The following is a 288,358-nucleotide window of genomic DNA, read 5'->3' on the forward strand; positions in this document are numbered from 1 at the left end:
GCACACGGTTGTATACAGAGTAAAGATTCCTCTTCACTGTCCACATTAAACACGCCCAGGACAGGTACACATCAGATCATATACAAAGTAAAGTACAGTACAGGGTTAGATATACAGTAAAGCTTCCTGTACACTGTCCCCCATCAAACACTCCCAGGACAGGAACAGCACCAGGTTAGGTACAGAGTAAAGCTTCCTTTACACCGTTAACATTGAACAATACCAGGACAGGGACAGGATAGGATTAGATACTGAATGAGACTTCCTGTACTCTAACCTCACCAGATGCTCCCAGGTCAGGTACAGCACAGGTAAAAATCTGGGATATAGTGAAATAAGCTGGGGAATTTAATTTTCAGAGAGACTGAACAAAGTAAAATGATGAAAGGACTGTTGGTAGTAAAGTAAGCTGAGGACGTGTGTTTGGATTAGTGTGTCAGGAGCAATTGGGGTTCAGACACGTTAAGCCTACTATCCTTATAAGCACTGTCTATAGTGCTTGGTGCACCTGAAGACATGGCCAGCAATGGTAGGGCTTTAAACATCAGGCTGTTTCAAGAGCAGAGCTGCAATGCTGGGTCATCATCTTCTTCAGAGGACTGAACTGAAGGAAATGACAGAAGTCAGGAGAGGCAAGGCCATGGAGTGATTTAAAATCAAGATTTTACTTGAGCTGGAGTCAAGGTCAATCATTGCGCACGGTGATGACAGAGTAATGGTGTCAAAAGAGTAATGGTGTCAGAGTTTTACTGAAATGTGGAAACCAGTCAGGAAAGGGTATGTTCAGGCAATGGATCACCAACGTACCATGTTCAAGACTTTGGAACATCCTGAGGGCATGAAAGTTTTTCCTTGCGTCCCAGAAACAGTAACATTAAAACCATGAGTAGGCCACTCAGCACCTCAGAGAAACAGAAGGAGGCCCTTTAAGCTCCTTGGATTTGTTACATAAGGACCATGCTGAGACTAGTTTTGCATTAAATGTATGGGCTAAACGTTTGATACAGTAGGAAAATTACATCTGTTATAACCAATTCTGCATGGATGATTAGTGAGTTCTTGTAATGTTAGTTGTCAGGAGAAGATGTGTTACCTTTACTAATATTGGTCCAATTTCAGTTAGCTACTTGTGAAACATATTTCCCCCCATTATCCCCCTTATTCCCTCACCAGTTTCCATCATCCTCCCTCTGCATCTGCTCCCTTCCCTCTCCCCCACTTTCTGCATCATTTCCTCCTTTGTCTCCTTTATCCTGTTCCCTCCCACTATCCCCCTACACTCCTCCCATCATTCCTGACCCCATCGTCCCCTGTCACTTCCTTCTCCTTCACATCTCCTGCCCTTGATTCCCCTTTTCCCTGTATTATCCCTCCCCCATCACTAATTCCCATCTTTTCCCCTGCTATCTCTCCCTCTTCTCCCTACCCCACCTCCACCACCCCCTCCACACACTTATTATTTTAGAAACTTGATCAGGTGGTTCCCCAAGTTCTCCAAATTCAAGGAGATACAGGTCACAATTATGAAACCTTTCTGAATAATTTGAATCTTCTCAGCCTGGTGTTATACTGCCAAACCTATGTGACTACAAGTTGTCAGTGGATTTAACAATGTATGTTAAGCAGAAAGTGTTTGGACATTTCCTGCGGGAAGAATACAGGCAACATTTTGCTTGAAGACTGAAATGAAATGTCCACCTCTCAATCAGTGCCCAGGACTCATTCATTGGTAAATAGAAGTCCAATGGACAAGTATGTGTGCATAGTTGAGTCGGTCATTGGGTAAGTTGATTCAGGTTGGTTCATATCTGGTCGGACAATGCAAAAGGAGCAACAACCAGCTACTGCTGACTGGGAGTGAAGGATCAGATGGAAGTGGGTTAGTACATGGCAATAGACTGGACCTCAAAGGTCTCCTGTACGAGCAACAAACACGGATGTTTGACCAGTGGAGGATAGATCATAACCATGAGGCTATCCCACAGCTCGAATTCACTGAGGCGCTCCTTGCAAATGGGTTAACAGCTACAAGCCTCCCTGCAGAGCTCTCTGCTCATCCTCCATGCAGCAGAGAAGCAGAGAACAAGCCACAGAAGAATGAGTCAATCTTCATGGAGCTTTCCTGTCTGGGGTCATGGTTCAGAACAGCTAACTGCAAATTGCTTTCAGTTCTAACCTTCTCTCTTGCATCAATGACACCTCCTCCTTGCACACTCCACCCCAATATTTTCTCTCAACCATGCTTTATGAATGAAGAGGGTTCAGTCATTCAAAATGATGGTTTGTCAGGGGATGCAGCAGTCCATGAAAGCCATCTACAATAGAGTTTGTAATTTGTACAGGTTTAAAATGATCGTCATGCACCATTAACAGCAGAAATTTGGGAAGCCATGTTTGAATTTCAGGGGAAACAAAACAGCTGGCAATCGAAAGGAGACATAACATTCTCAATGGATGTTAAGACCTTTCCAAATTGTCCTTGTTTTTACATGTGTACAAAGTCCTGGTCACATGAAGATTGGCAGTTGATTTAAGATGACCATGTGACCTGTCCATCTCTCTTTCTCTCTCTTCGCCCTCTCAGTGCACATAGTGCAGCCAGTAAATCACATTGAACAAGCCAAACGTTATGGGAAACACCACCCGGGACCATTTGTCGATGGCGCTAACATCTGTCAACTTTGGGATCTTCAGCTTGAGTTTGGAGGACCGGCGACGGAGGCGGCTGTTGGTGGGGTCACGGTCTATGTTTCGCTCCCTGGTGCTTAGCCCTAGACCATCTCTGGATCCAACTCGACGGAACTGGATCCCAGAGCTGTCAAAGGACATGACGGAATTGCGTGAATCGCTCACACTGCTAGCAACCTCTGATGGGAGGATGTCATCATTCAGTTCCAACGTGCTCAGGAGGATATTTCCATGTGCATCAACCTATATGCAGAAAGAACACAGCTTCAGGGTTATTCATATCACACATCCCTTCACACCACTCGAGTCAAAAGCAAACATTCTCAGCTCTGCAGGTGGAGTTGCAATCAAGGTTAGGTTCACTGCTGACTGGTACAGTATCATATTCACGACTCCTATTCATGATCTGAAGGCACAGTCCTGCTACAATTAAAGCAGGATTCAAAAGTTACTTCCAGAAATGATGATCAGCACTGAGAAAGCCCATTAGAATCATGCGAGTCAGGACAGCATAGAGTCAGAGATTCATTACACCACACACTGAGGCCATTTAGTTCATTGAGTCCATGCTGGCTCTCTGTATGCTAAACTCTGAGTCTCTTTCTTCCAGTCCAACCTCATACATTTGTTAGTGTATTCCCCATTCAGTAACTGAATTTAAATAATTGACTGTCTTCACTTCCTCAAAGGCAGTGAGTAACAGGTTATTATCACTTGCATTTTTTGTATATAATATTCCTCCTCACATTCTACACCTCCCCCACATCTCTGACTCAAAACCTATTACCCCTTATCCTTATACCATCAGACAATGGGAACAATCTTTCCTTGGCTATCATCTCCAAACCTTTCCTCTTCTTGTCAACTTCAATCAAATCTCCCCTAAATCCCTTTCACTCCATGGAGAACAACCAAGCCTTGTCACTAAAATCCTTCATCCCTGGAGCAATCTGGTAAATCTCCTCTGCATCAAAGTTCCCTCACATCCTTCCTGAAGTTTTGGGACCGGAACTGGACCCAATGTTTTAGTTGTGGCTGACCTGATCTTTATAAAGGTTCAGCAAAATTTCTTTGCTTTAGAATCAAAAATCTCTATTAAGGAAACATCAATACATAGAAACACAGAAAATAGTTGTTGTAGATCATTTGGCCGCCCAATTATTCAATACAATCATGGCTGATCATGCAATCTCAATATCCCAATCCTGCTCTCTCCCCATACCCTTTGATCCCTATTAACTGCAAGGGCTACATCCAGCTCCTTCTTGAAAACACCTGATGAACTGGTCCCAACAGTTTCCTGTGGGTGAGAATTTCACAGGTTCACAACTCTCTGAGGGAAGAAATTCTTCTTCATCTCAGTCCTGAATGGCTTATAGCTTATTCTTAGACTGTGACCCTAGTTCTGGACTTCTTCAACATTGGGAACATTCTTCCCGCATCTAGCCTGTCTTGTCACATCAGGATTTTATATGTTTCTATGCAATCCCCACATATTTTTGTAAATTCCAGTGAGTACAAGCCCAGTCGATCCAATGTTTCTTCATATGTTAGTCCTGTCATCTGGGAATCAGTTTGCAAGACTCCCTTAATAGCAAGAATATCCTTCCTCAGACTAGAAGACCAAAACTGCACTCAATATTCAAGGTGTCACCAAAGCCCTGTATAACTGCAGCAAGACTAGAATCATAGAGTCATAGAGATGTACAGCACGGAAACAGACCCATCGATCCAACTCGTCCATGCCGATCAGATATCCCAACTTAACCTAGTCCCATTTGCCAGCACTTGGCCCATATCCCTCTAAACCCTTCTTATTCATATACCCATCCAGATGCCTTTTAAATGTTGCAATTGGCTCTTTCCTGATGAAGGGCTTTTGCCCAAAACATCGATTTTCCTGCTCCTCGGATGTTGCCTGACCTGCTGAACTTTTCCAGCACCACTCTAATCTAGACTCTCCTAGACTCAAATCCTCTTGCTCTGAAGGCCAGCCAGCATGCTACTAGCTTTCCACATTGCCTGCTGCATCTGCATGTTAACCTATAGAGACTGTTCCACCATGACACCCAGGTGTCATTGCACCTCACCTCTTCCTAAACTGCCATCATTCAGATAATAAACTGCCTTCCTGATTTTGCAACAAAAGTGGACAACCTCACATTTATCCACATTATTTTGCATTTTCCAAGTGTTTGCCCACTCAGCTAGCTTGTCCAAGTCACCCTGCAGCCTCTTAGCATCGTCCGCACAGCATACACTGCTACTGCTGTATATTGTGAAATGGTGGGGTCCCATGACTGAACCCTGCAGTACCCTACTTGCCACTGCCTGCCACCCTGAAAAGGAGCCATTTATTCCAACTGTCTGCCAATGAATTCTCTATTTGTATCAATACATTGCCGCAGATATTAGGAGCTTTAATTTTTCTTACTAATCTCTTGCACAGAACCTTGTCAAAATTCTATTGAAACTCCAGATACACAACATCTACTGATTCACCCTTGTCCACTCTATTGGTCACACCCACCAAAAACGTTGAAGCACAGATACCATAGGATTAACTAATCACTTTTTCAATGCGTCCTATCAACTTCAATGATTGATGCCCATGATCCCTCAGGTCACTCTGTCACTGAAAACTCTTTCAAATTAGGATATTCATTCTATGTTTTCAAAATAAAAATTACTGGCTGGCCACCACTTATTGCCCGTCCCTAGTTGCCCCTGAGAAGGTGGTGGTGAGCTGTCTTCTTGAACTGCTGCAGTCCACCAGTAGGTTGATCCATAATGCCCTTAGGGAGGGAATTTTGACCCGATGACAGTGATGGAATACTGATATATTTCCAAGTCAGAATGGTGAGTGGTGTGGAGGGGAACTTGAAGGTGGTTGTTTTCTCATATATATGCTGCCCTTATGCTTGGATGGAAGTGGTTGTGGGTTTGTAAGATGCTGTCTGAGGTTCTTTGGTGAATTTCTGCAGTGCATCTTGTAGATCGTACACACTGCTACTACTGAGCATCGGTTGTGGAGGGAGTGGATGCTTGTGGATTATAATGCCAATCAAGCAAGCTGTTTTGTCCTGGATAGTGTCAAATCTTTGAGTGTTGTTGGGACTGCACTCATCCTGGCAAGTGGGGTTTATTCAATCACACACCTGACTTATGTCTTGTAGATGGTGGACAGACTTTCGGAAGTAAGGAGGTGAGTTACTAACCACAGTATTCCTAGCCTCTGACCTGCTCTTGCAGCTACTGTGTTCATTGGGTGAGTCCAGTTGAGCTTCAGGTCAATGATAACCCCAGTTGATAGTGTTGATCGAGGGGGAGTCAGTGATGGTAACACCATTGAATGTCAAGGAGGTGTGGTTACATTGTCTCTTATTGGTGATGGGCATAGACTGACATTCGTGTGGCAGAAATGTTATTTAACAGTTGTCAGCCCAAACCTGGACATTGGCCAGATTTTGTTGCATTTGAACATTCAGTATCTGAGGAGTCATGAATGGTGCTGAAGATTGTGTGATCATTGGTGAATACTTCCACTTCTGACCTTATGATGGAGGGAAGGTCATTGATGAAGTTGCTGAAGATGGTTGGGCCTCAGACACTGCCCTGATGAACTCTTGCAGAGATATTCTGGAGCTGAGATGACTGACCTCCAACAATCATGACCATCTTCTTATGTGTCAGGTCGGATTCCAACCACCATTGACATTAATCAAATATTGACATTTCCTATTCCTTCTTTTAAAATGTATCTCTGTACTTCCCTGTATTAAATTCCATCTGCCTCTTGTTTGCCCATTCTGCTCATCTTTCTATGTCTTATTGAAGTATGCCTCACTGTTTGCCGCATCTCCACATTTGGTGTCACCAGCAACTCTTGAAATTTTGTTCTATGTTCCAATGTCCTACTAATTCAATTGTAGCAAAAAAGAGTAGTTCAGCACTGTCCCTTGGTGAACACCACAACCTACTATCCTGCAGTCTGACAACCAACCAGCTACTGTGACCTACTGTCTTCTTCCCTTCAGCCAATAATTTCATCCCAGCTACTGACACTGGTTCCTACTCCACACGACTCAAATTTGTTAGCCACCCTTTTCTGTGATACTTTGCTGAAGGCTTTAAAGTTCATATAAATAGCTTCCACTATATTCCCTTGATCAACCTTCTCTAGCTTTTAGTTCATCAACAAATATATGGTCTATCTTTTACAAATGTCTTCAGCAACATGGTCTGTCTTTCACAAATGTCTTCATCAACATGGTGTGTATTTCACAAATCTGCTGTTAGATCTCCTAAATGAACTCAAATCTCTCCTAGCCTCTGCTTACTTCAACAGAATAGATTTTGGAATTTTATAAGGATGCTGTTTTGCATCACATCACTCATTTATTTGGCACTGTGCTGTGTGTAAGAATGAGGCCAGATAAGATTCCTTGAATTACACATGATGACGGTTGGTTTTATTGCTAATCAGGGGAGGCGATAGCCTAGTGATCTTAACGCTAGAGACCCAGATAATATTTGAGGATTTGGGTTCAAATCCCGATTTTGAATTTGAGTTCAATCAACAAACCTGGAATTAAGAGTCTAATAATGACCATGAATTCATTCCTGAATATCAGAAAAGCACATCTAGTTCACTAATGTCCTTTCGGGAGGAAAATTGCCATCCTTATCATGTCTGGTCTACATATAACTCCCAACGACAGCAATGTGGCCGACTCTTAAGTGCCCTTTAGGCAATTAGGAATGGGGTAATAATGCTGGCTTAGCCAGTGATGGCCTCATATCATGAATGAATTTTTTAAAAAAGCCCATGCCAGCAAGAAAAATGCAACTTGCTGATGAAAAAATATAAAAAAGTCCCTAAAGATTCACTGATAACATCTGCAGTTGAGAGTTGCTTTGAGGTTTTGAAAAGTATTTCCCTTTTCTCCAGGGCAATGCTGCTGTTTGAGTGTCCCTTTTCCCCTGGGCAACACTGCTGTTTGAGACTGCAAGGCCTCTTAGTTGAGGTTCTATCCATTATAAGATTGTAGACCTACTTTTTTCCTCAGCAACTTTCAAAGCTTAGCTAGTTAATTAGAGAGAGATGGTCACTCCAGCAGCTTGAGTTTTCTCTGACTAACTTCACCCCTGACATCTTCCATCAGGTTGCACCTGGCATGTTCTCCTTTTGCCTCACTTGATGATTTCCCACCTTATAGTAGATGGAACCCTAAGCCATGTCCGACCTATCTCCTGCACTTCAGTTTTTGCTCCTTCCCCTACCTCCCAGAACAATAATTGGGCTTCCCCTGCCCTCACCTGTCTCTGCATTCACAGCCACCTTCAGCATGATCATAGAATCACTACAGTGTGGCAACAGACTCACGTCCTACCCTACTACTCTACATTGCAGCTGACTCATGCACCTAACCAACACATCCCTGAACACTATGGGTAGATTTAGCATGGTCAATTCACCAAACCAGCACATCTTTGGACTGTGGGAGGAAACCTGAACACCCAGAGGGAACCCACACCAACATGGGGAGAATGTGAAAACTCCACACGGTTGCCCGGGGGTGGATTCAAACCTGGGTCTCTTGCACTGTGAGGCAGCAGTGCTAACCATTGAGCCACTGTACCTCCCTCAAACACATCTTCCCTTCCCCTCAGCATTCTACAGGGACCATTCCCTCCATGATTCTCTGGTCATCTCCTCCATCACTCCTTATGCTCTCTATCTCCCCCATAGTATTTTCCCATGCAATTGAGAAGGTGTAAAATTTGCTAATTTAAGAAGGCCTTGAACACACCTTCCAAGTAAAGCAGCATTTCACTTTTATTTATTTCAATCAAGTCTACTGTATTTGCTGTTCACAGTGTGGTCTCTTTTACATGACCAGATTCAGTAACCGCTTTGTGGAACGCCTCCTCTGCATTGGTAGGAATGACCCCAACCTCCCAGATACTTAGTATTTCAATAAGCCAACTTGGTCTCATCCAACATTTCTGTCCTGGGTCTGCTGCATTGTTCCAACAAAGCACAACACAAACTCAAGGAACAGCACTTAATTTTCTGCCTAGGAAGTTTATAGCTCTCTAGAATCGATACTGAGTTCTAGAACGGCAGAGGGTATGAACTTTGTCCTTCATTTTGATCCCACCATCCGCCTACTCTCTCAGTTGCATTTTGTTTGTGTGTTGAAGGCTTTGCTCACAGCAGAGTGGACCCTGTTCTTCCTTTTCATACTTACTGTTTAAACCTATTTTACATTTCTACCTCTCCTTCACCACCATCAGTACTTTTGTTTGTCTTTTGCACTGGGCCCCCTCACCATTTGTTCCACTCACTCCTGCTCTGCCTCCGTCAAAAGTACCAAAACAAAAATTCCAACCCCTTTTACTTCTGAAGAAGTCTTATCAGACTCAAAACGTTAACTCTGTTTCTCTCTCCAGAGATGCTGCCATATTTCCTGAGTTTCTCCAGCACTTTGACTTTTTTCAATTTCAGATTTCCAGCATCTGCAATATTTTGTTTTTAATAAAATGACAATATATAACAACATGACAATATTTGGATACTTTTTCTGGATGGTTGTTTCTAAAACCTTACACCGCATCTGAAGTTAAACTGACCAGCCTAAAAAGCCTTTTAGGTCCTTGGTATGCCATATCAACAGCATAACCTTCATTAGTCCTCTCTGTTGCCACTTTAATAAACTCTTCCAAATTAATTAAACATAATTTGTCCTTAAGAAGACCAGGCTGGTTGTCTTTAGTTTTTAACTCATATTTGCCTAGCTGACTGTTAATTCTGTCCAATGCTAGTGTTTGTCAAAGCTTAAAATGTAGGACAAATCCAACCTGGTCAATTACTGCCCCATCAATCTGTCCCATTAATCTTCTCTTGATCAGAAGAAAGCTGATAGAAGGTGTCTTCAACAGTGCTATCTAGCAACAACCTGCTCAGTCACACTCAGTTTGGATTCTTCCAGGGCCACTCAACAGGAAGCGGCAGATACAAACCACTATAAATGCTGGAGGAAACATCACAGAAGCGCTTCACAGGAGGCTCCCAAGCACTGAGGATGTCACCTAAACAGGGGACGAAACATCTGCAACACAAATTCCCAGCTCAGTGAACAGAACCACAACAGGGCCACTCAGCTCCTGACCTCATTACAGCCTTGGTTTCAAAGCCTGATCACCATCTTCAAGGCACAAGTCATGAGTGTGATATAGTACACTCCACTTGTCTGGGTGGGTGCAGCTCAAACAATATTCAAAAAGCTTGACATAATCCAGGACAAAGCAGCCTGCTTGACTGGCACAACATTCACAAATATTCACTTCCTCCACCACTAAAGCTCAGTAGCAGTAGTGCACCACAGTCTGCAGTGCAGATCTTTACCAGAGTTCCCTAGACAACACCTACCAAACCCATAGTCACTTCTATCTAGAAGGACAAAGGCAGCAGATACATGAAAATACCACCATCCAAAAGTTCTCCTCCAAGCCACGCACCATCCTGACTTGGAAATACATCACAGTTTCTTCAGTGTCGCCGGGTCAAAATCCTGGAACTCCCTCCCTAACGATGTTGCGGGTTTACCAACAGCACATGGACTGCAGCAATTCAAAAAGATAGCTCATCCCCACCTTCTCAAGGGCAACTAGGAATAGGCAATAAATGCTGGCTCAAATAGTGATGTCCACATTCCCTGAAAAGACAAATATGAAACTGACCTGGACTGTAATTGGTGTACTTAGTCTGTGTAATTTGGTGCACTCTCAGATGCAGTCCAGAAGCTGCAATCTGATGCTGTACACAGCAAATGTAATGCACCCAGTATATAATCTGGCACTGTCTTGATCTGCCATATGCAGAGGCAGTCTGGAGGCACGGTGGCACAGTGGTTAGCACTGCTGCCTCACAGCGCCAGAGACCCGGGTTCAATTCCCGCCACAGGTGACTGACTATGTGGAGTTTGCACATTCTCCCCGTGTCTGCGTGGATTTCCTCTGGGTGCTCCGGTCCCCTACCATAGTCCAAAAATGTGCAGGTCAGGTGAATTGGCCATGCTAAATTGTCTGTAGTGTTAGGTGAAGGGGTAAATGTAGGGGAATGGGTCTGGGTGGGTTGTGCTTCGGCGGGTCGGTGTGGATTTGTTGGGCCGAAGGGCCTGTTTCCACACTAAGTAATCTAATCTAAATATGTTAATCCACAATTCAATGTCTCAGCTAGTTCACAAATAAATCAGGCAGCCTGCCATGAAATACAATCTGCACCCATGGTCTATCTGATTTCAGGAAATATATTTAAACATATACCTATCTGTATCAAGAGTGTCATGCTGGAAAAGCACAGCCAGTCAGGCAGCATAAGCTATTCATCAGGGAGGAGGCTTGTTAGCCAAGGGGGCTGAGATGAATGGGAGGAGGATGGGGCTGGCCAGGGGAGAGGTAGCTGGGAAAGCGATAGATAGATGAAGGTGGGGGAAAAGGTGATAGGTCGGAGAGGAGGATGGAGAGGATAGGTGGGAAGGAAGACGGACAGGTAGGACAGATCAAGAGTGGTGCCGAGTTTGAGGGTTGGATCTGGGATAAGGTGGGGGAGGGAAAATGAAGAAAATGGTGAAATCCACATGAATCCCGAGGTGGAAGATGTGGCATTCTTCCTCTAGGTGTCGAGTGGTGAGGTAGTGGCAAAGGAGGAGGCCCAGGATCTGCATGTCCTTGGGAGAGTGGGAGGGGGAGTTAAAGTGTTTGGCCATGGAGGAGGCCCCCAGATCCAGACCACATGGGACTGAATGCTCCTCCTATCTCATAAGGCTTTTTGTTGTCATCTGTCGCTTGTATGCTGTTGAACAGGGAAGGACATGACAAGTGGTTGGTTTGAATTCCGTAAAACCCAAGCACTAAATGGTCTCAGGACTGGTCTGCGATTAACTCTGCCTTATGTGGGTCAATATCTCCATCAGGTAATACCCAAAACGGTACAACCATTTGATTTGCTCTGTATTTCATTACAATCTCAAAGGATATAGGCCGTGGAATTATCTGTGTATATCATTACAATCTAGAATAATACAGACTTCGGATTAACTGTGTATGCGATTACAATCCATAAAGTGCCTCATGTGAAGACTGCCCTCTCTTTGGAAGATATGGATGTGACAGAGGTTCGGTCAGCCAGAGGTGAATAGCAGCATTGCCTCCCCCTTGCCCCGTATCCCCACTCACTCTGGTGTTGCCAAGCCGTCCCCTCTCCGTGTTGCTTTTGCTGGTTTTCCCCATTGGCCTCTTTGGTTGGGCTGGGACTTTGCCGAAGAAGATGTAATTGACAAAGGCATACTCCAGCAAGGCAAGGAACACAAAGACAAAGCAGCCCATCAGGTAGATGTCAATGGCTTTCACGTAGGGGATCTTCGGGAGGGTTTCCCGTAGGTGGGTGTTGATGGTGGTCATGGTCAACACAGTGGTAACACCTGGATCAGAGGCAAGGTGAAGCGTGGTTAAAGATTTCAGACAAACTTTGGGTTAATACAGCAGTTGGAAGGAGCTGGGTAAACATATTGCCCATCTGGTACAGACTTGTACAGATCAGCTTTCTCTGGGTTCAATCCCAGTGCCAGCACAGCAATCATTTGGCGCACTACAACTGATCATTGTTCCTTGGCCAAGGACAGGAAAGGAGCATTTCAATAGCAACCTTTGAGACTGCTCAGTGGTTAGCATGTTGCCTCATAGTGCCAGGGACCTGGGTTCAAGTCCCATCATGGGTGACTGTGTGAGTGGAGTTTGCGCATTCTCCCCGTGTCTGTGTGGGTTTCCTCCGGGTGCTCCAGTTTCCTCCCACAGTCCAAAGGTGTGCAGGTCAGGAGAATTGGCCATGCTAAATTGCCCATAGTTGTTAGGTGCGTTAGTCAGGGGTAAATGCAGGGGAATGGTCAGGGTGGGTTGCTCTTCAGAGGGTCGGTGTGGAATTGTTGGGCTGAAGGGCCTGTTTCCATATTGTAGGGAATCTAATCTAATCAAAAAAACTTCAGATATGTCAGGGTGCTTTAGAGACAAAGGACCACTGTCCAAGTAGTGACCGACAGTTGGATGTTGGAGATTGACGTTACTAGGATACCCTTTAGCAAGCATTATTCAAGCCCTCAACCGTGTATGGTGGTGCAGAAACCAATGGTCTCCTTTTGTGCTTTAAATATTCTGGGATTATGGGGTGGACAGAGACCAAGCAGCATGGGTATTATGGGATTTCATTCCATTCACTCCCTCTCACCCCCACCCCTGCCTCCGATGATCCTGGTCATATGGGATGTGGGGATGATGCAGGTTTAATTGGTTGTAACTCACCAAGGGCCACTCGCGCAGCTGAAGCATCATAATTGATCCAGAAAGAGACCCAGGACAGGATGGTGATAAGGATCGATGGCATATAGGTCTGCAGAATAAAGTAGCCAATGTTCCTCTTGATTCGAAAACTGAGTGACAAGCGAGGATATGAGCCTGGCAGCAACAGAACATGAAATAATCAGGGGGCTGGTAAAGGTTAGATACAGAGTAAGCTCCCTCTACCCTGTCCCCATCAAAAACAACCAGGATAGGTACAGCACAGGGTTAGATACAAAGTAAAGCTCTCTTTGCATTGCCCCATGCAACACTCCCAGGACAGGGACAGTACAGGGTTAGATACAAAATAAAGCTCTCTCTCCACTGTCTCCATCAAACGTTCCCAGAACAGGGACAGCACGGGGTAAGATAAATAATAAAGCTCCCTTACTTTAAAACTGTAAGTCAAGAGCTGTCTACACTGATACCAGCAATACTTAGAGACACAGGAGCTCAGATGGTATAAATAATAACATAAATCTTCCAACATATTACCTGTCGCAAAAACGACCTCCTTTGATAGCAAGCTCAATTTGACAATTGTGAACTGAGGGAGTTCAAGGTTGTCTACCCCAGTCACTGCTGCATCATCACCTTCCCAGTGAAACACAATATCATCTGTCGTGTATCCATCTGCAAAGACAGTGTAGAAAGAGTCAGCCGACGATGTTCCTTGCTGGTAACAGGTCCAGTATGTGCAACGCAGCAGATATTAACCAGAGCCTGAACCTCAGCCTATGACAGTTTTTTATGTTAAATACCAAAAATGCTAATGACCTCGCCACAATTTTTCAAGCAGTAGATTCACATTGACATGAGAAAGATAGATGAAGGAGCTGTTTGAATAAGTATATCTGATCAGAATCCACAAGTCTTCGTTCACAAGGTTAAGCCAGACTGCTGTCTATTAATGGGGTGAGCTAATAGGCGCCAGGTAAAGTTCAGTTCAAAGACATTTGACATCAGACTCATTGGTATAAAGATCATCGGTGACGATGTAAAATAATGGCATCTATTCGAAAGGGTGTGCAGAGGACAGAAGTGGAAAAGTATAGAAGCTGTTAAAAATATCAGGACAGTTTGTGAGCACAGTTAATAAAACATCGTTTTCTAGTCTACATGAATAGGGGAGAAAGTGAGGACTGCAGATGCTGGAGGTCAGAGCTTAAAATGTGTTGCTGGAAAAGCGCAGCAGGTCAGGCAGCATCAAAGGAGCAGAAGAATCGATGTTTTGGGCATGAGCCCTTCTTCAGGAAGAAGGGCTCAAGCCCGAAACGTCGATTTTCCTGCTCCTTGGATACTGCCTGACCTATATGAATAGGGGCACAGGGGAAAATAAAGAGGGAGTGTGGTAGGGAATATGGGAGGGAGTGTGATAGGGAATATGGCAGCAAGTGTGGGAAGATGTGCAGAAGGCAGGGTGGGGGAGCATGCTGAAGGGAATGTAGGAGGTGTGCAAGAAGGAGTGTAGGAGGGCGTGAGGAGGGAGTGCCGGAGAGAGTGCAGGAGGGAGTGTGGGAGGGAGTGTGGGAGGGAGTGCGGGAGGGAGTATAGGAGGGAGAGCGGGAGGGAGTGCGAGAGGGAGTGTAGAAGGGATGTGGGAGGGAATGCCGGAAGGGATGTAGGAGGGAGTGCGGGAGGGAGTGCAGAAGGGAATGCGGGAGGGAATGTAGATTAGATTCCCTACAGTATGGAAACAGGGCCTTTGGCCTGACAAGTTCACAACGACCCTCCGAAGAGTAACCCACCCAGCCCCATTCCCCTACCCTATATTTACCCTTGACTTACACTATGGGCAATTTAGCATGGCCAATTCACCTGACCTGCACATCTTTGGATTGTGGGAGGAGATCGGAGCACCCGGAGGACATGGGGAGAATGTGCAAACTCCACACAGTCACCCGAGGTGGGAATTGAACTTGGGTCCCTGGTGCTGTGAGGCAGCAGTGCTAATCACAGCCGCCAAAACTAGATAGACCCTCTGGCAACAATGTAGCCACCCGTAGTGACAGTGGGAAAACACCTCCTCAGTAAAATCTGGAGGCTAGTGCCAAAACTGGGAGAGCTGTCTCACAGACTAGGCAGAAACAGCCTGACAGAGTCATACTCACAGAATTGTCCCTTCCAATGTCCCAGACATTACCATTATCATTCCTGGATATATCCTGTGTCACCGACAGGACAGTCCCAGCAGGGATGGTGGAACAGTGTACAGAACAACCTGATTATCCGAACATGACAAGCGGGGAGTATTTTGTTCGGATAACTGTGCGTTTGGATAACTGATTGTTCAGATAACAGATAACATTTTTACGGGACCTTGAGATCTCTGAAATTTGAACAATTGATGCTCAGCTAACCAAGGTTGTTCTGTATACAGTTGAGAGGGAGTTGCCCTTCAAGACCTCAGCATTGACATGTAACCCCATGGTCAAATAAGTCTAAGGAAACCTCATGCCAATTACTACGCACTGTCCTCCCTTGGCCAATGAATCAGTAATCCTCCACATTGAACAACACTTGGAGCAAGCACTAAGGGTGGCAAGCACATAAAATGTCCTCTTGGATGAGGAATTTCAATGTCCACCACCAAATGTGGCTCAGCAGCAGTACTGATCGAGCTGGTTGGGTCCTCAAGGACATAGCTGCGAGACAGGGTCAACGGCAGGTGGTGAGATGACCAACTAGAGGGATAAATATGCAGTCAAGTCTTCTATAATATGATGGCTGTGTTTTTGCACAACTACATGTTGTAGAAAAATCATGCTTTAAAATAGCGCTTAAAGTGTTGGCGCTGTAATTGCGTTACTGCCAACATACGTTTGAAAAGTTTGCGCTGCAGAAACAGCATCTGCAATTAGTCAATCACGTTACAGCGAATGCGAATTGACAAAATGCGCGTTATAACATAACGACCTGTACTTGACCTCATCCTTGACGATTTGCCAGCTGCAGCTGCACTTACCACGACAGTATTGGTACAACCTTCACATTGAGATTACCCTCCATCCTATTACGTGAGATTATTGCTGTGATCAATGGGACGGACATCAACAGATCTAACAATTCAAGACTAGGCATCTATGAGGTGTTATGGGCCAACAGCAGCAGAATTGGACTTCAGCACAATCTTCAACCTCATTGCCCAGCATATCCCCTACTCAACCATTACCAACAAGCCAAGGGGATCACCCCTGGTTCAATGGTGAGGGTATGCCAGGAGCAGCACCAGGCATACCTGAAAATGAGCTGTCAACCTTGTGATGCTACAAAACAGAACCACTTATACGTCAAATAGCACAAGCAGCAAGTTCTAGACAAAGCTAAGTAATCCCACAACCAACACCAGAGCTAAGTTCTGCTGTCCTGCGACATCCAATCATGAATGGTGGTGGACAATTAAACAATTCACAGAGAAGGAGGGTCACAAGTATCTTCATCCTCAACAATGGAAGAGTCCAATGCAAATGAGAAGGCTGAAGCATTCACAGGAATATGCGGCCAAAAATGTCGAGTGGATGATCCATTTTGGCCTCCTCTAGTGGTCATCAGATCACTTGCCAATTTGATTCATTCCACATGTTATCAAGAAACAGTTGCAGGCACTGGATATTGCAAAGGCTATGGTCCTTGACAACATTTCAGCAATAGAACTGATGACTTGTACTCCAGAACTATTCACACCTCTGGCCAAGCTCTTTCAGTACAATTACAACTCTGGAATCTACCCGACAATGTGGAAATTTGGCCAGAGATGTCCAGTGCACAGAAAGCAGGACAAATACCACCCAGCCAATTACTGCTCCAATAGCTTATTCTCGATCATCAGTAAAGTGTTGGAAGGTGCCACCAAGCTGCACCTGCTCAGCAATAACCTGCTCAGTGACGCCCTGTTTGGGTTCCACTAGGGTCACTCAGCTCCTGACCTCATTACAGCCTTGGTTCAAACATGGGCAAAAAGGAGCTGAATTCCAGAGGGGAGGGGAGACTGACAGCCCTAGATATCAAGGCTACATTTGAGAGAGTGTGGTATCAAAAGGCCCTCGGAAAATTGAGGTTAATTAGAATCAGAGGGAAAACTCTCCCCTGCTAGACTTATATCTGGCACAAAAGAAGACATTTCTGCAGGGGTTCCTCAGGGTAGTGTCCTAGGCCCATTTCCAGCTGCTTCATCAATGACCTTCACTCCATTGTAAGGTTAGGAGTGAGAATGTTCGCTGATGATTGCACTATGTTCAGCTTCATTCACAACTCCTTAGAAACTGAAGCAGTTTCCCTCGGTGGAGTGATTAATGATGAAGATTACGGTGATGGCAATTTAAGGGGAGAAGGTTTAGAGGAGATGTGAAGAAAAATCTTTTCATGCAGAGAATAATGGGAATTTGGAACTCACTGTCTGTAAGGGTGGTTGAGGCAAAAACCCTCATAACATTTAACAATTATTTAGATGTATACTTACGATGCCAAGGCTTGGGGCTGGAAAATGGGATTAAAAGCTATTTTTTAAGCAGTACTGATACAAAGGGCCAAAAAGTTTTTCTCTGTGCTGTAGACTTCTGACTGTCTGATTCTATATCTTTGCATGCAGAACAGCCTGAACAATATCCAGGTTTGGGCTGACAAGTGACAAGTAACATTTGCAACACACAAGCATGAGGCAATGATCGTCTCTAACAATGAAGATTCTAACAATTGCCCCATGATCTTCAAAGGTATTGCCACCATTAAATCCCCCACACTTAACATCTTTGAGGTTACCATTTACCTAAACTTGAACTGGACTCACCATATAAATACAATGGCAATAGGACCTAGTTAATGGCTAGGAATCCTGCAGTGAGTAAATCTCTGCCTGACTTTCCAAAGCCTGTCCACCATCTACAAGGCACAAGTTAGAAGTGTGGTGGAATACTCCCGACTTGCCTGGATGAGTGCAGCTCCAACGACACTCAAGAAGCTTGAAACTGTCCAAGACAGAGAAGCCCATTGATTGGCAAAACATCCACCAACATTCATTCTCTCCATCACCAATGCTCAGTAGCAGCTCTGTGTGCTAGTTACAAGAATCACTGCAGAAATTCACCAAGGCTCCTTAGACAGCACCTTCAAAACCCATGACCACTTCCATCTAGAAGAACAGGGATGGCAGATCCATGGCAACACCACTATCTGAAAGTTTCTCTTCAAGTCACTCACCATCCGAGCTTGGAAATACATCTCCATTCCTTCACTGTTGCTTGGTAAAAAGTTTGGGATTCCATTCCTAACATCACTCTATGTGTCCCTCCACCAAATGAACTGTAACAGTTCAAGAGGCAGCTCAGCACCAGTTTTTCGGGGCAATTCAGGAGAAGAAATAAATGTTGTCACAGCCAGCATCCCCCAAGCACTTTAATGAATGAAAAAAAATACAGATTTATAACAGTGATTCCAAGGATAAGAAATTCCAATTAAGGTGATAGATTGGAGAATTTAGTGCTGTTTTCAATGTCAAGGAGGATACTGAGAGAATATATGATTGAAGCTATCAAAATCATCTGACATCCAGTCAGACGAAACAGGGAGCAACTGTTCCCATTTGCAAAAGTATCAAGAATGAGAGGGCACGTAGATAATTTGTAAAAAAAAAGTACACGTGATTTGAGAAAAAATTTTTTCTCACACAGGAAAGTAGTTAGGGTCTGGAATGTACTGCCTGCCTGTGTATTGGAGGCAGTATCAGCTGAGGGTATTGGATGATTATTTCAATAAAAACAATGTGCAGGGTTATGGGGAAAAGGTGGGAGAATGGTACCACGTCCTAATGCTCATTCAGAAAGCCAGCGCAGACACAATGGATCAAATGGCATCTTTTTGCATAGTGATAATTCTGTGATTGTGAAATCAACAGTGGGAATGACTGTAACAGAACTTGGGCAGACTGTCAGGACATGGAGATTGGTGAGATATTAGTGTCTGATGAAAGCCTTTCATAATTTTAAAGGTCTCTATCAGGGCATCTCCAAGCTTTCTCATTTCTTGAAAAAACAACCTTGGATTCTTCAGTCTTCCAGCTGTAAGCTTCCAGATTTTGCATAATCATTTTAAATGGGCAAGTCTGTCTGTGGAAAGGTGGGTGAATGTGTTACTGTTTGGGTCCATATATATTTATCTGTGAGCAGATCTGCGTATGTGTGCTGCGATAACATTGTGAGATTTATTCATAAGTATTTTAATATCATTTCCTGTAAGTTTGGATTTTTCAAAATTGATGTTAAACTTATGGGTTGTCTTTGTGTCTCAGTTTAACAAATAGCATTTAAAAACTACAATACCCATGATTTGGAGATGCCGGTGTTAACTTTACAAAGTTATAAGTCACACACAATGCCAGGTTATAGTCCAACTGATTTATTTGGAAGCACAAGCTTTCAGAGCGCTGCTCCTTCATCAATATCCATAATACCAAGTGAGAATCCCAAGGTAACTACCCAGAAGGCTTCTTGGGAATACTTCTCAGACACTGACTTTCATTTTGAACCTGTGCTGGAAACTCATTTGAGAGAGAAATGTGTATTAAGTAACAAATAACATGTACTAAGCAATATGTCTAAGCATGAGTTTAAAATAATAAACCAATTTTAGATAAAGAATTTACCATTATTCCCAGACTGAGTGCTGGAATACAGTCATTGGAAAAAAAATGGAGTTAAGTGCTTTTGAAGATTTTTAAAATAAGAAAATGTATTAAAGCTATTTCAGGAATAGTTTTGAACTGGAAGAAAACTAACGTCAACAGTATAATAATTAAGCAAGAACTAACTATAGTTCTGGAAGGGAAGTTGAAATTTTAATTAGTTCAAGCCTATCAAAGTCTCTCTCTCACCACCCACCTCCCCACCCCCACCCCCCCTCCTGGAAATGAACTAGACTGGATATTGCTGGAGATACAGTGCGAGATGCTCTTAGAATTGCATCAATGTTTATAAACTGTACCAGGATGTACTGGTTCTGATATAAAGCTATTTTTTCTGTTTAATCTATAAAGGTGGCTTGGCTCATTCCTACTGTGTGTTTAAAAATATGTCTTACAAGGGAATAGAGTTTTCTTTGTTGTTTATCTTCACTTCTGTCATTTATACACAATACTAAAGCAAAAGCTGCAACATTGTGTGTTTGTGCTTCAGTAAAGTAATCACTAATAATAAAAACCTAAATCAAAGTTATCCAGTCCTATCTATTCTCCTGTTAAAACTCTGTCTTGTCAGATATTAAGATCACTGGGCACTAACCCAGTGACAAATATGGTCTTGATTCCAATACTGTTTATAATGTATGTGTTTGTGTATATCTCTGTATATCAGAGTGTGTTGGTGGATCTGTGTCAGTGTGAGGATGTGGATTCATATGTGTGTTTGTAGTTTGAGTATTGATATGTCCGTGTACACATATTACCATCTGTGTGGGTGTGTGTTGCTTTGTGGGCCTGTTTGTTTGGACATGTGGCTATGCTTGTGTGTGGTTTGGACAAAGGGTCTCTGTGGACCAAGCCAGAGGGGTGAGAGCAACTGTGAGAGAGAGAGTGAATATGTATGTGAGTCTGTGTGTTTGTGGATGGGTGTGGGCATCTGTATGGGCATTGTATGTGGTTCTACCTCCGAGCCTGTGTGTTTGCAAGGATATCTGTAATGAGACTGTACATATATGTGTACGTCTGTCTATGTGGGTCTATTTGTGGGTTTTTTTTGTCAGTATGTGGGTCTGTGTGTCACATTATTCCCCTTGATATTTACTGTGCTATTGTCGACTGAGTTCTTGAGCACTGGGTGAGGTCCCCAGTGATAGACTACCTTTGTGATGGAGGGAGGGGGAGGAAAAGGAATTGAATCCTTGTGATCCTGAATGACTGCATGCTGAAACCTTTGGCTCAGTTTGTGAGTGGTTGATAAAATCCTGAATGAGATAGTAATTCCTTGAGTCGAACTTACAGCTCTCTATTTCCAAAGTACAGTTCTGCTCATCCAGGGGGTATCTGCGCAAGTCCATCATACAAGCTGCTGTGGTAGTGATCCTAAAAATAAGAAAACCAGAAACAACAGTTAGTGTGAGCTCTCATCAGGCCAGTCAGAATCCCAGCTAGTCACACCTCAGCTGTTCATACTGAGCCTTAAATCCCATCACTGCGTTCTAAAGACACCAACACGGAACTTCCTATGGTCCTGACTCTACCTCACAGCTGTTGTTCCACTAACTGGCAAATTTGAGGGAGCTCTGATGGCGCATCAGAGTAAAGGTATTGCCAGTTGGTCACATATGCTGCAGAATAGCTATTGTTGAGAATGTGTTGCTGGAAAAGCACAGCAGGTCAGGCAGCATCCGAGGAGCAGGAGAATCAACGTTTCGGGCACAAGCCCTACTTCAGGAAGGAAAGGTTTGTGCCTGAAACGTTGATTCTCCTGCTCCTTGGATGCTGCCCTATCTACTGTGATTTCCCAGCACCACACTCTCAACTCTGATCTCCAGCATGTGCAGTCCTCACATTCTCCTAGCAGAATAACCAATGCCCAATATATAACCAGAATCTTCTTTGCTCCTTTCTGATTTCCATCTCTACCAAGGGGCGAGGCTGAGTCTGTGTTTAACATCTCACCTGAAAGACAGGTAGGCACTCTCATTGATTTTGATTGTCCCCCTTATCAGTTAGTCTAGACAATGTCAGGGAGGGTCTGCAAGGGGACCGACCACTGTCAGGTTGATAATGGAAAATACTCAGATTTGGGGAAGGAGTTTGCTTTGGGTTTTTCAATTTTGTTTTAACAAAGTTCCATTTATCAAAATAATCAAGATTTGTCTAGCTCACCAGATCTCTCAAGCACATCCCACCAGATTATTCAACAAACCTCTTGAGATATTTAGTCTAATCTCACCAGATCCCTCAAACATATCTCACCAAATGGATCAACACAACCTCACTTGATGCTTCAAACATATCTCAATAGATCTCTCAAACATTTCTCACGAGACCATATACAATCACTTTCTCAAGACCAATGAGGAATAGGCAACAAATGTTCTCTTGCCTGTGACAACAATATCCAAGAAAGAATAAAGAACAATGTATTGGAACGCTGGGACTGCTTAAGTGTGGATAATTTGCATTGTCAAAATGGCTTGGTAGCTCAACTTTCTAAAAGATATGTACTGGAGACAGCAGAGGAGCTAAGCATAATTGTCCAATTTTCCTGGGGTACAGAGGGATAGGAATGCCAGAGGATTGAGGTTGACAAATGATTGCCAAATATTCAAGAAAGCATACAAGGACATTCTTAGTAACTACAGGCGAGTCAGTTTAACATCAGAGGTGTTTAAGCTTTTAGACAATAATGAAGGAAGACACCCCAGCACTCAGTGAGGTTTGAGTGAATGGAGGAGAGCCAGCATGGGTTAGGAAAAGACAGATGGTTTTTCAACAAATCTTGTTGAACATTTTGAAGAAGTAAAAATCTAGATTCTGCTGGAGTCAGGCCCCCAAAGCCACCCAGCAAAGGGGGAAATTTTTTTTGTGGGCGGCATGGTTAGCACTGCTGCCTCATAGTGGCAGACACCTGGGTTCAATTCCCGCCTCAGGCAACTGTCTGTGTGGAGTTTCCTCCAGGTTTCTGCCTGGGTTTCCTCCGGGTGCTCCGGTTTCCTCCCACTGTCCAAAAATGTGCAGGTCAGGTGAATTTGCCACGCTAAATTGCCCGCAGTGTTAGGCAAAGGGGTAAATGTAGGGCAATGGGTCTGAATGTGTTGCTTTTTGGAGGGTTGGTGTGAACTTGTTGGTCCGAAGGGCCTGTTTCCACACTGTAGGCAATCTAATCAACGTTGATGAAGGGAATGTGGTGGGTGTTGTCTATATTGATTTTAAGAAATTGTATGACTAAGTACCACACAAGAGATGATTGATAACATTGAGAACTATGGAATAGGATCATTAATGCTCAACTGGATAACTAACTGGCTTAAGAACAGAAAACAGAGAGTTATAGTGAATGTTGTTCAAACTGCAGGATAATAGGTAGGGGTGTTCACCGAGGGGCAGTGCTGAGATCTAGGCTTCTTTTCCTACAACTAATTGATTTGGAAATTGGAATACAGAACAGAATCTTATAATCTACTGATGATAACAAACATGTGGCAAACAGCAAAGCTGATACCAATCAACTCCAACAAGATATAGATCGGCACAACAGGAAGACAAGAGGTAGATAGATAGAGTGAATTATGAAGTGAAGAGTGAATTATGAAGTGATGTAGTTTTGGTGGAACACATGGGGAGAGGAAATACAGAATGAATGGCCAATCTCTAAATAATTTGCAGGGACAGAGGGTGTACGTTGATAATTAAAGATTTTGAGACAGTGTTTAGCAAATCCTATTGGACTTTGGGTTTCATAAATCGAGATATTGATACAAAACCTGAACCTTTATAAAAATCTGGTTCATCCACAACTACAGCATTGCATTCAGTTTTGGTCTTGATACTTTAGGAAGGACATTAGGGACCTTGAGAGGTTGCAGGGAGATTTACCGGAATGTTTGAGAGATCAGAAATGTTACCGACAAGGAGAAGGTTGGAGAAGGTGAGGTTGTTCTCTGTGGAGTGAAGGAGATTGTGGGGGAGATTTGAACAAGGTGGACAAAATAAAGACAGGTTGGGCCTCCAGGAAACATGCAAAACTTTCCATTTGGCCCCATAGAGCCTTAAAGTGCTAAATGGACACCTCGTTATTCTGAGACTGTCTCCTGTTAAACCCCTTACCTCAAACACCAAAAATCAAAGACAAGATATTCCCATTGGCTGACAGTAAACTCCACAATAAATTTAAGGTTTTGGACAAAAGATTTGGGGGGAATGTAAGGAAAAACACTTTGCAGACATACAAATCAGAAGGATGAATTTACCATTCAGTCCCTCAAGCTTGCTTAACCATTCAATAATATCATGGCTGATCTGATTGTACCTGTAATCTTAATCACATTACTGATAACCCAAGATAATCTTTCACTCCCTTCTATTCCTCTGCCTTAAAAATATCAAGAACTTTGTTTCCACAGCCTTTTGAGGGAGAGATCAAAGTCTCATGAGTTTGAGAAAAGCTGTGCCTCATCTCTGTTCTAAATGGGAATAAAAATTGAGCCCCATTCTACATTCTTTCAAAAGAGGGGACATTCTCCACACATCCACCCTGTCACTACCTCTCAAGATGTTGTAATTTTCAGGCAAGTCATCTCTTATTCTTCTGAACCCTGATGGATACAAGCCAATCCTGTCAAACCTTTCATCACAAGACAAATTGCCCATTCCCGGTATGAGCCTGATCAACCTTCTTTGAGTTGCTATACTGCCTCTAACACATTTACATCCTTCCTTGAATATGGAGTCTAGTGCTGTACACAACACTCCACATGCAGTGTCACCTGTGCCCTGCATCACTGAAGCATAACCTGTTACTTTTATATTTAATTTTTCCTTGAGTTACATTTGCCCAAAATGTCAATTTTCCTGCTCCTTGGATGCTGCCTGGCCTGCTGTGCTTTTCCAGCACCATGCCACTGTGGGAAGCACGGTGACACAGTGGTTAGCACTGCTGCCTCACAGCGCCAGAGACCCAGGTTCAGTTCCCACCTCAGGCGACTGACTGTGTGGAGTTTGCACGTTCTCTGCGTGGGTTTCTTCCGGGTGCTCTGGTTCCTCCCACCGTCCAAAGATGTGCGGGCCAGGTGAATTGGCTATTCTAAATTGCCCGTAGTGTTAGGTAAGGAGAAAAAAAAAATTAAGGGGTGGTAGGTATAGGACAGATGTTAGGGGTAGATTCTTTACACAGCGGGTTGTGAGTTCATGGAATGCCCTGCCAGTAGCAGTGGTGAACTCTCCTTCTTTATGGTCATTTAAGCGGGCATTGGATAGGCATTTGGAAGTTATTGGGCCAGTGTAGGTTAGGTAGGATTCGGTCGGCGCAACATCGAGGGCCGAAGGGCTTGTACTGCGCTGTATCTTTCTATGTTCTATGTTCTAAAATGTAGGGGTATTGGTGGGTTGCGCTTTGGCGGGTCGGTGTGGACTTGTTGGCCGAAGGGCCTGTTTCCACACTGTAAGTAATCTAATCTAGACAGCTGATAGCTTTCATAATTATGTGTCTTACCTGCATAATGACCATTTGCATTTCAGCAAGTTTAGTTACCTTATCTGTGTTTGTTACATCTTGCTAACCAAAGAAACAACTCATTAATTCATACTCTCTGCTTCGTATCAGCCAGTCAATCTTCTATCCAAGCCAATATGTTACCCTTAACACCACAAACTTTTATTTTCAACAGCAGCAAATTCCTTCTGGAAGTCAAAATACAATATATCAACTGGTTCTTCTTTATCGGCTGTCGAGATTAAAGTGGTGCTGGAAAAGAATAGCAGGCCAGGCAGCATCCGAGGTGCAGGAAAATCGACGTTTTGGGCAAATGCCCTTCATCGGGAATGAAGGCTCCAGCATGGAGAGATAAATGGGGTGTGGGGTGTGTGGGGGGAGGGTGTGTGGGGCTGGGGAGAAGGTAGCAAAGAGTACAATAGGTGAATGGGGGTGGACATGGAGGTGATAGGTCAGAAAGGAGCGTGGGGGGAGTAGCAAAGAGTACAATGGGTTGATGGAGGTGCGGATGAAGGTGATAGGACAGAGGGGAGGGTGGAGTGGATAGATGGGAAGGGAGATTGGCAGCTGGGTCAGATCATGAGGACAGTGCTAAGCTGGAAGGTTGGAATTGGGGTAAGGTTGGTATCAACAACATAGGAAGAGAAAGAGATGAGGATCTGAGCAGAGAATGTAGGAAATTAGGTATGAGGTTAACAAGTAGGTCCTCAAGGATAGTAATATCTGGAACACTCCTGGTACCACGTGCTAGAGTAAGAAAAGGAGGATAGAGCAGATGAAGGTGTGGCTGAGAAGCTGATGCAGGGGGGTAGGGATTCACATTTCTGGATCATTGGAATGTCTTTGGAATAGAGAAGGATGGTTGGCACCTGACTTCAAAGGAGACTAATATCTTGGAGGGGAAATTTGGAAGAGCTACTTGGGAGGATTTAAACTAGTAAGGGGGGGAGGGGAAGAGATCCTAAAGAAATAGTGAGAAAATAGATAAGTCTGAGGCTGGTACAGTTGAGAAGAGGCGTAAGTCAGTCAAAGCAGGCAAGAGCAAGGCAGAGAACATGGTAGGACTGATAAATTGAATTGCATTTATTTCGATGCAAGAGGCCTAACAAGTAATGCAGATCAACTCAGGGCAACATTGGGAACATGGGACTGGGATATCATAGCTATTACAGAAATGTGGCTCAGGGATGAGTATAGATGTGACAGGAAGGATAGAAAGGGGAGGCGGGCAAAAGAAGCGGTGGAGTGCCGCTCTTAGTTAGGAAAACATATATGGCTGTACTTTGGGAGGATATTCCTGGGAGTATGTCCAAGTTATTTGGGTGGAAGTGAGCAACAAGAGAGGGATGATCATCTTCTTGGAATTGTACTATAGGCCCCTCCAATGGTCAGTGGGAAATTGAGAAGCAAATTTGTAAGGAAATCTCAGATGTCTATAAGAATGATATGGCTGTAATGGTAGGGCATTTTAACTTTTCAAACATAAACTGAGGCTGACATAGTGTTAAGGGCTTGGATTAAGATGAATTTAAGTGTGTACAAGAAAATTTTCTTATTCAATATAGAACATTACAATGCAATGCAGGCCCTTTGGCCCTCAATGTTGCGTCAACTTGTGGAATAAATCTGAAGCCCATCTAACCTACACCACTCCGCTTTCATCCATATGTTTATCCAATTACCATTTAAATGCCTTTAAAGTTGGTGAATCTACTACTGTTGCAAGCAGGGCATTCCATGCCCCTACTGCTCTCTGAGTAAAGAAACTACCTCTGACATCTGTCCTATGTCTATCTCTCCTCAATTTAAAGTGATGTCCCCTCATGCTAGCCATCACCATCTGAGAAAAAAGGCTCTCACTGTCCACCCTATCTAACCTGACAGAAGCTGACAGGTGACCTCGTAAATCATGAGAGGCATGGATATGTTGACTAAGGTCTTTTTCCCAGGGCAGGGAAATCCAAAACTAAAGGATTCGGAGTGGCAGGGGAAAGATATAAAATGGATCTAAGGATCAAATTTTTCATGCAGAGGGTGGTGCATAGAGTGTGCTGCCAGAAAATGGCACGGTGGCACAGTGGTTAGCACTGCTGCCTCATAGCGCCAGAGACCTGGGTTCAATTTCCACATCAGGCGACTGACTGTGTGGAGTTTGCACATTCTCCCTGTGTCTGTGTGGGATTTCTCCAGGTGCTCCAGTTTCCTCCCACAGTCCAAAAATGTGCAGGTTAGGTGAATTGCCCAGCTAAATTGCCCGTAGCTTTAGGTGTGTGGGTGGCTCGCGCTTTGGCGGGTCGGTGTGGAGTTGTTGGGCCGAAGGGCTTGTAAGTAATCTAATCTAAAACATGATGATGGCTAGTGCCATTACTACATTGAAAAGACATCTGGATGAGTATCTGAATAGGAAGGGTTTAGAGGGATATGGGGCAAATCGAGACAAATGGGGCTAGAGTAATTTAGGATATCTGGTCTGATGAGATGGAGTAAAAGGGTCTGTTTGTATAGTGTGTGACTCCCAACTACCTTCTATTCGCTTTCTCACACCCCGCTTGCTGTAAGGACTCCATTCTCCATCACAGAATCATCATAGAATCCCTCCAGTATGGAAACAGGCCATTTGGCCCATCAAGCCCACACCGGCCCTCCGAAGAGTATCCCACCCAGGTCCATTTCTCTTCCCTATTACTTTGTATTTTCCCCTTACTAATGCACCTAACCTACACATCCCAGAACACTATGAGCAATTGAGCATGGCCAATTCACCTAACCTACACATCTTTGGACTGTGGGAGGAAACCGGAGCACCTGGAGGAAACCCACACAGACACAGGGAGAATGTGCCTGATGGTCCCTGGTGCTGTGAGGCCACCGTGCTACCATATCTGTTCTGATGAATCAAAAAGTTCTGAAGAAGAGTTACAGGACTTGAAACATCAGGTGACAAACCTGTTGGACCAAAACCTGGCGTTGTGTTTTTTAACTCTGTACACCCCAGTCCAACACCGGCGTCTCCAAATCATTTGCTTCTAAAGAGACTGTAGATATCAGTCATTGAGAAAATGCTGCAGTTTAGTATTCTGGAGCTTTAACAATGTCTTGAACATATCACAGTGTAATCAAATAGAGGCAGCATGGTTTTAAAACGAGGGAAATGCATTTATTTAATTAGGCTGCGAGACCACTCTCTTTCATCTTCGGAGGGCCGGTGTGGGCTTGATGGGCCAAATGGCCTGTTTCCATACTGGAGGGATTCTATGATGATTCTGTGATGGAGAATGGAGTCCTTACAGCAAGCGGGGTGTGAGAAAGCGAATAGAAGGTAGTTGGAAGTCACACACTATACAAACAGACCCTTTCATCCAAGTCCAGGTAGCATTCAGACTGATTAAGCACCAATTGGAATTGTACATCGTTCAGCTTTATGTTTATCTCTGCCACTGCCCATCACACAGAAATGAAACTTGCCTTACAGAAAGGTTCTCAAATTAAGAAGAGAATTCAATCTTGTCAGAGGATTTTATAGTGCGGGATGTGACCATTTGGTCTAGTGAGCCTGTACTGTCCTCAGACTGCACTCTCAGACTAGTCCCTTGCAACCCACCCACCCCCAATAGCCCCAACAGATTTTCCTGGTGATCGTATGAATGATATAACTAATATTTGACAGTTATTATTGAATCTGCTACCGTTATCCTTTCAGGTAGCCTGTTCCACATTGCACTAACTCACTATCATAAAAGATCTTTTCAGTTCAATTCTGGCGTTTATGCCGTGTTACCTTTTAGTTACGGAGCCTACTTTTGATGTTAGCCACCCAGTTAATTAATGGATAGAGGTACGTTAAGCTGGAGGATGCATGAACTGCCATAGCACCTACCTGAGTCCGTACAAGACAGTGCCATCAGGGTGCAGGCGGATCATACGGTTTTTCACGGTCACCCCGTGGAGAAAGGATTTCTTGTCGTTCAGGAAGTATGTGTCTGGGAGCCACAGCTGATCAGCCACCCGATTGTCCAGGGTGAGATTGAGCGGGAGAGCCGTATATGACAAACGCTTGTCTCTCCAACCTTGTTGGAAATACATGGTAATAGTATAATCCTGCAAAGGAAAAACATTGATCAATTATACCTGCCTTGCTGATCAAACAAATATTAAAGGAGCATTTTGTAATCACTTTCTCGGTTAAACGGGTAGTTTGTTTTTCCCGATATTGCTGACCCAATGTTTTCGAGAGTGAACACATGGTGTCTGCTGACACACCTAGTGCAGTGCCGAGGGTGTGCTGCACAGCCGAACCTACTGAAGAATTAAACCAAAGACCTGACTGCCCCCTCAGTCAAATGTAATAGACCCTTGTATATTTATCTATTTCTCCACAGTATCTGTCCCCCAAACAATAACACAAAACAGATGACCTGCCCACTATCATGCTGCCGTACATAAGTGCATATTACAAAACACAATGCAAGGTAGTCTTTTGGCTGGAGAGCATTATGTGACATCTGGAGCAAGTGCTGTATCAATGCAAATTTTCTTTTCTCATTTTAATGGCTGTGAAAGATTGGGGCATGATGTAGTGGTAGACTGTAAAAAGTTATGAATAACAGCACTGACTATTTTCAGAGAAAGAAAACACAAAACATCCATCAGCAACTGCAGATAAACCCATGTTAGTATGACAGTAAAGACCTCCACATATTATACTATTGAGCAGTTTTAAACAAAAGCTTTAATAAGCACAGACTGGTGACAGTATGTTCTTACATAACAGACAAAGAGTATTGCAACATCAAAAGACAAGCAATTTGTACGAGAATCATCTTCTCAGTTTTGACTCTTTAAAAGCTGTAGACGACAATAACAAGAACATTTTTCAAAATGGATTTACCGAGATATCTGCATAATTTTGCAGCAAGGAATTTTGGTACCTGTTGCAATCTCTTTTCGGCTGTTGATACCTGTAATGTGCCTTCTACCAGGAACAGAAAGTTTGAAGTGAAGCTGGTTCATCATTCGCAAGTAACTGAGCAGGTTAGAATTGGAGACAAATTACAAACACGTAGACACAGAAAGAGAGTAAGACACTGGAGGGTATGTTAGTGCTCTCCACAGCAGAAGCTGTTTGTTCTCTTCAGTAAAAAGAGTCAGTTAAACATCGCGATAACCACTTCCATTTCCTGCAGCAGTTGCTATGAGCTGTGAATTTTTGAACTGGTAAGTAAGAAACACTTTCCAAGTGAATCAGTTGCTCTGTACTAGCTGCAGGAAGCTTTCCATCTCTAAAGCTTTCCCAAGGTATATCAGGAAAAAAAATGGCTACAGTAGGATTAGGGCCAATCAAGGGCAGTAGTGGTAAGTTGTGCGTAGAGTCTGTAGACATAGGAGAAGCACTAAATAAATAGTTTTCGTCAGTATTCACACTGGAAAAAACAGAATACTGAGATGCAGGCGACTAGACAAGACGGGATTGAGGTTCATAACAAGGAGGCGTTAGCAATTCTGGAGAGTGTGAAAATAGGTAATTCCTCTGGGCTGGATTAGTTCTCTGGGAAGCCAAGGAGGAGATTACAGAGCCTTTGCCTTTGATCTTTATGTCTTCATTGTCTATAGGAATAGTGCCAGAAGGCTGGAGGATAGCAAATGTTCACTTGTTCAAGAAGGGGAGTAGAGACAACCTTGTTAATTCTAGACCAGTGAGCTTCAGTTGTGGGTAAAGTGTTGGAAAAGTTTAAAAGAGATAGGATTTATATTCATTGACAAAGGAATAAGTTGATTAGGGATAGTCAACACGGTTTTGTGAATGATAGGTCGTGCCTCACGAGCAAGAGAGGAAATTGCAGTACCGTTGGCAATGATCTTTTCTCTTCATTGTCAACGGAGGTGGTACCAGGGGACTGGAGAGTAGCGAATGTTGTGCCCCTGTTCAAAAAGGGAATAGGGATAACCCCGGGAATTACAGGCCAGTTAGTCTTACTTCTGTGGTAGGCAAAGTAATGGAAAGGGTACTGAGGGATAGGATTTATGAGTATCTGGCAAGACACTGCTTGATTAGGGACAGCCAGCACGGATTTGTGAAGGGTAGGTCTTGCCTTACAAGTCTTATTGAATTCTTTGAGGAGGTGACCAAGCATGTGGATGAGGGTAGAGCAGTGGATGTAGTGTACATGGATTTTAGTAAGGCATTTGATAAAGTTCCCCATGGTAGGCTTATGCGGAAAGTCAGGGGGCATGGGATAGAGGGAAATTTGGCCAATTGGATAGAAAACTGGCTAACCGGTCGAAGTCAGAGAGTGGTGGTAGATGGTAAATATTCAGCTTGGAGCCCAGTTACAAGTGGAGTTCCGTAGGGATCAGTTCTGGGTCCTCTGCTGTTTGTAATTTTTATTAATGACTTGGATGAGGGAGTCGAAGGGTGGGTCAGTAAATTTGCAGATGATACGAAGATTGGTGGAGTTGTGGACAGTGAGGAGGGCTGTTGTCAGCTGCAAAGGGACTTAGATATGATGCAGAGCTGGGCTGAGGAGTGGCAGATGGAGTTCAACCCTGCCAAGTGTGAGGTTGTCCATTTTGGAAGAACAAATAAGAATGCGGAATACAGGGTTAACGGTAGGGTTCTTAGTCAGGTGAAGGAACAGAGGGATCTTGGGGTCTATGTACATAGATCTTTGAAAGTTGCCACTCAGGTGGATAGAGCTTGTAAGACAGCCTATGGTGTATTAGCGTTCATTAGCAGAGGGATTGAATTCAAGGGTCGTGAAGTGATGTTGCAGCTGTACAGGACTTTGGTTAGGCCACATTTGGAGTACTGTGTGCAGTTCTGGTCGCCTCACTTTAGGAAAGATGTGGAAACTTTGGAGAGGGTGTAGAGAAGATTTACTAGGATGTTGCCTGGAATGGAGAATAGGTCGTACGAGGATAGGTTGAGAGTTCTCGGCCTTTTCTCATTGGAACGGCGAAGGATGAGGGGTGACTTGATAGAGGTTTATAAGATGATCAGAGTAATAGATAGAGTAGACAGCCAGAAACTTTTTCCCCGGGTACAACAGAGTGTTACAAGGGGACATAAATTTAAGATGAAGGGTGGAAGGTATAGGGGAGATGTCAGGGGTGGGTTCTTTACCCAGAGAGTGGTGGGGGCATGGAATGCCCTGCCCATGGGAGTGGTAGAGTCAGAATCATTGGCGACCTTTAAGCGGCAATTGGATAAGTACATGGATGGGTGCTTAATCTAGGATAGATGTTCGACACAACATCGTGGGCCGAAGGGCCTGTTCTGTGCTGTATTGTTCTATGTTCTAAACCTTACTGAGTTCTTTGAGAAGGTGACCAAACAGGTGGATAGGGTAAAGCAGTTGATGTGATGTATATGGATTTCAGTAAGGCGTTTGATAAGGTTCCCCACAGTAGGCTATTGCACAAAATACGGAGAAATGGAATTGAGGGTGATTTGGCAATTTCTGATCCAAAGTGGCTAACTGAAAGACGACAGAGAGTGGTGGTTGATGGGAAATGTTCATTCTGGAGTTCAGTTACTAGTGGTGTACTGCAAGAACCTGTTTTGGGGCCACTGCTGTCTGTCATTTTTATAAATGACCTGGATGAGGGTGGAAAAGGATGGGTTTGTAATAACTAAGGTCAGTGGAATTGTGGACAGTGGCAAAGGATGTTGTAGGTTACAGAGTGACATAGATGAGCTGCACAGCTGGGCTGAGAGGCGGCAAATGGAGTTTAATGCAGAAAAGTGTGAGGTGATTCACTTTGGAAGGAGCAACAAGAATAAAGAGTACTGAGCTAATGGTAAGATTCTTGGTAGTGTAGCTGAACAGAGAAATCTCTGTATTCATATACATAGATCCCTGAAAGTTGCAACCCTGGATGATAGGGTTGCTAAGAAGGCATACGGTGTATTAGCTTTTATTGGTAGAGGGATTGAGGTTTGGAGCCATGAGGTCATGCTGCAGCTGTTCAAACCTCTGGTGGTCAGTAATGAGGTGGAGTGGAAGGAACATGTTGGTGATGAGGTGGCATGGAGGAGGTGTTGGTGAGCATGGGCACACCAAGTAGTCATTTCTTGCAATCTCCAAATTAAAAGTAATCTTTTACACTCTCTCTCTCTTTTCTGGTTTCATTTGTTTATAAAGTCTAAATGGGTTGTCTATGTTTGAATTCCTCTTTGTCTATCACAGGGCAAAATATGGCATGTAAGGCTGTCGTAATGCTTGCTCAGAGGCATGCAGCCACTGAATACAGATTGTTTAAACACCAAGAGGACAATGTAATGCGTGTGCTGTGATGCTGAGTGGAAATGTGAGATGCCTGCCCCCTGTAACTGGTGTTAGTGGACAGCTTGACATGATGGGTTTCATTGCCTGTGGTTCCTGGCCATCATTGCTCTGTGGGTCATCCCTTATGTTTCAGTATTGGTAGATTGATTCATTGAATGCACCCTTTCCAAGAGAGGTCAGGTCTCAGTATCTCAGCTATTGTCTCAGTGATGAACTATTACTTCGTCAAACCGCATATTTCCCAGGATGCTTTTCTCCTTCATCATGGGTTGCATTCAGCTGCAGGAATACTTGTTCCCACAATGGCAGGTGTGATTATCTGTCCCTCTTTTTGAGTCTTTTTGAGTGTGAAAGCCACTGTTACTGATGACTTAATTCATCTAATAGAGTACGGTGGTGTCACAACTCACGTCACATGGGAAATGCACTCACTCCAAGAGCTACCAATTCTGAAAGGAGTTAAGCACGCATTACATTATCCTCTTGGTGTTAGACAATCTGTATTCAGTGGCTGCATGCCTCTGAGCAAGCATTACAACAGCATTACATGCCATAGCATTCTGTATTTTGCCCTGTGATAGACATTTTGTACTGAATTCCTTTAAAATCAGCCTCAACAGTATTTGAACCAATAATCAATTTGTCCCTATAGTTTGAGTGTACAACATCATCACAATGATCTTCCTCATCTTCACCAGCTTCATCGCTGTCATCAGTTGTACCAGTCAGTTCAGGATCCTAATTCCACAATGTATCATCATCAGCGCCATCAAGCACATTAGCTATTCCACATTTTAGAAGTTTCTTTTGTTATTATTTGAGTCAAGTTCATTCCAAGATTCTTTGAGCTATTGGCATAATGTTTGTCATGAGGGTGCTCAAGTATTTCTACCTTTGCTGATACTTTTTTCACCTTCACCATCAAGATCATGGACGCAAAATGTTGACTCTGTTTCTCTGTCCACAGACACTGACAGACCTGCTGTGTTTCTCCAGCAATTTCTGTTTTCATTTTAGATTTCCAACACCTGCAGTTCATTGATTTTTATGGTTTAGTTCATCATGTCTACTTTTCTCATCATCTATCGGACAGCGTTCTTGAGAAGGTTATTGATAAGGTTAAATAATACTCATAAGAGTACCAGAATAACAACTGTGTCATTATTGGCTGATCTTCATCATGGTCTACATCACTGGGGTATGAAATGCCCAGGATGAGCAAACTTGATTCTCTGCATAGTCCTCTTGGTCTCAAACCCCTCATGCTTATGAATATGCAAACATCTTTCTCCTTTCCAGTAAACAATGCCTTTCTGCAATTTCTTTTTTGGGAAAGCTTTGTGCATGAATATCACCCAATGACTTTAATTTTGTGTCATCTGCCTTAAAAGGTAAACCCACTGTGAGTCAAGTCATCTTGGAGCCAGACATCATTACAAGAGTGGTTTCCTCACCAGTCTTGGTCACAGTCTTTTTTGCTGGCATATGGAAGTTCATCCATGTTTCCATTGCAAACTAATTGATTTCCAACTTGGAGATGCCGGTGTTGGACTGAGGTGTACAAAGTTAAAAATCACACAATACTAGGTTATAGTCCAACAGGTTTAATTGGAAGCACACTAGCTTTCAGAGCATCACTCCTTCATCAGTTGGTAGTGGAAGGCTCAATCCTAACACACAGAATTTTTAGCAAAAATTTACAGTGTGATGTAACTGAAATTATACATTGAAAAATTGATTGTCTGTTAAGTCTTTCATCTGGTTGAATACCATGATAGTTTCACTTCTTTCATGTGTAAATCACGAAACCTTTTTTTAAAAAGTTGCATTCTCAGGTTAGCTGTTAACAATGGGTGATAGCTAGACAATATGTTGAAGGTGTTGGCTCCCTGTGTTCTCTGTCTGTGCCATGATGTTTAGATTAATTCTAATCTAAAAAGTGAGATGACGGAGTTTTACATGAATTCATGCAGTTTTTGAGCTCAGAGTTCTACGTGAATGCATACAGTTTTTGAGCAAAGTACAATGTAACCCTGCAAGTACAAATTCACCCCACAAAATATATGTGTGCATGTGGGTCTTTGTCTGTCTGTGTGTGTGTCTGTCTGGGCTGGGGGTTGTGAGTGTGAGAAAGTGTATGTATGTGTGTAGTGAGTGTAGAGTGTCTTAAGTCCGTGAGGGGGTGCATGCGTGAATGTGGGAGTGTGTGTGTGTCTGTAAGGGAGTGTGTGGGTGTCTGTGTGCGCGTCTGTGTACATGTGTGTCAGTGTGTATGTGTGTATAGGAGTGCCTGTGTGTGTGTGTGTGTGTGTGTGTGTGTGTAGGAGTGTCTATGTGTGTGTATAGTGCAATGGTGGTCACCTGTAATGTGACCTGAACTCAAGGTCCCGGTTGAGGCCCTCCCTATGGGTATTGGACTTAGCTATCAGCCTCTGCTCAGCCACGTTTTGCTGCTGCCTGTCCCGAAGTCCACCTTGGAGGCTGGTCACCCGAAGGTCCGAGGCTGAATGTCCTGGACCACTGAAGTGTTCCCCAACTGGGAGGGAACACTCCTGTTTGTTGATTGTTGTGCGGTGCCCATTCATCCGTTGTTGTAGCCTTTGCTCGGTTTCCCCAATGTGCTATGCCTCAAGGCATCCTTGCCTGTAACGTATAAGATAGACAATGTTGGCTGAGTCACATGTATACTGTCATGTACAAGGTGGGAGGTGTCTCCATGCGAAATGGTGGTATCTACGTCCACACTCTGACACATCTTCAGTGCCTACCATGACAGGGGTGTATGGAGTTGTCCTGAGAGCCGGGCAGCTTGCTACAAACAATGTTCAGTTTGAGGTTTGGCAGTTGTTTAAAGGCAAGTAGTGGAGGTGTGGGGAAGGTCTTGATGAGGTGGTCATCCTCATTGACAATGTGTTGGAGGTCACGAAGAACATGGTGTAGTTTTTCAGCTCCTAGGAAGTACTGAACAACGAAGGGTAACCTGTCGGTTGCAGCACATGTCTGTCTTTTGAGGAGATCATAGTGGCATGTCGGAACTGGCAATCGATGAGTTGGGCATTGTACCCCGTTCTTGTGAGGGCATCCCTGAGTACTTCCAGGTGTCCCAGTCTTCTTCTAAGATTGGGTGATGAAGCAATGAAATTAAATGGTTTTATTATCAAGTTCAGAAGGCAGATTCTGTCAAATATCTGTTTCCTGGTGGAGTACTGAATTGTGTCTTTCTCTAAATCTTGCGCACTACCTGGCATTAGCCTTGAACCCCAAACTGCCATCATTCTTCACTTCCCTTAGGGCATGGAGCCAATGCTTTGTCGCTGATATTGTGACATGTTTTTGATGTTTGTTTACCTGTTCAGTCACTTTTTCCTGCAGTTTTAAATTGAGCTTAATCCTTGTTACCCTTTCTTAAGGACACTGTGACAGGTCATGTGGTGCACATTAATCTTGTCAATTGGTTGGAGGCTGTCACTTCACCTGGTGGAGAGAATATCTAAATGTTCTGTGTGCCTTTAAATGAATGAAGTCATCAAATCCATTAACTTCCCCAAAGTATTAACTATTGAAAAGACTACATGTCAATTATACTACAAGACTGACTTATACACAGGGGTGATAAATTTTTGATAAAAAAATGGCTATTTATTTACTGGCTAAAAATTACTGAGTTTTAAAAGACTGAGACCATATTACACTGACTTGAATCAGCAGTTTCTAAGATGGTGGATGTGGGTACTGCAGATGGTAGAGATTAGAGTCAAGATTAGAGTGGTGCTAGGAAAATCGAGGTTTCGGGCAAAAGCCCTTTATTAGGGCTTTTCTGATTTTTTTCTGATGAAGGGCTTTTGTCCGAAATGTCTATTTTCCTGCTCCTTGGATGCTGCCTGACCTGCTGTGCTTTTCCAGCACAACTTTAATATAGTTTCCAAGAACATTTACATCACTCAATTTTACTAATACCAAAGCCAATAAAATGGAATCAACCTGTTTCCAGGAGCCCATTAAAGATAATCGGCCAAGGGGAATATAAATGTGAGATACTTTCTGACCCAATTACAGAACATCCAGACAGAATCAGGATGTTGAAGAAGCCATTAAATGTGAAAAAAAGATGAGTTCTGCAACACGGTAATTTACCCACCCATAATCTAATCCAGTCAAAACGAAGCAATTGCAATCATTGGTAAGATGGATCATATGACAAAGGCATGAACTCTCTCGTCTTTCAGAAACTTTTCTCCAGGGAACAAGGACAAAAGCTGAAGAGAACACTGGAGAAGCAGCACCTGTAACTGGATGTTATTCTCTCTCCACATCCTGGTTGCGACTGTAATGACTATCTGCTTAATTAACACAGCAATGGCTGGCTGCACAAGAATAGGTATAAATCATCGGTGGCACATTGATTAGCCAGAGACCCAGGTTCAATTCCCGCCTCAGGCGACTGACTGTGTGGAGTTTGCACATTCTCCCCGTGTTTGCGTGGGTTTGCTCCGGGTGCTCTGGTTTCCTCCCACAGTCCAAAAAAAAATGTGCAGGTTAGGTGAATTGGTCATGCTAAATTGCCCGTAGTGTTCAGTGAAGGGGTAAACGTAGGGGAATGGGTCTGGGTGGGTTGCTCTTCAGCGGGTTGATGTGGACTTGTTGGGCCAAAGGGCCTGTTTCCACACTGTAAGTAATCTAATCATATAGTTAAGTCATCTCGATGCCCATTTGAGAGGTGTATTGAGTTCACCTTGACACCATCCCAGTCATCAGTTTACCTTGAACATTTATGAGGCTACATAGGAGAGCTCCCACTCTGTAACTGGTCTTTGCGTGTGTGGATCTTGAGTGTGAGTTTACAGTTACAGCATTTTAGCTATTTTTTACTAAACTTAATTAAGCAAAAATAAAATGCATCTCTTCAGCAAAGTGTATGTGTGTGTGTGTGTGTGTGAGACAGATCTCTGCATCAGATGAAGGTACATGTCAATACAAAGTTTATAAAATCAGCTTTAGTCTTCAGCTGCTCCCAGGACTGTCTCAATGTTGGTGGGAATGCAAGGAGCTGGTTCCAGCAGCTTCTCCTCCTCTCTCTGAAATCTATTTGAACTCTTCAGATATGGATGGAGGATTTGGGTTGGGTATGGCAGCTTCCAAAATCTTTTTTGTCCATTTAGACTGAGCTGTTCAATCAACTTACAGCCAGTGTGGTGATGGATTAGTATCTTCCAGATTGTGGCCCCATTCTCTTGGCTTTAGGATGGTAGTGATTCAAGAATGATGCCTCAAAGGACTGCCTTGAACATAGAACATAGAAAAGTACAGCACAGAACAGGCCCTTTGGCCCATGATGTTGTGCCAAGATTTAATCCTATTGTAAAATATAGTAACTTAACCTACACACCCCTCAACTCACTGCTATCCATATGCATGTCCAGCAGTCACTTAAATGTCCCCAATGAGTCTGTTTCCACCACCACAGCTGGCAAAGCATTCCATGCATTCACAACTTTTAGATTTTGTTGCTTGATACTAAACTCTCCAACGAGGGAACAGTTTCTCTCTCTCTCCCCCTACTTTTTTCAATGAAATTACCTTGAAACTTTTCAAATTCCAAGAAACACGAGCGTTGTCTGCAGAATCCTGTTTCTCAATTTGAGTTCTGGTAAATATACACTGGACACATTCCAAACAAATATAATCTACATAAATATGTATATTTACCACTTTCCTGGATTGGTGCAGCTCTAACAGCACTCAAGTAGCTTTACACCATCAAGGAAAAAGGAGCATGCTTGCATCACATCCATCACACCAACACTCAGTAGCAACAGTTTACACCACCTAGAAGATTCACTGCAGAAATTCACCAAGGCTTCTCAATCAGCACTTGCCAAACCCATGACCACTTTCATCTAGAAGGACATAGGCAGCAGGTACATGGGTACACCACCATGTGCAAGTTCCTCTCAAAACCACTCACTATCCTAGCTTGGAAATATATCACTGTTCCTTCAGTGACATTGGATCAAAATCCTGGAACTCCCTTCCTAATGGGACTATGGGTCTACGTACAGCATTTGGGTTGCTGCTGTTCGAAGAGGCAGCTCACCACCAACGTTTTCAGGGCAACCAGGAACAGGCAGTAAATGCTGGTCCAGCCAGTAACACCCATGACCCATGAATAAATTTATTAAAAAATCATATTGCATATAGGACTTGCTATCCCATTGTCAATTATTCATCGATATAATAAATGCTTGCTGTCTCCTACCACTCAGCCAATTTCCTAACTCTTCAGAGACACTGAGATATCTAGCAGAAAAAATAAAAGTTAAGTTTAGGAAAATATCTGTGCATTGCAAACTGTATATAAATACGTAAAGCAATTACAAGTGACAGACAAATTAATGGTAGGGAGAGTGACAAATGGGTTTGACTGAATCACTACAGCAGAGATCCAGCTGCATGGCAACTGATGATGAGAGCCAAATATTCAGGGTGCTTGATCTTAAAAAATCAGCCATTGCGATCCGATTGGGGTGGGTAATAATATAAAGAGTGACAAAAGACCAGCACAGAGGAAGGACCTAGAATCATAAGACCAAGAAATAAAACTATTTTGAATGAAGATAAGAAATACAATGAACATAAAATGCTGGTGAAAACAGTCTATTCACACATTCAAACTATTAATGCATTAATCATGAAATCTGAATAGCTTTTAGCAAATGTATATTATGATTATAGGGCACTTGCACCTTTATATTGGTTCAACAATTAGCTCCCTCCTACCTCACCTCCAGGTTGTCCTCCACCCTCAAGGAAGTATCCTAAATCCTCGCACCCAGGGACAGCCTTTGCGACTTCCACTCATAGCTGCACAGAACAGTATCTATTGCCCTAATTTTACTGTCTCTTACCACTACTATATTTCCTGTTTCCTCACTGACTTGAACACTGCTTTATACAAGGTACAGTGGTCAGTTTGCTTATGCTCCCTGCAGTCCTCAGTCTCGTCCAAACTGCTTGTAAGAACCTTGGAAGTGTTGGACAATTGCAAGGGCTGAGGCTCCTTGATTGTAACCCCTCCGTCCTCAAATCTGCCTGACCAGCATTCACTCACTTCCGTCCCTGATTACATATCAATTTTGAATCAGCGTGCAGGGTGTGACTGTGCCTGGAGCACAATTTCTAGGTAATTTTTGAGAGGATGTTACCAACTTATGGGAAGTGATTAACATTTTCCAGACCTCCCCGCTGATTTTAATTGATGTGGCTGGGACAGTGGGTAGGAACATTTTAAGAGGAGGGACGTTTATTCTCTGGGTGTTTAATGAAATGCCCAGTTTCTCATCCTGACAAGTCACCAACGAATTGGGGGAACCTCAGTTTCTGAGTGAGTGAGCACGCACACACACTGGTATCAGCTGCTTGCTGACCCGGTGTGACAAAAAATGATAAAATTATCTTCGTGAAGATTGAATTGAGAGAAAACAATAGGTGGTGGTTTGAGGTGTAATATAGATGCCCTGTGCCCTGATACACAAAAAGCATCAATGAACTGATCTTTTAGTTCAGAGGTTGATGTACAGTGAGCTAAAACCTGTTTGGAAGGTAGCGTTTAGGTTACACTCATTAACCTGAAAATAAAACCAATGGTACAGCTCTTGTAAACCATGATACACTCTGATATTCAACACCAGACTTTAAAAAACCACGGCAGGTAATTCAAGTCAGGAAATTGAACAACTCTCAGAACTAGTAATAAATGTCCAAATCCTTTGACTCTCACAATGGGAGTGATCATAGTCTGGAGGACTATGCATCAAGGCAGGTTGGCCAGACTGCTCACCTTTATTTTCTGCAACTTGACCGTAGCTATTACACATGTTGGGGTCCTCTCATATCTCTTTACTCCCACCTATATTTCTCCCCCGGATCCATCATTTTCTTATTACTAACTCAATGCTAGCTAATGCCTCTAAATCCCAACAAATTCCATGCTAACTTATCCCATATACCATTCATGTCATGGACATACTCAGAAACCATGTGCAAGAAAAACAATTCTAACCATCTATTACTGTTCTTACTGCACAGACCTGGTAGTGAAAAGAGGAATGGAGGAATCAAAACTTTTCAATATCACTTGGTTTATTTTGTACTGAAGCACACTTTGATTCATGCTCTTAGCACTTCACTATCCTCTTTAATATGCTAGTCAAACTGTGAACATAGAACTACCTGTTCATAAATTGGAGTTATTAGAGCTTTTGAACATCAGCCCGGCATTCATAACCCTGAGGGAAATGCCAACAAAAAAGGTTCTATTCAAACTTCTTGAACAAATGCTCCACCAGCCAACCTGTCCAGCAAAGCAATTCAGAAAAGTTTTTTTTATAAACAATTATTGACAACTGTAGCAAGCTATTTATTCATAAATTCATAACATCAACTCTATGCATAATTCTAAGGTTTGTTTTTGAGTTCTCGGTTTATATTTCTATTGACAATATCCCTAAAGGCTTTGCAGCTTCTGAGGTAATGGTTAAAAATGTGGAACTGAGAATTAAAAGAGCAACTGTGAATGTGCCAAAGAAGCATAGCGCAAATGGACTCCAGTAGCGTCAGGGCATCAGACAACTAAAATTTGTTTTTTTATAGTTCTGGGTCAATAGAGTTTGTGTATTAAACAGTGTGATAAAGCATGCTTAAAGAGGAATAAGCAGTATATTATTAAATGAAGCATCTCTACTTTGCTTTGTTCTTAAAAAAACTGTATAGAGACCTTTGTTTCAGAAAGAAATTTATTCATCACTTGATTTTGTAACTTGTGCTGAAATTTAGAGTAGATAAGGGAGAGAACTTACTTCCAATGATGAATTTAAATACAACTCTGTTAATATTGTCAGAGTCTGCACACCCACTGAGTCTTTCGACATAATTAGACAATAGATTGTTGCTGATTGGAGATCTGTGCATGTGCCACATTTCAAGTCTGGGTAAGCCATCTGAAGACTGAAGAAATAAATCCAGCCCTGGGTCAAATCCAGCAGCACATTGCTCAGAGCTTAACTTTTATTCCATGGGAGAGAACGTCCCTTCTGCACACTGCTGAAATGGAGTTTCACTGTTTCCTACTTTATAGGGCCACACCACCCCATCCAGTCCAACATGCCTTGAACAGAGAAATGAAAATTCTAATTAGTTTTAAAAATCAGTGCTTCATGGAGTTATATTTTCTCTCCCAGCCTAACAATCACCTGCGCATATCTGAAGCAACACATTTTCTTGCTGTGGCAGTGACACTGGACATAGAGGGTGCAAACTGACAACTGTTCCATCAGATCTTATCACACTAATCTTAACTGTCAACACAACACTCTCACTTTCTTAAAGATTTTTACTTAATAGGCTCCAAACCATTCTGGGGCACCATGAAGTGGTAAAAGTTGCTGCATTGCTCCTATGCAGGTCATTAATGCAGGTATTATTGACCTTTGTACAAATACTTTGCCTGAATACTTTGCAGAACTGGAATCACATTTCAGAAGGAATCTTTCAGTGGCTGCACCTTCTTCTGTCATAGTTATAGGTGTTCTATACGTAAAATATGTATAGAGTCACATTGTCATGGTCTATCTTGATGACTGCTATGATGTCCTGGACTCTAAAACTGCACACCCTCGCATGTTCAAAAGCATAACTCCAGCTCTTCACCTTCACTAAGTTAAAACTAACCTTGCCCCCACACCCCCCTATCCTGAGTTCCAATCTTGCTCAATTGTTGGAAGCAACTGCTATTTTTGAGTTTTTCAACCTCACTATATTGGCTACACCGATGTATTAATTGATGCAGACTTTTTCTGAACATTTCACAGCTTCCCCAGACACAGAAGCAGTAACCTCCCTATTTTCTCATCTCCTGAGTACCTTTTGGGAGTCCTGACTCAAATTGTTAGCTGTCTATTAATTTCTCAAACTTCTTCCTGAGTCCTAACAGCATAAAACCATTTAGTGGCTCTTGATTGCTCCTGGAGTCTCCTGCACAGTCTGTGTAGTAGCTGTCTCCTCAGCAGCACAGCTGACTTCAACACTGCTTCTGTGTCTCTCATTTCACTCACAGCCTGTAACCTTTGAACTCCTCTTCATTGCTCCCCGATTTGTCCTCAGTGCCCTATCATGAATTTTGCAAAACTGCTGCCCCAGTTGCTAGGTCAAATGGAATATTACTCACATTTTGAAATTGAAATAGCCTCCTTAGAACTGAGTGTATCTGGAATTTTACTTTCCCACAGGATGCAGGAAATGGATATCATTACACCACGAAATAGTGTGATGGAATTCATTACATGCACCTGAAGTCAGGAAGGGCCTTGGTGTAATATCCCATCCTCTCCACTGGAGAGCACTCCATCCACACTGCCTTAGAGTCAGTGTCTGGAGTATACTGTCAAATGTCTGGAGTTGTAAGGAGCCCTCACATTGCACCAATCAAGTTAAAGGCTCCCTCTACTGCTGAAAACTCCAATGACTTCTCAGCTTTCAATTTTTACAGTTTAGTTGTTGCCATGGTTGCTCAAGAATGAATAAAATAGCATTTTAAATACGAATATAGTGTGATGATGCTGTGGCAACCTTTATTCTGGACAATATGAAAGCTCTCAGTAAACAATTCAGGGATACAATAACGATGACTATTAATGCCTTTCAATTGGGTTATTTGCTTAACTAAAATCACAGGGTGAGGAGTATTACACAAACACACCTTTGAATGAACATCAGTTATAATGGGGTCTGAAATCTCTCCTGTGGCTCTTTACAATGTTCTTACAGTCTAATTAACTTAAATCATAAACCTCTCAAACTAATAATGCTGACATTTTTATTTGATGCACAGATGGTGGTGTCCTATCAGCAAGTTGTGTTCTGGAATCAAGGCAGCTAACCGAAAGTGATGACGAACAGAGTGAACTCCAGCTGTTAGAATGAAGCCTCCCCCATAGCACAGTTTTTAGCTATGATGAAAGGCCATTCAGATAAATGTCTCAATACATGTAACAATCAAAAAATATTTGAAACGTATTCACTTGTAATGTAGGAAATGTGGCTGCCAGTTAGGCAACACAATCCCACAAACAGAAATTTGATAAGAGTGGATAATCTGTTTGAAAGCTTCTTGACCTGCAATGTTTTATTCTATTGGTACCTGAGATTTCCTCACTATTCTCCTCTACGCTACATGTCTCCCTACAGGTATTGCAAGTCGTGTTGACATTTCTTAGCATTTTCCATTTCTTTCTCAAATTTGTTTTGTTGGCATTGGCGGAGGGATAAATATTGATTGACACCAGAGAATTTGCCTGCTTTTCTTTGAAATTGAATGGATTTTCATGTGATATTGTCCCTCTCTTATCTAGATGTAAATCTCTCCTCAATAACATTGTATGAGTTTGCCTGGTAATTTACTGTTTTAAATTGATGAGGTGAAAGAAAATGAGTTACCGTATGTACTCAAGTAAAAGTCAATCTCTTGTAAAGGTCGACCCCCCTATTTTTGGCCAAAATGTCTGGAATTTTCCATACATCCCATGTAAAATTTGACTCCAGTTTTTGGAGATAACAGATTAACATTTATGAGCCAAGGTCTAATCCTGTACATAAATGTTATGGCTATAATGATCAATGAGACTGTATGAGAGTCAAATGTCTGATAACTTTTTTTTAATCAGAAACAAAAGTTTACAAATATTAGTTTGAAAAACTAAAACAACTGCAGATGAGAGAAAATGGAGGGAAATGGAAGAAATTTTAAGATGGATCAGGTCAGAGTCAGAGGCATGTGGCTCAGCTGAGCTCAGTTCCCTGTAATGCTCATGGAATACAGTCATATACCTAGTTGAGGTTTTGAAATTTCTTCATTGTTTTGTGTAAAAATGCCCACCAGGAAAAGCAAAAAATATACAGCAGCATTTAAACTGTAAGTTACTGAAACTGCAAAGAAAACAAGTAACTGTGTAGCGGCAATTACTGTAATTTGTTGTGTGTTTTTTATTCATTTAGAGATCAATTGGGCTTCTGCTAATGATACGGTATTTTGAATTATAGCATGAATTTCAGACCCCTCATGTAATAGTCAACCTCAAATTTAACCTTAAAGAAAAGTCTTAAAAATGTGACTTTTACACGGGTATATATGGTAAATGAATATCTAATTTTTAACACCGATAATGTTTGCATTGCTTCTCCATCATGGCACTGCACCCAGTTCCACTCACCTATAAACTCTAATCGCTCTATAGGGTTCATCATGATACCCTCATAGATGACATTGTGTTCCAAGAACTGAACTTATTAATAAAGTGTGTGGATAAGCTTGGTTAAGTGCATGTGTGAGTGTGAAAGGGTGTGTGTGTGTTGGTGTGAATGCAGGGGTATATGTATGTGCATATGAAAGAGAGCTTGTGTGTGAGGGAGGGTCTGCGTGAGTGTGTCAGTATGTAGAAGTGTGTATGTGTGTGTCAGAGAGACAGAGACAGAGAGAGAGAGAGACTGCATCATGCAGTGGAGTCACCTGTAATGTGACATGAACCCAAGGTCCCGGTTGAGGCCATCCCTATGGGTACGGAACTTAGCTATCAGCCTCTACTCAGCCACTTTGCGCTGCTGCCTGTCCCAAAATCCGCCTTGGAGGATGGTCACCTGAAGGTCCGAGGCAAACACACACACACAAGCTCTCTCTCTCATAGGCACACACATATCCCACTTTGTGCTCACACTAACACATACCCCATCACACTCACACACTTAACCAAACTTACATGCCTACATATATACACACCCACACACACACTCAATCTGTCGCTCCTGCATGTGTCCACATATAAGTTTATGGGTGAATTTGTTTTTGCAGAGTTACATTTTATTTTGCTCAAAAACTGCATGAATCCATGTAAAACTCTGTAGAACTATACAGAGAGTTTGTCAGTCTGACATAGCATTGGAACACAGACAGACTTCATACCTATTGTCCAAAAAGCCGTGCTGTCTTGAAAATGAAATTGAAGAGAAGTTCTGGGATTTACATATCAAAGAACAGAAACCAGCATATCCCATTATAAAAGATGAAAGTTTTAATCCAACATTGTTTACTGCATCACATCTTCATGACACTGCACTCCTTTGGCTATAAATTCTGTGAGCATGATCTTAACCTTTATAATCATCTGATGACGGAGTGGCGCTTTGAAAGCTAGTGCTTCCAAATAAATCTGTTGGACTATAACCGGGTGTTGTGTGATTTTTAACTCTTTCAGAATTGTATTAGTTCTGAGATGAAAGTGATTTGTAAAAGACTTTCAGCACATGTTCAAAGTATCTGCTGGTTGTTTTATCTCTTGACAAAGTACAATGTCATTAGTTACACTCCCACTTATGTACAGATGTGTATTTACTTATTCATCTTCTGATTTAGTAGCTGTTTTAGAAACTGTTTTGTAGTGCAGAAATTATTTTCTGCAAGATCTCGAATTCTGTGTTCAATTTTGACCCTGTATCGAATTAAGCCTTCCAGGCAATGTTTTTTCTAATGCCATGTTTACCAAATGTGATCTCATATATATTTCTCACTTAGAAGACTCCCAGTTTGCAGTGAAAACTGTTATGCTGTCCTGCTATTGTAGTGGTTGGTTATTCTGTATTTTTGACTAAAACGCAGGATGCCTGCCCTTCATGGGAAAAGAAGAGAATTCCTGCATTTTAGTATGAACCCCACTCTTCGCAGCTTTAATTAATGATTCCTGCTTTAATTAGTTTTATTGAATGCGTCCTGCCTCTCATGATATTAGTAAATTATTCTTACATTTATTGCAGCTGTTATAAAGGATCTTCCTGCCTGAATAAAGTTTCCCAAACTTCCTGTCCCTTTTACACAAGGTCTAATTAGGCCTTCAATTTTCCTGACATTATCCTGATAATTACTGGTTTTTTCATTTAGACCTTCGACAAATATTTCTCTGTGGTCTTCCATTTGTGTAGCTGTGCCTCATGGTGTCTGCTTGTTATGGCAGTGATGCTTGACCTGAGCTGTAAATAATTTTTAAAATACCTGATTCCTGAATCATTCCCACAAGCTAGCATGGTGCATCTGCATTTGCTTTGGAATTTCTGGTTTTCCTTCTCGAGGGAGTTCCAAATTCTTTTCATTGTAGCACATCTCTATTCAGGTCACTGTTCAGGATTGCCATTAGGATAATTCTGCAGTGTTCTCAAAATCTTCAGCTCCTCCCTGACTGTACAATATGGACAGGCAGCTGCAAGCTGAGTCTGACAATCTCAAACCACCACCCATGAACAGTCAAATCAAATCCATACCTCTGCCACCATGTTGTATAGACAAGTTAGCTAATGATATTATATGAGCTGCTGCTCAGGTTGAATATTGCTGTCCCCTTAATCCTTAAGTATAGGAAAATATAAGCTTATTTCATCTAGGGAGACAGAGGAAAACCAGTGCCTGGTCAAACAACAAAAAAGTATTGCATTTTAATAACTAGATTTAGGTTATATTGCTTTGCCAGACTTTGCTACAGGAATTTTGAGGTGATTGAGATGTTGAGACTCACTCTTACCATTCAGCTCACCTGTACATATGAAATTATCACACTGCGTACTGCATTCTTACCCCTTTTAAATGTATATGCAATAGGCTGGACACTTCAATCCAGGCTGAACTGCTGTCTTATGTAGATTTTACTAAACCTACTTGCTTTTGTACTCGACACAATGATAATGGAACTTAGGATTCTTCATGCCTCATTAACCACATCCTTAACCTGATCTGCCACCTCCAACAGATTTTGCACATGTACATACAGGTGCACTCGCTACTTAAGCACTCGTTTTAAAATTATGCCCTTTCTTTTCCACTGGCATTCTGCATTTTTCATAGCAAAACAAATTGCTTTACATTGCCGTGTTTACGTTCATCAGTTATTTGTCACCCATTCCAATTGTATGTCTGCTCCCTTTACAAGCACGACATGCTCCTCCTTCTTAAGGTTCACAGTCATTATTTGAAAGTACACAAAGGTCTAAGTCATTAATAAATGACAGGAAGATCAAGAGTCCCGATAATCACCTCTAGTGGACTCTGCTGAAAAACCGTCCTCAAGCCCAAAGAACAACTAAAAACCACAACTATAATAAAAGCAAAAAAACTGAGATGCTGGAAATGTGAAATGAAAGCAAAAAATGCTGGATAAACTCAGCAGGCATAATGGACTTGACATGTTAGCAGTGTTTCTCTCTGCTATGATGCTGCTGGATCTGCTGAGTCTCTCCTGCATTTTCTGTTTCCTTTGATGAATTATTTCTCTCTGTTTCCAATTACTCAACTATTTCTTTATCCATATTGTTAGTATCCCTTTCATTTTATACCAAAATTTGTTCACAAGTGTGTTGTGTTTCATTGAATCGAACACATTTTGGAAGTCCATGTACACTACATCAACAGTGTTATCGTCATCATCTCTCTTTGTCTCTTCAGAAAACTCCATTTAAATAACATCACTGTATTTTATTGTACTGTTCATTGTAGAGGAGAACTGATGAGAAATCATTCATCCAAATACAGACAAATTGTCCGCAACAAATCCAGGTTAGATTTCCTTTATTATGCTGAATCTGCCTAGTTGTGACTAGAAATGTTCCTGTGAACTGCTCTTTCTAAAAGATTGCCAACCAGTTGATGGGAAATGGATTAGCCTGTGGTTGCTGGGTTTATCTTTAATCCATATTCTGACAAAGGATGTAATGTCCTGGAATCACATTGAGTTAAAGGAAAACTGAAAGATTGTGACCAGTAATGGCACAATTTCCACTCTCACTTTCCTCAAGTTCCTTGGATGCATCTGGGGTCTTGCCCTAGTGCCTTGTCAACTTTAAGTGTTGGCTGTTCATCCAACTCATTTACTTGAACAATTTTAAATCCTCCAAGTACCTGATGTATCTCTTCTTTCATCATGACTTGAGTAGCATCTTTCTTGTTGTGGACAGATGCAAAGTGTTCACCTCATATCTCAATTGTGTCCCCTGCTTCTATGTCTAAATCTTTTATTAGTCTCTATTGACCCCATTCCCCCTTTTACTACCCTTTACGATGTATATATATCTGCATAAGTCTTTGGGATTTGTGTTAACTACCAATCTCTTTTGTGAAGAACAATGCGTATCATTAATTTTAATTTATATTTTTATATTTACCAGTTCAGAAGGGTTGGTTATGTTTAAAGTTTCATTCTTGAGCCTGGGGCCTTGGCACTGAGGAGTCTGGATTGGACAGGCAGAGGGCTGGAAGAACACAGCAAGCCAAGCAGCATAAAGAGGTGGAAAAGTCAACGTTTCGGTTATAACCCTTCTTCAGGGCTGGGTGTGGGTGTGGGGGGAGCTGCAGATAAAGGGGGTGGCAGGGGCACGATGGTGAAGTGGGGATAGGTGAAGACAGGTAGAGGGTACAACCTGGTTGGTCAATGGGAGGAATGGAGCTGAGGGACATCATGTGGCTGTGGTAGCGAGTTTGTTGCATCGTGCGGTCAAAGAGCTGGAGGGCTGAGGAAGTCACGGCGTGAGGCAGTGAGAAACGAACTCACTGAGTGGACATCTGAGGGAGACAGAGAACTTTGGAAGGATATATCTGGGTAAAAGAAATAGTATGGCTTTTTAGAACATAAGAACTAGGAGCAGAAGCAGAAGCAGGCCGTTCGGCCCTTCGAGCCTGCCCCACCACTCAATAGGATCATGGCTTCTCTTTTCTTGGACTTAGCTTCACTTACCCGAGTTCTCACCATATCTCTTAATTAATTTATTTTAAAAAAAGCTTTAAAAAAGCTATTACTGAGCTTGCATCAACTATACCCTGGGCAAGCAATTCCAGAGATTAACAACCCTCTGGGTGAAGAGGTTCCTTCTCAGTTCAGTTTTAAACCTGCTTCCTCTAATCTTGAGGCCATGCCTTTTGTCCTAGTCTCACCTACCAGTGGAAACATCTTCTCTACTTCTATTTTATCAATTCCCTTCATAATTTTCTGTGTGTCTATAAGATACCCCTCATTCTTCTAAATTCCAATTAATATAATCTCAGTCTACTCAGCCTTCCCTCATAAGCCAATTCCCTCAACTTTGGAATCAACCTAGTGAACCTCCTCTGCACCCCTCCAGTGCCAGTACATCCTTTCTTAAGTAAGGAGACCAAATCTACACACAGTACTCCAAGTGTGGCCTCACTAGCACCTTGTAAGCTGTAGCATTACCTCTCTGCTTTTAAACTCAATCCCTTTAGCAATGAAGGACAAAATTCCATTTGCCTTCCTAATTACTTGTTGTACCTGCAGACCAACCTTCTGTGATTTATGCACAAGGACACCCAGGTCCCTCTGCACAGCAGCATGCTGCAACTTTTTACCATTCAAGTAATAATCTATTTTGCTGTTACTCCTACCAAAATGGATGATTCACATTTACTAACATTGGTCGTATTCCATCCGCTAGACCTTTGCCCACTCAATCAGTGAATCTATGTTCCTCTGCAAAGTTTCACAGTCCTCTGCACACTTTGCTCTGACACTTGTCTTATTGTCATTGGCAAATTTTGACACCGTACATGTGATCTCCAACTCCAAATCATCTACATATATTGTAAATAATTGTGGTCCCAACACCGATCCCTGAGGCACACCACTAGTCACTGATTGCCAGCCAGAATAGCACTCATTTATCCCCACTCTTTGCTTCCTGGCAATCAACCAATCCTCTATCCATGCTAATACTCTATCCCTAACACCATGTAGCAGCCTCATGTGCAGCACCTTGTCAAAGACCTTTTGGAAATCTAGGTACACCATATCTACTGGATCCTCTTTGTCCACTTAGTTTGAAATGTTTTCATAGAATTCAAGAAGATTAATGAAGCATGACATGTCCCTCATGAACCCATGCTGCATCTGTTCAATTTCTTTCAAGATACCTTGCTATTTCTTCCTTGACAATAGACTTAAGCATCTTCTCCACTACAGAGGTGATGCTCACTAGTCTATAATTCCCCATATTTTGTCTTCTTCCCTTTTTAAACAGTGGCATCATATTTGCTATTTTCCAATCTGCTGGGACTGCCCCAGAGACCAGCAAATTTTGGAAGATTACCACCAGTCCACCTGCTATTGCTCCTGCCATCTCTTTAAGTACTCTGGGATGCATTCCATCAGGGCCAGACGTTTCTATCCTTGGCTCCACTAGCTTACCCAACACCAACTCTTCTGTAATAATAATTGTTTCCAGGTCCTCATTTATCTTCGTCTCTTCGTCACTTACTGGCATGTTATTAGCATCTTCCACTGTGAAGACCAATGCAAAGTACCTGTTCAATGCCTCAACCATTTCATCATATCTCATAATTAACTGCCCCTTCTGAACCTCTAAAGGACTAACATTTACATTTGTTACTCCTCTTCGTTTTCTTGTTTCTGCAATTAAATCTTTCAAACCTTTTTAGCTAGTATAATAAAGATCGTTCTTTTCCTTTTCCTTAAGAAAAAAACCTTCATTTTATGTTAAATGTACACTGGCAGCCTCCTGTGAATATGTGCAGTGACTGACCTTCATGCTTCAAAAATAAGTTAGAATCTAACAAGTCAAGTTTCACCTTGTCATCTCAATTGGTCAAGAATCACTGGGGTCAGAACAAAATGGATAGCCTTGAAGAATGAAAAGAGGGATTGTTGCAACTTTAAAGAAACATGTATACAGAGATATTGGACACAAGAACTGGAGGAACAGTTATTATTACACAGGTTGGAATTTTAAAATAGTTTTGACTGTTACTAAGACCTTTCTGTGAGAGGAAGATATAACAGTGGATTGTTTGAAATCTTTGAATAAGACTAAACTAAGAATGAGCGGACAATTTGAGGGTAGAGATGAAAGCAAGATCTTGCAGGGATGATATGATTAAAGTGATTTCCTGGCATCTTGTGTTAAATAGAGTACTTGAATGATAACAGATGAAAAGAATAGTGAAAAAAGGAGAGGAAAAATGGAAATAATAAAGCTTGAACTAGCAAAATGGGAGACGGGCGGTGGGACGAGCAACAACATTTTAAAAATATACAACAACCTGACTCCACGAGTAAAAGAACAGAGAAGTGTCATTGCTCAGAGGATGAATCTGGGGCTTGCACTAAGGCATTTGAGTCAAATAAAGGCTTTCATTAAAGGCACACATTTATAGAGGACAAAGTTGAAAAATATTTCATTTGGAACAAAAAAGCTGTGAGATTGAAGGAGCCGAAGGATACCTGCACTTTATGCAGCATCTTGATAAATACAGCTATGAATATGTGACTAGATCTTGGGTCCACAGAATTAGACAGGAAAAGAAAGAATCAACCCCAGAAGGAGACAGATGATATGGAAATTCAACACAGTGCTTGAGATGTCAGTAAAAAGGATGAAAGTAAAAATAATAAAGCTAATACCTTCTCATTAATGGAATGCAACAAATGCATCTTGATTTAAGACAGCATTATTAAATCAGGGCAAAATGTGTGTCTGCATCTGCGAGTGTATGTTTACGTGCGTGAGTGTGTTTGTAAACAGTTGTATGAGTGAATGTGTTTGTCTGTCTAATTGAAGGTAAAGGTATGAGAATGCATGCACGAAGGTGCATCAGTCCTTTCCAGGATTAAATGTGTGAATAAATAATACTTCTCATTAAATCAGAGAGAATTGGCTTTGTGATTTTTAAAATGGCTTTCATATAAGGTTTAAGCTATAGGAAGAGGCTGAATAGGCTGGGACTATTTTCCCTGGAGTGTTGAGGAATGACCTTATAGAGGTTTATAAAGTCATGAGGGACATGGATAGGGTGAATAGCCAAAATCTTTTTCCCAGGATAGGGTGAGGCCAAAACAAGAGGGATAGGTTTAAGATGAGGGAAAAGAATTAAAAGGGACTGGAGAGGTAACTTTTTCTCAGAGGGTGGTGCATGAACAGAGCAAGCTGCCAGATGAGATGGTGGAGGCTGGTACAATTACAACAATTTAAAGGCACCTGAAAGGGTGATGAATAGGAAGGGTTTAGTGGGAAATGGGCCAAGTCAGTTTAGATATCTGGTCGGCAGAGATAAGTGCAGCATAGGGTCTGTTTCCATGCTTTGTAACTCTGATTCTAAGTGCTAGTATTTAAAAGACATAAAGTCTTAATGAGGAAATGGAGACCACCTCAAATACCACTCAATGAGGCCCTTCACGTGGTAGTTCCATCTGTGTGACTCAGCAAGTCTGGTGGCATCGGTGGAGTGAGATACCTTTATACCTGCCAATGGAACTGGACCACATCTGTGTACATGATGATTAGGGGTTTAGATAGGGTAGACACTGAGAACCTTTTACCGCTAATGGAGTCAGCTGTTACAAGGGGACACAGCTTTAAATTAAGGGGTGGAAGGTATAGGACAGATGTTAGGGGTAGATTCTTTACACAGCGGGTTGTGAGTTCATGGAATGCCCTGCCAGTAGCAGTGGTGAACTCTCCCTCTTTATGATCATTTAAGCGGGCATTGGATAGGCATTTGGAAGTTATTGGGCTAGTGTAGGTTAGGTAGGATTCGGTCAGCGCAACATTGAGGGCCGAAGGGCCTGTACTGCGCTGCATTTTTCTATGTTCTATGTTCTATGTTCTATTCCACTCCATTACCTATCTAATTATTAGTTCTGATGAAAACTCATCAACCTTAAATATTTAACTCTCTTTCTCTTACCACAGATAATGCCTGACACATTGACCATTTATAGACTTGTTTGGATTTATTTGTGAAAGTTTAACGATATTTAACTAACCAAAATGAAGTCGTCTTCTGTTATCAATCCTATGGGAGAACCATAAACCAAAAGAATTAGACACATCAAATGATGCCCAAATGAAAATGTATCAATTTTTCACTTTTTATAACTTTTACTTCCCCAGAATAGAGTCAATGTAAATTAACATGAATTACAATTAGTATGAACTATATGTGGAATCAGTATTTACTGTGGTGAAAGACATAGAAGCCAGGTAACTCGGGGAAGTAAATAGTCAGAGTCATAGAGATGGGCAGCACAGAAACAGATCCTTTGGTCCATCTCGTCCATGTCATCCAGATATCCAAAACTAATCTAGGCCCATTTGTCAGAACTTGGTCCATATCCCTCTGAACCTTTCCTAATCATATACCCATCCAGATGTATTTTAAATGTTGTAATGTACCAGCCTCCACTATTTCCTCTGGCAGCTCATTCCATACACACACCACTGTCTGCGTGAAAAAATTGCCCATTAGATCCTTTTTAAATCTTTCCCCTCTCACCCTAAACCTCTAGTTCTGGACTCCCCCACCCCAGGGAAAAGACCTTGTCTATTAAACCTATCCATGCTCCTCACGATTTTATAAACCTCTATAACGTCACCCCTCAACTCCAGCCTATTCGGCCTCTCCCTATAGCTCAAGTCCCACCAATCCTGCCAACATCCCTGTAAATCTTTTCTGAACCCTTTCAAGTTTCACAACTTCTTCCAATAAGAGGGAGACCAGTCTGCACACAATATTCCAAAGGTGGACCAACAATGTTTTGTACAGCCACAACATGACCTCCAAAATTCGATACTCGATGCTCTGACCAATAAAGGAAAGCATACTAAATGCCTTCTTCACTATCCTATCTACCTGCGACTCTACTTTGAAGGAGTTATGAACTGCACTCCAAGGTCTCCTTGTTCAGCAACACTCCTAAGGACCATTAAGATTAGATTAGGTTAGATTCCATACAGTGTGGAAATAGGCCCTTCGGCCCAACAAGTCCACACCGACCCTCCGAAGAGTAACTCACCCTGTCCCATTTTCCCTCTGACTAATTCGCCTAACACTATGGGCAATTTAACATGGCCAATTCACTTGACCTGCACATCTTTGGACTGTGGGAGGAAACCGAAGCATCCAGAGGAAACCCACGCAGACATGGGGAGAATGTGCAAACTCCACACAGACAGTCACCTGAGGCTGGAATAAGTCCTGCTCTGATTTGCTTTTCCAAAATGCAGCACCTCACATTTATTTAAATGAAACTCCATCTGCAACTCCTCAACCCACTGGCCCATCTGATCAAGATCCTGTTGTATTTTTTGCTGACCACTACACCTCCAAATTTAGTGCCATCTGCAAACTTACTAACCATACCCCTTGTGTTCACATCCAAATCATTTATATAAATGACAAAAGTAGTGGACCTAGCACCAATTCTTGTGGCACACCACTGGTCACAAGTCTCCAGTCTGAAAAGCAACCATCGACCGCCACCCTTTGTCCTTTACCTTCAAATGTCTGGAAAACAGTCCACATTACAGAAGAGGTAATGCTGGTGGTGTTAAAAGGCATGAAGGTAGATAAATCTCCAGAGCTTGATTGAGTGTACTGGAGGACATTGTGGGAAGCTAAGGAAGAAATTGCAGGGCCCCTTTAAAATTTTTCTTCTCTCACCGTAAACCTATGCCCTCTAGTTCTGGACTCACCCATGTCAGGGAAAAGACCTTTCTTTGACAGCCACGGGTGAGGTGCCAGAAGACTGGAGGGTGGCAGATGTGCCTTTATGAAAAAAATAAGCTGCAAGGAAAAGTCTGGGAACTATAGACCAGTAATCTGACATCAGTGGCAGGGCCCTGAAGAGTGTTATCACTCTGAGGGTTCAGGTATACAGTTCATTGAAACTTGCATCACAGTCATAAAGAAGGTCATAAAGAAGGCATTTAGCACATCTGCCTTCATTGCTCAGATCATTGACTATAGGAGCTAGGGTATCTTGTTGCGGTTGTAAAAAATGTTGATGAGGTCACTTTTGAAGTACAGTGTTCAGTTCTGGTCATCCTGCTATAGGACATTACTAAACTGGAGAATCATAGAGTTCGACAGCACGGAGACAGGCCCTTTGGCCCAAACTGGTCCACGCTGACCAAAATGTCCACCAACGCCAACTCCAATTCCCTGCATCTGGCCCAGAATCTTCTAAATCTTTCCTATCCCTGTATTTGTTCAAATGCGTTTTAGGTGTTGTTAATGTACCACCTCAACTACCTATGCTGGTAGCTCATTCCATACGCGTACCATCCTCTGTGTAAAAAAGTCATCCCTCAGGGTCCCTTTTATTCTTTCCCCTCTAACTTTAAACTGATGTCCTCGAGTCCATGATTCCCCATCTCTGGGAAAAAGACTGAGTGCATTCATCCTATCCATGCCTCTCATGGTCTAATACACTTCTATAAGATTCCCCCCTCAGTCTCCTACGATCTAAAGAAAAATGTCCTAGCTTGGGGTGGCACTGTGGCTCAGTGGTTAGCACTGCTGCCTCACAGCGTCAGGGACCCAGGTTCGATTCCCACCTTGGGCAACTGTCTGTGTGGAGTTTGCACATTCTCCCCGTGTCTGCATGGGTTTCCTCCGGGTACTCCGGTTTCCTCCCACACTCCAAAAATGTGCAGGTCAGGTGAATTGGCCATGCTAAATTGCCCGTAGTGTTAGAGCTGAAAATGTGTTGCTGTAAAAGCACAGCAGGTCAGGCAGCATCCAAGGAACAGGAGAATCGACGTTTCGGGCATAAGTCCTTCTTCTTTCCTGAAGAAGGGCTTATGTCCGAAACGTCGATTCTCCTGTTCCTTGGATGCTGCCTGACCTGCTGTGCTTTTCCAGCAACACAACTTGTGGGCGGCACGGTGGCACAGTGATTAGCACTGCTGTCTCACAGCGCCTGAGACCCGGGTTCAAATCCCGACTCAGGCGACTGACTGTGTGGAGTTTGCATGTTCTCCCTGTGTCTGCGTGGGTTTCCTCCGGGTGCTCCGGTTTCCTCCCACAGTCAAAAGATGTGCGGGTCAGGTGAATTGGCCATGCTAAATTGCCCGTAGTGTTAGGTAAGGGGTAAATGTAGGGGTGGGGGTATGGGTGGGTTGCGCTTCGGCGGGTCGGTGTGGACTTGTTGGGCCAAAGGGCCTGTTTCCACACTGTAAGTAATCTAATCTAATTTTCAGCTCTGATCTCCAGCATCTGCAGTCCTCTCTTTCTGCCCGTGGTGTTAGTTGCATTAGTCAGGGGTAAATGTAGGAGAATGGGTCTGGGTAGGTTGCTCTTCAGAGGGTTGGTGTGGACTTGTTGGGCTGAAGGGCCTGTTTCCACACTGCAGGTAATCTAATCTAATCTAGTCTTGTATAATTCAGACTATTGAGTCCAGACACCATCCTTGTAAATTTCTCCTGCACTCTTCCCAGTTTAATAATATCCTTTCTATGGCAAGGTGACCAAAACTGCACACAATGCAACAAGTGTGGTCTCACCAACGTCCTGTACAACTGCAATGTACACTTCCGAACGTCTATACTCAATGCCCTGACTAATGAAGGTGTGCCATAAGCCTTCTTCACTGCCCTGTCTACCTGTGACTCCCTTTTCAGAGAACCATGCACCTGAATTCCAAGGTCCCTCTATTCTACTACACTCCTTAAGACCCTACCATGAAACCCCTAGCTTGATTTGACTTTCTAAAATGCAAGACCTCACACTGATCTATAATAAACTCCATTTGTCATTTCTCAGCCCACTTCCCCAGCTGATCAAGGTCCTGCTTCAATTTCTGATAACCTTGTTCACTGTCCACGATGCCACCTATTTTAGTGTCATCTGCAACCTTACTAATCATGCCTTGTACATTCTCATCTAAATCAGTAATATAGATTAAACAACAACAATGGGCCCTGCACTGACCCCTGAGGCACTCCACTAGTCACAGGCCTCCAGTCCAACAAGCATCCTTCCACAATTACCCTCTGCTTCCTACCTTCAAGCCAACTGTGTATCCAATTTGACAGATCCCCCTAGATTCCTTGCAAGTTAACCTTTCAGAGCAGCCTACCACATGGAACCTTATCAAAGGCCTTACTGAAATCCGTTTAGATTATATCTACTGCCCTGCTCTCATCAACTTCCTAGTCACTTCATCAAAGAACTCCAACAAATTTGTGAGGCATAATCCCCCATGCACAAAGCTGACTATTCCAAATCAAATTCTGTCTTTCCAAGTGCATGTAAATTTTATCTTTCAGGACCTTCTTAATTAACTTACCTACCACTGGTCTATAGTTCCCAGGATTTTCTTTGCATTCACTGCCCTTCAGTCTTCCGGGACATCACCCATGGCTAATAATGATGTAAAAATATCAGCCAAGGCTTCTGCAATTTCTCTTGCAGTGTTCTTGGATATGTTGGGTCAGGACAAGGAGATGTATCCACCTTCATATGTTCCTCTACTGTGATATGGACTGTCCCCAAGATATCACCGCTAACTTCCCCAAGTCCCCAAGCCTCCCACTTGCCAGAGGTCCCTTTGCCAGCAAACAACCCACTCCGATCAACCCCTGCAAGCTCCTGTTTAATTCCATCAAATTTAACCTTGCTCCAGTTTAGAACTTGAACCTGTGGACCAGTATTGTCCCTCTCGATAACCATTTTAAAATTAATAGAACTATGGTCACTGGTTCCAAAGTTTACCCCCACTGTCATGTCTGGCACCTACTCTGTCCTATTTCCCAAGGGTAGGTTGAGTTTTGACCCTTCCTGAGTTGGACCCTGTATATACTGCTTAAGGAAACTTTCCTGAACATACTTAATAAATTCCACCCCATCAAAGCTCTGGCAGTCCCAGTCCATGTTAGGAAAATTAAAATGCCCCACAATGACAACCCTATTATTCCTGCAAGTCTCCCCAGTCTCCCTGCATATTTGTTTCTCTAATTCCTGTTGACTAATTGGGGGCCATAGTACAAGAGTTGAAAAATGTCATGCTGGAAAAGCACAGCAGGTCAGGCAGCCTCCGAGGAGCTGGATAATCAACGTTTTGGGTATAAGCCCTTCATCAGGAAATTGTTTGGGGGATGGGGCGGGGGGAATGGTGCTGAAACAAATAGAAGGATGTGGGTGGGGATGGTAGCTGAGAAGGCAATAGGTAGATGGAGGTGGGGGTGTGATAGGTCGGAGGGGAGAGTGGAACAGACAGTTGGGAAGGAAGATGGAGAAGTAGGACAGTTCAAGAGGGCAGTACCAAGTTGGAGGGTTGGATCTGGGAAGAGGTAGAGGGAGGGGAGATGAGGAAACTGATGAAATTGACATTGATGCCTTTTGATTAGAGAGTGCCAAGGCAGAATACAAAGTGTTCTTCCTCCAGGCGTCGGGTGGCTTGGATTTGGTGGTGGAGGAAGCCCAGGACTTGTAGAGTGGGAGGGGGAGTTGAAGTGGTCAGCCACAGGGCGATGATGTTGCAGGGTGCATGTGTCCCAGAGATGTTTCCTGAAATGTTCCATGAGTTGGCGACCTGTCTCCCTAATGTGCCTTTAATACAACTATCACCATCCCCTTCTTAGTTCTTAGCTCCACAAGGCCTCACGGGATGATTCATCTGTGATTAGAATCATAGAATCCCCGCAGTGTGGAAATAGGCCATTTGGCCCAACAAGTCCACACCAACCCTCCAAAGTGTAACCCACCCAGACCCTCTCCCCAACCCTATTACTCTGCATTTAACCCAACTAATGCACCTAATCTACACATCCCTGATCATTATGGGCAATTTAGCACGGCCAATTCACCTAACCTGCACATCTTTGGATTGTGGGAAGAAACTGGCACCCGGAGGAAACACATACACATATGGAGAAGGTGCAAACTCCACACAGACAGTCACTCAAGGCTGGAATCGAACCTGGCTTGCTGGCGCTGTGAGGCAGCAGTGCTAACCATCGAGCCACCGTGCCGCCCCTACTGAGCCACTGATTATTGTTGTGATACTCACCTTCATCAAAAATGCAACTCCCCCTCCTTTCTTTCCACCACATCTGTCCCGCCTAAAGCACCTGTACCCTGGTACATTAAGCTGTCCCTTCCTTAGCCATGTTTCTGTAATGGTTATAATATCCCAGTCCCACATACCTCTCCACACCCTGACTTCATCGGCCTTCCCTGTAAGCCTTCTGCACTGAAATAGATGCAATTTAATCTAGCGGGCATTCCTTGCTCCTTGTCGTGTTCCAGCCTGACCTGTCTCTTCACCTTACTATTTCTGATTACTGTAGCTCCTTTCAGCCTTGGAATTGCCTCCCTGTTGTTGAGAATCCCACCCCCTGCCAATCTAGTTTCAACCCTCCCGAGTAGCACTAGCAAACCTGGCCACCAAGTTAATGGTCCCCATCTCGTATTAGATGTAACCCGTCTCTCTTGAACAGGTCACCTCTGCCTCAGAAAAGATCCCGATAATCTAAAAATCTGAATCTCTGTCCCTTGCACCACTTCTTTAGCCGTGCATTCATCTGCCTTTCCTCCTGTTCTTACTCTCACTAGCACATGGCACTGGAAGTAATCCGGAAATTACTACTGATGGGTTCTTGCTTTTAACTATTTTCCTAGCTCTCTATAATCGCTCTGCAGGAACACATCCCTATTTCTATGTATACCATTTGTGCCCCAACGTGCACAATAACTTCTGGCTGCTCACCTTCCCCCTTCAGAACATTCTGCAGCTGCTTCGAGACAAACTGGATGGATAGGTGCAGAAAAAATTTGCAATGATGTTGCTGGGATTGGAGGGTTGAGTTATAAGGAGAAGCTGTGTAGGCTGGGACGTTTTTCACTGAAGCATAGGAGGTTGAGGGGTGACACTATATATGTTTATAAAATCATGAGAGGCATAGGTAAGGTGAATAGCAAAGGTCTTTTCCCCAGGGAGCAGAGACCAGAAGTAGAGGGCATAACTTTAAGGTGAGAGCAGAAAGATTTAAAAGGGACCTGAGAGGCAATACAGAGGATGGTTTGTATATGGAATGAACTGCCAGAGGAAGTGGTAGATGCAGGTACAGTTATATTTAAAAAAAAACATTTGGACAGGTACATGAATGTGGAAGGTTTAGTGGAATAAGGCCAAACGCAGGCAAATGGGGCTAGTTTAGTATGGAGAGCTTGGTTGGCCTGGACAAGTTGGACCAAAGGGTCTGCTTCCAAGATGTATGACTCCAACACTCTGTAAAATACCCATGGTAAAGTAGAAAGGAACAGAGAATATCTCTAAAGATTACAAGCATTCTCCTCACTGTAATGTTGTACAATGTGCGATTTAACAATTATTCAAATTCAGCCTCCTGAACATAGGATATTTATTTTTCTCCTTCAATAGATTTGGTGTTTGAATCACTTGCATCAATTGCCACACTTCATTTGAGCTCCCTAGAAACAGTCATCATCCAAATGGCACACTCTTGCACAACCACTTTGGTTAAGTTAATGATGGTCTTGATTCTTCAGAAGTCTGCTCATAAACCTTGTTAAGTGGTCTGATCAGCTATGGCAAAACTGAAGGATAGTAGTGGGCTTGTCAAATTCACAATTTCTGTCCTTACTCTGTCTTGAGCTTTCTGTCCCTCTGCCTTTAGATTAGATTAGATTCCATACAGTGTGGGAGCAGGCCCTTAGGGCCAAGCTCCCATGTGTTCTCCCTTCAGCGTAAGTTTCTTTGACATTGGTCACGTGGCACCTGTACCTTAGTTTCCTTTCTATTGGCATTGATACCACATGCAATTTCACAATTTCCAATTGGCAGTGCTTCCAGCTTTTTCCAGGTCACATGGACAGTTTTGATCATGACTATCTGTGCGAGACTTGGATAGAGTGGGGGTAATGTTGGATGTAGCTCTTAAAATTTCTTTAAACACTCTTGCAAAGAATTTACAAATTTTTTTCTGTATTAACACAGAGAATGCTGGCAGCATCAGCGGAGAGAGAGAAAAACAGTTAACGTTTCGGGTCTGGAATGACTCTCCTTCAGACATGAAGTGGGACTCGAAAACATTTCTTCTGTTCCTCTTTCTACACAGACTGCCAGAGCTACTGAGTCTCTCCAATACTCTTTTGCTTGTTTCCAATTTCCAACATCCTCAGTGTTTTGTCTTTATTCTTTTCTGTATTATTGTGATTACACTTCAGAGTGTCAGCTGAGGCTCATTTGGCAGCATAGCACCTTCGAGCCATAAACAATGGGTTCTAAGCAATCTAAAGACTTGAGCACAAAATCCAGTCTCTAGTGCAGGGAGATGGAATCTACACTTTCAGGCGGAACCCAAATAATGTTTGATAGATATTTTGAGTGAAGACAGAAATCCTCCCAGGTGTTCTAGTCACTATTTTATTGAGACCGTATCATAAAAACAGATCATGTAGACATTATCACACTGCTGTTTGTGGGAACTCGCTTTCTGCAAAATTGGCTGCCACATTTCCTGTTACAACTGTGATTCTATTTCAAAAATATGGCTGTGAAGTATTTTGCGATATCCTGAGGCTGTGAAAGGTGCTATAAAAATACAAGTTATTCATTTATTTCTTCTTGCTAACCACAAAATTGTGAATAGCCACATGGTAGTCCTTTGAATCAGTGTAGCAATTCTCAGTTTGTGAACTTAGGCAGTTCTGTTCAGGCAGGAATCAATGGATGAGTAACTGGAGGATTCATTAGGACTTGTAAATTCTTTCAAAGAGAACTAGCACCATTAAGCAACAAATTCTCCAAACATCATTGAATAAACATAATAAATCTCAATTTTGAATCAAAATGGCCATGGAGGAAATGGTACCACAGAATAATGTCAATGGTCAAGCGATGCAGGAAACAACAAATGCTGGAGATCACAATGGGTCAGGTAGCATCCATGGAGAGACAGCAAGCTAATATTTTGAGTCTAGATGGCTGTTCATCACAGCTGAAGTGAAATGTGGAGGGGACAGCATTTATGCTATAGTTTGAAGTGGGGGGAGCATGGATGGAAGTGGAGGTAGTGGGTGTAGGGTGCTGCTGGAGAAAGGATGTTGATAGTTCAGATTAAGTGATCAGGATGTGAGAATGGCACAACAATGGCGTGTCTCCTACCAGATCTGAAAGGACAGTAACTGGGAGGGGTGATGGGAGGACAATGACAAGCTAAAAGAAAGGGAAGAAATGGTTCAAAATTTGAAGGTGTTGAACTCAATATTAATTCCAGAAGTTTGTAAAGGGCCTCATCTGAAGATGAGATGTTGTTCCTCCAATTTACGCTGTGATTCACTGGACCACTGCAGCATGTCAAGGATAGACAAGTGGGCACGCAAGCAGGACACTGTGTTAAAATTACCAACTATGGGAAAGTTGGGGTCATGCTTGTGCACAGACCAGAGGTGTTCCGCAAAGGGTCAGCCAGTCTGCGTTTGGTTTCTCCGAAGTAGAGTAGGCCACATTGGGTGCAGTGAGTACAATACACAAGATTGGAGGAGGTACGGGTGAAATGCTGCTTCACCTGGAAAGACTGTTTGGACCCTTCGATTGTGAGTGGGGAGGATGTGAAAAGACGGGTGTTGCACCTTCTGCGATTACATGGGAAGGTGCCATGGAGCTGGGGGGTGGGTAGTGTTGGTTGTGGAATGAATGAGGGCATCCCAGAGGGAATGATCCCTGTGAAATGCAGATGGGGGAATTGAGGGAAAGATGTGTTTGGCGATGGCGTTTTGCTGGGGTTGTCTGAAATTGCAGAGAATGATCCTTTGAATGGCTAGTGGAATGAAAAGTGAGGACAAGGGGAACCTGATCACGCTGTTGTGAGTGATAGGAAAGAGCAAGGGTGGAAGCACGGGTGATAGGTCGGTTGTGTTGAGGGCCCTTTCAATCACAGTGGACGGGAAAACACGGTCATGGAAGAAGCAAGTTATATCGGCAGCCCTGCTTTGGAAGGTGGCACCAATAGATGCAATGTAGGCAAAGGAACTCGGAAAATGGGATGGAGTCCTTTCAAGATGTGGTGTGTGAAGAGCTGTAGTCACATCCCATTTCCTGAAAGTATCCATCCTGTTCTCCTACTTCCTTTGCCTACATCATATCTGTTTGAATGATGACACCTTCCAAAACAGTTCTGATAACATGGTTTGCTTCTTCTGTGACCATGGTTCCCCATCCATCACAGTTGACAAGGCCCTGCAACTTATCATCTGTACTTTCACTCTTGCCCCCTTCCCATCCCTCACAACAGTGTGATTGGGTTCCCCTTCTCCTCAGTTTTCATCCCACCACTTCTGCATTCAAAGGATCATTTTCTGCCATCTTAGACATCTCCAGTAGAACGCCACCACCAAACGATCTTTCCCTCACTCCCCTTGTCTGCATCTCACAGGGATCATTCCCTCTGGAATACCCTAGTGCATTCTACAAACACTAACACCATCCCCCATCCCGCTCTCCATGGCACCTTCCCACGTAACCTCAAAAGATGCAACACCTGCCCCTTCACCTCGTTCCTGCTCACCATCCAAGGGCCTCAACAATCTTTCTAGTTGAAGCAGCATTTCACCTGTACCTTCTCCAATCTTGGGTGTTGTATTTGCTGCACCGGTGTGGCCTACTCTGCATTGGAGAAACCAAGCGCAGACTGGGTGACCACTTTGTGGAAGATCTCCAGTCTGTGGGCAAGCAGTGCCCCTGACCTTCCCATAGCTGGCAATTTTAACACAGTGTCCTGTTCGTGTGCCCATTTGTCTGTCCTTGACACGCTGCAGTGGTCCAGTGAATCACAGCGCAAACTGGAGGAACAACATCTCACCTTCAGAGTAGCCACTTTACAACTTTCTGGAGTTAATATTGAGTTCAGCACCTTCTAATTGTGAACCATTTCTTCCCTTTCTTTTAGCTTGTCATGTCCTCCCCTCTCCCATCCCAGATATGTCCTTTCAGGTCTGGTTGGAGATACATCATTGTTCTGCCATTCTCACATTCTGATCACTTAATTTGAACTATCAACATCTTTTCTCCAGCAGCACCCTACAGCCACTATCCCCACATCCATATCACCCTCCACCCTCCATCTCTCCCCCCAAAACAATAGCATAAATGCTGTCCCCTCTACACATTACTCCAGCTCTGATGAAGAGTTATCTGGACTCAAAACGTTAGCTTGCTCTCTCTTCATGGATGCTGCCTGATATGCTGTGATCTCCAGCATTTGTTGTTTTCAGTACAGATTCCAACAACTGTAGTCATTTGTTCCTACCTTTGCTATGTGGACAAGGGTTCAAACCTAAACCCAGCAGTTACATAGAATTTAAATTCAATCAATAAAATCTGGAATTGAAAGCTTAATGGTGGTGATGAAACTATTGTCAATTGTTCAAAAAACCCTTCTGCTTCATGAATGTCCTTCAGGGAAGGAAATCTGCCACCCTCCATCTGACCTATATGAGGCTCCAGACCCACAGCAATGTGGTCGACTCTCAAGCACTCTCCGATGTCGCTCAACAAACCAACAGTTCAAGGGCAATTAGGAATGCCACTTCAGATTCAAAAAAGAGAAATATAATCCCTCCAATCAAGAAAGGGGAGGCAGAGAATAGGGAATGAGACACCTGCTAGTTTGACATCAGTCATGGAGACCATTTCACAATTGATCATTAAAGAGTTAATGACTGTGTACTTGGAAAAACTCTGGGTAATCGAGAAATATCAGCTTGGTGAGTCAAAGAAAATTTAGATTTAACTCAATTACAGTAACAAGTGCAACAAATAAAGGGGAATGTGGAGATACACTCTACTTAGTTTTGTAGAAAACATTAGATGGAGTGACACATTAGAGCAAATTGTGGAAAATAAAAGTTCACGCAGGGGACAGTGTCTCAGCATGGATAGACAATTGGCTGGCTGGTAGGAGAGCACATTTAAATGGGTCTAAATGGTGTACTGGTCACAAAAATTAAAGATACAGGTGTATCATGTTGTCAGGAAGACCAATGGGATGGTGTTATTTATTATGAGAGGAATTGAAAAGACAAGAATATTATGCTTCAATTATACATTGCACTAATGCCACCATGTAGAATCATAAAGATCTACAGACAGAAAAAACCTTTTAACCCATCGAGTCAGCGTAGGTCATAAACAACTACCTAACTATTCTGATCCCATTTTCTAGCACTTGACATGCAGCCAAAATGCCTTGGCATTACACATCTAAATACCATTTAAAATATGAAGGTTTCTGTCTCTACCACTCTTACAGACAGTGAGATCCAGATTCCCACCACACTCTGGAAGAAAAAGCTTTTCCTCACATCTCCTCTAAACCTTTTGCCTCTCACCTTAAATCTATGCTCCCTGGTCATTTGATCCTCCAGAGGGAAATGTGTCTTTTTATCTACCCTTTCTATGCCCCCACCATTTTATATATCTCGCGCATGTTCCCTATCAACCTCTAAGGAAAACAATCCCAGTCTGTTCAATCTCTTAGCATAATTGAAACTCTGCAGCCCAGGCAACATTCTGATAAATCTCCTCTGCATCCTCTCCGGTGCTATCACCTCCCCCTAATAATGTGGATTCCAGAGCTACATACAATGCTCTAGCTATGGCCTAACCAACATTTTATCTAATTCCAGCATAACCTCCCTGCTCTTAAACACCATGCCTCTGTTGGAGGGTCAGTACTGATAAATGCCACAATGTCAGAGACATTGAAAAATTTCCCGTGGCCCATCATATCTGTGCCAGTCAAAAATAACCTCCTCATTACTCTAACCCCATTTGTAGCAATTGGTACATAGCCATTTAGGCCCTGGCATTACAAAATGCACATCTAAATATTCTTAAATATTGAGAGAGGTTCTGTCTCTACCATCCTGACAGTTCCTGATTCTCAGACTCTGAGTGAAAAAGTGTTTCCTCATGTCTCTTCTAAACCTTCTGACCCATGATCATTGATTCCAATATCAAGGAGAAAAGTCTCTTCCTGTCTACCCTTCATAATTTTATACATCTCAATCATATCCCTTCTCAATCTCCTCTGCTCTAAGGAAAACAATCCCAGTCTGTCCGATCTCACTTCATAACTGAAATGCTCCAGCCCAGGCACCATTCTGGTAAATCTTCTCTACATCCTCTTCAGTGCTGATCCATCTCTCCTAAAATGTGGATTCCACAACTGCATTACTCCAGCTATGGTCTAACCAACATTATATACAGCTCCAGCATAATCTCCATGTTCTTAAACTCGATGCTTCAACTAATAATGGCAAGTATCCCATATGTCTGCTTGACCACTTCATCCACCTGTTCGATACCTTAAAGGGCCTCGGTGTACATACACACAAGGTCCTTTTGATTCCTGGTCCTTCTCAGAGTCCCACTGTTCATCATGTATTCCATTGCCTGTTTGTCCTGCCCAATTGCATCATCTCTCATTTATCTGGATTGAATTTTATTTGCCATCGATCAGTCCATCTAATCAGACTGACTACACCCTCCTGTAATCTCAGGCTATCCTTGTCCCATGTAGTGTGTTTGCTGAGTAAACTGCTGGCACATGGTGCTGGTGTGAAATTGACATAGCACAGTACTGTTTAACAACACGTTCACTCTGTTGATTGCTGACCACCATGACAATCTGCCTGGCTTTGTGTCTGAAAGGCAAGACAGAAATACTGAGAGCCTGGCTAAGGGGGTGAAGCACTGAAACATAAGGAATGACAAGGATGGGATGCTATGAGCATCCTGACAGGTGTAAAGTGAGTAAGCGTGAAGAGAACGTGTGAGCAGTCTGGTGAAGACTATGCACTTTTGCACACTTGTTGCGGTAGTATTCCATTGATAGTTGCCAGTATACTGCAAAGTGCATTAAAGTGCAGAGATGTATTATAAATGGATTGGAAATGTGCCATGATGATGTGGAGAGGGTGGCATGTGCCAGATAGCCAACATCCCACTGTCCACACAGTGTGCTCTGAAATGATGGTGCGTAGTTTCCAAGATGGCTGTCCAGAGAAACAAATGGTGACCTGCAGTGACCAGGTACACACTCAGACTTTCATGTTGGAAATTCTTAGCATCTAGTTTCTATCTTGCAGATGTAGAGTAGGAGCTTTCATATTTGTGAGGTGAGATGAGGGAGTAATGAGCAATAATTTTTGATAAGAGACCGCTTGCCGTTCATAAGCAATAATCTCATCTTGGTGTTTTGAAACTTGATTGGAAAATGTGACTTGTCAATTTCAGCATCAAGAAAGCCATCACTCGGTACCACACAAGTTCTCCCAAGCCTCTTTGCTCGGCCAATTTGAATTGCCCGGTAGTGATGTCAGTTGGGATCACTGTACTGTCAGAAGGTCAGTGCTGAGGGAGCAGTGCCATATAAGATCCCTATTGGATGAGGTATTACATTGAAGTCCCATCTGCTGTCTCCTTTGGATGACAGAAGATTCCATGTCACCAGCTGCAATGCAGGGCAGTGTCCTGGGAAATCTTTATCCTAAAAACATCAGAAAACTCAATGATCTCATTTGTATCTATGGCAGCTTGCTGTGCATATGTTGGCTGCGATCTTCAGTTGGTGGCACAGTAGCACTGTTGCCTCACAGCACCAGAGACCCGCGTTCAATTCTGGCCTCAGGCAACTGTTTGTGTGGAATTTTCACATTCTCCCCGTGTCTGCGTGGGTTTCCTCTGGGTGCTCCGGTTTCCTCTCACAATCCAAAAATGTGCAGATTAGGTGAATTGGCCATGCTAAATTGGCCATAGTGTTAGGTGAAGGGGTAAATGTAGGGGAATGGGTCTGGGTGGGTTGCTCTTCGGAGGGTCAGTGTGGACTTGTTGGGCCGAAGGGCCTGTTTCCACACTGTAAGTAATCTAATCTACAATTATAGTGAGTACACATCAACAGGTACATCACTGGCCGTGCGTTGCTTTGTGAGATCATTGAGAATGCTGTGGAAATACAAAGACTTCTTTCCTTTCTGGAATAAAACCTTGGAAAAACTGACTATCCAACAGGCATTGGTTTGGATGAATAGCTGCTAAATCATGTTAGATTGGGCGTAGTAAATGAGGCGAGCACTTCTCCCTCCCATTTCATCTTACCTGTGAAGAGTCTATATTATTGAAATGTAACCATGTCTCAGTGACAACCTACATCCTGACTTGTTAAAGGTAGAGACACAGTCCTCAACATTTATTTCACTTTCATTGGCCTAGATACACTTTGAGTCAGTTCCTTGACTGTGGGTGCCATTCCTTTGCAGTGCCTGTCCCTGACCAGTCTGTTAATCTGACCTGACCCATTAAAAGGACTCTAGCTTATCACTTCTACCATTTGCCTCAGAAAGTCTCAAAACAGTGTTTGAACTATGTCAAAATCCTTGGCCAACATCTGTGCACCCTGAGATTTAAGATGGAGGCCAGCCCTCCTAAAGTGCTTACCTTGCTGCTGTACTTTTCCCCAGTTGTCTATGAAAGCAAGTCTCTCCCATTTAAACAGGTCCATGAGCCCCAGGTCGGGTCTGATGATTCTGCTGACCCCGCAGGACAGGAGATGACCACCATTGTCCTTTGTCTTTCAGTGAGTGAACCAACTTCCTGCAAGAAAAAGGACTTCAGATCCATCACAACGTTAGTTCCCACACCTAATGCCACGATGCTTCCAAACCTCGCAAATATTATTAGGCCATCCATTCTGTCACATCGAACTCTTTGGTGCTAGTTCGTGGCAAACGAACCAGTGTGGGACACAACCTTAATTTGACACAGTGTGGGTTCAATATTTCTAGATGCTTGTCTGTAATCATTCCACAGTGCACCTCAGGAGGAGGTCATTTAGCCTGCACCAACTTTTTAGAACAACAATCCAGTTAAGTAACATTCCCACATTTGTTGTATACTGGAGATTTTCTTCGTTGACTCAAGGAATCGATAGCAGAAGAGAGAGTTTGATCCAGTGTATTCATGCTGTCACTTTGTAAGAATACATCACCTAACCCCACACCCTGCTCATTGCTCCTCCCACTGTAAGCTCTGCAAAAACATTCCCCTTCAGATAATAATCTAATTCCCTCAGATACACCCTGCTCCCACCCCAACTCTCAGGCAGACCATTTCAGACCTGAAGCACTCATTACATGGAAAAATGCTTGCTCCTTGTTGATTTGTCTATCACATTAAATCACTGCTCTCTTAGTTTCAAATCTCCCACCAATGGCAACAGATTCTGCCTACTTATATAGTTCAATCCTATAATGATTTTGCATACTTTGCTAGCGTTCACTCTCTTCTTAGCCCACACTGTTCTCCTTGTGCCTCTTACCAACTCTGAGGTGAAGGTTTTCTTCTTGAATGCTGCTTTCACCCATGAGCACTGCTGACTGTTGGTTTATGTATTTTTGCTACTGACTAACTGTCCATGACTTCTTAAAGTAGTAATGTTCTTTCATTGGTAAACTCTTTTTGTTTTTTTTATTCTCCAGAGAAAAAATGTTTTCTCTCTACTGTTATTATTATTTTCTGATACTTCAGCAAAGATGCCCACTGCTGATCACCATGTCATATTGGGACATTGGATAAAAATCACCGAAGAATCCTGGCTGGTATAGTTCATTGCCATTAATCCTCCTTGCTAGCTGAGTGAAAAGGCCTGCTGAATTATCAATAAACCACGAGAGAATCTTAATAAGCAGAGGCTCTTTTCTTACCTCATAGTGTATTGTTTATAGGTAGAATTAATATTGACTAGTTAGGCCTAAGAAATGGGAAACCTCCATCATGGTTGTAGAAGGTGAGAACCCCCAGAAAGCAAGAAAAGAACACGGGAAGCAACAGTACAGAGATGCAACATTGCCATTTAACACAAATTAAAACTTGAAAGAAGGAGCACAATGCAGTTTTGCTAATTAACTGATTTTAAGCTTTATTGGAAAAACATCATACAGTATTGTCATAATTCATATTTAAAATCTGTAGACAAAATACTGCAAAATTGCTCTCAGGAATCTGAAGAAACTTTATGACAGCATTTAAATATCATTGATTTAATACAGGAATACAAACTCAAAGGTTCCATATGACATTGAGCTGTTATAGGTTTAAAACAACTATAATGGAATAAGAAGGAACAAATTAAGAAGAAATGGAATGAGAAGTAATAGAGTCAAAGAGTCATTTTCCCAAGAAGATTCTATGACAGATGGGCTGAATGGACCTCAGGATTGCCATCTCGAAGAAGTAAATTCTTAAGGTACAGAAATTACTCCGTGACTAAACACTAAATTTTAAGCTGAACACGTAAGTGCACTGCTATATTCCACAGAAAATATTGTAAACCTCCAAAATATCAGAGAAGGCACAGCTAGTTTTTATGAAGTTTTAAAATGTGATGGAAAGTGCAGGTGGCCTTTTTAAAGGTCAGGTTTATGGAACTGGGATTTCTTTCACATCTGAAAATGTGTAGCTGGAAAAGCGCAGCAGGTCAGGCAGCATCCAAGGAGCAGGAGAATCAACGTTTTGGGCATGAGCCCTTCTTCAGGAATTCCTGAAGAATAATTCCTGAAGAAGGGCTCATGCCCAAAACGTCGATTCTCTTGCTCCTTGGATACTGCCTGATCTGCTGCGCTTTTCCAGCAACACATTTTCAGCTCTGATCTCCAGCATCTGCAGTCCTCACTTTCTCCTTTCTTTCACATCTGCAGACCTAATTCTTGAGAAAAAACTGAGAGTTTTCAAACCAGCACCTCAGAACAACAAAGCCACACAGGCAGTACACAGCTGAAACAAAGGAATGCTACATCTAGGTCACTCTGCTGATGACTGTCTATACACCCTTAATGGGTTTTTTTTTTAACAATTTCTCAAATCTGTGGAATCAGATGGGGGAGAAAAACAAACTTCCAAACTTGCACTAAAGACACCATTACTCTTCTTGAAATTCTCTCTTGGTTGAAGCATCTGGGAACTGGACAAAAATACAATTTTATGATATCTTAACTACCTTACAAATCCTGTAAATTTGAATTGTGATGGTAATGTCATAAGACATAGTCAAACAGTGTGGCACTGTAAAGCTCTTTGTCAGATGTCCGAAATGTTGACTCTCCTGCTCTTCAGGTGCTGCCTGACCGGCTGAGCTTTTCTAGCGCCACATTTTTTGACTCTGACTCTCCAGCATCTGCAGTCCTCACTTTCCTCCAGATCATAAGACATGGGAGGAGAAGTAAGCCATTCTGCCCATCAAGTCTGCTGGGTCATTCAATGGCATCATAGCTGATCTGATAAACCTCCACTCCACTTTGCTGTCTTTTCTTCATAACCCTTGATTCTTTTGCTGACGACAAATCTATCTCAATCTTGAAGATTATGAATGACCTAGCCTCAACTATTCCGGTAAAGAGTTTCACAGTTTCACTACCCTCTGAGATTCCTCTTCATCTCTGTCTTAGTTGGGCAACTCTTATTCTGAAATTATGCCCCTGGTCCTAGGTTCTCTTGAAAGGGGAAACAACTTTTTTTATGTTACCCCTGTCACAACTCCTAAGAATCCTATAGGTTTGATTCCTCTTAACTCTAATGAGGTAAAGACCAAACCTGTTTGGCTGCTCCTCAAAAGACAGTGCCACCATGCCTGCAATCAGCTAGTGAACTTTCTCTCGATTACCTCCAATGCTGGTATATCTTTCCTTAGCTAAGGGGACCAGGACTGGATGCACTATTCCAACTGTAGTCTGACCAGTGCCTTATTGAGTTTTAATAAGACACCGCTATCTTTATGCTCTACTCCCTTTGATGTAAAATCCAACATTTCATTTGTCTTCCTTATTACTTGCTGAACTTGAATGCTCACTTTTTTGTTTTATGTATGATGACTCTTAAACCCCCCTGTGCTGCAGTTTTCCGCAACCTTCCTCCAAGTAAATAAAGTTCCCCTCCTCTATTTGTCCTGCCAAAGGTCGTGACCTCATATTTTCCCACATTCTATTCCAAATTTTTGCAAATCACTTAACTCATCTCTATCCCTCTGCAGACTCTTTGTGTCATACTCACCACTTGCGTTTCCACCTAATTTTTAAGTTATCTACAAACTTGGCATGTCTCCAATCCTCCAGCACTTTTCAGAATCTAAGGATTCTTGAAAGATTACTATCACTATTTCTGTAGCTACTTCTTCGAATATCCTAGGATGCAGAATACATTCCATCAATTCCAGGGGACTTATTGTTTTCTCCCCCATTAGTTTTTTTTTTGCACCATTTCTAGTAATAATTATTGCATTTATTTGCTCTTCTCCTTTTGTTCTTTGAATATTTAGTATTTTTGGAATACCATTAAGATCTTCTTCTGTTTAGACCATTTATAGAGGGAAACAAATTGGTCATTTTGATTACTCAATCAAACCATTTATCCAATACTGCTATCTGTGGAGTAGTGAGCTTGGTTACCAACATGTTTCTCCCTCTAAATGCCAGCATCCTATTGATTTCACTTTGATACAGTTTTGAGTGCCACTATCACATTGCATCAAATACCACGGTTGCAGAACAGAGTGGCAGGATGTGACCAGTGTTGGCCCACAAGAACCAATGCTAGGGCCTAAATTATTCACATTATTTAGTAACAATGTGGATAATGACATAGCCAGCCATTTATTGAAGTTTGCAAATGGTCCAGTTAGGTAGCATTGTAGACAATGTAGATGGGAGCATAAAATTACAAAGGGATACCGATAGACTTTGTAAATTGGCAAAAATGTGTCAGATAGAGTTCAATGTAAGCAATTGTGAAGTTATCAATAGGGTACTTTATAGTTAGTATGCAGTTAAATCTAGTAGATATCCAAAAAGACTTGGGGATTCAGATGTATAGATCCTTAAAACATCACAAGTAGGTGTAGAAAGTAATCAAGAAGGCTAGTGGAATGGTGGCTTTAACATCTAGAAGACTGGAGTTCAAGGATGCAGAAGTGATGTTGCAGTTATGCAAAATTCTGGTTAGACGTCACTTGGAGTACTGTGAACAGATCTGGGTACAGCACCTTAGAAAGGACGTATTGGTCTAGGAGGGAGCGTATCATAAGTTTACAAGAATGATACCTGGACTTCAGGGAGAGATTATACAAATTATGCCAGTTTTCTCTCACATTTAGAAGGTTATGAGGTTATATGATCAATGTCTCCAATATAATAACAGGAGAAAACAGGGCAGATAAAAATAAACTATTTCCACTGGTTGGGGATTCTAAAATTTGGGGCTTGGAGAATTAATGCCAGACTGTTCAGGAGGGATGTTATGAAGCACTTCTATCCTCAAAGGATGGTAAATATTTTAAACACTCTTCCACAAATGGCAGTAGATGCTGAATCGGTTGCTAATTTTAAAATCTGACATTTAGAAAATTTGCTAAGCAAAGGTATTAAGGGATACGGGCCACAGGTATAATGAGTTAGGCCATAAATTAGACATGATCCCATTGAATGGTAGACTAAGCATGAGGGACTGAATCCTGTGTTCTTAGGAAGTTAAAGCCTGTATAGATGAGACTTCATGCAGCATATGAAAAATTCTCAACAAGATTGGTATGCTAGAAGTAACACTGCAACACAAAGAGGAAAAGGGAGTAAAAACATTTACATGACTCAGTTAGCAAACCTCACATTTGAGTCTAAATGTCTTGGCCTGAATATCATTACAGTAGCAAAGAGAGTTTGACTCATTCCCTGATAACAACTGACCCAGAAATGGACCCTTAGGTGCCTACTGATGATGGAGCAACTGGTCGAAAACTTCATTGGGTTTCTTTGAATCAGGACAGTACCGAGACAGAATGCAGCAAGGTTACCAAAATTGATCTCAACCCAATATTAATGAGAGAATTGTATCAAACTGTTAGCAGGAAGGAAATTGCAGAATTTACTGTGATGGAAATGCTTTTTGTCTCCACCATCACTGAAGAACACTGTAATCATTTGTCTTACAGATCAAAATGATCAGTGCCAGTGTCAAAGATCATGGTGAGTGAACAACAGTCCTCAAGTAACGTGATGGAGAATGGAGAAATGTCTTGTTCACAGAGGATGAATTAATACACCCCACTCTAATCAAATAGAGAGACCTAAAATCTTCAAATCAGATACATGAGACTGAGAGCAAAGATTTGCTTGTACAAAGTGCAACCCCATCTCAGCCTGACCAATGTCCATAGATTTGAGAAATGATCAAAACAAGAAACTGCTTGGTATTAGCATCCAGAATACTGGAAAAAAGAAGCTACCTGTCCAAAACAAAACTACAACCAGGTCCTGAAATGCAAGAATATGTCACAAAGAAAGTAGTTATAACAGTGCAGCACAGGCTTTGTGGCAATTCCTTGAATCAACAACGGAGAGTTCAACACAGGAAATTCCATTGATAAAAGGTCCTCTTGGTAGGTAATGAATCAATTCCACGGTCAAGTACGAATACCATCCTTTATAAAGGTCCTCCCGCAGAAACACAGTGCACAGATCAATCAAGGCCAAGATCAGTGTGCAAGTAATAAGAACTTAGCATACTGTTGCATGATGGGACATTTGACCAAGGTAAAAGGTATCTTGGCTCTTGGGCTCACAGCTTTGGTGGAAAACAATACTTGAGATAAAGAGTGAGGCTGTATAATTATAGTTTGACAAAATATAGGGAGTGTATCTTAAGCTCGTTAGAGGGAAGTGCATCTTTAGCATGTTAGTTTCTCTGTTCTTGAGCGACATCAAAAATCAAAGGTGATAGCTGTACTGTGCTTATCTTTTTCTTCGATAATTGTAAAGTGTGGAATGTAGGCAAAGTTGTTTGCATCATTGTATAAGTGTAGGCTGACTGTTCAGCTTGAAAGAGTGCTGTGAGACAGTGACGATAGTAGCAGCCTCTCCGTGAACTCACGAAAAACAAAGCTTTTTGAAACAAGACTCTGAGCCTCAAGCTAAGTAATTTCATCAAAAATCACAATCAAGATCAACAACCCTCAAGCCTATCAACCTTTCAGACTCAGATAAGAACAACTGCCTTTGTGAAGTAAGAGTTCTGAACAGAGATGGGCTGTTGTCAATGTAAAAGTAGTTACACACCTGAACATACAAACATTAACTATGGGGAGAAAGGGGTTTTTTTGGTGATGGTGGGGGGGGGAAGAGGAGAAGGCGTGGCAGAGTGGAGGGAGAATGTTGTATGTAGTAATGATTCCAAAAGCACCAATGTTGATGTGGCATTAGCTACACTCAATCTGGTGCTGTAACCGAGGGCTGAACCTTGTGTTTTTTTTGGCTGTGTTGTGTTGGGTTCTGTAGAAGGATTGTTGCTGTTAGACCTACTAAGTTTTCTCTCCATCTTACTCAATTTACCTCATTAATGACCTATCATTTAGGATATCTGGTTGGCATGGACGAGTTGGACTGAAGATAAGTGGCTGAACAATATCAATTTTTAGGGGAAAGTGAGGACTGCAGATGCTGGAGATCAGAACTGAAAATGTGTTGCTGGAAAATCCAAGGATCAGGAGAATCGACATTTCGGGCCTGAAGAAGGGCTCATGCCCAAAACGTCGATTCTCCTGCTCCTTGGATGCTGCCTGACCTGCTACGCTTTTCCAGCAACACATTTTCAGCATCAATTTTTAGGGGACACAGTAAAAAGTCAAAAGCAGTTGGATGACTATTGTCAGAACGAAGGGTGAAGTAATAAACAGCTAAGTGCGACCATAACATGATATGGTTCAAATTTGTCCCGAACAAGGAAAAGATAGCTTTGGATTGGGTAAGGCAGATTTTATGAGAATAAAGCAGGATCTGGCCACTGTAGACAGACAGCAGCTCCTTGGGGGTAAGTCTACACCAAAGCTTTGTCTGGGGACAAGCTCAGGAAAGTACAGGTCCAACATGGTACTCTTTAGGGGCAGATGTAGGAGTAATAAGTTCAGAGAATCCCGGATGTTCAGGTCAATCCAGGACTAGATAAAGAAGGTTAGGACTTCTAGCAAGTCCAAATGGAGAAATTCAGCTGTGGCTTGAGAGGAATACAGAAAGTGTGGGGGATCTAAAGAAATCATTTAGAAGATCAAAATGGGCGCATGTAAAAGGACTTGCAAACAGGATTAAGGAGAATCCTAAGATATTTTATAAGTACATTAAAGGGACTGTGAGTGAAGCAGTAGGAAATAGGAATGTTGTTGAATGGATACTTCAGTCTTCACGCTGGAAAAGGAGAACGTATATACAGAATTCAGGAAAAGTGACTGCACAGTTTAACATAGGAAATCGGAAGGTATTGGAGGCTCCGCCAGACTTAAAGAAGACAAATCCCTGGCCAAGGCAAATTGTTTCCCAGGCTGCTGTGGGAGGTGAGGCATGAAATTGCTGGGACTCTGACACAATTTAAAAATTCCTCTCCAGCCACAGCAGAAGTGCCAGAGGACTGGAGAATAGCTAATATGGTTCAACGGGTCGGTGTGGACTTGTGGGCCGAAGGGCCTGATTCCACACTGTAAGTAATCTAATCTAATCTAATCTAATCTAATCTAATATGAACCAGGAACTTACAACCAGTGAGTCTCATGTCAGTGGTTGGGAAACTATTAGGGAAAATTCTGAAGGAGCAAATTAATACTCACTTGGAAAGGCATGGGTTAATTTGGGGTAGTCAGCATGACTTTGTCAGAGGGAAGTCATGCTTAACAAATTTATTAGATTTTTTAACATGTAATCAAGTGTGTGGATGAGCTTCGTTTAGTTGATGTAGTTTTTATGGAGTTTAAATTAGCTTTTGACACATTGGAAACTGACTGAGAGGATCAAAGCATGTGGAATTAAGAGAAACCTAGAGATATGGATCAGAAACTGGGCTTAGCGTTAGGACACAAAGAGTAGTGGTAGAAGCCTGTTCAAGTGACTGGAGGCTGGTGTCCAGTAGTGTACCACAAGGATCAGTACTGGTACACTTATTGTTTGTTATATACATAAATGTTATAGATGAAAATGTTGGGGCAATGTTGAGCAAATTTGCAGATGACAGAAAGATTGGCGGAATGGTCATTAGTGAAGAAAATGGTTGTAGGTAACAGGAAGATACACATAGGTTGGTCAGATGGGCAGAGCAGTGGCAGATAAGTGCGAGCTGATGCACTTTGGAAGAAGAAACAAGACGAGGAAGTACTTAAAGAATGGCAGGACACTGGGTAGCTTAGGGATCTTGGGGTAAATATTCACAGATCCCTGAAATTGGTAGAGCGCAGGAACATGATACATAGTTAAGAAGGCATACGGGACACTTGTTTTTAACAGTTGTGGCACAGAGTATAAGAGCAAAGAGGAAATGTTGGAGTTTTACAGAGTGTTCATCAGACCACAACTGGAGTTCTGTGTGCAGTTCTGGTTGTCTCACTTGAGGAAGGATGTGATGGTGGCACAGTGGCTCAGTGGTTAGCACTGCAACCTCACAGCACCAGGGACCCAGGTCCAATTCCAGCCTCGAGCATCTGTCTGTGTGGCCTTTTACATACTCTCCCCGTGTCGGCGTGGGTTTCCTTCGGGTGCTCCGGTTTCCTCCCACAGTCCAAAGATGTGCAGGCCAGATGAATTAGCCATGATAAATTGCCCATACTGTTAGGTGCACTAGTGAGGGGGAAATGGGTTTGGGTGGATTACTCTTCGGAGCGTCAGTGTGGACTTGTTAGGCCGAGGGGCCTGTTTCCACACTGTAGGGAATCTACAAGCACTAGAGGAGATACAGAAGAGGTTCAACAGGATGTTGCCTGGGGTGGAGAAATTGAGCTGTAAGAGAGAATAGACAGGCTTGGATTGTTTTCTTTAGAGCAGAGAAGACTGAGTGAGAACATGACTGAGGTGCATCACGTTATAAGGGGTATGGACAGGATGAATGGAGAACAGCTACTCCCCATGGTTGAGGGGTTGTGTAAGAGGCTGGAGATTCTGAGGGGATTTCACTAAAGCAGGTGGCATGAATCTGGAATCCACTGCCTAGAAAGGTAGTGGCAGGTGGAAACCTTACAATCTTTTAAAAAATATTTGGATGAGTACTTCAAATATCATAACATTCAAGGGTCTGGGACAAGTGCACGAAACTGGGATTAGTGCACTTTCAGTGGTAGCGATGTCAGTGCGGTCTTGATGGGCCCTAAAACCTTTTCTGTGCTATATGAATCTATGAAAGTGCAATTAAGGCTCAGAAGAAGCTCTCAGCAAATTATTTGGAGATGCCGGTATTGATTAGAGTGTACAAAGTTCAAAATCACCCAACACCAGGTTATAGTCCAACAGGTTTAATTGGAAGCAGAAGCTTTTAGAGCATACCTGATGAAGGAACAGTGGTCCAAAAGCTAGTGCTTCCAATTAAACTTGTTGGACTATATCCTGGTGTTGTGTGATTTTTAACTCTCAGGAAATGGCTGCAATGGGAAAAGTGCTGAGGGACTCAGATGAAGCCACATTAATACTTCAGTGCGGCTGAAGGGGGAGGCAGTGAAAAGCCCACAAGCAGTATCTTTGCTTGACATGACAGAGTAAAATTGGAGTTGGGGTAAAAACCAAGGGTGGGCTTTGCTTGGTGACACTTACTGTCAGTGAAGAGATTAAGTTATGCACGTTAATGATACTGGAGTGCAGTGTTAGTGTCTAGGGAAGCTTCACCTCAGGTAAGGAAGGTGATCAACCAGAGGAGGAATAGTAGTGAGTCCATGATGAAGCCTTTCTTGAGGGAGAGTTACAAAGCAAGATCAGTAAAAGTGAAGAATTGTAACCACTTGCGAAGTTTAATGAGATTTGATGACACACCAAGTCATTAACATTTGACAAGAGGTTTGTTGAGAAAACCAGGGATCTGTCTTGATCACATTTGCCATTTGATATGTTTTGTGGGATATTCAATTATAGTCTGTTACCCATATTTATCTTATATTAACTCTGGGTGTTAGAGTGTTGCACATATATTATCATTTGTATTACTGTTCAAACATTGTAACGGTTATTATTTTTTGTTCATGGAATCTTGTGACCTTTATATAAACAGTTTAGATTACTTACAGTATGGAAACAGGCCCTTCGGCCCAACAAGTCCACACCAATGCGCAACCCACTCAGACCCATTCTCCTACAGTTACTCCTTCACCTAATGCTACAGGCAATTTAGCATGGCCAATTCACCTAACCTGCACATTTTTGGACTGTGGGAGGAAACCACCATGCCGCCCATGGGAGGGGAGTGGATTTTGTTGCATGGAGAATGATAAAACCCAGGTAAAGGAGATTAGATTAGATTACTTACAGTGTGGAAACAGGCCCTTCGGCCCAACAAGTCCACACCGATCCGCCGAAGCGCAACCCACCCATACCCCTACATTTACCCCTTACCTAACACTACGGGCAATTTAGCATGGCCAATTCACCTGACCCGCACATCTTTGGACTGTGGGAGGAAACCGGAGCACCCGGAGGAAACCCACGCAGACACGGGGAGAACGTGCAAACTCCACACAGTCAGTCGCCTGAGTCGGGAATTGAACCCGGGTCTCAGGCGCTGTGAGACAGCAGTGTGCCACTGTGCCGCTCACTTTTTTTTTCTTTTCTTTTCTAACCTCAAATCTCCATTCCTGCATGTCCCCTGCTAACCGTTCATGCCCTTGATTATATCTAACTCTACCTTAAAAGGCAATTTTAAAATATTGTTAAGGACAGTATTGTTGTGAGATTCTGTACATGAAGATTACAGATCACAAATGAATCACAGCACTCAAAAATGTCTAAAAATTTATTAATTAAATGGCTGCCTTTGTGATTAACAGAGAAAGTAATTGTCAACATCATTTTCTCTTTTTAAAAAAGCTTTTAATATTTTAGAAAGTCTTTCAATTTTTGCTCAGCAAAATAGTCCAAAAAAAAACCAAACATCGCTTTGACAGCTAGTTAAACATAAACAACATTTTTAATTAAGATGCTGTCTTCCCCACCAAAAGAAATTAAAACACTTCTTAAAAAACCCACCCCCCCAAAAAAAAAGCACCTTGTATCGGAGCGAGGGAAGAGTGTGTTCATGAGCAACATTGACAGAGACAGCGAGGACAAGATAGCATGAGTAAGCAGGAGACTGCTGTGTGGCTTGGGGAGACCATCTCCCCTCTGCCACCCAGACTTATGACAAAACCTTGGAAGGATCAAACTTTGAGGACAAAGTTTCTTAAAAGGTGGGTGCCACGTTCCCTCAAAAACAAAACCGGATGCGCTTCTGTTCTCGGAATGGTTTTACTTCCTGAAAGTGCTGTTAACCCAGGGCAGGGATTGGACAGAGAGCACTTGGTGCAAGCTCAAATTTGAGAGAGAGAGTGTCTTTAAATGTCCTTGCTTGCCGGGGAGTAGCCAGTGATGAATGAACTAACTGGATGCGGATAGGGTCACCAGAGTGGGAGCAGGGACCTCAGGGGATCCCGATCACTGATCCCACTGGGAAATCTGACCAGAATCACATTGCATCTTCAGCACCACCCACACACCCTCCCAACCCCCCCAACTCAGCAGGGACATTGTCACCTAACCCAAACCTCACACACACACACACATCCCCACCCCAACTCAGCAGGGACACTGTCACCTGACCCAAACCTCCCAGTACTGGCTTCCAATTGAGAGACTTTTTTCCCTTCCCCAAGCATCCCAAAGATTTGTCCAGCAAACCCAGAGTGGATGCAAAAAGCTACATTCCTCTCCATTCCTTCCGCTTCTCCAAGTTCTCAAAAGGGAAGCAAGGAACTTGCATTTCAATAGCACCTTGCACAACCCACAGGCATCTCAAAATGCTTTACAGTCAATCAAGTATCTCCAGGGCAGTCCTGTTTGGAGATGGAACAAGTGCAGAAGGCAATCTGCTCACAGTGATGGTAGGATAGCTGGTCAGTGATGGGATTGATTGTTATCAAAAAGTAAAAATAAGGGACAGAATGTGTGAATATCATATTGTACCAAGGGAATTTACAGAAATTTGATAATAAACTTAGAGTTTTTATCTAATGTACACAGCATTCAGAATAAGGCAGATGAACTGGCAGTGCAAATCAAGATCAAGATTGCAAGGACCTTAAACTAGCTGTGGGAGGGAAGGGTGCTCAGGTGAAGTCTTAATGTTTCCATAACAAGTAATGACAAGGACATAAGAGTATGGAGAGGGTCAGGAATGTAACTTAAGGCACAGCAGATACAGGGACAAGTGAAACTGCCCTCCAATATCATTCATTGACAGCAAGCTTCACCAAGCGAAATGGGGGTGGGGGCAATAAAGAACTGAGGGATTCCTGCTTAAACACACAACGTAAATGAGCTAGTTGCATAGATTGAAAATGGCAGATATGATGTTGTGGACATCACAGAGATGTGGCTGCAAGGGGATCAAGGCTGGTGTAACAATGCTGTGGCGTTGAGAGACTATTTGTTTTTTTTTGTTTAAGAGAGACATTTTAAGACAGAGATGTCAAGTTGCCTACTTGAAAAGCCAGTAAACAGCTTGTGAGGCCTTGGGTTGTTTTTTTTCAAATTCGAACAAGAGGCACAGCCTGGATGGGTGTAGACAGCTCTCACAGACCAGGATTTGTAGTTTTTTTAGTTTTTGGGTTTAGCTTTAAGCAGTAAAATGTTGGAACGTCAACAGAGCAGAAGTTGTTGGAGTTTTTGAAGAAGTTGAGCCTGTCTCTTCTCCCCCTCAGTTACAGCTAAAATAGTTTCTCTCTGCTGCTGGGCTACTTGTAAGGCAATCCATTTTTCTGAATTAGCCTTTTTTGCCAGGGAGTGTATTTATGGGATGTTACTAGAATGGAACAGTTAATTAGTCATAGTTACTGTGTCTGTTATTTGGTCAAGCTTTCATATAGAGTTAAGTTATTCAAAATTCCTCTTTCCTTTACTGTATTTTAACTATAATGTTTAAATAAATTTGGTTAACATTGAGTGGTTTGACCTGTTGCATTATATCTGGAACATGGCACTTTACGTTTGCCTTTAAAATAAGAAAAGTTTGGAGTCCAGGACACCCCTCTTAAAATATCTTGAGGGGTTTGGTCTGATCCATAACATGGTAACTAAATATCCAAGGATACGCATTCTCTCAAAAGTACAGGCAGATAGACAGATAAAACAGGGTTGTCTTGTGTGTAAGAAATAAAATTAAATTGATTGCCCAGAAGTGATATAAAGTCAGAAGGTGTAGATTCTATATGGGTACAGTTCAGAATCACGAAGGAAAAAAATACCCTGATAGAACTTCTGTACAGGCCTTCCAGCAGTAGTCAGGAGGTGGCAGAAAATAAATCAGTGGATAGAAAGGGCATGTATGAAAGACACTAAAATAATCATGAGGGACAACATGCAGGTGGACTGGAAAAAATGGGTTGGCTCAGTGGTTAGCATTACTGCCTCACAGCATGAGGGACCTGGGTTCGAGCGATTGCTTGCGGATATTCTGGATCACACTCTCCTCATGCCTGCATGAGCTTCTTCCAGGTGCTGCGGCTTCCTCTCAAAATCCAAAGATGTACAGGTTAGGTGCATTGCCCATGCTAAATTTCCCAGAGTGCGTAGGGATAAATGTAGGGGAATGGGTCTAGGTGGATTACTCTTCGGAGGGTCACTGTGGAGTTGTTGGGCCCAAAGGCCTGTTTCCATACTGGGGATGCTGCCTGAACTGCATGCCCGAATGTCGATTCTCCTGCTCCTTGGATGCTCTCATGATTTTATACAGTTCTGGAAGAACCCCCCTCAGTCATCTACGCTCAAAAGAAAACTTCCTAGCTTATCCAACCTCTCCCTATAACTCAGACTGTTGAGTCCTGGCAAAATCTTTGTAAATTTCTTCTTCCCAGTTTAATATCTTTCCCATAACAAGGTGATCAAAACCGAACACATTATTCCCAAATGCGGCCTCACCAACGTCCTGTGCAACTGCAACATAACTTCCCAACTTCTATACTCAGTGCCCTGACTGATGAAGGCCAGTGTGCCAAAAGTCTTCTTCACTGCCCTGTCTACCTGTGTCTCCACTTTCAGAGAACTGTGCACCCGAACTCCAAGGTCCCTCTATTCCACTACACTCCTTAATGTTCTAACATTCACCATGAAACTCCTATCTTGATTTGACTTTCCAAGATGCAAGACCTCACACTTTTCTACATTAAATAATCTTAGTTGACTGGGGCTCTTTCTAGGGTAGGTGGGATCTCTACAAACAGGATAGTCTTCACCTGAATCAGAGGGGTACCAAGATCCTGGGTGGGACATTTGCTATTGCTCTTCGGTGGGGGTTTAAACTAGTGCTGCAGGGTGATGGGAACTTGAATTGTAGTTCCACTCTCCAGGAGATTGAGGGTAGTGAGGTCAGGGATAGGTTTACAAGGTCGTGAGAGGGCACTGGCAATCAGGGTGTTAGTTTGAAATGGGTGTATTTCAATGACAGGAGTATCCGGAATAAGGTAGGTGAACTTGCAGCATGGGTTGGTACCTGGGATTTCGATATTGTGGCCATTTCAGAGTCATGGCTAGATCAGGGACAGGCATGGTTGTTGCGTTCCAGGATTTAGATGTTTTAGCAAGAACAGAGAAGATGGTAAAAGGGCTGTGCTGTGGCATTGTTAATCAAGGGTAATATTACAGCAGCTGAGAGAACGTTTGAGGACTCATCCACTGAGATAGTTTGGGCTCAGATTAGAAACTGGAAAGGAGAGATCACCCTGTTGGGAGTTTTCTATAGGCCTCCGAATCGTTCCAGGGATGTAGAGGAAATGATAGCAAAAATGAATCTCAATAGGAGCGAGAGTTACAGGGTAGTTGTTATGGGGGACTTTAACTTCCCCAATATTGACTGGGAATTCCATAGTTCAAGTAGTTTAGATGGGTTAGCTTTTGTCCAATTTGTGCAGGAGGGTTTTCTGACACAGTATGTAGACAGGCCAACAAGGGGTGATGCCATATTGGATTTGGTACTGGGGAATGAACCTGGCCAGGTGTTAGATTTGGTGGTAGGTGAGCACTTTGGTGGTAGTGACCATAATTCGGTTACGTTTACAATAGCAATGGGCAGGGATAGGTATGTACCGCAGGGTAAGAGGCATAACTGGGGGAGAGGCAATTATGATGCGAGTAGGCAAGATTTAGGATGCATAGGATGGGAAGGAAACTACAGGGGATGGACACCCTTGAAATGTGGAGCTTATTCAAAGAACAGCTACTGCGGGTCCTTGATAAGTATGTACCTATCAGGCAGGGAGGTAGTTGTCGAGAGAGGTAGCCATGGTTTACTAAAGAAATTAAAGCTCATGTCAAGGGGAAGAAGGTGGTTTATGTGCAGATGTTGTGTTAAGGCTCAGTTAGGGGGCTTGAGAGTTATAAGTTAGCCATTAAAGATCTAAAGAGAGGGCTAAGAAAAGCCAGGAGGGGACAAGAGAAGTTGTTGGCGGATAGGATCAAGGAAAACCCTAAGGCCTTCTATAGGTAAATCAGGAATAAAAGAATGACTCGAGTAAGATTCGGGCCAATCAAAGAAAGTAGTGAAACGTTATGTGTGGAATCTGATGATATAGGGTAAGCGCTTAGAATACTTTTCGTCAGCATTCACATTGGAAAAGGCAATATTAATGAGAATATGGAGATACAGGCTACTAGATTCGATGGGATTGCGGTTGACAACGAGGAGTTTTTAGCAATTTTGGAAGATTTGAAAATAGGTAAGACCCCTGGGCTGGATGGGATTTATCCTCGGATTCTCTGGAAGCCATGGAGGAGATTGCAGAGTCTTTGGCATCAATCTTTATGTCATCATTGTCGACAGGAGTAGTGCCAGAAAACTGGAGGATAGCAAATGTTGTTCACTTGTTTAAAAAGGGGAGTCGAGACAACCCTGGTAATTACAGACCAGTGAGCCTTACTTCAGTTGTGGGTAAGGTGTTGGAGAAGGTTATAAAAGAAAGGATTTATAATCATCTGGAAAGGAATAATTTGATTAGGGATGGTCAACATGGGTTTGTGAAGGGTAGGTCATGCCTCACTAACCTTATTGAGTTCTTTGAGCAGGTGACAAAACAGGTGAATGCAGGTAAAGTGGTTGATGCAAAAAATGTGGCTATTGCAAAAAATATGGAGTTTCAGGATTGAAGGTGATTTAGTGAATTGGATCAGAGATTGGCTAACTGAAAGAAGATGGTGATTGATGGGAGATGTTCATCCCTGTGAAATGTTACCAGGGGTGTGCCGCAAGGATCTGTTTTGGGGCCACTCCTGTTTGTCATTTTTATAAATGATCCGGGCATAGAAGGATGGGTTAGTAAGTTTGCGGAGGACGCTAAGACAGACAGAGTTGTGGATACTGCCGAAGGATGTTGTGAGTTACAGAGGGGCATAACTAAGATGCAGAGCTGGGCTGAGAATTGGCAAATGGAGTTTAATGCAGAAAAGTGTCAGGTAGTTCACTTCGGAAGAAATAATTTAATAATACTTTAATATCATCTGCAAACTTATTAATCACACCTTGGACATTTTCATCCAAATCAGTGATATAGATAACAAACAACAATGGGGCCAGCACCAACCACTAGTCACAGAGTTCCAATCCGACATGCATCTTTCCACTATTACACTCTGCTTCTTACCGTCAAGCCAGTTGTGTATCCAATTTGCAAGCTCCTCCAGATTCCATGCAATCTAACCTTCTAGAGAAGCCTACCATGTGGAAACATATCAAAGGCCTTACTGAAGTCTATGTCTACCATCCACCCCTTGTCAACCTGGTCACTTCACCAAAGAACTCTAACAAATTTGTGAGGCATGCTCTCCCACGCACAAAGCTATGCTGACTATTCCTACGTAATCCTGTTTTCCAAATGCATGAATATTTTATGTCTCAGAATCTTTTTAAGTAACTTACCCACCATAGATTAGATTAGATTAGATTAGATTACTTACAGTGTGGAAACAAGCCCTTTGGCCCAACAAGTCCACACCGAACTGCCGAAGCGCACCCACCCAGACCTATTCCCCTACATTTACCCCTGCACCTAACACTATGGGCAATTTAGCATGGCCAATTCACCTAACCTGCACATTTTTTGGACTGTGGGAGGAAACCGGAGCACCCGGAGGAAACCCACGCAGAACACGAGGAGAATGTGCAAACTCCACACAGTCAGTCACCTGAGGCAGGAATTAAACACGGGTCTCTGGCACTGTGAGACAGCAGTGCTAACCACTGTACCACTGTGCCGTGTTAAACTTACTGGTCTATAGTTCCCAGGTTTTACTTTGCAATCCTTCTTGAATAAGGGCACAACATTCACAACTCTCCAGTGTTTTGGGACCTCAACCCATGCCTAACAATGCAAGAGTATCAGCCAGGACCCCTGCATTTTTTTCTCTCACCTATTGCAGCATTCTTGGATATATCTAGTCAGGAGCAGGAGATTTATCCACCTTCCTGCACTCTAATACACCCAATACCTCATCTACTACAATATGAATTGTCCCCAAGATATTACCACTAATTTCCATGTGTTCCCAAGTCTTCATGTCTTTCTCCACAGTAAACACAGAGGAGAAATATTAATTAAGGAAGTCACCCATCTCCTTCAGTTCTACACATATATGTCCACTTTGGTCTTTGGTGGGCCATATGCCCTCTCTAGTTATTCTTTTTCCTTTAATATTCTTAAAGAACCTCTTTAGATTCACCCTAGTCTTCTCCGCCAAGGCTATCTTGTGCCCTCTTTTGGGCCTCCCAATTTCCTTCTTCAGTAAACTCCTGTATTCCTTGTTTACCTCCAGGGATTCCCTTATCCCAGCTGCTTGTGCCTGAGTCATACCTCCTCATTTTTTCTGGTCAAGTACTCAATATTTCTTGTCATCCAAGGTTCCCTATTCCTGTCAATCTTGCCTTTCACCCTCATAGAACATATAGACCTTGTGACAACCACCTGATGAAAGAGCAGCACTCTGAAAGCTAGTGCTTCCAAATAAACCTGTTGGTCTATAACTTGGTGTTGTGTGATTTTTAATTTTAAACCCTCCCTTGTAGCACTAGCAAACCTGGCTGCCAAAATATTGGATCCCCCTCCAGGTCAGATGCAACCCATGCCTCTTGAACACGTCACCTCTGCCTCAGAAAAGGTCCCAATGATCTAAAAATCTGAATCCCTGACCCCATTCTTTAGTTGATCAGAGGGGAGCCTAGCAGGGAAGATGGTAGAGTAGCAACGGCAGGAGTTTCTGGGGAATTCAGAAGACACAGCAAAACTTCCCACCAAGGGAAAAAGAAACATACCAAGGGGAGGCCAAGACGACCATGGCTGACAAGGCAAGTCAGGAACAATGTAAAAGCAGAAGAAAAAGCATACGATATTGTACAGATTTGTGGGAAGCCAGAGGATTCAGAAGCCTTTAAAAAAACAGCAGAAGATAACTCAAAATAACAACATGGGCAGAGAAGATGAAATATGAGGGTAAGCTAGCAAGTAATATAAAAGAAAATTGCAAAAGTTCTTAAATATATATAAGGTAAAAGTGGACATTGGACTGCTGGAAAATGAAGGTGGAGAAGTAATAATAGGAACAAAGAAATGATAGAGTAAGTTATTGATACTTTGTGTCAGGCTTCATGGTTGAATACTCCAGTTACATACCAGAACTTCAAGAGAGTTCACAGGGTTAGGAGTCCTAGTTCAGGATTCTTTTAAGGTTAACATAGGTTTAACTGGCAGTTCAGAAGGCAAATGTAATTTTAGCATTCATTTCAAGAAGGATAGAATACAAGAGTGGGGATGTCCTGCTGAAGATGTTTATGGCTCTGGTCACACCACATTTAGAATATTAAGAGCAGTTTTCTGCCCCGTATCGAAGGATGAATGTTCTGGAGTTGGAAGGGATCCAGAGGAGGTTTAGAAGAATAATCCCAGTGATGAAGAGCTTGTCATATGAGCAGTTGAGGACTCTGGATCTGTACTTGGTAGAGTTTAGAATGATGAGGGGAATTTCATTGAAACTTGCCGAATATTGAGAGAGCTGGATAGAGTGGGCGTGGAGAAGATATATCCAATAGTAAGAAAGATTAGGACCTGAGGCCACTGCCTCAGAGTGAAAGGGCAACTCTTTTGAATTGAGGATGACGATGCAATTTTTTCAGTAAGATGGTGACGAATCAATGGAACTCATTACCGCAAAAGGCTATGGAGGTCAAGTCATTGAGTGTGTTTAAAATATAGATTGGTTCTTGATTGTAATGTGATCAAGGGTTACAGGACGAAGGCAGGAAAATGGGGTTGTGAAACCCATCAGCTCTGATCGAATGGTGCAGCAGACTCAATGGACCAAATAATCTAATGCTGCTCCAAACATCTAATGGGTTTATGTTAAAAATCACACAACACCAGGTTATAGTCCAACAGGTTTAATTGGAAGCACACTAGCTTTCGGAGCGATGCTCCTTCATTTTATCTATTTAATGGTAAAATTACTGCTGCCTAGTCAGATTGTAACATTAATTTGGTAGTCATCTCTGGGATCCCAACAGGTTACAAGTGCTGCTATCTATATGGGTATAGATACTGGTACAGGAGTGGGCACAGATTCTGATACCTGAATGGGACAGGTGCAGCTCAATGTATTGTCCAGATCCTGCTACCTGTGTAAGTACAGATGCCAGACCCCAGTACTCACACAATTTCTGCAACCGGAATACGTACAGATGTTGTATGGTGACTGTATGTATTTTGATGCTAATAATTGAATGAGTACTGATACTGATGTTCTTATAGGTACAAGTGCTATGATCTGTATCAATAGAGGCTGTTCCTGGAGGGTTTGCAAAGAAACCCTCTATTTCACGTAATCAAGCAAAATCAACAAAAGTTTTGTAAAACAGAAGTCATGTTTAACCAATCCATTGGAGTTACTGGAGAAAGTTACAAATGCTGTGGATAAAGAAGAACTAACAGACGTATTTAGAATTTCAGAAGGCATTTGATAACCTACCACATCAAAAGTATTGCAGAAAGTAAAATCTCATGGTGTTGGAATAGCATGTTGGCATGGATAAAAGAGTAGAAAATGTGTTGCTGGTTAAAGCACAGCAGGTTAGGCAGCATCCAAGGAACAGGAAATTCGACTTTTCGGGCCAGAGCCCTTCTCTGGCCTGAAATGTCGAATTTCCTGTTCCTTGGATGCTGCCTAACCTGCTGTGCTTTAACCAGCAACACATTTTCAGCTCTGATCTCCAGCATCTGCAGACTTCACTTTTTACTCATGGATAAAAGAGTAGCTGGCTATCAGGAAGCAGAGTGGAGTTTTTCAGCTTGGCAACATATAATGATCGATGTTGGGACCTCAACTGTTAATAATTGATCTGAATAACTTGGATGAAGGGCCAGGAAGCACAGTTGCCAAATATGAAATACAACACACCTGGCCTGGCTTGTTGCCAAGCACCAAATCCAAAATGGCCTCCCCTTAGTTGGCCTATCTACATAGTTTGTGCATCTTGCAGACCACAAGTTATTGGAAATCTGCAGGTGATTTGTAGCAGAGGATACCTAACCTCTTAGATTTGTGAGTGTTCACTTGTGAGAGTCCACAGTTCACGTTACAAAGAGTCCACGTTTGAGTGTCTCTTTACATAGTTACAGATTTAGCATCCACATTTGAAAAAGTGGTTACCACTCATTTTGACAAAAAAAGCATCTCTGGTCTGCCTTTGTCAATCCTCCTACATTTCCAGCACCATTATCTCCAATCTCATAGTTGCAGTTAAAACTGCAGTAATATTTTCCTTCTGAGTTCCTTTCTCGGAATTATTCGTATTATCTCCAATATATCCCATAGGCTTCCATTGTGACTACCAGCATTTGGAACAGGTGGGCGGCACGGTGGCACAGTGGTTAGCACTGCTGCCTCACAGCGCCTGTAGACCCGGGTTCAATTCCCGACTCAGGCGACTGACTGTGTGGAGTTTGCATGTTCTCCCCGTGTCTGCGTGGGTTTCCTCCGGGTGCTCCGGTTTCCTCCCACAGTCCAAAGATGTGCAGGTCAGGTGAATTGGCCAAGCTAAATTGCCCGTAGTGTTAGGTAAGGGGTAATATGTAGGGGTATGGGTGGGTTGCGCTTCGGCGGGTCGGTGTGGACTTGTTGGGCCGAAGGGCCTGTTTCCACACTGTAAGTAATCTAATCAAACATAACAGTCCCTCTTGTTTTTTTGATCACTTATGGAATGTGGGTGTCTCAGGCTGGGCCAGCATTTGTTGCCCAATGTAGTTGTCCTTGAGGTGGCACCTTCTTGAACTGATGCAATTTATTTAGTCTCCATTGACCCAGTACTCTGCCTTCTTGTTATTCTTCCCAAAGTGCATCACCTCATATTTAGCTGCATTAAACTCCATTTGTCACCTCTCAGCCCGATTCTGCAGTTTATCCAAGTCCCCCTGCAACCTGTAACATTCTTCCACACTGTCCACTACTCCACCGACTTTAGTGTCATCTGCAAATGCATCTGTCATTTACAAAAATGATAAACAGCAGTGGTCCCAAAGCAGATCCTGTAGGACACCACTAGCAACTGGACTCCAGACTGAACATTTTCCATTAACCACCACTCACTGCCTTCTTTCAGAAAGCCAGTTTCTAATCCAAACTGCTGAATCACCCTCAATTCCATGCCTCTGCATTTTCTCCATCACCCTGCCATGTGGAACCTGAAAAAGGCTTTAGTGAAGTCTAAGTATACCACATCAACTGCCCTACCCTCATCTACATGCTTGGTCACTTACTCAACAAACTCAATGAGGTTTGTGAGACACAATCTGCCCTTGACGAAACCATATTGGCGACCAGAAATCAAATTGTTGCTTGCTAGGTGATTATAAATCTTATCTCTCATAATCCTTTCCAAAACCTTTCCTACAACAGAGGTAAGGCTCACTGGTCTATAATTACTTGGGTCATCTCTGCTGCCCTCCTTGAATAAGGTCGCAACATGTGCAATCCTCTAGTCCTCAGGTACTAAACCTGTAGACAATGACGACTCAAATATCAAAGCCAAAGGCTCTGCTATCTCCTCCCTAGCTTCCCAGAGAATCCTTGGATAAATCCCATCCAGCCCAAGGGACTTGTCTACTTTCACTCCTTCTAGAATTGATAACACCTGTGTGTAACTAACCTCGATCCTTTCTAGTCTAATATCCCGTACCTCATTCTTCACCTCTACAATATTCTCCTTTTCCTGAGTGAACACCGATGAGAAATGTTCATTTAGCAACCCTACAATCTCTACAGGGTCCATACTCAACTTCCCACTCAGTCCCACTCAATACTCAGACTTTGACTGGCCTTATTCCTACCTTAATCATTCTTTTATTCCTCACATACCTATAGAAAGCTTTCGGATTCTCCTTTATTCTGTTTGCTAAAGACTGCTCGTGTCCTCTCTTTGTTCTTCTTAACTCTCTCTTTAAATCCTTCCTGGCTGATCTGTAACTCTCCGTCACCTCATCTGAACCATCTTGCCTCATCAACACATAAGTCTCCTTCTTCTTAACAAGAGATGCAATTTCTGTAGAAAACCATGATTCCATCACCTTATCACTTCCTCCCTGCCTGACAGGGACATACCTATCAAGGACATGCAATATCGGTTCCTTAAACCAGCTCTACATTTCGATTGTCTGCATCCCCTGCATTTTGCTACCCTATTCTATGCATCTTAATTCTTGTCTAATCACATTATAATTGTCCTTGCCCTATCGATAACTCTTGATCTGTGGCATGTACCTATCCCTTTCCATTGCTCAACTAAACGTAACTGAATTATGGTCACTCTCTCCAAAGTGCTCACCTACAACTAAATCAAACACCTGGCCTGGGTCATTACCAAGTACCAGATCCAGTGTGGCCTCCCCTCTTGTTGGCCCTTTGACATACTGTGTCAGGAAACCCTCCTGTACACACTGGACAAAAACTGATCCATCCGATGTACTAGAGTTATAACATTTCCAGTCAAGTTGGGGAAGTTAAAGTCCGCAATAATGACCACTCTGTTCCTTTCACTCCTACCCAGAATAATTTTGCTAATCCTCTCTTCCACCTCCCTGGAACTCTGCGGAGGCCTATAAAAAACTTCAAGACGTGTGACCTCTCCTCTCCTGTTTCTAACTTCAGCCCACACTACCTCAGTAGACGAGTCCTCATCAAAAGTTCTCTCAGGCCACGCCTCCCCCTCTTTTACTGCCTTGCTGGTTTTTAATGAAAGATCTAAACCCTGGAACCTGCAACATCCATTCCTCACCCTGCTCTATCCATGTCTCTGAAATGGCCACAACATCGAAGTCCCAGGTACCTATTCACGCTGCAAGCTCATACTTTATTTCTGATACTTCTGGCATTGAAGTAGACACACTTCAAACCAGTTTGCTGTCTGCCAGCACATTCCTGTGACCCTGAAATCCTGTCCCTGTCCTTCCTACTCTCATCCTCCTGTGCACTGCAACTACACCTCAGGTTCCCATCCCCCTGCTGAGCTAGTTTAAACCCACCCGAATAGCACCAGCAAATTTCCCACCCAGGATACTAATACCCTTCTGGTTCAAGTGAAGACCGTCCTGTTTGTACACCTTCCTCAGAATGAGCCCCGATTATCCAAAAACCTGAAACCCTCCCTCCTGCACTATCCTTGCAGCCACGTGTTTAGCTGATAGCTCTCCCTATTCCTTGCCTTGCTATCACGTGGCATGAGTAACAATCCAGAGATAACAATTCTGTTTGTTCTAGCTCTCAGCTTCTACCCTAGTTCCCTGAAATCCTGCCTTACATCCCTATCCCTCTTTCTACCTATGTTGTTGGTACATACATGGACAATGACTTGAGGCTGGTCGCCCTCTCCCTTCAGGACCCCAAAGATATGATCCGAGACATCACGGACCCTGGCACCTGGGAGACAACACACCAACCGTGAGTCTCGTTCATTCCCTACAAACCTTCTATCTGAGCCTCTAACTATTGAGTCCCCAATGACTAACACTCTCCTCCTTTCCCTCCTTCCCTTCTGTTCAACAGGGACAGGCTTTGTGCCAGAGACCTGGGCTCTGCTGCATACCCCTGGTAAGTCGTCCCTCTCAACAGTATCCAAAACGGTATACATGTTTTTCAGGGGAACGACCACAGGGGATCCCTCCACTGACTTTTTTCCCCTTTCGAACAGTCACCCAGCTTTCTTCTTGCCTTGGAGTAACTACTTCCCTGTAACTCCTATCTATCACAACCTCTGCCTCCCGAATGAGCCGAAGTTCATCCAGATCCCGCTCCAGTTCCCTAACACAGTCTTAGAGGAGCGAGAATTGTGTGCACTTCCTATAGATGTACTTGGATGGGACACTATTGGCGCCCCTGACCTCAAATATCATGCAGGAGGAACATTGCTCTCCCTGTATTGTCATCCCTGCTAGTCCCCTAGTCACAAAGTATTTCTCATTTTCAGTATTCTCCTTTTTCATCTACGAGTACAGGGTGTGGGGTTGTGGTCGTTGAGCCATTTCTAGCTGGTACTTATCAGCTTCTTGCCTCCCTTTTATTCTCCCAGGTTTTATCCGACTTGGGTTCCGTGGCTGACTGAGAAGTTTTAGTTTCATGAATCAGTTTGTAGAAATTATTACCAGCTGGTCTTCAACAGGAGTTCTGACTATGCAAGTTTTTAAATTCTTCTAAATTAATAATTTTTGTAAGAGCTTCATACATGGCATTTCATCCTAATGCTCATATCCACCTGCCAAAATGTTTTTCCTTTACCCTTTCAAATTCAATCAAGATTTTCTTCACACGTTACTTCCTCAAATTTTTGAACTTTTTCCTGCATCCTTCAAGAACTGTCTCAAACTGCCCAAAATAGTTTCCTACAGCATCATAATCATTGAATTCTCCTCTGACAGTAAATCATAAATCTCATGTATTGTACCTGCCAGTGTTCTCTATGGAAAATGTCTGCTTTTCCTTAAGTCACTTGCTTTATCTCAAGTGAAAGAATAAAGAATGTCTTCACATTGTTCTCCTCAAATCATGGTATGCTCTGTACCGATAAACATTTTTTTTGAGAATTATGGCTGGGACTGACCTGGCATCTGATGTCTTTTTTAAGGTGCTGATATTAAGCTTATAGTTTTGTTCTCTCTATCTCATCTTTCCCTTCACAATTTTAATCCTGATTTTCATTTGTATACCCATCCTTTTCAATTACAATGTTCTTTCTTTCTCTGTCTCAAGCAACATTGTTTTTTTTCATCATGTTCAGACTACCTTAACTGTAACTCAATCACAGCTGACTCCAGTGTGCATCTACTCGCACTTCCTGTTCTCACTTACATTTCTCTCAAGCTTAAATGCTGTGCTCGTCCTTTACATTTCTCTGCCTTCTTCATCCTGACAGGCATTTCCATTTCTAGTTTATTTGCCAATTTAATCGGCAACATCTTTTCAGAAAGGTTTCAGCAGCTTTTAATGCCATCTTATTTCTTTATGCAAAATCTGGTATTTGGTACTTTTAACCTTTACCATTTATACTTTTACATTGTCCTTATCTCAAATTATCCAGGGATAAAAACAATGACTGCAGATGCTGTAAACCAGATTCTGGATTAGTGGTGCTGGAAGAGCATAGCAGTTCAGGCAGCATCCAAGGAGCAGCGAAATCGACGTTTCGGGCAAAAACCCTTCATCAGGAATAAAAGCTTTTATTCCTGATGAAGGGCTTTTGCCCGAAACGTCGACTTCGCTGCTCCTTGGATGCTGCCTGAACTGCTGTGCTCTTCCAGCACCACTAATCCAGAATCAAATTATCCAGGCAAGAGTCCCCAAACATTTTCATGCCCCACTGGAGTAATATACTATAAATCTAGACCCTCTATTTCTGCAGTCACAATAAACATGAACATTCAACGAAACTACCATGAATTCCAAATGACTTCTGAATACTGCTGTCCACAATAAACAAAAATACATTAGGTTTCTTCACTTCCAATTAAAAAGTAACATTCTTAATTTTACCAAGAACAGGATTTCTAATTTTATGTTTAACTCCTTTAAAATCGTTTACACCCATCCTCTCACTCTCTCACACACATATCCAAAATCACAAAGTTAGATGGGTTGGTTTTACAATCCTCAATTCTTTGATCATGCTTCAGTGTTATTTGCACAGCATATTCATTCTTTTGTTCACTAAAGATTCTGGGTAATCCAAGATGGAGGATGGGAGAAACTTCCAGCTATAACAGGCTGAGGTATTTTAGGTGGTGGAGGTGATTTCCTTGAATTCCAGGAGCAGCAATTCCTGTTTTATATGCTGTTGCATTGCTTTGGAATTTTGGAGGGATAAAAGTCAGAACAACAGCACTTTTGAAAGGGAGAGGAACAGACAAAGGCAGCACATGGTGAAGCAGGAGAGACTGACACAGCAGTGAACCTGTGCAGTTACTGTCTTTGCTGTTTGAATTCATGTATAGCTGGACATCAGACTGCATCTGGGAAAATTAACAAACAGTGAAACTCACAACTAATCTTGGAGGAGCCTGTTTTGGAGAGGTCACAGCACAGAAACAGATAAGTGAATATTTTTAAGTGTATCTTTACAGTAAGTCTGCAGTAGTGAGTAGAGTGGGGTTTTTCTTGATTATATGTTTTATTGAGCTATGTCTTTTTATTAAACTTAAAAATATAAGCCATAATTATTAATTTAATCTGGAGCAGTGTTTTGTAGGTGAATAAGACAGAGCTATTTTCTGGATCTGTAGATTGAATGAAGCAAAAATGGCCTTTAGTAGAGTGATATGCTCTTCTTGTCGGAAGTAGGAGTTTAGGGAGAGTTTACTGAGGATTATATCTGCAATAAATGCTGTTGGTTGCGAATCCTATCAGATTGAATGGATTGGTTGGAGAGACAGACGCATTGAGGAATTTACAAAATGTGATGGATGGCAGTTGCAGGAAGGGAGAAAAGTTGCAAATACAGTCACATAAGATGGGTTAACTCCAGGAAAGGTAGGAGAGGGAGGCAGGTAGTACTGGAATCTTATGTGGCTATCCCCATTTCAAACAAGAATGCCATTTTAGAAAATGTAGGGGATGATGGATTCTCTGGGGAATGTACACGAACATGTACATTTCCCTGAAGAAGGGCTTATGCAGGGATTCTCCTGCTCCTCGGATGCTGCCTGGCCTGCTGTGATTTTCCAGCATCACATTTTTCAACTGTGGTCTCCAGCATCTGCAGTCCTCACTTTCTCCCAATGTACATGAACAGCCAAGTTTCTGGTATTGAGACTGGCTCTATTGGAATGAGGGGTACGTTGGGTTCCAAGAGATCAATTGTGTTAGGGGACTCTCTAGTCCGATGTACAGACAGAGGTTCTGTGGCCAGCAGCAACAAATCAGAATGCTGTGTTGCTTCCCTAGTGCCAGGATCAAGGATGTCTCAGAGAGGGTGCAGAATGTTCTCAAGGGGGAGAGGGACCAGCAGGAGGATATTGTACGTATTGGAACCAACAATATAGGAAGGGAAAAGGATGAGATTCTTAAGGGAGAATATAGAAAGTTCGGCAGAAATTTAAAAAGGAGGTCCTTGAGAGTAGTAATATCTGGATTACTCCCGGTGCTGCGAGGTACTGAGGGTATGAATAGGAGGATATAGTAGATGAATGCATGGCTGAGGAACTGGTGTATGGGAGAAGAATTCACATTAATGGATCATTGGAATCTCTTCTGGGTTAGAGGTGACCTGTACATGAAGGACCCATTGCACCTGAATTGGAAGGGGACTAATATACTGGCAGGGAGATTTGCTGGAGCTGCTCGGGAGGATTTAAACTAGTAAGGTGGGTGGGGGGAGTCGGACCCAGGGAGATAGTGAGGAAAGACATCAATCTGAGATTAATACAGTTAAGAAAATAAGTGGGTCAAACAGTTAGAGCAGGCAGGGACAAAGCAGAGAACAATATAGGACTGATAAATTAAACTGCATTTATTTCAATGCAAGGGGCCTAACATGGAAGGCAGATGAACTCAGGACATGGTTAGGAACATGGGACTGGGATATCATAGCAATTACAGAAACATGGCTCATGGATGGACAGGACAGGCAGCTTAAAGTTCCAGGATACACTTGTTACAGGAAGGACAGAAAGGGATGCAAGAGAGGAGGGGGAGTGGTGTTTTTGATAAGGGATAGCATTACAGCTGTACTGAGGGGGAAATTCCTGGGAATACATCCAGGGAAGTTATTTGGGTGGAACTGAGAAATAAGAAAGGGATGATCACCTTATTGGGATTATATTGTAGACCCCCAATAGTCAGAGGGAAATTGAGAAACAAACATGTAAGGAGATCTCAGCTATCTGTAAGAATAATAGTGTGGTTGTGGTAGGGGATTTTAACTTTCCGAAGATAGATTGAGTGAATCCTTAGAAGAGTATAAAGGCTATAGGAGTATACTTAAGAGTGAAATCAGGAGGGCAAAAAAGGAGATAGCTTTGGCAAGTAGGGCTAAGGAGATTCCAAAGGGTTTTTTGCAAATACATTAAGGACAAAAGGGTAACCAGGGAGCGAATATGGCCCCTCAAAGATCAGCAAGGTGGCCTTTGTGTGGAGCTGCAGGAGATACTACATGAGTATTGTGCATCAGTGTTTAGTGTGGCAAAGGACATGGAAGATATAGAATGTAGGGAAACGGATGGTGACATCTTGAAAAATGTCCATAGCAACAACAAGAAGAGGAAATGCTGGGTGTCTTGAAACATATAAAAGTGTATAAATCCCCAGGACCTGATCAGGTGTACCTGAGAACTCTGTGGGAAGCTAGAGAAGTGATTGTTGGGCATCTTGCTGAGATATTTGTATCATTGATAGTCACAGGTGAGTGCCAAGAGACTGGAAGTTGGCTAACGTGGTGCCACTGTTTAAGAAGGGTGGTAAGGACAAGCCAGGGAATGATAGACCAGTGAGCCTGATGTCAGCGGTGGGAAAGTTGTTGGAGGGAATCCTGAGGGACAGGATGTACATGTATTTGGGAAGGCAAGAACTGATTAGGGATAGTAAACATGGCTTTGTGCGTGCGAATCATGTCTCACTAACTTAATTGAGTTTTCTGAAGAAGTAGCAAAGAGGATTGATGAGGGCAGAGTGGTGGACATAATCCATATGGACTTCAGTAAGGCATTTGACAAGGATCCCCAAGGTTAGATCTCATGGAATATAGGGAGAACTAGCCATTTGGATACAGAACTGGCTCAAAGGTAGAAGACAGAGGGTGGTGCTGGAGGGTTGTTTTTCAGACTGGAGGCCTGTGACCAGTGGCGTGCCACAAGGATTGGTGCTGGGTCCTCTACTTTTTGTCATTTATATAAATGATTTGGATGTGTGCATAAGAGGTACAGTAAGTAAGTTTGCAGATGACACCAAAATTGGAAGTGTAGTGGACAGCGAAGAGGGATTTTGATCAGATGGGTCAATGGGCTGAGGAGTGGCAGATGGAGTTAAATTTAGATAAAAGCGAGGTGCTGCATTTTGGGAAAGCAAGTCTTAGCAGGACTTATACACTTAATGGCAAAGTCCTAGGGAGTGTTGTTGAACAAAGAGACCTTGGAGTGCAGGTTCATAGATCCTTGAAAGTGAATTCGCAGGTAGATAGGATAGTGAAGAAGGCAATACTCTTCTTTATTGGTCAGAGTATTGAGTACAGGAGTTGGGAGGTCATGCTGTGGCTGTACAGGACATTGGTTAGGCCACTGTTGGAATATTATGTGCAATTCTGGTCTCCTTCCTAATGAAAGGATGTTGTGAAAATTGAAAGTGTTCAGAAAAGATTTACAAGGATGTTGCCAGGGTTGGAGGATTTGAACTATAGGAAGAGGTTGAATAGGCTGAGGCTAGTTTCCCTGGAACGTCGAAGGCTGAGGAGTGACTTTAAAGAGGTTTATAAAATCATGAATGGATCAGGTAAATAGACAAGGTCTTTTTCCCTGTGATGGGGGAGTCCATAATTAGAGGGAGTAGGTTTAGGGTGAGAGGGGAAAGATATAAAAGTGACCTCAGGGGCAACTTTTTCACACAGAGGGTGATACGTGTATGAAATGAGCTGCCAGAGGAATTGGTGGAGACCAGTACAATTGCAAGATCTATAAGGCATCTGGATGGGTATATAATATGAAGGGTTTGGACCAGGTGCTGGCAGGTGGGACTAGATTGGGTTGGGATATCTGATCGGCATGGACTAGTTGGACCGAAGGGTCTGTATCCGTGCTGTACATCTCTCTGACCTTGTTGCCTGGTTAAACCCAGGATCTTACTGTGTAATTTAGTGTTATACTTTTCAGCAGCTCAGAATGTCATTTAACTCTGCACCTTAATCTGGAATTGGAGAATGCAATTTTTCAGTGTAAGAGAACAGAAAGAGCAAGAGGAGATGACATTGCCAACTTCTGGGCTTTTGTCTTTTGTTTTCATTCCACTTCACAAGGTCGGTGTGATACTGTAACTGGACCAATCAGACGTTTGTTGCTATACTGACCTCTAATCTCATAACAACTGATGCCAATTGTAAAGATAATCAAACAGCTAACTTTGGGTGGAATTGTCCTGAGCACACTGAGGTGATGTTTGTCCCTAATCTCTTTAGAAATAGCATTCCTTTGCGTGCTTACCAATGCTGAAAGCAAATCTTTGTGAATCGATCTCCAATTTTTCCCATTTTTCAATCCATAGCTCAGAAGAAAAAACAAAATGATAAAGTCTCTTACAGCACAAAATTATGGATAGGAAAACAAAAGTGTAGGCTAACGTTGGAGAATTATTTTGCACTGTTATTTTGGTTTTAACAATGAGTATGATATTCAATTTTTAATTTACCCGATTAGATACTAAATCAAAGTTGCTTCATGAAAGAGAATTCTTTCTTTTGAGTGCACAGATCTTTTCAGTCTTTTCATTGTTTTGGGGAGTGAGGGGTCCTGTAGACTTGTGTATAGGTTTCTGGATGCATTCACAGGTCTATTGGAAACTGCAGTTTGACCAAACTGAAAGTTGTCACTCCCCTCCTAACTCAAAGGTTGTGTTACTGTGTCTCACAAAGTATCCACGTCACTGCTTCAAAAAGTAGAATAATCCCACACAGCTAAAATGTACTCCATATGACTCACTTGATCTTCAAGCTGCAAGAGAAAGAAAAAATCTCTCATGCTGTTTCTTAGCTCCATAACAATAGCCAACTTCATTTTCCATTTGAATCACACAATCCTTACAGTGCAAATAAAGGCCATCCAGCCCATTGGGTCCACACCAATCCTCTGAAAAGCATCCCATCCATACCTGATAAACCATCATAAATCCACCAAACCTGCAAATGTTTGGACTGAGGAAGGAAATTGAAGCATTTGGAGGAACCCACGCAAACACTGGGAGAATGTGCGAACTCCACACAGTCACCCAAGGCTGGAATCAAACCTGGGTCCCTTGAACTGTGGGGCACTGTCCTTTGACAGTGGAGATATATATTTGCTCTGTTATAGTACAGTACAGATGTGAGTACACATACTATTCCAGGTGTGGGTATGGATTCCATGACAGATCAGTGTGTGGATGTTGATACAAATAGTACAAAGGCAGAAACAGATGTGGATGTGAATACTGATGAAGGTGTAAATACAGAAGCTGGGTCTTGGTATGTTTGTATAAACTGGTAAGGGCGTGGGTTGGAATACTGGGACAGGTATGAGTACAGACATTCGTAGCTGAAGGTATGTATACTGTTGCAAGAAACTGCCACAAGTATTGGTATGTATATTAGCACATACGAGTTTGAGTACTGGTACTAGGATGAATAAGGATGATAGTTCAGGTAAGCCAAAGTTGCTGGAAAAGCTCAGCAGGTCTGACAGCATCTGTGAAGAGAAATCAAAGTTAATGTTTCGGGACTGGTGACCCTTCCTCAGAATCTGTACCTGTCCAAATGTCTTTTAAATCTTGCAACTGTACCTGCATCTACCACTTCTGCTGCCAGTTTATTCCACATACAAACCACTCTCTGTGTAAAAAAGTTGCCCTTTAGGTCTCTCTTAAATCTTGCGCCTCTCAACTTAATTATATGATCTCTCATTTTGAATTCCCCTTTCCGTGTGATAGACTTTTGCTATGTACTTTATCTATGCCCTTTATGAATTTATAAACCTCTGTAAGGTCACCCCTTAACCTCATATGTTCCAATGAAAAAGGTTGCAGCCTCTCCTATTAACTTAAATCCTCCAGTTTTGACAACATCCTGATAAATCTTTTTCTGAACCCTCTTCAATTTAATAATACCCTTCTTGTGGCAGGGTGACCAGAATTGTACACAGTACTCCAAAAGCAGCCTCACCAATGTCCTACCATTAACTGTATAAGTTCTGCCATTGTTCATCTTATCAAAATGCAACACATCATATCTATCCAAATTAAACTCCAACTGCCACTCGTCAACCCATTGGCCCAATTGCCCAAGATGCCTTTGTAACCTTAGATAACATTTTTCACTCTTCGCGATATTACGAATTTTGGTGTCATCTACAGACTTACTAACCATGCCTCCTAAATTCTCATCCAAATCGTTAATATAAATGACAAACAACAGTGGACCCAGCACCTTATGCCACACCACTGGCCATGGATCTCCAATCTGAAAAACAATCCCCACCACATGTATCAATACTGCAACTTGTCCAGGTTGGAGCATAGAAACAGGTACAGTTATGGGTATCAACACTGGTATAGGTATGACCACGGATATTGGTACAAAACTTTGATTACAGACATTGGTACTGTTATTGATAAAACACAAAACTTGGTACACTTGGTACAGGTTTGGATATAGACACTGATACAGGTGTGGAACTGATGACTGGTACAGATGTGGGTATCAATAACGGCACAGGTGTGGCTGTAGAAACTAGTACCAGTTTTGGTTACTGATACTGGTACAGCCTGGTTATTGGTACAGGTGACAGCAGAGGTACAGGTAATGGTATGGTACATGTACTAGTTCAAGTGTGTGTACAGATTCTGATGCAGACCTGGGTACTGGCTCAGATGTGTGTATGCATACTGTTAGAAATGTATTATTAACTATTTATACGGGTGGTTACTGTTACAAGTACAGATACTGTGATGTTGGGGGTACTGTTGAGTACAGATATTGGCACAGTTGTGGATACAGATTCTTGAACATATGCATACGGTTATTTGTACAGATAATAGCACTGAGAATAGGTATGATCACAGATCATGGAGTGTGCATGAATACTAATTCAGGTAAAGGTGTTGGTATGAATAATGCTACAGGTATCTGTACAGATATTGGTGCAAATACGGATTTAGTACGAGGACAGATTTGAGTACAGATACCGGTAAAGTGTGGATCTAGATACAAGTACAGGGATACAGATAGTGATACAGATGTGGTCATAGGTACTGGTACAGATTGGGGAGCTGGTAGTGTAATGATAATGTCACTGGACTATCAACTCAGTGTAATGTTTGCAGAATATGCCTGACAAACTTCATTGAATGTTTTGAAGAGGTGACTCAAGTAGTGGACAAGGATATATCTATGGATGTGGTTCATAGTGGACTTCCAGAAGAGTTTTTACAAAGTCCCACACAAGAGAATATTCACTAAAGTGGAAACCTATGGAATTAAAGGCAAATTACTGACTTGGCTTGGAAATTGGTGGAGTGGCAGGTAAATAAGGGATACTGAGTAGGTAGATTGGTAGGATGTGACCAAGATCTGTGTTAAGGCCTCAGTTATTCATAATACTTATTAGCAACTTGGACACTGGCGTACAAAATCATATATTCAAATTCACTAATGATACAACGTGGTATTGTGGACAGTGTAGATAATAGCATAAAATTACATAGGGATATTGACAGACTAGGTTAACAGGCCAAACTGTGGCAGATGAGTTCAATGTGAGCAAGTGTGAGGCTATCCATTTTGTATCAAACGCACATGGTATGAAGTTAAATGCAGTGGATGTACAAAGAGACTTGGTGAGTCAGGTGCATTATCTTTAAAATGTAATGAATAATTGCAAAAAATAATCAAGAAAGCTAATGGAATGCTGCCCTTTATATTGAAAAGCCCAGATGCAGAATTTATGCTCCAACTATACAAAACCCAGGTGAGATGCTACTTGGAGAATTGTGAGCCAATCTGGGCACCACACCTTGGAAGGATATACTCGCCTTGGAGAGGGTACAACATAGATTTATAAGAATGGAACCTAAGTTTCAGAGAATAAGCTTTGCGGAGGGATTATACAAATTAGAATTTGGAAAGTTAAAGAATAATCTGATTGAAGTATTCAAGATATAAACAAGAAAACAAGAGGGTAGAGATTAACTATTTCCAATGGTTGGACATTCTGGAACGAGGGGGCATAGTCTGAGAATTAGAGTCAGACTGTTCAGGAGAGATGTTATGAAGCACTTCGATACACAAAGGGTGGAAGATGTGTGGAACTCTCTTCCAAAAATGGCAGTGGATCCTGAATGAGTTGTTAATTTTAAATCTGAGATTGATAACTTTTTGCTAAGAAGTGGTGTTAAAGAATACTGGCCAAAGGCAGCTTTGTGGAGTTAGGCCAAAGATCAGCCATGATCGAGGCTCAAGGGGCTGAATGGTCATAATGTTCCTATGTTTCCAGAAGCAAAAGGCTGTTGAGTTGAAACTTCATGGAGCAAGTGAAAAAAAAAACTCTCAAGTGCATGGGTATGTTAAAAATAACACTGAAACACAAAGAGGGGAGGACAGTAAAAATGCTGACCTAATTCACTTAGCACACCAATTAGTTGGCCCAAGACACATTTCTGCAGTCAGGTCACAAATCAGATGTGATCTTATTGAATGGTGGAACAGGCTGAAGGGGCTGGATGGCGGACTCCTGTTCCTTGCTCATGTAATGGGTTTAAATCTCACCATGAAAGATAGTGAAATTTAAGTTCAATTAAAATTTGGAATAAGGAATTAATAACTAAAGCCTATAAGGAACTAGATAATAAAGTCAGTGTGACTAAGGGTAAGAGTAGGCAGAAAACAGATGATGAACGCGAAAGTACTAGTGGTCTGGGGTGCCTTTGTTTTAATGTGAGAGTGTAGTAGGTACAGCAGATGAACTTAGGGTTTGGATTAGTAGCTGGGAGTATGATGTTATTGCTATTACTGAGACTTGGTTGAGTGAACATTGGCAACTAAATATCCCAGGATATCGATTTCGCAGGCAGGAGAGAGAGGTAGGTGAAAGGAGTGGAGGAGTTGCATTACTGGTCAGAGAGGATATCACAGCTGTGCTGAAGAAGGGTACTATGGAGGATTCAGGCAGTGAGGCAATATGGGCAGAGCTCAGAAATAGGAAGGGTGTGGGAACAGTGTTGGGGCTGTATTACAGGCCTCCTAACAGCAAGCATGAGGTAGAGATACAAATATGGAAACAGATTATGGAAAGATGTAGAAGCAACAGGATGTGGTGATAGGAGATTTTAATTTTCCCAACATTGACTGGGATTCACTTAGTATTACAAGTTTAGATGGAGCAGAATTTATAAGGAGCATCCAGGAGAGTTTTCTAGAGCAGTATGTAAATAGTCCAACTCAGGAACGGCCCTGGCGAATGAGCCTGGCCAGGTGGTTAAAGTTTCAGTAGGGGATTACTTTAGGAATAGTGATCACAATTCCATTAGTTTTAGAATACTCATGGACAAAGACGAGAGTGGTCCTAAAGGAAGACTGCTAAATTGGGGGGGAAGGCCAACTATACCAAAGTTCACAGGAACTGGGGAATTTAGAATGGGAGAAGCTGTTTGAAGGTAAATCCACATTTGATATGTGGGAGGCTTTTAAAGAGAGATTGATGAGGGTGCAGTACAAACATGTCCCTGCGAAAATGAGGGATATAAATAGCAGGACTAGGGAATCATGGGTGACAGGTGAAATTGTCAGACTAGCTAACGGGAAAAAGTAAGCGTACATACGGTCAAGGTGACTGAAAACAGACGAAGCTTTGAAAGAATATCAGGAAAGTAGACCAATCTGAAATGAGGAATTAAGAGAGTTAAAAGGTGTCATGAAATATTGTTATAACAGGGTTAAGGAAAATCCCAAAGCCTTTTATTCATATGTAAGGAGCAAGAGAGTAACTAGGGAAAGGGTTGGCCCACTCAAGGACAAAGGAGGAAAGATATGCGTGGAGTCAGAGAAAATGGGTGAGATTCTTAATGAGTACTTTGCGTCAGTATTCACCGAGGAGAGGGACATGACGGATGTTGACGTAAGGGATAGATGTTTGATTACTCTAGGTCAAGTCAGCTTAAGGACGAGGAAGTGTTGGATATTCTAAAAGGCATTAAGATGGACAAGTCCCCAGGTCTGGGTGGGATCTATCCCAGGTTACCGAGAGAAAGTGAGAGAGGAAATAGCTGGGGCCTTAACAGATATCTTTGCAGCATCCTTGAACTTGGGTGAGGTCTCGGAGGACTGGAGAATTGTTTATGTTGTCCCTTGATTAAGAAGAGTAGCAGGGATGATCCAGGTAATTGTAGACCGGTAAGTCTGATGTCAGTGGTAGGGAAGCTGCAGGAGAAGATACTGAGGGGTAAGTTCTGTTTACATTTGAAAGAAAATGAGCTTATCAGTGTTAGGCAGAATTTGTGCAGGCAAGATCATGTCTTACCAACTTAAGTGAATTATTTGAGTAAATGACAAAGTTAATTATGAGGGAAGGGCTGTCAATATCATAAACATGGATTTTAGTAAGGTGTTTGATAAGGTTCCCCATGGTAGTCTGATGGAGAAAGTGAAGTCACATAGGGTCCAGTATGTACTAGCTAGATGGATATAGAACTGGCTGGGCAGCAGGAGACAGAGTAGTAGTGGAAGGTAGTTTCTCAAAATGGAGAACTGTGACCACTGGTGTTCCACAGGGATCCATGCTGGGACCACTGTTGTTTGTGATATGCATAAATGATCTGGAAGAAGGTATTAGCAAGTTAGCAGATGACACAAAGATTGGTGGAGTAGCAGATAGTGAAGGGGACTGTCAGAGAATACAGCAGAATATAGATAGATTGGAGAGTTGAGCATAGCAGATGGATTTCAATCCAGGCAAATGTAAGGTGAAGCATTTTGTAAGGTGCAATTCAAGAGCGAACTAGATGGGATGGAAAAGCCCTGGGGAAACTAATGCACAGAGAGATCTGGGGGTCCATTGTATCCTGAAGGTCGCTGTGCAGGTTGATAGAGTGACCAATAAATCTATAAAATTATGAGATGCATAGATAGGGTTGATGGTCAGAATCTTTTTCATAGAATTGAAATGTCTACTACTAGGGGCTTGCATTTTAGGGGAAATGGGGAAGTTCACAGGAGATGCAAGAGGCATGTTTTTTACACAGTCAAGAAAGCACACTGCCGGGTGCGGTGTTGGAGGCAGATACCATAAGAACATTTAAGGAACTTTTGGATAAGCACATGTTTATGCAAGGAATGGAGGGATGGAGGGATTTGGGTCAAACTATTAGGTCAGTTTGGCATCCTGTTTGGCACAACATCGTGGGTGCAAGGCCTGTTCTTATGCGGTACTGTTCTATGTTCACTTTGTTCTCCATCTGTTCTTGTTTTTTTCTCAACCATTTGATCAAACATGGTCTCTGGTAATTGTAGCTGAAAAATGTGTTGCTGGAAAAGCGCAGCAGGTCAGGCAGCATCCAAGGAGCAGGAGAATCGACGTTTCGCACATAAGCCCTTCTTCAGGAATGAAGAGGTTGAGCCAAGCAGGCTAAGATAAAATGTAGGGAGAAGGGACTTGGGGGAGGGGTGTTGGGAATGCGATAGGTGAAAGGAGGTTAAGGTGAGGGTGATAGGCCGGAAAGGATGTGGGGGCAGAGAGGTCGGGAAGAAGATTGCAGGTCAAGAAGGTGGTGCTGAGTCCGAGGGTTGGGACTGAGATAAGGTGGGGGGAGGGGAAATGAGAAAGCTGGAGAAATCTGCATTCATCTCTTGTGGTTGGAGGGTTCCTAGGTGGAAGATGAGACGCTCTTCCTCCAGCCGTCATGTTGCCATGAACTGGCAATGGAGGAGGCCAAGAATTTGCATGTCCTTAGCAGAGTGGGAGGGGGAGGTAAAGTGTTTAGCCACAGGGCGGTTGGGTTGGTTGGTGCGGGTGTCCCAGAGGTGTTCTCTGAAACGTTTCGCAAGTAGGTGGCCTGTCTTCCCAATGTAGAGGAGGCCACATCGGGTGCAGCGGATGCAGTATATGATGTGTGTGGTGGTGCAGGTGAATTTGTGAATTGGTCAACCTAGATAGCCTCCTTCTGCAAAGACCGCAATTTCCCCTCAGACGTGGTTGATGATGCTGTCCACCGCATCTCCTCCACTTCCCACTCCTCTGCCCTTGAACCCCGCCCCTCCAATCACCACCAGGATAGAACCCCACTGTTCCTCACCTACCACTGCACCAACTTCCAGATACATCGTATCATCTTTCGTCATTTCCGCCACCTCCAAACAGACCCCACCACCAAGGATATATTTCCCTCCCCTCCCCTATCAGTGTTCTGGAAAGACCACTCCCTCCGCGACTCCCTCATCAGTTCCACATCCCCCGGCCAACCCAACCTCCACTCCCGGTAACTTCGCCTGCAACTGCAAGAAATGCAAAACTTGCGCCCACACCTCCTCCCTTCCTTCCCTCCAAGGCTCCAAGGGATCCTTCCATATCCACCACAAATTCACCTGCACCTCCACACACATCATTTACTGCATCCACTGCACCCGATGTGGCCTCCACTACATTGGAAACACAGGCCGCCTACTTGAGGAATGTTTCAGAGAACACCTCTGGGACACCTGCACCAACCAACCCAACTGCCCCGTGGTTGAACACTTTAACTCCCCCTCCCACTCCGCCAAGGACATGCCTCCTCCATTGCCAGACCATGGCAACATGACGCCTGGAGAAAGAGCACCTCATCTTCCGCCTAGGAACCCTCCAACCACAAGGGGTGAATGCAGATTTCTCCAGCTTCCTCATTTCCCCTCCCCCCACCTTATCTCAGTCCCAACCCTCGGACTCAGCACCGCCTTCTTGACCTGCAATCTTCTTCCCGACCTCTCCGCCCCCACCCCCTCTCTGGCCTATCACTCTCACCTTAACCTCCTTCCACCTATCGCATTCTCAATGCCCCTCCCCCAAGTCCCTCCTCCCTAGCTTTTATCTTAGCCTGCTTGGCTTACCCTCCTCATTCCTGAAGAAGGGCTTATGCCCGAAACGTCGATTCTCCTGCTCCTTGGATGCTGCCTGACCTGCTGCACTTTTCCAGCAACACATTTTTCAGCTCTGATCTCCAGCATCTGCAGTCCTCATGTTTTCCCTCTGGTAATTGTACTCAACTTCTTTACCTTTCTCTTTGATTACTCCTCCTGCTCCAACCTGTGACTTTGTGATCTTGCTGTCCAACAGGAAAAATCCCGAGATATGCTTCCTGTAAAAACTCAGTTGCCTGATTTCCCACTGGCCTGTTAACCCCAGTAGGTAGCACTCCCACCTATAATCCAGTTTTACTGTTATCAAGGACAAATTGTATTCCCAGAGGTGAGAGTTCTTCCAGTACTTGAACCATCACTTCTCCACTTTTCACCGGACACTCCAACCTCACTTTACATAATGGTTTAATTCTCATCTCATCATGAATTCCACATATTGCCACAGTTTCTGGCTATAGTCCTTCTTAATTACGTATTACCTCATCTTTCAACATCCAATATTGACCTGCTCCTGTATTTCTTAAAATTATACTTTCTTTACCTGCTCCTTCTGGCATATGCGAGTAAACCTTATCTTCGTGAGTAAATGGGAGAGTATCTGGGACTTTTTTCTCAACCAACTTGACTTGGTTGTACATCCTGGTGCAGCTTTTTAGCTTCCACTGTGCTTTCCTTTCCAACTTCATCACAATTCACTGGCTTATCCTGTTTTCCCACATCTGTCTTCCCATTGCTTTTTCTAAACCACCGATACTGCAACTTAATCTGACCTTTATTGCAGTGAAAACACCTGAGGCATTTCCTTCTCTTTCTCCACCATGGTTTCCTTTCTATCCCATGGTAAACTTTCGTTATTATCTTCAGTGAGATCTCCATTCCCCTTAACACCTGAGGATTTCTCTTTTCCCCAGTTATTATCCCTCACAGATTGAAATTGATGTCGGAAGCCAAACTTTGATTTAAGAAACAACTCATAAACATCTGCCCTTTCAACTGCTAATCGTGCTGTTTAACTCTGCTCTTCCACGTGAGTTTTCACTACTTCAGGAAGCGAATTTTTGAACTTCTCCAAAATGATTGTTTCTCGAAGAGTTCACATGTTTGATCTACTTTCCATGCCCTTATCCACCTCTGAAAATTATTTTGTTTGATCCTTTCAAACTCAACGTGCATTTGACCAGGATCCCTTCAGAGATTCCTGAAAGGTTTTCGTGGGCTCCTGGTATAATGATGCAAATACCTCACTAGTTCTGCCTGCCGATTTTCTTTGGATTCACAAAACCTACATCATCACCAACCACTTCATTTGTTTAGATACTTTCCCGAATTAAATGAAATGGGCTTCCAAATCCTTCTTGTTGAATTTAGGCAATGCTTGGACATATTTAAATAGTTCCCCACCATGCATTTGGCTACAATTATCACCACTATCCTTCTACCTTCACCTTCACCCTTTTAAGTTGATTTTTCTCTCTTATTTCCAACTTCTGAAGTTCAAATTATCTCTCCTTTCTGCTTTTCTTCTCTCCCTTTTTCTTCTGCTAGGGCCTTCACCTCCTGTTCTTTTTCCTCGGCTTTTAATAATAAAAGTATCTATTTAATTTCCTTTTCTCCTTCTTTTCATTCTGCCAGGGGTATTCCTTTTCTTTTGCCTCTAATTCAAACAGTTTTGTTTGCAATTGAATTTTAGCCATTTCCAAAGATTCCAGTGACATTTCTGGCAATAATTGCTGCAACTATCTCCCCTTTCCTTTCTGCTCAGCGAGCAAACCTACATCCAGAACCTCAATCTGAACTACAAATCATCTCAAAACTCGCTAACCCCTTTCCTTGTAGACCCAGTCAACCCCTGCTCCAGTTTGTTTGCCAATTCTGAAAGCTTTGCCTTGATCACTTAGCATAAAACTCCCAAAGTCACTTATTCCATCCCGAGAAAACACTTAGTGACTACGCAGAACCATTACTAAACAAGGCATGACCTGTTTAAACCAACCAAATTTAACACCCGAAACAAATGATACTAACACCTACCACTTGCAACGTTAGGGTCAAGATTAGAGTGGCGCTGGAAAAGCACAGCAGGTCAGGCAGCATCCGAGGAGCAGGAAAATCGACGTTTGGGCAAGAAGGGCTTTTGCCTGAAATGTCAATTTTCCTGCTCTTTGGATGCTGCCTGACTTGCTGTGCTTTTCCAGCACCACCCTAATTTGTTATGGGCCAGACAAGACCCCCTCAAAATATTGTAAGAAGGTGGACCTGACTCTAACTTTTTCTTATTTTAAAGGCAGATGAGAAGTGAGTGCCCAGTTGCAATGTGACTGGTCAAACTACTTGATATTAAGAAAACACAATTTATGTAAACACCATCATTAAAATGCAAACAAAAGAAAGAGGAATTCAGAATAACTTAAGTATTGGAAAACATGATCAAATAATAGATACAGTGGCTATTACTAATTAACTGTTCCAATATATAGTAACATCCCATAAACACACCCCTTGGCAAACAGGCGAGTTCAGAAACAGATTCTCACATGCATTCCAGGAGGAAATATCTTCAAGAGAAAATTCAGACCAACTAACAGCTAAGAGACATTTACTGAACTCTTTAGAGACCCCAAAGGCTTCTTAGACTACTGAAAAAAACAAAACCCAGATATCTGTATCTGTGAGAGCTGACCCCACGTTCAGGCTGTATTTTTAACAAAAAAAATATAAGGCCTCCCAAGCAATTTACTCAAGTTGTCTTCAGTAGTCAGTTTGGTACCTCTGCCTTATAATCTCTGTTCAAAAAAAGGACAAAATCACCTCTTGTCACAGTACAATATAAGTACAAAGCCTATCATAGGGTCGATAAGGATAATGATGCAATAATGAGAAACAGTACATCAAGTACAGAAGTTAGTATGGTGTGGATACTGATCCTGGCATAGGTTTGAATAATGAATACTGGTACAGGGCCATAATTAGATTCGGAATGGTTGGAATACAAATGCTAGTGCAGGTCTGAGTGTAGATGCACACTGATTGATGCTGGCACTGTGTGTGTATGAACCCTACTGCTGGTTTGAAGGTAAGTTAAATTCACCATGATTCTACCATATCATAGGTTACTCTCTCATTGTTTAGAGAGGTGGTAGTTTAACCTGAGGGTCACCACACCTCGGGCGATAGAGAGGCTGAGAAGGACAGCCCTTTTATGGTAACCTCAACCAGTGCTGGAATAGAATTCAGGCATCAGATTGGGTTGATTCCGCTACAGTTATGAGTATGGATACAGATACAGATGTGAATACAGATACTATTACTGTTGTGGTTGCACATACTGGTACGGGTTTGAATGCTGGTATGGTTGAGTCCTCACACTGGCATAGATTTCAGTATGGTTTCTTCCACAACTGGTCTGATTGCATTCACACTGGTGTGGGTAGCAGTACGGGTACAAGTGGGGGCATAATACTGACGTAGGTGTGGGTACAGATGCTTGTTTATGTGCAGGAACAGACACTTTGACAGGGTATTGGTAGGAAGAAGGGCTCATGCCCGAAACGTCGATTCTCCTGCTCTTTGGATGCTGCCTGACCTGCTGCGCTTTTCCAGCAACACATTTTCAGCTCTGATCTCCAGCATCTGCAGTCCTCACATTCTCCTCCAGGGTATTGGTACACACACTTGGACAGAGTATGGGTACAGGCACTTGTACAGAGTATGGGTACAGGCACTTGTACAGAGTATGGGTATACACACACTTGGACAGGGTATGAGTATGCACACATTTGGACAGAGTATGGGTACACACACACTTGGACAGAGTATGAGTACAGGCACTTGGACAGGGTATGGGTTTACACACACTTGGACCGGGTATGGGTATGCACGCACTTGGACAGGGTAAAGGTATACACACTCCTGGACAGGGTATGGGTATACGCACCCCTGGACAGGGTATGGGTATACACACACTTGGACAGTGTATGGGTATATACACGCCTGGACAGCATTTGGGTATACAGGCACTTGGACAGATATAGGTATACACATGCCTGGACAAGATATGGGTATACACACGCCTGGACAGGGTATGGGTATACACACGCTTGGACAGGGTATGGGTATACACACGTCTGGACAGGGTATAGGTATACACACGCTTGGACACGGTAAGGGTATACACACACGTGGACAGGGTATGGGTATACACACACTTGGACAGGATATGAGTATACACACACTTGAACAGGGCATGGGTACAGACACTGATGAGTTATGGGAACAGATTTTTATGAAGGAATGGACACATTATTAGTAAATGTGTGATTATAAACTCTGGTGATGGTGGGAGTGTACACAGTGGTACAGATTTGGGGACAGGCACTGGGCTGGTGTGAGTACAGATACTGGGCTGGCGTGAGTACAGATACTGGGCTGGCGTGAGTACAGATACTGGGCTGGTGTGAGTACAGATACTGGGCTGGTGTGAGTACAGATACTGGGCTGGCGTGAGTACAGATACTGGGCTGGCGTGAGTACAGATACTGGGCTGGCGTGAGTACAGATACTGAGCTGGCGTGAGTACAGATACTGAGCTGGCGTGAGTACAGATACTGGGCTGGCGTGAGTACAGATACTGGGCTGGCGTGAGTACAGATACTGGGCTGGCGTGAGTACAGATACTGAGCTGGCGTGAGTACAGATACTGGGCTGGCGTGAGTACAGATACTGGCACAATTGCTGGCAAAGATACTTGTGCAGGTGTGGGCACTGATTGTGACATAGGTGCAGGCATAGGTACTTGTATCTGTGTGGCTAGAGATTGTTGTAGAAGTGGGTAAAGTTCATGATACAAGTGAGGGTATAGATTCTTGTGCAGGTCTGGTACAGATACGGCAATAGGTGTGAGTACGGATACTGATTCAGCAGTGGGTGCAGATACAGGTAGAGATTTGAGTAGAGATTCTCATGCAAGTGTGGGTGCAGGAATAGTTAGTAGTTCTCGTTTGAAAACCAATACATGCATATGTGTGGGCAACAGTGCTGATACCAGTGTGTGCACAAATTATTTTACAGGTGAATGCTCTGCTATTGGTAAAAGTATGAGTACAGCTTTTGGAACAGATATAGACACAGCTACTAGGATGCATATGAGTGCAGACACTGGATACAGACACTGGTACATGTATGCGTGCCAGTACCTGTGTAGACACGGGTATTGATTTTTACACAGGTGTGGGTACTGATAACAGGGTCATGCAAGGGTACGGATACTGGCATTGGTGCAGGTACAGCTACTGGAATAGACATTGCTGAAGATACCGGTACAGGTGAGGGTACCACTATTTGTGGTACTAGTGTGCCTATATATTTCAGTATTGGTGTGGGTGCTGAGACTGGTACTGACATGGGTACACAGGCTTGTATTTGCATGGGCACACAGGCTTATGTAGGTGTGGGTACAGATCATTATATCAGACTGGACACAGATTATGGTACAGGTGTGGGTACAGACACTTGTAAAGGTGTGATTGCAAACACTGGTAAAGGTGTGAGTCCAAATATTGGTACATATGTGGGTACAAATACAAGTTAGGGGTCAGATACTGGGCTGGTGTGAGTACAGTTACTACCACAGGTGTGGGTGCAGATACTGATAGAGGTGTCGGTGCTGATGCTGATGCAAGAGTGAATACAGACAGGCAAATATACTTGTGCAAGTATGGGCCTAGGTTCTTGTGCAGTTATGGGCACTGACTTTTATGTAGGTGCAGGCACAGGTTCTTGTGTGGAAAGATATTCTTGTACAAATATTGGCGCAGCTAGTGTTACAGGGCTGGGTGCATATGCTGGTACCAGTATGGGTACAGAAATCAGCACCGGTGTGAATACTGATTCTTGTGTGGGTGTGGGCAATGATGCCGATACAGTGTTGGCACAGATTCGTGTATAGGTGTGGGAACAGCTGCTGGAACAGGTGTATAGAGGTGTAGATACTAGCACATGCGTGGGTGCAGATACTGGAATAGGTGCAGATGCACCTAGATACTAGTGTGAGTACAGATTCTCGTACAAGTGTGGGTGCAGGTACTGGTTACCGGCGTGAATACAGATTAATGCATATGTGTGGGCAGCAATGCTGATCCTGGTGTGGACACAGATTCTTGTTTAGGTGTGGGTGCAGGTGATGCACAACTACTGGTAAAGGTATGAGCACAGATAATATCAAAGGTGTGGATACAGTTACTAGAAGAGGTGCAGACACAGCACATTGGAACAAGTATGAGCGCAGACACTGGTAAAGCTACGCAAAGAGACACTGATAGTGGTGTGGATACAGACACTGGTACAGGTATAGGTACAATATTGCAACAGGTGTTAGTGAAGATACTAGTATGGGTGTGGATGCCAATACTGGTACAAGTGAAGGTGTAGATAATGGTACAGGTATCGATACTGATACTTTTTTTTAACGTGATTTGATTATTATTGTCACATTTACTGAAGTACAATGAAATGTTCTATTTTGCATGCAGATCATAACACACAAAGACACAATGATCCACGGGTGATTGAACAGAACAAGGAATATGCAGTTACAGCTACAAAGAAGGTGTACAAAAAGAGAGATCAACATTAGATTTGGAATTTGAGAGGTCCATTCAGAAGTGTCATTACAATAGAGAAGAAGTTGTTCTAGAACCTATTGGTGTGTGTTTAAGCTTTTGTATCTTCCTGATGGAAGAGGTTATATGGGGGTGGCACGATGGTTAGCACTGTTGCCTCACAGCACCAGAGACCCGGATTCAATTCCTGCCTCAGGCAACTGTCTGTTTGGAGTTTGCGCATTCTCCCCGTGTCTGTTTGGGTTTCCTCCAGGTGCTCCGGTTTCCTCCCACAGTCTAAACATGTGCAGGGTAGGTGAATTGGCCATGCTAAATTGCCCGTAGTGTTAGGTGAAGGGGTAAATATAGGGAATGGGTCTGGGTGGGTTGCTCTTCAGAGGGTCAGTGTGGACTTGTTGGGCCGAAGGGCCTGTTTCCACACTGTAAGTAATCTAATTAAAATCTGGGCTGAGAGTGATCTTTAATGATGTTAGAGTCATAGAGTCCTACAGCATGGAGACAGGCCCATTGACCCAAACTGGTCCACGCTAACCAAAATGTCCATCCATGCTAACCCCATTTTCCTGCTCTGGGCCCATATCCTTCTAATCCTTTCCTATCCATATATTTATGCAAATGTCTTTTATAATTTTGTTAATGTACCTGCCATAACCACTTCCACTGGCAGCTCACTCCACATGTGTATCACCTTCTGTGCAAAGAAGTTGCCCCTCAGGTTCCCTTTTATTCTTTTCCTTATAACACAAAACTGATGCCCTCTAGACTTCTATCCCAACCCTAGGAAAAAGACTGAGTGCATTCAACCTATCAATGTCTCTCTTGAGCTTGTACACCTTTAAAGTCCCCCCTCAGTCTCCTATGCTCTAAAGAAAAAAAGTCCTAGCTTATCCAACCTTTCCCTATATCTCAAACCATTAAGTCCAAGCAAAATCCTTGTTGGCTGCCTTCATACGACAACGTGAGGTGTAGATGGAGTCAAGAGATGGAAGATTGGCTTGCTTGATAGTAAGGGCCACGTCTGTCTCCTTGCTTCCTGAAGTTGATGATCAACTCTTTAATTTTGCTGACATTATCGGAGAGATTGTTATCTTTGCACATGTCACCAAACATTCTATCTTGTCATTGTTTGATATGTGGCCTACGATGATGGTGTTGTTAGCGAACTTGTAGATGGAGTTTGGATGAAATTTGGCCAGAGAATTATGAGTGTGATACAGGTACAGGTGTAGGTATGGATGCTGGAACAGGATTAGGTACGGATGCTGAAACAGGTGTGGGTGCGGATGCTGGAACAGGTGAGGGTGCGGATGCTGGAACTGGTGCGGGATCAGATATTGGGACAGGTGTGGGTACGAATGCTGGAACAGGTATGGGTACAAATGCTGGACCAGGTATGGGTACAAATGCTGGAACAGGCGTGGGTACTGATGCTGAAACAAGTGTGGGTATTGACACTGGAACAGGAGTGGGTGCAGATGCTGGAACAGGTGTGGGTACGAATGCTGGAACAGGTGCGGGTACAGATGCTGGAACAGGTGTAGGTTCAGATCCTGGAACAGGAGTGGGTACAAATGCTGGAACAGGTGTGGGTATGAATGCTGGAACAGGTGTGGGTACAATTGCTGGAACAATTGCTGGAACAAGTGTAAGTACTGACACTGGAACATGTGTAGGCACTGATACTGAAACATGTGTGGGTTCAGATGCTGGAAATGGTGAGGGTGTGGATGCTGGAACAGGTGTAGGAACAGATGCGGGAACTGGTGTAGGTAACGATGCTGGAACAGGTGTGGGTACAGATTCTGGAACAAGTGTGGGTATTGACACTGGAAAAGGTGTAGGTACTGATGCTGGAACAGGTTTGGGTACTTATGCTGGAACACGTGCGCATGTGGATGCCGGAACAGGTGTGGATGCGGATCCTGGAATAAGAGTGCGTACTGATATTGGAACAGGTTTGGGTGCGGATGCTGGAACAGGTGTGGGTACTAATGCTGGACAGGTGTGGGTGCAGATGCTGGAACAGGTGTGGCTACAGATGCTGGAACAGGTGTGGCTACAGATGCTGGAACAGGTGTGGGTATGGATGTTGAAACAGGTGTGGGTGTGAATGCTAGAGCAGGTGTAGGAACAGATGCTGGAACTGGTGTAGGTAACGATGCTGGAACTGGTGTGGGTGCAGATTCTGCAACAAGTGTGGGTATTGATGCTGTAAAAGGTGTAGGTACTGATGCTGGAACAGGTGTGGCTACTGATGCTGGAACAGGTGTGGGTACGGATTCTGGAACAAGTGTGGGTATTGACACTGGAAAAGGTGTAGGTACAGATGCTGGAACAGGTTTGGGTACTTATGCTGGAACAGGTGCGCATGCGGATGCCGGAACAGGTGTGGATGCGGATCCTGGAATAAGAGTGCGTACTGATATTGGAACAGGTTTGGGTGCGGATGATGGAACAGGTGTGGGTACTGATGCTGGACAGGTGTGGGTGCAGATGCTGGAACACGTGTGGCTACAGATGCTGGAACACGTGTGGCTACAGATGCTGGAACAGGTGTGGGTATGGATGTTGAAACAGGTGTGGGTGTGGATGCTGGAACAGGTATGGGTACTGTTGCTGGAACAGGTGTGGGTGTGGATGCTGGAACGGGGGGGCTGCGGATGCTGGAAAACTTGTGGCTGCGGATGCTGGAACAGGTGTGGGTGAGGATGCTGGAACAGGTGTGGTTACTGATGCTGGAACAGGTGTGGCTACAGATGCTGGAATAGCTGTGGGTGTGAATGCTGGAACAGGTGTAGGAACAGATGCTGGAACTGGTGTAGGTAACGATGCTGGAACTGGTGTGGGTGCAGATTCTGCAACAAGTGTGGGTATTGATGCTGTAAAAGGTGTAGGTACTGATGCTGGAACAGGTGTGGCGACGGATGCTGGAACAGGTGTGGGTACGGATGGTCGAACAGGTGTGGATACTGATGATGGAACAGGTGTGGTTACAGATGCTGGAACAGGTCGGGGTGCGGATGCTGGAACAGGATTAGGTCCGGATGCTGGAACAGGTGTGGGTGTGGATGCTGGAAAAGGTGTGGGGGCGGATGTTGGAACAGAAGTAGGTACAGATGCTGGAACAGGTGTGGGTGCGGATGCTGGAACATGTGTGGGTGCGGATGCTGGAACAGCTGTAGCTACAGATACTGGTACAGGTATGGGTACTGATGTTGGAACATGTGTAGGCTCAGAAGCTGGAACAGGTGTAGGTGTGGATGCTGCAACCGGTGTAGGTACGGATGCTGGAACAGGTGTGGGTGCAGATGCTGGAACAGGTGTGGGTACTGATGCTGAAACAGTGTAGGTATGGATGCTGGAACAGGTATGGGTGTGGATGCTGGAACAGGTGTAGCTACAGATGCTGGAACAGGTGTAGGTACGGATGCTGGAACAAGTGTGGGTGCAGATGCTGGAATAGGTGTGGGTGCGGATGATGGAACAGGAGTAGGTACGGATGCTGGAACAGGTGTGGGTGCGGATGCTGGAACAGGTGTGGGTGCGCATGTTGGAACAAGAGTAGGTACGGATGCTGTAACAGGTGTGGGTGCAGATGCTGGAACAGGTGTGGGTGCGGATGCTAGAACAGGTGTGGGTGTGGATGCTAGAACAGCTGTAGCTACAGATACTGGTACAGGTGTGGGTACTGATGCTGGAACATGTGTAGGTTCAGGAGCTGGAACAGGTGTGGGTGCGGATGCTGGAACAGGTGTGGGTGCAGGTGCTGCAACAGGTGTGGGTACAGATTCTAGAACAAGTGTGGGTACTGATTCTGGAACAAGTGTGGGTATTGATGCTTGAAAAGGTGTGGGTACTAATGCTGGAACAGATGTGGATGCGAATGCTAGAACAGGAGCGGATGCGGATGCTGGAACAGGTGAGGATGCAGATCCTGGAACAAGTGTTGATACTGATGCTGGAACAGGTTTGGGTGCAGATGCTGTACAGGTGAGGGTGTGGATACTGGAACAGGTGTGGCTGTGGATGCTGGAACAGGTGTTGGTGCAGATGCTGGAACATGAGTGGGGACTGATGCTGTGACAGGTGTGGATAGTGATGCTGTGACAGGTGTGGATATGGATGCTGGAACAGGTGTGGGTGCAGATGCTGGAACAGGTGTGGGTACTGATGCTGGAACAGGGGTGGCTGCGGATGCTGGAAAAGATATGGCAGTGGATGCAGGAACAGGTGTGGGTACTGATGCTGGAACAGGTGTGGCTATTGATGCTGAAAAAGCTGTGGGTGTGGATACTGGAACAGGTGTGGGTGTGGATACTGGAACAGGTGTGGGTGCAGATGCTGGAACAGGTGTGGCTATTGATGCTGAAAAAGCTGTGGGTGTGGATACTGGAACAGGTGTGGGTGTGGATACTGGAACAGGAGCAGGTACGGATGCTGGAACAGGTGTAGGTACGGATGCTGGAACAGGTGTGGGTTTGGATGCTGGAATAGGTGTGGGTGCGGGTGCTGGAACAGGTGTGGGTGTGAATGCTGGGATAGGCGTGGGTGCACATGTTGGAAAAGGTGTAGGTAACAATGTTGGAACAGGTGTGGGTGCAGATGCTGCAACAGGTGTGGGTGCAGATGCTGGAACAGGTGTGGGTGCGGATATTGGTACAGGAGTAGGTACAGATGCTGGAACACGTGTGGGTATGGATGCTGTGACAGGTGTGGGTACGGATGCTGTGACAGGTGTGGGTACGGATGCTGAAACAGGTGTGGGTGCGGATGCTGGAACAGGTGTGGGTACAAATGCTGGAACAGGTGTAGAAACAGATGCTGGAACTGGTGTCGGTAACGATGCTGCAACAGGTGTGGGTACAGCTTCTGGAACAAGTGTGGGTATTGATGCTGGAAAAGGTGTGGGTACTGATGCTGGAACAGGTGTGGGTGCGGATGCTGGAACAGGAGCGCATGCGGATGCTGGAACAGGTAACGATGCGGATCCTGGAACAAGTGTGGATACTGATGCTGGAACAGGTTGGGTTGCGGATGCTGGACAGGTGTGGGTGTGGATACTGGAACAGATGTGGTTGCGGATGCTAGAACTGGTGTGGGTGCAGATGCTGGAACATGTGGGGACTGATGCTGGAACAGGTGTGGATAGTGATGCTGGAACAGGTGTGGGTATGGATACTGGCACAGGTGTGGCTACAGATGCTGGAACAGATGTGGGAACTGATGCTGGAACAGGTGTGGCTACGGATGCTGGAACAGGTATGGGTGCAGATGCTGGACCGGGTTCTGGCACTGATGCTGGAACAGGTGTGGGTACTGATGCTGGAACAGGGGTGGCTGAGGATGCTGGAAAAGATGTAGCAGCGGATGCTGGAACAGGTGTGGGTACTGATGCATGAACAGGTATGGCTACCGATGCTGGAAAAGCTGTGGGTGTGGATGCTGGAATAGGTGTGGCTATGGATGGTGGAACAGGTGTGGCTGCAGATGCTGGAACATGTGTGGGGGCGCATGTTGAAACAGGAGTAGGTACGGATGCTGGAACAGGTGGGGGTGTGGTTGTTGGAACAGGAGTAGGTACGGATGCTGGAACAGGTGTAGCTACAGATGCTGGAACAGGTGTAGGTACGGATGCTGGAACAGGTGTGGGTATGGATGCTGGAACAGGTGTGGGTGCACATGTTGGAAAAGGAGTAGGTAACAATGCTGGAACAGGTGTGGGTGCAGATGCTGGAACAGGTGAGGGTGCGGATGCTGAAACAGGTGTGGGTGTGCATGCTGGAAAAGGAGTAGGTAACAATGCTGGAACAGGCGTGGGTGCAGATGCTGGAACAGGTGAGGGTGCGGATGCTGGAATAGATGTGGGTGCGGATGCTGGAACAGGAGTAGGTACAGATGCTGGAACAGGTGTGGGTGTGGATGCTGGAACAGGTGCGGGTACGAATGCTTGAACAGGTGTGAGTACAAATGCTGGAACATGTGTAGAAACAGATGCCGGAACTGGTGTTGGTAATGATGCTGCGACAGGTGTGGGTACTGATTCTGGAACAAGTGTGGGTATTGATGGTGGAAAAGGTGTGGGTACTAATGCTGGAACAGATGTGGATGCGGATGCTAGAACAGGAGTGGATGCGGATGCTGGAATAGGTGAGGATGCGGATCCTGGAACAAGTGTGGATACCGATGCTGGAACAGGTTTGGGTGCGGATGCTGGAGAGATGAGGGTGTGGATACTGGAACTGGTGTGGCTGTGGATGCTGGAACAGGCATTGGTGCAGATGCTGGAACATGAGTGGGGACTGATGCTGGAACAGGTGGGGATAGTGATGCTGGAACAGGTGTGTGTATGGATACTGGCACAGGTGTGGCTACAGATGCTGGAACAGACGTGGGGACTGATGCTGGAACAGGTGTGGCTATGGATGCTGGAACAGGTGTGGGTGCAGATGCTGGAACAGGTGTTGGCACTGAAGCTGGAACAAGTGTGGGTACTGATGCTGGAACGGGGTGGCTGCGGATGCTGGAACAGGTGTGGGTACTGATGCTGGAACAGGTGTGGCTACCGATGCTGGAAAAGCTGTGGGTGTGGATGCTGGAACAGGTGTGGGTGCAGATGCTGGAACAGGTGTGTGTGCGGATGTTGGTACAGGAGTAGGTACGGATGCTGGAACAGGTGTGGGTGCGGATGCTGGAACAGGTGTGGGTGTGGATGTTGGAGCAGGAGTAGGTACAGATGTTGGAACAGGTGTGGGTGCAGATGCTAGAACAGGTGTGGGTGCGGATGCTGGAACAGCTGTAGCTACAGATACTGGTACAGGTGTGGATACTGATGCTGGAACATGTGTAGGTTCAGGAGCTGGAACAGGTGTAAATACTGATGCTGAAACAGGTCTAGGTTCGGATGCTGGAACAGGTATGTGTGTGGATGCTGGAACAGGTGTGGGTGCAGATGCTGGAACAGGTGTGGGTACAGATTCTAGAACAAGTGTGGGTACCGATGCTGGAACAGGTGTAGGTACTGATGCTGAAACCTATGTGGGTGCAGATGCTGGAACAGGTATGGCTACAGATGCTGTGACAGGTGTGGGTACGAATGCTGAAACAGGTGTGGGTGCAGATGCTGGAACAGGTGTGTGTTCGGATGTTGGTACAGGAGTAGGTACGGATGCTGGAACAGGCGTGGGTGCGGATGCTGGAACAGGTGTGGGTGTGGATGTTGGAGCAGGAGTAGGTACAGATGTTGGAACAGGTGTGGGTGCGGTTGTTGGAACAGGAGTAGGTACGGATGCTGGAACAGGTGTAGCTACAGATGCTGGAACAGGTGTAGGTATGGATGTTGGAACAGGTGTGGGTATGGATGCTGGAACAGGTGTGGGTGTGGATGCTGGAACAGGTGTGGGTGCACATGTTGGAAAAGGAGTAGGTAACAATGCTGGAACAGGTGTGGGTGCAGATGCTGGAACAGGTGTGGGTGCAGATGCTGGAACAGGTCGGGGTTCGGATGCTGGAATAGGTGTGGGTGCGGATGCTGCAACAGGAGTAGGTACGGATGCTGGAACAGGTGTGGGTGCGGATGCTGGAACAGGTGTGTGTGCGTGTGTTGGAACAGGAGTAAGTACGGATGCTGGAACAGGTGTGGGTGTGGATGCTGGAACAGGTGTGGGTGTGAATGCTGGAACAGCTGTAGCTACAGATACTAGTACAGGTGTGGGTGTGGATGCTGGAACATGTGTAGGTCCAGGAGCTGGAACAGGTGTAAATACGGATGCTGAAACAGGTGTAGATACTGATGCTGAAACAGGTGTAGGAACGGATGCTGGAACAGGTGTGGGTGTGGATGCTGGAACAGGTGTGGGTGTGGATGCTGGAACAGCTGTAGCTACAGATTCTGGTACAGGTGTGGGTGTGGATGCTGGAACATCTGTAGGTTCAGGAGCTGGAACAGTGTAAATACTGATGCTGAAACAAGTGTAGGTACGGATACTGGAACAGGTGTGGTTGTGGATGCTGGAACAGGTGTAGGTACGGATGCTGGAACAGGTGTGGGTATGGATGCTGGAACAGGTGTGGGTACGGATGCTGAAACAGGTGTGGGTGTGCATGCTGGAAAAGGAGTAGGTAACAATGCTGGAACAGGCGTGGGTGCAGATGCTGGAACAGGTGAGGGTGCGGATGCTGGAATAGATGTGGGTGCGGATGCTGGAACAGGAGTAGGTACAGATGCTGGAACAGGTGTGGGTGTGGATGCTGGAACAGGTGCGGGTACGAATGCTTGAACAGGTGTGAGTACAAATGCTGGAACATGTGTAGAAACAGATGCCGGAACTGGTGTTGGTAATGATGCTGCGACAGGTTTGGGTACTGATTCTGGAACAAGTGTGGGTATTGATGCTGGAAAAGGTGTGGGTACTAATGCTGGAACAGATGTGCATGCGGATGCTAGAACAGGAGTGGATGCGGATGCTGGAATAGGTGAGGATGCGGATCCTGGAACAAGTGTGGATACCGATGCTGGAACAGGTTTGGGTGCGGATGCTGGAGAGATGAGGGTGTGGATACTGGAACTGGTGTGGCTGTGGATGCTGGAACAGGCATTGGTGCAGATGCTGGAACATGAGTGGGGACTGATGCTGGAACAGGTGGGGATAGTGATGCTGGAACAGGTGTGTGTATGGATACTGGCACAGGTGTGGCTACAGATGCTGGAACAGACGTGGGGACTGATGCTGGAACAGGTGTGGCTATGGATGCTGGAACAGGTGTGGGTGCAGATGCTGGAACAGGTGTTGGCACTGAAGCTGGAACAAGTGTGGGTACTGATGCTGGAACAGGGGTGGCTGCGGATGCTGGAAAAGATATGGCAGCGGATGCTGGAACAGGTGTGGGTACTGATACTGGAACAGGTGTGGCTACCGATGCTGGAAAAGCTGTGGGTGTGGATGCTGGAACAGGTGTGGGTGCAGATGCTGGAACAGGTGTGTGTGCGGATGTTGGTACAGGAGTAGGTACGGATGCTGGAACAGGTGTGGGTGCGGATGTTGGAGCAGGAGTAGGTACAGATGCTGGAACAGGTGTGGGTGCAGATGCTAGAACAGGTGTGGGTGCGGATGCTGGAACAGCTGTAGCTACAGATACTGGTACAGGTGTGGATACTGATGCTGGAACATGTGTAGGTTCAGGAGCTGGAACAGGTGTAAATACTGATGCTGAAACAGGTCTAGGTTCGGATGCTGGAACAGGTATGTGTGTGGATGCTGGAACAGGTGTGGGTGCAGATGCTGGAACAGGTGTGGGTACAGATTCTAGAACAAGTGTGGGTACCGATGCTGGAACAGGTGTAGGTACTGATGCTGGAACCTATATGGGTGCAGATGCTGGAACAGGTATGGCTACAGATGCTGTGACAGGTGTGGGTACGAATGCTGAAACAGGTGTGGGTGCAGATGCTGGAACAGGTGCGGGTACGAATGCTTGAACAGGTGTGGGTACAAATGCTGGAACAGGTGTAGAAACAGATGCTGGAACTGGTGTCGGTAACGATGCTGCAACAGGTGTGGGTACAGCTTCTGGAACAAGTGTGGGTATTGATGCTGGAACAGGTGTCGGTACTGATGCTGGAACAGGTGTGGGTGCGGATGCTGGAACAGGAGCGGATGCGGATGCTGGAACAGGTAACGATGCGGATCCTGGAACAAGTGTGGATACTGATGCTGGAACAGGTTGGGTTGCGGATGCTGCACAGGTGTGGGTGTGGATACTGGAACAGATGTGGTTGCGGATGCTAGAACTGGTGTGGGTGCAGATGCTGGAACATGTGGGGACTGATGCTGGAACAGGTGTGGATAGTGATGCTGGAACAGGTGTGGGTACTGATGCTGGAACAGGGGTGGCTGCGGATGCTGGAAAAGATGTGGCAGCGGATGCTGGAACAGGTGTGGGTACTGATGCATGAACAGGTATGGCTACCGATGCTGGAAAAGCTGTGGATGTGGATGCTGGAATAGGTGTGGCTATGGATGGTGGAACAGGTGTGGCTGCAGATGCTGGAACATGTGTGGGGGTGCATGTTGGAACAGGAGTAGGTACGGATGCTGGAACAGGTGGGGGTGCGGTTGTTGGAACAGGAGTAGGTACGGATGCTGGAACAGGTGTAGGTACGGATGCTGGAACAGGTGTGGGTATGGATGCTGGAACAGGTGTGGGTGCACATGTTGGAAAAGGAGTAGGTAACAATGCTGGAACAGGTGTGGGTGCAGATGCTGGAACAGGTGTGGGTGCGGATGCTGGAACAGGAGTAGGTACAGATGCTGGAACAGGTGTGGGTGTGGATGCTGGAACAGGTGCGGGTACGAATGCTTGAACAGGTGTGAGTACAAATGCTGGAACATGTGTAGAAACAGATGCCGGAACTGGTGTTGGTAATGATGCTGCGACAGGTGTGGGTACTGATTCTGGAACAAGTGTGGGTATTGATGCTGGAAAAGGTGTGGGTACTAATGCTGGAACAGATGTGGATGCGGATGCTAGAACAGGAGTGGATGCGGATGCTGGAATAGGTGAGGATGCGGATCCTGGAACAAGTGTGGATACCGATGCTGGAACAGGTTTGGGTGCGGATGCTGGAGAGGTGAGGGTGTGGATACTGGAACAGGTGTGGCTGTGGATGCTGGAACAGGCGTTGGTGCAGATGCTGGAACATGAGTGGGGACTGATGCTGGAACAGGTGGGGATAGTGATGCTTGAACAGGTGTGTGTATGGATACTGGCACAGGTGTGGCTACAGATGCTGGAACAGACGTGGGGACTGATGCTGGAACAGGTGTGGCTATGGATGCTGGAACAGGTGTGGGTGCAGATGCTGGAACAGGTGTTAGCACTGAAGCTGGAACAAGTGTGTATACTGATGCTGGAACGGGGTGGCTGCGGATGCTGGAAAAGATATGGCAGCGGATGCTGGAACAAGTGTGGGTACTGATACTGGAACAGGTGTGGCTACCGATGCTGGAAAAGCTGTGGGTGTGGATGCTGGAACAGGTGTGGGTGCAGATGCTGGAACAGGTGTGTGTGCGGATGTTGGTACAGGAGTAGGTACAGATGTTGGAACAGGTGTGGGTGCGGTTGTTGGAACAGGAGTAGGTACGGATGCTGGAACAGGTGTAGCTACAGATGCTGGAACAGGTGTAGGTACGGATGTTGGAACAGGTGTGGGTATGGATGCTGGAACAGGTGTGGGTGTGGATGCTGGAACAGGTGTGGGTGCACATGTTGGAAAAGGAGTAGGTAACAATGCTGGAACAGGTGTGGGTGCAGATGCTGGAACAGGTGTGGGTGCAGATGCTGGAACAGGTCGGGGTGCGGACGCTGGAATACGTGTGGGTGCGGATGCTGCAACAGGAGTAGGTACGGATGCTGGAACAGGTGTGGGTGCGGATGCTGGAACAGGTGTGTGTGCGTGTGTTGGAACAGGAGTAAGTACGGATGCTGGAACAGGTGTGGGTGTGGATGCTGGAACAGGTGTGGGTGTGAATGCTGGAACAGCTGTAGCTACAGATACTGGTACAGGTGTGGGTGTGGATGCTGGAACATGTGTAGGTCCAGGAGCTGGAACAGGTGTAAATACGGATGCTGAAACAGGTGTAGATACTGATGCTGAAACAGGTGTAGGAACGGATGCTGGAACAGGTGTGGGTGTGGATGCTGGAACAGGTGTGGGTGTGGATGCTGGAACAGTTGTAGCTACAGATTCTGGTACAGGTGTGGGTGTGGATGCTGGAACATCTGTAGGTTCAGGAGCTGGAACAGGTGTAAATACTGATGCTGAAACAGGTGTAGGTACGGATACTGGAACAGGTGTGGTTGTGGATGCTGGAACAGGTGTAGCTACAGATGCAGACACAGGTGTGGGTGCAGATGCTGGAACCTGTGTGGGTGCAGATGCTGGAACAGGTATGGCTACAGATACTGAAACACGTGTGGGTATGGATGCTGTGACAGGTGTGGGTATGGATGCTGAAACAGGTGTGGGTGCGCATGCTGGAATAGGTGCGGGTACGAATGCTTGAACAGGTATGGGTACAAATGCTGGAACAGGTGTAGAAACAGATGCTGGAACTGGTGTCGGTAACGATGCTGCAACAGGTGTGGGTACAGCTTCTGGAACAAGTGTGGGTATTGATGCTGGAAAAGGTGTGGGAACTGATGCTGGAACAGGTGTGGGTGCGGATGCGGGAACAGGAGCGGATGCGGATCCTGGAACAAGTGTGGATACTGATGCTGGAACAGGTTGGGTTGCGGATGCTGGACAGGTGTGGGTGTGGATACTGGAACAGATGTGGTTGCGGATACTAGAAATGGTGTGGGTGCAGATGCTGGAACATGTGAGGACTGATGCTGGAACAGGTGTGGATAGTGATGCTGGAACAGGTGTGGGTATGGATACTGGCACAGGTGTGGCTACAGATGCTGGAACAGATGTGGGGACTGATGCTGGAACAGGTGTGGCTACGGATGCTGGAAAAGCTTTGGGTGCAGATGCTGGACCGGGTTCTGGCACTGATGCTGGAACAGGTGTGGGTACTGATGCTGGAACAGGGGTGGCTGCGGATGCTGGAAAAGATGTGGCAGCGGATGCTGGAACAGGTGTGGGTACTGATGCATGAACAGGTATGGCTACCGATGCTGGAAAAGCTGTGGGTGTGGATGCTGGAATAGGTGTGGCTATGGATGGTGGAACAGGTGTGGCTGCAGATGCTGGAACATGTGTGGGGGCGCATGTTGGAACGGGAGTAGGTACAGATGCTGGAACAGGTGGGGGTGCGGTTGTTGGAACAGGAGTAGGTACGGATGCTGGAACAGGTGTAGGTACGGATGCTGGAACAGGTGTGGGTATGGATGCTGGAACAGGTGTGGGTGCACATGTTGGAAAAGGAGTAGGTAACAATGCTGGAACAGGTGTGGGTGCAGATGCTGGAACAGGTGTGGGTGCAGATGCTGGAACAGGTGAGGGTGCGGATGCTGGAATAGGTGTGGGTGCGGATGCTGGAACAGGTGCGGGTATGAATGCTTGAACAGCTGTAGCTACAGATACTGGTACAGGTGTGGGTGTGGATGCTGGAACATGTGTAGGTCCAGGAGCTGGAACAGGTGTAAATACGGATGCTGAAACAGGTGTAGATACTGATGCTGAAACAGGTGTAGGAACGGATGCTGGAACAGGTGTGGGTGTGGATGCTGGAACAGGTGTGGGTGTGGATGCTGGAACAGCTGTAGCTACAGATTCTGGTACAGGTGTGGGTGTGGATGCTGGAACATCTGTAGGTTCAGGAGCTGGAACAGGTGTAAATACTGATGCTGAAACAGGTGTATGTACGGATACTGGAACAGGTGTGGTTGTGGATGCTGGAACAGGTGTATCTACAGATGCAGACACGGGTGTGGGTGCAGATGCTGGAACCTGTGTGGGTGCAGATGCTGGAACAGGTATGGCTACAGATACTGAAACACGTGTGGGTATGGATGCTGTGACAGGTGTGGGTATGGATGCTGTGACAGGTGTGGGTACGGATGCTGAAACAGGTGTGGGTGCGCATGCTGGAACAGGTGCGGGTACGAATGCTTGAACAGGTGTGGGTACAAATGCTGGAACAGGTGTAGAAACAGATGCTGGAACTGGTGTCGGTAACGATGCTGCAACAGGTGTGGGTACAGCTTCTGGAACAAGTGTGGGTATTGATGCTGGAAAAGGTGTGGGAACTGATGCTGGAACAGGTGTGGGTGCGGATGCGGGAACAGGAGCGGATGCGGATCCTGGAACAAGTGTGGATACTGATGCTGGAACAGGTTGGGTTGCGGATGCTGGACAGGTGTGGGTGTGGATACTGGTACAGGTGAGGGTGCAGATGCTGGAACAGGTGAGGGTGCGGATGCTGGAACAGGTGCGGGTATGAATGCTTGAACAGCTGTAGCTACAGATACTGGTACAGGTGTGGGTGTGGATGCTGGAACATGTGTAGGTCCAGGAGCTGGAACAGGTGTAAATACGGATGCTGAAACAGGTGTAGATACTGATGCTGAAACAGGTGTAGGAACGGATGCTGGAACAGGTGTGGGTGTGGATGCTGGAACAGGTGTGGGTGTGGATGCTGGAACAGCTGTAGCTACAGATTCTGGTACAGGTGTGGGTGTGGATGCTGGAACATCTGTAGGTTCAGGAGCTGGAACAGGTGTAAATACTGATGCTGAAACAGGTGTAGGTACGGATACTGGAACAGGTGTGGTTGTGGATGCTGGAACAGGTGTAGCTACAGATGCAGACACAGGTGTGGGTGCAGATGCTGGAACCTGTGTGGGTGCAGATGCTGGAACAGGTATGGCTACAGATACTGAAACACGTGTGGGTATGGATGCTGTGACAGGTGTGGGTACGGATGCTGAAACAGGTGTGGGTGCTCATGCTGGAACAGGTGCGGGTACGAATGCTTGAACAGGTGTGGGTACAAATGCTGGAACAGGTGTAGAAACAGATGCGGGAACTGGTGTCGGTAACGATGCTGCAACAGGTGTGGGTACAGCTTCTGGAACAAGTGTGGGTATTGATGCTGGAAAAGGTGTGGGAACTGATGCTGGAACAGGTGTGGGTGCGGATGCGGGAACAGGAGCGGATGCGGATCCTGGAACAAGTGTGGATACTGATGCTGGAACAGGTTGGGTTGCGGATGCTGGACAGGTGTGGGTGTGGATACTGGAACAGGTGTGGGTGCAGATGCTGGAACTGGTGTGGGTGCAGATGCTGGAACATGTGGGGACTGATGCTGGAACAGGTGTGGATAGTGATGCTGGAACAGGTGTGGGTATGGATACTGGCACAGGTGTGGCTACAGATGCTGGAACAGATGTGGGGACTGATGCTGGAACAGGTGTGGCTACGGATGCTGGAGAAGCTATGGGTGCAGATGCTGGACCGGGTTCTGGCACTGATGCTGGAACAGGTGTGGGTACTGATGCTGGAACAGGGGTGGCTGCGGATGCTGGAAAAGATGTGGCAGCGGATGCTGGAACAGGTGTGGGTACTGATGCATGAACAGGTATGGCTACCGATGCTGGAAAAGCTGTGGGTGTGGATGCTGGAATAGGTGTGGCTATGGATGGTGGAACAGGTGTGGCTGCAGATGCTGGAACATGTGTGGGGGCGCATGTTGGAACAGGAGTAGGTACAGATGCTGGAACAGGTGGGGGTGCGGTTGTTGGAACAGGTGTAGGTACGGATGCTGGAACAGGTGTAGGTACGGATGCTGGAACAGGTGTGGGTATGGATGCTGGAACAGGTGTGGGTGCACATGTTGGAAAAGGAGTAGGTAACAATGCTGGAACAGGTGTGGGTGCAGATGCTGGAACAGGTGTGGGTGCAGATGCTGGAACAGGTGAGGGTGCGGATGCTGGAATAGGTGTGGGTGCGGATGCTGGAACAGGTGCGGGTATGAATGCTTGAACAGGTGTGAGTACAAATGCTGGAACATGTGTAGAAACAGATGCCGGAACTGGTGTCGGTAATGATGCTGCGACAGGTGTGGGTACTGATTCTGGAACAAGTGTGGGTATTGATGGTGGAAAAGGTGTGGGTACTAATGCTGGAACAGATGTGGATGCGGATGCTAGAACAGGAGTGGATGCGAATGCTGGAATAGGTGAGGATGCGGATCCTGGAACAAGTGTGGATACCGATGCTCGAACAGGTTTGGGTGCGGATGCTGGAGAGGTGAGGGTGTGGATACTGGAACAGGTGTGGCTGTGGATGCTGGAACAGGCGTTGGTGCAGATGCTGGAACATGAGTGGGGACTGATGCTGGAACAGGTGGGGATAGTGATGCTGGAACAGGTGTGTGTATGGATACTGTCACAGGTGTGGCTACAGATGCTGGAACAGACATGTGTGGGTGTGAATGCTGGGGCAAGTGTGGATGCGGATGCTGGAATAGGAGTAGGGTGCGGATGCTGGAACAGGAGTAGGTACGGATGCTAGAACAGGTGTGGGTGCAGATGCTGGAACAGGTGTTGGTGTGGATGCTGGAACAGCTGTAGCTACAGATACTGGTACAGGTGTGGGTACTGATGCTGGAGCATGTGTAGGTTCAGGAGCTGGAACAGGTGCAAATACTGATGCTGAAACAGGCGTTGGTGCGGATGCAAGAACAGGTGTGGGTGTGGATGCTGGAACAGGTGTGGGTGCGGATGTTGGAACAGAAGTAGTTACAGATGCTGGAACAGGTGTGGTTGCAGATGTTGGGACAGGTGTGGGTGTGGGTGTGGATGCTGGAACAGGTGTAGGTACAAACGCTGGAACAGGTCGGGGTGTGGATGTTGGAACAGGAGTAGGTACGGATGCTGGAACAGGTATAGCTACAGATGCTGGAACAGGTGTGGGTGTGGGTGCTGGAATACGTGTGGGTGCGGATGCTGGAACAGGTGTGGGTGTGGATGCTCGAACAGGTGTGGGTGCGGATGTTGGAACAGGAGTAGGTACAGATGCTGGAACAGGTGTGGGTATGGATGTTGTAACAGGAGTAAGTACGGATGCTGGAACAGGCGTGGGTGCGGATGCTGGAACAGGTGTAGCTACAGATGCTGGAACAGGTGTGGGCGTGGATGCTAGAATAGGTGTGGGTGCGGATGCTGGAACAGGTGTGGGTGTGGATGCTGGAACAGGTATGGGTACGGATGTTGGAATAAGAGTAGGTATGGATGCTGGAACAGGTGTGGGTGCAGATGCTGGAACAGATGTGGGGACTGATGCTGGAACAGGTGTGGCTACGGATGCTGGAACAGGTGTGGGTGGAGATGCTGGAACAGGTGTTGGCACTGATGCTGGAACAGGTGTGGGTACTGATGCTGGAATAGGTGTGTGTGCAGATGCAGGAACAGGAGTAGATACGGATGCTGGAAAAGGTGTGAGTGCGGATGCTGGAACAGGTGTGGCTACAGATGCTGGAACAGGTGTGGGCATGGATGCTAGAATAGGTGTGGGTGTGGATGCTGGAACAGGTATGGGTACGGATGTTGGAACAAGAGTAGGTATGGATGCTGGAACAGGTGTGGGTGCAGATGCTGGAACAGATGTGGGGACCGATGCTGGAACAGGTGTGGCTACGGATGCTGGAACAGGTGTGGGTGGAGATGCTGGAACAGGTGTGGTTACAGATACTGAAACAGGTGTAGGTACAGATGCTGGAACAGGTCGGGGTGTGGATGCCAGAACAGCAGTAGGTACAGTTGGTGGAACAAGTCGGGTATAGATGCTGGAACATGTGTGGGTGTGAATGCTGGAGCAAGTGTGGGTGCGGATGCTGGAACAGGTGTAGGGTGCGGATGCTGGAACAGGTGAGGGTGCGCATGTTGGAACAGGTGTAGGTACGGATGCTGGAACAGGTGTGGGTACTGATGCTGGAATAGGTGTGTGTGCAGATGCAGGAACAGGAGTAGATACGGATGCTGGAAAAGGTGTGAGTGCGGATGCTGGAACAGGTGTGGCTACAGATGCTGGAAAAGCTGTGGGTGTGGATGCTGGAATAGGTGTGGCTACAGATGCTGGAATAGGTGTGGCTACAGATGGTGGAACAGGTGTGGCTGCAGACGGTGGAACAGGTGTGGCTGCAGATGGTGGAACAGGTGTGTCTATAGATGCTGGAACAGGTGTGGGTACAGATGCTGGAACAGGTGTGGTTACAGATACTGAAACAGGTGTAGGTACAGATGCTGGAACAGGTCGGGGTGTGGATGCCAGAACAGCAGTAGGTACAGTTGGTGGAACAAGTCGGGTATAGATGCTGGAACATGTGTGGGTGTGAATGCTGGAGCAAGTGTGGGTGCGGATGCTGGAACAGGTGTAGGGTGCGGATGCTGGAACAGGTGAGGGTGCGCATGTTGGAACAGGTGTAGGTACGGATGCTGGAACAGGTGTGGATGTGGATGTTGGAACAATAGTAGCTACAGATACTGGAACAGATGTGGGTACCGATGCTGGAACATGTGTAGGTTCAGGAGCTGGAACATGTGCAAAGGCTGATGCTGAAACAGGTGTGGGTGCGGATGTTGGAACAGGAGTGGGTGCAGATGCTGGAACAGGTGTGGGTGTGGATGCTGGAACAGGAGTGGGTGCAGATGCTGGAACAGGTGTGGGTGTGGATGCTGGAACAGCTGTAGGTTCAGGAGCTGGAACAGGTGTAAATACTGATGCTGAAACAGGTGTAGGTAGGATGCTGGAACAAGTGTAGCTACAGATGCTGGAACATGTGTAGGTTCGGATGCTAGAACAGGTGTGGGTGTGGATGCTGGAACCTGTGTGGGTGCGGATGCTGGAACAGGTGTAGGTGCAGATACTTGAACAGGTCGGGGTGTGGATGCCAGAACAGTAGTAGGTACAGTTAGTGGAACAGGTCGGGTACAGATGCTGGAACATGTGTGGGTGTGGATGCTGGAGCAAGTGTGGGTGCGATGCTGGAATAGGTGTGGGTGCAGATGCTGGAACAGGAATAGGTATGGATGCTGGAACAGGTGTGAGTGCAGATGCTGGAACGGGTGTGGTGCGGATGTTGGAACAGGAGTAGGTACGGATGCTGGAACAGGTGTGGATACTGATGCTGGAACATGTGTGGGTGCAGATGCTGGAATACGTGTGGCTACAGATGCTGGAACACGTGTGGGTGTGGATGCTGAAACAGGTGTGGTTACGGATGCTGAAACAGGTGTGGGTATGGATGCTGGAATAGGTGTGGGAGTAAATGCTGGAAGAGATGTGGGAGTGGATGCTGGAACAGGTGTTGGCACTGATGCTGGAACTGGTGTGGGTACTGATGTTAGAATAGTGTGGGCGCGGATGATGGAACAGGAGTAGGTACGGATGCTGGAAAAGGTGTGGCTACGGATGCTGGAACAGCTGTGGGTGTGGATGCTGGAATAGGTGTGGCTACGGTTGGTGGAACAGGTGTGGCTGCAGACGGTGGAACAGTTGTGTCTATAGATGCTGGAACAGGTGTGGATACGGATGGTGGAACAGGTGTGGGTGCTGATGCTGGAACAGGTGTGGTTACAGATGCTGGAACAGGTGTGGGTAACCATGCTGGAAGAGGTCGGGGTGTCGATGCCAGAATAGTAGCAGGTACAATTGGTGGAACAGGTCGGGTATAGATGCTGGAACATGTGTGGGTGTGAATGCTGGAGCAAGTGTGGGTGCGGATGCTGGAATAGGAGTAGGGTGCGGATGCTGGAACAGGAGTAGGTACGGATGTTGGAACAGGTGTGGGTGCAGATGCTGGAACAGGTGTGAGTGCAGATGCTGGAACAGGTGTGGTGCGGATGCTGGAACAGGAGTAGGTACAAAAGCTGGAACAGGTGTGGGTGCAGATGCTAGAACAGGTGTGTGTGTGGATGTTGGAACAGCTGTCGCTACAGATACTGGTACAGGTGTGAGTATTGATGCTGGAACATGTGTAGGTTCAGGAGCTGGAACAGGTGTAAATACTAATGCTGAAACAGGTGGGGGTGCGGATGCTAGAACAGGTGTGTGTGTGGATGCTGGATCACGTGTGGGTGCGGATGTTGGAACAGGAGTTAGCACTGATGCTGGAATAGGTGTGGGTGCGGATGCTGGATCAGGAGTAGGTACGGATGCTGGAAAAGGCGTGAGTGTGGATGCTGGAACAGGTGTGGCTACGGATGCTGAAAAAGCTGTGGATGTGGATGCTGGAATAGGTGTGGCTACGGTTGGTGGAACAGGATTGGCTGCAGACGGTGGAACAGGTGTGTCTATAGATGCTGGAACAGGTGTGGTAACGGATGGTGGATCAGGTGTGGATGCTGATGCTGGAACAGAGGTGGGTATAGATGCTGGAACAGGTGTAGGTACAGATGCGGGAACAGGTCGGGGTGTGGATGCCAGAACAGTCGTAGGTGCAGTTGGTGGAACAGGTCGGGTATAGATGCTGGAACATGTGAGGGTGCGCATGTTGGAACAGGTATAGGTACGGATGCTGGAATAGGTGTGGGTGCAGATGCTGGAACAGGTGTGGTGCGGATGTTGGAAGAGGAGTAGGTACGGATGCTGGAACAGGTGTGGGTGCGGGTGCTGGAACAGATGTGGGGACTGATGCTGGAATAGGTATGGCTATGGATGCTGGAACAGGTGTGGGTGCGGATGCTGGAACAGGTGTTGGCACTGATGCTGGAACTGGTGTGGATACTGATATTAGAATAGTGTGGGTGCGGATGATGGAACAGGAGTAGGTACGGATGCTGGAACAGCTGTGGGTGTGGATGCTGGAATAGGTGTGGCTACGGTTGGTGGAACAGGTGTGGCTGCAGACGGTGGAACAGGTGTGTCTATAGATGCTGGAGCAGGTGTGGATACGGATGGTAGAACAGGTGTGGGTGCTGATGCTGGAACAGGTGTGGGTACAGAACCTGGAACAGGTGTGGTTGCAGATGCTGGAACAGGTGTAGGTACAAATGCTGGAACAGGTCGGGGTGTGGATGCCAGAAAAGTAGTAGGTACAGTTGGTGGAACAGGATGGGTATAGTTGCTGGAACATGTGTGGGTGTGAATGCTGGGGCAAGTGTGGATGCGGATGCTGGAATAGGAGTAGGGTGCGGATGCAGGAACAGGAGTAGGTACGGATGCTGGAACAGGTGTGGGTGCGGGTGCTGGAACAGATGTGGGGACTGATGCTGGAATAGGTATGGCTATGGATGCTGGAACAGGTGTGGGTGCGGATGCTGGAACAGGTGTTGGCACTGATGCTGGAACTGGTGTGGATACTGATATTAGAATAGTGTGGGTGCGGATGATGGAACAGGAGTAGGTACGGATGCTGGAACAGCTGTGGGTGTGGATGCTGGAATAGGTGTGGCTACGGTTGGTGGAACAGGTGTGGCTGCAGACGGTGGAACAGGTGTGTCTATAGATGCTGGAGCAGGTGTGGATACGGATGGTAGAACAGGTGTGGGTGCTGATGCTGGAACAGGTGTGGGTACAGAACCTGGAACAGGTGTGGTTGCAGATGCTGGAACAGGTGTAGGTACAAATGCTGGAACAGGTCGGGGTGTGGATGCCAGAAAAGTAGTAGGTACAGTTGGTGGAACAGGATGGGTATAGTTGCTGGAACATGTGTGGGTGTGAATGCTGGGGCAAGTGTGGATGCGGATGCTGGAATAGGAGTAGGGTGCGGATGCAGGAACAGGAGTAGGTACGGATGCTAGAACAGGTGTGGGTGCAGATGCCGGAACAGGTGTGGGTGTGGATGCTGGAACAGGTATGGGTACGGATGTTGGAACAGGAGTAGGTATGGATGCTGGAACAGATGTGGGTGCAGATGCTGGAACAGATGTGGGGACTGATGCTGGAACAGGTGTGGCTACGGATGCTGGAACAGGTGTGGGTGGAGATGCTGGAACAGGTGTTGGCACTGATGCTGGAACAGGTGTGGGTACTGATGCTGGAATAGGTGTGAGTGCAGATGCAGGAACAGGAGTAGATACAGATGCTGGAAAAGGTGTGAGTGCGGATGCTGGAACAGGTGTGGCTATGGATGCTGGAAAAGCTGTGGGTGTGGATGCTGGAATAGGTGTGGCTACAGATGGTGGAACAGGTGTGGCTGCAGACGGTGGAACAGGTGTGTCTATAGATGCTGGAACAGGTGTGGATACGGATGGTGGAACAGGTGTGGGTGCTGATGCTGGAACAGGTGTGGGTACAGATGCTGGAACAGGTGTGGTTACAGATACTGAAACAGGTGTAGGTACAGATGCTGGAACAGGTCGGGGTGTGGATGCCAGAACAGCAGTAGGTACAGTTGGTGGAACAGGTCGGGTATAGATGCTGGAGCAAGTGTGGGTGTGAATGCTGGAGCAAGTGTGGGTGCGGATGCTGGAACAGGTGTAGGGTGCGGATGCTGGAACAGCTGTAGGTTCAGGAGCTGGAACAGGTGTAAATACTGATGCTGAAACAGGTGTAGGTACAGATGCTAGAACAGGTGTGGGTGTGGATGCTGGAACAGGTGCGGGTGCGGATGCTGGAACAGGTGCAGGTACGATGCTTGAACAGGTGTGGATACAAATGCTGGAACAGGTGTAGAAACAGATGCTGGAACTGGTGTCGGTAACGATGCTGGAACAGGTGTGGGTACAGATTCTGGAACAAGTGTGGGTATTGATGCTGGAAAAGGCGTGGGTGCGGATGCTGGAACAGGTGAGGATGCGGATCCTGGAACAAGTGTGGATACTGATGCTGGAACAGGTTTGGGGACTGATGTTGGAACTGGTGTGGTGCAGATGCTGGAACATGTGTAGGTTCAAGAGCTGGAACCGGTGTAAATACTGATGCTGAAACAGGTGTCGTGAGGATGCTAGAACAGGTGTGGGTGTGGCTGCTGGAACTGGTGTGGGTGCGGATGCTGTAACAGGTGTGGGGGTGCATGTTAGAACAGGAGTAGGTACGGATGCAGGAACAGGTGTGGGTGAGGATGTTGGAACAGGAGTAGGTATGGATGCTGGAACAGGTGTGGGTGCAGATGCCGGAACAGGTGTAGGAACGGATGCTGTAACAGGTGTGGGTGCGGATGCTGGAACAGCTGTAGGAACAGATACTGGTACTGGTGTGGGTACTGATGCTGGAACATGTGTAGGTTCAGGAGCTGTAACAGGTGTAAATACTGATGCTGAAACAGGTGCAGGTAGGATGCTGGAACAGGTGTAGGTTCGGATGCTGGAACAGGTGTAGGTACAGATGCTGGAACAGGTATGGGTGCGGATGCTGGAAGAGGAGTAGGTACGGATGCTAGAACAGGTGTGGGTGCGCATGTTGGAACAGGTTTAGATACGGATGTTGGAACAGGTGTGGGTGCAGATGCTGGAACAGGTGTTGGTGCAGATATGAGAACAGGTGTGGGTACAGATTCTAGAATAAATGTGTGACTGATGCTAGAACAGGTGTGGGTACTGATGTTGGCGCATGTGTGGGTGCAGATGCTGGAACAGGTGTGGCTTCAGATGCTGGAAAACGTGTGGGTATGGCTGCTGTGACAGGTGTGGATACGGATGCTGAAACAGGTGTGGGTATGGATGCTGGAACAGATGTGGGAGTGGATGCTGGAACAGGTACAGGTACTGATACTGGAACAGGTGTGGATGCGGATGCTGGAACAGGTGCGGGTGTGGATGCTGGAACAGGTGCGGGTCCGAATGCTGGAACAGGTGTGGATCCAAATGCTGAAACAGGTGTAGGAACAGATGCTGGAACAGGTGGAGGTAACAATGCTGGAACTGGTGTGGGTACAGATTCTGGAACAAGTGTGGGAACTGATGCTGGAAAAGGTGTAGGTACGGATGCTGGAACAGGTGTGCGCACCTATGCTGGAACAGGTGCTGATCCGGATCCTGGAACTGGTGTAGGTACTGATGCTGGAACAGGTGTGGCTACAGATGCTGGTACACATGTGGGTATGGATGCAGTGACAGGTCTGGGTACCGATGCTGAAACAGGTGTGAGTCGGAATGCTGATACAGATGTGGGAGTGAATGCTGGAAGAGATGTGGGAGTGGATGCTGGAACAGGTGTAGGTACTGATGCTGGAACAGGTGGGGTGCGGATGCTGGAACAGGGGTGGGTACAAATGCTGGAACAGGTGTGGGTACAAATGCTGGAACAGGTGTAGAAACAGATGCTGGAACTGGTGTTGGTAATGATGCTGGAACAGGTGTGGGTACAGATTCTGGAACAAGTGTGGGTATTGATGCTGGAAAAGGTGTGGGTACAAATGCTGGAACAGATGTGGGTGTGGATGCTGGAACAGGTGAGGATGCGGATCCTGGAACAAGTGTGGATACTGATGCTGGAACATGTTTGGGTGCGCATGCTGGACAGGTGAGGGTTTGGATACTGGAACAGGTGTGGCTGCGGATGCTGGAACAGGTTTGGGGACTGATGCCTGAACAGGTGTGGGTACAGATGCTGGAACAGGTGTGGTTACAGATACTGAAACAGGTGTAGGTACAGATGCTGAAACAGGTCGGGGTGTGGATGCCAGAACAGCAGTAGGTACAATTGGTGGAACAAGTCGGGTATAGATGCTGGAACATGTGTGGGTGTGAATGCTGGAGCAAGTGTGGGTGCGGATGCAGGAACAGGTGTAGGGTGCGGATGCTGGAACAGGAGTAGGTATGGATGCTGGAACAGCTGTGTGTGCAGATGCTGGAACAGGTGAGGGTGCGCATGTTGGAACAGATGTAGGTCCGGATGCTGGAACAGGTGTGAGTGTGGATGTTGGAACAATAGTAGGTACAGATGCTGGAACAGGTGTGGGTGCGGATGCTGGAACATCTGTAGCTACAGATACTGGAACAGAAGTGGGTACCGATGCTGGAACATGTGTAGGTTCAGGAGCTGGAACATGTGCAAAGGCTGATGCTGAAACAGTTGTGGGTGCGGATGGTAGAACAGTTGTGGGTGTGGATGCTGGAACAGGTGTGGGTGTGGATGTTGGAACAGGAGTGGGTGCAGATGCTGGAACAGGTGTGGGTGTGGATGCTGGAACTGGTGTAGGTACTGATGCTGGAACAGGTCAGGGTGTGGATATTGGAACAGGAGTAGGTACGGATGCTGGAACAGGTGTAGATACAAATGCAGGAACAGGTGTATGTACGGATGCTGGAACAGGTGTGGGTGTGGATGCTGGAATAGGTATGCGTGCGGATGCTGGAACAGGTGTGGGTGTGGATGCTGGAATGGGTGTGGGTGTGGATGCTGGAACAGGAGTAGGTGCAGATACTGGTACAGGTGTGGGTGTGGATGCTGGAACATGTGTAGGTCCAGGAGCTGGAACAGGTGTAAATACGGATGCTGAAACAGGTGTAGATACTGATGCTGAAACAGGTGTAGGAACGGATGCTGGAACAGGTGTGGGTGTGGATGCTGGAACAGGTGTGGGTGTGGATGCTGGAACAGCTGTAGGTTCAGGAGCTGGAACAGGTGTAAATACTGATGCTGAAACAGGTGTAGGTACGGATACTGGAACAGGTGTGGTTGTGGATGCTGGAACAGGTGTAGCTACAGATGCAGACACAGGTGTGGGTGCAGATGCTGGAACCTGTGTGGGTGCAGATGCTGGAACAGGTATGGCTACAGATACTGAAACACGTGTGGGTATGGATGCTGTGACAGGTGTGGGTACGGATGCTGAAACAGGTGTGGGTACGGATGTTGGAACAGGAGTAGGTACGGATGCTGGAACAGGTGAAGCTACAGATGCTGGAACAGGTGTAGGAACGGATGCTGTAACAGGTGTGGGTGCGGATGCTGGAACAGCTGTAGGAACAGATACTGGTACTGGTGTGGGTACTGATGCTGGAACATGTGTAGGTTCAGGAGCTGTAACAGGTGTAAATACTGATGCTGAAACAGGTGCAGGTAGGATGCTGGAACAGGTGTAGGTTCGGATGCTGGAACAGGTGTAGGTACAGATGCTGGAACAGGTATGGGTGCGGATGCTGGAAGAGGAGTAGGTACGGATGCTAGAACAGGTGTGGGTGCGCATGTTGGAACAGGTTTAGATACGGATGTTGGAACAGGTGTGGGTGCAGATGCTGGAACAGGTGTTGGTGCAGATATGAGAACAGGTGTGGGTACAGATTCTAGAATAAATGTGTGACTGATGCTGGAACAGGTGTGGGTACTGATGTTGGCGCATGTGTGGGTGCAGATGCTGGAACAGGTGTGGCTTCAGATGCTGGAAAACGTGTGGGTATGGCTGCTGTGACAGGTGTGGATACGGATGCTGAAACAGGTGTGGGTATGGATGCTGGAACAGATGTGGGAGTGGATGCTGGAACAGGTACAGGTACTGATACTGGAACAGGTGTGGATGCGGATGCTGGAACAGGTGCGGGTGTGGATGCTGGAACAGGTGCGGGTCCGAATGCTGGAACAGGTGTGGATCCAAATGCTGAAACAGGTGTAGGAACAGATGCTGGAACAGGTGGAGGTAACAATGCTGGAACTGGTGTGGGTACAGATTCTGGAACAAGTGTGGGAACTGATGCTGGAAAAGGTGTAGGTACGGATGCTGGAACAGGTGTGCGCACCTATGCTGGAACAGGTGCTGATCCGGATCCTGGAACTGGTGTAGGTACTGATGCTGGAACAGGTGTGGCTACAGATGCTGGTACACATGTGGGTATGGATGCAGTGACAGGTCTGGGTACCGATGCTGAAACAGGTGTGAGTCGGAATGCTGATACAGATGTGGGAGTGAATGCTGGAAGAGATGTGGGAGTGGATGCTGGAACAGGTGTAGGTACTGATGCTGGAACAGGTGGGGTGCGGATGCTGGAACAGGGGTGGGTACAAATGCTGGAACAGGTGTGGGTACAAATGCTGGAACAGGTGTAGAAACAGATGCTGGAACTGGTGTTGGTAATGATGCTGGAACAGGTGTGGGTACAGATTCTGGAACAAGTGTGGGTATTGATGCTGGAAAAGGTGTGGGTACAAATGCTGGAACAGATGTGGGTGTGGATGCTGGAACAGGTGAGGATGCGGATCCTGGAACAAGTGTGGATACTGATGCTGGAACATGTTTGGGTGCGCATGCTGGACAGGTGAGGGTTTGGATACTGGAACAGGTGTGGCTGCGGATGCTGGAACAGGTGTGCGCACCTATGCTGGAACAGGTGCTGATCCGGATCCTGGAACTGGTGTAGGTACTGATGCTGGAACAGGTGTGGCTACAGATGCTGGTACACATGTGGGTATGGATGCAGTGACAGGTCTGGGTACCGATGCTGAAACAGGTGTGAGTCGGAATGCTGATACAGATGTGGGAGTGAATGCTGGAAGAGATGTGGGAGTGGATGCTGGAACAGGTGTAGGTACTGATGCTGGAACAGGTGGGGTGCGGATGCTGGAACAGGGGTGGGTACAAATGCTGGAACAGGTGTGGGTACAAATGCTGGAACAGGTGTAGAAACAGATGCTGGAACTGGTGTTGGTAATGATGCTGGAACAGGTGTGGGTACAGATTCTGGAACAAGTGTGGGTATTGATGCTGGAAAAGGTGTGGGTACAAATGCTGGAACAGATGTGGGTGTGGATGCTGGAACAGGTGAGGATGCGGATCCTGGAACAAGTGTGGATACTGATGCTGGAACATGTTTGGGTGCGCATGCTGGACAGGTGAGGGTTTGGATACTGGAACAGGTGTGGCTGCGGATGCTGGAACAGGTTTGGGGACTGATGCCTGAACAGGTGTGGGTACAGATGCTGGAACAGGTGTGGTTACAGATACTGAAACAGGTGTAGGTACAGATGCTGAAACAGGTCGGGGTGTGGATGCCAGAACAGCAGTAGGTACAATTGGTGGAACAAGTCGGGTATAGATGCTGGAACATGTGTGGGTGTGAATGCTGGAGCAAGTGTGGGTGCGGATGCAGGAACAGGTGTAGGGTGCGGATGCTGGAACAGGAGTAGGTATGGATGCTGGAACAGCTGTGTGTGCAGATGCTGGAACAGGTGTGAGTGTGGATGTTGGAACAATAGTAGGTACAGATGCTGGAACAGGTGTGGGTGCGGATGCTGGAACATCTGTAGCTACAGATACTGGAACAGAAGTGGGTACCGATGCTGGAACATGTGTAGGTTCAGGAGCTGGAACATGTGCAAAGGCTGATGCTGAAACAGTTGTGGGTGCGGATGGTAGAACAGTTGTGGGTGTGGATGCTGGAACAGGTGTGGGTGTGGATGCTGGAACAGGTGTGGGTGTGGATGTTGGAACAGGAGTGGGTGCAGATGCTGGAACAGGTGTGGGTGTGGATGCTGGAACTGGTGTAGGTACTGATGCTGGAACAGGTCAGGGTGTGGATATTGGAACAGGAGTAGGTACGGATGCTGGAACAGGTGTAGATACAAATGCAGGAACAGGTGTCTGTACGGATGCTGGAACAGGTGTGGGTGTGGATGCTGGAATAGGTATGCGTGCGGATGCTGGAACAGGTGTGGGTGTGGATGCTGGAATAGGTATGCGTGCGGATGCTGGAACAGGTGTGGGTGTGGATGCTGGAATGGGTGTGGGTGTGGATGCTGGAACAGGAGTAGGTGCAGATACTGGTACAGGTGTGGGTGTGGATGCTGGAACATGTGTAGGTCCAGGAGCTGGAACAGGTGTAAATACGGATGCTGAAACAGGTGTAGATACTGATGCTGAAACAGGTGTAGGAACGGATGCTGGAACAGGTGTGGGTGTGGATACTGGAACAGGAGCGGATGCGGATCCTGGAACAAGTGTGGATACTGATGCTGGAACAGGTTGGGTTGCGGATGCTGGACAGGTGTGGGTGTGGATACTGGAACAGATGTGGTTGCGGATGCTAGAACTGGTGTGGGTGCAGATGCTGGAACATGTGGGGACTGATGTTGGAACAGGTGTGGATAGTGATGCTGGAAAAGCTATGGGTGCAGATGCTGGACCGGGTTCTGGCACTGATGCTGGAACAGGTGTGGGTACTGATGCTGGAACAGGGGTGGCTGCGGATGCTGGAAAAGATGTGGCAGCGGATGCTGGAACAGGTGTGGGTACTGATGCATGAACAGGTATGGCTACCGATGCTGGAAAAGCTGTAGGTGTGGATGCTGGAATAGGTGTGGCTATGGATGGTGGAACAGGTGTGGCTGCAGATGCTGGAACATGTGTGGGGGTGCATGTTGGAACAGGAGTAGGTACAGATGCTGGAACAGGTGGGGGTGCGGTTGTTGGAACAGGAGTAGGTACGGATGCTGGAACAGGTGTAGGTACGGATGCTGGAACAGGTGTGGGTATGGATGCTGGAACAGGTGTGGGTGCACATGTTGGAAAAGGAGTAGGTAACAATGCTGGAACAGGTGTGGGTGCAGATGCTGAAACAGGTGTAGGTACGGATACTGGAACAGGTGTGGTTGTGGATGCTGGAACAGGTGTAGCTACAGATGCAGACACAGGTGTGGGTGCAGATGCTGGAACCTGTGTGGGTGCAGATGCTGGAACAGGTATGGCTACAGATACTGAAACACGTGTGGGTATGGATGCTGTGACAGGTGTGGGTATGGATGCTGAAACAGGTGTGGGTGCGCATGCTGGAACAGGTGCGGGTACGAATGCTTGAACAGGTGTGGGTACAAATGCTGGAACAGGTGTAGAAACAGATGCTGGAACTGGTGTCGGTAACGATGCTGCAACAGGTGTGGGTACAGCTTCTGGAACAAGTGTGGGTATTGATGCTGGAAAAGGTGTGGGAACTGATGCTGGAACAGGTGTGGGTGCGGATGCGGGAACAGGAGCGGATGCGGATCCTGGAACAAGTGTGGATACTGATGCTGGAACAGGTTGGGTTGCGGATGCTGGACAGGTGTGGGTGTGGATACTGGAACAGGTGTGGGTGCAGATGCTGGAACAGGTGAGGGGGCGGATGCTGGAACAGTTGTGGGTGTGGATGCTGGAACAGGTGTGGGTATGAATGCTTGAACAGCTGTAGCTACAGATACTGGTACAGGTGTGGGTGTGGATGCGGGAGCATGTGTAGGTCCAGGAGCTGGAACAGGTGTAAATACGGATGCTGAAACAGGTGTAGATACTGATGCTGAAACAGGTGTAGGAACGGATGCTGGAACAGGTGTGGGTGTGGATGCTGGAACAGGTGTGGGTGTGGATGCTGGAACAGCTGTAGCTACAGATTCTGGTACAGGTGTGGGTGTGGATGCTGGAACATCTGTAGGTTCAGGAGCTGGAACAGGTGTAGGTACGGATACTGGAACAGGTGTGGTTGTGGATGCTGGAACAGGTGTAGCTACAGATGCAGACACAGGTGTGGGTGCAGATGCTGGAACCTGTGTGGGTGCAGATGCTGGAACAGGTATGGCTACAGATACTGAAACACGTGTGGGTATGGATGCTGTGACAGGTGTGGGTACGGATGCTGAAACAGGTGTGGGTGCGCATGCTGGAACAGGTGCGGGTACGAATGCTTGAACAGGTGTGGGTACAAATGCTGGAACAGGTGTAGAAACAGATGCTGGAACTGGTGTCGGTAACGATGCTGCAACAGGTGTGGGTACAGCTTCTGGAACAAGTGTGGGTATTGATGCTGGAAAAGGTGTGGGAACTGATGCTGGAACAGGTATGGGTGCGGATGCGGGAACAGGAGCGGATGCGGATCCTGGAATAAGTGTGGATACTGATGCTGGAACAGGTTGGGTTGCGGATGCTGGACAGGTGTGGGTGTGGATACTGGAACAGATGTGGTTGCGGATGCTAGAACTGGTGTGGGTGCAGATGCTGGAACATGTGGGGACTGATGCTGGAACAGGTGTGGATAGTGATGCTGGAACAGGTGTGGGTATGGATACTGGCACAGGTGTGGCTACAGATGCTGGAACAGATGTGGGGACTGATGCTAGAACAGGTGTGGCTACGGATGCTGGAAAAGCTATGGGTGCAGATGCTGGACCGGGTTCTGGCACTGATGCTGGAACAGGTGTGGGTACTGATACTGGAACAGGGGTGGCTGCGGATGCTGGAAAAGATGTGGCAGCGGATGCTGGAACAGGTGTGGGTACTGATGCATGAACAGGTATGGCTACCGATGCTGGAAAAGCTGTGGGTGTGGATGCTGGAATAGGTGTGGCTATGGATGGTGGAACAGGTGTGGGGGCGCATGTTGGAAAAGGAGTAGGTAACAATGCTGGAACAGGTGTGGGTACAGATGCTGGAACAGGTGTGGGTGCAGATGCTGGAACAGGTGAGGGTGCGGATGCTGGAATAGGTGTGGGTGCGGATGCTGGAACAGGTGCGGGTATGAATGCTTGAACAGGTGTGAGTACAAATGCTGGAACATGTGTAGAAACAGATGCCGGAACTGGTGTCGGTAATGATGCTGCGACAGGTGTGGGTACTGATTCTGGAACAAGTGTGGGTATTGATGGTGGAAAAGGTGTGGGTACTAATGCTGGAACAGATGTGGATGCGGATGCTAGAACAGGAATGGATGCGGATGCTGGAATAGGTGAGGATGCGGATCCTGGAACAAGTGTGGATACCAATGCTCGAACAGGTTTGGGTGCGGATGCTGGAGAGGTGAGGGTGTGGATACTGGAACAGGTGTGGCTGTGGATGCTGGAACAGGCGTTGGTGCAGATGCTGGAACATGAGTGGGGACTGATGCTGGAACAGGTGGGGATAGTGATGCTGGAACAGGTGTGTGTATGGATACTGTCACAGGTGTGGCTACAGATGCTGGAACAGACATGTGTGGGTGTTAGTGCTGGGGCAAGTGTGGATGCGGATGCTGGAATAGGAGTAGGGTGCGGATGCTGGAACAGGTGTGGGTGCAGATGCTGGAACAGGTGTTGGTGTGGATGCTGGAACAGCTGTAGCTACAGATACTGGTACAGGTGTGGGTACTGATGCTGGAACATGTGTAGGTTCAGGAGCTGGAACAGGTGCAAATACTGATGCTGAAACAGGCGTTGGTGCGGATGCAAGAACAGGTGTGGGTGTGGATGCTGGAACAGGTGTGGGTGCGGATGTTGGAACAGAAGTAGTTACAGATGCTGGAACAGGTGTGGTTGCAGATGTTGGGACAGGTGTGGGTGTGGGTGTGGATGCTGGAACAGGTGTAGGTACAAACGCTGGAACAGGTCGGGGTGTGGATGTTGGAACAGGAGTAGGTACGGATGCTGGAACAGGTATAGCTACAGATGCTGGAACAGGTGTGCGTGTGGGTGCTGGAATACGTGTGGGTGCGGATGCTGGAACAGGTGTGGGTGTGGATGCTCGAACAGGTGTGGGTGCGGATGTTGGAACAGGAGTAGGTACAGATGCTGGAACAGGTGTGGGTATGGATGTTGTAACAGGAGTAAGTACGGATGCTGGAACAGGCGTGGGTGCGGATGCTGGAACAGGTGTAGCTACAGATGCTGGAACAGGTGTGGGTGCGGATGCTGGAACAGGTGTGGGTGCGGATGCTGGAACAGGTGTGGGTGTGGATGCTGGAACAGGTATGGGTACGGATGTTGGAACAAGAGTAGGTATGGATGCTGGAACAGGTGTGGGTGCAGATGCTGGAACAGATGTGGGGACTGATGCTGGAACAGGTGTGGCTACGGATGCTGGAACAGGTGTTGGCACTGATGCTGGAACAGCTGTGGGTACTGATGCTGGAATAGGTGTGGGTGCAGATGCAGGAACAGGAGTAGATACGGATGCTGGAAAAGGTGTGAGTGCGGATGCTGGAACAGGTGTGGCTACAGATGCTGGAAAAGCTGTGGGTGTGGATGCTGGAATAGGTGTGGCTACAGATGCTGGAATAGGTGTGGCTGCAGACGGTGGAACAGGTGTGGCTGCAGACGGTGGAACAGGTGTGTCTATAGATGCTGGAACAGGTGTGGGTGCTGATGCTGGAACAGGTGTGGGTACAGATGCTGGAACAGGTGTGGTTACAGATACTGAAACAAGTGTAGGTACAGATGCTGGAACAGGTCGGGGTGTGGATGCCAGAACAGCAGTAGGTACAGTTGGTGGAACAAGTCGGGTAAAGATGCTGGAACATGTGTGGGTGTGAATGCTGGAGCAAGTGTGGGTGCGGATGCTGGAACAGGAGTAGGTATGGATGCTGGAACAGCTGTGTGTGCAGATGCTGGAAACAGGTGAGGGTGCGCATGTTGGAACAGGTGTAGGTACGGATGCTGGAACAGGTGTGGATGTGGATGTTGGAACAATAGTAGCTACAGATACTGGAACAGATGTGGGTACCGATGCTGGAACATGTGTAGGTTCAGGAGCTGGAACATGTGCAAAGGCTGATGCTGAAACAGGTGTGGGTGCAGATGTTGGAACAGGTGTGAGTGTGGATGCTGGAACAGGAGTGGGTGCAGATGCTGGAACAGGTGTGGGTGTGGATGCTGGAACAGCTGTAGGTTCAGGAGCTGGAACAGGTGTAAATACTGATGCTGAAACAGGTGTAGGTAGGATGCTGGAACAAGTGTAGCTACAGATGCTGGAACATGTGTAGGTTCGGATGCTAGAACAGGTGTGGGTGTGGATGCTGGAACCTGTGTGGGTGCGGATGCTGGAACAGGTGTTGGTGCAGATACTTGAACAGGTCGGGGTGTGGATGGCAGAACAGTAGTAGGTACAGTTAGTGGAACAGGTCGGGTACAGATGCTGGAACATGTGTGGGTGCGCATGTTGGAACAGGTGTGGTGCGGATGCTGGAACAGGAGTAGGTACAAAAGCTGGAACATGTGTGGGTGCAGATGCTAGAACAGGTGTGTGTGTGGATGTTGGAACAGCTGTCGCTACAGATACTGGTACAGGTGTGAGTATTGATGCTGGAACATGTGTAGGTTCAGGAGCTGGAACAGGTGTAAATACTAATGCTGAAACAGGTGAGGGTGCGGATGCTTGAACAGGTGTGTGTGTGGATGCTGGATCACGTGTGGGTGCGGATGTTGGAACAGGAGTTAGCACTGATGCTGGAATAGGTATGGGTGCGGATGCTGGATCAGGAGTAGGTACGGATGCTGGAAAAGGCGTGAGTGTGGATGCTGGAACAGGTGTGGCTACGGATGCTGGAAAAGCTGTGGATGTGGATGCTGGAATAGGTGTGGCTACGGTTGGTGGAACAGGAGTGGCTGCAGACGGTGGAACAGGTGTGTCTATAGATGCTGGAACAGGTGTGGTAACGGATGGTGGATCAGGTGTGGATGCTGATGCTGGAACAGAGGTGGGTATAGATGCTGGAACAGGTGTAGGTACAGATGCGGGAACAGGTGTGGACGCCAGAACAGTCGTAGGTGCAGTTGGTGGAACAGGTCGGGTGTCGATGCTGGAACATGTGAGGGTGCGCATGTTGGAACAGGTATAGGTACGGATGCTGGAATAGGTGTGGGTGCAGATGCTGGAACAGGTGTGGTGCAGATGTTGGAAGAGGAGTAGGTACGGATGCTGGAACAGGTGTGGGTGCGGGTGCTGGAACAGGTGTGGGTGTGGATGTTGGAACAGGAGTAGGTACAGAAGCTGGAACAGGTGTGGGTGTGGATGCTGGAACAGATGTGGGGACTGATGCTGGAATAGGTGTGGCTATGGATGCTGGACCAGGTGTGGGTGCGGATGCTGGAACAGGTGTTGGCACTGATGCTGGAACTGGTGTGGATACTGATGTTAGAATAGTGTGGGTGCGGATGATGGAACAGGAGTAGGTACGGATGCTGGAAAAGGTGTGGGTGCGGGTGCTGGAACAGGTGTGGCTACGGATGCTGGAACAGCTGTGGGTGTGGATGCTGGAATAGGTGTGGCTACGGTTGGTGGAACAGGTGTGGCTGCAGACGGTGGAACAGGTGTGTCTATAGATGCTGGAGCAGGTGTGGATACGGATGGTAGAACAGGTGTGGGTGCTGATGCTGGAACAGGTGTGGGGACAGAACCTGGAACAGGTGTGGTTGCAGATGCTGGAACAGGTGTAGGTACAAATGCTGGAACAGGTCGGGGTGTGGATGCCAGAAAAGTAGTCGGTACAGTTGGTGGAACAGGATGGGTATAGTTGCTGGAACATGTGTGGGTGTGAATGCTGGGGCAAGTGTGGATGCGGATGCTGGAATAGGAGTAGGGTGCGGATGCTAGAACAGGTGTGGGTGAAGATGCTGGTACAGGTGAGGGTGCACACGTTGGAACAGGAATAGGTACGGATGCTGGAACAGGTGTGGGTGCAGATGCCGGAACAGGTGTGGTGCGGATGCTGGAACAGGAGTAGGTACGGACGCTGGAACAGGTGTGGGTGCAGATGCTGGAACAGGTGTTGGTGTGGTTGCTGGAACAGCTGTAGCTACAGATACTGGTACAGGTGTGGGTACTGATGCTGCAACATGTGTAGGTTCAGGAGCTGGAACATGTGTAAATACTGATGCTGAAACAGGTGTTGGTGCAGGTGCAAGAACAGGTGTGGGTATGGATGCTGGAACAGGTGTGGGTGTGGATGCTGGAACAGGTGTGTGTGCGGATGTTGGAACAGAAGTAGTTACAGATGCTGGAACAGGTGTGGTTGCAGATGTTGGGACAGGTGTGGGTGTGGATGCTGGAACAGGTGTAGGTACAAACGCTGGATCAGGTCGGGGTGTGGATGTTGGAACAGGTATAGCAACAGATGCTGGAACAGATGTAGCTACGGATGCTGGAAAAGGCGTGGGTGCGGGTGCTGGAATACGTGTGGGTGCGGATGCTGGAACAGGTGTGGGTGTGGATGCTCGAACAGGTGTGGGTGCGGATGTTGGAACAGGAGTAGGTACAGATGCTGGAACAGATGTAGCTACGGATGCTGGAAAAGGCGTGGGGGCGGGTGCTGGAATACGTGTGGGTGCGGATGCTGGAACAGGTGTGGGTGTGGATGCTCGAACAGGTATGGGTACGGATGTTGGAACAGGAGTAGATATGGATGCTGGAACAGGTGTGGGTGCAGATGCTGGAATAGGTGTGGGTGCGGATGCTGGATCAGGAGTAGGTACGGATGCTGGAAAAGGCGTGAGTGTGGATGCTGGAACAGGTGTGGCTACGGATGCTGAAAAAGCTGTGGATGTGGATGCTGGAATAGGTGTGGCTACGGTTGGTGGAACAGGATTGGCTGCAGACGGTGGAACAGGTGTGTCTATAGATGCTGGAACAGGTGTGGTAACGGATGGTGGATCAGGTGTGGATGCTGATGCTGGAACAGAGGTGGGTATAGATGCTGGAGCAGGTGTAGGTACAGATGCGGGAACAGGTCGGGGTGTGGATGCCAGAACAGTCGTAGGTGCAGTTGGTGGAACAGGTCGGGTATAGATGCTGGAACATGTGAGGGTGCGCATGTTGGAACAGGTATAGGTACGGATGCTGGAATAGGTGTGGGTGCAGATGCTGGAACAGGTGTGGTGCGGATGTTGGAAGAGGGGTAGGTACGGATGCTGGAACAGGTGTGGGTGCGGGTGCTGGAACAGATGTGGGGACTAATGCTGGAATAGGTATGGCTATGGATGCTGGAACAGGTGTGGGTGCGGATGCTGGAACAGGTGTTGGCACTGATGCTGGAACTGGTGTGGATACTGATATTAGAATAGTGTGGGTGCGGATGATGGAACAGGAGTAGGTACGGATGCTGGAACAGCTGTGGGTGTGGATGCTGGAATAGGTGTGGCTACGGTTGGTGGAACAGGTGTGGCTGCAGACGGTGGAACAGGTGTGTCTATAGATGCCGGAGCAGGTGTGGATACGGATGGTAGAACAGGTGTGGGTGCTGATGCTGGAACAGGTGTGGGTACAGAACCTGGAACAGGTGTGGTTGCAGATGCTGGAACAGGTGTAGGTACAAATGCTGGAACAGGTCGGGGTGTGGATGCCAGAAAAGTAGTAGGTACAGTTGGTGGAACAGGATGGGTATAGTTGCTGGAACATGTGTGGGTGTGAATGCTGGGGCAAGTGTGGATGCGGATGCTGGAATAGGAGTAGGGTGCGGATGCAGGAACAGGAGTAGGTACGGATGCTAGAACAGGTGTGGGTGCAGATGCCGGAACAGGTGTGGGTGTGGATGCTGGAACAGGTATGGGTACGGATGTTGGAACAGGAGTAGGTATGGATGCTGGAACAGATGTGGGTGCAGATGCTGGAACAGATGTGGGGACTGATGCTGGAACAGGTGTGTCTATAGATGCTGGAGCAGGTGTGGATACGGATGGTAGAACAGGTGTGGTTGCAGATGCTGGAACAGGTGTAGGTACAAATGCTGGAACAGGTCGGGGTGTGGATGCCAGAAAAGTAGTAGGTACAGTTGGTGGAACAGGATGGGTATAGTTGCTGGAACATGTGTGGGTGTGAATGCTGGGGCAAGTGTGGATGCGGATGCTGGAATAGGAGTAGGGTGCGGATGCAGGAACAGGAGTAGGTACGGATGCTAGAACAGGTGTGGGTGCAGATGCCGGAACAGGTGTGGGTGTGGATGCTGGAACAGGTATGGGTACGGATGTTGGAACAGGAGTAGGTATGGATGCTGGAACAGGTGTGGGTGCAGATGCTGGAACAGATGTGGGGACTGATGCTGGAACAGGTGTGGCTACGGATGCTGGAACAGGTGTGGGTAGAGATGCTGGAACAGGTGTTGGCACTGATGCTGGAACAGGTGTGGGTACTGATGCTGGAATAGGTGTGTGTGCAGATGCATGAACAGGAGTAGATACAGATGCTGGAAAAGGTGTGAGTGCGGATGCTGGAACAGGTGTGGCTATGGATGCTGGAAAAGCTGTGGGTGTGGATGCTGGAATAGGTGTGGCTACAGATGGTGGAACAGGTGTGGCTGCAGACGGTGGAACAGGTGTGTCTATAGATGCTGGAACAGGTGTGGATACGGATGGTGGAACAGGTGTGGGTGCTGATGCTGGAACAGGTGTGGGTACAGATGCTGGAACAGGTGTGGTTACAGATACTGAAACAGGTGTAGGTACAGATGCTGGAACAGGTCGGGGTGTGGATGCCAGAACAGCAGTAGGTACAGTTGGTGGAACAAGTCGGGTATAGATGCTGGAGCAAGTGTGGGTGTGAATGCTGGAGCAAGTGTGGGTGCGATGCTGGAACAGGTGTAGGGTGCGGATGCTGGAACATGTGTGGATACTGATGCTGGAACAGGTTTGGGGACTGATGCTGGAACTGGTGTGGTGCAGATGCTGGAACATGTGTAGGTTCAAGAGCTGGAACCGGTGTAAATACTGATGCTGAAACAGGTGTCGTGAGGATGCTAGAACAGGTGTGGGTGTGGCTGCTGGAACTGGTGTGGGTGCGGATGCTGTAACAGGTGTGGGGGTGCATGTTAGAACAGGAGTAGGTACGGATGCAGGAACAGGTGTGGGTGAGGATGTTGGAACAGGAGTAGGTATGGATGCTGGAACAGGTGTGGGTGCAGATGCCGGAACAGGTGTGGGTACGGATGTTGGAACAGGAGTAGGTACGGATGCTGGAACAGGTGAAGCTACAGATGCTGGAACAGGTGTAGGAACGGATGCTGTAACAGGTGTGGGTGCGGATGCTGGAACAGCTGTAGGAACAGATACTGGTACTGGTGTGGGTACTGATGCTGGAACATGTGTAGGTTCAGGAGATGGAACAGGTGTAAATACTGATGCTGAAACAGGTGCAGGTAGGATGCTGAAACAGGTGCAGGTAGGATGCTGGAACAGGTGTAGGTTCGGATGCTGGAACAGGTGTAGGTACAGATGCTGGAACAGGTATGGGTGCGGATGCTGGAAGAGGAGTAGGTACGGATGCTAGAACAGGTGTGGGTGCGCATGTTGGAACAGGTTTAGATACGGATGTTGGAACAGGTGTGGGTGCAGATGCTGGAACAAGTGTTGGTGCAGATATGAGAACAGGTGTGGGTACAGATTCTAGAATAAATGTGTGACTGATGCTGGAACAGGTGCGGGTACTGATGTTGGCGCATGTGTGGGTGCAGATGCTGGAACAGGTGTGGCTTCAGATGCTGGAAAACGTGTGGGTATGGCTGCTGTGACAGGTGTGGATACGGATGCTGAAACAGGTGTGGGTATGGATGCTGGAACAGATGTGGGAGTGGATGCTGGAAGAGATGTGGGAGTGGATGCTGGAACAGGTGCAGGTACTGATACTGGAACAGGTGTGGATGCGGATGCTGGAACAGGTGCGGGTGTGGATGCTGGAACAGGTGCGGGTCCGAATGCTGGAACAGGTGTGGATACAAATGCTGAAACAGGTGTAGGAACAGATGCTGGAACAGGTGGAGGTAACAATGCTGGAACTGGTGTGGGTACAGATTCTGGAACAAGTGTGGGAACTGATGCTGGAAAAGGTGTAGGTACGGATGCTGGAACAGGTGTGCGCACCTATGCTGGAACAGGTGCTGATCCGGATCCTGGAACTGGTGTAGGTACTGATGCTGGAACAGGTGTGGCTACAGATGCTGGTACACATGTGGGTATGGATGCAGTGACAGGTCTGGGTACCGATGCTGAAACAGGTGTGAGTCGGAATGCTGATACAGATGTGGGAGTGAATGCTGGAAGAGATGTGGGAGTGGATGCTGGAAAAGGTGTAGGTACTGATGCTGGAACAGGTGGGGTGCGGATGCTGGAACAGGGGTGGGTACAAATGCTGGAACAGGTGTGGGTACAAATGCTGGAACAGGTGTAGAAACAGATGCTGGAACTGGTGTCGGTAATGATGCTGGAACAGGTGTGGGTACAGATTCTGGAACAAGTGTGGGTATTGATGCTGGAAAAGGTCTGGGTACAAATGCTGGAACAGATGTGGGTGTGGATGCTGGAACAGGTGATGATGCGGATCCTGGAACAAGTGTGGATACTGATGCTGGAACATGTTTGGGTGCGCATGCTGGACAGGTGAGGGTTTGGATACTGGAACAGGTGTGGCTGCGGATGCTTGAACAGGTTTGGGGACTGATGCCTGAACAGGTGTGGGTACAGATGCTGGAACAGGTGTGGTTACAGATACTGAAACAGGTGTAGGTACAGATGCTGGAACAGGTCGGGGTGTGGATGCCAGAATAGCAGTAGGTACAGTTGGTGGAACAAGTCGGGTATAGATGCTGGAACAGGTGAGGGTGCGCATGTTGGAACAGATGTAGGTACGGATGCTGGAACAGGTGTGGGTGTGGATGTTGGAACAATAGTAGGTACAGATGCTGGAACAGGTGTGGGTGCAGATGCTGGAACATCTGTAGCTACAGATACTGGAACAGATGTGGGTACCGATGCTGGAACATGTGTAGGTTCAGGAGCTGGAACATGTGCAAAGGCTGATGCTGAAACAGTTGTGGGTGCGGATGGTAGAACAGTTGTGGGTGTGGATGCTGGAACAGGTGTGGGTGTGGATGTTGGAACAGGAGTGGGTGCAGATGCTGGAACAGGTGTGGGTGTGGATGCTGGAACTGGTGTAGGTACTGATGCTGGAACAGGTCAGGGTGTGGATATTGGAACAGGAGTAGGTACGGATGCTGGAACAGGTGTAGCTACAGATGCAGGAACAGGTGTATGTACGGATGCTGGAACAGGTGTGGGTGTGGATGCTGGAATAGGTGTGCGTGCGGATGCTGGAACAGGTGTGGGTGTGGATGCTGGAACGGGTGTGGGTGTGGATGCTGGAACGGGTGTGGGTGTGGATGCTGGAACAGGAGTAGGTACAGATGCTGGAACAGGTGTGGGTGCAGATGCTGGAACAGCTGTAGGTTCAGGAGCTGGAACAGGTGTAAATACTGATGCTGAAACAGGTGTAGGTACAGATGCTGGAACAGGTGTGGCTACGGATGCTGGAACAGGTGTTGGCACTGATGCTGGAACAGGTGTGGGTACTGATGCTGGAATAGGTGTGTGTACAGATGCAGGAACAGGAGTAGATACGGATGCTGGAAAAGGTGTGATTGCGGATGCTGGAACAGGTGTGGCTATGGATGCTGGAATAGGTGTGGCTACAGATGGTGGAACAGATGTGGCTGCAGACGGTGGAACAGGTATGTCTATAGATGCTGGAACAGGTGTGGATACGGATGGTGGAACAGGTGTGGGTGCTGATGCTGGAACAGGTGTGGGTACAGATGCTGGAACAGGTGTGGTTACAGATACTGAAACAGGTGTAGGTACAGATGCTGGAACAGGTCGGGGTGTGGATGCCAGAACAGCAGTAGGTACAGTTGGTGGAACAAGTCGGGTATAGATGCTGGAACATGTGTGGGTGTGAATGCTGGAGCAAGTGTGGGTGCGGATGCTGGAACAGGTGTAGGGTGCGGATGCTGGAACAGCTGTAGGTTCAGGAGCTGGAACAGGTGTAAATACTGATGCTGAAACAGGTGTAGGTACAGATGCTAGAACAGGTGTGGGTGTGGATGCTGGAACAGGTGTGGGTGCGGATGCTGGAACAGGTGCAGGTACGATGCTTGAACAGGTGTGGGTACAAATGCTGGAACAGGTGTAGAAACAGATGCTGGAACTGGTGTCGGTAACGATGCTGGAACAGGTGTGGGTACAGATTCTGGAAAAAGTGTGGGTATTGATGCTGGAAAAGGCGTGGGCGCGGATGCTGGAACAGGTGAGGATGCGGATCCTGGAACAAGTGTGGATACTGATGCTGGAACAGGTTTGGGGACTGATGCCTGAACAGGTGTGGGTACAGATGCTGGAACAGGTGTGGTTACAGATACTGAAACAGGTATAGCTACAGATGCTGGAACAGATGTAGCTACGGATGCTGGAACAGGTGTGGGTATGGATGCTAGAATAGGTGTGGGTGCGGAAGCTGGAACAGGTGTGGGTGTGGATGCTGGAACAGGTATGGGTACGGATGTTGGAACAGGAGTAGGTACGGATGCTGGAACAGGTGTGGGTGCAGATGCTGGAACAGATGTGGGGACTGATGCTGGAACAGGTGTGGCTACGGATGCTGGAACAGGTGTGGGTGGAGATGCTGGAACAGGTGTTGGCACTGATGCTGGAACAGGTGTGGGTACTGATGCTGGAATAGGTGTGTGTGCAGATGCAGGAACAGGAGTAGATACGGATGCTGGAAAAGGTGTGAGTGCGGATGCTGGAACAGGTGTGGCTATGGATGCTGGAAAAGCTGTGGGTGTGGATGCTGGAATAGGTGTGGGTACAGATGGTGGAACAGGTGTGGCTGCAGACGGTGGAACAGGTGTGTCTATAGATGCTGGAACAGGTGAGGATACGGATGGTGGAACAGGTGTGGGTGCTGATGCTGGAAAAGGTGTGGGTACAGATGCTGGAACAGGTGTGGGTACAGATGCTGGAACAGGTGTGGTTACAGATACTGAAACAGGTGTGGGTACAGATGCTGGAACAGGTGTAGGTTCAGGAGCTGGAACATGTGCAAAGGCTGATGCTGAAACAGTTGTGGGTGCGGATGGTAGAACAGTTGTGGGTGTGGATGCTGGAACAGGTGTGGGTGTGGATGTTGGAACAGGTGTAGGTACGGATGCTGGAACAGGTGTGGATGTGGATGTTGGAACAATAGTAGCTACAGATACTGGAACAGATGTGGGTACCGATGCTGGAACATGTGTAGGTTCAGGAGCTGGAACATGTGCAAAGGCTGATGCTGAAACAGGTGTGGGTGCAGATGTTGGAACAGGTGTGGGTGTGGATGCTGGAACAGGAGTGGGTGCAGATGCTGGAACAGGTGTGGGTGTGGATGCTGGAACAGCTGTAGGTTCAGGAGCTGGAACAGGTGTAAATACTGATGCTGAAACAGGTGTAGGTAGGATGCTGGAACAAGTGTAGCTACAGATGCTGGAACATGTGTAGGTTCGGATGCTAGAACAGGTGTGGGTGTGGATGCTGGAACCTGTGTGGGTGCGGATGCTGGAACAGGTGTAGCTGCAGATACTTGAACAGGTCGGGGTGTGGATGCCAGAACAGTAGTAGGTACAGTTAGTGGAACAGGTCGGGTACAGATGCTGGAACATGTGTGGGTGCGCATGTTGGAACAGGTGTAGGTACGGATGCTGGAACAGGTGTGAGTGCAGATGCTGGAACAGGTGTGGTGCGGATGCTGGAACAGGAGTAGGTACAAAAGCTGGAACAGGTGTGGGTGTGGATGTTGGAACAGCTGTCGCTACAGATACTGGTACAGGTGTGAGTATTGATGCTGGAACATGTGTAGGTTCAGGAGCTGGAACAGGTGTAAATACTAATGCTGAAACAGGTGGGGGTGCGGATGCTTGAACAGGTGTGTGTGTGGATGCTGGATCACGTGTGGGTGCGGATGTTGGAACAGGAGTTAGCACTGATGCTGGAATAGGTGTGGGTGCGGATGCTGGATCAGGTGTGGGTGTGGATGCTGGAACAGCTGTAGGTTCAGGAGCTGGAACAGGTGTAAATACTGATGCTGAAACAGGTGTAGGTAGGATGCTGGAACAGGTGTAGCTACAGATGCTGGAACATGTGTAGGTTCGGATGCTAGAACAGGTGTGGGTGTGGATGCTGGAACCTGTGTGGGTGCGGATGCTGGAACAGGTGTAGGTGCAGATACTTGAACAGGTCGGAGTGTGGATGCCAGAACAGTAGTAGGTACAGTTAGTGGAACAGGTCGGGTACAGATGCTGGAACATGTGTGGGTGCGCATGTTGGAACAGGTGTAGGTACGGATGCTGGAACAGGTGTGAGTGCAGATGCTGGAACAGGTGTGGTGCGGATGCTGGAACAGGAGTAGGTACAAAAGCTGGAACAGGTGTGGGTGTGGATGTTGGAACAGCTGTCGCTACAGATACTGGTACAGGTGTGAGTATTGATGCTGGAACATGTGTAGGTTCAGGAGCTGGAACAGGTGTAAATACTAATGCTGAAACAGGTGGGGGTGCGGATGCTTGAACAGGTGTGTGTGTGGATGCTGGATCACGTGTGGGTGCGGATGTTGGAACAGGAGTTAGCACTGATGCTGGAATAGGTGTGGGTGCGGATGCTGGATCAGGAGTAGGTACGGATGCTGGAAAAGGCGTGAGTGTGGATGCTGGAACAGGTGTGGCTACGGATGCTGGAAAAGCTGTGGATGTGGATGCTGGAATAGGTGTGGCTACGGTTGGTGGAACAGGAGTGGCTGCAGACGGTGGAACAGGTGTGTCTATAGATGCTGGAACAGGTGTGGTAACGGATGGTGGATCAGGTGTGGATGCTGATGCTGGAACAGAGGTGGGTATAGATGCTGGAACAGGTGTAGGTACAGATGCGGGAACAGGTGTGGACGCCAGAACAGTCGTAGGTGCAGTTGGTGGAACAGGTCGGGTATAGATGCTGGAACATGTGAGGGTGCGCATGTTGGAACAGGTATAGGTACGGATGCTGGAATAGGTGTGGGTGCAGATGCTGGAACAGGTGTGGTGCAGATGTTGGAAGAGGAGTAGGTACGGATGCTGGAACAGGTGTGGGTGCGGGTGCTGGAACAGGTGTGGGTGTGGATGTTGGAACAGGAGTAGGTACAGAAGCTGGAACAGGTGTGGGTGTGGATGCTGGAACAGATGTGGGGACTGATGCTGGAATAGGTGTGGCTATGGATGCTGGAACAGGTGTGGGTGCGGATGCTGGAACAGGTGTTGGCACTGATGCTGGAACTGGTGTGGATACTGATGTTAGAATAGTGTGGGTGCGGATGATGGAACAGGAGTAGGTACGGATGCTGGAAAAGGTGTGGGTGCGGGTGCTGGAACAGGTGTGGCTACGGATGCTGGAACAGCTGTGGGTGTGGATGCTGGAATAGGTGTGGCTACGGTTGGTGGAACAGGTGTGGCTGCAGACGGTGGAACAGGTGTGTCTATAGATGCTGGAGCAGGTGTGGATACGGATGGTAGAACAGGTGTGGGTGCTGATGCTGGAACAGGTGTGGGTACAGAACCTGGAACAGGTGTGGTTGCAGATGCTGGAACAGGTGTAGGTACAAATGCTGGAACAGGTCGGGGTGTGGATGCCAGAAAGGTAGTAGGTACAGTTGGTGGAACAGGATGGGTATAGTTGCTGGAACATGTGTGGGTGTGAATGCTGGGGCAAGTGTGGATGCGGATGCTGGAATAGGAGTAGGGTGCGGATGCAGGAACAGGAGTAGGTATGGATGCTAGAACAGGTGTGGGTGCAGATGCTGGAACAGGTGTGGGTGTGGATGCTGGAACAGGTATGGGTACGGATGTTGGAACAGGAGTAGGTATGGATGCTGGAACAGGTGTGGGTGCAGATGCTGGAACAGATGTGGGGACTGATGCTGGAACAGGTGTGGCTACGGATGCTGGAACAGGTGTGGGTGGAGCTGCTGGAACAGGTGTTGGCACTGATGCTGGAACAGGTGTGGGTACTGATGCTGGAATAGGTGTGTGTGCAGATGCAGGAACAGGAGTAGATACAGATGCTGGAAAAGGTGTGAGTGCAGATGCTGGAACAGGTGTGGCTATGGATGCTGGAAAAGCTGTGGGTGTGGATGCTGGAACAGGTGTGGCTACAGATGGTGGAACAGGTGTGGCTGCAGACGGTGGAACAGGTGTGTCTATAGATGCTGGAACAGGTGTGGATACGGATGGTGGAACAGGTGTGGGTGCTGATGCTGGAACAGGTGTGGGTACAGATGCTGGAACAGGTGTGGTTACAGATACTGAAACAGGTGTAGGTACAGATGCTGGAACAGGTCGGGGTGTGGATGCCAGAACAGCAGTAGGTACAGTTGGTGGAACAAGTCGGGTATAGATGCTGGAGCAAGAGTGGGTGTGAATGCTGGAGCAAGTGTGGGTGCGGATGCTGGAACAGGTGTAGGGTGCGGATGCTGGAACAGCTGTAGGTTCAGGAGCTGGAACAGGTGTAAATACTGATGCTGAAACAGGTGTAGGTACAGATGCTTGAACAGGTGTGGGTGTGGATGCTGGAACAGATGTGGGTGCAGATGCTGGAACAGGTGTGGGTGCGGATGCTGGAACAGGTGCAGGTACGATGCTTGAACAGGTGTGGGTACAAATGCTGGAACAGGTGTAGGTACAGATGCTTGAACAGGTGTGGGTATTGATGCTGGAAAAGGCGTGGGTGCGGATGCTGGAACAGGTGAGGATGCGGATCCTGGAACAAGTGTGGATACTGATGCTGGAACAGGTTTGGGGACTGATGCTGGAACTGGTGTGGTGCAGATGCTGGAACATGTGTAGGTTCAAGAGCTGGAACCGGTGTAAATACTGATGCTGAAACAGGTGTCGTGAGGATGCTAGAACAGGTGTGGGTGTGGCTGCTGGAACTGGTGTGGGTGCGGATGCTGTAACAGGTGTGGGGGTGCATGTTAGAACAGGAGTAGGTACGGATGCAGGAACAGGTGTGGGTGAGGATGTTGGAACAGGAGTAGGTATGGATGCTGGAACAGGTGTGGGTGCAGATGTTGGAACAGGAGTAGGTACGGATGCTGGAACAGGTGAAGCTACAGATGCTGGAACAGGTGTAGGAACGGATGCTGTAACAGGTGTGGGTGCGGATGCTGGAACAGCTGTAGGAACAGATACTGGTACTGGTGTGCGTACTGATGCTGGAACATGTGTAGGTTCAGGAGATGTAACAGGTGTAAATACTGATGCTGAAACAGGTGCAGGTAGGATGCTGAAACAGGTGCAGGTAGGATGCTGGAACAGGTGTAGGTACAGATGCTGGAACAGGTATGGGTGCGGATGCTGGAAGAGGAGTTGGTACGGATGCTAGAACAGGTGTGGGTGCGCATGTTGGAACAGGTTTAGATACGGATGTTGGAACAGGTGTGGGTGCAGATGCTGGAACAGGTGTTGGTGCAGATATGAGAACAGGTGTGGGTACAGATTCTAGAATAAATGTGTGACTGATGCTGGAACAGGTGCGGGTACTGATGTTGGCGCATGTGTGGGTGCAGATGCTGGAACAGGTGTGGCTTCAGATGCTGGAAAACGTGTGGGTATGGCTGCTGTGACAGGTGTGGATACGGATGCTGAAACAGGTGTGGGTATGGATGCTGGAACAGATGTGGGAGTGGATGCTGGAAGAGATGTGGGAGTGGATGCTGGAACAGGTGCAGGTACTGATACTGGAACAGGTGTGGATGCGGATGCTGGAACAGGTGCGGGTGTGGATGCTGGAACAGGTGCGGGTCCGAATGCTGGAACAGGTGTGGATCCAAATGCTGAAACAGGTGTAGGAACAGATGCTGGAACAGGTGGAGGTAACAATGCTGGAACTGGTGTGGGTACAGATTCTGGAACAAGTGTGGGAACTGATGCTGGAAAAGGTGTAGGTACGGATGCTGGAACAGGTGTGCGCACCTATGCTGGAACAGGTGCTGATCCGGATCCTGGAACTGGTGTAGGTACTGATGCTGGAACAGGTGTGGCTACAGATGCTGGTACACATGTGGGTATGGATGCAGTGACAGGTCTGGGTACCGATGCTGAAACAGGTGTGAGTCGGAATGCTGATACAGATGTGGGAGTGAATGCTGGAAGAGATGTGGGAGTGGATGCTGGAACAGGTGTAGGTACTGATGCTGGAACAGGTGGGGTGCGGATGCTGGAACAGGGGTGGGTACAAATGCTGGAACAGGTGTGGGTACAAATGCTGGAACAGGTGTAGAAACAGATGCTGGAACTGGTGTCGGTAATGATGCTGGAACAGGTGTGGGTACAGATTCTGGAACAAGTGTGGGTATTGATGCTGGAAAAGGTCTGGGTACAAATGCTGGAACAGATGTGGGTGTGGATGCTGGAACAGGTGAGGATGCGGATCCTGGAACAAGTGTGGATACTGATGCTGGAACATGTTTTGGTGCGCATGCTGGACAGGTGAGGGTTTGGATACTGGAACAGGTGTGGCTGCGGATGCTTGAACAGGTTTGGGGACTGATGCCTGAACAGGTGTGGGTACAGATGCTGGAACAGGTGTGGTTACAGATACTGAAACAGGTGTAGGTACAGATGCTGGAACAGGTCGGGGTGTGGATGCCAGAACAGCAGTAGGTACAGTTGGTGGAACAAGTCGGGTATAGATGCTGGAACATGTGTGGGTGTGAATGCTGGAGCAAGTGTGGGTGCGGATGCTGGAACAGGTGTAGGGTGCGGATGCTGGAACACGAGTAGGTATGGATGCTGGAACAGCTGTGTGAGCAGATGCTGGAACAGGTGAGGGTGCGCATGTTGGAACAGATGTAGGTACGGATGCTGGAACAGGTGTGGGTGTGGATGTTGGAACAATAGTAGGTACAGATGCTGGAACAGGTGTGGGTGCAGATGCTGGAACATCTATAGCTACAGATACTGGAACAGAAGTGGGTACCGATGCTGGAACATGTGTAGGTTCAGGAGCTGGAACATGTGCAAAGGCTGATGCTGAAACAGTTGTGGGTGCGGATGGTAGAACAGTTGTGGGTGTGGATGCTGGAACAGGTGTGGGTGTGGATGTTGGAACTGGTGTAGGTACGGATGCTGGAACAGGTGGAGCTACAGATGCAGGAACAGGTGTATGTACGGATGCTGGAACAGGTGTGGGTGTGGATGCTGGAATAGGTGTGCGTGCGGATGCTGGAACAGGTGTGGGTGTGGATGCTGGAACGGGTGTGGGTGTGGATGCTGGAACAGGAGTAGGTACAGATGCTGGAACAGGTGTGGGTGCAGATGCTGGAACAGCTGTAGGTTCAGGAGCTGGAACAGGTTTAAATACTGATGCTGAAACAGGTGTAGGTACAGATGCTGGAACAGGTGTGGCTACGGATGCTGGAACAGGTGTTGGCACTGATGCTGGAACAGGTGTGGGTACTGATGCTGGAATAGGTGTGTGTGCAGATGCAGGAACAGGAGTAGATACGGATGCTGGAAAAGGTGTGATTGCGGATGCTGGAACAGGTGTGACTATGGATGCTGGAATAGGTGTGGCTACAGATGGTGGAACAGGTGTGTCTATAGATGCTGGAACAGGTGTGGATACGGATGGTGGAACAGGTGTGGGTGCTGATGCTGGAACAGGTGTGGGTACAGATGCTGGAACAGGTGTGGTTACAGATACTGAAACAGGTGTAGGTACAGATGCTGGAACAGGTCGGGGTGTGGATGCCAGAACAGCAGTAGGTACAGTTAGTGGAACAAGTCGGGTATAGATGCTGGAACATGTGTGGGTGTGAATGCTGGAGCAAGTGTGGGTACAAATGCTGGAACAGGTGTAGAAACAGATGCTGGAACTGGTGTCGGTAACGATGCTGGAACAGGTGTGGGTACAGATTCTGGAACAAGTGTGGGTATTGATGCTGGAAAAGGCGTGGGCGCGGATGCTGGAACAGGTGAGGATGCGGATCCTGGAACAAGTGTGGATACTGATGCTGGAACAGGTTTGGGGACTGATGCCTGAACAGGTGTGGGTACAGATGCTGGAACAGGTGTGGTTACAGATACTGAAACAGGTATAGCTACAGATGCTGGAACAGATGTAGCTACGGATGCTGGAATAGGTGTGGGTATGGATGCTAGAATAGGTGTGGGTGCGGAAGCTGGAACAGGTGTGGGTGTGGATGCTGGAACAGGTATGGGTACGGATGTTGGAACAGGAGTAGGTATGGATGCTGGAACAGGTGTGGGTGCAGATGCTGGAACAGATGTGGGGACTGATGCTGGAACAGGTGTGGCTACGGATGCTGGAACAGGTGTGGGTGGAGATGCTGGAACAGGTGTTGGCACTGATGCTGGAACAGGTGTGGGTACTGATGCTGGAATAGGTGTGTGCAGATGCAGGAACAGGAGTAGATACGGATGCTGGAAAAGGTGTGAGTGCGGATGCTGGAACAGGTGTGGCTATGGATGCTGGAAAAGCTGTGGGTGTGGATGCTGGAATAGGTGTGGCTACAGATGGTGGAACAGGTGTGGCTGCAGACGGTGGAACAGGTGTGTCTATAGATGCTGGAACAGGTGAGGATACGGATGGTGGAACAGGTGTGGGTGCTGATGCTGGAACAGGTGTGGGTACAGATGCTGGAACAGGTGTGGGTACAGATGCTGGAACAGGTGTGTTTACAGATACTGAAACAGGTGTAGGTACAGATGCTGGAACAGGTCAGGGTGTGGATGCCAGAACAGCAGTAGGTACAGTTGGTGGAACAAGTCGGGTATAGATGCTGGAACATGTGTGGGTGTGAATGCTGGAGCAAGTGTGGGTGCGGATGCTGGAACAGGTGTAGGGTGCGGATGCTGGAACAGCTGTAGGTTCAGGAGCTGGAACAGGTGTAAATACTGATGCTGAAACAGGTGCAGGTACGATGCTTGAACAGGTGTGGGTACAAATGCTGGAACAGGTGTAGAAACAGATGCTGGAACTGGTGTCGGTAACGATGCTAGAACAGGTGTGGGTACAGATTCTGGAACAAGTGTGGGTATTGATGCTGGAAAAGGCGTGGGTGCGGATGCTGGAACAGGTGAGGATGCGGATCCTGGAACAAGTGTGGATACTGATGCTGGAACAGGTTTGGGGACTGATGCTGGAACAGGTGTGGTGCAGATGCTGGAACATGTGTAGGTTCAGGAGCTGGAACCGGTGTAAATACTGATGCTGAAACAGGTGTCGTGCGGATGCTAGAACAGGTGTGGGTGTGGCTGCTGGAACTGGTGTGGGTGTGGATGCTGTAACAGGTGTGGGGGCGCATGTTAGAACAGGAGTAGGTACGGATGCAGGAACAGGTGTGGGTGAGGATGTTGGAACAATAGTAGGTACGGATGCTGGTACAGGTGTGGGTGCGGATGCTGGAACATCTGTAGCTACAGATACTGGAACAGATGTGGGTACCGATGCTGGAACATGTGTAGGTTCAGGAGCTGGAACATGTGCAAAGGCTGATGCTGAAACAGTTGTGGGTGCGGATGGTAGAACAGTTGTGGGTGTGGATGCTGGAACAGGTGTGGGTGTGGATGTTGGAACAGGAGTGGGTGCAGATGCTGGAACAGGTGTGGGTGTGGATGCTGAAACAGGTGTGGGTGTGGATGCTGGAACGGGTGTGGATGTGGATGCTGGAACAGGAGTAGGTACAGATGCTGGAACAGGTGTGGGTGCAGATGCTGGAACAGCTGTTGGTTCAGGAGCTGGAACAGGTGTAAATACTGATGCTGAAACAGGTGTAGGTACAGATGCTAGAACAGGTGTGGGTGTGGATGCTGGAACAGATGTGGGTGCAGATGCTGGAACAGGTGTGGGTGCGGATGCTGGAACAGGTGCAGGTATGATGCTTGAACAGGTGTGGGTACAAATGCTGGAACAGGTGTAGAAACAGATGCTGGAACTGGTGTCGGTAACGATGCTGGAACAGGTGTGGGTACAGATTCTGGAACAAGTGTGGGCATTGATGCTGGAAAAGGCGTGGGTACTGATGCTGGAACAGATGTGGGTGCGGATGTGGTAACAGGAGTAAGTACGGATGCTGGAACAGGCATGGGTGCGGATGCTGGAACAGGTATAGCTACAGATGCTGGAACAGATGTAGCTACGGATGCTGGAACAGGTGTGGGTATGGATGCTAGAATAGGTGTGGGTGCGGATGCTGGAACAGGTGTGGGTGTGGATGCTGGAACAGGTATGGGTACGGATGTTGGAACAGGAGTAGGTATGGAAGCTGGAACAGGTGTGGGTGCAGATGCTGGAACAGATGTGGGGACTAATGCTGGAACAGGTGTGGCTACGGATGCTGGAACAGGTGTGGGTGGAGATGCTGGAACCGGTGTTGGCACTGATGCTGGAACAGGTGTGGGTATTGATGCTGGAATAGGTGTGTGTGCAGATGCAGGAACAGGAGTAGATACGGATGCTGGAAAAGGTGTGAGTGCGGATGCTGGAACAGGTGTGGCTATGGATGCTGGAATAGGTGTGGCTACAGATGGTGGAACAGGTGTGGCTGCAGACGGTGGAACAGGTGTGTCTATAGATGCTGGAACAGGTGTGGATACAGATGGTGGAACAGGTGTGGGTGCTGATGCTGGAACAGGTGTGGGTACAGATGCTGGAACAGGTGTGGTTACAGATACTGAAACAGGTGTAGGTACAGATGCTGGAACAGGTCGGGGTGTGGATGCCAGAACAGCAGTAGGTACAGTTAGTGGAACAAGTCGGGTATAGATGCTGGAACATGTGTGGGTGTGAATGCTGGAGCAAGTGTGGGTGCGGATGCTGGAACAGGAGTAGGTACGGATGCTGGAACAGGTGTGGGTATGGATGTTGTAACAGGAGTAAGTACGGATGCTGGAACAGGTGTAGCTACAGATGCAGGAACAGGTGTATGTACAGATGCTGGAACCGGTGTGGGTGTGGATGCTGGAATAGGTGTGCGTGCGGATGCTGGAACAGGTGTGGGTGTGGATGCTGGAACGGGTGTGGGTGTGGATGCTGGAACAGGAGTAGGTACAGATGCTGGAACAGGTGTGGGTGCAGATGCTGGAACAGCTGTAGGTTCAGGAGCTGGAACAGGTGTAAATACTGATGCTGAAACAGGTGTAGGTACAGATGCTAGAACAGGTGTGGGTGAGGATGCTGGAACAGATGTGGGTGCAGATGCTGGAACAGGTGTGGGTGCGGATGCTGGAACAGGTGCAGGTACGATGCTTGAACAGGTTTGGGTACAAATGCTGGAACAGGTGTAGAAACAGATGCTGGAACTGGTGTCGGTAACGATGCTGGAACAGGTGTGGGTACAGATTCTGGAACAAGTGTGGGTATTGATGCTGGAAAAGGCGTGGGCGCGGATGCTGGAACAGGTGAGGATGCGGATCCTGGAACAAGTGTGGATACTGATGCTGGAACAGGTTTGGGGACTGATGCCTGAACAGGTGTGGGTACAGATGCTGGAACAGGTGTGGTTACAGATACTGAAACAGGTATAGCTACAGATGCTGGAACAGATGTAGCTACGGATGCTGGAACAGGTGTGGGTACTGATGCTGGAACATGTGTAGGTTCAGGAGCTGGAACCGGTGTAAATACTGATGCTGAAACAGGTGTCGTGCGGATGCTAGAACAGGTGTGGGTGTGGCTGCTGGAACTGGTGTGGGTGCGGATGCTGTAACAGGTGTGGGGGCGCATGTTAGAACAGGAGTAGGTACGGATGCAGGAACAGGTGTGGGTGAGGATGTTGGAACAGGAGTAGGTATGGATGCTGGAACAGGTGTGGGTGCAGATGCCGGAACAGGTGTGGGTGCAGATGCCGGAACAGGTGTGGGTACGGATGTTGGAACAGGAGTAGGTACGGATGCTGGAACAGGGGTAGGTACGGATGCTGGAACAGGTGAAGCTACAGATGCTGGAACAGGTGTAGGAACGGATGCTGTAACAGGTGTGGGTGCAGATGCCGGAACAGGTGTGGGTACGGATGTTGGAACAGGAGTAGGTACGGATGCTGGAACAGGAGTAGGTACGGATGCTGGAACAGGTGAAGCTACAGATGCTGGAACAGGTGTAGGAACGGATGCTGTAACAGGTGTGGGTGCGGATGCTGGAACAGCTGTAGGAACAGATACTGGTACTGGTGTGGGTACTGATGCTGGAACATGTGTAGGTTCAGGAGCTGGAACAGGTGTAAATACTGATGCTAAAACAGGTGTAGGTAGGATGCTGGAACAGGTATGGGTGCGGATGCTGGAACAGGTGTAGGTACGGATGCTGGAACAGGTGTGGGTGCGCATGTTGGAACAGGCGTGGGTGCAGATGCTGGAACAGGTGTTGGTGCAGATATGAGAACAGGTGTGGGTACAGATTCTAGAATAAATGTGTGACTGATGCTGGAACAGGTGCGGGTACTGATGTTGGCACATGTGTGGGTGCAGATGCTGGAACAGGTGTGGCTACAGATGCTGGAAAACGTGTGGGTATGGATGCTGTGACAGGTGTGGATACGGATGCTGAAACAGGTGTGGGTATGGATGCTGGAACAGATGTGGGAGTGGATGCTGGAAGAGATGTGGGAGTGGATGCTGGAACAGGTGTGGGTCCGAATGCTGGAACAGGTGTGGATACAAATGCTGGAACAGGTGTAGGAACAGATGCTGGAACAGGTGGAGGTAACAATGCTGGAACTGGTGTGGGTACAGATTCTGGAACAAGTGTGGGAACTGATGCTGGAAAAGGTGTAGGTACGGATGCTGGAACAGGTGTGCGTACCTATGCTGGAACAGGTGCTGATCCGGATGCTGGAACTGGTATAGGTACAGATGCTGGAACAGGTGAGGATACGGATCCTGGAACAAGTGTGGGTACTGATGCTGGAACATGTGGAGGTTCAGGAGCTGGAACCGATGTAAATACTGATGCTGAAACAGGTGTCGTGCGGATGCTAGAACAGGTGTGGGTGTGGCTGCTGGAACTGGTGTGGGTGTGGATGCTGTAACAGGTGTGGGGGCGCATGCTAGAACAGGAGTAGGTACGGATGCCGGAACAGGTGTGGGTACGGATGTTGGAACAGGAGTAGGTACGGATGCTGGAAAAGGTGAAGCTACAGATGCTGGAACAGGTGTAGGAACGGATGCTGTAACAGGTGTGGGTGCGGATGCTGGAACAGCTGTAGGAACAGATACTGGTACTGGTGTGGGTACTGATGCTGGAACATGTGTAGGTTCAGGAGCTGGAACAGGTGTAAATACTGATGCTGAAACAGGTGTAGGTAGGATGCTGGAACAGGTGTAGGTACGGATGCTGGAACAGGTGTAGGTACAGATGCTGGAACAGGTATGGGTGCGGATGCTGGAACAGGAGTAGGTACGGATGCTGGAACAGGTATGGGTGCGGATGCTGGAACAGGAGTAGGTACGGATGCTGGAACAGGTGTGGGTGCAGATACTGGAACAGGTGTTGGTGCAGATATGAGAACAGGTGTGGGTACAGATTCTAGAATAAATGTGTGACTGATGCTGGAACAGGTGCGGGTACTGATGTTGGCACATGTGTGGGTGCAGATGCTGGAACAGGTGTGGCCACAGCTGCTAGAAAACGTGTGGGTATGGATGCTGTGACAGGTGTGGATACGGATGCTGAAACAGGTGTGGGTATGGATGCTGGAACAGGTGTGGGAGTGGATGCTGGAAGAGATGTGGGAGTGGATGCTGGAACAGGTGCAGGCACTGATACTGGAACAGGTGTGGATGCGGATGCTGGAACAGGTGCGGGTGTGGATGCTGGAACAGGTGCGGGTCCGAATGCTGGAACAGGTGTGGATACAAATGCTGGAACAGGTGTAGGAACAGGTGCTGGAACAGGTGGAGGTAACAATGCTGGAAAAGGTGTGGGTACAGATTCTGGAACAGATGTGGGTGTGGATGCTGGAACAAGTGTGGATACTGATGCTGGAACATGTTTGGGTGCGCATGCTGGACAGGTGAGGGTTTGGATACTGAAACAGGTGTGGCTGCGGATGCTGGAACAGGTTTGGGGACTGATGCCTGAACAGGTTTGGGTTCGGATGTTGGAACAGCTGTAGCTATAGATACTGGTACAGGTGTGGGTACTGATGCTGGAACATTTGTAGGTTCAGGAGCTGGAACAGGTGTAAATACTGATGCTGGAACAGGTGTGGGTGCGAATGCTAGAACAGGTGTGGGTGTGGCTGCTGGAACAGGTGTGTGTGCGGATGCTGGAACAGGTGTGGGAGCGCATGTTCGAACAGGATTAGATACGGATGCAGGAACAGGTGTGGGTGAGGATGTTGGAACAGGAGTAGGTACGGATGCTGGAACAGGTGTGGGTGCAGATGCCGGAACAGGTGAAGCTACAGATGCTGGAACAGGTGTAGGAACGGATGCTGGAACAGGTGTGGGTACTGATGCTGGAACAGGTGTGGGTACTGATGCTGGAACATGTGTGGGTGCAGATGCTGGAACAGGAGTGGCTACAGATGCTGGAAAACGTGTGGGTATGAATGCTGTGACAGGTGTGGATACGGATGCTGAAACAGGTGTGGGTATGAATGCTAGAACAGGTGTGGGAGTGGATGCTGGAACTGGTGTGGGTGCGGATGCTGTAACAGGTGTGGGGGCGCATGTTAGAACAGGAGTAGGTACGGATGCAGGAACAGGTGTGGGTGAGGATGTTGGAACAGGAGTAGGTATGGATGCTGGAACAGGTGTGGGTGCAGATGCCGGAACAGGTGTGGGTACAGATGCTGGAACAGGAGTAGGTACGGATGCTGGAACAGGTGAAGCTACAGATGCTGGAACAGGTGTAGGAACGGATGCTGTAACAGGTGTGGGTGCGGATGCTGGAACAGCTGTAGGAACAGATACTGGTACTGGTGTGGGTACTGATGCTGGAACATGTGTAGGTTCAGGAGCTGGAACAGGTGTAAATACTGACGCTGAAACAGGTGTAGGTACGGATGCTGGAACAGGTGTAGGTACAGATGCTGGAACAGGTATGGGTGCGGATGCTGGAACAGGAGTAGGTACGGATGCTGGAACAGGTGTGGGTGCGCATGTTGGAACAGGTTTAGATACGGATGTTGGAACAGGTGTGGGTGCAGATGCTGGAACGGGTGTTGGTGCAGATATGAGAACAGGTGTGGGTACAGATTCTAGAATAAATGTGTGACTGATGCTGGAACAGGTGCGGGTACTGATGTTGGCACATGTGTGGGTGCAGATGCTGGAACAGGTGTGGCTACAGCTGCTGGAAAACATGTGGGTATGGATGCTGTGACAGGTGTGGATACGGATGCTGAAACAGGTGTGGGTATGGATGCTGGAACAGGCGTGGGAGTGGATGCTGGAAGAGATGTGGGAGTGGATGCTGGAACAGGTGCAGATACTGATACTGGAACAGGTGTGGATGCGGATGCTGGAACAGGTGTAGGTACTGATGCTGGAACATGTGGGGTGCGGATGCTGGAACAGGGGTGGGTACAAATGCTGGAACAGGTGTGGGTACAAATGCTGGAACAGGTGTAGAAACAGATGCTGGAACTGGTGTCGGTAATGATGCTGGAACAGGTGTGGGTACAGATTCTGGAACAAGTGTGGGTATTGATGCTGGAAAAGGTGTGGGTCCAAATGCTGGAACAGATGTGGGTGTGGATGCTGGAACAGGTGAGGATGCGGATCCTGGAACAAGTGTGGATACTGATACTGGAACATGTTTGGGTGCGCATGCTGGACAGGTGAGGGTTTGGATACTGGAACAGGTGTGGGTACAGATGCTGGAACAGGTGTGGTTACAGATACTGAAACAGGTGTAGGTACAGATGCTGGAACAGGTCAGGGTGTGGATGCCAGAACAGCAGTAGGTACAGTTGGTGGAACAAGTCGGGTATAGATGCTGGAACATGTGTGGGTGTGAATGCTGGAGCAAGTGTGGGTGCGGATGCTGGAACAGGAGTGGGTGCAGATGCTGGAACAGGTGTGGGTGTGGATGCTGGAACTGGTGTAGGTACTGTTGCTGGAACAGGTCAGGGTGTGGATATTGGAACAGGAGTAGGTACAGATGCTGGAACAGGTGTAGCTACAGATGCAGGAACAGGTGTATGTACGGATGCTGGAACAGGTGTGGGTGTGGATGCTGGAATAGGTGTGCGTGCGGATGCTGGAACAGGTGTGGGTGTGGATGCTGGAACGGGTGTGGGTGTGGATGCTGGAACAGGAGTAGGTACAGATGCTGGAACAGGTGTGGGTGCAGATGCTGGAACAGGGGTGGGTACAAATGCTGGAACAGGTGTGGGTACAAATGCTGGAACAGGTGTAGAAACAGATGCTGGAACTGGTGTCGGTAATGATGCTGGAACAGGTGTGGGTACAGATTCTGGAACAAGTGTGGGTATTGATGCTGGAAAAGGTCTGGGTACAAATGCTGGAACAGATGTGGGTGTGGATGCTGGAACAGGTGAGGATGCGGATCCTGGAACAAGTGTGGATACTGATGCTGGAACATGTTTGGGTGCGCATGCTGGACAGGTGAGGGTTTGGATACTGGAACAGGTGTGGCTGCGGATGCTGGAACAGGTTTGGGGACTGATGCCTGAACAGGTTTGGGTGCGGATGTTGGAACAGGAGTAGGTACGGATGCTGGAACAGGTGTGGGTGCGGATGCTGGAACAGCTGTAGCTATAGATACTGGTACAGGTGTGGGTACTGATGCTGGAACATTTGTAGGTTCAGGAGCTGGAACAGGTGTAAATACTGATGCTGGAACAGGTGTGGGTGCGGATGCTAGAACAGGTGTGGGTGTGGCTGCTGGAACAGGTGTGGGGGCGCATGTTTGAACAGGATTAGATACAGATGCAGGAACGGGTGTGGGTGAGGATGTTGGAACAGGAGTAGGTACGGATGCTGGAACAGGTGTGGGTGCAGATGCCGGAACAGGTGTGGGTACGGATGTTGGAACAGGAGTAGGTACGGATGCTGGAACAGGTGAAGCTACAGATGCTGGAACAGGTGTAGGAATGGATGCTGTAACAGGTGTGGGTGCGGATGCTGGAACAGCTGTAGGAACAGATACTGGTACTGGTGTGGGTGTGGATGCTGGAACATGTGTAGGTTCAGGAGCTGGAACAGGTGTAAATACTGATGCTGAAACAGGTGTAGGTAGGATGCTGGAGCAGGTGTAGGTACGGATGCTGGAACAGGTGTAGGTACTGATGCTGGAACAGGAGTAGGTACGGATGCTGGAACAGGTGTGGGTGCGCATGTTGGAACAGGTTTAGATACGGATGTTGGAACAGGAGTGGGTGCAGATGCTGGAACACATGTTGGTGCAGATGCTGGAACAGGTATTGGTGCAGATGTGAGAACAGGTGTGGGTACAGATTCTAGAACAAGTGTGGGTACTGATGCTGGAACAGGTGTGGGTACTGATGCTGGAACATATGTGGGTGCAGATGCTGGAACAGGAGTGGCTACAGATGCTGGAAAACGTGTGGGTATGAATGCTGTGACAGGTGTGGATACGGATGCTGAAACAGGTGTGGGTATGAATGCTGGAACAGGTGTGGGAGTGGATGCTGGAACAGGTGTGGATACAAATGCTGGAACAGGTGTAGGAACAGATGCTGGAACAGGTGGAGGTAACGATGCTGGAACTGGTTTGGTACAGATTCTGGAACAAATGTGGGAACTGATGCTGGTAAAGGTGTAGGTAGTGGTGCTGGAACAGGTGTGGGTACTTATGCTGGAACAGGTTTTAGTGCAGATGCTGGAACAGGTGTGGCTATGGATGGTGGAACAAGTGTGGCTACAGATGCTGGAACAGGTGTGCGTACCTATGCTGGAACAGCTGTAGGTACAGATGCTGGAACAGGTGTGGGTACTGATGCTGGAACAGGTTTGGATGCGGATGCTGGAACAGGTTTGGGTGTGGATGCTGGACAGGTGTGGGTGCGGATACTGGAACAGTTGTGGCTGCAGATGCTGGAACAGGTTTTAGTGCAGATGCTGGAACAGGTGTGGCTATGGATGGTGGAACAAGTGTGGCTACAGATGCTGGAACAGGTGTGGGTGCGGATGCTGGAACAGGTGTGGGCACTGATGCTGGAACAGGTGTGGGTACAGATGCTGGAACAGGTGTAGGCATAGATGCCGGAACAGTAGTAGGTACAGTTGCTGGAACAGGTGTGGGTACAGATGCTGGAACAAGTGTGGGTGTGGATGCTGGAACACATTTGGGTACCGAAGCTGGAACAATTGTGGGTGCGGATATTGGAACAGGAGTAGGTACGAATGCTGAAACAAGTGTGGGTGCGGAGGCTGGAACAGGTGTGGGAGCGGATGTTGGAACAAGAGTAGGTACAGATGCTGGAACAGGTGTGGGTGCGCATGCTGGAACAGGTAGAGGTACAGATGCTGGAACAGATGTGAGAGCTGATGCTGGAACCGGTATGGGTTTGGATGCTAGAACAGGTGTCAAAATAAATGCTGGAACAGTTGCGGGTACCAATGCTGGAACAGGTGGGTGCGCATGCTGGAACAGGTGTGGGTACAGATGCTGGAACAGGTGTAGTTACAGATGCTGGAACTGGTGTGGGTATGAATGGTGAAACAGGTGTAGGTACAGGTGCTGGAACAGGCGTGGGTGCAGATGCTTGAACAGGTGTGGGTGCGAATGCTGAAACAGGTGTAGGTATGGTTGCTGGAACAGGTGTGGGTAAAGATGCTGGAACATGTGTGGGTACACATGCTGGAACAGGTGTGGGTGTGGATGCTGGAACACGTGTACGTTCAGATGCTGGAACAGGTGTGGCTACAGATGCTTGAACATGTGTGGGTACCGATACTGGGACAGGTGTAGGCATGGATGCTGGAACAGGTGTGGGTGCGGATGGTGGAACAGGTGTGGGTGCGGATGGTGGAACAGGTGTAGGTATGGTTGCTGGAACAAGTGTGGGTTTTGACGCTGGAACAGGTGTAGGTATGGATGCTGGAACAGGTGTGTGTACTAATGCTGGGACAGGTGTGGCTAAGGATGCTGGAACAGCTGTGGGTGTGGATGTTGGAATAGGAGTGGGTACGGATGCTGGAACAGGTGTGGCTACAGATGCTGGAACAGGTTTGGGTACGGATGTTGGAACAGTTGTGGGTACGGATGCTGGAACAGGTGTGGGTACTGATGCTGGAACAGGTGTAGGTACAGATGCTGGAACAGGTGTGGGTACAGATGCTGGAACAAATGTGAGTGTGGATGCTGGGACAGGTGTGCCTGCGGATGCTGGAACAGGTGTGGGTACAGATGCTGGAACAGGTGTGGGTGCGGATGCTGGAACAGGTGTGGGTGCGCATGTTGGAACAGGAGTAGGTACGGATGCTGGAACAGATGTGGGTGTAGATGCTGGAACAGGTTTGGGTGCGGATGTTGGACTGGAGTAGGTACAGATGCTGGAACAGGTGTGGGTGCGGATGCTGGAACAAGTGTGGGTGCGGGTGCTGGAACAGGTGTAGCTGCAGGAGCTGGAACAGGTGTAAATACCGATGCCGAAACAGGTGTCGGTACTGATGCTGGAACAGGTACAGGTACAGATGCTGGAACAGTTGTGGGAGCTGATGCTGTAACCGCTATCTGTTTGGATGCTGGAACAGGTGTCAGAACAGATGCTGGAACAGTTGCAGGTACCAATGCTGGAACAGATGGGTGCGTATGCTGGAACAGGTATGTGTACTGATGCTGGAACAGGTGTAGTTACTGATGCTGGAACTGGTGTGTGTACGAATGGTGAAACAGGTGTAGGTACAGATGCTGGAACAGGTGTGGGTGCGGACGCTAGAACAGGTGTGGGTGCAGATGCTGAAACAGATGTAGGTAAAGATGCTGGAACAGGTGTGGGAGCGGATGCTGGAACAGGTGTAGGTATGGTTGCTGGAACAGGTGTAGGTAAAGATGCTGGAACATGTGTGTGTACAGATGCTGGAACAGATGTGGGTGCAGTTGCTGGAACAGGCATGGGTGCGGAGGCTGGAACATGTGTACATTCAGATGCTGGAACAGGTGTGGCTACAGATGCTGGAACACGTGTGGGTGCAGATGCTGGGACAGGTGTGGGTATGGATGCTGGGACAGGTGTGGGTACAGATGTGGGAACACGTGTGGGTGCGGAGGCGAGAACAGTTGTGGCTACAGATTCTGGAACAAGTGTGGGTATTGACGCTGGAACAGGTGTAGGCATGATGCTGGAACAGGTGCGGGTACAAATGCTAGAACAAGTGTGCGTACTGATGCTGGAACAGGTGTAGGTATGAATGCTGGAACAGGTGTGTGTACTGATGCTGAAACAGATGTGGGTGCGGATGCTGGAACAGGAGTGAGTGCGGATGCTGAAACACGTGTGGGTACGGATGCTGGAACAGGTTTGGGTACTGATACTGGAACAGGTGTGGGTGCGGATGCGAGAACAGGTGTGGGTGCGGATGGTGGAACAGGAGTAGGTACGAATGCTGGAACAGGTGTTGGTACCTATGCTGAAACAGGTGTAGCGACAGATGCTGGAACAGGTGTGGGTGCTCGAACAAGTGTGAGTGCAGATGCAGGAACATATGTGGGCACGGATGCTTGAACAGGTGTATGTACCGATGCTGGAACAGGTGCAGATACAGATGCTGGACCAGGTGCAGGTGCGGGTGCTGGAACCGGTGTGGGTGCGGATGCTGGAACAGGTGTAGATACAGATGCTGAAACAGATGTGGGCACAGGTGTGTGAACCGGTGTAGGTACTGATGCTGGAACAGGTGCGGGTGTGGATGCTGGAACTGGTGTGGGTGCGGATCTGGAACAGGTGTAGATACGGATGCTGAAACAGGAGTGGGCACAGATGCTGGAACCGGTGTGGGTGCAGATGCTGGAACAGGTGTAGATACGGATGCTGAAACAGGTGTGGGCACAGATGCGAGAACCGCTGTAGGTACAGATGCTGGAACAGGTGTATGTACCGATGCTGGAACAGGTGCAGATACAGATGCTGGACCAGGTGCAGGTGCGGGTGCTGGAACCGGTGTGGGTGCGGATGCTGGAACAGGTGTAGATACAGATGCTGAAACAGATGTGGGCACAGGTGTGTGAACCGGTGTAGGTACTGATGCTGGAACAGGTGCGGGTGTGGATGCTGGAACTGGTGTGGGTGCGGATCTGGAACAGGTGTAGATACGGATGCTGAAACAGGTGTGGGCACAGATGCTGGAACCTTTGTGGGTGCAGATGCTGGAACAGGTGCAGGTATGGATGCTTGAACAGGTGTTGGTACTGATGCTGGAACAGGAATGGGTACGGATGCTGGAACAGGTGCAGATACAGATGCTGGACCAGGTGCGGGTGCGGAAGCTGGAACCAGTGTGGGTGCGGATGCTGAAACAGGTGTGGGCACAGATGCGAGAACCGCTGTAGGTACAGATGCTGGAACAGGTGTAGGTACTGATGCTGGACCAGGTGCGGGTGCGGATGCTGGAACCGGTGTGGGTGCAGATCTGGAACAGGTGTAGATATGGATGCTGAAACACGTGTGGGCACAGATGCTGGAACCGGTGTGGGTGCAGATACTGGAGAGGTGTAAGTACGGATGCTGAAACAGGTGTAGATACGGATGCTGAAACAGGTGTGGGTGCGGATGCGAGAACAGGTGTGGGTACAGATTCTGGAACAAGTGTGGGTACTTACGCTGGAACATGTGTTGGTACTGATGCCTGAACATGTGTAGGTACTGATGTTGGAACATGTGTGGGTACAGATGCTGGAACAGGTGTAGGTGTGAGGCTGGAACAGGTGTGGGAACAGATGCTGGAACAGGTGTAGGTATTGATGCTGGAACAGGTGAGGGTACACATGCTGGAACAGGTGTTGGTACTGATGCTGGAAGAGATGTGGGTCTGGATGCTGGAATAAGTGTTGGAATCGATGCTGGAACAGGTATAGGTACAGAGGCTAGACCAGGTGCGGGTGTGATGCCGGAACCAGTGTGGGTACGGATGCTAGAACAGGTGTGGGAGCGGATGCTGGAACAGGTGTGGCTACAGATGCTGGAAGAGATGTGGATGAGGATGCTGGAACAGGTGTAGGAAAAGATGCTGGAACAGGTGTAGGTACAGAGGCTGGGACAGGTCTGGGTGAGGATGCTGGAACAGGTGTGGGCACGGATGCTGGAACAGGAGCAGGTACTGATCCAGGAACAGATGTGGGTGCGAATGCTGGAACAGGTGTAGGTATGAATGCTAGAACAGGTGTAGGTACAGATGCTGGAACAGGTGTAGATACGGATGTTGGGACAGGTGTGGGTGCGGATGCTGTAACAGGTGTGGGTAAAGATGCTGGAACTGGTGTAGATGCAGATGCTGGAACAGGTGTAGGTACAGATGCTGGAACAGGTGTAGGTATGAATGCTAGAACAGGTGTAGGTACAGATGCTGGGACAGGTCTAGGTGCGGATGCTGGAACAGGTGTGGGTACAGATGTTGGAACAGGTTTGAGTACAGATGCTGGAATATGTGTAGTTACAGATGCTTGAACAGGTTGGGTACTGATGCTGGCACAGGTGTGGGTACGGATGCTGGGACAGGTGTGGTATGGATGCTGGAACAGGTGTGGCTACAGATGCGGGAAAAGGTGTGGGTGCGGAGCCAAGAACAGTTGTGGCTACAGATTCTGGAACAAGTGTGGGTATTGAGGCTGGAACAGGACTAGGTATGATACTGGAACAGGTGTGGGTACTTATGCTGGAACAGGTGCGGGTACGAATGTTAGAACAGGTTTGGGTATTGATGCTGGAACAAGTGTGGGTACTGATGCTGGAACACGTGTGGGTGCGGATGCTGCAACACGTGTGGGTACTAATGCTGGAACAGGTGCAGGTATGAATGCTAGAAAAGGTTTGGGTACTGATGCTGGAACAGGTGTGGGTACTGATGCTGGAACAGGTGGGGGTACTGATGCTGGAACAGGTTTGGGTGTGAATGCTGGAACAGGTGTGGGTACTGATGCTGGAACAGGTCTGGATGCGGATGCTGGAACTGGTGTGGATGCGGATGCTAGAACAGGTGTGGCTACAGATGCTAGAACAGGTATGGGTGCGGATACTGGAAAAGGTGTGGGTGTGGTTGTTGGAACGGGTGTGGCTATGCATGCTGGAACAGGGGTGGCTGCAGATGCTGGAACAGGCGTGGGTACTGATGCTGGAACAGGTGTGGCTATGGATGCTAGAACGGGTGTGGGTGCGGATGCTGGAACAGGTGTGGGTACGGATGCTGGAACAAGTGTGGGTACTGATGTGGGAACAAATGTGGCTACGGATGCTGGAATATGTGTAGCTACAGATGCTGGAACAGGTGTGGGTACTGATGCTGGAACAAGAGTCGGAACAGATGTTGGAACAGGTGTGTGTGCGAGTGCTGAAACAGGTATTGGTACAGATGCTGGAACAGGTGTGGGAACAGACGATGGAACAGGTGTGGATATAGATGCTTGAACAGGTGTGGGTACAGATGCTGGAACACGTGTAGGAACAGATGCTGGAACAGGTTTGGGTACTGTTGCTGGGACAGGTGTAGGTACAGATGCTAGAACAGGAGTAGGAACAGATTCTGCTGCAGGTATGGGTACAGTTGCTGGAACAGGTGTGGGTACAGATGCTGGAATAGGTATGGGTACGGATGCTGGAACAGGTGTAGGTACGATTGCAGGAACTGGTGTAGGAACAGATTCTGGAGCAGGTATTCGTACCGATGCTGGAACAGGTGTAGTTACAGTTACTGTAACTGGTGCAGGTACGGATGCTGGAAAAGTTGTTGCTGCAGATGCTGGAACAGGTGTGGGTACTGATGCTGGAACAGGAGTAGGTACTGATGCTGGAACAGGTGTGGGTACTGATGCTGGAACAGGAGTAGGTACTGATGCTGGAACAGGTGTAGGTACAGATGCTAGAACAGGTGTGGGCGCACATGCTAGAACAGAGGTGGGTGCAGATGCTGGAATATGTTTAGTTACAGATGCTGGAACAGGTGTGGGTACAGATGCTGGAACAGGTGTGGGTACGGATGCTGGAACAGGTGCAGATACAGATGCTGGACCAGCTACGGGTGCAGATACTGGAACCGCTGTGGGTGCAGTTGCTGGAACTGGGTGTAGATATGGATGCTGAAACAGGTGTGGGCACAGATGCGGGAAGTGGTGTAGGTACAGATGCTGGAACAAGTGTAGGTACGGATGCTGGACCAGGTGCGGGTGCGGATGCTGGAACCGGTGTGGGTGCGGATCTGGAACAGGTGTAGATACGGATGCTGAAACAGGTGTGGGCACAGATGCTGGAACCGATGTGGGTGCAGATGCTGGAACAGGTGTGGTACGGATGCTGGAACAGGTGTGGGTGTCGATGCTGGAACAGATGTGGGTGCAGATGCTGGAACAAGTGTGGGTACTGATGCTGGAACAGGTTTGGGTGTGGATGCTGGAACAGGTGTGGGTACTGATGCTGGAATAGGTATGGGTACAGATGCTGGAACATATGTAGTTACAGTTGCTGTAACGGATGTAGGTACAGATGCTGGAAAAGGTGTGGGTGCGGATGCTGGAACAGGTGTAGGTACGGTTGCAGGAACTGGTGTAGGAACAGATTCTGGAGCAGGTATTCGTACCGATACTGGAACAGGTGTAGTTAGTTACTGTAACTGGTGCAGGTACGGATGCTGGAAAAGTTGTTGCTGCGGATGCTGGAACAGGTGTGGGTACAGATGCTGGAATAGGAATGGGTACAGATGCTGGAACATGTGTAGTTACAGTTGCTGTAACGGATGTAGGTACAGATGCTGCAAAAGGTGTGGGTGCGGATGCTGGAACAGGTGTAGGTACGGTTGCAGGAACTGGTGTAGGAACAGATTCTGGAGCAGGTATGGGTACCGATGCTGGAACAGATGTAGTTACAGTTACTGTAACTGGTGCAGGTACGGATGCTGGAAAAGGTGTTGCTGCGGATGCTGGAACAGGTGTAGGTACGGATGCAGGAACTGGTTAGGTACTGATGCTGGCTCAGGTGTGGGTACCTATGCTGGAACAGGAGTAGGTACTGGTGCTGGAACAGGAGTAGGTACTAATGCTGGAACAGGTGTGGGTACTGATGCTGGAACAGGAGTAGGTACTGATGCTGGAACAGGTGCGGGTACTGATGCTGGAACAGGAGTAGGTACTGATGCTGGAACAGGTGTAGGTACAGATGCTAGAACAGGTGTGGGCACACATGCTAGAACAGAGGTGGGTGCAGATGCTGGAATATGTTTAGTTACAGATGCTGGAACAGGTGTGGGTACAGATGCTGGAACAGGTGTGGGTACGGATGCTGGAACAGGTGCAGATACAGATGCTGGACCAGCTACGGGTGCAGATACTGGAACCGGTGTGGGTGCAGTTGCTGGAACTGGTGTAGATACGGATGCTGAAACAGGTGTGGGCACAGATGCGGGAAGCGGTGTAGGTACAGATGCTGGAACAAGTGTAGGTACTGATGCTGGACCAGGTGCGGGTGCGGATGCTGGAACCGGTGTGGGTGCGGATCTGGAACAGGTGTAGATACGGATGCTGAAACAGGTGTGGGTGTCGATGCTGGAGCAGATGTGGGTGCAGATGCTGGAACAAGTGTGGGTACTGATGCTGGAACAGTTTGGCTGTGAATGTTGGAACAGGTGTGGGTACTGATGCTGGAACAGGTCTGGATGTGGATGCAGAACAGGTGTGAATGCGGATGCTGGAACAGGTGGTGCGGATGCTGGAACAGGTGTGGCTACAGATGCTGGAACAGGTGAGGGTGCGGATACTGGAACAGGTGTGGGTGTGGATGCTGGAACAGGTGGTGCGGATGCTGGAACAGGTGTGGCTACAGATGCTGGAACAGGTGAGGGTGCAGATACTGGAATAGGTGTGGCTGCAGATGCTGGAACAGGTGTGACTGCAGATGCTGGAACAGGTGTGGGTACTGAAGCTGGAACAGAAGTGGGTACTGATGCTGGAACAGGTGTGGCTGTGGATGCTAGAACGACAGCAGGTGAGGATGCTGGATCAGGTGTGGGTGTGGATGCTGGAACAGGTGTGGATGCAGATGCTTGAACAGGTGTGTGTGCAGATGGTGGAGCAGGTGTGGGTACTGATGTAGGAACAGGTGTGGCTACGGATTCTGGAACAGTTGTGGGTGCAGATTGTGGAGCAGGTGTAGGTACGGATGCAGGAACAGGTGTGGATACAGATGCTGGAACAGGTGCAGGTGTGAGGCTGGAACAGGAGTAGGAATAGATGCTGGTACAGGTGTGGGTGCAGATGCTGGAATATGTGTAGTTACAGATGCTGGAACAGGTGTGGGTATGGATGCTGGAACAGGTATGGGTACGGATGCTGGAACAGGTGCAGATTCAGATGCTGGACCAGGTACGGGTGCCGATGCTGGAACCGATGTGGGTGTGGATGCTGGAACAGGTGTAGATACGAATGCTGAAACAGGTGTGGGCACAGATGTGGGAACCGGTGTAGGTAGAGATGCTGGAACAGATGTCGGTACTGATGCTGGACCAGATGCGGGTGCGGATGCTGGAACCTGTGTGTGTGCGGATCTGGAACATGTGTAGGTACGGATGCTGGAACAGGTGTAGATATAGATGCGGAAACAGGTATGGGCAGAGATGCTGGAACAGGTGTGGGTGCAGATGTGAGAACAGGTGTGGGTACAGATTCTGGAACAAGTGTGGGTAATTACGCTGGAACATGTGTAGGTACTGATGCTCGAACATGTGTAGGTACGGATGCTGTACCAGGTGTAGGTACTGACGCTGGAACATGTGTGCGTACAGATGCCGGAACAGGCGCAGGTGCGAGGCTGAAACATGTTTAGGTACTGATGTTGGAACATGTTTGGGTACAGATGCTGGAACAGGTGTAGGTGCGAGGCTGGAACAGGTGATGGAATAGGTGCTGAAACAGGTGTGGGAACAGATGCTGGAACAGGTGTAGTTATTGATGCTGGAACAGGTGTGGGTGCAGATGCTAGAAGAGGTGTGGGTCCGGATGCTGGAATAGGTGTTGGAACCGATGCTGGAACAGGTGTAGGTACAGATGCTAGACCAGGTGCGGGTGCGGATGCTGGAACTGGTGTGGGTATAGATGCTGGAACAGGTGTGGGTGTGGATGCTGGAACTGGTATAGGTACTGATGCTGGAACTGGTGTGTGAGCAGATGCTGGAACAGGTGTGGGTATAGCTACGGAACAGGTGTAGGTACAGATGCTGGAACAGGTGTGATTACTGATGCTGGAACAGGTGTGGGTACAGATGCTGGAACAGGTGTGGCTACAGATGCTAGAAGAGGTGTGGGTCCGGATGCTGGAACAGGTGTAGGTACAGATGATAGACCAGGTGCAGGTGCGGATGCTGGAACTGGTGTGGGTATAGATGCTGGAACAGGTGTGTGTGCGTGCGGATGCTGGAACTGGTGTAGGTACTGATGCTGGAACTGGTGTGTGAGCAGATGCTGGAACAGGTGTGGGTAACTGGTGCAGGTACGGATGCTGGAAAAGTTGTTGCTGCGGATGCTGGAACAGGTGTGGGTACAGATGCTGGAATAGGAATGGGTACAGATGCTGGAACATGTGTAGTTACAGTTGCTGTAACGGATGTAGGTACAGATGCTGCAAAAGGTGTGGGTGCGGATGCTGGAACAGGTGTAGGTACGGTTGCAGGAACTGGTGTAGGAACAGATTCTGGAGCAGGTATGGGTACCGATGCTGGAACAGATGTAGTTACAGTTACTGTAACTGGTGCAGGTACGGATGCTGGAAAAGGTGTTGCTGCGGATGCTGGAACAGGTGTAGGTACGGATGCAGGAACTGGTTAGGTACTGATGCTGGCTCAGGTGTGGGTACCTATGCTGGAACAGGAGTAGGTACTGGTGCTGGAACAGGAGTAGGTACTAATGCTGGAACAGGTGTGGGTACTGATGCTGGAACAGGAGTAGGTACTGATGCTGGAACAGGTGCGGGTACTGATGCTGGAACAGGAGTAGGTACTGATGCTGGAACAGGTGTAGGTACAGATGCTAGAACAGGTGTGGGCACACATGCTAGAACAGAGGTGGGTGCAGATGCTGGAATATGTTTAGTTACAGATGCTGGAACAGGTGTGGGTACAGATGCTGGAACAGGTGTGGGTACGGATGCTGGAACAGGTGCAGATACAGATGCTGGACCAGCTACGGGTGCAGATACTGGAACCGGTGTGGGTGCAGTTGCTGGAACTGGTGTAGATACGGATGCTGAAACAGGTGTGGGCACAGATGCGGGAAGCGGTGTAGGTACAGATGCTGGAACAAGTGTAGGTACTGATGCTGGACCAGGTGCGGGTGCGGATGCTGGAACCGGTGTGGGTGCGGATCTGGAACAGGTGTAGATACGGATGCTGAAACAGGTGTGGGTGTCGATGCTGGAGCAGATGTGGGTGCAGATGCTGGAACAAGTGTGGGTACTGATGCTGGAACAGTTTGGCTGTGAATGTTGGAACAGGTGTGGGTACTGATGCTGGAACAGGTCTGGATGTGGATGCAGAACAGGTGTGAATGCGGATGCTGGAACAGGTGGTGCGGATGCTGGAACAGGTGTGGCTACAGATGCTGGAACAGGTGAGGGTGCGGATACTGGAACAGGTGTGGGTGTGGATGCTGGAACAGGTGGTGCGGATGCTGGAACAGGTGTGGCTACAGATGCTGGAACAGGTGAGGGTGCAGATACTGGAATAGGTGTGGCTGCAGATGCTGGAACAGGTGTGACTGCAGATGCTGGAACAGGTGTGGGTACTGAAGCTGGAACAGAAGTGGGTACTGATGCTGGAACAGGTGTGGCTGTGGATGCTAGAACGACAGCAGGTGAGGATGCTGGATCAGGTGTGGGTGTGGATGCTGGAACAGGTGTGGATGCAGATGCTTGAACAGGTGTGTGTGCAGATGGTGGAGCAGGTGTGGGTACTGATGTAGGAACAGGTGTGGCTACGGATTCTGGAACAGTTGTGGGTGCAGATTGTGGAGCAGGTGTAGGTACGGATGCAGGAACAGGTGTGGATACAGATGCTGGAACAGGTGCAGGTGTGAGGCTGGAACAGGAGTAGGAATAGATGCTGGTACAGGTGTGGGTGCAGATGCTGGAATATGTGTAGTTACAGATGCTGGAACAGGTGTGGGTATGGATGCTGGAACAGGTATGGGTACGGATGCTGGAACAGGTGCAGATTCAGATGCTGGACCAGGTACGGGTGCCGATGCTGGAACCGATGTGGGTGTGGATGCTGGAACAGGTGTAGATACGAATGCTGAAACAGGTGTGGGCACAGATGTGGGAACCGGTGTAGGTAGAGATGCTGGAACAGATGTCGGTACTGATGCTGGACCAGATGCGGGTGCGGATGCTGGAACCTGTGTGTGTGCGGATCTGGAACAGGTGTAGGTACGGATGCTGGAACAGGTGTAGATATAGATGCGGAAACAGGTATGGGCAGAGATGCTGGAACAGGTGTGGGTGCAGATGTGAGAACAGGTGTGGGTACAGATTCTGGAACAAGTGTGGGTAATTACGCTGGAACATGTGTAGGTACTGATGCTCGAACATGTGTAGGTACGGATGCTGTACCAGGTGTAGGTACTGACGCTGGAACATGTGTGCGTACAGATGCCGGAACAGGCGCAGGTGCGAGGCTGAAACATGTTTAGGTACTGATGTTGGAACATGTTTGGGTACAGATGCTGGAACAGGTGTAGGTGCGAGGCTGGAACAGGTGATGGAATAGGTGCTGGAACAGGTGTGGGAACAGATGCTGGAACAGGTGTAGTTATTGATGCTGGAACAGGTGTGGGTGCAGATGCTAGAAGAGGTGTGGGTCCGGATGCTGGAATAGGTGTTGGAACCGATGCTGGAACAGGTGTAGGTACAGATGCTAGACCAGGTGCGGGTGCGGATGCTGGAACTGGTGTGGGTATAGATGCTGGAACAGGTGTGGGTGTGGATGCTGGAACTGGTATAGGTACTGATGCTGGAACTGGTGTGTGAGCAGATGCTGGAACAGGTGTGGGTATAGCTACGGAACAGGTGTAGGTACAGATGCTGGAACAGGTGTGATTACTGATGCTGGAACAGGTGTGGGTACAGATGCTGGAACAGGTGTGGCTACAGATGCTAGAAGAGGTGTGGGTCCGGATGCTGGAACAGGTGTAGGTACAGATGATAGACCAGGTGCAGGTGCGGATGCTGGAACTGGTGTGGGTATAGATGCTGGAACAGGTGTGTGTGCGTGCGGATGCTGGAACTGGTGTAGGTACTGATGCTGGAACTGGTGTGTGAGCAGATGCTGGAACAGGTGTGGGTATAGCTACGGAACAGGTGTAGGTACAGATGCTGGAACAGGTGTGATTACTGATGCTGGAACAGGTGTGGGTACTGATGCTGGAACAGGTTTAGGTACTGATGCTGGAACAGGCGTGGGTACTGATGCTGGAACAGGTGTAGGCACTGATGCTGGAACAGGTGTGGGTACAGATGCTGGAACAGGTGTAGGTACTGACGCTGGAACAGGTGTGGATACAGATGCTGGAACAGGTGTAGGTGCAGAATGCTAGAAGAGATGTAGGAACAGATTCTGGTGCAGGTGTGGATACAGATGCTGGAACAGTTGTGGGTACAGATGCTGGAACAGGTATGGGTACAGGTGTGGGTGCGGATGCTGGAACAGATGTGGGTACAGATGCTGGATCAGGTGTGGGTACAGATGCTGGAATATGTGTAGTTTCAGATGCTGGAACAGGTGTGGGTACAGATGCTGGAATATGTGTAGTTACTGATGCTGGAACAGGTGTGGGTCCGGATGCTGGAATAGGTGTTGGAACAGATGTTGGAAATTGTGTGGGTACGAATGCTGGAAGAGGTCTGGTACAGATGCTGGAAGAGGTGTGAGTACAGATGCTGGAACATGTGTTGATGCGGATGCTGGAACAGGTTTGCATACAGTGGCTGGAACAGGTGTGGGTGCGGAAGCTGGAACAGGTGTGGGTACAGATGCGGGAATATGTGTAGCTACAGATGCTGGAACAGGTGTGGCTACTGATGCTGGAACAGGCATAGGAACAGATGATGGAACAGGTGTGTGCGAGTGCTGAAACAGATGTTTATACAGATGCTGGAACAGGTGTGGGAACAGATGATGGAACAGGTGTGGATACAGATGCTGGAACAGGTGTGGGTACAGATGCTGGAACCCGCATAGGAACAGATGCTGGAACAGGTGTAGGTACAGATGCTAGAACAGGAGTAGGAACAGTTGCTGCTGCAGGTGTGGGTACAGTTGCTGGAACAGGTGTGGGTACAGATACTGGAACAGGTGTGGGTCCGGATGCTGGAAGAGGTGTGGGTACAGATAATAGAACAGGTGTAGAACAGATATGGAACATGTGTAGGAACAGATGCCAGAACCGGTGTGCCTACAGATGCTGGAACAGGTGTGGGTGTGAATGCTGGAACAGGTGTGGGTGCTGATGCTGGAACAGGTGTGGGTACTGATGCTGGAACAGGTGTAGGTAAGATGCTGGAACAGGTATGGGTTCAGATACTGGAACAGGTGTGGGTACGGATGATGGAACAGGTGTGGGTACGGATACTGGAACAGTTGTGGGTAAGGATGCCGGAACAGGTGTAGGTACTGATTCTGGAACAGGTGCAGTTACAGATGCTGGAACAGGTGTGGGTCCAGATGCTGGAAGAGGTGTGGGTACAGATGATAGAACAGGTGTAGAACAGATACTGGAACATATGTAGGAACCAATATCGGAACAGGTGTGCCTACAGATGCTGGAACAGGTGTGGGTGCAAATGGTGGAACATGTGTGGGTACTGATGCTGGTACAGGTGTAGGTAAGATGCTGGAACATGTGTGGGAACGGATGCTGGAACAGGTATGGGTTCAGATGCTGGAACAGGTGTGGGTACGGATGATGGAATAGGTGTGTGTACGGATGCTGGAACAGGTGTGGGTATGGATGCCGGAACAGGTTGAGGTACTGATGCTGGAACAGGTGAGGGTACTGATGCTGCAACAGATGTTGGTACAAATGCTGAAAGAGGTGGGAGTACTGATGCTGGAACAGGTGTGGGTAAGGATGCTAAAACAGGTGTGGATCCGGATGTGGGAACAGGTGTGGGTACAGATGCTGAAACAGGTGTGGATGCGGATACTGGAACAGGTGTAGGTACTGATGCTGGAACAGGTGTGGGTGCGGATACTGGAACAGGTGTGAGTACAGATGATGGAACAGGTGTAGGTACTGATGCTGGAACAGGTGTGGATGTGGATGCTAGAACAGGTGTGGGTACAGCTGCTGGAACAAGTGTGGGTGTGGATGCTGGAACAGGTGTAGGTTCTGATGCTGGAACAGGTGTAGGTACAGATGCTGGAACAGGTGTGGGTACAGATGCTGGAACAGGTGTGGGTGCGAATGCTGGAACAGATGTGGGTGGTGATGCTGGAACAGGTGTGGGTACTGATGCTGGAACAGGTGTGAGTACGGATGATGAAACAGGTGTGGGTACGGATACTGGAACTGGTGTGGGTGCGGATGCTGGAACTGGTGTGGGTACAGATGCTGGAACAGGTGTGGGTACAGATGCTGGAACAGGTGTGGGTGCGAATGCTGGAACAGATGTGGGTGGTGATGCTGGAACAGGTGTGGGTACTGATGCTGGAACAGGTGTGGGTACGGATGCTGGAACAGGTGTGGGTATGGATGCCGGAACAGGTTGAGGTACTGATGCTGGAACAGGTGAGGGTACAAATGCTGAAAGAGGTGGGAGTACTGATGCTGGAACAGGTGTGGGTAAGGATGCTGGAACAGGTGTGGATCCGGATGTGGGAACAGGTGTGGGTACAGATGCTGAAACAGGTGTGGATGCAGATACTGGAACAGGTGTAGGTACTGATGCTGGAACAGGTGTGGGTGCGGATACTGGAACAGGTGTGGGTACAGCTGCTGGAACAAGTGTGGGTGTGGATGCTGGAACAGGTGTAGGTTCTGATGCTGGAACAGGTGTAGGTACAGATGCTGGAACAGGTGTGGGTCCAGATGCTGGAACAGGTGTGGGTGCGAATGCTGGAACAGATGTGGATGGTGATGCTGGAACAGGTGTGGGTACTGATGCTGGAACAGGTGTGGGTACGGATGATGGAACAGGTGTGGGTACGGATACTGGAACTGGTGTGGGTGCGGATGCTGGAACAGGTGTGGGTACAGATGCTGGAACAGATGTGGGTACAGATGCTGGAACAGATGTTGGTACCGATGCTGGAACAGGTGCAGCTGCAGATGCTGGAACAGATGTCGGTACCGATGCTGGAACAGGTGTAAGCACTGATGCTGGAACAGGTGCAGCTGCAGATGCTGGAACAGGTGTGGGTCCGGATACTGGAAGAAGTGTGGGTACAGATGATAGAACAGGTGTAGGACAGATACTGGAACATGTGTAGGAACAGATGCCGGAACAGGTGTGCCTACAGATGCTGGAACAGGCGTGGGTGCGAATGCTGGAACAGGTGTGGTTATGGATGCTGGAACAGGTGTAGGTGCTGATGCTGGAACAGGTGTGGGGGTACAGATGCTGGAACAGCTGTCGGTACAAATGCTGGAACAGGTGTGAGTACTGATACTGGAACAGGTGTGGGTACGGATGCTGGATCAGGTGTGGATGCAGATACTGGAACAGGTGTAGGTACTGATGCTGGATCAGGTGTGGGTGCAGATACTGGAACAGGTGTAGGTACAGATGATGGAACAGGTGTAGGTACTGATGCTGGAACAGGTGTGGATGCGGATGCTAGAACAGGAGTAGGTAACGATGCTGGAACAGGTGTGGGTACAGATGCTGGAACAGTTGTGGGTGCGGATGCTGGAATAGGTGTGGGTACAGCTATTGAAGATTGTGAATACAGAAACTGGAACAGATGTGGGCATAGATTTTGGTGCAGGTGAAGGTTAAATAAATGGAGAAAGGTGTAGGTACAGAAACGGGTGAAGTTGTAGATAGGTACGGGAGCAAGTGTGGGTCCAGGTGCCAATCATTGTGCAGGTGTGGGTGCAGATACTGAAATATGTATAGGTAATGATACTGGTGCAGTTGTTGGTACAGCTATTGGAACTAATGTGGATGCCAACAGTGATACAGTTGTGGGTGCAGAATCATGCGCAGAGTTAGTTCAATACTAGATGAAGTGTGCGTATAGATCCAAGAACAGGTGTGGGTACCGATACTGGTGCAGGTGCTGACAGATACTGTAAGAAGTATGGGTATATTTACTGGAACAGGTATGAATGAAAATACTGGAACAAGTATGACTAATGGTGCAAGTTTCATTATGAAAATTATTACAGATATGAAAGCACATATTGCTATCAGCATGGATACAGGAATCTATACCTTTGGGCACGAATACTGGTACATTCATGTGTACATATAGCCATAGAGGTTTGAGTACAGAGACTGGTACGGGTGTGCTTATGGATAATGTTGCCAGTATGAATACAAATACTTTGTACAGGTATGGGAATATGCACTAGTTAGATACACACCCAGGAAAGAGTGCAGGAACTGGTACATGTGTGGGCATAGAATTGGTACAATCCTGGATATGGATTCTGAAATGTGTGCAAGTCCAGCTTATTATGCAGGTGTGAGTACAGATATAGATAGAAATAGTCGTGCTTGTGATCACAGATACAGGTTTAGTTGCGGGTATGGATTCTGATATTTATCTGGATGGGAACACTGGCACAAATGGGGATACAGATACTGCTACTGATGCAAGTATGGATACTAGTTTAGGCAAAGTTATGAGAAATATTACAGATGTGGACAAGCATACAGACACAGCTATGGGAATGGAAACTGGCAGAGGTGTGGGTTGGGATACGTATATTACTGTGGTTACAGTTAATGTTAGAGGTGTGGTGATATTATCAATATAGGTTTGGGTACATGTGCAAGAAAGAACACTGCTACAAGAATACAAATAAAGGTCTGATTCTGGATTCTGGTGCAATTTGTGGGTAGAAATATTGCTGCAAGTGAGCATATAGAGACCAGTACAGGTATGGGTACAGGAATTGGTACTGGTGTGTACATAGAACTGGTACAGATACTGGTTCAGGTATGGGTGCAGATACCAGTACAGATGTGGGTACATACATAAGGACCGGTGTGGTTAGGGATACTGGTATCCCTTTAAAAGTACAGATACTTTTAAAGATGTGAGTACATATATTGACATTGTTGTGAGTGCAGATGCTGGTACAGATATGTGTATAGTTGATGGTAGGCTTAACATAGCAGTAAAGATTTTATTTTGCTTTTCCTTACGGGCAGGCCTGCATTTATGATCCATCCTTAACAGTCCTGGAACTGAGTTGCCTTCTTGAACTACTGCAGTGCTTGAGGCATAAGATGTCCAGGAGAAAGTTCGAGGATTTTGAACCAGCAACAGTGAAGGAACGGCAATATATTTACAAATCAGAATGGTGAATGGCTTGTAGGAGAGCTTGCAGATGGTGATTATAATCATTGAGGTCATTGCTCAGAGAAAGGTCCTTGATCCATCATGTCTACGCCTGTCAGAAGCAGGGCAAAAGTGAGGACTGCAGATGCTGGATGAAGGGCTTTTGCCTGAAATGTCGATTTTCCTGCTCCTCGGATGTTGCCTGAGCTGCTGTGCTTTTCCTGCACACTCTAATCTGTCAGATGCAACCAACTCCGTATTCTGATCCCATTTTCCAGTGCTTGTCCTACACCTTTGAATGCCTTGGCATCACAAATACACATCTCAATATTGCTTAATCATTTTGAGCATTTGACTTACAGGCAGTGAGTTCTAGATTCCCACCTGGATTGGGTGAAAAAGCTTTTCTTCACATCTGTTCTAAACCTTCTGCACCATCCCTTAAATCAATGCCCCTACTCATTGATCTCGCCATTCAAGGGAAAAGGGAAATTTTGCCCCTCATAGCTTACACCCCTAAATCATCCCCCTTCAATCTTCTATTCAAAGAAAAATAATCCACTAATCTCCCTGCTGAAACTCTGTGTCCCAGGCGACATCCTGATAAATCTCCTCTGCATCCTCTCCAGTACCGTAACAGCCCTCCTATAATATGTTCACACATACCTAGTGCCCTTGACCTTCTACATGGCAGAGTTTACCAGTTTATAAAGTGCTGCCAAAGATGCTCTGGAAGTGCTGCTGCAATGCAACTTGTAGATAGTACCCATTGTTGTGACTGAGCATCAGTGGTTTAGGGAGTAAATGTTGAAAATGGTGCATGTGCAGATCAAGTAAGCTGCTTGGTCCTGGATGGTGTCGAGTATCTTCAGTATTGCTAAGATGCACTTATCCAAGCAAATGGAGAATATTCCTAACTAATGCTTGTTAGATGGTGGGACAGGTGTTGGGAAGTCAGGAGCTGAGTTAAATCTAATTAAGTTTCTAATCAACAGATGCTGTTAATGGAGGATTCAGTGATGGTAATGCGATTCAATGTCATGGGGAAATGATTAGATTCTCTCGTTTTGGAAGTGGTCATTGCCTGGTAATTATGTGATGTGAGTATTTTTTGCCACGTTTTGGCTTATGCCTGGATATTGTACTAGTCCTGTTTGTGAATAGTGTTGGACATTGTGGAATCATCAGCAAACATCTCCACTTCTGACCTTGCACTGGAAGGAAATGACTTTGATGAAGCAGCTGAAGGTCAGTGCAGAGTCAATGGACCGAGGAACCTCCACCTGCACTGTACGGATTCTAAGAAGTTTGGGCCGAGGAAACTACTCAGAGGAACTCCTGCAGAAATGGGCTTAGCATCATTTGTCCTATTCACTTAGGCTCATCGCAGCATTAGCAACTTAATTCTCCACTACCGATAACTGGATATGACAGGATTCCAAAGATTTGATCTGATTTGATGTGGGATCGTTTAGTTTGAATGAAGTCTGCTGTATTTGCTGCTTTGAATGCATGCAGCCTGGTGTAGTAGCTGTTCAAGTGGTGCAGGATTTGCCTTCCAGACATGCCCTCCAACATGTGGTGAGATAATCAACAATAGGCAAAAAGCTCACCAACCTACTTGCTAGATAGGAATGATAATTATAGTGATCACTGCACAGTTCTGTGGAGATGGAGCAGCAGAATTGTATTCAGTCACAATCTGCAACTTCATGGTCAGGCTTGTCCCCACTCAACCATTACCATCAGGCCAGGAGATCAACCCTGGCGCAACGGAGAGTGCAGGAGGGCATGCCAGAAACTGTACCAGGCATAACTAAAAATGAGGTGTCAACCTGCTGAAGCTACCAAACAAGCTACTTGCATGCCAAACAATATTAGCAGCAACTGGTAGCGTTATGTGATCCCACAGCCAATAGATCACGAATGTGATCTGCAGTCCTGTCACATCCAGTCATAAAAACTTAAACAATTCAGTGGAAGAGGTAGGTCCACAAATCCCCCTGTCCTCAATTGTGGAAGAGCCCAACACATCAGGGGAAAGGATAAGGCTGAAGCATTCAAACAATGTTCAGCCAGAAGTGCTGAGTGAGTGATCCATGTTGGCTTCCAGAGGTGGGAGAAAGTGAGGACTGCAGATGCTGGGGATCAAAGTCGAGAGTGTGATACTGGAAAAGCACAGCAGGTCAGGCAGCACCAGAGGAGCAGAGAATCAACATTTCAGGCATAAGCTCTTTGTCAGGCATGAGGGGCTCATTCCTGATGAAGGGCTTATGCCTGAAATGTCAACTCTCCTGGTCCTCAGATGCTGCCTGACATGCTGTACTTTTCCAGCACCACACTCTTAACTCCTCCACAGGTGACCAACATGACGGTTAACAGCTTTCAATAAGTTCAATTCACTCCATGTGACATTAAGAAATGGCTGAAGGCACCGGATACTGCAAAGGCAAAGGGCCTTGACAACGTGCCGGCAGCAACATGGAAAACAACAAAAGGTGCTGGAACAAGTCAGCAGGTCTGGAAGCAGTTATGGAGAGTGAAACTGAGTTAATGTTTTGATTTCAGTATGACTCTTCCTCAGAACTGAAGGATTCATGAAGACTCGTGCTCCACATAGAGTGACACTCCTAGCCAAGCTCTTCCTAGCGCAGCTACAGCACTAGTATCTACCCAACAAATTGGAAAATTACCCAGGCATGACTGATACACAAAGCAGACAAAGTCAACCCAAACAATTACCAAGTGATCAGTCTGTTAAAGCCCTGACAGCTCAACAGTCAAAGAAGCAACCAGAAATCAATCTTTCCTCAGTTTTCAATTCATTCGCAATGTGAAACAACGTAATGATTTCTTAGTTACTTTTGGATATTGAATTAGCAAGATAGACAACTGTACTTCAAGATTTCTGCCAGAAATTTCTGGGCTGTGAGAGAAAAATGCTCCCAGCTTCGAAGGAGAGTTTTTGTTTTACTGTTTTGGGTGGCCCTGTGAAGTTCCTGAATGGAGGTGATTGCATAGAACAGTGGTCCTGAGAAGGGAAGAATATGGTAAAACCAGATTACCTTAGAATGTGGAGTTTATGATAGTGGAGTGTTGGAATAAAACTCTGAAGAGCTCTTGAAGCTGGGATTGTTTGAAATACAACTCTATGAGTAACCCATTGGAGTTTCAGTCTAGAAGTTCAAATCACAGTGACCTTAAAGCTTTTGAGGAGTTCGAAAAAAGGATTCTGCTGTGAGTGCAAGGACCGCAATTGGATTTTATACAAGTATATTTTTGTTTTGAAATTAGTAAAGCAGTGTTTCAGGATGTGTAGAATAATATTTTTACTGTGTGTTAAAATCTTTAAATTTATAAGTGATAGGATGGTTTATTCTATGTTATCTCCAATTCTTTTGTTTAGTACATTTCTGTTTCACTATTAAACAAAATGTGCAACACTGCATTCATATGTTTCAGTGAGAGACTACCTTGTTAAAACCAAAACAAAACAAGACACAATATCTTACAACTCAGATTTTGATCTGTGATCTGACCGGTTCTGTAATAACATCAGCAAGGATCATAACAGTGTTCCCCATCATGTACACTTAGGCCTTAATTTATTCAATAAACACATACTATCCACAATATTCAGCAGTGATGGAAGGGGTCATAAACAAAGCTGTCAAGCAGCTCTAATGCAGCAATAACCTGCTCACTGACACCAGCTCCACTGTAATCAGCTTGCTGTAATGATGCACAAAAGAGCAGAATCTCAGAGGTGAGGTAAGAGTGACCTTAAGGAAGCATAATGTGGTAGGAAGGAGCTTAAGCAAAACTGGAATTGATGGAAATAGAGGAAAACTCTCCATTAGTTAAAGTCATAGCTATCACAAAGGTTTTGTTTGCTGGAGGTCAGTCATTTCAGTCCCAGGACATTGCTGCGGGAATTTGTCAGGGTAGCATCCCAGGCCCAACCATCTTCAGTTGCTTCATCACTGACATTTCCTCTATCATAAGATCAAAAATAGGGATGTTCACTGATGATTGTCCAATGTTCAGCACTATTTAGGACTCTGAAGTAGTCCATGTCTACGTGCAGCAAGGTACCCAAAGTATGTCCAAGATCTATGAGATACAAGTCAGAAATATGATGGAATACTCCCCACTTGCCTGGATGTGTGCAGTTCCTACAGCACTTCAAGGTTCAACATTATCCAGGACAAAGTAGCCCACTTGATCAGTACCTTAACCATTACCTTCAACATTCACTCCTTTCACCAGTTATGCAATATTGTGTACTATCTACAAGATATATGGCAGCAACTCACCAAGGCTCTTGACATCACCTTCTAACTCCAACACCACTTCCATCTAGTAAGACAAGGACAGTAGAAACATAGAAATAACACCAATGTTTCCCTTCAAGCCACTCACCATCCTGCCTTGGAAATATATCACCACTCCTTCATCATTGTTTGACTTAGCTCCTGGAACTCCCTTTCTCCCATGGTTGTGGATGTACCTGCACCAGATTGACAGTAGTGACCCCAAACAATGCTTTCTTGAAGGCAGTTAGGAATGTTCAATAAATTCTGGCCCTTCCAGTGATGCATCTTACAAGTTAAGTTTTAGAAAATCGAATGGGACTACGTGTTGGCAGATGGATGCGTACATAAACCTGTACCAGTGCAGGTACAAATACCATTGTAACCATTGCACTTCCTTTACCCTTACGAATAGTGATACTGTTACCTCTAGAATAAATTCGGAAACAGTATTTCTACCAGTACCAGTAAAATTAAAGTGCATGGGATTGGGCTAAGTATATTGAGATAGATATAAAATTGGTTAGCAGGCAGGAAACAAAGAGTAGGAATGCATGGATCTTTTTCTGAATGGCAGGCAGTGACTCATGGGGTACCATAGGGTACCTAGGACCCCACCTATTCACAATATCTGTTGTGATGATGGAATGATTTAGATGATGGAACTAAAGTAATTTTTCAAAATTTGCAGACGACACAAAGCTGGCTGGGAGGGTGAGTTGTGAGGATGATGGAGAGATGTTGCAGTGTGGTTGGGACAGGCTGAGCGAGTGAACAAATGCATGGCAGATGCACTATAACGTGGATAAATGTGAGGTCATCCATTTTGGCAGCAAAAATAGGAAGGTAGATTATTGTTTGACTGGTTGTAAATTGAGTGTGTGGAATGTTCAACAAGACCATAAGACATAGGAGCAGAAATTAGGCCATTCAGCCCATCATTCAACCATGGCTGATAAGCTTCTCCACCCCATTCTCCTGCTTTCTCCCCATTGCCCTTCATCCCCTTTACAATCAAGAACCTGTCTATCACAAACTCAATGACTTGGCCTCCACAGCCTTCTATGGCAGTGAATTCCATAGATTCACCACTCTCTGGCTGAAGATGTTGCTCCTTATCTTCGTTATAAAAGGTCTTCCCTTTACTCTAAGATTGTAGTGTCTCCTACCAAAGAAAACCTCTTCCCAACATCCACTCTGTCCAGGCCATTCAGTATTTTGTAAGTTTCAATTACATCCCTCTGCGCTCTGCCGCCCACCCACCCCCCAAAATTGAGTATAGACCCAGAATCTTCAACTGGGTTCAGAAAAGATTTAGCAGGGTGTTGCCAGGACTAGAGGGTTTGAAATATAAAATACTGGAAATACTGGGATTTTTTTTCCCTACTGGAGCATAGGAGATTGACTGCTGACCTTATTGGGTTTACAAAATCATTAGAGGCATAGATAAGGTGAATGACCAGGGTCTTTTCCCGACGGTGGGGGAGTTCAAAACTAGGGGGCATATTTTTATGGTGAAAGGAGAAACTTTTAAAAAGGGCAAGAGGAGCAACCTTTTACACAGAGAAAGTGTGATGAACACAAATACAGTTAGGACATTTAAACAATATTTGGATAAGTCTGTGAATAAGAAATGTTCAGAGGGTTCAGACAGGTGGGCCTGGTCTGCATGTCAACATGGACTGGTTGGACCGAAGGGTCTGTTTTCATGCTGTATGGCTCTATGGCTGTATGTTAAACTTTTCATTCCTGGGTCCATTCTCCTCCAGGGCCTTCTTCCTTCCTGACATATCAGGCCCAAAACTGCACACAATGCTACAAATGTGGCCTGACCAGAACCTTCCTGAAGATCAAATGTATATCCCTGCTTTTATATTCAAGTCCTCTCAAAATAAATGCCGACATTGCATTTGCTTTCCTAACTACTGACTCAACCTGTAAGTTTATCTTGAGAGAATCCTAGACTAGAATGCCCAGGTGTCGTTGCTCTTCAGATTTCTGAATTTTCTCCCCATTTAGAAAATAGTCCATGCTTCTATTCTTTCTATCAAAAGTGCATTACCTCACACTTTCCCACACTGTATTCCATCTGCCACTTCTTTGTCCACTCTCCTAACCTGTCCAAATCCTTCTGCAGCCTCACCTTCTCAATGCTACCTGTCCCTCTACCAATCTTTATATTGTCTGCAAACCTACCCAGAATGCCCTCAGTTCCTTCATCGAGATCATTAATATATAAAGTGAAAAGTTGTGATCCTAACACTGAGCCTTGCGGAACACCACTTGTCACCGGTTGCCACCTTGAGAAAGACCCTTTAATCCCCGCTCTCTGCTTTCTGCCAGACCGCCAAGCTTCTATCCATGTTAGCACCTTGCCTCTACACCATGGGCCCTTATCTTACTCAGCAGCGTCCTGTGTGGCACCATGACAAAGGCTTCTTGAAGTCCAGGTCGATGATATTCATTGGCTAGCCTGAGCCTGACCTGTCTGTTACTTTCTCAAAGACTTCTAGCTGATTTAACAGGCATGAATCCATTGATGAATCCATGCTGACTTTGCCCTATTTTACCATACACTTCCAAAAGTGTTCGGAAATCTCATCCTTCGAAGTGGGCTTCAAAATCTTGCCCATGGCCGAGGTTAGACTAATCAGTCTGTAATTTTCCATCTTTTGCCTTGCTCCCTTTTGAAACAAGGGTGTCACTTTAGTGAACTTCTATGTTCTCTGGGACCCTCCCTGACTCTAGTGATTCCTGAAAGATCGCAACTAACTCCTCCACTTTTTACTCTGGGGTATAGTCCATCTGGTCCAGGTGATTTATCCACCTTCAGGTCATTCAGTTTTTCTGGCACCTTCTCCTGGGTGCTGGCTACCATACTCAGCTCTGCTCCCTGACTCTCTCGAATTTTTGGAATATTACCTGTGTCTTCCACTGTGAAGACTGTTGCAAAGTAATTATTTAGCTCCTCAGCCATTTCCTTGCTCCCCACTACTATCACTCCAGTGTCATTTTCAGTGGTTCAATGTTCACTTTTGCCTCTCTTTTGCTTTTTATATATTTAAAGACACTCTTACAGTCTTCCTTAAAATTACTGGCTAGTTTGCCCTCATATTTAATCTTGTCCCTCCCTTTTTTTTGTGGTCCTCTGTTAGTCTTTATTAGCTTCCCAACCTCTGGTTTCCCATTGCCCTTCACCATATTATGTGCTTTCTCTTTTGCTAATCAGCCATGGTTGCCTCATCCTCCCTTCTTTTTTCCTAGGAATAAATTTTTGTTGTATCTCCTGAATCACTTCCAGAAACTCCTGTTCCACTGTCTTTCCTACTAGGCTCCTCTCCCAATCCAACTCACCTCCTCCCTCATGCCTCTGTGGTTGCCTTTATTCAACTGTCATACCGTTGCCTCTGATTCAATCTTCTCCCTCTCAAATTTCAGAGTAAATCCTATCATTATTATCATTGCCTCTTAAGGGTTCCTTCACCTTAAGCTCCCTTATCAAGTCTGCCTCATTGCACAACACTAAATCCAGGATTGCCTGTTCTCTAGTGGGCTCCACCACAAGCTGTTCCAAAAAGCTATCTCATAGACATTCCACAAATTCCTTTTCTTGCAATCCATCACCAACCTGATTTTCCCAGTCCACCTGCATATTGAAATCCCCCATCATCACTTTAACTTTCCCTTTCTTACACACCTTTTCTCTTTCCTGGTGTATCTGTGCCCCAGCTCCTGACTACTGTTTGGAGGCATGTACATAACTCCAACTGTGCTTTTTTTCACCTTTGCAATTCCTCAATTCAACCCACACAGATTCTACACCATCTTTGTTTCTTACTATTGATTTAATTTCATTTCTTACTAATAGGGCAAAGCAACTCCCTTTGCCCACCTGCCTACCTTTTCAATAGAACATCGATCCCTGGACATTTAGCTCCCAATCCTGAATTCCTTGCAGCCACGTCTTCGTGATGCCCATCATGTCATATCTACCGATTTCGATCTGCGTCACAAGCTCATTTACCCTATTCCTTATACAGGTTGTGCACCAGTTGCTGAAAGTAAGTGTACAGGTGTAGCAGGCAGTAAAGAAGTAACTGTATGCTGGCTTTCATGGCAAGAGGATTTGAGTACAGGAACAAGGATAGAGGAATAGTAATACAGGGCACTGATGAGGCTACACCTGAAACGTTGTGTACGGTTTTGGTCTTCTTATCTGAGGACGGGTGCTCTCGTTATAGAGGGAGTACAGCAAAAGTTTATCAAATTAATTTTTGGTATGGTAGGACTCATGTATGAGAAAGAATGGAGTCATTTAGGATTGTATTCACTGGTGTTTACAAGAATGAGGAAGTACCTCATAGAAACCTTTAAAATTTTATCAGGTCTAGACAAGTTAGATGCAGGAAGAATATTCCCAATAGTAGTGGGCTGTGGTGAAGGGTGGGCAAGTCCAGAATCCCTGGGATCATTGTTTAACGATAGGGATAAACCTGTTAGGACAGAGATGAGGAAAAATTTCTTTATCTAGAGAGTGGTGAGCCTGTGGAATTCACTACCTCAGAAAGTGGTGGAGGTCAAACCACTGGTGCGGCTGCACTTGGAGTATTGTGTACAGTTCTGGTCACCGCATTATAGGAAGGATGTGGAAATTTTGGGAAGGATTCAGAGGAAATTTACTAGGATGTTGCCTGGTATGGAGGCAAGGTCGTTTGAAAGGCTGAGGGACTTGAGGCTGTTTTCGTTTGAGAGAAGAAGGTTTAGAGGAGACTTAATTGAGACATATAAGATAATCAGAGAGTTAGATAGGTTGAACAGTGAGAGCCTTTTTCCTTGGATGTTGATGGCTAGCAAGGTGTGACATAGCTTTAAATTGAGGGGTGATAGATATAGGACAGATGTCTGAGGTAGTTTCTTTACTCAGCGAGTAGTAGGGGCATGGAATGCACTGCCTGCAAAATAGCAGACTCCCTAACTTTAAGGGCATTTAAATGGTCATGGGATAGACATAAGGACAAAAATGGAATAGTGTAGGTTAGATGGGCTTTAGATCAGTTTCACAGGTCGCCGCAACATCAAAGGCCAAAGGGCCTGTACTGCGCTGTAATGTTTTATGTTCTATTGTGTTTTCAGAAAGGAAGTAGATACATTTCTTGTAGCCAAAGGCATCAAGGGATATGGGGGGAGGAAGAATGAGGGCAGTGAGCTTGATGATCAGCCACAATCATAAAGTCACACAGCATGGAAACAGACCTTTCAGTCCAACCAGTCCATGATGACTAAACTAGTTCCACATGCCTGCGCTTGGCTCATATCCCTTCAAATGTTTCTTATTCATGCACTTAACTAAATGTCTTTTAAATGTTGTAACTCTACTCACATCCACCACTTCCTCTGGAAGCTTAATCCATACACGAACCACTCTCTGTGCCTCTAGTTATTTTTTTAATCTTCCTCCTCTCACCTTTAAAAAGTATGTCCCCTAGTCTTGAAAACCCCCACCGTTTGGAAAGCACATCTGCCATTCACCTTACCTATATCTGAGAAAGTCACCCAACAATCTCCTACACTCCTGTGAAAAAGTCCCAGCCTCTCCTTGTGACTCAAACCCTCCATTCCCAGAAACATGCTGGTAAATCTCTTCTGAACTGCCTCCAGCTTAATAATAGGCCATTGAGGGTTTGAATGGCCTATTCTTGCTCATATCTTTTATCTAGTTATATACTGGCATCTATACCGGTGCTGGTATCTGAACTGGGAAGATACGAGGTACATTTATGTTATGTTTGAATCATAGAATCCCTACAAGTGTGGAAACTTGTGGAAACATTTGGCTCAAGTCCACACCAACTCACCCAGACCCATTCCCCTAACTAATGCAAATAACCTACACATCCCTGAACACTATGGGCAATTTAGAATGGCTAGTTCACCTAACCTGCAAATCTTTAGATTGTGGGAGGAAACTGGAGCACCCAGAGGAAACCCACGCAGACACAGGGAGAATGTGCAAACTCCACACAGACAGTTGCCCGAACCCAGTCCCTAGCACTGTGAGGCAGCAGTGCTAACCACTGAGCCACCGTGCCGCCCAAAGAATCTGATTACCACAAATGTAGGTACAGTGAATGGAAATTGAATGGGTACAAATTCTGTTTCAGGCATGAGTACAGTTGTTGAATTCTGAACCAATGCTGATTTTGGTACAGGTGTGGCTGAATCAGTTTAAGTACTATTGCTGTAGTTGTTACAGTTGTGAATTCCGATCTGAGTGCAGGGCTTGGTCCCAGTAGAGGTATATATTTCAGTACAAGCACAAATACAAATGCTGGAACTAATTTTGACACAGGTATGGTTGTAGTTTTGTGTTTGGATACTAGTTGAGGTGTCAGTACAGAAGCCAGTGGAGAGGTTTGAACAGATACCAGCACTGATGTGAATACAGTAGACATACAGATGCTGGTATAGGCGTATTGAGGCATCACGAGGGAATTTTTGTATCAGTATGGCTTCAGATGTGTTGTTGGTATTGGCGATAATGGTGATAGTGTGGGTAACAGTCTCTTATGTAGTAGCAGAGGGACGAAGCCGCTCGGCTTTGCAGATTACCACAACTGGACGCAAGAGGCAAGTATGGCTTATCTAAGTAAAACATCCTGCAATCATCTGAGGATCCTGGGAGATTTGTTCTGACGGTAAAAATCACTGGGAGAGGGTTTACCACTGGGAGTTCTCTGGAAATGAAGGCAAGTAACTGAAGATGGTCATTTAAAACATCCCTAAGTGTGAATTTTAAACACCCCCCCACCATCTCCCCACCCACTTCCCCCCCCTCACCCCCCATTGGAAGCTGAGAGTGACAGTATGTAGCTCCATGGAGAGTGTGATGGATGAAAATTGAAAAGGAGAATACTCCTTTCTGTGGTTTAAATTATACATTTTCTACAAAACAAAGTGTCTAGTCAACAGTTGTTCTTTTAGTCATTTTTTTCAGTAAAATGGGAAATCTTGTCATCTTTTCAGCCATTTACTGGAAGTTCCAGTTCCTTTTTAAATACTGCTGGTTGCTATGGAGACTGAAGCAGAATGGATATAGGTACTGATACTGTAAAACTGAGGCCTGGATTGCTTTGAACAGGTAACATATGGGTTGACTATCCAATATAGTTACAGGTACAGATATCAGTACTGGAGATGCTGATACAAACATTGAGACCAATGGTGGGACCACTATGGATACAAAATGCTTGTACTGATATAGAGCATCGAATATTACAGCACAGTACAGGCCCTTCGGCCCTTGATGCTTTGCCAACATTTTATCCTACTCTAAGATCAAACCAACCCCCATATCCTTCATTTTACTATCATCCATGTGCCTACCGAAGTGTCGCTTAAATGTCCCCAATGTACCTGACTCTATTATCACTGCTGGCAGTGCATTCCACGCACCCACCACTCTGTGTAAAATATGATCATAGATGCTGGATGGTGTCAGCATGTCTGAAAAACCTGGTACTGATTTTGGTCCTATAATTTGTGCAGAGAAAAGTACAAATGCTGGTAATGGTTTGGACACAGATTAGATTAGATTACTTACAGTGTGGAAACAGGCCCTTCAGCCCAACAAGTCCACACTGACCCACCGAAGCGCAACCCACCCATACCCGTACATTTACCCCTTACCTAACACTACGCGTAATTTAGCATGGCCAATTCACCTGACCCGCACATCTTTGGACTGTAGGAGGAAACCGGAGCACTCGGAGGAAACCCACGCAGACACGGGGAGAACGTGCAAACTCCACACAGTCAGTCGCCTGAGTTGGGAACTGAACACAGGTCTCAGGCGCTGTGAGACAGCAGTGCTAACCACTGTGCCACTGTGCCGCCCACAAATTCTGGTAACACAGTTGGTGTACTTGTTGGCATCTGTGCTAGTAATGGAATGGTTCAAGATCAGTATATATTTGGGTACAGCTTTGGATTCAGAAGCTGGCAACAGTATGGTTGCCAATGTTGATACTAAAATCAGGATGGAGAGAGCTATCAGTCTAGATGATGATACCACAGTGTACACCGATGTAAGTTCCAGCTAGTGCAGAATGCTTATCTAAGTATGTACGTAGATCTTGATAAAAGAATCAGCAATCATGGTGACGCCACAAACAATACAGAAGCTGTTTAAGGGAACAATATAAATGTGAGTGCTTGTATCAGTACAAGTACAAGTACAAATGGTGGAAATGGTTTAGATAGAGATACTGCTTTTGGTGTGGGGCCAAGTGTTTGTTTAGGCATGATATGGGTACCAACGCTGGAACTAGTATAGATACAGGGTGCTGTTATTAGAATTGATTACTACTCGCAAACATCCCACCCAGAATATTGGTGCCCTTCCATTTCAGGTGCAACCCATCATTCTAGTACAGGTCCCACCTTTCCCGGAAGATATCCCAACAATCCACATATCTGAAGCCCTCACTCCTACACCAGCCCTGCAGCCACATGTTCATCTGCACCCGCTCTCTATTTAGTACTTGCTGCTAGTAGAATCAGTACTTTTGCTAATAGTTGTAACACTGGTATGGGAACTGTTGCTGGTACAGATATTGATACTTCTGATATAGATCAGAACTAGATCTGGTGGCACAGTGGCTCTGTGGTCAGCACTACTGCCTCATAGCACCAGGGACACAGGTTTGGTTCCATTCTTGCATGTTTTCCTCATGTCTGTATGGCTTACTTCCGCTTTCCTCCCACAGTCCAAGGATGTGATAGGAGATTTAATTGTGAGAGGAATCTGGAGATTCTGCGGTTGCGAACAAGACACCTGGATGGTTTGTTGCCTCCCAGGTGCCAGGGTCGGGGATGTCTCAGATCGAGTCTGTAGGACAAGGGAGTGAGAGCAGCTAGAAGTAGCGGTACACATCAATATCAATGACATAGGTAGAGAAAGGGTGGAGGACCTGAAAAGAGAATACAGTAAAACCTCGATTTTGTGAACAAGATGGGTGGGGAGTATTTTGTTTGGATAACTGATCATTCGGATAACTGATCTGATCGTAAACAAGCAGTAATTTATGAGTGCCAGTTATCTAAACATATCCCAGTTATCCGACGATGCACGCCATAATGCAGTTTGACTGAAAACTGAATGCTGAGTTACCTAATGCCGTTTTCATGGGACCTTGAGATTGTGTTCGGATAATCCAAAATTCGGATAATTGATGTTCGAATAATCGAGATTGTACTGCATAGGGAGCTAGGTTCGAAGCTAGAAAGCAAGATGAGCAGAGTAGTAATCTCAGGATTGCTACCAGTCCAAAGGCTAGTGAGGCTATGAATTGAGAGCGAGTGCAAATGAACATGTGGCTGTACAGCTGGTGTGTGTGTGTGTGTGTGTGTGTGTGTGTGTGTGTGTGTGTGTGTGTGTGTGTGTGTGTGTGCGTGCGCGGTGGGCTTCAGGTATGTGGATCATTGGGATACCTTCTTGGGAAGGTGGGACCTGTACAAGGTGGACGGGTTGCACCTGAACTGGAAGGGCATCAATATCCTGGGCGGGAAGTGTGCTAGAGCTCTTCAGGAGGGTTTAAACTAGATTGTCAGAGGGGTGGGGATCTCAGCTACAGATCAGAAAATGGAGTAAGTAGTGAACAGCCAAATACAGTGTGCAGAGAGTCTGTGAGGAGGGATAGGCACTTGGGTGCTGCAATGGGTTGAATTGCATCTATATTAATGCAAGAAATATCAGGAATAAGAGGAAGAATTCAGAGCATGGATCAGAACTTGGAACAATGATGTTGTGGCCATGACAGAGACTTGGATATCATAGGGGAAGGAATGGTTATTGGATATTCCAGGCTTTAAATATTTCAAAGGAATAAAGGGTAGAGGTTAAAAGGTGGAGTCGTGGCATTGCTAATCAGAGATAGTATCACAACTGCAGAAAGGGAGGTCATAGAGGGTTTGTCTACAGAGTCACTATGAGTGGAAGTCAGAAACAGGAAACGAGCAGTCACTTTATTGGGAGTTTTCTACAGATCACCAATAGCAACAGAGACATGGAGGAGCAGATTGGGAGGCAGATTTTGGAAAAGTTTAGAAATAACAGGGTTGTTGTCATGAGTGACTTTAACTTCCCTAATATTGATTGAAACATCCTTAGTTCAAATAGTTTGAATGGGGCAGTTTTTGTCAGGTATGTCCAGGAAGGGCTGCTGACTCAATATTTGGATAGGGCAACAGGAGAGGAGGTCATATTGGATTTGGTGCTTGGCAACGAGCCATGCCAGGTGTCAAATCTGTCTGTGGAAGAGCATTTTGGTGATAGCAATCACAACTTCCTGACCTTTACTATACTCATGGAAAGAGATAGGAGCAGATGGTATGGGAAAGTTTTTAATTGGGGGAGGGGAGAATTACAATGCTACTAGACAGGAACTGGGGTGCCTAAATTGGGAACAGATGTTCTCAGGGAAATGCACAAAAGAAATGTGGAGGTTGTTTAGGAAGCATCTGCTGATGGTGCTGGACAGGTTTGTCCCACTGAGGCAAGGAAAGGATGTAGGTTGAAAGAACCTTAGGTGTCAAGCAATGCGGAATATCTAGTCAAGAGGAAGAAGGAAACTTATTTAAGGCTGAGGAGGCAAGGATCAGACAGCACTCTAGAGGGTTACAAAGTAGCCAGGAAGGAACTGAAGATTGGACTTAGAAGAGCTAGAAAGGGGCATGGAAAAGCTTTAGCAGGATAGGATTAAGGAAAACCCTAAGGCGTTATACACTTATGTGAGGAACAAGAGGATGGCCAAAGTGAGGGCAGGGCTTATCAGGGATAGTGGAGGGAACTTGCGCCTGGAATTGGAGGTGATAGGAGAGGTCCTTAATGAATACTTTGCTTCAGTATTAACTACTGAGAGGGGCCTTGACATTTATGAGGATGGCGTGAAACAGAATGACATACTCAAACAGGTTGATGTTGAGGAGGATGTGCTGAAAAGTTTGAAAAACATAAGGATCGATAAATCCCTTGGGCCAGACAGTATATATCCAAGGTTACTACAAGAAGCAAGGGAAGAGATTGCTGCGCCTTTGGTGATGATCTTTGCATCCTCACTGTCCACTAGAATAGTGCCAGATGATTGGAGGGTGGCAAATGTTATTCCCTTGTTCAAGAAAGGGGATAGGGATAATCCTGGAAATTATAGACCAGCCAGTCTTACGTCAGTGGTGAGCAAAGTATCGGAGAGGATTCTGAGAGACAGGGTTTATTATTACTTGGAAAACTATAGTTTGATTACACATAGTCAGCATGGCTTTGTGAGGGGCAGGTCATGCCTCACAAACCTTACTGAATTCTTTGAGGATGTGATGAAGGTAGAGCAATACATGTGGTGTATTTGGATTTTAGCAAGGCGTTTGATAAGGTTCCCCATGGTAGGCTCACCCAGAAAGTAAGGAGGCATGGGATAAAGGGAAACCTGCCTGTCTGGTGGTAGTAAATGGAAAGCATTCAGGCTGGAGCTTGGTGACCTCTGGTGTTTGCAGAGATTCGTTCTGGGACCTTTGCTCTTTATGATTTTTATAAATGACTTGGATAAGTAAGTGGAAGGATGGGTTAGTAAGTTTGCCAATGGCACAAAGGTTGTTGGAGTTGTGGAAAGTGTGGAGGGCTCTTGTAGGTTGCTACAAGGTATTGACAGGATGTAGAACTGGGCTGAGAAGTGACAGATAGAGTTCAACCTGGAAAAGTGTGAAGTGATTCATTTTGGAAGGTCAAATTTGAGTGCAGAATACAGGGTTAAAGGCACGATTCTTGACAGTGTGGAGGAACAGAGAGATCTTGGAGTGCATATCTATAGATCCCTCAAAGTTACCACCCAATTTGATATGGCTGTTGAATTTGAATTGAACAGGTAAACAGCAGCAAAAACAAAAACACAGGTACAGGTGAATGTTAAGAGTTTATGAGTCCACTCAGCATTCTAACAACAGTAGGGTAGAAACTGTTATGAAACCTGCTGGTGCGTGTGTTCAGGCTTCGTACCTTCTCCCCGATGGTAGAGGTTGTAGAAAAGCATTGCCACGATGTGATGGATCGTTGAGAATGCTGGTGGCCTTTCCTTGACAGCGGGTCTGGTAGATGGATTCTATAGACGGGAGGTTGGCCTTTGTGATTGTCTGGGCCAAGTCCACCACTCTTTGTAACTGTCTCTGATCAAGAATGGTACAGCTGCCGAACCAGGTAGTGATACATCCAGACAGAATGCTCTCGAGGGTACACCTATAAAAGTTGACAAGGGTATCCACTGTGATGCCAAATGTCCTCAGCTGCCTGAGGAAGAAGAGACGTTGTTGGGCCTTTGTAACCAGTGTGTCCACATGCAGAGTCCAAGAAAGCTTGTTGTGGATGACCACTTCCAGGAGCTTGACAGTCTCCACTAATTCTACCTCTATGCTGATAATGTGCCGGGGACCATGAATAACATCTCACCGAAAGTCAATAATGAGTTCTTTGATTTTTGCCAGCATTGAGAGCTAGGTTGTTCTCAGTGCACCATTTTTTCCAGGTTTGCCACTCCCATCTGTAGTCTGTTTCATCGCCATCTGAGATTCGACCAACTGTGGTGGTGCCATCAGCGAACTTTTAAATGGCATTAGTCTGGTATTTAGTGACGCAGTCATGGGTATACAGTGAGTAAAGTTGGGGGCTGAGTATGCACCCCTGGGGGGCTCCAGTGTTGAATGTTAGTGATAGTGGCCGTTAAGAAGGCGCATGGTGTGTTGGCTTTTACTGGCCGGGGAATTTAGTTTAAGGGCCGCGAGGTTATGCTGCAGCTCTACAGAGTCCTGGTTAGACCACACTTGGAATATTGTGTTCAGTTCTGGTCACCTTATTATAGGAAGGATGTGGAAGCTTTAGAGAGGGTGCAGAGGAGATTTACCAGGATACTGTCTGGACTGGAGGGCATGTCTTATGAAGAAAGGTTGACGGTGCTGGGGCTTTTCGTATTTGAGCAAAGAAGGATGAGAAGTGACTTGACAGAGGAATAGAAGATGTTGACAGGCATAGATAGAGTGGACAACAGGGTGGAAATGGCTATCAGGAGGGGGCATAACTTTAAGGTGATTGGAGGAAGATTTTGGGGAGATGTTAGAGGAAGGTTCTTTACACAGAGAGTGGTGGATGTGTGGAATGCACTGCCAGCAGTGGTAGTAGAGTCAGAGACATTAGCCATATTTAAGCAACTCTTGGATTGGCACATGAGAAGATAGTACAATGAAGGGTATGTAGGTTAGTCTGATCTTAGAGTAGGATAAAAGGTCAGCACAACATTAAGGGCCGAAGGGCCTGTACCGTTCTTTGTTCTATGTTCTTTTTTGCAGGTTAGTGAATTGGCCTTGCTAAATTGCCCATTGAGTTCAGGAATGTGCAAGCGAAGTGGATTTGCCATAGGAAATGTATGGTTGCAGAGACAAGGTGGGGAGGGGTTGGTCTGGATGGGATACTCTTTGGAGGTTCAGTCTGGGCTCAATGGATTGAATGGCCTGCCTCCACAGTGCAGTAATTCAATGGTTCTAAGATGCTTAGATTATAACTGGTACAGATGTTAGTATGAGCCTGGATGCTCAAGCTGGAATCAGTTGTGGCACAGATAGTTGACTTGGTGTGGGTACAGGTATTACTACAAGAAGTGTCAAAAAAAGGTGGCAATGGAAAAGCACAGAAGATTAGGCAGCATCCGAGGAGCAGGAGAGTTGACGTTTCCGGTATAAGCCCTTCATCAGGAATGTGAGGGGGAAGGGATGTGAGAGAGAAACTGAGGTGTGCAGGTGGGGCTGGGGCAAGCTAGATGGGAAGACAATAGATGGATGCAGGTGGTGGTGGAGGGACTAATTGTGATAAATCGGTTGGGAGGGTGGAATGGATAGGAGGCAAGGAAGATGGACAGGTCAAGAGGGTGGTGCTGAGTTGGAGGGTTGGATATGGGATGAGGTGGGGGGAGGGGAGATTTGGAAACTAGTGAAGTTGCTGTTGATGTCGTGTGGCTTTAAGGTCCCGAGGTGGAAGATGAGGTGAAAGTTGACGGGTGACTTGGATTTGACAGTGGACGCTGCCCAGGACTTGCATGTCCTTGGGGGAGTGGGAAGGGGAGTAAAAGTGGTGGGCCACAGCGTGACAGGGTTGTTTGGTGCGTGCTCTCCAGAAATGTTCCCTGAAATACTCCGCTGGTTGACATCCTGTCCCCTTGATGTAGTGGTGACCACATCGAGAGCAACGGATGCAGTAGATGAGGTTGGTGGATGTGCCAGATGTGAAAAGATCTATTGGGGTCTTCGACATAGGTGTGGGCTGGGGTTTTACACTTCTTGTCGTGAGGGAGGGTACTGCGTATGGAAGGTAGATTGGTGGGGGGTAGACCTAATAAGGGAATTTCGATTGGAATGGTCTCTGCGGAACACAGATAGGAGGTGGACAGGGAAATACGTCCTTGGTGGTGGCGTTTGACTATAGGTGGTAGAAATGTCACAGGACAATGCTCTGGATCTGGAGATTAGTGTGGTGGAAAGTGAGGACACGGAGGGATGGGTTCTATTCTTGTTGCGGTTGGATGGGTGGGGTTCAAGGGTAGTGGTACAGGATGTGGAGGGGATGAGCTGGAGGGCATTGTTGATCACATGGGAGGGGTAATTGCAGTCCCTGAAACAGAAGGCCATCTGTGATGTCCTGGAGTGGAATTGCTCATCCTGGGAGCAGATGCAGCTGAGGCAGAGGAATTGGGAGTAAGGGATCACATTTGTACGGGAGGTGGTGTAGTCAAGGTAGCTGTGGGAGTCGGTGGGTTTGAAACAGATGTCCATATTGAGTCGGTCACCAGAGATGGAGAGGTCTAGGAAGGGGACGGAGGTGTCGGAGATGGACCAGGTGAACTTGAGGTCAGGGCGGAATGTGTTGGTGAATTTGATGAACCATTCAACCTCCTCATGGGAGCATGCGATGGTGCTGATGCAGTCATCGATGTAGCAGAGGAAAAGGTGGGGGATGGTTCCGGTGTAGCTGTGGAAGATGGACTGTTCCACGTACCCAATGAAGAGACAGGTATAGCTGGGGCTCATGCGGGTGGTATGATGGTTTGATGGAACTGGGAGGATTTGAAGGAGAAGTGTTACAGGAAGTGGCATGGAAATTGAATCCAGTGCAGATGCTGGTTCAACGGTGGATACAGACTCTGATATCACCATCAGTACAAAGCTAGTAACTATATGTACCTGAGTCTATGATTGAGGATGGTTACAAAATGTTAACATACAAATTATTACAGGCTCTGGTATTTTTTAAAAATTTAATTATAGAACATGGGCATTGCTGGCTGGGCCAGCATTTATTGTTCATTCCGAGTTACCCTGAAGGGTGTGGTGGTGAGTTGCCTTCTTCAACCACTGCAGTTCCTGTGGTGAAGGGACACCAACAATGCTATGAGTGAGGGAGTTCTAGGATTTTGACCCAGTGACCATGAAGGAACAGATGCTAGTACTGTTGAAGGTAGAGAAGCTGGTATCGCTGGCATCAGTCTGGGTTCACAATCACAGAGATGTACAGCCTTTCCTCCAACGCATCCAGGCCGACCAGATATCCTAAATTAATCTAGTCCCATTTGCCAGTACTTAGCCCATATCTCTCCAAACCCTTCGTAATCATATACCCAACCAGATGCCTTTTAAATGTTGTAATGGTACCAGCCTCCACTACTTCCTCTGGCAATTAAATCCAAACAAGTACAACCCTCTGCATGAAAACGTTGCCCCTTAGGTCCCTTTTATATTTTTCCCCTCTCATACTAAACTAATGCCCTCTAGTTCTGGACTCCCCCACCCCAGGGAAAAGACCTTGTCTATTTACCTTATCCTTGCTCCTCATGATTTTATAAACCTCTATAAGGTCACCTCCTTAGCCTTTGACGCTCCAGGGAAAACGGCCTCAGTCTATTCAGCCTCTCCCTATAGCTCAAATACTCCAACCCTGGCAACATCTCTAATTTTTTTCTGAATCCTTTCAAGTTTCACAACATCCTTCCAATAGGAGGGAGACCAGAATTGCAACATGACCTCCCAACATCTATACTCAATGCTCTGACCAATAAAGGAAAGCATACCAAATGCCTTCTTCACTATCCTATCGAACTGCAACTTCACTGTGAAGGAGCTATGAACCTGCACTCCAAGGTCTTTTTGTTCAGCAACACTCCCAAGGACCTAACTGTGAAGCGTATAAGTCCTGCCCTGATTTGCCTTTCCAAAATGCAGCACCTCTTCAGTGTAGCTGTTTGTACTGGAATTGGAACAAACATGGGTACATTACAGGTAGAGATATGAGATTCAAAATGCTTATGCTGATTTGATTACCGCTATGGATACTGATGCCAGTATTGTTGCTAGTGACTGTTTTGGTGCTGATGTTGATACTGAAATCTTACAGGTATTGATGCAGAGGTTATTACTTGTGCAGTAACAGCTTTGTTCTGACACCATATCTGAATAAGAATCCGGACTGAAACCATAAACTGTACCTGGGCCATATCAGTATCTCTGTCATAACCTTTCATACTTCTGTGCTGATACCAGTAATAATGTCTGCATCAATATCTGTACTGATATGAACATTGGTGAATTTCTGCAGTGCATCTTATAGATTGTACACACAGGGATACTGATGATTGGCAGGATCCCATGAAGCATCGAGGATCAGAAACACCTTGGTGTGTATGTCCCTAAGGTATCAGGATAGATGGATAAAGTGGTTAAGAAGACATTTGGGACACTGGCATTTAGTAGCTGAGGCATAGAGTTTAAGAGCAGGAAGATAATCCCAGAACTGTATAAAATATTAGTTCGGCCACAGCTGGAGTATTATGTGCAATTCTGGAATCCATATTATACTGGATTTGACTTGACACGACTAGAGAGGGTGCAGAGGAGATTTCCCAGGATGTTGTCTGGGCTGGAGAGTTTCAGTTATGAAGAGAGGTTGGACAGTTGTTTTCCTTAGAGCAGTGGAGACTGAGAGGAGACATGATTGAGATGTATAAAACTTTGCTAGACATAGGGTAGACAGGAAGAAACATTTCCCCTTGATTAAGGGGAAATGTTTCTTTCTGTCTACTCAACAACTGTACCCTTGCCTTTATGAGTACAGTAGTTGCAATCATTTTAAGATATCCGTTCTTCTGACCCTGTGAAACCTTACTGGCCAGTCTTCCACTCAGAAAAACCCTCTGCTTCCTGCCACTCACCCAATTGTGGACCTAATTTAACACACTACCTTGGATCCCATCAGCTCTTTACTCTCATTCACCCAAAAGATGAATACTGCAGAATATAGATAGGTTGGAGAGTTGGGTAGAGAAAGGGCAGAAGGAGTTTGCCCCAGGCAAATGCGAGGCGATGCATTTTGAAAGACCCAATTCAAGAGCGAACAATATATCAGTATTTATCGAAGACAGGGACACGACGGATGTTGAGGTTAGGAATAATTGTTTGATTATTCTAGATCAAGTCGATGTAAGGAGGCAAGGAGTGTTGGCTATTCTAAAAGGCATTCAGGTGGACAAGTTTCCAGGTCTGAATGGGATCTATCCCAGGTTGCGAGGGAAGTGAGGGAGGAAATAACCAGGGCCTTAACAGATATCTTTGCAGCATCCTTGAACACGGGTGAGGCTCTGGAGGACTGGAAAATTGCAAAAGTTATCCCCTTGTTTAAGAAGGGTAGCCAAGATAATCTAGGTAATTATAGACTGGTGAGCCCGACGTCAGTGGTAGGGAAGCTGCTAGAGAAGACACTGAGGGATAGGATCTATTCCCATTTGGAAGAAAATGGGCCTATCAATGATTGGCAACATAGTTTTGCGCAGGGAAGGTCATGTCTTACTAACTTAATAGGATTCTTTAAAGAAGTGACAAATCTGATTGATGGGGGAAGGGCCGTGCTTGTCATGTACATGGAATTCAGTAAGGTTTTGACAAGTTTCCCCATGGTAGGCTGATGAAGAAGATGAAGTCACAAGGGGTCTTAGTTATATGGATAGAGAATAGGCTGCGCAGCAGGAGACAGAGTAGTAGTGGAAGGGAATTTCTCAAAATGGAGATCTGTGACCAGTGGTGTTCTATAGGGATCCATGCTGGGATCACTGTTGTTTGTGATATACATAAATGATCTGGAGGAAGGTATAGGTGGTCTGATTAGCAAGGTTGCAGATGACACCAAGATTGGTGGAGTAGCAGATGGTGAAGGGGTCTGTCAGAGAATACAGCAGAATATAGATAGATTGGAGAGTTGGGTAGAGAAATAGCAGATGGAGTTCCATCCGGGCAAATGTGAGGTGATGCATTTTGGAAGATCCAATTCAAGAGTGAACTATACAGTAAGTGGAAAAGTCCTTGGGAAAATTGATGTACAGAGAGATGTGAGTGTTTAGGTCCATTGTTCCCTGAAGGTGGCACCACAGGTCAAAACAGTGGTCAAGGAGGCATACAGCACGCTTTCCTTCATCGAATGAGGTATTGAGTACAAAGTTGGCAGGTCATGTTACAGTTGTATAAGACTTTGGTTTGGCCACATTTGGAATAAAGCATACAGTTTTGGTTGCCACATTATCAAAGGGATGTGGATGCTTTGGGAGGGTGCAGAGGACATTCACCAAGATATTGCCTGGCACGGAGATGCTAGCTACAGAGAGGTTCAGTAGGTTAGGATTATTTTCATTACAAAGACGAAGGTTGGGAGGGACCTGATTGAGGTCGACAAAATCTTGAGGGTATAGAGGGGGTACAGAACGGGGGACTCAATTACTAGGGGTCACGAGTTCAAAGTGAGAGGGGAAAGGTTTAGATTAGATTAGATTACCTAAAGTAGGGAAGCAGGCCCTTCAGCCTAACAAGTCCACACCGACCCTCCAAAAAGTAACTGACCCAGACCCATATTTACCGCTGATTAATGTATCTAATGCTACAGGCAATTTAGCATGGCTGATTCAATGACTTGTACATCTTTGGATTGTGGGAGGAAAGTGGAGCACCCAGAGGAAACCCACACAGACATGGGGAGAATGTGCAAACTCCACACAGACAGTCACCTGAGGTGGGAATCAAACCCGGGTCCTTGCTGCTGGGAGGCAGCAGTGCTAACCACTGAACCACCGTGCCATGAATATGCATGGAAAGTTCTTTTCGCAGAGGGTGGTAGAGCTGGGCACAATAACATAATTTTAGATGTATCTAGGTAGATACAAGAAGGGGCAGGGAGCAAAGGAATACAGACCCTTACAAAATAGGCAAAAGGTTTAGATCGAGAATCTGGATTGGTGCAGGCTTGGAGGACCAAAGGGCTTGTTCCTGTGCTGGAATTTTCTTTATTGCTTGGACTTTTTCCTTGCTCTTGGGATGGCATGGTGGCCCACTGGTTAGCATTGCTGCCTCACAACATCAAGGAGCCAGGTTCGATTCCTACCTCAGGTGACTGTGTAGAGTCTGCGCATTCTCCCTGTGTCTACGTGGATTTTGTCCGGGTGCTCCAGTTTTCTCTCACAATCCAAAGACGTGCAGGTCAGGTAAATTGACCATGTTAAACTGCCCATAGTGCTAGGTGCATTAGTCAGTGGTAAATACACGGTAGAGTAATAGATCTGGGTGGGTTACTCTTCGGAGGGTCAGTGTGGACTTGTTGGGTCAAAGGGCCTGTTTCCATACTGCAGGGAATCTAATATGCTGATGCTGTGGCCATTTCAGAGACACGGATAGAGGAGGGACTGGGGTTTATATGTTTCAGTAAGACCAGGAAAGGTGGTAAAAGAGGAGGAGGTGTGGCATTGTTAATCAAAGACAGTAATACGGTGGCACAAAAGATGTTTGAGGACTCGTCTACTGAGGTCGTATGGGCTGAGGTTAGAAACAGGAAAGGAGAGGTCATCCTGTTGGGAGTTTTGTATAGGCCTCAGAAAAATTCCAGAAATGTAGTGGAAAGATAGCAAATTTGATTCTGGATAGGAGCGAGAGTAACAGGGTAGATGTTACGTGGTACTTTAACTTTCCAAATATTGATTGGAAATGCTATAGTTTGCGTACTTTAGATGGGTCAGTTTTTGTCCCGTGTGTGGGGTGGTTTCCTGACAGTATTTAAACAGGCCATCAAGGGGTGAGGCCACGCTGGATTTGGTACCAGCTACTGCACCAGGCCAGGTATTAAATTTGGTGCTTTGGTGATAGTGACCACAATTCAGTCATGTTTACTTTAGCGGTGGAAAGGGCTAGGTATATACCGCAGGGCAAGAGTTAAAACTGGGGGAAAGGCAATTACGATGCGATTAGGCATGATTAAGGATGCATAGGGTGAGGAAGGAAACTGCAGGGGATGGGCACAATTGAAATGTGGAGCTTATTCAAGGAACAGTTACTGTGTTTTAGATTTAGATTAGACTTACAGTGTGGAAACAGGCCCTTCGGCCCAACAAGTCCACACCGACCCGCCGAAGCGAAACCCACCCATACCCCTACATTACCCCTTACCTAACACTACGGGCAATTTAGCATGGCCAATTCACCTGACCCGCACATCTTTGGACTGTGGGAGGAAACCGGAGCACCCGGAGGAAACCCACGCAGACACGGGGAGAACGTGCAAACTCCACACAGTCAGTCGCCTGAGTCGGGAATTGAACCCGGGTCTTCAGGCGCTGTGAGGCAGCAGTGCTAACCACTGTGCCACCGTGCCGCCCACAAGTATGTACCTGTCAGGCAGGGAGGAAGTGGTCGAGCGAGGGACCAGTGGTTTACTAAAGAAGTTGAATCTCTTGTCAAGAGGAGAAGGAGGCTTATGTAAGGATGAGTCGTGAAGGCTCAGTTAGGGCACTTGAGAGTTACAAATTAACCAGGAAAGACCTAAAGAGAGAACTAAGAAGAGCCAGGAGGGGACATGAGAAGTCAATGGCAGGTAAGATCAAGAAAACCCCAAAAGTTTTCTGTACGTAAGTCAGGAATAAAAGAATGACTAGAATAAGATTAGGGCCAATCAAGGACAGTAGTGGGAAGTTGTGCATGGAGTCTGAGGAGATAGGAGAGGCCCTAAATTAATATTTTTCATCAGTATTCACTCTGGAAAAAGACAATATTGTTGAGGACTGGATTGAGGTATACGAGGAGGAGTGTTAGCAATTCTGGAAAGTGTGAAAATAGTTAAGTCACCTAGGTTGGATAGGATTTACCCTAGGATTCTCTGGGAAGCCAGGAAAGAGATTGCAGAGCCTTTGGCTTTGACCTTTATGTCATCATTGTCTACTGGAATAGTGGCAGATGACTGGAGGATAGTAAATGTTGTCCCCTTGTTTAAGAAGGCGAGATCAGTGAGCCTTACTTCAGTTGTGGGTAAAGTGTTGGAAAGGATTATAAGAGATAGGATTTATAATAATCTGGAGAGGAATAAGTTTATTAGGGATAGTCAACACAGTTTTGTGAAGGGAAGGTCATGCCTCTCAAACCTTACTAAGTTCTTTGAGAAGGTGACCAAACAGGTTGATGTGGTGTATACGGATTTCAGTAAGGTGTTTGATAAGGTTCTCACAGTAGGCTATTGCAGAAAATATGGTGGCATGGGACTGAGGGTGATTTGGCGGTTTGGATCAGAAATTGGCTAGCTGAAAGAAGACAGAGTGGTGGTGGATGAGAAATGTTCATCCTGGAGTTCAGTTACGAGTGGTGTAACACAAGGATCTGTTTTGGGCCCACTGCTGTTTGTCATTTTTATAAATGTCCTGGTTGAGGGCTTAGGGGGATGGGTTAGTAAATTTGCAGATGACATGAAGGTCAGTGGAGTTGTGGATAGTGCCAAAGGATGTTGCAGGTTACAGAGGGACATAGTTAAGCTGCAGAGCTGGGCTGAGAGATGGCAAATAGAGGTTAATGCGGAAAAGTGTGAGGTGGTTCACTGTGGAAGGAGCAACAGGAATAAAGTGGCACGGTGGTTAGCACTGCTGCCTCACAGCGTCAGAGACCCGGCTTCAATTCCCGCCTCAGGCGACTGACTGTGTGGAGTTTGCACGTTCTCCCCGTGTCTGCGTGGGTTTCCTCCCGCAGTTCAAAGATGTGCAGGTCAGGTGAATTGGCCATGCTAAATTGCCCGTAGTGTTAGGTAAGGGGTAAATGTAGGAGTATGGGTGGGTTACGCTTCGGCGGGTCGGTGTGGACTTGTTGGGCCGAAGTGCCTGTTTCCACACTGTAAGTAATCTAAGAAATACTGGGCTAATGGTAAGATTCTTGGTAGTGTAGATGAGCAGAGAGATCTTGGTGTCCAGGTACATAGATCCCTGAAAGTTGTCACTGAGGTTGATAGGGTTATTAAGAAGGCATACAGTGTTAGATTTTATTGGTAGAGGGATTGAGTTTCGAAGTCATGAGGTCATGCTGCAGCTGTACAAAACTCTAATGTGACCGCACTTGGGAGCATTGTAGGAAGGATGTGGAAGCTTTGGAAAAGTTACAGAGGAGATTTACCAGGATGTTGCCTGATATGGAGGGAAGGCCTAATGAGGAAGGCTGAGGGGCCTGAGGCTGGTTTTGTTCAAGAGAAGAAGGTTGAGCGGTGAGTTAGTTGAAACATATAAGATAATCAGAGGATTAGATAGTGAGAGTCTTTTTCCTCAGATAGTGATGGGTAGCATGAAGGGACATAGCTTTAAATTGAGGGGTGATGGATATAAGACAGATGTTAGACGTAGTTTCTTTCCTCAGAGAGTAGCAAGGGTGTGGAACGCTCTGCCTGCAACAGTAGTAGACTCGCCAAATTTAAGGTCATTAAATGGTCTTTGGATAAACATATAGATGAAAATGAAATAATGTAGGTTAGAATGGCTTTAGATTGGTTTCACAAGTCGGTGCGGCATCAAGGGCTGAAGGGCCTGTACTGTGCTGTAATGTTCTATGTTCGAATTTACATCAAAAGCATTGCCTTCATCTACACACCTGGTCACCTATACAAAAAATTCAAACAAATTGGTCAGACATATGGCCTCCCTTTAACAAAACCTTGCTGACTGTTCTTGATTTAGGCCTCCTCTCCAAATGCAGACTAATTCTGGCCCTCAGAATTACTTGCAGTAGTTTTCATTCCTGATGAAGGGCTTATGCACAAAATTCTCCTGCTCCTCTGGTGCGGCCTGACCTGCAAGGCTTTTCCAGCACCACACTCTCGACTCTGATCTCCAGCATCTGCAATCCTCATTTTCTCCTGCAATAGCTTTGTCACTACCAAGTCTGGACTGGTCAGCCTATAGTTTCCTGGTTTATTCCTTGCTACCTTTTACAATAATCGTACCGCATTGGCTTCACTTCTCTCCTGAGATCAGAGAGGATTTGAACATTTTTGCAAGTACTTCTGCTATTTCCTCCTTTGCCTAACTCAACAGCCTGGGATACCAGTCCTGGTAATTTATGTACTTTTAAGCCTGCCAGAAACTAAAAATCTGCATGTGGTAATTTCTTTAATTACATCACAGACTTCTCCCTGATGTCTGCAACTATATCATTCCTCTCACTGGTGGACACAGCTTTCAGGTCCATTCTTGTGATTTGAAACCCAAGATCAGCTAATGATCAGATTGGGTGGTACAGGTTGAAAGGACAGAGTAGTTTATTTCTATTCATTGTATGCTTTTGGCATGGGGAGGGATGCTAATGCCAACATGGTACAGATGTTGACAAAGATGTGGGTGTAGGAAAAGGTGATGGTATAGGTACTGAATTTCAAACCAGTGGCAGCACAGATACATTGTTGTTATAAACATAATATGGAGGTGCAGGCGTTGGACTGGGGTGGACAAGGTCAGAAGTCAGACGACACCAAATAATAGTCCAACAGGCTTATTAGAAATCACACCTGATGAAGGACCAACGCTCCTAAAGCTTGTGATTTCAAATAAGCCTATTGGACTATAAGCGGGTGTCATCTGACTTCTGACATAATAAACATAAGTACAGAGATTGTGTATGGGTATATTAATGTGCTTCAGATATGGCTCAAGATGCTGATAAAGAAACTAGCACATGGATTATTTGACGTACCAGTGGAGCTACTGATCTTGGCAATTAACCTGTTCAGATACTGGCATAGGTGCAGAATGCAGTATCACTATGAAAACTGATTCTGGAACTAGAATCAGAACTGGTATTGGTACAGCTTCTGGAACCAATGTTGATGCTGATATGGGTAGAGATTTTGGAAGATGTATTAGTCTAAAATTGCCACTGAATTTAATATAGATGTTGATATATCAGGATATTCTGGATTGACTTCAACAGAGATGATGGTTCAGGCATTGTTACGGTTGTTGGTACTGCCATGGGTACAGTGTGCTTGAGATGTGATTATAGGTAATGGTAAAGGTGGTACAGGTAGCAGTATGAGTAGAGACACTCAACAATATGGCACAGATATCAATGCAAATTGCTGGTCCAGATATGGGTACTGATGGCAGTAGTGGCGTGGGTACAAATGTATAGTTATACATAGTGACACTGGCATTGGAACAGATGTTTGCACTGAAATCCGTACAGAGGTTGTTTGTTTGAGATATGTGTGCAGATTCTAAAGCAAGTATTGATACAGTTGGTGGTGGATGTTGATGCATAAGCTGGTATAGATACTAGCATTAATGTTCACACTAGTGTTGGTATAGGAATAGCTACAGATTCTGGCTATTAATATTAGAAGCAGGAATGTTCTGGTGCTGCCACCATCATTGGTGTAAGTGCTGGTACAGAGATGTGCACAGATGCTGGTATTTTGCTGAATGCTATAAAGATGTTTGCCGGAAACTAAATACCATGCTTAAACCGTACTTAAGCATGACTTCAATTCTACTTTCCAGTGTTTTAAATTCTTTGGTATAAAATCCTGGAGTGAATCCAGCCTGCTTTTGATCCACAAACTCTTGCAACAGATGGGACTAAATGCTTTCTTCTGTTAATGTCATTTACAAATTAGACTCACACTGCACTAGAGCTGGAACCTGTTATGGTTGTCACAGAAGTAAAATCTTGATTCAGTCAGTGAATGTCATTATACTAAATTGGATCAGCCATAATTAAAGGCGCAACTCAGAATTGTTATAGAGTATCTCCACTTGCTGTATCAACACTCAGGAAGCTCAACATCATCTAGGACAAAGCAGCTCACTTAATTGGCACTATGCTTACTCTCTCCACCACCAATGCAGCAGTGTGTACTATCTATAAGATGCATTGCAGTACCTCTTGGTTCCATGGACAGCATCTTCCAAACCTACAACTTCTAGCTCTCAAAAGACAAGGGAAACAGACACATGGGAACATCACCAACAGCAAGTTCCCATAGAAGACACACATCAGTGCTGATTATATCATTGTTCATCACTGTCCCTGAGTCAAAATCCTGGAACTCCCTTTCTAATACTCCTACACTATACATTACTTCTGTGTCAGTGTTTAGCCCTAATCTCTCACCTGAATAACTGCAACACAAACTCATACACTGAAACTCTGACACAGCATCCATTCAATCCCAGAACAAGCTATTCTCTTAAACACAAATCCTGAAGTGCTTCCGATTCAATCAAACACAAAATCATGTTCTCTGACCAGCGTGATCCTTAACAGTGAGGCTGAGCTGGGCCGAGGAGTGAACTCCCTTTTTCAGATTTTGCACAGAATGAAATGTAATCTTGATTATACCGAATCCTGATTACAAATCTATTGAAGTTTTAATTTGATTCTGATTTTTCCAAATCCTGCTGTAGATCTGTTGAGCACATTAACAGATCATAATGCTGAAGGAAAATCAACAACTGGGAAATGTTTTTGCCCATACAAAAGCTATAATTGTATTTGGACTACCCCAGTGTTCCTGCCATCAATTTCCAATTTAACTTAATGTACTTATGTTTCCTGCAAAAGTGGATACTTCTTAGTTCCACAATAAATTCCTTCTGCGTCAATGTCACTTTCCCATTTACATTCACAGCTATAATACACCAAATCTAGCCATGGCATTGGTGCAATGTTTAGTACAGTTCTTATGATACAGGGTTCACTTGATAAAATATTGCTGTAAGGACAGTCCATGGATGAGTCCTGGTTTGATCTAGCTCAAGGCCCGCTCAACATCTTTTACGGGAGCTGGATTTCGATAATGATATTCCACATCCAGCCAACTCCTATTCCACATCCATACATATTAATTTCTAAGTTTAAAGCCCACCTTGATGCTCATTCCTTCCTGACTCAGAATTATAGCAATAATAAAAATGCAGTTGGACAAAATGTAGATCAATGGTTTGGTGCAAAACATACAAAATTCCTGATGAATAAATACCATATTCATTCATAAAAGCAGAAAGAATTTGCATTGATACAGCACCTTACACAACATCAAGATGTCTCAAAGTGTCTTCCAGCCATGAAGTATTTTTGAGATGTAATGTAGGAAACACTTTTGTAATGTCGGAAACACCGCAGAAAATGTGTACACAGCAAGCTCCCTGAAACAGCAATGTGACGTTTGGCCAAAAACCTGCTTTGGTGATTTTAGGCCAGTGTTAAATACTAGCTAGGATACAGTGGGAACTCTCCTGTGCTTCTAATAATGCTATGGGATCTTCTTTGCTCAACAGAGAGTCAAACAGAGCCTTAAATTAGCATCTCATCAGATGACACCCTGAAACAGCTGGATTCAGACCTAAAGTTTACATACTGGAGAGATCACTATCAAGTGACATGGATTGACCAACTTCACTTGCAGATGGGTTACTCAGTATTTCAATCTCAACTGCCATCAACAGCTGCCAGCAAAAGTTCACTCATGCCAGGCTATCTCCACATAACCTCTTGACCACAGTCCAATCCACATTTGATTGAATTTTAACCAACTTAATCACAACAGCAAAATCAAACCCTTTGCTCAGACTTACCATATTAACTTCCGAGATCATGTCTATGCTGGCTATATGAATACTCATCCCCACTGTAACTGGAGACCCTGGTAACAGAAGAGAAAGTACAAACAGTGTTTCATTGGGTTCACATTTTCTCCTTGCAATCCCTCCTTCAATACATATAATAAAGGTGCTCTCTTTAAACTGCTTCCACTCTGAAGATAGACACCCACTTTAAACCGTCCAAATGATGAGACTCTTCCACAGTAGTTCATGAGGAAGAAAGCAATTCTACTAAAGAAAACTCAACCCAAACAAAAGACATGAGTGAGAAATCTGAAGCTTCCACTTGAAACTTTCTGCAGGAGAGTGAAGTCCTCATGACAAGTGAGGAACAACATTTTGAGTGACATAGGTGGAGCTATAATATTTGACACTGATGCTAGTTCAGAACTTAAAACAAGAGCAAGGCACTCATTCCCTCAAGCCTGTTCCATTATTCAATTCAATTGTTTTTGAGCTGTATTCATCCCCACAACCTTATCTTATCTCACAAAATTTAACAATCAGTGTTGAAATTTTCAATTGACCTCCAGCCTCAATGGTTTGCTGGGGAAAAAGTAGTTTAGATGTGTGCACTACCCTTTGGCTGGAAAACTACTTCTTGAGGGGTTGGATCTGAATTATAAGATTCTGCCCCCATTCACAACTCCACCCCTCAATGTTTTGAATTTTCCCACCAGCAGGGATTATCTCCATCAAGTGCTTTAAACTTCTCAATCAGGTCACCAGTCAATCTTCAATATTTTCTCAAACACAAGCCTGTTTCATGCAATCTGTTCTCAGAATATTCAGTGCAGCTATTCAACCTTTGACAATATATTGTTCCTGTAATAATATTAATTAATAATATTTAGTTTTGAGAACAATGTGCAATACCTCCAAAATCAGGTCTCAGGCGAATATCATATCCTCTGAGCAATCTGTCAACTGTTCTTTTAACCAGGGAAATGTTACCGAGTCCATTGACACTGAGAGAGAAATAGAGGCAGGTATCATTATATACAGGTCTAAACATTGACAGTCCATTGACACTGAGAGAAGCAGAGGCAGGTATCAGTCTATACAGGCCTAGATATTTGGAAGTGCCTAAATTCAAGCCCCTGACCCTCACACACCAGCAGCCCTGTGCTCAAATGGGGAGGTCCTGGAACTGAGGGTGAGAGGGGGTAAGTACTTGGAGTCTTGGACCTTGATATCCTATGATTCGTGGTATGGCTGGTTCGGATGCCAATGTGCAGGTAGGAGATTGGGCAAGGTTGTGGGGCCTGGAAGAGGAGATTCACTGAGCCTCCAGCAAAACCATGCAGTCCCATAGCCCAACTGTGTGCATCTGAAGATGGCATTTAGAGTATCAAAAGGCACTCAACACCCCTCAAACATAACCAGTTTTTCCAATGGTCAAATGAATGCACTGAGATTACATAGTCATAGCATCAAACAGCACTGAACATTTAGCCCAAAACGACCTCCCCAGCCCTATCAAACAAAAGCATAGACCACTGTGCACACACCTACCTGACAATGCGTGAATGCACTATGAGTGGTGTAAACAGAATGCAATGATTCAGCCCCAGTTTAGTGAGCAGTGTAGACGCACACCGACACCTAATATGTGTCTGTGTGTCTTCCTCTTGCATTATGTCTCCCCTTATATAAAAGCAGCCCTGCGAGTGACTGCTGAAGACTGAGTATGTCAAACGCATCTGAATTCCAGATCGAGAAGGAAAGAGCATTTGGACATGGTAGAGATGAATGGAAGCAGATCCATCCATCTCTGCTTTCGGTTTAAGGTGCTATCTGGAGAGACAGGACTGAAAACGTGCTCTCCTGAACCCTGACAGGAGCCAGTCAATACATTATCACATCACGTTTGCCCAGAGAAGCCTACTCTGTGTTCAGAGAGAGAGAGAGAGAGACTAAAAATCCTTACCTCTGTAGCCAGCACATGACAGACAGACCTGTGAGAAAGGAGCAAAAACCAGACATTCGCTCTTCGTGGAGTCTCCACATTTTAGGGTCCCCGGGTTCAGTTCATTTACACGGTGACCTCCGGCTCGCAGCCACGGATGGGCGAAGCGCACACACACAATTTCACAACAAGCCCTGCAATCCGACAGGCAGCTGCCCGTGGCAGGCCAGGAGGGGCAGTGGCCGCGGCCCGGGCATGCAGCCGGACTGTGTGACTGGAAGATGGTTCATGGGACGAGCTGCGATGGGAGTTTGCTGCTGCTGCTGCCGCCGCCGCTGCAGTGCTCTCTCTCTCTCTTTCTAGACTGAAAGCTGCAGCTCCTGCATTCTTCCAGATCAGCTGGCTCTTCTCATTCTTCCCGTTCGCTCCCGCCCCCCTTTTCCTTTTCCCACCACCGCCCTCTCCCCACTACACTCAGGGGCAACTGATATGGAGGAAGGATTTTTCTTCTGGAGCTTGTGCCCAAGGGTAGGTGGCAGGATTGGCTGGAGATGGGAGGGAGAGAGGAAGGAAGGGGAGGCGGGGTGGGGGAATTCCTAATCCCATGGAAAGACATTTGTCAAAAACTGTTCCTGACGTCAGAATTGCCTTCCCTGCCAACCATCATAGAGAGGGCTGGGAGCAGGTGTGTTCAAATGTGACCTAAAGCTGTGGACAGCACCATCCCGCCCAGCAGACTGACACTCATCCCCCACCCTGGATGCCCAACTTGGAGCAAGCCAGGTACAGAATGCTTGCTGTGTGTTTTACAGTATGTCCACGGTCTCTGCACTGATCCACAATGAAGAGAATAAAGTCACTCTTACAGGCACAGCAGATGTGGCAATAAAGAACACATTATGTAATATCAGGAGCCGATTTGAAAGATGTCACTGTGTGTCTGGACTACATGCCCCTCCCCTCCAATCCCACCGCCAAACATTTGAAAATGTGTCAACACGACATCACGGGTGTACGACCACTTTGAAATGTTTATCAGAGGAGAACCCATTGAGAGAGAGAGAGGGACTGTGTCACAGGGCCCTCTCTTCCACTGACACTGACACACTTAAGTCATCTAATAGTTACAGCCCAGTCAGCCCACCATCTCTGTGTCTGCTCTCTGCAAGATCCAATTCACCTCATCCCACTCCCCTCCCTTCTCCTTTTAGCTCTGGATTTTTTTTCACTTCAGATTATTATCCAAATCTTCCCTTTTGAAAACCTCAATTAAAAAGGCTTCCACCTCATCCTTGAGTAGTGCATATCAGATCGTAACCACTCACTGTGTGAAAATATTTCTCCTAGTGTCTCCATTGCTTCTCTTGTCAATCATTGCAAATCTGTCTCATCCGGTTCTGATTCCTTCACCAGTAGGAACAGTGTCTCTCTATCCATTTCCTCCAGACCCCACATGATTTTGAACACCTCGATAAAATCTTCTCTCAACCTTCCCTAAGAAGAGAAGTCTCACTTGCTTCAATTTATCTCTAACAGAATGTCCACATCCCTGGAATCATTCTTGTGAGCCTACATCCTCTCTACTGTCTTCTCATCCATCCTAAAGTGTTATGTCTAGAACAATACTCCAGTATTTTGTGCAGGTTAAACAGAACTTCCTTGCTTTTGTAGTCTCTGCCTTGACCGCTAAATCTGAGGATCCTATGTGCTTTATTAATGGCTTTCTCAATGTGTCCTTCACCTGCAATAATTTCTGTATTAAATTTTATTTGCCACCTCTCTGCCCATTTCACAAATTGTTGAAGTTGAGGACAAGCCGAGTGATGGGTAAATGCATGGCAGGTGAAGTATGATGTGGATAAATGGAAGGTAATCCACTTTAGTAGCAAAAACAGACTATTATCTGAATGGAGATAGATTGGGAAAGGGGGGGGAGTTGCAATGAAACCTGTTGTCCTTTTGCACCAGTCACTGAAAGTAAGCATGCAGATGAAGCAGGTGGTAAAGACCTTTAATATTATGTTGTCCTTCCTAGCCAGACAATTCAGGTAAAAGAACAGGATTGCCATGCTGCAACTGTAGAGGGTCTTGATGATACCATTAAAATAAAACAAAGAACTCTGTTTGCTGGAGATCTGAATCAATCAAAAATTGCTGGAAAAAGTCAGCAGATCTGACAGCATCTGCGAAGATAGAATAGTGCTAAAAAATTCAAGTCTAGTGACTGCCGTGTCAGCAGTATTCAAGGATGTGATCAAATGAGCAAAACTTCCCAAATTCAGATTGTACAGTCTGAAGTAAGGCCTACAAAGCCTGAATTTAGTTGACATCATCTTCCAAAGCCATTGACAGTCTTCCTTGGTGAGTGTCAGCAATCTTTCACCAGCAATGCTGCAGTCAGTGGTTTAATTTACTATGAGGAGGCTACAGAGGGGCTGCAAAGAGATAGAGTCACTTACAGTAAATTGGAAGAAAAGATAACAGAAAGAGTATTTTGGGGCTGTGTGGTCACAAAATTAGTGTGGGTGGCATGGTGGCTCAGTGGGCGGCACTGCTGCCTCATAGCACCAGGGACACTTGTTCGATACCCACCTTAGGCAATTGTCTGTGAGGATTAGTTTGATTACTTAGTGTGGAAACAGGCCCTTCGGCCCAACAAGTCCACACCGACCTGCCGAAGCGCAACCCACCCATTCCCCTACATTTACCCTTTACCTAACACTATGGGCAATTTAGCATGGCCAATTCACCTAACCTGCACATCTTTAGACTGTGGGAGGAAACCGGAGCACCCGGAGGAAACCCACACAGACACGGGGAGAATGTGCAAACTCCACACAGTCAGCCACCTGAGTTGGGATTTGAACCCGGGTTTCTGGCGCTGTGAGACAGCAGTGCTAACCACTGTGCCACCGTGCCGCCCACTGTTTGCACATTCTCCCTGTGTCTGCGTGGGTTCCCCCCCACATACCAAAGATGTGCAGGTCAGGTGAATTGGGCCATGCTAAATTGCCCATAGTGTTAGGTGCATTAGTCAGGGGTAAATATAAAGTAGGGGTCTGAGTCGGTCGGTGTGGACTTGTTGGGCTTAAGGGCCTGTTTCTATACTGTAGGGAATCTAATCTAATCATTAGAAAAGAAGAATATTTTTAAAATGTGTGACCAAGCAAGGTCATTGGGGACATTTAAGAGACTGCTGGACATGCATATGGTCAAGAAATTTGAAGGTGCATACTTAAGGATCAATGTTCAGCACAACATTGTGGGCTGAAGGGCCTGTTCTGTGCTGTATTGTTCTATGTTCTATATTCTATGAAAATTGTAAATGTTGATATTCAAGCTTTTGGGTGGGCTTATACAGGGTGAGGAGAAAGTTAGCATCAATGTAAAGCAAGAAATTTGAAAGGTAGTTGGCTTTTGTCTTTATTGCTGGGGGGGTAACAAACAGGGATAGAGAGGTCTTGCTACAATTGTACAGGCCTTTAGTGAGACTACATCTGGAATACTGAATACCCTTGCTCGGGCATGGTTTTCAATTGAGAGCTATCCCACTCCTCCCTCTGAGCACAGTTTCCCCCTCACTGCAGCTCCTCACCTGTCCCCATGTCATTCTGTAGGTCAATGTGAGCTGCAAATATATGCCCTGTGACTGGTGTGGGTTTGTCCTCATTGCAGTTTAGAAAAATAAGAGGTGATCTTAATGAAACATATAAGATTCTAAGGGGGCTTGACAGGATAGGTGAGGAGAGGTTATTTCCTCTCTGGGGGAAATCTAAGACCAGAGGGGGTAATCTCAGAACAGGGTGTTGTCCATTTAAAACTGGGATGAGGGGACATTTCTTCTTTCAGAGGGGAGTGAACCTGTTGAATCCTTTATGACTGAAGCCTGTCAAGGCTGGGTTGTTAAGTATATTTGAGGCTGAGACAGACAGATTTTTAATCAGGAGGGGAATCAAGGGTTATGGGGAAAAGGCAGGAAAGTCCAGATGTGGATCATCAGATCAGCCATGATCTGAGTGAATGGCAGGGCACACCTAATGGGCTGAAGGACCTACTTCTGCTTCTACATCTTATGGTATTACCTTTCCTCTTGTCTATTTTGAAAATAATACGTGGTTCTGAAAGAATTAATGCTGAAGACTGCAATAATCTCCAGAGTTGAAAAATGTAATGCTGGAAAAACACATAAGGCCTTCTTCGGGAAGGGCTTATGCCTGAAACGTCGATTCTCCTGCTCCTCGGATGCTGCCTGGCCTGCTGTGTTATTCCAGCATCACATTTTTGAACTCTGGTCTCCAGCATCTGCAGTCCTCACTTCCTCCTGCATTAATCTCCAGTCTTAAGAGTATTCCAGATTGCATTACTCTCTCAATGATGATCTCTGGCCAACGAGAGGAGATCTTTCTTTAGTGATTTCTGCATTGAGATCCATTAATCTATTTAGTCCACCACATTCCCCGTGTCTGCGTGGGTTTCCTTTGGGTGCTCCAGTTTCCTCCCACAGTCCAAAGATGTGCAGGTTAGGTGAATTGGCCATGTTAAATTGCCTGTAGTGTTAGGTGAAGGGGTAAATGCAGGGGAAATGGGTCTGGGTGGGTTGCTGTTCGGAGGGTTTGTGTGGACTAGTTGGGCCGAAGGGCCTGTTTCCACACTGGAAGTAATCTAATCTAATCATTCCCAAATTCCACACCATTTGGGAAATATTCTGACTTGTTTTTAGTCCAGTGTGAATGAAATCACATTTAACACATTGAGACATTTGGCTGAGTAGTTACCTCAACACCAAGATTTCATCCTTTCTTTACATCCAATCATTGCTTTCATATTGAAAAACTTATCAATCTTTTTCATGAACATTATTGATGATGAAACATCCACAAATTGTCTGGGTTATAAAATGAAGAAGATTCACAAATATCTCCTCATCTGCATCTTAATGAAGACTCTGAGATCTCAGCTTTCTAATGGGGCAACAAATTGCCCTATTGAACTCTGAATGAAATTTATAGGTTTCACTGAGATCACATCTCATTCTTCTAACATCAGGAGAACTTAAGCTAATTTCACACAATCTCCTCAAAATATGTAACCCTCCCTTTACAGTAAGTTGACTTTTCTCATTAATGGTGAAAAACTAGACACATGATCTTGCCAAAACCCAAATACCTGCAGGAAGACTTCATTATTTGTATCCTCCAACAGCTTTACCATGAAATTAAACATACCCTGTTTCCACGGTTTCTAAATTGCAGCTATGAGGAAAGACTGGAGAGATTGTGGTTGTTTGCTTGAGAGCAGAGGAAGCAGAGATAACTTAATTGTGGTGCTCACATAACAAGAGGCTTGGAAAGGATTGGACAAATAACTCCTCGTGGAGAGGTCAATTACCAAGTGACATAAATTTAAAGTGATTGGTTGAAGGATTAGAGGGGACATGAAGAAAAACATGTTCACTCCCAGAGGATGGTGAGTGTCTGGAATTCATTGCCCATTTTGGTGGTTGAGGTGCAAACCCTCAACTCATTGAAAAGGAACGTTGACCTGCATCTGAAACACTGGAACCCGCAAGGTTATAAACCAGGTGTTAGAAAGTAGGATTAGAATTGGTGGCTAGCTTAACCAGCAGATGCAGACATAATGGGCTGAATGCCTCCTTCTGCAACACAATGTCCTGTGTTCTCTTTGTTTCCTACTTGTGAGTTATATCAACATGAATTTTCGGTGTTTTGAGTACAATGACTTTGAAATCCCACAAAATGTCACATAGTGTAATTCTCAAACAAAATACAGTCCATAGTGAAAATATAAAATATAAAATATAGAAAGAAGATTCTGGAAACACTCGGCAGGTTTGGTTATTTTTGTGCAGGGAGAAACGGAGTCTGCGCTGGAATCTTTCTGACCTGCTCCAATCTTTGGGAAGGGCAAGTGGAGGAACCAAACTGGGTAGATGGCAAAAATGTTCTTTCACAATGGCTGGCTTAAAGTAGTGATATTAAGTTCTCAGAAGCTTCATTGTTGCAAACCTGTTTTGCATTCATTAGCATGTCATAAACACTCATTAACACCCCAGCCTGCTGGAGTATCGTTCACAGGCACAGACGTGTTAGGCAAAATGAAAAGAAGGTGTGTTTACAAACCCAGCTCTAGTCAACAGGCATGTACCTAGCCGCACAATCCCTCCCATCAGTGCACCACTCCCTCAGTACTGACCCTCTTACAGTGCAGCATCCCTGCAGCCCTAACACTGTTCCCAAGCAGCACACTGTCAGATCTGAAACTCTGAAAATGCATCATTCCTGAGTAATAAAACCCCACCAGTATTGCACTCTCTAAACTTGACCCCCTTGGTTAGAGTGGGTGTACCAAGTAGTGGCACACCAAGAGCAGGTGTATCAAGAGGTTATCTGAGAGAGGGCAGACTGTGCGAGGGTGTACTGAGAGGGTTGTGAATGGAGAGTGAGTGTACTGAATAAGGGTATACTGACAAGTTGTGTACTGAGGGGACCATACTGAGAGTGGGAAGCTGAAATACTGAGAGAGGTTATACTGAGAGAGTGTGTAGTAGAAGGGGTGTACTGAGAAGGGGATGTATTAAGAGGGGGAATAGGGGGAGTGAGTGTGTGCATGGAGAGGGGGCATGTAGAGAGGAAGTATACAGGGAGAGGCTGTACTTACAAGGGTGAGAAGGAGGTTTACAGCAGAGACTCTATTTGTGACATTGTAGCTCCCTCCAAATGTCTGTACTATGATGTTGGAGATACCTTCACTTGACTCGAGGCACCATCACAACATCTGCCACCTTGTGCAGGCGGATTTACAGCTGGTCAGCTTGGGTGGCAACACGATGCCTATGGTGTTGAAAATCACAGCAACAATGAACGTCCTCACTACTGACTTCTTTCAAACCACAGCTAGAAAGCTGTGTGGTATCTCCTGATCGGGAGATCACTGTGTACTTATTGAATTCATAGAATATAGAACATTACAGTGTACTACATGCCCTTCAGTCCTCGATGTTGCACCAACCTGTGAAATTAATCTAATGCCCATCTAATCTACATCATTCCATTATTACGCCATTATTATTCCAATGCCCATTTAAATGCCCTTAATGTCAGCAAGTCCACTACTGTTGCAGGCAAGCAAATCCACGCCCTGACTACTCCCTGAGTAAAGAAGCTACTCCAATACATGTCCTAAATCTATCACCCCTCAATTTAAAGTTACATCCCCTCATGTTAGCCTTCACCATCCGAGGAAAAAGGCTGTTACTGTCCACCCATATCTAACTCTCTGATTATCTTATAATCCTTGATTAAGTCACCTCTCAACCTTCTTCTCTCTAACAAAAACAGCCTCAGTTCCCTCATAAGACCTTCCTTCCATACCAAGCAACATCCTAGTAAATCTTCTCTGAACCCTTTCCAATGCTTCCACATCCTTCCTATAATGCAGTGACCAGAACTGCACGCATTACTCCAGGCGTGGCCTTACCAGTGTCTTGTACAGCTGCAGCATGACCTCGTGGCTCTGAAACTCAATCCGCCTACCAATAAATACTATCACACCATATGCCTACTTAACAACCCTATCAACCTGGGTGGCAACGTTCAGGAATTTATGCATCTGGTCACTGAGATCTCTCTGTTCATCTACACTGCCAAAAATTTTACCATTAGCTCACAATTCTGCATTCCTGTTACTTCTTCCGAGGTGAACTACCTCACACTTTTCCGCATTAAACTCCATTTGCCACTTCTCAGCCCAGCTCTGCATCTTATCTTCCCTTTGTAACCTACACCATATCTTACATCACTTTGTAACCCACAACATCCTTTGGCACTATCCACAACTCTGCCTACCTTAGTGTCACCTGCAAATTTACTAACCCATCCTTCTACGCCTACATTCAGATCACTTATAAAAATGACAAACAGCAATAGCCCCAAAACACACCACTAGTAACTGAGCTCCAGGATGAACATTTCCCATCACCCACCACCCTCTGTCCTTCAGCTAGCCAATCTCTGATCCAAACTGTTAAATCACCTTCAATCCTGAAATTCCATATTCTATGCAATACCCTACCATGTGGAACCTTATCAAATACCTTACTGAAGTCCATATATACCACATAAACTGCTTGACTTTCATCCATCTGTTTTGTCACCTTCTCGAAAAACCCGATAAGGTTAGTGAGGCACGACCTACCCTTCACAAAACTGTGTTGACTATCACTAATCAAATTATTCCTTTCCAGATTATTATAAATCCTATCTCTTATAACCTTTTCCAACACCTTACCCACAACTGAAGTAAGGCTCACTGGTCTATAATTATCACAGTTGTCCTGACTCCCCTTCTTAAACAAGGGAACAACATTTGCTATCATCCAGTCTTCTGGCACTACTCCTGTCGAGAATGATGACATAAACATCAAAGCTAAAGGCTCTGCAATCTCCTCCCTGGCTTCCCAGGGAATCCGAGGATAAATCCCATCTAGCCCAGGGGTCTTATCTATTTTCAGATCTTCCAAAATTGCTAAAACTTCTTCTTTGTCAACCTCAATCCCATCTAATCCAGTAGCCTGTATCTCCATATTCTCGCTGGCATTGCCCTTTACCAATGTGAATACTGATGAAAAGTATTCATTAAGCATTTCTCCCATGTCCTCAGATTCCACACACAACTTCCCATTGCTGTCTTTGATTGGCCTTAATGTTACTTTAGTCATTCTTTTACTCCTGATATACCTATAGAAGGCTTTAGGGTTTTCCTTGATCCTATCCACCAACAAGTTCTCATGTTCCCCTCCTGGCTCCTCTTAGTCTTCTCTTTAGATCATTTCTGGCTAACTTATAACTCTCAAGCCCCTAATTGAGCCTTCATGCTTCATCTGCACATAAGCCACCTTCTTCTTCTTGACAAGAGCTTCAACCTCTTTAGTAAGAGGCACGGTGGCTTAGTGGTTAGCACTGCTGCCTCACAGCACTAGAGTCCCAGGTTTGAATCCAGCCTGAGGTGACTGCCTGTGTGGAGTTTGCATATTCTCCCCGTGTCTGCGTGGGTTTCCTCTGAGTGCTCCGGTTTCCTCCCACAGCCAAAGATGTGCAGGTTAGGCCATGCTAAATTGTCCATAGTGTAAGGTGCATTAGTCAGAGGGAAATTGGTCTGGGTGGGTTACTCTTCGGAGGGTCGGTGTGGACTGGTTGGGCTGAAGGCCCTGTTTCCACACTGTATGGAATCTAATCTAAACCATGGCTCCCTCTCTCGACAACTACCTCCCTGCCTTATATATACACCTATCAAGGGCACACAGTTGCTGTTCCTTGAATAAGCTCCACATTTCAAGTGTGTCCATCCCCTACTGTTTCCTTCCCATCATCATACCCTTTACAGGAATGCAGGGCAATTTGTCTCGTTCACCACGAACTGAACTGAACTGAACAGTCATGCTGGGGGACAGGGGGCCAGCCGTAGCTCACATAATGCTCAGAGTTACCTGGCATCATCCACCCATGTTGCTGAACAGGGTAAGATTTCTCTCCTCAATCTTCAGCTCATGTGTGAACACAGGCAGCAATCCTGAAGGTGGGTTACCACTCTCCAAGGAGCTGTGACAGTTTATATTCTGCACTCCTCCCAAACTGCTTCATTTGTTATGCCTCCCCCATCATCATCATCATCATCAGCATTGGCTTGTGGCTGACAAGGGTCAGCCCCAGAAGACATGACTAGTGACCCCAGTGTGAGACCCTCTGATTGATGGCAAACCATGGAACAATGCTTGAGCCGTTGAACATTGGCTCTTCTGAAGATTTGCTTCTATTACCTGGACCACTTAGGAACACTCCTGTTTCCTCACTGGACAGCGTCTCCAGAACAATGATTATTCACTGCAGCCTTCACACCAGAGCTCAATGTTGGAGGGACAATTTTGAAGAGCGAGACATGGATTGATCAACTACTTTCCATGATGAGTGAGTAGGGGAATCTAATAGAGATACTAAGGGAGCTAAGGAATCCAGGGCAGTCGTGAAGTGAGGCAGACAGGCTCAAGAGAACCTGAGGGCAGTTCAATTTGAGGATAAATGACTTTTAATGACAGACTTTCAATGAGAGGCAATTATGACGCAGAAGCATTCCTGCCCTCTAAGGAATGCTTGATTTATGTTTTTAAAATATTCAGCGCTTTTTTTCTGCCATTAATATCGGTTAATGTGTTCCCTTTGAACAATAACCTCACTTTCAATTTCCTGGTCAGAACATCAGAATGGAGTTATGCATATTTACAGTGGACTGTGTTTGTATGACTCCTGACTGGTTTGCAAGGACCATTCATCTCTCAGACAGGTGCAGAGAGGCGACACTGTGCTGATTAACTCCTGAAACCCAATCATCCATCTTACATTCCTGTTTTCCAGAGTTGACATTCGTCCCAGTGGATAATAGAGAATCACAACCTCTATTATAAAAAAGCTGAATATTTAAAAAACATAAATCAGGCATTCCTTAGAGGGCAGGAATGCTTCTGCGTCATAATTGCCTCATTGAAAGTCTGTCATTGAAAGTCATTCATCCTCAAATTGAACTGCCCTTATGGAGGCTCTTGCCTCCATAATTATGAAGTGCTTCAAAAGGTTGGTAATGGCTCACCTCAACTCTAGCCTTGATCCTTTGCAATTTGTCTACTGGCACAACAGGTCCATGGCAAATGCCATCTCCCTGGCCCTATACTCATCTGGACAACAAGGATAGCTAGTACAGGCTCCTACTTATTGACGAGTAAAAAGTGAGGTCTGCAGATGCTGGAGATCAGAGCTGAAAATGTGTTGCTGGTTATAGCACAGTAGGTCAGGCAGCATCCAAGGAACAGGAAATTCAACGTTTCAGGCCAGAGCCCTTCATCAGGAATGAGGAGAGGGTGCCAGGCAGGCTAAGATAAAAGGTAGGTAGGAGGGACTTGGGGGAGGGGCGATGGGGATGTGATAGGTGGAAGGAGGTCAAAGTGAGGGTGATAGGCCGGAGTGGGGTGGGGGCGGGGAGGTCAGGAAGAGGATTGCAGGTTAGGAGGGCGGTGAGCTTCTGTGCAGAGGAGATGACCTGGGGGGTGCAGTGAGAGAGAGACTCACTGAAATCTTTGTAGAGGGAGGAAGAGAGCTTCTTCAAGGAAGGCATCCTTGCAAGAGGATTCGCAGTAGGTTAAAATCTTCGAGTAAAAAGTGAGGTCTGCAGATGCTGGAGATCAGAGCTGAAAATGTGTTGTTGGTTAAAGTACAGCAGGTCAGGCAGCATCCAAGGAACAGGAAATTCAACGTTTCGGGCCAGAGCCCTTCATCAGGAATGAGGAGAGGGTGCCAGGCAGGCTAAGATAAAAGGTAGGGAGGAGGGACTTGGGGGAGGGGCGATGAGGATGTGATAGGTAGAAGGAGGTCAAGGTGAGGGTGATGGGCCGGAGTGGGGTGGGGGCAGGGAGGTCAGGAAGAGGATTGCAGGTTAGGAGGGCGGTGAGCTTCTGTGCGGAGGAGATGACCTGGGGGGTGCAGTGAGAGAGAGACTCACTTCCTTGGATGCTGCCTGACCTGCTGTGCTTTAACTAGCAACACATTTTCAGCTCTGATCTCCAGCATCTGCAGACCTCACTTTTTACTCAAAGATTTTAACCTACTGCGAATCCTCTTGCAAGGATGCCTTCCTTGAAGAAGCTCTCTTCCTCCCTCTAAAAGATTTCAGTGAGTCTCTCTCTCACTGCACCCCCCAGGTCATCTCCTCTGCACAGAAGCTCACCCAACCTGCAATCCTCTTCCTGACCTCCCCGCCCCCACCCCACTCTGGCCTATCACCCTCACCTTGACCTCCTTCTACCTATCACATCCCCATCGCCCCTCCCCCTCCTCCCTACCTTTTACCTTAGCCTGCCTGGCACCCTCTCCTCATTCCTGATGAAGTGCTCTGGCCCGAAACGTTGAATTTCCTGTTCCTTGGATGCTGCCTGACCTGCTGTGCTTTAACCAGCAACACATTTTCAGCTCCTACTTATTGACTACAACTCCACCTTCAACATCATAATTCCAGCCAAACCCATCTCCAAACTCCAAGGTCTAGGTCTCTGCTCACCACTCTGTAATTGGATTCTAGACTTAATGACCATCAGACTACTGTCAATAAGGATGATTTGGAGATGCCGGTGTTGGACTGGGGTGTACAAAGTTAAAAAATCACACAACACCAGGTTATAGTCCAACAGGTTTAATTGGAAGCACACTAGCTTTCGGAGCGATGGTCCTTCATCAATAAGGATAGGTGACAACAACACCTCAAAAATAATCTTCAACACTGATGCCCCACAAGGCTGCGTACTGAGCCCCCTAATTGTACTCCTGAGACCCACACAACTGCATGGTCAAATTCCACATGAACACCATTTACAAATTTGCTGACAACACCACTGTTGTAGGTCACATCTCAAACAATGATGAGATGGAGTACAAGAAGGCGATAGAGTGCACAAAGGCATGCTGTAAAGCCAACAATCTCTCCATCAACATCAGCAAAATCAAGGAGTTGGTCACTGACTTCAGGAAATGGAATGGAGGGCACAGCCATGTCAGTGTCAATGGTGCTGAGGTAGAGGTAGTCGAGAGCATCAAGTTCCTGGGAGTGACAATCACCAACAAATTTGTCCTGGTCCATCCTTGTCCTAAACAAGCCCAAATTATTTGGGCAATGTCAACGTGAATTTATAGATAGGGATTATGTCCCTTAGGTTTGTTCCACAAACTCTGGTCTTCATATTACAATTCTTGAAATAAACCTACAGCAAAAACTTTCACAAAGAAATCAAAGATAGTGGTTATTAACAAAACATTCAAAACACAGGTTAATTATATCAGATGCGTGCTCAGGAAGTTTAGGAAGTCAGAACAGAAATTGAAATAGTTTATAATTACACACCTTAGATAAATACACCTATATTAAAAATGGGTGCATATGATTTCCAACTTCCTGGACGTCATGTCCAATATTAGTTTCCTGGGTGTGCTGGATCCACTGGTTTCTCCTTGCAGGAGTGTCCTAAGGTAGGCTGCCAACTCAGTTTGGAGTCCTGCTGTCCTCCTGGAAGTCAAATCACTGACATAGAATCCATGAATTGTGCATTCAAACAACCAGCTCTGATTTCAGTCCTGTGAGAAGGCCAGGTATTTCAGACAATGATAAGGTTATTAGGTTAACTGTGTAGTTTACCTCCCCATTAGCATTGCATTACAAAGTGACAAGGTAACTGTAAAACCATTAATGCCCATTTCAACATTATAGGTCTTAGAACAAACATAGAACAATACAATACAGGGACAGATCCTTTGGCCCTCCAAGCCTGTGCTGACACATTCCGCCCTTCCATACTAAAACTGTCTTCACTTACAGTATCCATATTCCTCTATTCCCTTCCTATTCATGTGTTCATCCAGGTGCTTCTTGAATGTTGCTATTTGGTCTGCTTCCAACAACTCCTCTGTCAGCACATTCCTGGCACTCACCACCCTTAGTGTGAAAAGCGTGCCTTGCACATCTTTTTTAAGCATCCCCCTGCATCTTGAAGCTGTGACCCTTAGTAATTGACATCTCCACTGTGTGCAAAAGGCTTCACACTTTCCATTCTACCTATGCCATTCACAATCTTATAAACTTCTATCAGGTTGTCCCTCAAACCCCTGCTTTCCAGTGAAAACAAACCTAGTTTATCCAACCTTTCATAGAGCATGTAAATAGACACTGTGGTCCAAGTCATCCACACCAACCAAATATCCTAATTAAATTTAGACACCTTTGCCAGCATTTGGACAATATCCCTCTCAATCCTTTTTATACAAACACCCATCTTGAGGTCTTGTAAATATTGTAATCGTACCAGCCTCCATCACTTCATCTGGCAACTCATTGAATGCATGCATCGCTGCATGAAAACATTCCCCCTTTAGTCCCTTCTAAATATTTCTCCTCTTACCTTAAACCTATGCCGTTGAGTTTTGGATTCCCCCAGCCCAAGGAAAAGACCTTGTCTATTCACCCTCCCGATCCCCCTCATGATTTTATAAACTTCTATAAAATCACCCTCAGCCTCCAAAACGCCAGAAAAAGTAGTCTCAGTCTATTCAGCCTCACCTTTTAGCTCAAGCCCAAAAACCTCGGCAACATCCTTATAAATCTTATCTGAGCTGTTTCAAGAGCCATAACATCTTTCCTATAGCAGGGACAAAAAAAATTACATGCAGTATTTCCACAGCGGCCTAACCAATGTCCTGTACAGCCACAACATGACTTCCCAACTCCTTATTCAATGCACTGACCACTAAAGGCAAGCATACCAAACTCCTCTTTTCACTATCCTTTCTACCTGTGACTCCGCTTTCAAGGAACTATGAACTTGCATTCCAAGCTTTCTTTAGAACATAGAACAATACAGCACAGTACAAGCCCTTTGGCTCTTGATGTTATACCAACCTTTTTATCAGATTCGAAGATCAAACGAACCTACATACCCTTGTACATGTGCCTATTCAAGATTGAATGTCCCTCATGTATCTGACTCTACTATCACCACTGACAGTGTAGGGGAATGGGTCTGGATGGGTTGCTCTTTGGAGTGTCGATGTGGTTTTGTTGTGCCAAAGGGCCTATTTCCACACTGTAAGTAACCTAATCTAAATCACAAAGAACAGAGGTCCCAAAACCGATCCCTGTAGAACACCACTGGTCACCGAGCTCCAGGCTGAAGTATTTCCATTTACCACCACCCTCTGTCTTCTATGGGCCAACCAATTCTGTATCCAGACAGCCAAATTTCTCCGTATCCCATGCCTCCTTATTTTCTGAATGAGACTTCCATTTGACCTTATCAAATGCCTTGTTAAAATCTATGTACACCACATAGATGTACCTTCTGTACCTTCATCGATGTGTTTTGTCACATCCTCAAAGAATTCAATAAGGTTTATGAGTCATGACCTGCCCCTCACAAAGCCATGCTGACTATTCCCAGGATTATCTCTGTTCCATTTCTTGAACAAGGTGAACAATTGTCATCCTCCAAACATCTGGCACTACTCCAATCGACAATGAGAACACAAAGATCATCAGCAAAGGCAAAGCAATCTCTTCTCTCACTTCCCTTGGCAACCTAGCTGAGGGGATTTATCTATCCTCATCATTTTCAAAATTTTCAGTGCATCCTCCTTCTTAACATCAACCTGTTCAAACATAACAGTCTGTTCCATAATGTCCTTAGAAATGACAAAGTCCCTCTCAGTAGTGAGTATTGAAGCAAAGTATTCATTAAAGACCTCCCCCACCTCCCCCACCTCCTCCGCCTCCAGGCACTTGTTCCCTCCAATATCCGTGATCAGTCCTACCCTCACTCTGGCCGCCCTCTTGTTTCTCACATAAGTGTAGAATGCCTTGGGGCTTTCCTTAATCCTGCCCGCTAAGACTTTTCATGCCCCTTCTAGCTCTCCTAAGTCCATTTTCCAGTTCATTCTGGCTACCTTGTAACCCATCAAGAGCCCCGTCTGATCCTTGCATCCTCAACCTTAAGTAAGCTTCCTTCTTCCTCTTGACTAGATGTTCCACATCCCTTGTCACCCAAAGTTCTTTCAACCTACCATCCCTTCCTTGTCTCAGTGTGGGACAAACCTGTCTAGCACTACCAGCAAGTGCTTCTTAAACAACCTCTACATTCCTGTTGTGCATTTCCCTGAAAACAAAAGGGCAGCACGGTGGTCAGTGGTTAGCACTGCTGCCCCACAGTGCTATGGACTCAGGTTCGATTTCAGCCTTGGGTGACTGTGTGGAGTTTGTACATTCTCCCTGTGTCTGCATGGGTTTCCTCTGGGTGCTCCGGTTTCCTCCCACAGTCCAAAGATGTGCAGGTCAGGTGAATTGGCCATGCTAAATTGCCCATGGTGTTAGGTGCTTTAGTTAGAGGGAAATGGGTCTGTGTGGGTTCCTCTTCAGAGGGTCAGTGTGGACTTGTTTGGCTGAAGGGCCTGTTTCGACACTGTGCCTCACAGCGCCAGGGACCCGGGTTCAATTCCCGCCTCAGGCGACTAGCTGTGTGGAGTTTGCACATTTTCCCTGTGTTTGCGTGGGTTTCCTCCGGGTGCTCCAGTTTCCTCCCACAGTTCAAAAATGTGCAGGTCAGGTGAATTGGTCATGCTAAATTGCCCGTAGTGATAGATGAAAGGATAAATGGTCTGGGTGGGTTGCGCTTTGGCGGGTCGGTGTGGACTTGTTGGGTTGAAGGGCCTGTTTCCACACTGTAAATAATTTAACTTAATCTAATCTAATCTGTTTCCAATTTAGGCATCCCAGTTCCTGCCTAATAGCATTGTCAGCAGTACATCCCAGGATCTTACCATTAAGTGTATAAGTCCTGCTCTGATTTGCCTTTTCAAAATGCAGCACCATACACCTATCTAAATTAACCTTCATCTGCAACTCTTTGGTCTATTGGTCCATCATGATACAGATCAAGATCCTGTTATACTCAGAGGTAATGTGCTTCATTGTGCACTACACCATCAATTTTGGGCTCATCTGCGAACTTTCTAACCACTCTTATGTTCAGCTCCAAACTATTTATATCGATGACAAAAAGCATTGGACCCAGCACCGATCCTTGTGGACCATTGCCGGCCACAGGCCTCCAATCTGAAAAGCAGCCCTCTGCCTCCACCACCACACTCTGTCTTCTACATTCAAGCCAGTCCTGTATTCACATAACTATTTCTCCTTGTATTCCATGTGATTTAATCTTGCTAATCAGTCTTCAATGAGAAACCTTGTCAAACAATTTACTGAAGACCATATAGATCATGCCCACCTCTTTACCCTCATTAATTCTCTTTGTTACTTTTTCAAAAATTCAATCGCCCTCAGGAGACAAAATTTCCAAGCACAAAGTCAGTCCTTGCCTTTCCAAATGCATGTAAATTCTGTCCCTTAGGATTCCCTCCAACAACTTGTCCACCACCAATGTCAGGTGAACTGATCAGCTTGCTAATCTCTAAAGAGGTGCTATTCCCTAGTCGCCATTTTGTCCTTAATGTATTTGTGGAACCCCTTTGGATTCCCCTTAACCCTATTTGCTAAAGATATCTTATGTCCCTTTTTGCCCTCTTGATTTTCCCCTTATGTATATTTATACAGACTTTATGCCCTTCTCTGGAATCACTTGATTTCTGCTGTCTATACCTGATATAGGCTTCCTTCTTTTTCTTGATCAAACCCTCAATTTCTCTGGTCATCCAGCATTTCCCACACCTACCAGCTTTACCCTTCACCCTAACAGGGACATACTATCTCTGGACTCTCGTTATCTCATTTTTGAAGGCTTCCCATTTTCCAGCCATTCTGTTACCTGTGAACATCTGGCCCCAATCAATTTTTGAATGTTCTTGCCTTTCAAAATTGGCCTTCCTCCAACTTAGAACTTTAAATTTTAGATGCAGTTTATCCTTTTCCATCGCTTTTTAAAAACAAATAAAATTATGGCCATTGATCCTAAAGATCTCCCCTACTGAGTTCCCCTACCTCAGTCACCTGCTCTGTCTTATTTACCAAGAGTAAGTCAAGTTTTGCAAATTCTCTAGTCAGTACATCCACATACTGAATCAGAAAATTTTCTTCTACACAGTTAATGAATTCCTCTCCATCCAAGCCCTTAACACTATAGCAGTCCCAGTCTATGTTTGGAAAGTTAAAATCCTCACCTTATTATTCTCACAGATAACTGAGATCTCCTTACAAAATTGTTTCTCAATTTTCTGCTGATTATTGGGGAGTCTATAATTCAATCTCAGTAAGGTGCTCATCCCTTTCTTATTTCTCAGTTCCACCCAAATAACATCCCCGTATGTATTCCCAGGAATATTGTCCCAAAGTACAGCAGTAATGCTATCCTTAATCAAACACGCCACTGTTCCTCCTCTCTTGCCTCCCTTTCTATTCTTGTCGCATTTGTATCCTGGAACATGAAGCTGCCAGTCCTGCCCATCCCTGACTCAGGTCTCTGTAATTGCTAAGATATTCCCAACCATGCCCTGAGTTCATGTGCCTTGCCTGTTAAGCCTCTTGCATTGAAATCAATGCAGTAGAATTAATCAGTCCTACCTCATCCACTACTTTGTTCCTGCCTGCTCTGACAATTTGACCTGCTCCTTCTGCCAACTGTACCAGTCAGAGACTGAAGTCTTTCCTCACTGTCTCCCTGGGTCCTAACCAACCCCAAACCTCACCCTTACTAATTTAAATTCTCTCAAGCAGCTGTAGCAAATCTCCCCACTCGTTTATTAGTCCCCTTTCAATCTTTCTTATACAGGTAACATCCACCCCAGGAGACATTCCAATCATTCAAAAAAGTGAAATCTGCTCCCCTGCACCAGCAACTCAGCCAGACATTTATCTGCACTATCCTCCTATTTCTCCCCTAACTAGCTCATGGATCTGGGAGTAATCCAGATATTACTACCCTCGAGGACCTACTTTTTAAAGTTCTGCTCATATCTAAAATCTCCCTTTATCAGGCAATATTCTGGTAAACCTTTTCTGTACCGTCTCCAAAGCATTCACATTTTTCTGGTAGTGTAGTGACCAGAACTGCACGTAATATTCCAAGTGTGGTTGAACTAAAGTTTTAGAGTCGTGTAGACCTTCTTTTGTCCAGAGCTATTTTGAAGCAGAAAACTCATCTGAGTCCTTTGTTTGAGCTTTAGCTGGAATATGAATACAATGCAGAAGTTTCACAAGCTTCAGGAAATTTGATCATGTGATCAGCCTGAATCATTTTATAAGTCCAGCAAAGTTTTCCATCTTAAAAAGAAACTGAATTTAAATTTGAAAGTATGGACGAGGATACAAGTTTCTTTGCTTTTCTCTTCATATAGTCTGGCATTGACAAGAGACTGAAGGAATTGATTTCATTTCCCTTAGAGAAGAGAGGATTCTGTAAAGATTAACCAGAGATGTTTAAAATTAGGAGCTGCTTTGGTACAGTAAGGAAGGACATACTTTGTAACTGGAGCCCCAGATTTAGGATACATCAGAAAAGAACCAACAGGGATGCATGGAAATGTTTTTGATCCAGTCAGCTGCTGGTCTGGAATGCAACATTTGAGAGGGAGCTTGGAGCGGACTCAGTAGAAATTTTCCAAAGTGAATTGAATAATTTTGAGAGTGAGGAGTGGGAGGGAATGCAGGGTTAAATGAAAAGAGTAGGTAGTGTGGAATTAAATGGAGAACCTTTTCAAGTGAAATCAAAATAGGTAGAATGGCCTTCCCTTGTGCTGTATCATTTATTGACTCAAACCCAAGATTGTGTGTGCATTGATTTTCGATTATATGTCCAGATCCCATGCCTGTGAGAGATGTGGGCATGTGTCAGATTGTGTGTTTAAAATTTGATGTTCATAAATTACTCTTAGAGTTTGACAGACAGGGAACAAGACTGTGATTACATTACCTCTTGTACATTTGGTGTTGAAAGTATTTCTAACCTCTCCTTGTTTATTCTTGCCCCTAGGGCTAAGAGAGCATTGTATTCTCCTGCTTTAGTTTAATTGTATTCACTGTGCTCATTTTCAGATGGAGTTTCTCCCCCTACAGCTCGGGCTTTGTGTTGAAAAATGTGCTTTTAATCAAAGAAAAAAATTACACTGGCTTCAATCACAATGCAGTGTTGCCAAGCAACAGGATCTAGTAAGTCACACTAGGCTAGCGTGCAGCTTTCTAATATGCTGATCCCATCCTTGCCTTATCCTTCATCTTTCTCCTGAGTTAGTCTGTGACAGGGTATGGTCCCAGGACTGAAATATCAATCACATTCCCCAAACCCCTGTGTCCCCAAATCTTCAATTATTCTGTGCAATCTTGGCGACTTGATTTTGAAAGGTTTGGGGGACAGAGGTTATCTCAATGCAAGCCTATCTAACCTGTAGTCTTTAACCACAACAGCTGACTGCAGAGACTTACCAGTGTCACAAAGGCCTCATTGGAACAGTAGCTCTCAATGGTGTCACGTTGAACCCTATTTGAGGATCATGAGGTGTCAGTCTTTGTTACCTTGTGCAAATAATACAGGAGCAGCAGGTCTGAGGAGTGTGGTTCCCAAGTACAAAATCTAAAGCCAGCACATATTGACCATCTCTGGAAATCGGTTTCTGTAGGTCAATGTTTAAGCACAGGAATAATCTAACATTCTAAACAAGCAACAATCCATTCTTTACAGGTTTTCTGCATGCTGTATAAGTTCTGAGGTGCCACGATAATATCCGCTTTCAGAAGTAGTCCAAGCATCTTATGTCTGTATGACCCATTATCAACCCAAGTTGTCGAATAATCTCAACAGAATCCTATTGTGAATGGCCATGAAAAACTTGGTGTAGAATTTCATTTGTGTTTCCCCAATTAATTTTGTAACCTTCAGCTCATTCAAACTATTGCTAGCCATGTCCTACCTTCCACCAAGTCCGATCTACTCATTACCCCAGGCTCGTTGCTGTTCCACACTGACTTTGGATCCAGCTTCACCTTCATTTCAAAATTTCCACCTTTGTTTTGAAATCTTTCCTTAGTCCTGTCCCTCCCAACTTTTGTAATCTTCTCCAATCATTTGCACCCTGCACAATTTCTGCACTTCCCTGACTTTAGCCTCTTGTACAGTCCTCATTTTAACTGCTATACCGTGGGCGACTATGGCCTAAACTGTTGAGGCCCCAAACTCTGGACTTTCTTTGTACACATCCAAACCTTTTTCCCTTGCTTTCTTCCGTTATAAGCATCTTAAAGGGTTAATGCTGAAGAGAAAAGAACATTCCACATGATGATGACAGACTGGGGAGAACTGCCCTAGATCATGAGGGAGAATGGACTCAGTTCCAATATCTCTCTGAACAATGTAATCTGATCATGAACATGCAATAAACTACATCAGATTGGACTGCCAAGTGGTTTTCCTGCACAACACCAGACTGACTGGGCCCTGGAGATCCCAACCAGGAAAGGGAGGGTGGCAGCAAGTTTACCAGATGGATATTACACTGTGATAGGCAGTGTTGAGGATTCATTTTATAACATCCTTCTTTCAGATAGTCTTTAAAACCTACCATTTGGCCAAAATTCTGGTCACTTCCCCCCCAACATCTCTTCATATGTTTCATCTCAAATTTTATCCAATCATTCTTCGATAAAGAGACGTTTTATTGCCTTAAAGTTGTTATTATAATGCAGATAAAAGCAAAATACTGCAGATGCTGGAAATTTGAAATAACTGTATTTAAATACATTTCTTATATAAATGCAAGTTGTTGGAGCAGACTGTTTTGTTGGTCAGTAGCCAATTTTCCTCTTAAGTTACTTTGGGAGATGAGGGATCCCTTGAAGAAAGTCTACTGAAATGTTGACACTCAATCTCAAAATGGATCCTGGCCACTTTAGACTAATGGATTTTGATGGAACATTGGCTTTGAGTTGGAACTCTCACACTGCCTTGCTTGGTTTTATAAACATCCTCAATGTCTGATTTGTTTTCCAACAGAATTAAAGCACAACTTCTTTCTGTTTGAAAATTCAAGATTGAAACAGAGCATTACAAATCCTTCATGGAGAGATGAAAAATCTTATATTGTGCCTATTGATTCAGAATCCAGCATCATACCTGTCTTTTTTTCAAAAATTGTGGATGGAGAGGGGTGGAAACTATCAAATAAATGTTTTGTACTCCCATGACTGCTTGGAGCTACTATTGCTAGGACCTACTATGGCTGGCTGAGTGACTGTGAAATGCACGATGGCTCAGTGGTTAGGACTACTGCCTTACAGCATCAGGTTCCTGGGTTCAATTCCAGTTTTGGGCAACTCTCCATATGGAGTTTGCATAGTCTCCCTGTGACAGCATGGGTTTCCTCCAGATGCTCCTGTTTCCTCCCTCAGTCCAAACAAAATCTGGTCTCCTTCCTATCGGAAGGATGTTGTGAAACTTGAAAGGGTTCAGAAAAGATTTGCAAGGACATTGGAGGGTTTGAGTTATACGGAGAGGTTGAATAGGCTGGGGCTGTTTTCCCAGGAGCCTCAGAGGCTGAGAGGTTTACAGGGGTTTATAAAATCATGAGAGGCATGAATAGGATAAATAGACAAAGTCTCTTCCCTGGGGTGGGGTAGTCCAGAACTAGAGGGCATAGGTTTAACATGAGAGGGGAAAGATATACAAGAGACCTAAGGGGCAACATTTTCACACAGATGGTGGTAAGTGAATGGAATGAGCTGTCAGGGGAAGTGGTGGAAGCTAGTACAATTGCAACTTTTAAAAGGTATCTGGATGGGTATATGAATAGGAATGGTTTGGAGGGATATGGGCAGAGTGCTGGCAGGTTGGACTAGGTTGGGTTGGGACATCTGGTCAGCATGGATGAGTTGAACCAGAGGATCTATTTCCGTGTTGTACATCACTTTGACTCTATGATTCTATGAGCAGGTTAGATGGATTGTCCAAGGTAAATGTGGGGTTACAGAGATGCTTTTTGGAGGTTCAGTGCAGACTCAATGGGCCAAATGGCCTCTCTCTGCACTCAATGGATTGTATGGTTCTATGCCATCTTTGCTTTATTGTGGCAACCTTGCTTGTCTGCAAATGGTTCTATGACATCCAATTAGGCTAAGGGTCACTCTTTCCGGTGTTCCCTTAAATTCCTCATAGGTACTGGTGATTTCCAAAAGAAGCTTGAGTTGATGGTACAATTTCCTGATCTGATGTGCAGGAACAGAAGATGGATTAAACTCACGATAGCTGTAATATTTGGGCAACAGTCAGAGGAATGGAAAACTGCAAAAACACTCCAGATTTACAGGATTACAGGGTACCTCGGAAAGAACTCAAAAATGGACTGAGGAGAGCTAGGAAAGGGCACAAAAAGCCTTGGCAGGAAGGATTAGGGAAAACTTAAAGGTGTTCTACACTTACATGAGGAATAAGAGAATGATCAGAGAGAGGGTAGGGCTGATCAGGGATAGTGGAGGGAACTTGTGCCTGGAGTCTGAAGAGGTTGGGGAGGCCCTAAGTGAGTTTTTTGCTTCAGTATTCATGAAAGGGAGAGAGACCTTGTTGATATTGAGAACACTGTGGACCAAGTTAATAGGTTTGAACAGATTGATATTAAGAAAGTGGACATACTGGAAATTCTGGGAAGCATCAAGACAGATGAGCCCCCACGGCCTGACCAGATATATCCAAGGTTACAACAGGAAGTGAGGAATGAGATTGCTGCACCTCTGGCGATGATCTTTGCATCCTCACTCTCCACGAGAGAAGTACCGGATGATTGGAGGGAGGTGAATATTGTTCCTCTGTTCAAGAAAGGGCTAGGGCAATCCCTAGGAATTACAGGCCAATCAGTCTTATGCCTGTGGTAAGCCAGGTACCTAGAAAGGATTCTGAGAGATCGAATTTATGACAATTTAGAAAAAGATAGTTTGATTAAAGATGGTCAGCATGGCTTTGTGAGGGGCAGGTCATCCTTACTGAGTTCTTTGAGGATGTGACGAGGCAAGTTGATGAAGGTCACGCACTGGATGTGGTGTTTGTGGATTTCAGTAAGGCATTTGATAAAGTTGCCCATGTTAGGTTCATTCAGAAAGTTAGGAGTATGGGATACAGGGAAATTTGGCTGTCTGGATACAGAATTGGCTGGCTGAAAGAAGACAACAAGTGGTAGTGGATGGAAAGTATTTGGCCTGGTGGTCAATGACCAGTGGTATCCTGCAGGGATCTGAACTTGGGCCTCTTGGATAATTTGGATAAATGACTTGGATGAAGAAGTGGAAGGGTGGAATAGTAAGTTTGTGATGACACAAAGGTCGCTAGTGCTGTAGATAGTGACAAGGGCTGTTGCAGGTTACAACAAGACATTGACAGGATGCAGAGCTGGGCTGAGAAGTGTCAGATGGAGTTCAGCCTGAATAAATGCGAAGTGGTTCATTTTGGAAGGAGACATTTGGATGCTGAATACAGGATTAAAAGACAGGATTCTTTGCAGTATGGAGGAACAGCGGGATCTTGGGGTTCATGTACATAGATCCTCAAAGTTGCCACGCAAGTTGTTAGGGTTTTTAAGAAGGCGCATGGTGTTTTGGCTTTCATTAAAAGCACGATTGAGTTTAAGAGCTGCGAGGTTTTGCTGCACCTCCATAAAACCCTGGTTAGACCACACTTGGAATATTGTGTCTAGTTCTGGTCGCTTCATTATAGGAAGGCTGTAGATGTATTTGAGAGGGTGCAGAGGAGACTTACCAGGATGCTGTCTGGATTGGAGGGCTTGTCTTATGAAGAGAGGGTGAGTGAGCTGGGGCTTTTCACACTGGAGAGAAGAAGGAAGAGATGTGACTTGATAGAGGTGTACAAGGGAATGAGAGGCACAGATAGAGTAGATAGCCAGGGACTTTTCACCAGGGCAGAATCGGCTGTCATAAGGGGTCATAATTTTAAGGTAACTGGAAGAAAATTTAGGGGAGATGTCAGAGGTAGGTTGGGTGTGTGGAATGCACGGTCAGCAGTGGTAGTAAAGTCAGAGACATTGGGGATATTTAAGCAACTACTGGACAAGCGCATGGACAGCAGTAAATTGAGGGCGGTGTAGTTTAGGTTGATCTTTGAGTAAGATAAATGTTCAGCCCAATATCGTAGGCTGAAGGGCCTATACTGTACTATACTGTTCTATGTTCTATCATGCAGCACACAATCCTAGCACTCTTCCTCAGGTAATGACTCCTGAATCAATTTCCAATGGCTTGTTTCCCTGCTCAGGATGCCAGTGATGGAAGCACATTGGATGGCTGCATTTTCCAGGTCAATGAGCATGTAACTGGCTGACCTCCTGGTTGATTGTACCACTGGAGTAAGCTTTGGTACCTTGCCACATCTAGTCACCACAAGAATGCAGTTCAGTGACCCCAGTACAATATTGAGCTTTCTGAATGTCCACCTAGGTGGACTTAACCTGCACCAATTTCCTGTAACGATGCTGCTCCTTTAACAAGGTTCTGTTGTTCTTGTGTTTTTTTCCAGAGGGGTTATAAAGTCAGACGTTCCAATATTTCTGGATTTATCTACTAGAGAATGCTTTTCTGTCTTTCTTTTAGAACATTTGTCACACATGACAATAACCATGTTAATTCTACACCTTCCCAAAATCTACCTCCCAATCATCTTCTCCGTGTCTCTGTTGCTATTGGGGGACCTGTAGAAAACTCCCAATAAAGTGACTGCTCCTTTCCTGTTTCTGACTTGGACCCATACTGACTCTGTAGACAAACCCTCCTCGACGACCTCCCTTTCTGCAGCTGTGACATTATCCCTGATTAGCAATGCCACTCTCCCACCTCTTTTACCTCCCTCCCTTTTCCTTTTGAAACATCTAAACCCTGGAACATCCAACAACCTTTCCTCCCCCTGTGATATCTAAGTCTCTGTCATGGCCACAGCATCATAGTTCCAAGTTTTGATCCATGCTCTGAATTCTTCCTCTTATTCCTGATATTTCTTGCATTAAAATAGATGCAATTCAACCCATCACAGTGGCTGCACCTTTGTCCTATCAAGTGCCTATCCCTCTGCACACGGTGTCTGGCTGTTTACTACCGACTCTATCTTCTGATCCATAGCTCATACAACCCCACTGCTCCCCCCCACCCCCACCCCCACCCCACCAATCTAGTTTATTTTATTGTAAATTTGGTTTTCTTTTGTCCATGTGTAAATAAATTCTGTTTTATTTAAAACTGAGTGGTTGGGTCAGCTGCATACCCTCCTGGAATATCCACTGTACATCTGCTCAAAATGACTAGAAAAGTTAAGACATGAGTTACCTTCTTGAAATGTTTTGAGAGGTCTGGCCTGGTCCAAAACAATCCTGTTCACCCAATACTCTACTCCCTATTCTGCACACTGAATTATTATGGTGCAGAAGGACACCATTTGGCCCATCATGTTTGTATGATGTTTATGATGACAGTGCCTTTCCCTTGGCCTTTCCCCATAACCTTGTACATTGTTTCTATTTAAATAACTATTGAATGGCCTTTTGAATGCTTCAGCACTCAGGACTTAAAGGCAGTGAAATGGTGACACCCCACAATAGTATCCTTGCATCAGGAGCAGCAACATTGTAGCATGCAGTCACAGTTAGATAGGATAATGAAGAAGGCGTTTGGTACACTTGCCTTTATTGGTCAGTGCTTTGAGAGATCATATTGCAACTGTACAGGATATTGGTTAGGCCACTATTGGAATACTGCTTTCAATTCTGCTCTCCCTGCTATAGGAAAGACCTGCAAAACTTGAAAGGTTCAGAAAATATTAACAATGATGATTTGACTGAGACAAGGTGGGGGATGGGGAAATGAGGAAACTGGAGAAATCTGAGTTCATCCCTTGTGGTTGGAGGGTTCCTAGGTGGAAGATGAGGCGCTCTTCATCCAGCCGTCGTGTTGCTATGGTCTGGCGATGGAGGAGTCCAAGGACCTGCATGTCCTTGGTGGAGTGGGAGGAGGAGTTGAAGTGTTGAGCCAAATCCCTCGAACTCAGCACCGCCTTCCTAACCTGCAATCTTCTTCCTGACCTTTCCGCCCCCACCCCCACTCCGGCCTATCACCCTCACCTTGACCTCCTTCCACCTATCGCATTTCCAATGCCCACCCCCCACCCCCCAAGTCCCTCCTCCCTACCTTTTATCTTAGCCTGCTTGACACACTTTCCTCATTCCTGAAGAAGGGCTCATACCCGAAATGTCGATTCTCCTGCTCCTTGGATGCTGCCTGACCTGCTGCGCTTTTCCAGCAACACATTTTCAGCTATGAAATTATATTCCCCAGTTCTAGATTCCCACATGTGGGGCAACATCCTTTCAGCAGCAAAATTGAACTGGAGGATACTGTTACAGGGGATTAATTCAAATGTAGCGGAGACAGTAATTCAGAGTGAGTGGCCAGTCTATGGAACGGACTCTCTTGGGAGAGAACAGGTGCTAATCAACTGATTTCGAGTTTGGGAATTTGGAAAACAGTTTGAAAGTAATTTTGAGACAAAAAAGTTAAGGTTCTGGAAATTAGCAGATAAAACCACTCTATTCAGGAAGGGAGGGTACATAGTTAGTGTGGGACTTCAGCAATGTGAGATGAAGACCAAGTGAATTGCTGATTGATTACTTTTGGAACTTAATTCAAAGTATAAACTCAACTGGTATGTCCTTTCCATGTTTAGTTTGTAGAAGTGAAATTAGATTAGATAAGTATGTAAAATAGCTGAGTTAAAAGAAGTACTTGCTGTCTGTTTAAGAATTCAAACATCTGGGTTCCTTTGTCTAAAACAGATATTGATTAAAGTAGCTAAGCAGGTTCTCTGAACAGGCCTTCATATGAGAGAGAAGGCACCTCGTGGTTTATAAAGAGCACAGTTAGTGTTGGAACTGCAGCAATGTGGGATCTTAGCAGAGTGGTATGAAGAGCAAGCAAGTTACAGAATGACTGACTGACGACTGCTGGCAATTTCTTTCAAAGTGGAAATTTGGTGCAACCCGTGGACAGGAATGTTTTAACTAGGATTTACTGCAGGAAGTAAATGGTCCAGAGCAAAAGATGAGTGGGAAAGGATAAAAGGTTTGGATCGAGAGTGCAGTGAAACCAATGACAAAGAGATGGCACAAACTGCAATGTGACTGAATGTGAGAAAAGAAGCTGATTGGTGAGTAGGACTGGTGAATTTTTCTAGTCTTTAAAGTAAAAGTAAGGTCTTTAGTTTGTGATTGGGTCTCCAGTGTTTTTTTCTTTTCTAAAAATAACTGCTTAAATATTAGATTGATACCGGTGATTTTTTTGTGTTCTCCTTTTGGTTTATAAAAATGAAATATGATTACAGAGAATTACAAAGAGCAGAGAATCTGGAATAACTCAGAAATCAAATATGTTTGTGGTGGCAGGATAGGTGATGCATTGCTGCTGAATCTTGTGGAAGTTTCTGGAAACCAATGTGATCCAGAGTGAAGGCATATCTAGTAAGTATTTGCAAATCAAAGTGTTACAGTTGAGAAGCCTCAGTCCCTCCAATTGTCTAGCAAGTACAGGATTCTTGTGAGCTGAGTGGAGGAGCCTGGAGATTACAGGGAGCATAAGCAAACTGATCACAGCACCTTGGTACAGGAAGCTATTCAAGGGGGAGGGAGGAAGGAAGTAGTAATGTGGTATTGGTAGGGGACAGTACAAATAGGGGAGAGTACAATTAGGGGCTAGATGCTGTTCTCTGAAGCCATGAGTGGGAGGCCTGATGACTATGCTGTGAGCTCAGTGCCAGGGTTAAGGACATTTCCTCAACACTGGAGAAAAAACTTGGGGAGGGAGCTAGTTGTCATTGTCTACAGTTGTACCATCAGGACTGGAAATGAGGTTCTTATGAATAATTTTGAACTGTTAGGAGCAAAATTAGAAAGCAGAACCTTTAAGGAGTAATATCTGGATTATTACCTGAGCTATGGGAAAACTGGCATGGGGTAAATAAAGTTAAGAAATAAAATGTATATCTCAAAGATTGATGTGGGTGAAATGGATTTCAATTCATGGGGAAGTTGACACCAGTACTGAGGTAAAAGGGAACTGATTTAGCAGGATATGTTGTATTAGTCCTCACAATAAAAGACACTACTACAATACAAAATTATTAAGTATTCAGGGGTAAATGTATAAGATAATAACTATCACAAGAAAAAAAATATGAAGGAAACTAATGGAACTAAAGATCAATGCGTGCCTTGGATCTGGTGGGATGTTTACTAAGGTATTAAAAGAAGTAGCTACAGTGATAGAGGATGCACTGGCAGTAATCTTCCAGGAATCCTTAGATTCTGGAAAAGTCCTGGAGCATTGGAAAATTGCCAACGTAACACTTCCATTTAAGAAAGGAAGGAGACAATAAAAAAGGTAACTATAGGCCAGTTAGCTTAACATCTGTTATTGGGAAAGTGTTGAAGATTCTATTATAAATAACGTAGCAGCAAACTATTTAGAAATACATCAAATACCACGCGAGCTCTGTTTCATTATACTAAGTTGGTATAAAGTAATGTATTCATAATGTTACATCCTGATGAAGGGCTTATGCCTGAAATGTCAATTTTCCTACTCCTCGGATGCTGCTTGACCTGCTGTGCTTTTTCAGCACCACCAAAATACTTGTTATTTGTCAGTAAGCATGCATTCATGAATACCCATCTTGAACAATACGATATAATACAATACAATATAATAATACAATACAGCACAGAAACAAGCTCTTTGGCCCACCAAACCTGCTCCGATTCCAATCCTTATTTAGATCTGTTACATATTGCCCATCCACAGTTCCTATCCCTCTGTTTGCTTCCCATTAAGTGTCTTCCAGGATATGCCTTAAACTTTGCGAAGATGCCTGCTTCCATCACCTCTACTGGCAGTGTATTCCAGATGCCCAACACCCTCTGGAAACCAAAGAGGAGGCAAGAAGGACACCTGAAACTTCTCCACCTCCTGACTTGCTGTGTTCTTCCAGCCTCCTGTTTGTCTGTTTTGGATTCCAGCATTGGTAGTTTTTTAAAAATCTCTACTCTCTGGAAATCATCAGGACAACTCCCAAGAATACCAATTTAAGGAGAGAACTAACAATTATACTGCACGAGAGGAGAGTGCAGACTGATTGGCAGGTACAAGTGGCATTCATAGTGAATGTGAAACAGTAACTCTGTTTCTCTCCCTACAGAGCTGCTCTGAGTCATGGAAGGTTAATGTGCAGGTACAGCAGGTAATCAGAAAAGTTAATAGTAAAATGTTCTTCAAACGAATTAAGAGCAAGGGATTAGTGAAGGATAGAGTGAGGGCCCTAAGGAACAAGCAGGGTAAACTGCTCACTGAAGCAAAGGATATGGCAGAGGTACTAAATGAAAATTTTGCTTCTGTTTTTGCTACATCAGAAAATTAACGACAATAGCCTATGTGGGTGTTAAGTATCTGACATTACAGTGATAGATAAAGAAGGGATGCTAAAAGCGCTAGTTGCGTTCCTGATAGATCTGCAGAAAGGAATTTTCCAATCCTCTCTGAACACAGGATTAGTGCCAGGGACTAGGATTGGAGCATTGCAAATGTGAACCATTTATTAAGAAAGGAGCAAATGATAACCCAGGAAACTACTAACTTGACATCGACAGTGGGAAAATGGATGGAGGCCACAATACGATAAGTTAAGTATTCGCTTAGATAAGAATAAGTTTATAATAGACAGTCAAAGTGGCTGTAGAACATAGAACTGTATGGCATAGTACAGGCCCAGCAGCCCTCAATGTTGTGCCGATATTTTATCCTACTCTCAGATCAGACTAACCTACATACCCTTCACTGTACTAACTTCCATGTACCTATCCAAGAGTAGCTTAAATGTCCCTAATGTATCTGACTTTACTACCACTGCTGGCAGTGCATTCCACGCACCCACCACTCTCTAAGTAAACAATCTACCTCTGACATCTCCCTTATACTTCCTCCAATTATATTAAAATTATGGCCTCTCATGGCAGACATTTCCATCCTTGGAAAAAGTCTCTGGCTATCCACTCTATCTAAGTCTCTTAACATCTTGTCTACATCCATCAAAACACCTCTCACCCTTCTTTGCTCCATAGAGAAAAGCCCGGGCTCACTCAACCTTTCTTCACAAGACATACCCTCCAGTCCAGGCAGCATCCTGGTAAATCTCCTCTACACCCTTTCTAAAACTTCCACGTCTTTCCTATAATGAGGTGACCAGGACTGAACACAATATTCCAAGTGTGGTCTAATCAGGACTCTGTAATGCTGCAGCATAACCTTGCGGCTCTTAAACTCAGTCCCCTGCTAATGAAAACCAAAACACCATTCACCTTCTTAACAGCCCTAACAACTTGGGTGGCTACTTTGATGAATCTATGGAGATGGACTCCAAGATCCCTCTGTTCCTTTAGACTGCTAAGAATCCTGCCTTTAACCCTGTATTGTGCATTGAAATTCAACCTTCACACTTTTCCAGGTTGAACTCCATCTGAACACTATCTGACAGCTCTGCATTCTGTCAATGTCCTGCTGCAACCTACAACAGCCTTCCACACTATCCACAACTCCACCAGCCTTCGTCACATTGGCAAACTTACTCAGGCAACAGTGAGGACTGCAGATGCTAGAGATTAGAGTTGAGAGTGTGGTGCTGGAAAAGCACGGCAGGTCAAGCAACATCTGAGGAGCAGAAAAATTGACTTTTCAGGCAAAAGCCCTTCATCAGGAATCAAAACATCGATTTTCCTGCTCCTCAGATGCTGCCTGATCTGCTGTGCTTTTCCAGCACTACAATCTCAGCAAACTTACTAACCCATCCTTCCACTTCCTCATCCAAGCCATCTATAAAATTCCCAAAGAGCAGAAATCCCAGAACCAATCCCTACGGAACACCACTGGTCAAGCTAAATACTTCCCATCTACCACTACATTCTGTCTTCCATTGGCTAGCTGAATGAGCCTACAATGGAAAACCTTACCAAATGCCTTGCAAAAATCCATGCACACCACATCGACTGCTCTATCTTCAGCAATGTGTTTTGTCACATCCTCAAAGAATTCAATAAGGCTTGTGAGGCATGACCTGCCCTTTACAAAGCCATGCTGACTATCCACAATCAAACTACGGTTTTCCAAGTAATCATAAACCCTGTCTCTCAGAATCCTCTCCAAGGATCTGTTTTGGGACCATTGCTTTTTGTTATCTTTATAAATGATCTAGAGGAAGGACTTGAAAGCTGGGTAAGCAAGTTTGCGGATGACACAAAAGTCGGTGGAGTTGTGGATAGTGAGGAAGGAAGTGGTAGGTTACAGCGGGATATAGATAAGTTGCAGAGCTGGGCGGAAATGTGGCAAATGGAATTCAATGTAGCTAAGTGTGAAGTCGTTCACTTTGGTAGGAATAACAAGATGATGGATTACTGGGCTAATGGTAGGCTACTTGGTAGTGTGGATGAGCAGAGGGATCTTGGTGTCTATGTACACAGATCTCTGAAAGTTGCCACCCAGGTAAATAGTGCTGTGAGGAAGGCATATGGTGTACTGGGCTTTATTGGCAGAGGAATTGAGTTCCGGAGTCCTGAGGTCATGTTGCAGTTGTATAAGACTCTGGTGAGGCCTCATCTGGAGTATTGTGTGCAGTTTTGGTCGCCATACTATAGGAAGGATGTGGAAGCTTTAGAACGAGTGCAGAGGAGGTTTACCAGGATGTTGCCTGGAATGGTAGGAAAATCTTATGAGGAAAGGCTGAGGCACTTGGGGCTGTTCTCATTGGAGAAGAGAAGGTTTAGGGGAGATCTGATAGAAGTGTATAAGATGATTAGGGGTTTAGATAGGGTAGATACTAAGAACCTTTTACCGCTAATGGAGTCAGGTGTTACTAGGGGACATAGCTTTAAATTAAGGGGTGGTAGGTATAGGACAGATGTTAGGGGTAGATTCTTCACACAGCGGGTTGTGAGTTCATGGAATGCCCTGCCCGTATCAGTGGTGAACTCTCCTTCTTTATGGTCATTTAAGCGGGCATTGGATAGGCATTTGGAAGTTATTGGGCTAGTATAGGTTAGGTAGGATTCGGTCGGCGCAACATCGAGGGCCGATGGGCCTGTACTGCGCTGTATCCTTCTATGTTCTATATTGCCCACCACTGACGTAAGACTGGCTCATCTGTAATTCCACGAATTATCCCTATTCCCTTTCTTGAACAAGAGAATAACATTTGCCACCCTCCAATCATCTGGTACTACTCCAGTGGACAGTGAGAATGCAAAGATCATCGCCAAAGGCGCAGCAATCCCTTTCCTTGCTTCCTGTAGTAACCTCGGGTATATCCTGTCTGGCCCACGGGATTTAGCTATCTTATACTTTTCAAATTTTCAGCACACCCACCTTCCTAACGTCAACCAGTTCTAGCATATCACTCTGTTTCATGCTGACCTCAGAAACGTCAAGATCTCTCTCTCAGTAGTAAGTACTGAAACAAAGTATTCATTAGGGACCTCCTCTACCTCCTCCGAGTCTAGGAGCAAGTTCCCTCTACTATCCCTCATCTGCCCTACCCGTACGCTGGCCACCTTCTTGTTCCTCACATAAGCATAGAATGCCTTCAGGTTTTCCATAATCCTACCCACCAAGACTTTTTCATGCCACCTTCTAGCTCTCCCCAGTCTATTCTTCAGTTCCTTCTTGGCTATCTTGTAACCCTCTAGGGCGGCATGGTGGCTCAGTGGTTAGCACTGCTGCCTCACAGCACTAGGGACTGGCTTCAATTCCAGCCTTGGGTGGCAGTCTGTGTGGAGTTTGCACATTCTCCCAGTGTCTGCGTGGATTTCCTCCGAGTGCTCCAGTTTCCACCCACAATCCAAAGCTGTGCAGGTCAGGTGAATTGGCCATGCTAAATTGCGCATAGAGTTAGGTGCATTACTCAGGGGTAAAAGTAGGGTTGGGGAATGGGTCTCGGTAGGTTACTCTTCGAAGGTTCAGTGTGGACTTGTTGGGCTGAAGGGCCTATGTCCATATTGTAGGGAATCTCATTTAATCTAGAGCCCTGTCTGATCCTTGCCTCTTCAACCTTAAGTAAACTTCTTTCTTCCTCTTGACTAGATATTCTATATCACTTATCACCCAAGGTTCTTTCAACCTACCATCCCTTCCTTGACTCAGTGGGACAAACCGATGCAGCATGATGGGTCTAGTACATGGCCCTTATGTACTCACACCAAGTTGTATACCATTAGTTCCGAAAAGCCAGACTGTTGTACCCGTATACAGGACAATTCTAAGAATATTTCTCACCTCACCATTCATGTTCAAGCCCAGATGGTGCAAAATGGGAAGTTGGCCACTTGCTGAGGCAGTGCCATGGTTTTGGGGGCCCAATAGACTGGCTTAAAGCCACTTGAAGCTCAATTGTTCAGTGGTGTATTGGGGGTACTCTTCTTGATCATGATGGTCTTGATCCTGATAGAATGCATTGGAGCCGTTTCTACCAGTTGTGTAAAAGAAAACTACAGCCAGCATCACGGTCCAGCAGGCAATCATACTAGAGAATAAGAATGTAAAATTCCAGAGATTGGCACAGATTGACTTCTAAGGTTGTCCTTTCAGGACAGAAAGGAAGGAGTATGGAAGGATTCAAAAATGGGGCCAGCACATGAAAGTAGGTCACCCAAGGTATTCAAGAGCAGAAATGTAAAATACACTGCTAAACACACAGACAAGGTAGGTTAATCAAACCTGGTTCCACTTAAGTAAAAAAGCTTGTAGCCAAACATGTGCACAAGCTAAGCTAGCTTACAGTAACTTGTTCCAATTCAGCGAGACAACAGGAAGCTAAACCACATTCAATCTGTGATCCAGGAGCTTGAGGTAAATAATCTAATGGTAAGTGCCATGTACCCAAAGCGCAATGTGATTGGTCTACTATGTAACCAATGCTTGACAATTTTATGAAGGTGTCAGGGCATATTGTACCTTTAAGAGAGTTGAAGGACTTAGCAAGAACACAGGGTACTGGAAAATTTAAAATGTAACTTTTGGTCTAGCTGTTAGCAGTACCTGGGTTGCTACAAGACAAAAACAAATCAAATTTGGCCTATCAGTTTAAATTATGCCCCAAGATACCAAACTCCAATCAAGTTTGAATTTAGTACTTTGACAATATTAAAATCGATGAAATGGTCTCTTGCTTTGGGGTATAAAACCAAAAACAATTGAAGAGTTGGCGGAGAACTGCCAAGCCACCAACATAAAAAGACTGCCCGTAGAATAGCACTCTTAAATGTACTTTTATCTATCAACAAATTGTGAAATAGAAACCCTGAAAAGAAGAAAAGAAGACAGAGGAAGATACATAGAGAAGGTTTGACAGCTGGCTGGTTTTGAAATTTAATTTTTTTGGTAAATTTTAATTGGGGATTTTATTGGACCAGTATTCACAAGGTTTGTGAAGGTTTGTAGCTCAGGTTGAGGTTTAGGGTGTAGGTTTGATATCCAGATGTTTCATTACCTGACTAGGTAACATCATCAGTGGCGACCTCCAAGTGAAGCAAAGCTGTTGTCTCCTGCTTTCTATTTATATCTTTCTCCTGGATGGGGTTCCTGGAGTTTGTGGTGATTTTCATTTCTGAGGGGTTGATAGATAGCATCTAGACCTATGTACTTGTTTATGGCGTTGTGGTTGGAGTATCAGGCCTCTAGGAATTCTCTGGCATGTCTTTGCTTAGCCTGTCCCAGGATAGATGTGTTGTCCCAGTCAAAATGGTGGTTTTTTTCATCTGTGTGTAGGGCAATGAGGGAAAGGGGGTCGTGTCTTTTTGTGGCTAGCTGGTGTTCATGTATCCTGGTGGCTAACTTTCTTCCTGTTTGTCCTACGTAGTGTTTGTGGCAGTCCTTGCATGGAATTTTATAGATGACGTTGGTTTTGTCCATGGGTTGTACTGGGTCTTTTAAGTTTGTTAGTTTTTGTTTGAGAGTGTTGGTGGGTTTGTGTGCTACTAGGATTCCGAGGGGTCTCAATAATCTGGCTGTCATTTCTGAAACTTCTTTGATATATAGTAAGGTGGTTAGGGTTTCTGGCTGTGTTTGTCTGCTGGTCATGGTTTGTTCTTGAGGAATCTGCGCACTGTGTTTTTTGAGTATCCGCTCTTCTTGAATACATCATATAGGTGGTTTTCCTCTGTTTTTCGAAGTCCGTCTGTGCTGCAGTGTGTGGTGGCTCATTGGAATAGTGTTCTGATACAGCTTTGTTTGTGTATGTTGGAATGGTTGCTGGTGTAGTTGAGTATTTGGTCAGTGTTTGTCGGTTTTCTGTATACGCAGGTTTGTAATTCTCCCTTGCCCGTTCTTTCTACTGTGACTTCCATAAATGCGACAACACTACTATTATAGGACAAGCCAAACAGAGAACAGCCAGGGAATTCCTAGAGGCATGGCACTCATCCACAGATTCAATCAATAAGCACATCGACCTGGACCCAATACACCGGCCACTGCAGCGGACAGCTGGAACTGACAACTGAAAGCGGCAGATTCAAACCACTACAAATGCCAGAGGAAAGATCACAGAAGCGCTTCACAGGAGGCTCCCAAGCACTGAGGATGTCACCTAGACAGGGGACGAAACGTCTGCAACACAAATTCCCAGCTCGACAAACAGAACCACAACGAGTACCCGAGCTTCAAATCTTCTCACAAACTTTGTGACAGGAATACTAACGTCTGCCTGAAAATTGTACTCTCGACAGAAGGACCCTTCACCAGAACCGGAGAAGGGAAAGGGGGCTGAGAAATAAATGGGGGGGGGGGGGGCGCTGGGACTGGGGAAAGGTAGTTGGGATGTCAATAGATGGATGCATGGGTAGGAGGTGATTGTGATAGGTCAGTGGGAAGAGTGGAGTGGATAGGTGGGAAAGTAGATGGACGGTTAGGTCAGGGCAAGAGGATGGTGCTGAGTTGGAGAATTGGATCTGGGATGGAATGGGAGTTGGGGAGATTTAGAAACTGGTAAATTCAATGTTGAGGTTGTGTGGTTTAGGCTCCCGAGGCGGAAGTTGAGGTCTTCTTTCTGCAGTTTGTGGGTGGCCTTGTTTAGACAATGGAGGAGGCCCAGAATGGACACATCATCGTGGGAGGGGGAGTTGAAAAGGTTGGCCACTGGAAGGTGGGTTTGCTTGGTGCATATGGACCGGAGGTGTTCCCTTGACTGTTCTGTGAGTTTGCAAACTCCAATGTAAAGGAGGCCACGTTGAGAGCAATGGACGAAGTAAATGAGGTTCGGGGATTTGCAAGTAAATCGCTGCCAGATTTGGAATGATTCTCTGGGGACTTGGACGGAGATGAGGGGATTGGTGTGGACACAGATTTTGCACCTCTTGCAGCGGCACGGATATGTGCCAAGTGCAGAGGTGAGGAGCATGGACCTAATGAGGGAGTCGCAGAGGGAACAGTCCCTACGGAATGCAAATGGGGTGGGGAGGGGAATATATATTTGGTGGTGGGGTCTGTCTGTAGGTGACAAAAATGGCAGAGGATAACGAGCTGGATTTGGAGATTAGTGGGGTGGAATGTGATGACCCGGGGATTCTTGTTGTGGTTTGGGGGGTTGCTGGTGTGAGGGCGGTGGTGCGAGAAATGGAGGAGATGTGATTGAGAGGATTGTTGATCACGGAGGAGGGAAAATTACAGCCCTTGAAGTATGAGGACATCTGGGACGTTCTGGAGTGGAATCGTTCATTTTAGGAGCAGATATGGCAGAGGAATTAGGAGTAGTCCTCGCTATCTCCTAAAAAAAGATAGGAAACTCAGCATAGGTATCATTGTGCATTTCTCAGATTAGAGACAAACTGAAAATGGTGTTTCGCAGTAATCAGTTAGGACCCTTGCTTTTTCTGATTTTAGTTAAAAGATTTGGAGCTGGATGTTGAGGGAAAATCCTCTACATTTTCAAATAATACTAAGCGAGGGAGGAACAGTGAATTGTGAGGATGTTTCTGAGTGACTTTAGTGGGACATTGAGAAATTGGTGAAACAGGCAGACACCTGGCAGATGAAATTCAATACAGAGAAAGGTGTGGCAATGCATTTTGGTCGAAGAAGCACAGAGACAACACAAGCTCAATGGTACATCTTTGAGGGAAGCGCATGAGCAGAGGGACCTCAGGATTCATATTACATAATTATCTGAAGGCAAGTTGAAATATCTGTTAAGAACACTTATAGCATCCTTGGTATTATAAGTAGTGTATAAAAGCAAAGCGGTGAAGCTGTATCTTTATAATTCATTGGTCAGTTCACATTTTGATTACTGTATTATGTTCTGTTCTAGGTGGCTTTATACAAGGGAGGATGGTAAAGCTTTGGAGAGAGTGTAAAGGAGATCGGAATGATACCAGGAAGGAGGGATTTCAGGTACAAATGAGAGAAATTGGGCTTATTTGCCTTGGAACAGAGAAGAATAAAATGTGACCTCAGTGAGGTGTTCAAAATTATGAATTATTTTGGGAAGGTAAAGAAGGGTATTCTATTTCCACAAGTTAGTATGTCAGTTACTAGGGGTCATAATTTTAAGACTGTCAGCACCAGATCAAGGAGTGAGATGAGGAGAAATCTCTCTACTCAGAGAGTTATTAGGATTTGGAATGCACAGCACGGGAGAGCGGTGGAGGCAGATTCTAGGAGTTTTCAAAAAGAGAGCTGGGTATATATTTGAAAGGGATGAATTTAGAGGCTACGGAGATAGGGCTGGAGAATGGGACTAGCTGGGTTGCTCTTTCGAGAACTGGAACACACACAATGGGCCTCCTTGTGTATTGTAAAGTTCTATGATTCTAATTGCATGTTCAATTCTATTGCAAGAGGAATTGAAAATGCAAGAGTAGGAAAGTTATGCTTCAATTGTACAGGATGTTGATGAGACCACATCTGGTGTACTGTGTATAGTACTGATCACCATACTTACAGAAGGATGTTAATGTGTTGGAAGTAGTTTAGAGAAGGCTTACTTGACTAATATCTAGAATAAGAGTCGAAATGTGTGGTGCTGGAAAAGCACAGCAGGTCAGGCAGCATCTGAGGAGCAGGAGAGTCGATGTTTCGGGCATAAGTAATGTCTGATTCCTGATGCAGGGCGTACCGAGGGGGCTAACCAGGAATGTAGAGTTGAGGTTAAAATCTGATCAGTTATGATCTTATTGAATGGCGGAACAGGCTTGAAGGGGCGAATGGCGTATTCTTGTTCCTTGTTTGTATACTGAATTTCTCCAGCGTTCTGTGTTTGTATCAGATTTTCAGATCCACAGTGTTTTGCTCTGATGTGAAATGAGACATATCTGATAACTTCATTTCAAATTCTAAGCTGCACAGAAAGAAAAGCTGAAAGGCTTTGCACTGAATGATGATAAATGTTTGTTCAGGAAGTATACAAGCATTTAAATACATGCAACTTGATTGTGTGTATGACATTTTTCATTAATTCACTGAAAACAGCTAGAAGCTTCACTGCTGGTGAGTCAATGATAGTGGTACATTGGTGGTGGGTAGCACCCTGTCACTTGGACATTGATTGGTTCAAATCCCAGTCTGAGGACTTCAACACCACACTCTAAGCTGACACTCATGACTATGAGGGTGCTGCTTCATTGGGGCTGCTATTTCCTGAGGCTGATGTATATGATCCCAGAAACTCTTCTGAGAAAGATTGGGGGATGGGAGTGGTTATGGGTGTTATTTATAATCTTCTGACCAATATTTATCCTCCAGCCAATAGCACTAAATAGGTACAGAAGCAAAATACTGCTGAAGCTTGAAATCTGAAATAGAAGCAGAAAATTCTGCAGAAACTCAGCAGAAATACAAAAGCTCATTGATCTCAAGAATACATTCTGTCTATTTCTCTCTTTCTCTCTCTCTGTCCTTTGCAGATGTTGCAAGAGCTTGCTGAATATTTCTACACTTTCTGTTTCTCTCACTAAATAACTAACCAGGGCCATTGTCATGTTACTGCATCCAAATGGCTGTCACATTGTCAACAAAATGGTTCACATTTTCCTGAGGCAGGGAATCATATAAGGTCTGCCCTTAGTTGGACTTTCCTTGGCATATCTTTGTTTTCACTAATGTGGCAAATTGCTGAAAATGCAACCTGCCAGGTCAATAAGACATGAAGGAGATCAAAAGCTATTGTTAAAATCAGACTTTACCACTCCAGCTGTTCAAAAACAAAACTCTGCTGGCACGAAAACATGGCTGCCACCAATCACATGCTGCAAGTTGAGCACAATTCTGGAAAGTTCCAAAAGTTATTACAAGGATGGAGCTTCAACATAATCCTTTATATCATTGTGTTGCAGTCAAAAAAGCACATTGCTGGTCGCGATTAGAAAATCATTACACCCCATACTACTAGCAGTATTAATAATCCTGGAATCTCAGAATTAATACACCATAGAAAGGGGAGGCGATGGCCTAGTGGTATTATCGCTAGACTATTAATCCAGAAGTTCAGCTAATGTTCTGGGTATGGCGGATGGTGGAATTTGAATTCAATAAAAAAAATCTGGAATTAAAATTTTGATTATATGAAATCTTTGTCGAATGTCGGAAAACCCCATCTAATTCATTAATATCTTTCAGGGAAGGAAATCTTCCATCCTCATCTGGTCTGGCCTACGTGTGACTCCAGACCCACAATGTGGCTGACTCTTAATTCTCTTCTGAAATGGCCTAGCAAGCCATTCAGTTGTGTCAACTGTTACAAAGTCTAAAAGAAATGAAGTAGATGCGTCAATCTGGACAAAAGCAGAAACAGCTCTGTCAAACATGCAGGGTCTCCTTTCTAACATCTGGGGGCTAGTGCTAAAATTGGGAGAGCTGTCCTACAAACTAGTTAAGCAACAGCCTGACATAGTCATATTTATGGAATCGGAGAGGAGAAAGTGAGGACTGCAGATGCTGGAGATCAGAGTCAAAAAGTGAAGAGCAGGAGAACCCATTTCTGATGAAGAGTTTACGCTCGAAACGTTAACTCTCCTGCTCATTGAAAGCTGCCTGACTGGCTGTGCTTTTTCAGCGCCACACTTTTTGACCCTTACTCATGGAATCATACCATACAGACAATGACCTGGACTCTGCCATCACCATCCCTGGATAAGTCCTGTCCAGCTGGCAGGAAAGACCCAGCAGAGGTAGCAGCACAGTGGTATACATTCAGGAGGGAGTTGCTCTGGGAGCCCTCAACAATGGACTCCATGAAGTCTCATTACTTCAGGTTAAATGTGGGCAAGGAAATCTCCTGCTGATTACCATGTACTGTCCTCCCTCAGCTGATGAATCCAGAATTCTCCATGTTGAACATTACTTAGAGGGTGTACTGAGGATGGCAAGGCCAGAAATGCACTCTGGGTGGGGGATTTCAATGTCTGCCACCAAGAGTACCTCAACAAGAGTACCTTTCAAGCTGGTTGGGTCCGAAAGGACATAATTACTAGACTGTGTCAGCAGCAGCTAGTGAGAAACCAACAAGAGGGAAAATCATATTTGACCTCATCCTTACCAATCTGCTAGCTGCAGATCTGTCCATGATGATTTCGGTAAGAGCGATCACCGCACAGTCCTTGTGGAGAATAAATCCTGTCTTCACATTGAGAATAATCTTCATTGTGTCTGGCACCATCACTGTGTGAAATGGGACAGGCTTCGAACAGATCCAGTAGCTCAAGAGTGGCCAGCTATGGCTATAGGCCATCAATAACAGCAGAATTGTACTCCAGCATAACTTGTAACATCATGGCCCGGCATATCCCCCACTCAACCATTACCATCAAGCCAGGGGATCAACCTTGGTACAGTGGAGAGCAAGACAGGAGCAGCACCAGGCATATCAGAAGATGAGCTGTCAGCCTGGCAAAGTCACCAAACAAGCCTACTTGCATGTTAAATGAACAGCAAGTGATAGGCAGAGCTAAGCGGGATCCTGCAACCAACAGATCAGATCTAAGTTCTGCAGTCCTGCCACATCTGACTGTGAATGGTGGTGATGATTAAACAACTCACTGGAGGAGGAGACTCTAAAGGTACACCCATCCTGAATGATGGAACAGGCCAGCACATCAGTTGTAAAAGATAAGGCAGAAGCTCTTGCAGAAATCTTCCTCCAGAAGTGCCAAGTGAATGATCCATCTTGGCTTCTTCCAGTGGTCCCCAACATGACAGTTACCAGTCTTCAGCCAATTTGATTCATTCCATGTAATATCAAGAAATGGTTGCAGGTACTGGCGACTGCAAAGGCTATGAGTTCTGACATCTTTCTGGCAAGAGTATTAAAGACTTGTGCTCCAGAACTTGCAACTCCCCAAGCCAAACTGTTCCAGTACAATTACAACTCTGGCATCTACCCAACAGTGTGGGAAAATTGCCGAGGTATGTCCTGTACACAAAAAGCAAGGCAAATGCAACCTGGTCAATAATTACCCCATCAGTCCACTCTCCATTAGCAGTAAAGTGATTAAAGGTGCCATCAACAGTGCTATCAAGCAGCAGCAGCTCAGCAATAACCTGCTCAGTGACATCCAGTTTGGGTTCCTCCAGGGCCACTTAGCTCCTGACCTCATTAAAGCTTTGGTTCAAACATGGACAGAAGAACTATATTCCAGAGGTGAAGTGAAAGTTACAGTCCTTGATATCAAGGCTGCTTTGACCCCTGCAGACCTCATTTTTTACTCATTTGACTAACTGTGCCATCAAGGAGCCCTACGAATGCTGGAATCAATAGGTATGAGTGGACAAACTCTCTGCTGGTTGGAGTCATTCTTAACTCATAGAAAGATGGTCATGGTTGTCAGAAGTCAATGATCTCAGCTCCAGGACATCTCTGCAGGAGTTCCTCAGGGTAGTGTTCTAGGCCCTACCATCTTCAGCTGTTGCATCAATGACTTCCATCTTAAAGTGTGAAGGAATGTTTGCCAATGATTGCACAATGCTCAGTATCATTCACGACTCCTCAGACACTGAAGCAGTCCATTTTCAAATGCACCAAGGTCCAGACAGTATCCAGGCTTGGGTTGACAAGTGGCAAGTAACATTCTTGCCACACAAATGCCAGGTTATCACCATGACCAATAAGTGACAATCAAACCAGCACCCCTTGATCAACTTCTTGGAGGTTATCATTGACCCGAAATTCAATTGGATTCATCATATAAACACAACGGCTACAACAGCCAGTCTGTTAGGAATACTGCAGTGAGTAACTCACTTTCTGGCTCGCCAAAACCTGTCCATCATCTGCAATGCACAATGTCAGGTATGTGATGGAATACTCCCCATTTGCCTGGATGGATACAACTCCAACCACACTCAAGACGCTTGACAATATTAAGGACAAAGCAGCGCACTTGATTGGCACAGCATCTCCAAGAGTGGAATAGAGTAGAATTCCTACAGTATGGAAACAGGTCCTTTGGCCCATCGAATCCACACCAGCCTTCCACGAAGCATCCCACCCAGAACCATCCCTTTACCCTATTCCTGTAACCCTGCATTGCCTATATCTAATCCACCTTTCCTCACATCCCTGGACAGCACATCCCTGTGGGTGACATGGTGGTACTGGAGTGGTACTTCACACTTTAAGGTGGAAGTCATTGATGTGACAGCTGAAGATGGTAGGGCCTAGAACTCTACCCTGAGGAACTCCTGCAGAGATGTCCTGGTGGTACTTCACACTTTAAGGTGGAAGTCATTGATGTGACAGCTGAAGATGGTAGGGCCTAGAACTCTACCCTGAGGAACTCCTGCAGAGATGTCCTGGTGGTACTTCACACTTTAAGGTGGAAGTCATTGATGCAACAGCTGAAGATGGTAGGGCCTAGAACACTACCCTGAGGAACTCCTGCAGAGATGTCCTGGAGCTGAGATCACCGACTTCTGACAACCACGACCATCTTTCTATGAGTTAAGAATGACTCCAACCAGCAGAGAGTTTGTGCACTCATACCTATTGATTCCAGCATTCGTAGGGCTCCTTGATGGCACAGTCAGTCAAAGCAGCCTTGATATCAAGGACTGTAGCTTTCACTTCACCTCTGGAATATAGTTCTTCTGTCCATGTTTGAACCAAGGCTTTAATGAGGTCAGGAACTAAGTGGCCCCGGTGGAACCCAAACTGGGTGTCACTGAGCAGGTTATTGCTGAGCTGCTGCTGCTTGACAGCACTGTTGATGGCACCTTTAATCACTTTACTGCTGATGGAGAGTGGACTGATGGGGTAATTATTGACCAGGTTGCTTTTGCCTTGCTTTTTGTTTACAGGACATACCTCGGCAATTTTCCCACACCATTGAGTAGATGCCAGAGTTGTAATTGTACTGGAACAGTTTGGCTTGGGGAGTTGCAAGTTCTGGAGCACAAGTCTTTAATACTATTGCCAGAAAGATGTCAGAACCAATAGTCTTTGCAGTCTCCAGTACCTGCACTGCTGCCCCACAGCGCCAGAGATCCGGGTTCAATTCCCGCCTCAGGCGACTGACTGTGTGGCGTTTGCAGATTCTCCCTGTGTCTGTGTGGGTTTCCTCCGAGTGCTCCAGTTTCCTCCCACAGTCCAAAAATGTGCAGGTTAGGTGAATTGGCCATGCTAAATTGCCTGTGGTGTTAGGTGCAGGGGTAAATGTAGGGGAATGGGTCTGGGTGGGTGCGCTTCGACGGGTCGGTGTGGACTGGTTGGGCCGAAGGGCCTGTTTCCACACTATAAGTAATCTAATATGGGCAGCTTAGTATGGCTAGGTTAAAAACAAGGACTGCAGATGCTGGAAACTAGAGTCTAGATTAGTGCGGTGCTGGAAAAGCACAGCAGGTCAGGCAGCATCCGAGGAACAGGAAAGTCGACGTTTCAGGCAAAAGCCCTTCATCCTAACTTAGTATGGCCAGTCCACCTAATCTGTACATCTTTGGACAAAGTTAAAAATCACACAACACCAGGTTATGGTTCAACTGGTTTGTTTGGAAGCACAATTTTTCGAAGCATGCTCCTTCATCAGGTGGTTGTAGAGTATAAGATCGTAAGACAGAGAATTTATAGCAAAAGTTTTCAGTGTGGTATAACTGAAATTATATATTGAAAAAGATCCGGATTGTTTGTTAAGTCTCTCATCTTTTAGAATGACCGTGTTGGTTTCAGTTCTTTCATATGTAAATCACAGAACTTTTTTAAAAGTTGCATCCTGAAGCAAACTTTAATAATTGGTGCCATGTTGGACCAGATCTTATCTCAGTCTTACGATCTTATACTCCACAGCCACCTGATGAAGGAACAGCGCTCTGAAAGCTAGTGCTTCTAAAAAAATGGGTAGGACTATAACCTGGTGTTGTGTGATTTTTAACTTTGTACACTCCAGTCCAACACTGGCATCTCCAAATCATCTTTGGACTGTGGAAGGAAACCAGAGCACCTTGAGGAAACCAACGTAGACACAGGGATAATGTGTAAACTCTGCATGACAGTTACTGGAGACTGGAGTTGAACCTGGGTCCCTGGTGCTGTGAGGGTCAGTGCTAAATCGCTCCACCACCAATGATGAGTAGCAGTAGTGCATACGCTTGACAAGATGCATTGCAGAAATTAACCAAGAATCCTCAGGCAGCACCTTCAAAACCAATGACCATTTCCATCTAGAAGAACAAGGGCAGCAGGTATTTGAGAACACTACCACTGTCAAGTTGTTCTCCAAGCCATTCACCTTCCTCACATGGAAATATATCACCGATCTTTCACTATTGCTTGATCAAAATCCTAGAATTCCCTCCATAATGGCATTGTGGATCAACCAATAGCAGGTGGACTGCAGTCGTTCAAGAAAGTAGCTCACCATCACTTTCTCAAGGGCAACTAAGGACAAGCAATAAATGCTGGTCAGTCATCAATGCCTACATCCCACAGCTGAATTATAAAAAAGGGGAATGTTCAGCCAACTGTGCCTGCAGCCATTCCCCTACATCCATGCATTCTATTTCTATCCAAATATGCCCTTTTGAATACTTCAATTGATCCTGCCTGCACCACATATTCTGGCAGAGCATTCCATTCCATTTGGAAAAAAGAATACTAGCATAGACTACTTTCTAAACGGTGAGAAAATTCGTAAAGCCAAAGTACAAAGGGATCTGGGAGTGCTAGTCGAGAATTCTCTAAAGGTAAACATGCAAGTTGAGTCCATGATTAAGAAAGCGAATGCAATGTTGTCATTTATCTCAAGAGGGTTGGAATATAAAAGCACCGTTGTGCTACTGAGACTTTATAAAGCTCTGGTTAGGCCCCATTTGGAGTACTGTGGTCCCCACACCTCAGGAAGGACATTTACTGGCATTGGAGTGTGTCCAGTGGAGATTCACACGGATGATCCCTGGAATGGTTGGTCTAACATATGAGGAACGGCTGAGGATCCTGGGATTGTGTTGATTGGAGTTTGGAAGATTAAGGGGAGATTTAATAGGAACTTACAAGATAATACATGGCTTGGAAAGGGTGGATGCTAGGAAATTGTTTCCGTTAGGCAAGGAGCCTAGGACCCAAGGACATAGCCTTAGAATTAGAGGGGGTCAATTCAGAACAGAAATGCAGAGACATTTCTTCAGCCAGAGAGTGGTGGGCTTGTGGAATTCATTGCCGCAGAGTGTAGCGGAGGCTGGGAAGCTAAATGTCTTCAAGGCAGAGATTGATAGATTCTTGATGTCACAAGGAATTAAGGGCTATGGGGAGAATGCTAGTAAGTGGATTGAAATGCCCATCAGCCGCGATTGAATGGCGGAGTGGGCTCAATGGGCCGAATGGCCTTACTTCCACTCCTATGTCTTTGGTCTTATGGTCATTCCATATCCTAACCACTCACTGTGGGGAAAAACATTTTTTAGAATAGAATCCCTACCGTGTGGAAACAGGCCCTTCGGCCCAGCAAGTCCACACTGACCCTTCGAAGAGTAACTACTCTTCATTTACCCCTGACTCATGCACCTAACCTACATATCCCTGAACACTATGGGTAATTTAGCATGGCCAATTCACCTAACCTGCACATCTTTGGATTGCGGGCAGAAACTGGAGCAGCCGGAGGAAACCACATAGACACGGGGAAAATGTGCAAACTCCACACAGACAATCGCCTGAGGTGGGTATTGAACCCTTGTCCCTGGTGCTGTGAGGCAACAATGCTAACCACTGAACCACCCTTCCGCCCTAATTCACTTACATCACTCTTGTTTCTTTTGCAGATCACGTCAAATGTATGCCCCTTTGCTCTTGTTCCTTTTACGAATGGAAACATCTTTTCCCAGTCTACTCTATTCAGCCTGCCCATGACTTTGAAAACTTTAATCTGTCCTCACCTCAGTCTTCTTCTCTAAAAGGGGATCCATCCTAACTTCTTCATAACCCTCATAACTGAAGTTTCTCATTCTTGGAACTATTTTTGTAAATTGCACTCACTCCAATGCATTCACATCTTTCCTGGGCACAATACTCCCGCTCAGGTCTAACAAGTGTCTTGAAACTTGTTGAACATCACATTCTTTTTTCTTGTATTCTATGCCTCTATAAATAAGGCTGAGAACATTGTATGTTGCTGAGGAAGAACTCATGCTCGAAACGGCAAATCTCCTGCCCATTGGATGCTGCTTGACCGGCTGTGCTACTCCAGTGCCACACTTTTCAATCGAGAACATTGTATACTTTACATACCTCTCTCTCCATCTATCAAGCCACCTTCTGTGTACATATACACCCAAGTCCTTCTGATGGTCCTGATCCCTTTAGAATTGTACCCCATATTTTATATTCTTTAAAAGTTCTTCAGTGTCCAGTAGTAGCTCCATTGCGCCCTATAGTGAACAATGGCCAGAGAAATAAAAACTGAGAAATTGAAAGTGACTCTTTCATGGCACTCTGGCCTTTGCATATTTTCACTCCTGCACTTCTCTGGATCCCAGAGCCTGCTTTGAATGTCAGAAGAGAATACAGCAAGCCGACCTCCAGGCTCTTAATAAATCCTGCCTCAAGTCCCGATTTCCAGAGAGATTCTGGTATTTACCTGAAAAGACAACTTGTTCCTAGTCCACAAAAAAAATATTGCTGTCTCATCATGAACTTTAAAGGAATTATAAAGCACATTAACATCAACTATATGGGCACAAATGAAATTTAATACTGATCTGAAGGAAACCTTGATGAACTCTAAGACAGATACGTGTGTCATTGTGAAGTCTACTCCGAGTCTGAATCTGAATAAATAATACTCATTGTTTAAAATTCAGAGAGCTTGCTGCATGTCATGTTTACTTGACCTTTAGAAGGGGTTTGGAAATATTCCACAGCTCATTGAAATTAAACCATGGCACTTATGGACAGAAGACAAGGAGAATGACAGAAGTTCTATCTGTCTGTCAGTCTATCTCTTTCTCTCCTCTGACTGTAACAACAGCTGATAACAACTTTGTGGGAGAAATAGAGCACATTGAAACTGTGAGAAAGGTGGGATCATCTTCACAAATGGGGACTACAGGACTGCGTTACTAACAGTGCAAAAACTGAGAAGGATTTGTAACTTAGAGGGTAAATTCAATGGTCCAAAAGTTACTGTCAAAACAATGGTTTACTAATGAGTATTATCTGTTAGTCATTTGGAAATGTTGCAGCAACTTCAGGGGAGGACAGATGTGTGATTAAAAATGGAAATCAAAATATTGTCCAGGCTAGCCACTGCATGGTTATCTTCACAAAAACAATATCTTGCTGACTGCTCCATCATTGACATACAACAAATGGAATGAGCTTGCTGCACTCCTGTAATAGGTAGAAATTAAACTCATTAAGGAAAGTTAAATTCAATCACTTCAGGTTTAAGTACCTAATAATGTCATGAAAAATGTTAGTTCTTGCCAGCCAAACTCCCTGATGCTGGAAATGAACTAGTGCAAATGCAGACTCTCATTCCTTCAATTCTTAAGATTTGGAGTTTTTTTTTCTCAAATCACCTTCCCCTTTCTTCCATTTCATTCTTTTAGATTAGATTAGATTCTCTACAGTGTGGAAACAGGCCCTTCAGCCCAACAAGTCCACACTGACCCTCCGAAGACTTATCCACCCCGACAATGCACCTAACAACTATGGACAATTTAGCATGGCCAATTCACCTAACCTGCACATCGATGGAATGTGGGAGGAAACTGGAGCACCCGAGGGAAACCCACACAGATGCGGGGAGAATGTGCAAACTTCTTAATTACATTGATTTCTGTCTTTCTTTCTCTCACTTTCTATGCCTGGGTTGGCACTGAATTCACTCATTCTAACTTAGACTCCGTTCACAGTCCTTCTGAGAATTTCACTATCCTCCAATCTATTTAATAGTCAGATTTTAGATGCCCTATCAAGGTGCTGAGTCTGTATCTTTTCCATCTCAAGCTTCCAGAGTAAAAATATAAGGAATCAGGAGAAAACACTTCACTGGTTGGAGTCATCCATGGCCAAAATGAAGATGGTTATGGTTTGAAAGTCAGTAATCTCAACTCCAGAATGTCTCTGCAGAAGTCCTTAGGGCAGTATCCTAGGCTCAACTATCTTCAAGGTGAAAGTAAGGACTGCAGATGCTGGAGATTAGAGTTGAGAGTGTGATGCTGGAAAAGTGCAGCAGATCAGGCAGCATCTGAGGAGCAGGAAATCGACGTTTCAGGCAAAACCATCAGGCCAACCATTTTCAGCTGCTTCATCAATGACCTTCCATTTTTAGAAGGTCAAATGTGGGAATTGCCATGTACAGAAGGTGGACATCTAGAATACTGAGTCCCTAGGTTTTTGTTGAGCAACTCCATCAGTCCCATGCCAACGCTCTCTTTATATAATCTAGCAAGTTTACTTCTCTCAAGAGTCCATCTATTTTTGTTATGAAAGTGTTGATCATTTCTACTTCACGTATGGTTCATTACTCAACATATAGTACTCAATTCAAGTGGATTGGAGAGATGTGTATCCTTGGTCTTGATATGATGTCCAGGATACATTCCTGGGATGAGCTCATGTTTAGACAAAATGTTACAAAGTTGGAATGGGTGGATGTTTAATCTTCCATTCTATGGACTGATTTAATGCTTGGGACATAGTTTGAAAAGAAATAGCTTTAAATAATTCAGGATACTGTTTAAAAACAGCTGCAGAAGTTATCTTACCTACAAGAGAGCCTAAGTGGATGAAGAGGAGACATGTCTACGCAGACCTACCTGCAGAATCTCACAACTACCATTGTAAGCAAAAGACATCTCAACTGTGGAAGCTGCTGGAGACAAAGGATGTCTACCAAAATCCATTATGCAAAAGGGTGCTGAGGTCTACCATATCTGTTTCAATGGCATCTTAATAGCTTTGACAGTGGGGGATTGCAACTTCATTAACGAGGATTATCCCCATCATGTGCCTATAGCCAGCCAACACATTTGAAACATAATTGAAGAACTAACTTTATTGAGATTGTCTGAGGCTGTAACATCAAAAAAGCCTGTAGTATGGAGCAGTAACATCTGCTCTCTCTCTCTGTCTTTCTCTCAACGGTTTGTTTCAAGTTTGGACCTTATCTTTGCTATGTTTTGGAATACATTACAGGAAATAGAGAATTTTAATTAAAGTAACTCCAAGAGCATCAGCTCCCACTTTGAACAAGGACAGAGATTACAGCATAGATAGACTGTCTCCAGTGTTATGGATCAGACCAGACCCCCTCAATATATTTAAGAAACCTTTCTGGACCCTTTTTCTTAGTTTAAAGGTCAAAGTGAAGTGTGTGTTCCAGATGTGATGCAATTGGTCAAACCACTTGAAGTTAAGCAATTTATTTAATGCTATATGTAAAACATTTATAAAAGGAATCGGAATTTAGAATAACTTACAGTTGGACAACTTAACTGAATACAGTATCTATTACTAATTAACTGTTCCAGCATAGTAACATCCCATAAACATGCTCCTTGGCAGAAAGGTAAATGCAGATACAGATTTTTATGAGCAGTTTCCTAATCAATGAGGGAACGAGATAAAGAGATATTTCAGAGAAAGTTACAGTTAGGAATCATTGACTGAGGCTTGTAACCCTTCTGGGGTGTCAACAGTTTCTAACTGCAACACCTAAAAAAATTAGAAAGCCAAATCTGGGAGAACAGGTCATTCCCTTTCATTTTTTTTACCCAAAGGTCTCTTGAATTATTAATTTAGACTGTCAACAACAGACATTTCGGCACCTCTGCCTTTACAAACTCTCTTCAAAAAACTCAGGGCAAATAACCTTTTTAAAGTGACAGCTTTGTGACAATTCCCCCCTTTAAAAAAAATAAAGTATCAATGTACAAAGATGGCTTCATTTTAAAATCTTTAGTCTTATTCTATCAGTACACTGAAACGCATACACACTAAATTGACTCTAAGCATGGAAACCTTCACTATTACATTCTAGTTCAGCTTGTTTACTTCTGCCACCGAACACCTTTGTCTTTTTTCATCCAAGTCACAACAACCCTTCAGTAATGCTATATGTAAAATTTTCAAATTGAATGGCTGTAATAATAAGTTCCATTTAAACAGTGTGGAATTTTTGTCCATAACTTTCTCCTAAAGCTTTAATGCATTATCAACAGTATACACGATTGTCTTAGATGTTCTGGGAAACTCCCCAGTGACCTTTGCTTTCATATTTCTTGGGGCCATCTGCCTATATCTAATAACATGGCCCAGGAACATGGGCTTTTGCAAATTCACTCAGCCGGGTTTCTCACCAAACCTGCTTCCCAAAGATGTGCAACTGAAACAGATCATATCGTTGATTTACATCACTCAACTAGATAATGTAGGAAAGAGTTTATGGGTTAGTCTTTGAAATGTGGCTGGCGCAGTTTTCATACCAATTTAAATCAGTACAGTTTATTCAGTGTCATGAAAGCTGAAATTATCTTTGCTCTTTCAGATACCTGCTAGTATCCTCTGAAGTCTAACTTGGAAATATAAATTATTTGTCCCACATTCTTAGTACAGTCTTCCAAACATGGAATAGGATATGAATCAGACTTTGCAACTGCATTAACTTTGCAATAGCCTTCTTGAATACCATTTGCTTTTGGCACTGTTATCATGGGTGAGTTCCAGGTCACTGCAACTCATTTCAATTATATTGTTTTTGAGCATGCATTTAATCTCTTTTTGAACCTATGCCAAATTTAAAAGGTTAAATCTATAAGGATGTTGCTTAATTGGAACAGCATTACATCTACATCATGCATCATCAGATTCGTACTTCCCACCTCATTCCCTCATAATCTCCACATGTGATAGTAATAACTCTTTATATTGTTTCAATATTCCTCTGGAAAGTAACTTAATAATTTATCCCAATTTTTGGGAACTTCCTCATTGTCCAAGGAAATTTGAGGAATGTCCAATTCAGAGTCCTCTGAATTTGGTTCTTCATTCTGTGTTGTAACCAGTAACACCTCCTCCTGCTTTCCTCAAAATAACTTTTGAGCATGTTCACTTGACACACTCTGTGAGATTTCATTCTTTCTGGAGTTCTTATCAAATAATTCACCTCACTCAATCTCCTTTCGATTTGATAAGGTCTACTGAACCTTGCTTTTAAATGTTCACCTATCACTGGAAGTGGGGCTATCTCCTGAGCCAACTTCCCCATTCTATTCTCACTCTCTCAGCAGAGCAGGTAAGGGCTGTTTGGCAGTAGCTGCTTGAAGGCTCGGTGACATTTGTTTAACGGTTTAAATTTGAATTTTTTTTTAAAAAAGTGCGGAGCGGACCCGGAAGCTGGTGTAGCGCAAGCTTACATGGGTAAGTTGTTTTCCTATAAAGGTGCGCAGGAGAGGAACCCGAGGCACTATAGAGGTAGAGCCTCCCACCCGCCCTCCTCCTCTCACCTAATAATAAGACCCGTTGTGGTAAGAAGGTAAGTGCTGCATTTTGCTTATTCTCGTGTTTAGACCTATTTTTTAACGGTTACTTTTAGAGGGATGACAGTGAAGGCAGTGCAATGTTCCTCTTGCAACATCTATGAGGTGAGGGATGCCATGGTCGTCCCTGCTGATTACACTTGCAGGAAGTGTACCTATCTCCAGCTCCTCCAGGACCGTGTTAGGGAACTGGGGCTGGAGTTGGATGAACTTAGGATCATTCGGGAGGCAGAGGGGGTCATAGATCGGAGCTTTAGGGAAGTAGTAACTCCAAAGATTGTAGACAGATGGGTAACAGTGAGGGGGACTGGGAGGAAGCAGCCAGTGCAGAGACCCCATGCGGCCATTCCCCTTAAGAACAAGTATACCGCTTTGGATACTTGTGGAGGGGATGACTTACCAGGGGTAAGCAATGGGGTTCAGGCCTCTGGCACGGAGCCTATCCCCGTTGCTCAGAAGGGAAGGGTGGAGAAGAGTAGAGCAATAGGTATTGGAGACTCGATAGTTCGGGGCACAGATAGGCGGTTTTGTGGGGGCGAGAGAGACTCACGTTTGGTATTTTGCCTCCCAGGTGCAAGGGTATGTGATGTCTCTGATCGTGTTTTCCGGTTCCTTAAGGGGGAGGGGGAGCAGCCCGAAGTCGTGGTCCACATTGGCACCAACAACATAGGTAGGAAGAGGGATGAGGATGTTAGGCAGGCTTTCAGGGAGCTAGGTTGGAAGCTCAGAGTTAGAACAAACAGAGTTGTTGTCTCTGGTTTGTTACCCGTGCCACGTGATAGAGAGTCAAGGAATAGGGAGAGAGAGCAGTTAAATGTGTGGCTACAGGGATGGTGCAGGAGGGAGGGATTCCAGTTTCTGGATAACTGGGGTTCTTTCTGGGGAAGGTGGGACCTCTATAAACATGATGGTCTATACCTGAACCTGAGGGGCACCAGTATCCTTGGGGGGAGGTTTGCCAGTGCTCTTTCGGGGAGTTTAAACTAACTCTGCAGGGGCATGGGAACCTAGACTGTAGTTTTAGGGTGCAGGACCTGGAGTGCAGGGAGTTTAGGAACCAGGCATCAATCTTGAAGGAGGGCATCTGTAAACAGGAAGGTGGCTTGAATTGTGTATACTTCAATGTGAGAAGTATACAAAATAAGGTAGGTGAACTTGCAGCATGGGTTGATACTTGGGAGTTCGATGTTGTGGTTATTACGGAGACATGGGGTAGAACAGGGACAAGATTGGTTGTTGCAGGTTCCAGGGTTTAAATGTTTTAGTAGGGTCAGAGGTGGGAGTAAAAGAGGGGGAGGTGTGGCATTGCTTGTCAAAGATAGTATTACAGAGGTGGAAAGGACGATGGATGAAGACTCGCCATCTGAGGTAGTTTGGACTGAGCTTAGAAATAGGAAAGGTGAGGTCACCCTGTTAGGAGTTTACTACAGGCCTCGTAATAGTCCTAGAGACATAGAAGAAAGGATTGCGAGGATGATTCAGGAGAAGAGTGAAAGTAATAGGGTGGTTGTTGTGGGGGACTTTAACTTTCCAGATATTGACTGGGAAAGCTATAGCTCGAGTACGTTAGATGGGTCGGTGTTTGTCCAATGTGTGCAGGAAGGTTTCCTGACACAATATACAGACAGGCCAACAAGAGGTGAGGCCATACTGGATTCGGTTCTGGGTAACGAACCAGGCCAGGTGTTAGAATTGGAGGTAGGTGAGCACTTTGGTGACAGTGACCACAATTTGGTGACTTTTACTCTAGTGATGGAAAGGGATAAGTGTGCGCTACAGGGCAAGAGTTATAGCTGGGGGCAGGGAAATTATGATGCGGTGAGGCATGACTTAGGATGTGTGGCTTGGAAAAGTAGGCTTCAAGGGAAGGGTGCAATCGATATGTGGAGCTTGTTCAAGGAACACCTACTGAGTGTCCTTGATAAGTATGTACCTGTCAGGCAGGGAGGAAAGAGTCGTGTGAGGGAGGCGTGGTTTAATAAGGAATTGGAATCCCTTGTTAAAGGGAAGAGGGTGGCCTATGTAAAGAGGAGGCGTGAAGGTTCAATTGGGGCGATTGAGAGTTATAAGGTAGCCAGGAAGGATCTAAAGAGAGAGCTAAGAGCAGCAAGGAGGGAACATGCAAAGTCCTTGGTTGATAGGATTAGGGAAAACCCAAAGGTTTTCTACAGGTATGTCAAGAATAAAAGGATGACTAGGGTAGGAATAGGTCCCGTCAAGGATAGTAGTGGGAAGTTATGTGTGGAGGCTGAAGAAATTGGGGAGACACTGAATGAATACTTTTCGTCAGTATTCACTTAGGAACAGGACATTGTTGCCGATGTGAATATTGAGTCACAATTAATTAGAATGGATGGCTTTGAGATATGTAGGGAAGAGGTGTTGGAAATTCTGGAAAGGGTGAATGTAGATAAGTCCCCTGGGCCTGATGGCATTTATCCTAGGATTCTCTGGGAAGCAAGGGAGGAGATTGCAGAGCCATTGGCCTTGATTTTTATGTCCTCGTTGTCTACGGGAATAGTGCCAGAAGACTGGAGAATATCAAATGTGGTTCCCTTGTTCAAGAAGGGGAGAAGGGATAACCCTAGTAACTATAGGCCGGTGAGTCTTACCTCTGTTGTGGGCAAACTTTTAGAGAGAATTGTAAGGGATAGGATTTATGAACATCTGGATAGGAATAATGTGATCAAGGATAGTCAGCATGGTTTTGTGAAGGGCCGGTCGTGCCTCACAAACCTTACTGAATTCTTTGAGAAGGTGACTAAGGAGGTGGACGAGGGTAAAGCGGTTGATGTGGTGTACATGGATTTTAGTAAGGTGTTTGATAAGGTTCCCCATGGTAGGCTACTGCAAAAAATATGGAGGTATGGCATTGAGGGGGAGTTGGAGGTTTGGATTAGGAATTGGCTGGCTGGAAGAAGACAGAGGGTAGTAGTTGATGGTAAAGGTTCATCTTGGAGTGCAGTTACCAGCGGTGTTCCGCAAAGATCTGTTTTGGGACCATTGCTGTTTGTCATTTTTATAAATGACCTGGAGGAGGGACTAGAAGGTTGGGTGAGCAAGTTTGCGGATGATACGAAAGTCGGTGGAGTTGTTGACAGTGAGGAAGGATGTGGCAGGTTACAGCGGAATATAGCTAAGCTGCAGAGCTGGGCAGAAAGGTGGCAAATGGAGTTCAATGTCGCTAACTGTGAAGTGATTCACTTTGGTAAAAGTAACAAGAAGATGGAGTATTGGGCTAATGGTCGGATACTTGGTAGTGTGGATGAGCAGAGGGATCTTGGTGTCCGTGTACACAGATCTCGGAAAATTGCCACCCAAGTAAATAATGCTGTGAAGAAGGCATTTGGTGTACTGGCTTTTATTGGTAGAGGAATTGAGTTCTGGAGTCCTGAGGTCATGTTGCAGTTGTATAAGACTCTGGTGCGGCCTTATCTGGAATATTGTGTGCAGTTTTGGTCGCCATACTATAGGAAGGATGTGGAGGCACTGGAAACGGGTGCAGAGGAGGTTTACCAAGATGTTGCCTGGTATGGTTAGATCGTATGAGGAAAGACTGAGGCACTTGGGATTGTTTTCATTGGAGAAAAGAAGGTTTAGGGGTGACTTGATAGAAGTGTACAAGATGATTACGGGTTTAGATAGGGTTGACAGTGAGAACTTTTTCCGCGTATGGAGTCAGATATTACGAGGGGGCATAGCTTTAAATTAAGGGGTGGTAGATATAGGACAGACATTAGGGGTAGATTCATGAGTTAATGGAATGCCCTGCCAGTAACAGTGGTGGACTCTTCCTCTTTATGGGCATTTAAATGGGCATTGGATAGGCATATGGAGGAAAGTGGGCTAGTGTAGGTTAGGTGGGCTTGGATCGGCGCAACATCGAGGGCCGAAGGGCCTGTACTGCGCTGTATTTTTCTATGTTCTATGTTCTAAGTGTTCTCTAAAATCTGACACATAGTCCAAGCATGTGGTTTCTGAACTCTGACTCACTAATTTCTCCTTAATTAATTTTAGTGGTCCTCTCACCTTTTGCCCAAAAATAATTCAAATGGACCCAATTTAGTAGATTCATTTGGGGTGCGTCCATAACTGCAAAAGGTACAAATGATATTCCTTTACCCTAATGGCGGCACGGTGGCACAGTGGTTAGCACTGCTGCCTCACAGCGCCAGGGACCTGGGTTCAATTCCCGCCTCAGGCGACTGACTGTGTGGAATTTGCACGTTCTCCCCATGTCTGTGTGGGTTTCCTCCGGGTGCTCCGGTTTCCTCCCACAGTCCAAAGATGTGCGGGTCAGGTGAATTGGCCATGCTAAATTGCCCGTAGTGTTAGGTAAGGAGTATATGTAGGGGTATGGGTGGGTTGCGCTTCGGCGGGTCGGTGTGGACTTGCGGGGCCGAAGGGTCTGTTTCCACACTGTAAGTAATCTAACCTAATCCTCTGCATTGTCTTGACTATAAGCCCTTAACATGATCTTTAAAATTTGATGCCACCATTCTAATGCTCTCTGCAATTCAGGATTAGATTACTTACAGTGAGGAAACAGGCCCTTCGGCCAACAAGTCCACACTGGCCCTCCAAAGCACAACCCATCAAGACCCATTCCCCTAACACTACGGGCAATTTAGCATGGCCAATTCACCTAACCTGCACATTTTTAGACTGTGGGAGGAAACCAGAGCACCTGGAGGAAACCCACGCACACACAGGGAGAATGTGCAAACAGTTACTTGAGGCAGGAATTGAACCCAGGTCTCTAGCGCTGTGAGGTAGCAGTGCTAACTGCTGTGCCACTATGCCACCTATACAGTGGACTTGAATTGTTTTGTCCCTAAGCTATTCATAACTTCCCTGAATAATTTTGAAGTAAAGTTTGACCCTTGATCTGATTGCATCTCTGTGGGTAATCCGTACCCAACGAAAAATTTGAACAATTCTTCTGCAATCATTTTAGCTGTGATAACGTGTAATGAAATGCCTCTGGAAATCTAGTGGACACATCCATTATTGTCAATAAGTACTGATTCCCACTTTTTGTTTTAGGTAAGAGTCCTGCATAATGAATTAAGGCCCTCGTAAAAGGTTCCTCATATGCTGGAATGGGTATTAAAGGTATTGGTTTTACCACTGCCTGAGGTTTGCCAGTTACCTAACACCAATGACACGCCTAACAAAATTCAACTCCATCCTTTTGCAGTCCAGGCCAGCAAAAATGTATTTGTATTTTGGCTTGAGATTTCCTTACCTCTAAATGACCTCCTGCTGGTAATTCATGTGCTACCAGCAACACCTGTATTCCATGACCAACTGGTAACACAACTTAATGAACTTCTGTCCGTTTCTCATCTGCCCGAATACATGATGGTCTCCATTCCCTCATTGGCATCTCCAACTCATCAAGACATTACTTTTAAGATCAAAACATTCTGGAATACACTCAGATTCTCTTCTGTCTATGCTTTTTGATACAATTGCTTCAGTTTTTCATCTTTCTGTTGTGGGTCAATTAATTTCTCTGAACTAAAAATATCCAATTTGTCCTCCACCTGTTCTTGTTTTATTTCAACTATTCGATCAAACATGGGCTCTGATAATTCTACTTCAACTTCCTTATTCTTTGTTTCCTCCTCCTGCTTTGTCACCTTGTTATCAGTCAGGAAAAATCCTAGGATGTACTTCCTATAATACTTCAGTTGTCTGAATTTCCACTAGCTTTTCAACTACAGTAGGAAGCACTCCTACTTGTGATCCAGCTATATCCTTACCAAGGACAAATTATATTCCTGGAACCAAGAGTTTCTTCAGTACTCCTAACATTACTTCTCCAATTTTTGCCAGACACTCCAACCTCACTTTAAATAATGGAGCACTGTGCATTTCTCCATAGATTCCAAGTATTAACTCTTATTCTGGCAATAGTTCTTCTAAATTACATATCTCCTTTTCTCTCAACATCAAAGATTGGCATGATCCCGTATCTCCTAATATTGTAACTTCTTTACCTGTGCTTTCTGGCATATGCAAGTAAATGGTTTAAGAAGATCTGGCACTTTCTTCTCCACCAACCACCCAACCAGGTTGTACATTCTGATGAGGCTTTTTAGCCTCCACTATGCTTTCCTTTACCATTTCAACAATGTTTACTTATCCTGTTTTCCTACATCCACCTTCCCAGTGCTTTTTCTCAACCACCAACACTGTGACTTCATATGATCTACTTTATTGCAGTGAAAACACCTGAGCTTTTCTCCTTCTCTTTCTCCTTCATAGGTTTCCTTTTTACCCTGTGGTAAACTATCTTTATTATCTTCATTGAGATCTACTTTTCCCTTACCACATGAGGATTTCTCTTTTCCCCAATTTCTATCCCTCATAGATTGAAATTGATGTCAGAAGTCAACTCCACCAAAATAATCATCCATCCAAGAGCGTCCAATGTCTGACCTACTTTTACTGCCCTTATCCACATTTGAAAATTACTTGGTTTGATCCTTTCTAACTCAATGTATGTTTGACCAGAATACCTCCTTAGAATCCTGAAACGTTATCGGTAGGCTTCCGGCACTAGCTCATATACACTGAGGATGGCTTTCTTCACTTCCTCATACTCCCAGGCACCTCCCTGATAGCGATGCAAATACCTAACTAGCTCTGCTGAACAATTTTCTTTGGATCGACAAAAACCACATGGTCACCGCTCACTTCATTTGTTAAGCAATTTCTCAAATGACATGAAAAAATTTCTACATCCTTCTCATCAAATTTATGCAATGCTTGGACATATTTAAACAAATCCCCACCAGGCCTTTGGCTCCGATGGGTTTGTTTGTCCTCACCATCCACCTCACTAAGCCTGCCCTCTACCTTCACCTCCATCCTTTTAAGTTGACTCTCTTCACTGATTGCCAAATGCTTTTCTTCTGCTCGGGCCTTCCTCTCCTTTTCTTTTTGTGCTGCCAGAGTGATTGTTTGCTTTTCTCTTTCCTCTGCTTTGAACTGTATTTCAACCTGTTTCAGTTCCTTTTCATGTTCAAGCTTGATCACCTGCAATTGAATTCTAGCCATTTCCAACGGTTTTGATGGCATTTCCAACAAATTTAAATGTTGAGCTGTTGCTGGAAATGCCTCCCCTTTTCTCATAGACAGAGGTAAATCCAACTCCCACTTGTCTGCCAAGTCCAACAGCTTTGTCTTGCTCACTTTTTGTAAAATTCACAAAGTAGTTTCTTGCAACCTCAGAAAACTCTTAGTGACTGAAAGAACCTTTACTGCACAAAGCACACCCTATTTAAACGAACCGAATTCAACACATGAAACAAAAGACACTAACACCTACCATTCGCAGTCTTTGAGTCCAACAACCCTAAACCCAAATTGGAATTATCAAATCATATCCTGGCCAATTTGTCATGGACCAGGCAAGACCCTGTCAAAATATTTTAAGAAGGTAGTCTACACCTTACCTTTTTCTTATTTTGAAGGTAGATGTGAAGTGTCGTGCTCTAGATGTGATGCGAATGGTCAATCCTCTCGGCATTAAGCAAGCACAATTTATTTAAACACAATAGCTAAAGTACAAAGAAAAGATAGAAGAATTTTGAATAACTTAACCTTGGAAAACTTAATCGAATAATGGATAATTAATAATTACCCATTATTAATTTACTTTTCCCAATTGGCAAAAAAGTAAATGCAAACACAAATTTTTATGTGTAGGTTCCCAGTCAAGGAGGGAACACCATCAAGAAATATTTGGGACCCAAACAGCTTCCAACTGCTACACCGAAAGCAATTAGAAAGCCTGATCTGGGAGAACAGGCCACTCCCCTTCCATTGCTACATGTGTTTAAAAAAAAACTAAGGGTCTCTTAAATTATTGATTTAGGCTGTCCTCAGTAGACACTACGGCGCCTCTGCATTTACAATCAAAAAATTCAGGACAAAATAATCTTTTTAAAGTGACAGTATTATCCCACCAGAAGATGAACTAGCTGACATCTGCCATAGCACCATTGAGATTTCAGCATCACCAACAAAGTGGATATATCTTTTCTCTCACAGACTAACTTTTCAATCAAGCACGCACCTGTCCCACACTGTAACTCATTCAGTTTTTGCAAAGTAAGGTGTTCATGTCTCTCAGACATTTTGGGATTGGCATTCCCTATGAAGTTTTACACTTGACTGAGTTTTACATTAAAACCAACTCCTTGGGCGAATATCACCAAACTCTGAGTGACAAGGCCTCCAACAAGATAAGCAGAAGAATCAAGTGACATTGTTGCCTTGATAATGAGGTCATCTTGTCTCAACTCCCCTGGTTTTCTCAAAAGGTGTGGAGAGATTCTCAACAGGGAATGGTGATATGCTTTCTTTCTTGTTCAACTCCTTGTTAACTGTCTTACCCAACATTGGTTGTGATCTTAGCAAACTCCCCCCCAAAAAAATTGCGAAAGCATGACATGGAAAGCAGAGTGGGTTATTGGTGGGTTAAACTCACTGCCCACTCTGAAAAACCTCCATGTTGAACACTGGACACCATCATCTCAGTGCTCCATCAGCACTGATGATATGCAACCCACATCCACAAACATTGGCAACAATATGTGCCAGGAGAAAGTGAGGTCTGCAGATGCTGGAGATCGGAGATGAAAATGTGTTGCTGGAAAAGCGCAGCAGATCAGGCAGCATCCAAGGAACAGGAGATTCGATGTTTCGGGCATAAGCCGTTCCTCCATAAACTCCATAAGCCTCCATAAACTCTCCACTTACAGGACACTTCTGCAACTCAGTGCTACACATCAGGCCCCACCAGCAGCTAGTATTGTAATGCTGTAACAAGGACACTGCGTTCTGGGACACACACCCGGCTTCTCCAGGCTGTTTGTTTGCTCTCATAGCACTCACTCACTCTGAGCCTACCTGGATGGTCAGAGCATACCTGTCTTGCATTGCTTCCCTTTTCTTTTTGCACTTTTCCCCCTCAGCCAGAGATATCAGGTTCATAGAATACTGTCTTGCCATGCCATTTAGTGCAGATACAAACCCAGGAATTATCTCATTGTTGTCAGCAGGCCTTAGTCAAGTCAAAGGGGCTAGCCTTTACTTCTGAAGAGCCAGCAGAGTAAGTCAAGGGCAGCCTTAGATATCAGAGCTGAAAAATGTGTTGCTGGAAAAGTGCAGCAGATCAGGCAGCATCCAAAGAGCAGGAGAATCGACGTTTCAGGCACAAGCCCTTCTTTAGGGAGAAGGGCTTATGCCCAAAATGTCGATTCTCCTGCTCCTTGGATGCTGCCTGACCTGCTGTACTTTTCCAGCAACACATTTTTCAGCTCTGACCTCCAGCATCTGCAGTCCTTACTTTCTCCTAGCCTTAGATATCAGTCCAGGAATTTTGCACAGGGCAGTCTGACTCAGCATCCTCTTCATAATGTCAGGCAGCGTGTCACTTGCCTTGACTGCTTTCGCCCT

General features: G+C 45.6%; 1 protein-coding gene across 1 annotated transcript; it reads right to left on the reverse strand.

Moving 5' to 3' along the window:
- Nucleotides 1-2,472: 2,472 nt before the first annotated feature.
- On the reverse strand, nucleotides 2,473-226,353 carry LOC132820181 (gamma-aminobutyric acid receptor subunit beta-4-like). Its single transcript, XM_060832149.1, has 9 exons — nucleotides 226,274-226,353; nucleotides 225,220-225,311; nucleotides 224,317-224,384; nucleotides 29,131-29,351; nucleotides 21,054-21,136; nucleotides 13,582-13,719; nucleotides 13,051-13,203; nucleotides 11,932-12,176; nucleotides 2,473-2,931 (listed from the first exon to the last, which is right to left on the reverse strand). Exons 1-9 carry the CDS (start codon nucleotides 226,351-226,353, stop codon nucleotides 2,581-2,583), a joined length of 1,431 nt encoding a protein of 476 aa, XP_060688132.1. The 3' UTR covers nucleotides 2,473-2,580.
- Nucleotides 226,354-288,358: the final 62,005 nt, after the last annotated feature.

This window comes from Hemiscyllium ocellatum, chromosome 11 (assembly GCF_020745735.1).
Source record: "Hemiscyllium ocellatum isolate sHemOce1 chromosome 11, sHemOce1.pat.X.cur, whole genome shotgun sequence".
Taxonomy (NCBI): domain Eukaryota; kingdom Metazoa; phylum Chordata; class Chondrichthyes; order Orectolobiformes; family Hemiscylliidae; genus Hemiscyllium; species Hemiscyllium ocellatum.

Bases quoted from the DNA above. Each gene is read 5' to 3' on its own strand.
- LOC132820181 (XM_060832149.1), bottom strand. From the start codon at position 226,353: ATGTGGAGACTCCACGAAGAGCGAATGTCTGGTTTTTGCTCCTTTCTC. The intron at 224,385-225,219 runs GTATTGCACATT...TTCTGTTACCAG, and splicing joins CCTGAGACCTGATTTTGGAG to GGTCTCCAGTTACAGTGGGG. The intron at 12,177-13,050 runs GTGAGTTACAAC...CCTCTGATCCAG, and splicing joins AGCTGCGCGAGTGGCCCTTG to GTGTTACCACTGTGTTGACC.